Genomic DNA, 288,358 nt, shown 5'->3' with positions numbered 1-288,358 from the left:
GCCAGGTAAAAACACTAGGCAGTATCAACAATATAAAATAGCTGGCAATGAAAGATGAACTTTAGGGACTTTAGACGTGTCAGAATCCCAAATTGACTACCGAACCTGCACTGCATATGATCTACTAACTGATGCTTCAAACAAGGACATCCTTATTGTCTAGTCGTTCAGTAAACCTAGTTGGACCACCATGACATGGAGCCCCCAACAACTATACCACAGTAAGCACAAAGACCAAAGCACCTGATGTAGTTCATAAACACCAAAGTGTGTCTATGTCAGGGACTTAACTATATTATCACCCAGAAAAGTCATTCTACTTTAAAATGGTATGACTGTGTTAATAATGATCATTCATGTGGCATGTACACCTTCATCCACTCCATTAGTCTTATGCGACATCTGGGAATTCTATTGTTTATGTCTACAGTTTTAGACTGCTACTATGGAATAAAAATTCAAGCTCTCAGCTAGTTTAACCTTTGTTAGCTTGGCAGATTACCCGCACCGGTGTCCATCTACAATAACTGACGCAAACTGTAAAAGAGCAACATTGAATGGAAGCCCAGATACTGAATCTAAATTAGCAAACTGAAGCACTAATGGTGCATTTATGTAACACCCCAGGTAACCAGTTGTTACAGTAATGTTGCCAAAGAGGATTCCCTTTACCAGGTAACGCACCTGCATACAACACATTCTGCATCCAGGCCAGAAGGGGGAGCTCTGAACCTGGATTCAGGGGAGCTTCCCCAGCTTTAAGTGTTCTGGTCTGGAGGAGGAGTTAGTTCAGTCTGGAGAGACAGCGGAGGAGTGAGGATTGAGAGCAGACAGCAGAGCCGTGCAGCCAGGACCGAGCTGCAGCCCCAGGAAAGGAAGTGAGCCTGAGGGGTTGAATGTAGTAAAGTAACTGAGGAAAGAAGTACAGAGAAAAGAAAGGAGTTCAGAGGGGAACTGTGACTGGGCACCCTCAGAGCTGAAGCCCAGGAACCGGGCACCGGGAGCCTGAGGCTGTGTTGTACTCCAGAACACACGGGAGAATAGGAGGGCATAGGACTTTATATTATTTGCCTGCACCCACACCTGAAGGTGCAGCAGTATATTAGGAGCCCGGGTCATGATAGAGACCCTATAACAAGGCTCACACTGCTCACCATACAGGTAACTGTCCCAGGACAGGAGAGAGAGGACTTTGTACGGAAGCCACAGGCAGCAAGGACCTCGCATACGAGCACGAGTAAGAAGGCTTACAAACCTTACCTGGGATAGGGATCACCTTTGCCTCCAGTCCGATTGGACCACATCACCATTTGTTCCTGGTACTCTGGACTGTGGAATGCTACTATCAGTAAACTAGGTAAAAACGTTACAACTCTATGTCCTCCGTTTATTTGCCAGCATTAGTGTTGAGCGATACCTTCCGATATCCAGAAGTATCAGTATCGGATTGGATCGGGCTCTGTGTGGGCTGCCGGGGGTCTGTGCGGGCCTGCCGGGGCTGTGTGGGTTGCCGGGGGTCTGTACGGGCCTGCCGGGAGTCTGTGTGGGCCTGCCGGGGCTCTGTGCGGGCTGCTGGGGGTCTGTGCGGGCCTGTCTGGGGTCTGTGCGGGCTGCCGGGGGTCTGTGCGGGCTGCCAAGGGTCTGTGCGGGCCTGCCGGGGCTCTGTGAGGGCTGCCGGGGGTCTGTGTGGGCCTGCCGGGGCTCTGAGCGGGCTGCCGGGGGTCTGTGCGGGCCTGCCGGGGGTCTGTGTGGGCCTGTCGGGGTTGTGCGGGCTGCTGGGGGTCAGTGCGGCTGCCGGGTGTCTGTGCGGGCTGCCGCTGCTCTGTGCAGGCTGCCGGGGGTCTGTGCGGCCTGCCAGGGGTCTGTGCATCGGACGATGCCTGCTACAGTGACAGTGATTGACAAATTAGCCAATGATAGTAGTCCCATCATCCGGCTAATGTGTTAAATGTAAAAAAAAAAAATATACTTACTACATATATACTACATACATACTACATACAATACATTCATACATTACATACAATACATACATACAGACATACAGTACATTAAACATAGATTACATACTCACCATTACTTGTCATTTTGATCCTCGAAGCCAATGTCATCTGTAAAAAAGATTAAAATAACAAACAACCAATATACTTCCTGTCTGCAGAAATCCACGAGTGTCCCATGACGATCTCCTGTGGAGAACGGCAGCATCAGCTGATGTGACCGCTCTCCAGGGGCTCCAGGAATCCCACGACGATCTCCCGTGGAGAACGGCAGCATCAGCTGATGTGACCGCTCTCCAGGGGCTCCAGGAATCCCACGACGATCTCCCATGGAGAACGGCAGCATCAGCTGATGCGACCGCTCTCCAGGGGCTCCAGGAACACAATGATGGGAGGAAGGTATCCTTCCGCACTGTATTCCTCCGCCGCTGTAAAAAAAATAGTCCCTAGTCTCACTTTTGGCATTGCTGTGTGAGAAATTTTCCCATGCAGCAATTGCCATAAAGTGAGACTGAGAGGTTAGTATAGTTCAGTGATGCACTGCAGGAGCCATTGTCTCCTGTCAATGTGTCATTGAAGGTCCTATAGAGCAGTGACATCACCCGATGTCACTGTTCTATAGGGGAGATCGTCGTGGGACACTCGTTATTAATTGGACTACGGCGGACAGGTAGTATACGGTTTATTATTTTACGTTTTTTGAAGGCGCTGAAGTATGGTAAGTATGGTTAAATGAAGAATATTAAAATACTTTTTTCCTAATGTGTGTGTATTTTATTAACCCTTTACTAGTATTGGATTAATAATGGATAGCAAAGTATATTTGTAGAGCAGCACTACCTGGGTCTATAGGGAAACAATCTGATAAGGTGCTTATAGCAGCTGGGCTCCTGACTGCTGATCACGGGTGCTCGCATGGAAATTAGAGCATAACACAATCCTTATGTGGAAAAATGCGGCAGCACTCACCGATCCTGGAGTGATAAAAAGTCCTTTATTCAAAACACGTGACAAGACATCTTCACGGCTCGGGGGTGTGCAGTGACAGCAGGAGTGTGCAGGGATCGACGACGGCCGTTTCGTGCTATGTCTAGCGCTTCTACTCGTCCATGTCTGTCGGGACATGACGCTGGGAGAAATAGGAGTTACCCAACTCCACCCACGCCATGTCCCAATCAGATCAAGAAAGTGCAACATATATGAACATTTAAAAACAATAATAAAAACATTTATCAAATATAAAAGAACGAGCAACATAAGCCGAAAAAGAGCAACAGATCCTTACTTTCTCTCATCTAATATATAATTGCCTAGAATACTACTTCCTGCAATTTGTGCCAACTTCCGTGGCTTTGTCCGGAGCTAATGTCCGGAGATAATGTTCGGAGCTAATGTCCGGAGCTAATGTCCGGAGCTAATGTCCGGAGCTAATGTCCGGAGATAAGTGACGTCACCAGTGTCCTACACCCAGGCAGAGCACAGGGGCCCCAGGCAGCATATGGGGCCCCAGGCAGAGCACAGTGGCCCCAGGCAGAGCACAGGGGCCCCAGGCAGCATATGGGGCCCCAGGCAGAGCACAGTGGTCCCAGGTAGAGCACAGGGGCCCCAGGCAGCCTATGGGGCCCCAGGCAGAGCACAGGGGCTCCAGGCAGCATATGGGGCCCCAGGCAGAGCACAGGGGCCCCAGGCAGCATATGGGGCCCCAGGCAGAGCACAGTGGCCCCAGGCAGAGCACAGGGGCCCCAGGCAGCATATGGGGCCCCAGGCAGAGCACAGTGGTCCCAGGCAGAGCACAGGGGCCCCAGGCAGCCTATGGGGCCCCAGGCAGAGCACAGTGGCCCCAGGCAGAACATGGGGCCCCAGGCAGAGCACAGGGGCCCCAGGCAGAGCACAGGGGCCCCAGGCAGCATATGGGGCCCCAGGCAGAGCACAGTGGCCCCAGGCAGAGCACAGGGGCCCCAGGCAGCATATGGGGCCCCAGGCAGAGCACAGTGGCCCCAGGCAGAACATGGGGCCCCAGGCAGAGCACAGGGGCCCCAGGCAGAGCACAGGGGCCCCAGGCAGCATATGGGGCCCCAGGCAGAGCACAGTGGCCCCAGGCAGAGCACAGGGGCCCCAGGCAGAACATGGGGCCCCAGGCAGAGCACAGGGGCCCCAGGCAGAGCACAGGGGCCCCAGGCAGCATATGGGGCCCCAGGCAGAGCACAGGGGCCCCAGGCAGCATATGGGGCCCCAGGCAGAGCACAGTGGCCCCAGGCAGAGCACAGGGGCCCCAGGCAGCATATGGGGCCCCAGGCAGAGCACAGTGGTCCCAGGCAGAGCACAGGGGCCCCGGGCAGCATATGGGGCCCCAGGCAGAGCACAGGGGCCCCAGGCAGCATATGGGGCCCCAGGCAGCATATGGGGCCCCAGGCAGAGCACAGGGGCCCCAGGCAGCATATGGAGCCCCAGGCAGAGCACAGTGGCCCCAGGCAGAGCACAGGGGCCCCAGGCAGAACATGGGTCCCCAAGCAGAGCACAGGGGCCCCAGGCAGAGCACAGGGGCCCCAGGCAGCATATGGGGCCCCAGGCAGAGCACAGGGGTCCCAGGCAGCATATGGGGCCCCAGGCAGAGCACAGCGATATTTTGGACCACTGTGCGGTGTTTCAGACCCCCTGTGTGATGTCTGGGGCCCTGTTCTTAAGTATATTAAAGATTAAAGTAACGTATATTAAAGTATATTATAGATCAAATTTGACACGTTTATGAGCACCATTGAGTGATATACTCAAGAATGACATAATTTTTCAACATTTTATGGTTTCAAACTGTAAACACTCAGAGTTTTTTTTACTTCAACCAGAAAACCTTAACGGTTCATAAAAAACTTAACTGTTCAGGATATGATAAAAGTCATAGTATTCTGAATCTTTAACTTATAAAGATACCTTTACATGGGGTGATTATTGGTTCCAGAGAGGCTTTCGGCCGATAATCGTACACATGGCTGGTGACAGGACAATACAATATAAACGTTCAAATGTAAACACTGATAACATTAAAATCTAATATATAATTGCCTAGAATACTACTTCCGGCAATTTGTGCCAACTTCCGTGGCTTTGTCCGGAGATAATGTCCGGAGATAAGTGACGTCACCAGCGTCCTACACCCGCTCAGGGTGGACAAAGATTTATGCCTTTGTGGTGCGCGGCACTTTTCTGATTGGTTGCCGCCTGCCGCGAGCGACCAATCAGAAATGTGCCGTACTGTGACACACTCCGCCCGCCATTTTGGTGTGATTTTTGAATTTTTACCTCACAGCAAGTTTCTACTGCGTGGAGGCGGTCCCAGTGACGTCGCTCTTCAAGCTCCTGCCGAATTTCGTCAAAAAAATGATAATACCATTTACCAAAACTATATATATTTAGTTGTGAAGTGGTTCAGTGACATTTTCACACCAATTTTGAACTTTTGTTTGGTGTTTTCTCCATATACTGCCTATTATTCACTGACTGTTATACTGAGAGACTGCCGTTTATTAACCTCTTCTTTGCCACACTGGGTATATTGCTCTATTATTTGCCACATAAGGACATTGTCTATTATTGCCCAGCAATTTCTCTGCAATATAAACTGCCTATTTATTAATATCTGTATTCCTGCAAAGAACTATTGCCTATTATTAACTGGCTATTTTCCTACTACCTGACACTGCCTCTTATTAACCTGTTGTTTGCCACCACCACACTTAAAGCTGTTTAGCTTAGCCAACATGAGCTCTAATAGTAAGGATACTAATGACACAGAGCCCAAAGCTGCTGATGGCGCACGTAAGATTAGGTCTGATATAAAGTATACTAATAATGCAGAGCAAAAAGACGCCAATGCCGCACGTAAGCGTAAACAGCGTGCTAACAAGAGTACAGAGGATAGATGCAAGCGCCTGGACACTGTTAAGTATAGTAATGACACAGAGTCCAAAGCTGCTGATGGCGCATGTAAGATCAGGTCTGATATAAAGTATGGTAATGATGCAGAGCGAAAAACCGCCGATGCCGCACGTAAGCGTAAACAGCGTGTTAACAAGAGTACAGAGGATAGATGCAAGTGCCTGGATACTGTTAAGTATACTAATGACACAGAGCCCAAAGCTGCTGATGGCGCACGTAAGATCAGGTCTGATATAAAGTATGGTAATGATGCAGAGCGAAAAGCCGCCGATGCCGCACGTAAGCGCAAACAGCGTGTTAACAAGAGTACAGAGGATAGATGCAAGCGCCTGGATACTGTTAAGTATACTAATGACACAGAGTCCAAAGCTGCTGATGGCGCACGTAAGATCAGGTCTGATATAAAGTATGGTAATGATGCAGAGCGAAAAGCCGCCGATGCTGCACGTAAGCGCAAACAGCGTGCTAACAAGAGTACAGAGGAGAGATGCAAGCGCCTGGACACTGTTAAGTATACTAATGACACAGAGCCCAAAGCTGCTGATGGCGCACGTAACATCAGGTCTGATAAAAAGTATACCAATGACGCAGAGCGAAAAGCCGCCGATGCTGCACGTAAGCGTAAACAGCGTGCTAACAAGAGTACAGAGGATAGATGCAAGCGCCTGGACACTGTTAAGTATACTAATGACACAGAGCCCAAAGCTGCTGATGGCGCACGTAACATCAGGTCTGATAATAAGTATACCAATGACGCAGAGCGAAAAGCCGCCGATGCCGCACGTAAGCGCAAACAGCGTGCTAACGAGACTACAGAGGACAGACAGAAGCACCTGGACACTGTTAATGCTGCTTGCAATAAACGCATTACTAATGAGTCTTTTGAGGACAAAACTAATCGATTAAGTAATAAAACTGCTGCTGCACGCTCTCAACGTTGCAAACATAATATTTCCACGTCCTCAGTCATAGATTCTGCCCACAATACAGCTTCTTTGTCTCCATTCATAGAATGTGTGCAGCCTCAAGCTCCTTTAACCGTTGGTAAATCTGCACGTAAGCGCAAACACTGTCCTACTTACACTCCAAATGATAAACGCCGTCGCCTGTACACCGTTAAGTCTGCTTATAAGACATGCTTCACACCTGACTCTTCTAAGGCAACAAACAAACCATTACCAAATGCAGCTGGTGCACGCCGTGAACGGCGCAAAAAAACCGCTTGCACCTCCATATTAATAAACCCTGACCACGATACACCTTCCAACTCCTCAGTGATTGAATCTGTGGACAGTGAAGATCCTCTACCAGGTCCACGCTTTATATATGTTGGCTTAAAGAAACATTCCAATGCTCCGTTACCACAACCTGTACCTCAACATCCTACAGGTTTTACTAATGATGACAGTACCATAGTAGAACACTCCTGTGGTCCTATGAACTATTTATGTGAACATTGTCAAGCATTACATTTTAATGCTGAGATACCAGCAGATAAAAATTTTACTCTGTGTTGTCACAAGAGTAAAGTGCATATACCTATACCCCAATATCCCGAGGTCTTTAAACGATTGCTGACAGGGGAGAGTGAGTTCAGTAAGAATCTCATGGAAAATATTCGTAGTATTAACAGCTCATTTGCTTTCGCCTCCATGGGTGCCAATATATCCCCTCCACCTGGACATGGCCCTTACTGTTTCCGTATACATGGACAAATATATCATCGTACTGGAACCCTACATCCCAGTGATGATCAAGTTCCAGCTTATGCCCAACTGTATATTTTGGATACCGCTACCGCGAATGAACAACGTTTAAACTGTGAACAAAATCAAAAATGTCATCCCACTTTGATGAGTATAATTGCTCTTCAGTTAGACAATGTGAATCCCTTTGTTGCTGCCTACAAAATGTTACGAGATGTGGAACATGAAGAACATCTTAAAGCTGAAGCTAATGGCACTCTCATGCCAAATATCATCATGTCCCTTAAACAAGATCGGAATCAAGACCCTCGCCGATATAATAATCCAACTGTCAATGAAGTTGCTGTCGTATTTGAAAATGACAATGGAGAGCCACCATTTAATCGTGATATTTTAATACATTTACAACCGGACCCCAAAAATCCTTTGGCGCCAAGAACACAACAGGTCAGCATTCTACACAGTAATTTAGATGCTTTACTCTATCCTTTATTTTTCCCTTACGGAGACCAGGGCTGGCATGATGGCCTCAAGCAACAAGGGCAAAGTCCACGCAGAGTTACACAACTGCAATATTACTGCTATGTGCTGTCTGTCCGTAATCAGTTTAATCCACTCCTGAATGGTGGCAAACTCACTCAGCAGTACTTAGTGGATGCTTATGTGAAAATCGAGGCAAATCGCCTAAATTATATCCGTCAACACCAAAAGGATTTGAAAGTAGAGGATTATTGTGTACTCCAGGAACATCTCCAGAAAAAATCCATTGAGAAGGGCATCCCCATTGGAAAAATGGTCATTTTACCATCTTCGTTTGAAGGCAGTCCCAGGAATATGCAGCAGCGGTACCAGGATGCCATGGCTATTGTGACTAAATATGGTCGTCCTGATCTATTCATCACCATGACCTGTAATCCGAAATGGAATGAGATTACTGAGAATTTGGAACCTTGGCAGCGTGTGGAACATAGACCTGATTTGGTGGCACGTGTTTTCAAAATAAAACTGGAAGCACTCTTAAAAGACATTAACAACGGATTATTTGGGAAAGTTTGCGCTATGGTTCATGTAATTGAATTTCAAAAACGTGGCCTTCCACACGCTCACATTTTGATTATTCTGGACAGCAACTCCAAATTAAGGACTGAGGAGGACATAGACAATACAGTGTGGGCTGAAATTCCCAATCCTACCCACTACCCTCAGCTCCATAAAATTGTTCTCCAACATATGATTCATGGTCCGTGTGGAGAACACAACCCAAATTCTCCCTGTATGGATCTGGGGAAGTGTACAAAAGGTTTCCCTAAAGATTTGCAACCAAGAACCATCATAGCTAAGGACGCCTATCCTACTTATCGCAGACACTTTGGCCCATCTTTTCAACACCATTCTAACATGATTGACAATTCGTGGGTGGTTCCATATAATCCGTCCCTGCTATTAAAATACAAGTGCCATATAAATGTCGAAGTTTGTGGTTCCATTCAGGCTGTGAAATATTTATTTAAATACGTCTACAAAGGACATGATAAAGCCAATCTTGAAATCTGCCAGACTAACATCCAACATGATGAAACACACCAATTCATGGATTCAAGATATGTCAGTGCACCAGAGGCAGCTTGGCGAATATTCTCATATCCAATGCATAAACAATCTCATAGCATCATTCGCCTTGCTGTACATCTACCGCATTCTCAGCCACTCTATTTTCATGAGGATGACTCTATTGGAAACATCAAACAAAAGCTCCATCAAAATTCTACACTTATGGCCTACTTCAAGCTTAATCAGAACGACCATCATGCTCATATTTATTTATACCGTGAAATTCCCGAAAACTATGTTTGGAAAGAAGGTTCTTGGGAAGTTAGAAAGCGAGCAGGTGGTTCTGTGATTGGACGAATGTATACTGTCAGTGTGAAAGACCAAGAACGCTACTATTTAAGATTGTTATTGTTACATGTCAAAGGTGCAACCAGTTTTGACAGCATAAAAACTGTACACGGAGTCACACATGAAACCTTCAAAGATGCGGAATTAGCTCTTGGCTTACTATTTGATGATAGTCTGTGGAGAAATACATTACTTGATGCCAGTATTCTCAACATGCCAGCACAGCTACGTGACATGTTTGCCTACATTTGTATTCTTGGTCCTCCAGCTAAACCTCGGGACTTATGGGATGAATTTAAGGAACACTTTGTAGAAGACTACAGCTATGCATACCACTCCGACACTCTGGAGTGTGTCAATTGTGAAGGCTATGCTATGACAGATGTCCAACATGTTCTTAAAGCTCATGGCAAAAACTTATACTGATTTTAATTTGCCACGTCCAGTCAAGAAACAACACCTCCTCCCACAGTATGATAAAGATTATGAGTTATCAGCAGCTGCTGAAATGAAAGCTACTCTAAATGAGGACCAACTTTTTGCTTTTGATGCTATCACTCAAGCTCAAGCTAATTCTACAGCAAAGTGTTTTTTCCTTGATGGTCCTGGTGGCAGCGGAAAAACGTACCTATATCATCTACTCTTACATCAGCTAAGAGGACAAGGAGACATTGTGTCACCTGCTGCCACTACTGGAATTGCCGCCAACTTGCTACAAGGTGGACGAACCATTCATTCTCTTTATGGGATTCCAATTCCTGTGAATGAAACATCTGTTTCCAGGATTAAGAATGATACCGATGCAGCAAAAGATTTGCACAGCACTAAACTTTTTATTATTGATGAGTGCACAATGCTATCCAAATATGCATTGCATGTCATTGATAGAGTTTTACGTGATGTCATGACAACAAATATAGCTCACAAAGAAAAAACACCGTTTGGAGGTAAAGTGATTGTTTTTGGAGGCGACTTTAGACAATGTCTTCCTGTCATCCCTCATGGGACAAGAACTGATGTTGTAGAGAGCTGTATAAAATATTCACAACACTGGCAACATTTTACTCGCCTGCCACTTATTAACAACATGCGCTCCATTGATCCTCACTACAGCAGTTGGTTGCTTCAACTGGGAAATGGTGAACTATCTAATGAACATAACCTTGGAGATGATGTAATTGAAATTCCTCCAGACATGGTATGCACTTGCTCTTTAATAATTGAAATTTTTGGAGATAATCTTTGTATTGATGTGAATGACACCGAAAGCATAAATACAGCTGCATCTCATGCAATTTTATGTCCAAAAAATGAGGACGTTGAGAAAGTCAATTCCCAAGTCATGGATTTATTGATAGGTGACTATACTGAATATATCAGTGATGATTCCATCGATCCTGATGAAGCTGATGACCTCGATCAATACCCACTTGAGTTTTTGAATTCACTAACACCAACTGGAATGCCTTCACATCGGCTGAAACTTAAAATTGGCACCATTGTCATGTTATTACGTAATCTGAACACGAACAAAGGTCTCTGCAATGGTACGCGGCTCATTGTCACTGCCTTACATGCTAATATCATACTGGCTAAAGTAATTAGTGGGTCAGCAGCAGGAAATGTGGTATTCATTCCACGAATTGATTTGTGTCCATCAGAGACTGGATTACCTTTTAAATTAAGACGGAGACAATTTCCCATCAAGCCCGCATTTGCAATGACCATAAATAAATCTCAAGGCCAGACCCTCCATCGAGTTGGCATTTATCTACCAGAACCTGCTTTTGCCCATGGTCAATTGTATGTTGCTTTTTCCAGGGTGAAGCAATGTTGCAATGTGAGGGTTAAAGTGGTTAATACACCACTTCAAGGACAATTATTGGCTGATAGTACTAAAGTCTTCAAACGTAATATTATCTACAAAAATATTTTAGTTTAAAGTTACTTTTCTTTTTTTTCATTATTCAGTTTTTCTAATAACATAGACAGCAATAGGCAAATTCTATGTATAGAGATAAGGAAAAAAAACAAAAACAAAAAAAAATTAGTGTAGCCATAGACATATAGATTTTAAGTACTTATGTAGGAAATACGTATATAACATACGTACTCATTAGCATATAGGGTTAATAACTCTATATCATATCTACATAAATTTAGAAATATGATATATCAATACATATTTTTATAGGTAAGTAGAACACACATTAAGTACAAGATGTAAGATGTGTATCATCCAAATGCCTGTATTTGGTGATAGGAACCTGTATTTGAAGCTCCAGCAGTATAGCTGCTGAGAGATTTCATTTTGTTTTTAAAAAGGGTGAGGTTTTTGTGAACAGGTAAGAGACGAGTGGGATGGCTGTTCACACACATCTCTATCTCCAGGTGTGTTCTGTACATAGAAATAGATATATAGATAGGTACATATTTAGATAGATAGGGAAAGAATAGAGATTTTGCTTTCACATCAACATTTTTCTGCTATTTGGAGAATTTATGGTGGAAAAAAGGCTATTTCTGCACTTCCTGCCTAAGGGCTGACCCATGCCACTCGTGCTGTAAGTTGCATGCAATGTATACGGAATTTGTACTTCACTTGCGGCAGGTGCGGCACATGTGGTTTCTGCAGTTTTCGCCACAAAATCTCCACTTACCAGTGTTTTTGTTGTGGCTGAATTTAATGCAATTGTCGAAGCCGCGTTTGCCGCATTTACTGCAAGTTAACTCCAAGCTTCATCTACATTGCATGGCACTTGCTGAAAGTGTGTTGTAGGTCAGTTCTTTGGTGCCAAGTGTGGAAGTTGTATTGTTTTTAACATTACTTCTGCAAATATCAGAAACATGCAGATGTGAAAGAGGTTTGAGTATTAAGAAATAGGAATCAGTTAGTTAGGACCCATCAGTTCAAAGGCTACCGTGACGTGGTTGATGGGCATGCTTATATTAGCCCATCGGTGTACTATGAACGTTGATTTCTTAAATTTTACACTTCTGTAAAAATAAACACAAAAAATTTGGATACACAAAAAGGCTTTTATTTCTGTTGTACTCATTAGAATTATTTAAAATGAAGGCTTAGCTAAGCCCAAGAGATGATTAAAAATGTTTCATACCAACCCATCAGATGTAAAATTACTGTGAAAATACCTGATGGGCACACAAGTATGCGCCAGTATGGGTACTAAGAGCTTTTCCACATAATAATGAAATATTTTAAAATGTCATAGAACATACCAATATACATTTGCCACAACACGCAAAGTTGTTGTCTGATGTCTTTCATTCCTCCCCTCATAAGCATGTTCATGGATCCTGTGTAACTGTACCTTAAATAACAAGAATTGTCAAGAGCTGGTGAGTGCAGCCATTTTTTGTTCTTTCTTACTATTATTTATTAATTGTATTATTCTTACATTTGAATAAATAAAGTATATATGGATTCTAGACTCCCGATTCTTTAGAATCGGGCTGCCATCTAGTAATAATAATAATAATAATCTTTATTTATATAGCGCCAACATATTCCGCAGCGCTTTACAGTTTAACAGTTTCAAACACAACAGTCATGGGTAACAATGTTAACAATACAGTAATAAAGCAAAATAAGACAAAATAAGATGACCCTGCTCGTGAGAGCTTACAATCTACAATGAGGTGGGGAGATACAAAGTACAGGTGTGTATTTACAATGATGTATTTACAATGATGGTCCAGCCATCTTCAGGGAGTGGGGGGTAGATGGAGATAGTGAATGGGCTACACACACACAAACATAAAATTAGTTTGATTAGGGAACGTGATAGGCCGCTCTGAACAAATGAGTTTTGAGCGAGCGCCTAAAACTATGCAATTTGTGGATGGTTCTAATATCTTGGGGTAGAGCATTCCAGAGGATTGGCGCAGCACGGGAGAAGTCTTGGAGTCGGGAGTGGGAGGTACGGATTAGTGCTGAGGTTAGTCGAAAGTCGTTTGTAGAGCGAAGCGGTCGGTTAGGCCGATAGACAGAAATGAGGGAGGAGATGTAAGGGGGTGCCGCACTGTGGAGAGCTTTGTGGGTGAGAACAAGTACTTTGAATTGTATCCTTTAATGAATGGGCAGCCAGTGTAATGACTGGCGAAGAGCAGACACGTCCGAGTAACGATTAGCCAGATGGACAACCCTGGCTGCCGCATTAAGGATAGACTGGAGAGGGGAAAGTCGCGTGAGGGGGAGGCCAATTAATAGAGCATTACAGTAGTCCAGACGGGAGTGGATTAGGGCGACAGTGAGAGTTTTTGTTGTCTCCATGGTGAGAAAAGGGCGGATTCTAGAGATGTTCTTTAGGTGTAAGCGGCACGAGCGGGCAAGAGATTGTATGTGGGAGGTGAAGGAGAGATCAGAGTCAAACATAACACCCAGACAGCGTGCCTGCTGCCGGGGTGTTATTATGGTGCCACCCACGGAGAGGAAAATGTCAGATTTAGGGAGGTTAGTAGAAGGCGGGAGCAGAAGAAGTTCAGTTTTGGAGAGGTTGAGTTTCAGATAGAGAGCGGACATGATGTCAGAGACTGCGGACAGACAGTCAGTGGCGTTCTGTAGTACAGCGGGGGTAAGGTCAGGGGATGACGTGTATAGTTGTGTGTCATCAGCATAAAGATGGTACTGAAAGCCAAATCTGCTGATGGTCTGTCCAATTGGGGCCGTGTAGAGGGAGAAGAGAAGGGGGCCAAGGACTGAGCCCTGAGGTACCCCGACAGTGAGAGGAAGATGAGATGAAGTGGAGCCGGAGAACAGAACACTGAAGGAGCGTTCAGAAAGATAGGAAGAGAACCAGGAGAGAGCAGTGTCCTTAATGCCTAGTGACTGGAGCATAGAGAGTAGGAGAGGGTGGTCAACTGTGTTGAAAGCTGCAGAAAGATCGAGGAGAATGAGCAGAGAGTGGTCACCGTTACATTTTGCTGTCAGAAGGTCATTGGTCACCTTGATGAGTGCAGTTTCTGTCGAATGTAGGGGGCGGAACCCGGACTGTGAAGGGTCTAGGAGGGAATGAGTGGAGAGGTAACGGGTAAGGCGGGAGTAGATCAGGCGCTCCAAGAGTTTAGAGATGAAGGGAAGATTGGAGACGGGTCTGTAGTTGTTTGTGCATGATGGGTCAAGGGTGGGTTTTTTTAGTAATGGAGTAATGATTGAGTGTTTGAAGGAGGAGGGAAAAATGCCAGAGGAAAGGGAGAGATTAAAAATTGTAGTTAGGTGAGTTGTGACGACTGGAGAGAGAGACTGGAGGAGGTGTGAGGGAATGGGGTTGGTGGTGCATGTAGTCGGACGAGAAGAGGAGAGGAGTTTGGAGACTTCTTCTTCTGTGATGGGATTGAATGTGGAGAGTGAGCCAGTGGAGATGCAGGGAGGAATGGGAGTCATTGCACTTGGTGTCTGGGAGCGGATTTTCTCTATAAAGTGAGAGGCCAGGTCATCAGCACAAATGTCTGTGATAGGGTCTTGTGCTTTTGGCCTGAGGAGGGAGTGAAAGGTGTTAAAAAGTTTCTAGGGGTTGTTGGATAGTGAGGAGATCAGGGTGGTGTAGTAGGACTGTTTGGCGAGGTGACGGGCAGAGTTATAGGTTCTTAACATGAATTTGAAGTGTGTGAAGTCTTCAGGTGTGCGACTGTTCCTCCATAAGCGTTCAGCACTTCTAGAGCATCGCTGGAGAAATCGGGTTTGCGATGTGAGCCAGGGCTGTTTTACTCTGTGTTTGGAGGTTCTGAGGGTGAGGGGAGCTACTTGGTCTAGGGTGCTTCTAAGAGTGTCATTGTAGTGATGTACAGCCAGATCAGGACAGGAAAAAGAAGAGATTGGGGACAATGATGAGTGTAAGGAGTATGAAAGTGTATGAGGGTTAATGGCTTGTAGATTTCTGAATGTGTGGTAGGTAGGAAAGTGCTGGCGTGGGCGAGGAATTGTGAGGGTGAAGAAGAGAATGTTGTGGTCAGAGAGGGGAAGTGGTGAGTAGTGTTGAGCGATACCGTCCGATACTTGAAAGTATCGGTATCGGAAAGTATCGGCCGATACCGTCACAGTATCGGAATCCAATCCGATACCGATACCCGATACCAATACAAGTCAATGGGACTCATGTATCGGACGGTATCCCTGATGGTTCCCAGGGTCTGAAGGAGAGGAAACTCTCCTTCAGGCCCTGGGAACCATATAAATGTGTAAAAGAAAGAATTAAAATAAAAAATATCGCTATACTCACCTGTCCGACGCAGCCGGGACTTCAGCGAGGGAACCGGCAGCGTTGTTTGTTTAAAAATCGCGCTATTACTTGGTTACGTGAATTCCCGGCTTGTGATTGGTCAGGTCGGCCATGTTGCCGGGACGCGGACCAATCACAGCAAGCCGTGACGAAATTACGTCACGGCTTGCTGTGATTGGTCCGCGTCCCGGCAATATGGCCGCCCTGACCAATCACAAGCCGGGACGTCACGGGAGGCTGGACACGCGCTCATTTTAAAATGGGCGCGTGTCCAGCCTCCCGTGACGTCACGGCTTGTGATTGGTTGCGCCGCGATCAACCAATCACAAGCCGGGAGGCTGGACGCGCTCATTTTGAAATGGGCGCGTGTCCAGCCTCCCGTGACGTCACGGCTTGTGATTGGTTGCGCCGCGATCAACCAATCACAAGCCGGGAGGCTGGACGCGCTCATTTTGAAATGGGCGCGTGTCCAGCCTCCCGGCTTGTGATTGGTTGACCGCGACGCAACCAATCACAAGCCGTGACGTCACGGGAGGCTGGACACGCGCCCTTTTTAAAATGAGCGCGTTTCCAGCCTCCCGTGACGTCACGGCTTGTGATTGGTTAATGGCGGCCATGTTGCCGGGACGCGGACCAATCACAGCAAGCCGTGACGTATTTTCGTCACGGCTTGCTGTGATTGGTCCGCGGCCCGGCAACATGGCCGCCCTGACCAATCACAAGCCGGGACTTCGCGTAACCATGTAAAAGCGGGAATTTTAAACAAACAACGCTGCCGGTTCCTGCGCTGAGGTCCCGGCTGCGTCGGACAGGTGAGTATAGCGATATTTTTTATTTTAATTCTCTATTTTACACATTTTAACATTAATGTTGTTCCGATACCCGATACCCGATACCACAAGAGTATCGGAATCCCGGTATCGGAATTCCGATACAGCAAGTATCGGCCGATACCCGATACTTGCAGCATCGGAATGCTCAACACTAGTGGTGAGTTATCTAGGTAAGAGATTGAACAGGGCCGGACAAAGACCAGGTCCAGGGTGTTACCGTCTTTGTGTGTTTCAGAAGTTGAGAGCTGTGAGAGGCCTAGGGAAGTGGTTAGTGATAGAAGCTGGGATGCAGATGTGGAAGTGGGGCTGTCAATGGGGATGTTGAAGTCTCCCAGGATAAGGGTTGGTAGTTCTGAGGACATGAAGTGCGGCAGTCAGGCTGAGAAGCGGTCAAGGAAGTGGGTGGGTGAGCCTGGGGGCCGGTATATGACCTGTTATGACCCCAATGGCGAGGGTCTCAGAGATATCAGCAAGTCTGCGAAGTACAAAAATCCAGCTCATAGGGCAGTGGTAACTGGGTTGACCATATATCTACTCCTAACGCCAACACTAGAAGTAGCCGGGGAACATGCCTACGTTGGTCGCTAGATGTCTCGCGCCAGCCGGAGAGCTAACTACCCCTAGAAGAGGAAAACAAAGACCTCTCTTGCCTCCAGAGAAAAGACCCCAAAAGTTGGATACAAGCCCCCCACAAATAATAACGGTGAGGTAAGAGGAAATGACAAACACAGAGATGAACTAGGTTTAGCAAAGAGAGGCCCACTTACTAATAGCAGAATGTAGTAAGATAACTTATATGGTCAACAAAAACCCTATCAAAAATCCACGCTGGAGATTCAAGAACCCCCGAACCGTCTAACGGCTCGGGGGGAGAACACCAGGCACCCTAGAGCTTCCAGCAAGGTCAGGATACAGATTATATACAAGCTGGACAAAAAATGCAAACAAAAACGAATAGCAAAAAGCAAGAAAGCAGACTTAGCTTAATCAAGCAGGAACCAGGATCAGTAGACAAGAGCACTACAGATTAGCTCTGATATCAACGTTGCCAGGCATTGAACTGAAGGTCCAGGGAGCTTATATAGCAACACCCCTGACCTAACGACCCAGGTGAGCATACAAGGGATGACAGACATACCCAGAGTCAAATCACTAGTAGCCACTAGAGGGAGCCAAAAGGTAAATTCACAACAGTACCCCCCCCTTAGTGAGGGGTCACGGAACCCTCACCAAGACCACCAGGGCGATCAGGATGAGCGGCGTGAAAGGCACGAACTAATTCGGCCGCATGCACATCAGAGGCGACCACCCAGGAATTATCCTCCTGACCATAGCCCTTCCACTTGACCAGGTACTGAAGCCTCCGCCTGGAGAGACGAGAATCTAAGATCTTCTCCACCACGTACTCCAACTCGCCCTCAACCAACACCGGAGCAGGAGGCTCAGCAGAAGGAACCACAGGCACAACGTACCGCCGCAACAAGGACCTATGAAATACGTTGTGAATGGCAAACGACACCGGAAGATCCAGGCGAAAGGATACAGGATTAAGGATCTCCAATATCTTGTAAGGACCAATGAATTGAGGCTTAAATTTCGGAGAGGAGACCTTCATAGGAACAAATCGAGAAGACAGCCATACCAAATCCCCAACACGAAGTCGGGGACCCACACCGCGGCGGCGGTTGGCAAAACGCTGAGCCTTCTCCTGTGACAACTTCAAGTTGTCCACCACATGATTCCAGATCCGCTGCAACCTATCCACCACAGAATCCACCCCAGGACAGTCAGAAGGCTCCACATGTCCCGAGGAAAAACGAGGATGGATACCAGAGTTGCAGAAAAATGGCGAAACCAAGGTGGCAGAACTAGCCCGATTATTAAGGGCAAATTCAGCCAACGGCAAGAAGGTCACCCAATCATCCTGATCAGAAGAGACAAAACACCTCAAATAAGCCTCCAGAGTCTGATTAGTTCGTTCCGTTTGTCCGTTAGTCTGTGGATGAAAAGCGGACGAAAACGACAAATCAATGCCCATCCTACCACAAAAGGATCGCCAGATCCTGGAAACAAACTGGGATCCTCTGTCCGACACAATATTCTCAGGAATGCCGTGCAAACGAACCACGTTCTGGAAGAACACAGGAACCAGATCAGAAGAGGAAGGCAGCTTAGGCAAAGGAACCAGATGGACCATCTTGGAGAAACGATCACATATCACCCAGATGACAGACATGCCCTGAGACACCGGAAGATCCGAAATGAAATCCATAGAGATGTGTGTCCAAGGTCTCTTCGGGACAGGCAAGGGCAAGAGCAACCCGCTGGCACGAGAACAGCAAGGCTTAGCTCGAGCACAAGTACCACAGGACTGCACAAATGACCGCACATCCCTTGACAAGGAAGGCCACCAAAAGGACCTGGCCACCAGATCTCTGGTGCCAAAAATTCCCGGGTGCCCTGCCAACACTGAGGAATGAACCTCGGAAATGACTCTGCTGGTCCATTTAGCAGGCACAAACAATCTGTCAGGTGGACAAGAGTCAGGCCTACCAGCCTGAAATCTCTGCAACACACGTCGCAGATCTGGAGAAATAGCTGACAAGATAACTCCTTCCTTAAGAATACCCACAGGTTCAGCGACTCCAGGAGCATCAGGCACAAAGCTCCTAGACAGAGCATCGGCCTTCACATTCTTAGAACCTGGTAAATACGAGACCACAAAGTCAAAACGGGAGAAAAACAATGACCAGCGGGCCTGTCTAGGATTCAGGCGTTTAGCAGACTCGAGGTACATCAGATTTTTGTGATCAGTCAAGACCACCACACGATGCTTAGCACCCTCGAGCCAATGACGCCACTCCTCAAATGCCCACTTCATGGCCAACAACTCCCGATTGCCCACATCATAATTTCGCTCTGCCGGCGAAAACTTCCTAGAGAAAAAGGCACAAGGTCTCATAGTAGAGCAACCAGGGCCTCTCTGCGACAAAACGGCCCCTGCCCCAATCTCCGAAGCATCCACCTCAACCTGAAAGGGAAGTGAGATGTCAGGCTGGCACAAAACAGGCGCCGAAGTAAACCGGCGTTTCAACTCCTGGAAAGCCTCCACGGCAGCAGGAGCCCAGTTAGCCACATCAGAGCCTTTCTTGGTCATATCCGTCAACGGTTTAACAACGCTAGAAAAATTAGCGATAAAACGACGGTAGAAGTTAGCAAAACCCAAGAACTTCTGAAGACTCTTAACTGACGAGGGTTGAGTCCAATCATGAATAGCTCGGACCTTGACTGGGTCCATCTCCACAGCAGAAGGGGAAAAAATGAACCCTAAAAAGGGAACCTTCTGTACACCAAAGAGACACTTTGAGCCTTTAACAAACAAAGAATTTTCACGCAAAATCTTGAAAACCATCCTGACCTGCTCCACATGCGAGTCCCAATCATCAGAAAAAACCAGAATATCATCCAGATAAACGATCAAAAATTTATCCAGATACTTCCGGAAAATGTCATGCATAAAGGACTGAAAAACTGAAGGTGCATTAGAGAGCCCAAATGGCATCACCAAGTACTCAAAATGACCTTCGGGCATATTGAATGCGGTTTTCCATTCATCTCCTTGCTTAATGCGCACAAGGTTGTACGCACCACGAAGGTCTATCTTGGTGAACCACTTGGCACCTTTAATCCGGGCAAACAAGTCTGACAACAGCGGCAAAGGATACTGAAATTTGACAGTGATCTTATTTAAAAGCCGATAGTCAATACAAGGCCTCAAAGATCCGTCCTTTTTGGCCACAAAAAAGAATCCCGCACCAAGAGGGGAAGAAGAAGGACGGATATGCCCCTTCTCCAGAGACTCCTTGATATATGAACGCATCGCGGTATGTTCAGGTACCGACAGATTAAACAGTCTTCCCTTAGGAAACTTACTGCCTGGAATCAAATCTATTGCACAGTCACATTCCCTATGAGGAGGCAATGCACTTGACCTAGACTCGCTGAAGACATCCTGATAATCAGACAAATACGCCGGAACTTCCGAAGGCGTAGAAGTAGCAATAGACACGGGCAGGGAATCTCCATGAATTCCATGACAGCCCCAACTTGACACTGACATTGCCTTCCAGTCCAAGACTGGATTATGGGTCTGTAACCATGGCAAACCCAAAACAACCAAATCATGCATCTTATGCAGAACAAGAAAACGTATCACCTCCCGATGTTCAGGAGTCATGCACATGGTAACCTGTGTCCAAAACTGCGGTTTATTTTCTGCCAATGGCGTAGCATCAATACCCCTAAGAGGGATAGGATTTTCTAATGGCTCAAGAACAAAACCGCAGCGCTTGGCAAATGACAGATCCATAAGACTCAGGGCAGCACCTGAATCTACAAACGCCATGACAGGATACGATGACAGTGAGCAAATCAAAGTTACAGATAGAATAAACTTAGGTTGCAAATTACCAATGGCGACAGGACTAACAACCTTAGTAAGACGCTTAGAGCATGCTGAGATAACATGTGTAGAATCACCACAGTAGTAACACAAGCCATTCTGGCGTCTATGAATTTTCCGCTCATTTCTAGTCAGGATTCTATCACATTGCATTAAATCAGGTGCCTGTTCAGATAACACCATGAGGGAATTTGCGGTTTTGCGCTCCCGCAACCGCCGGTCAATTTGAATTGCCAGGGCCATGGAATCATTCAGACCTGTGGGAATGGGAAAACCCACCATCACATTCTTAATGGCTTCAGAAAGGCCATTTCTAAAATTTGCAGCCAATGCACACTCGTTCCACTGGGTCAGCACGGACCATTTCCGAAATTTTTGGCAATACACTTCAGCCTCGTCCTGGCCCTGAGACATAGCCAGCAAGGCTTTTTCTGCCTGAATCTCAAGATTGGGTTCCTCATAAAGCAAACCGAGCGCCAGAAAAAACGCATCAATATCAGCCAATGCCGGATCTCCTGGCGCCAGCGAGAAAGCCCAATCCTGAGGGTCGCCCCGTAAAAAAGAAATAACAATTTTCACTTGCTGAGCGGAGTCTCCAGAGGAACAGGGTCTCAGGGACAAAAACAAATTACAATTATTCCTGAAATTTCTAAACTTAAATCGGTCTCCGGAAAACAGTTCAGGAATCGGTATCTTAGGTTCTGACATAGGATTTCTGGTAACATAATCTTGTATGCCCTGCACACGAGCAGCAAGCTGGTCCACACTTGTAATCAAGGTCTGGACATTCATGTCTGCAGCAATCACAAGCCACTCAGAGGTAAAGGGGAAAAGAAAAAAAAATGAGAGAGAGAAAAAAAAACTCAGAACTTTCTTTCTTATAATCCCGCTTCTGCAATGCATTTAACATTTAATACGGGCCTGGCAAACTGTTATGACCCCAATGGCGAGGGTCTCAGAGATATCAGCAAGTCTGCGAAGTACAAAAATCCAGCTCATAGGGCAGTGGTAACTGGGTTGACCATATATCTACTCCTAACGCCAACACTAGAAGTAGCCGGGGAACATGCCTACGTTGGTCGCTAGATGTCTCGCGCCAGCCGGAGAGCTAACTACCCCTAGAAGAGGAAAACAAAGACCTCTCTTGCCTCCAGAGAAAAGACCCCAAAAGTTGGATACAAGCCCCCCACAAATAATAACGGTGAGGTAAGAGGAAATGACAAACACAGAGATGAACTAGGTTTAGCAAAGAGAGGCCCACTTACTAATAGCAGAATGTAGTAAGATAACTTATATGGTCAACAAAAACCCTATCAAAAATCCACGCTGGAGATTCAAGAACCCCCGAACCATCTAACGGCTCGGGGGGAGAACACCAGGCACCCTAGAGCTTCCAGCAAGGTCAGGATACAGATTATATATAAGCTGGACAAAAAATGCAAACAAAAACGAATAGCAAAAAGCAAGAAAGCAGACTTAGCTTAATCAAGCAGGAACCAGGATCAGTAGACAAGAGCACTACAGATTAGCTCTGATATCAACGTTGCCAGGCATTGAACTGAAGGTCCAGGGAGCTTATATAGCAACACCCCTGACCTAACGACCCAGGTGAGCATACAAGGGATGACAGACATACCCAGAGTCAAATCACTAGTAGCCACCAGAGGGAGCCAAAAGGTAAATTCACAACAATGACCGCTACTCTGAGGGAGAGGGGACGGAAGAGCCTGATGGTGTGGACCTCAAAAGAAGGGAATGAAAGTGAAGGAACTGGGGGTATAACCTGGAATGTGCATTGGGGGGACAAGAGTATGCCGACTCCACCACCAGGTCTGTTTGTGGGTCTTGGGGAATGGGAGAATTGTAAGCCACCATGGGAAATGGCAGCAGGGGATACAGTGTCAGAGTCCTGGATCCAGGTTTCAGTGAGGGCCAACAGATTCAGAGTGTTGTTCACAAAGTAGTTGTGCAGGAAAGGAAGCTTGTTACATACAGACTGTGGATTCCAAAGGGCACAATTGAAAGGGAGAGATGAGGGAGAGCAAGTAATATTAATAAGGTTAGTATGGTTTTGATATGAGGTAGGGTAGCGGTTGAGGTTGGGGGATGGGGGACCGGGGTTGGGGGATATGTCCCCCGAAATCAGTAGGAGTAAACAAGATACAAAGCAAGTAGTTTTTTGAAGTGTAAGAAGTTTTTTTGTGCAGTGTGTTTGGGTAAGATGGGCTGAGGTTTTTCAGGAAAGTGAGAAGTGCATGGGAGCTGTACATGGGAGATGGAAGCAGTGAGGAGCTGATGTGTATGAGTCGTGGTGGAGGGGGAATTGGGCGGTGAATGTGGATTGCAAGGGAGCATAGGAGGATAGGAATAAAGCACATGGATAGAAGAGAGAGCAGAGTGTGGGTTACCCGACTCCTGCCCTGACTAACTGCCATGAAATAACTGCTGTATCACGACGCTTATCTTCGTGACGCTTTGCTTCTGGGACGCGTGCACCCCCACTTGCGTGCACCCCTAAGGATGGTTCTACATTTATAGTCCAATGCTGGGTCAGAAGAGATGGATTGTGGGACCAGGGTGGGGATAATTTGGCAGCTGGGGCCAGCACACCAGGGGGTGGTTAAATGATCAAACACATTGTGGCTGGCAACATCTATATGCTATAAAACACCTTCAGCAAGATAATATCTAGAGTGGCCACAGTGATGGAAATACTGTACATCAAACAGTGAGTAAATCATACAATGAAACAAATGAAGTATAACAATCATTAAGCACGCACATTAAAATATGTTGCTAGATGGTAGAGTGGCAGATGACAGACAGCAGACAGCAAGCAGAGGGAGTTTATACCATTAGAGTCTATTGCAGCGGATGAAATGGATGAGACAGCAAGCAGAGGTGGGAAGTTATACCATTAGAGTTTATTGCAGCGGATGAAATGGATGAGACAGCAAGCAGAGGTGGGAAGTTATACCATTAGAGTCTATTGCAGCGGATGAAACGGATGAGACAGCAAGCAGTGGTGGGAAGTTATACCTGTATGAAGAGAGAAGATGGATGTTAGTTCTGTGCCATGAAATAACTGCTGTATCACGACGCTTATCTTCATGACGCTTTGCTTCTGGGACGCGTGCACCCCCACTTGATGAAGTGAGGAAAGGACGGGGGACTGCAAATGATGAATTCAGTGTGGGGGACAGCAATTTAATGGAAGGGGGTGGGGAGAGCAAATGATAATCTAGGAGGAGAACAAATAATTAATTTTGAGGGCGGGGGAGTAAATGATGTATTGAATGTGGTGACGAGCAGTTGATAATGAATAGAGGATGGGAAAGAAAGACATGACAATGAATTGGGGCAGGAGGCATGTAAATACAATGAATCAGGGTTAGGGATAGAGTGGGAGGTACATAGCAGGGGCGTTGAGTATGAAGTGACTGGTAATGAACTGGGGGAAAGAGTTCAGGTGTTAACAAATTTATATATTAAATGGGGAGAATGGCTATGTATAGATAGTGGGGGCACAGTAGTGGATTATAATTTATATTTGGAATGGTGGGTTAATAATAATAATTATTATTATTATTATTTTATTTCTATAGTGCCAACATATTCCGCAACACTTTACATTTTAAAGGGGTCATGTACAGACAATGGAATTAAGCATAACAATAAATACATAGATCAACAGATACCAAAAGGAATGAGGGCCCTGCTTGCTAGCTACGATCTATGAGGTTACATAATAACTAATTATATATTGATTGTGGGTGCACCTCTGTATTCAGAGGTGTAGTGTAGAAGAAAGGGAAAAAGTTAAAAATGTGCTCTGGAAGCCGTACTCTAGGTAACTGTGTTATTTTATGCAGAGACGATTCCTGGCTGAAAGAAGTGATGACGGTCTGTTCGGATGAAAAAGAAAAGCAAAGATGAAGGACTTCAGCTAGAGACGTCACTGGTGAGTCAGTGTATTACATGTACACTGACACTTTACACTGTATACTATATACAGACCTCCTGTGTATAATGTCACTGGCAGTGGTGAGTCACTGCATTACCTATGCACTGACACTATATACAGAACTCCTGTGTATAATGTCACTGATGATCACTGCATTATCTGTACACTGACACTATATACAGAGCTCCTGTATATAATGTCACTGGTGAGCCCTGTATTAAGTGTACACTGACACTATACACTCTATACTATATACAGAGCTCCTGTGTATAATGTCACTAGCAGTGGTGATCACTGTATTACCTGTACACTGACACTTTATACAGAGCTCCTATGTATAATGTCACTGGTGATCACTGTATTACCTGTACACTGACAGTAAATAGAGTTCCTGTGTATAATGGCACCAGTGATCACTGTAATACCTGTACACTGACAGTAAATCCAGAGTTCCTGTATACAATGGCACTTAGTATTGTGTTTTTTTAAAATTAATGATCAGTATTGTATTATTCAGTCACTATGTGGTGGTAATATGTGGTCTGGCCATGGTGTGGCGGTATTTGTTCCTTGTATATGATATTATTCGGTCACTATGTGGAGGTATTATGTGGTCTGGCTATTATGTGGCAGTATTTGTTTCTTGTATGTGGTATTATACAGTCACTATGTGGTGGTAATATGTGGTCTGGTCATGGTGTGACGATATTTGTCCCTTGTATGTGGTATTAATGGTTGTTTAAAAAAAAAGTAAATGTATGCGACTCATTTCCTTAAAGAAAAATACATAAAATATATTTATATTAAATAGTTTAGAGTAGAGTAGGGCCTGGCCATAAGAGTCTACTGTGTCGTGGTGTCAGCTTAAGATTATTTTGGCCAGAATAAAGGCTGCTGGTTATGAATATGATCTGGTGTTTGACGGGAACTGTTAATATCTGATCGGTGAGAATGTGGTGAAGTTGAGTTTTTCAAAGAGTGAGCTGGTGTGGAGCCTGGGTGGAGTTTCAAGGGAACCTGAAAATTTTGCCAGTATGGGGCTCCGAAATTCTTAGTGGAAGCCCTGGTCTGTCTCATAAGCTGCAGAACGCAGCTTCCTGAGACTTCAGTGTGCTCACACAGGCGACGTGATGACATTACCTCATGCCGCTTTGCGGACTGGAAGAGAAAATGTAGGCTGCAGTGCTGGGAATCAGGATGAGGCGAGTATAAACTTCATTATTTTTAATATGGAGAACTGGGGCCATCAAAATATATATATGGGAAACTGGTGCCATCGTACTATATATACTATATAGGCCGGCGTCACACTCAGCGTATGTAAATACGGTCCGTTTATTACGGCCGTAATACGCAGAAATGTTCCCAAAATAGTGATCCGTATGTCATCCATAGGCAGGGTGTGGCAGCTTATTTAGCGCATGGCATCCTCCGTATGTAATCCGTATGGCATCCGTACTGCGATATTTTCTCGCAGGCTTGCAAAACCGACATCTAATAGATTTATGTGCTCAAATGTTCTTTAAAACATATATACAGTATGTACAGTATATATATATATGTCATTGAGGCACACACACATATATATATATATATATATATATATATATATATACATATATACTGTATTTATATTTAATTCAGCGCGAGATATGTGAAAAGCTGGTAATTCAATTGCCGGCTTTTCATTTCTCCTTCCCAAACCCGACAGGATATGAGACATGGTTTACATGCAGTAAACCATCTCATATCCCTTTTTTTTTTTGCATATTCCACACTACTAATGTTAGTAGTGTGTATGTGCAAAATTTGGGCGCTGTAGCTTGTAAAATAAAGGGTTAAATGGCGGAAAAAAATGGCGTGGGCTCCCGTGCAATTTTCTCCACTAGAGTGGTAAAGCCAGTGACTGAGGGCAGATATTAATAGCCTAGAGAGGGTCCATGGTTATTGGCCCCCCTGGCTACAAACATCTGCCCCCAGCCACCCCAGAAAAGGCACATCTGGAAGATGTGTCTATTCTGGCTCTTGGCCACTCTCTTCCCACTCCCGTGTAGCGGCGGGATATGGGGTAATGAAGGGTTAATGTCACCTTGCTATTGTAAGGTGACATTAAGCCAGATTAATAATGGAGAGGCGTCAATTATGACACCTATCCATTATTAATCCAATAGTACAAAATGGTTAATAAAACACAAACACACATTATTTAAAAGTATTTTAATGAAATAAAGATACAGGCTGTTGTAATATTTTATTATACTGGTAATTCACCTGAAGACCCTCGTTCTGTAACAAAGGAACAAAAAAACAACAATGTCTCATACCTTCCGTCGCTCAGGTCTAGACCCACGAAGCAAATCCATCTGAAGGGGTTAAATCATTTTACAGCCAGGAGCTCTGCTAAAGCAGTGCTCGTGCCTGTAAAACCCTCAGGAATGAATGGATTGCAGGGGAATGACCTGTAGTTACCTTGAGTTGCGGTGAGGCGCCCTCTGCTGGATGTCCTCATATGAACTCAAGCGTGGGAACTTTTCCAAGGCTCCAGTTCATGAGGACATCCAGCCGTACAAGACCGTATATTACGGTTGCGTAATATACGGCAGATAGGAGCTGGGCCATAGAGATTCACTGGGCCGTGTGCAATGCGTATTTTACGGACGTAGTTTATGCGCTCATACGTCCGTAAAACTCGCTAGTGTGACGCCGGCCATATGTGGGGCTGTGGGAACCATCATACTATATATATATATATATATATATATATATATATATATATATATATATACACTCACCGGCCACTTTATTAGGTACACCATGCTAGTAACGGGTTGGACCCCCTTTTGCCTTCAGAACTGCCTCAATTCTTCGTGGCATAGATTCAACAAGGTGCTGGAAGCATTCCTCAGAGATTTTGGTCCATATTGACATGATGGCATCATACAGTTGCCGCAGATTTGTCGGCTGCACATCCCAAAGATGCTCCATACAAGGCAGGATGGATCCATGCTTTCATGTTGTTTACGCCAAATTCTGACCCTACCATCCGAATGTCGCAGCAGAAATCGAGACTCAGCAGACCAAGCAACGTTTTTCCAATCTTCTACTGTCCAATTTCGATGAGCTTGTACAAATTGTAGCCTCAGTTTCCTGTTCTTAGCTTAAAGGAGTGGTACCCGGTGTGGTCTTCTGCTGCTGTAGCCCATCTGCCTCAAAGTTCGACGCACTGTGCGTTCAGAGATGCTCTTAGGCCTACCTTGGTTGTAACGGGTGGCGATTTGAGTCACTGTTGCCTTTCTATCAGCTCGAACCAGTCTGCCCATTCTCCTCTGACCTCTGGCATCAACAAGGCATTTCCGCCCACAGAACTGCCACTCACTGGATTTTTTTTCTTTTTCGGACCATTCTCTGTAAACCCTAGAGATGGTTGTGCGTGAAAATCCCAGTAGATCAGCAGTTTCTGAAATACTCAGACCAGCCCTTCTGGCACCAACAACCATGCCACGTTCAAAGGCACTCAAATCACCTTTCTTCCCCATACTGATGCTCGGTTTGAACTGCAGGAGATTGTCTTGACCATGTCTACATGCCTAAATGCACTGAGTTGCCGCCATGTGATTTGCTGATTAGAAATTAAGTGTTAACAAGAAGTTGGACAGGTGTACCTAATAAAGTGGCCAGTGAGTGTATATATATACATACACACACACTGTATATATATATATATATATATATATATATATATATATATATATATATATATATATATATATATAAGTTGGATACCTTCATGCTATATATAATATATATAAATAAAAGAAACTGTGGGGACCATCATATGGGGGCTGTAGGGCCACCATATTCCATATAGGGGCTGTAGGGATATGATACTATATATAGAGGGGATGCGGGATCATCATACTATATATAGGAAGCTGTTAGAGAGCTGTAGGGGACCATCATACTATATATAGGTGGTTTGGAGACATACTATTTGTGGGGAGCTATAGTATATATAGAAAACTGTAAAGCCTCATACTATATATAGGAGCCAATGGGGACATCAGATTGTATATCCCGTATCTATGTACCAGCCTGTTCTTAAAGCCTGTTATCTCTGCTGCTTTAGGGTATGTGCACACGCTGCGGATTTTGCTGCGGATCCGCAGCGTTTCCGCAGCTGCGGATCCGCAGCGGTTTCCCATGCATTTACAGTACCATGTAAAGCTATGGGAAATGAAATCCACAGTGCACATGCTGCGAAAACAAAACGCGCGGAAACGCAGAGGTTTATTTTCCGCAGCATGTCAATTCTTTGTGCGGAATCCGCAGCGGTTTTACACCTGCTCCAATAGAAAACTACAGGTGTAAAACCACAGCAGAAACCGCAATAGAAACCACGATAAATCCGCAGGAAAAACAGCAGCAGTTTTGCCCTGCGGATTTATCAAATCCGCTGCGGAAAATTTCGCAATGGAATCCGCAGCCTGTGCACAAGCCCTTAATGCAATGGCAAGAGATAAGCAGTGAAAAGGAGGGCCACCGCAACTCAAGGGCCACTGCCTTGTGATTGCAACCAGGCTGAAAAGTGCCAGCCATCCTCTGGCTACAGGTGTATGGTATTGAGATGTGCTGCTCCTCTTAGGAAGGATGCGGCTGTGCTGGGAAAAAGTGGCTAGACAGTTGAATGAGAAGTGCATGTATGCTTATGCCAGAAACCTCACTAACAAGATTGAACATATTAATGTTGGGAGAAGTGTTATTTGCAAGTCTATTGTCTGCTTAGGAATAACCATAAAATAAGGCAAATGTTTGTTTCTATGTAAAACGATAAATATAAATATCAAATGCCCTTGTAGAGTCAAGGTGGGTGGAAATAAAGGGAGAAAGAAAGAATAATAAAATACGGATAGAGCTTTAATGACAATTTTAAAATGAATTTACATTTTACAATGAGTGCATGACTCGTCAAGAGGAGGGCACTTCTACACCTGATATTAATAAATAGGCAGGTCAGAATATAGAATGTACAGGTGCAGGTTACTTAGGTAATAGTGACAACAACATAATACGTAGATGCAGCACCCCAGGTGACTGGTTGCTGCAGTGATGTTGCTTTTCCTTCGGGGAGGGAGATGTCATGCTCAGAGGCAAAGGAGTTCTCTTCACCAGGTAAGGCACACACATGCAACACATTGTGAATCCAGGCCAGGAGGAGGAGCTCAAGACCTGGATTGAGGGGAGCTTCCCTAGGCTTGATGTATCCTGACCTGGAGGAGGAGCTAGTTTAGTCTGGGAGAGACACAGAAGTAGAAGGACATCTGGAGCAGATGTGAGAGGCCTGGCAGCCACGTGGAGCTGCAGCCTCTGGGAAGGAGTAACCTGTTGGGTTGCATGTGAAGCAGCCGGAAGAGAAGGAGCATAGGAGAGAGGCAGAGCTCAGAGGGGAACTGTAGCCGGTCACCCTCTGAGCTGAAGCGCAAGAATCCGGGTACCGGAGGCTTTCGTGGACATGGAGCAGAACCGGAGGGCACTACACTATACGTCACCTGCCCGCACCACGCTTGAGACGCAGCAGCACTGGAGGAGCCCGGGGCATCTGAGTATCCCTGTAAAAAGGCTCAAGCTGCCCGTCGTGCAGGTACCTGTCCCAATACAGGGGGAAGCTTGTAGGAAGCTTAAAGCAGCAGGGACCTCACTTAGAAAGGCACAAGTAGGAAAGGCTCCTGGACCTCTACTGGTACAGGAGAACTCTCACTTGCCTCTGAGCCAGCCGGTCTACCATCACCCGTGCCTGGTACTGTGGCCTGTCACCCACAAGTAAACCAGGTAAAGACTTATCACTTGTCTTCTTCATTTATTCACCGGCTACACCATCTACGCCACACACCATAGGACCCCTGGGGACCCTGCTTCACCTGTGGGAAGTGTAACATCTGGGCTGCTGCAACATCCCCCAGGGGACCCCTCTAATGCAGCGTCGGTCCCACTACTCACCGAACTCCACAGGTGGCGTCACGACAAACTTTGAACATTTAACCCCCATTTAACGTTGATGCCCAGGGCCACGGACCGGGTTGTAGCCACCGTGAGATCCCTCTTTGCGACTGGACCCAGTACAGAGTACCCCACTGCCCTGTGGGCGCATCATAGACATGATTGTTTCTTCTCAGATTCAAGTTTTCCAGGTTTGGTGACCATTTCCAGAAATTTTGATTTACAGTGAATAAATTCCCTCAAATCACAGGTAGTACACTTGTACTGCAAAAATGGGTTTAACCCCTTCACCCCCGGAGCTTTTTCCGTTTTTCCGTTTTTGTTTTTCGCTCCCCTCCTTCCCAGAGCCATAACTTTTTTATTTTTCCGTCAATTTGGCCATGTGAGGGCTTATTTTTTGCGGGACGAGTTGTACTTTTGAACGACATCATTGGTTTTAGCATGTCGTGTACTAGAAAACGGGAAAAAAATTCCAAGTGCAGTGAAATTGCAAAAAAAGTGCAATCCCACACTTGTTTTTTGCTTGCCTATTTTGCTAGGTTCACTAAATGCTAAAACTGACCTGCCATTATGATTCTCCAGGTCACTACAAGTTCATAGACACCTAACATGACTAGGTTATTTTTCACCTAAGTGGTGAAAAAAATTTCCAAACTTTGCAAAAAACAAAACAAAACAAAATTGCGCCATTTTCCGATACTCGTAGCGTCTCCATTTTTTGTGATCTGGGGTCAGGTTAGGGCTTATTTTTTGCGTGCCGAGCTGGCGTTTTTAATGATAGCATTTTGGTGCAGATAAGTTCTTTTGATCGCCCATTATTGCATTTTAATGCAATGTCGTGGCGACCAAGAAAACGTAAATCTGGCGTTTCAAATTTTTTTCTCATTACGCCATTTAGCGATCAGGTTAATGCTTTTTTTTATTGATAGATCAGGCAATTCTGAACGCGGCGATACCAAATATGTGTAGGTTGGGGTTTTTTTTTATTGATTTATTTTGATTGGGGCGAAAGGGGGGTGATTTAAACTTTTATATTTTTTTTATTTTTTTCACATTTTTAAAAACTTTTTTTTTTTACTTTTGCCATGCTTCTATAGCCTCCATGGGAGGCTAGAAGCAGGCACAGCCCGATCGGCTCTGCTATGCAGCAGTGATCATAAGATCGCTGCTACACAGCAGATTTGCAGGTGTGCTGTGAGCGCCGACCACAGGGGGGCGCTCACAGCCACCGGCAATCAGTAACCATAGAGGTCTCAAGGACCTCTATGGTTACAATGGAGGAGCATCGCCGACCCCCGATCATGTGACGGGGGTCGGCGATGCGCTCATATCCGGCCGCACGGCCGGATGCGGTAGTTAAATGCCGCTGTCTGCGTTTGACAGCGGCATTTAACTAGTTAATAGGCGCGCGCAGATCGCGATTCTGCTTGCGCCTATTGCGGGCACATGTCAGCTGTTCAAAACAGCTGACATGTCCCGGCTTTGATGTGCGCTCACCGCCGGAGCGCACATCAAAGCGGGGGTCCCGACATGTGACGTACTATACCGTCAGATGTCGGGAAGGGGTTAACACTCTTAGGTCTCTGAGGACTATATCTAATCCAAACTCTTTCAAATTACCACAAACACAACCTTAGTAGTACCAGTGCATTTAATAACACATGGAACGGAGAGACTTTTCATATTTTTAAATTAAAAAAGTGAATAAAAAACAATAGACTACCCGAGCTATCCTGCCCGACCTGTCGACCATCCAGACGAATATCTGCCCGCAGCGCTTACAGTGAAACAAAACAATCACCACATTGCTACCTCCAAATCACATACATAGCTCCAGATCCACTCAACCTTATACAGCCACAAAGTGAGGGCAGACATAAGAATGAAATCATGCCGATTCCAAATATTCAATATGGTGAACGATCTCCTCTTCCAAACACCAACTAAAAGCCTCCATCACTACTCCAGTACGAAAAGAATGTGAACCATATTCCTCTTCCCCATACTTACCATCTGCTGGTGTACTGGCCTGTCTAATGGCATCTGCTCCATGCTCTTGACATTGTGCTAAGAAACTCAGCTATGTGTCTTGCAACTGCTCACATTGATGTGCTATCCTGGATGAGCTGCACTACCTGAGCAACTTCTTTGGGTTGTTGACACCACCTCATGCTACTATACCTCTAGGGGTGAGAGCAATGACAAAATGCAAAAGTGACCACAGCAACAGCCAAAAGCATGAAAACAGAGAAATGGTCTGTGGTTACCCCCTGCATAACAACTCCTTTATAGGGGTTGTCTTGCTAATTGTCTATTATTTCTACCTACTGTCTGTTCCATTTACGTAAAAGCAGGAGAAATTCATTCATAATCTGTGTTGCTTCATAACTGGACAGAAGTGTTATTGACTTGGAGTTTCATTGTGTTGTGTAAGTGTTCCCTTTATTTTTTTGTGTAGTGTATTTTCATATGGAGAAGGGCCCATGTATACTACACACAACCCCCTCTCTTTTTGCATAAATTTATCTAAACGTGAAATAATCCTATATATAGATAATTTTCCATCTCCTACTTCTCATTTACATGAAGGATTAATAGTGGCATGTGTCTGTAGAAATGTCTCTTATCTGACTTTGATAACCCACAAAGAGAACACTCACCTTTTCCCTATTACTTGTGGTAAGATCAAAGTGACAGGTTACCCTGTCTGCTCAGGTCTGCTGCATGTGTTTAAAGGACAAGTGTAACCATTTAAATGCTGGAAAAAAATGGAAATGATCCCCGCAGGTATAATGTGAACTAAAAAGATGATAATTTCTGTATAACCACAGAAGTGGAAAGGTTAAAGGATATCACAGAACAGGTTTGGATGGAGATTCTAATCCCAGGCCTGATTTGAATGACTAGTAGAGGAATGAATTTTTGTCTAATTTTTCCCATTTTAACCCCTTTCTGTCATTAGACGTACTATTCCGTCCATGTGGGGTGGGCCCTACTTCCCAAGGACGGAATAGTACGTCATACGCGATCGGCCGCGCTCACGGGGGGAGCGCGGCCGATCGCGGCCGGGTGTCAGCTGACTATCGCAGCTGACATCCGGCACTATGTGCCAGGAGCGGTCACGGACCGCCCCCGGCACATTAACCCCTGGCACACCGCGATCAAACATGATCGCGGTGTGCCGGCGGTATAGGGAAGCATCGCGCAGGGAGGGGGCTCCCTGCGGGCTTCCCTGAGACCCCCGGAGCAACGCGATGTGATCGCGTTGCTCCGAGGGTCTCCTACCTCCCTCCTCGCCGCAGGTCCCGGATCCAAGATGGCCGCGGCATCCGGGTCCTGCAGGGAGGGAGGTGGCTTACCGAGTGTCTGCTCAGAGCAGGCGCTGGTAAGCCTGCAGCCCTGCACAGCAGATCGCAGATCTGGCAGAGTGCTGTGCACACTGCCAGATCAATGATCTGTGATGTCCCCCCCGGGACAAAGTGAAAAAGTTTAAAAAAAATGTCCACATGTGTAAAAAAAAAATAAAAAAAAAATTCCTAAATAAATAAATAAAAAAAAAATATTATTCCCATAAATACATTTCTTTATCTAAATAAAAAAAAATCAAACAATAAAAGTACACATATTTAGTATCGCCACGTCCGTAACGACCCCACCTATAAAACTATATCACTAGTTAACCCCTTCAGTGAACACCGTAAAAAAAAAAAAAAAAAACGAGGCAAAAAACAACGCTTTATTCTCATACTGCCAAACAAAAAGTGGAATAACACGCGATCAAAAAGACGGATATAAATAACCATGGTACCGCTGAAAACGTCATCTTGTCCCGCAAAAAACGAGCCGCCATACACCATCATGTTCAAAAAAATAAAAAAGTTATAGTCCTCAGAATAAAGCGATGCCAAAATAATTATTTTTTCTATAAAATAGCTTTTATCGTATAAAAGCGCCAAAGCAAAAAAAAATTATATAAATGAGGTATCGCTGTAATCGTACTGACCCGAAGAATAAAACTGCTTTATCAATTTTACCAAACGCGGAACGGTATAAACGCCTCCCCCAAAAGAAATTCATGAATAGCTGGTTTTTGGTCATTCTGCCTCACAAAAATCGGAATAAAAAGCGATCAAAAAAATATCCCGTGCCCGAACATGTTACCAATAAAAACGTCAACTCGTCCCACAAAAAACAAGACCTCACATGACTCTGTGGTCTCAAATATGGAAAAATTATAGCTCTCAAAATGTGGTAACGCAAAAAATATTTTTTGCAATAAAAAGCGTCTTTCATGTGTGATGGCTGCCAATCATAAAAATCCGCTAAATAACCCGCTATAAAAGTAAATCAAACCCCCCTTCATCACCCGCTTAGTTAGGGAAAAATTAAAAAAATGTAAAAAATGTATTTATTTCGATTTTTCCCATTAGGGTTAGGGCTAGGGTTAGGGCTAGAGTTGGGGCTAAAGTTAGGGTTAGGGTTTGGATTACATTTACGGTTGGGATTAGGGTTGGGATTAGGGTTAGGGGTGTGTCTGGGTTAGAGGTGTGGTTAGGGTTACCGTTGGGATTAGGGTTATGGGTGTGTTTGGATTAGAGTTTCAGTTATAATTGGGGGGTTTCCACTGTTTAGGCACATCAGGGGCTCTCCAAACGTGACATGGCGTCCGATTTCAATTCCAGCCAATTCTGCGTTGAAAAAGTAAAACAGTGCTTCTTCCCTTCCAAGCTCTCCCGTGCGCCCAAACAGGGGTTTACCCCAACATATGGGGTATCAGCGTACTCGGAACACATTGGAGAACAACTTTTGGGGTCCAATTTCTCCTGTTACCCTTGGGAAAATACAAAACTAGGGGCTAAAAAATAATTTTTGTGGAAAAAAAATTTATTTGCATGGATCTGCGTTATAAACTGTAGTGAAACACTTGGGGGTTCAAAGCTCTCACAACACATCTAGATGAGTTCCTTAGGGGTTCTACTTTCCAAAATGGTGTCACTTGTGGGGGGGTTTTACTGTTTAGGTACATTAGGGGCTCTGCAAACGCAATGTGACGCCTGCAGACCATTCCATCTAAGTCTGCATTCCAAATGGCGCTCCTTCCTTTCCGAGCCCTCCCATGCGCCCAAACGGTGGTTCCCCCCCACATATGGGGTATCAGCGTACTCAAGACAAATTGGACAACAACTTTTGGGGTCCAATTTCTCCTGTTACCATTGGGAAAATCCAAAACTGGGGGCTAAAAAATAATTTTGGGGGGAAATTTTTTATTTTTTTTATCTTCATGGCTCTGCGTTCTAAACTGTAGTGAAACGCTTGGGGGTTCAAAGTTCTCACAACACAACTAGATAAGTTCCTTGGGGGGTCTAGTTTCCAATATTGGGTCACTTGTGGGGGGTTTATACTGTTTAGGTACATTAGGGGCTCTGCAAACGCAATGTGACACCTGTAGACCAATCCATCTAAGTCTGCATTGCAAATGATGATCCTTCCCTTCCGAGCTCTGCCATGTGCTCAAACGGTGGTTCACCCCCAGATATTAGGTATCAGCGTACTCAGGACAAATTGGACAACAATATATAGGGTCCAATTTCTCCTGTTACCCTTGGAAAAATACAAAACTGGGGGCTAAAAAATAATTTTTGTGGAAAAAAAATATTTTTTATTTGCACTGCTCTGCGTTATAAACTGTAGTGAAACACTTGGGGGTTCAAAGCTCTCACAACACATCTAGATGAGTTCCTTAGGGGGTCTACTTTCCAAAATGGTGTCACTTGTGGGGGGGTTTTACTGTTTAGGTACATTAGGGGCTCTGCAAACGCATTGTGATGCCTGCAGACCATTCCATCTAAGTCTGCATTCCAAATGGCGCTCCATCCCTTCCGAGCCCTCCCATGCGCCCAAACGGTGGTTCCCCCCCACATATGGGGTATCAGCGTACTCAGGACAAATTGGACAACAACTATTGGGGTCCAATTTCTCCTGTTACCCTTGGGAAAATACAAAACTGGGGGCTAAAAAATAATTTTTGTGGGAAAAAAATTTTGTTTTATTTTTACGGCTCTGCATTATAAACTTCTGTGAAGCACTTGGTGGGTCAAAGTGCTCACCACAGCTCTAAATAAGTTCCTTAGGGGGTCTACTTTCCAAAATGGTGTCACTTGTGGGGGGGCTTCAATGTTTAGGCACATCAGGGGCTCTCCAAACGCAACATGGCGTCCCATCTCAATTCCTGTCAATTTTGCAGTGAAAAGTCAAACGGCGCTTCTTCCCTTCCGAGCTCTCCCATGCGCCCAAACAGTGGTTTACCCCCACATATGGGGTATCAGCGTACTCAGGACAAATTGTACAACAACTTTTGGGGTCCAATTTCTTCTCTTACCCTTGGGAAAATAAAAAATTGGGGGCGAAAAGATCATTTTTGTGAAAAAATATGATTTTTTATTTTTACGGTTCTGCATTATAAACTTCTGTGAAGCACTTGGTGGGTCAAAGTGCTCACCACACATCTAGATAAGTTCCTTAGGGGGTCTACTTTCCAAAATGATGTCACTTGTGGGGGGTTTCAATGTTTAGGCACATCAGTGGCTCTCCAAACGCAACATGGCGTCCCATCTCAATTCCTGTCAATTTTGCAGTGAAAAGTCAAACGGCGCTCCTTCCCTTCCGAGCTCTCCCATGCGCCCAAACAGTGGTTTACCCCCACATATGGGGTATCAGCGTACTCAGGACAAATTGTACAACAACTTTTGGGGTCCAATTTCTTCTCTTACCCTTGGGAAAATAAAAAATTGGGGGCGAAAAGATCATTTTTGTGAAAAAATATGATTTTTTATTTTTACGGTTCTGCATTATAAACTTCTGTGAAGCACTTGGTGGGTCAAAGTGCTCACCACACATCTAGATAAGTTCCTTAGGGGGTCTACTTTCCAAAATGGTGTCACTTGTGGGGGGTTTCAATGTTTAGGCACATCAGTGGCTCTCCAAACGCAACATGGCGTCCCATCTCAATTCCAGTCAATTTTGCATTGAAAAGTCAAATGGCGCTCCTTCGCTTCCGAGCTCTGTCATGCGCCCAAACAGTGGTTTACCCCTACATATGGAGTATCGGCGTACTCAGGACAAATTGTTTAACATCTTTTGGGGTCCATTTTTTCCTGTTACCCTTGGTAAAATAAAACAAATTGGAGCTGAAGTAAATTTTGTGTGAAAAAAAGTTAAATGTTCATTTTTATTTAAACATTCCAAAAATTCCTGTGAAACACCTGAAGGGTTAATAAACTTTTTGAATGTGGTTTTTGAGCACCTTGAGGGGTGCAGTTTTTAGAATGGTGTCACACTTGGGTATTTTCTATCATATAGACCCCTCAAAATGACTTCAAATGAGATGTGGTCCCTAAAAAAAAAATGGTGTTGTAAAAATGAGAAATTGCTGGTCAACTTTTAACCCTTATAACTCCCTAACAAAAAAAAATTTTGGTTCCAAAATGGTGCTGATGTAAAGTAGACATGTGGGAAATGTTACTTATTAAGTATTTTGTGTGACATATCACTGTGATTTAATTGCATAAAAATTCAAATTTGGAAAATTGCGAAATTTTCAAAATTTTCGCCAAATTTCCATTTTTTTCACAAATAAACGCAGGTAATATCAAAGAAATTTTACCACTATCATGAAGTACAATGTGTCACGAGAAAACAATGTCAGAATCACCAGGATCCGTTGAAGCGTTCCAGAGTTATAACCTCATAAAGGGACAGTGGTCAGAATTGTAAAAATTGGCCCGGTCCATAACGTGCAAACCACCCTTGGGGGTGAAGGGGTTAAATGTAATCTGTCAGTGGGTTTTTGCTATGTAACCCCAGGGTAGCATAAGGGAGTAGCTGAGATACCAATTTCAGCAATGTAACACTTACTAGGCTGTGTGCTGTTGTTGCAATACAATGAGTGTTTTATCAGCAATATATTAACAATACAGGACTACAGCTCCCGTGAATCCAGGTCCAACTCAGCACTGAGTAGCAGCTCACTGTCAATATACAATGTCCGCAGAAATCTGTGGTGTGGGCGAGGTTAGGATTGAGCTCAGCTATGTGCTACATGTAAAAACTCTGTGTCACAACTGCTGCACCAAGTAAACTAAGTCATACATCACAGGGGTCAGGGTCTCTTTTGAGGTAGCAAAAACCTAGTGACAGATTCCCATTAAAGTGGTCTTTTGTTCTGACAGTTCTTTTATGGAGTGTCTATTTTGAATTCCATTTTATACCCATTCATATGGGTTTTTTTTTTTTTGCTCACCTCTGTGAGAGTGGTTTGCGTAATATACATGATTGTGGATAATCCATTATTACTTTTTTATAAAGTTGCTACATTTTTCCAAAATTCTACTTCATTTTCTCCTTATGCCAGAATTTGTAGCAAAAATGTTAGTTTTGTTTGGTATTTTAATGGATCAGTCCACTTTTTAGCTCTGAAAAAGAGGCGAAAGGTAAAAGAAGAAAACTACTCCATTGAAGAATAATGTTTACACACACAGACAGATAAGATAGATAGATAATGGATAGTTAGATATATCTCTAGATAGAAATTTATTCTGCACACAAAAACCACAAAGCAAATAGATAGAAATGTAATTATTAAAAGGCAAAAACTAAGCTAATAGAAGCATGTCACAACATATATTTCGACACCAGAGATATTCCACACAAATTTAACTAAATTGGCTAAGTAATGTGAAGTAATCTTCTACTACTTATTCAAGAGCCTTTTGATAAATGGCATTCTTAGTTTTTCCTTCAGGTGCAAAGACGAACAGATTTTTGGCTGTTCCAACTCTTGAACAGGCCACATAAAGTTGACCATGAGAAAAGCATGGAGATTGTAAATCGATTCCAACTACTTTCAAGGACTGTCCCTGAGCCTTGTTGATGGACATAGCAAATGCCAGTCGAACAGGAAACTGGAGGCGTTTAAAATCAAAAGGCAAATCAGATGGAATGAGAGGAATTTTTGGAATGAAAACATCTTCTCCTGTGGCACATCCTGTCAAAATGGTTGCTTCAATTACACGTGGAAACAGGTTCTTAATCAAGAGTATTGTTCCATTACACAGCTTTGGTGAATCCAAATTTCTCAATAGCAGAATAGGTGCTCCAGGTTTTACAAAGAGGTTGTGAGGAGGAAGTCCGTGTGGCTCCAAGGAATTGAGGTACTCAGTTGGATAAAATAATGCTTGAGCAGGGTCTATTACTGTATCCACTGACTAGTAGGTTGTGCACACACCTGGAAGGAGATTTAGAATTTGAAGATTGATCTTGTTGTCGCTGTCATTTTTGGGAGCTAGAATAGCCCTTTCACACAGCCAGCCAGAATTTTTGAAGTAGAGTTGAATGTTTGGAAAAACCTTTGCTTTCAACTCCTCAATGGAAGTCACAATGCAACAAAAGATGCTTGGGAAGGTGATCTGTCCAGTGATTGAGTTTACTGGTGCCTTGCCATCTATAATAGTCAACAGCTGGCTCGAAAACAGTCCAGCAGAAACATCGCCTGTCATGTAGACCCTCATGTTTGTGTTCAGTGATATTTTCTTTACTTTTCTCCAAAGGTGCGATGTTTTGAGACAGGCATTGAGTTCATCTGCAGGGGTTGATCTTGGAATAACAGGTAGTGTTTGGTGGAAGTCACCTGCCAAAACAACAACTACTCCTCCCATGATATGTTTGTTCCTATGCAGGTCTTGCAGCAGTCTGTCCACTGCTTCCAGAGCCCTTTTGTATGACATGGTTCATTCATCCCAAATGATGGCACTGCATTTTTGAAGCAATTTGGCCAGTCCTGATCCCTTGGCAATATTACACACGGGGCTGTCACTATGAGACAGGTAAAGTGGTAGTTTGAATGTCGAATATGCTGTCCTGTCACCTTTTAAAAGCGTAGCTGCAATTCCAGAAGATGCCACTGCAAGTGCAATTTTTTTTATCGAAATGTTGCCAGGAGCAGGTTGATTACAAATGTCTTTCCTGTTCCACCTGGAGCATCAAGAAAGACAATCCTACCTTTGTTGGTTTCACTGAAACTTAAAATGTTGTTATAGGCGTCCCTTTGATCTGGTACCAATATTGGCTCGTTCTGAGACACAAACCAAGCAACTGTAAGGCTTTTCCTGACATTGCACTGATCTTCAAGGATCATTAAAGTCTCATTGAACATTGCCTCAGTGAAATTAATAAGTTGCTGAGGATTTTCCCTTCTAATCTGCATGAGGATGTCCTCACTGAGATTGGTTTTGTACTTTGTCCAAATCTCAAGAGGATTTGAAATGCTACAGGTTGTTAGAATAGTAGCAAAGATGTGTCTTAGTCGCTTTGGGGTTTGTGTGGCTGCTGCTTCACTGGGGGTCATGTCCCAGTGTTCATCATTTTCCAGAAGTCCTTTTCTTTGGCAAGCTTCCCAGAATGTTTCACACACATGGCCTCCGATGGTCTTCAGGTCAGAAAATGATGTAGGGCCTTTGACAACATGAAGTAACATGCGCAGGTAGAAGCATTCAGCATTTGACGGATGAACAGTGTAGACGCGACCAAGAGAATCAGTTGCTTTCACCCCTGGATAGCCTTCAATATCAAGCCACCGTTCCAGTGTTTTTCTGGAGGCAATCCAAGTATAGTACTTTGGTAAATTACAGTAGAGAATTGTTTTTGCAAAAGGGTCTTGTTGACACAGCTCAAAACATGCCAAGAGGGTGGTCTTAGGTGGTGTTGGGAGCGGCTGCTGAAAGTTTGCTGGGTTAAAGTAAATTCTGTGTCCATTTTCCAAGTGCACACTCAAATGCACAACTGGTGGGTAGCGCTCATGAATGGAGAATCCTAGTATTCTCCAAACTGCTTCATTGCTGCTTATGTACCTGCCATCTGGAATGCCTCCACTTCATCAATAATAGGTCCATTTTTCTGGAGTTCAAAAACTGCTTGATCACTTCCTTTGTGGAAGATATATTTGCAGATATACTTGATTGATTTCACAGAGTGGCAAGATTCGACATTTACGTGGGCATGGAAGATTTTTGAGAGCGAAGGGTTGTAAGGTACTACCAACCTGTCGTCAATTTCTATCTCTTTGAGTGATGATACAACATGCATTTTGAGCTTTGCTGTGAAACCACCATCCCCTGACTTTCTTCTTCGGTAGACTGGATATCCATCTTGTCCTGTTTGGATTTCTTGGACCAGGGATCGTGGGTAATGCTTTGAACACCTGCCATCAATCATTCAGGGAGAATTTTTGTTGAGACTCCCACACGGACCATGGATCATGTTTTTTGTGATGGTGTCAAACATCAATGGATCAATCTGAAGGTCTGGCAATTCAGCACTGATGATATTGTCAATTTCGGTAGGCTGTATTTTTTACTTCAGCCAGATCAAGATGTGGGCGTGAGGAAGGCCTCTTTTTTGCCATTCAACTGAATACATCCAGCACTGCATCCCACCATAAATATGTGATTTTGTGATGAGATTAGTCATTTTTGAAAGTTTCTGTTTGAAAACCCGAGCAATAAGGTCATGGCGATTCATTGTTTTTTGGCCCGGCAACAGGTGCCCTCCAATTTCCTCCCAGGTAGGATTGCAAGTTAAGGTGATGAAAAGATCTGGACGGCCATACTTTCTCACATAAGTCATTGCATCCTGTGTGTATTCATGCATGTGTCGTGGGCTTCCAGTGACAGTTGATGGAAGAATAACAATTTTCCCCAACTCTTTTGGATCAGTATAATTTGCAACAGCATCTCTAAGGTGAATATATTCTTCTGCCCTGAGCTTCTTTTGATTTAGTCGGATATATAAAATACGTTCACTCAGTCTTTGCTTTCATGTCAACAATAAATAGGTGGAAGAGGTGTTTGCATTTCAAGATGTGATTTTCCTCTGCAAATCTATATATATAATTGTCTAAGGGTTTTTCTGTCTGTCTGTCCTGGAAATCTCGCGTCTCTGATTGGTCGAGGCCGCCTGGGCCTCGACCAATCAGCAACGGGCACAGTATTGACGTAGATGTCACAATGGTTGCCATGGCGATGATGATGTCATAAAGGTTGCCTCGACCAATCAGCGACGGGCACAGTCTGCTGTGAATTCTGGAATCATCATTGTCCATATACTACGGGGACATGCATATTCTAAAATACCCGATGCATTAGAATCGGGCCACAGTCTAGTGATCCTATATGCATAGAAGTCCATGGCAGACACTTTTTTTCCTGAAGGGTTGCCTGTTGTAGGATCTGTCTGAGGTATTCCAAAGTGATAGCCATCCTGTCCCTTCCAAAAGATGATTGGATATTGCAGACCATCATAGGACCTTTGAGTGTCTGCTACTTGTTGCAAACTACACTGCATGCAGAATTATTAGACAAGTTGTATTTTAGAGGATTATTTTTATTATTGATCAACAACTATGTTCTCAATCAACTCAAAAGACTCATAAATATCAAAGCTTAATATTTTTGGAAGTTGGAATGGTTTTTTTTTAGATTTGGCTATCTTAGGAGGATATCTGTTTTTGCAGGTAACTATTACTGTGCAGAATTATTAGGCAACTTAATAAAAACCAAATATATTCCCATCTCACTTGTTTATTTTCACCAGGTAAACCAATATAACTGCATAAAATTTAGAAATAAACATTTCTAACATGCAAAAACAAAACCCTCCAAAATTAGTGACCAATATAGCCCCCTTTCTTTATGATGACACTCAACAGCCTTCCATCCATAGATTCTGTCAATTGCTTGATCTGTCTATGACCAACATTGTGTGCAGCAGCCACCACAGCCTCCCAGACACAGTTCCGAGAGGTGGACTGTTTTCCCTCCCTGTAGATCTCACATTTTATGAGGGACTACAGGTTCTCTATGGGGTTCAGATCAGGTGAACAAGGGGGCCATGTCATTATTTTTTGTTCTTTGAGACCTTTACTGGCCAGACACGCTGTGGAATAGTTGGAGGCATGTGATGGAGCACTGTCCTGCATGAAAATCATGTTTTTCTTGAACGATACCGACTTCTTCCTGTACCACTGCTTGAAGAAGTTGTCTTCCAGAAACTGGCAGTAGGTCTGGGAGTTGAGCTTCACTCCATCCTCAACCCGAAAAGGTCCCACTAGTTCATCTTTGATGATACCAGCCCATACCAGTACTCCACCTCCACCTTGCTGGCGTCTGAGTCGGAGTGGAGCTCTCTGCCCTTTACTGATCCAGCCTCTGGCTCATCCATCTGGCCCATCAAGAGTCACTCTCATTTCATCAGTCCATAAAACCTTTGAAAAGTCAGTCTTAAGATATTTCTTGGCCCAGTCTTGATGTTTTATCTTATAGAAGTAAATTTGAGGGGCACCACGGTCAGTGGGATCACGCCAAGACCTATAAATATACCAATAATTGAAAACAGAAGAAACAGACCAGGTCTTATAAATGGGAATCAGCACACGTAAGGATAAGGCACAAATTAAGACACAACTTTATTTTGAAAATACAAATAAGTGGCAAAACACAAACAATTTAAAAACCTTTAAAAACATTACTATAGAAAAAGCCCATAATAAGGCTATAACCCGCACAGGACTCAGACAAAAATATATGGAAAAAGGTGGCTGGTTCCACCGTGCCTACATAGACAGCTCTGCCACACTATAATAAGGCTACGTTCACATTTGCGTTGTGCGCCGCAGCGTCGGCGCCGCAGCGCACAACGCAAACAAAAACGCGGCAAAACGCACGCTAAAACGCTGCGTTTTGCGCCGCATGCGTCCTTTTTGGCCGAAAGTTGGACGCAAAAAAAATGCAACTTGAAGCGTTTCTTGCGTCCAACGCTTGCGGCCATGCGGCGCAAAACGCAGCACAACGCATGTCCATGCGTCCCCATGTTAAATATAGGGGCGCATGACGCATGCGGCGACGCTGCGGCGCCCGACGCTGCGGCGCTGACCGCAAATGTGAACGTAGCCTAAGTGAGACCCTAATACATAGATGGTTTCCAGATCATTTGTAAAGAATTGAGGGTTCCAGATCCATAGTCTTTCTCAAATAGTCATTATACGCATACCAGTATTGAGCGGCATGGTACACCCCATCACTAAAGATATACACAGACACAGCTTTTAGTGAATAAGGGAACTGACCATTATGCTAAAAAGCAATATACAGTATGAGACCCACAGTGCCCCAACAACATATAAGCACTGAAAAGTAAGGCCACACATACGCCTAATAGACTGAGTGTACCAAAAGTGCAATCGCCAATAGTCCCAAAACAAGGTGTGCATACAAGCGGAGTCCTAGTACGGGCAACACGGATGCCAAACGCGTGTCGCCACCAGCCGGTGACCCCTGACGAAGCCAACGACTGGTGGCGACATGCGATGGGCATCCGCGTTGCCCGTACTAGGACTCCGCTTGTATGCACACCAATTCTTGATGTTTTATCTTATGTTTCTTGTTCAAAGGTGGTCGTTTTTCAGCCTTCCTTACCTTGGCCATGTTCCTAAGTATCGCACACCTTGTGCTTTTTGTTATTCCAGTAACATTGCAGCTCTGAAATATGGCAAAACTGGTGGCAATTGGCATCTTGGCAGCTTCACGCTTGATTTTCCTCAATTCATGGGCAGTTATTTTGCGCCTTTTTTGCCCAACACGCTTCTTGCGACCCTGTTGGCAATTTGCCATGAATCGCTTGATTGTTCGGTGATCACACTTCAAAAGTTTGGAAATTTCAATACTGCTGCATCCCTCTGCAAGACATCTCACAATTTTGGACTTTTTAGAGCCAAATCTCTCTTCTGACACATTTTGCCAAAGGAAAGAAAGTTGCCTAATCATTAAGCACACCTTATATAGGGTGCTGATGTCATTAGAAAACATCCCTCCTCATTACAGAGATGCATCACATGATTTACTTAATTGGTAGTTGGCTCTAAAGCCTGAACATCTTGGAGTAGGACAATATGTATAAAAAGGATCATGTGATCAAAATACAACTTGCCTAATAATTCTGCACACAGTGTTTTGTTCCTTTCCTGAAGCACAAGGTCACAGCTTTGAAAATCATTACCTACAATCAAGATGGCTACCTCATCAAATGTGGGAGCATTGAAACCTCGCTGATGTTCACCTTGTGGTGTTTTGTCAGCTGGAATGACAACCCTGTAATCTTCATTTTGCATGCATTCAAGTGCAGTCTTGAAAAGTTGAACATATGGATTTTTGGAGTGAAGGAACTGCTGCAAAATAGTGACGATATCAAGGTGAGTGTTAGGAATTAAAGAGCATCTCCGCTGAGCCTCTGCTTCTGCATTTCCCATGAAGAATTGAAGAAATTGAGGTTCTTCTCCTTGTAATGGAAGCAGTGAGCCAATTGAGTGGTAAACCTGTCCTTGAACTTTAAAGGGACTCTGCCACCTGAATTTGGAGGGAACAATTTTCAGTCATATGGGCGGGGTTTTCGGGTGTTTGATTCACCCTTTCCTTACCCGTTGGCTGGATGCTGGCTGCAATATTGGATTGAAGTTCATTCTCTGTCCTCTGTAGTACATGACTGCACAAGGCAATATTGCCTTACGCAGGCGTGTACTGTGGAGGACAGAGAATGAACTTCAATCCAATATTGCAGCCAGCATGCAGCAAGCGGGTAAGGAAAGGGTGAATCAAACACCCGAAAACCCCGCCCATATGACTGAAAATTGTTCCCTCCAAATTCAGGTGACAGAGTCCCTTTAAATGTCGGCATAAATCCTGTTGTAAACATTTCTTTTGTTTCACCAAATGATGTAATTTGGAAGCAGGAGTTGTACTTCCTGATGTTGTCCAAGAAATGCTTTGATATTGTACTGGTACCTGTCATCAGAGACTTTAGGGGATCTGGTGGTGACAGGAGAGGTGGAGGTTTTATCTTGTCATTTGCACAGCATAAACATGACGGTTCATATTTCCATTTCAGGGCACTGCAGTACATGCAGACTACATCCATTTTTCCTATCTGAATTTTAGGATTATCCTGATAGTTTATGTCTGACTGGTAACAAAAGGCAGCATTGTTTCAAATCTCCAACCATTTCCTGTGCCCTGGTGGAAGAAATAGCGAATCTCTTAGTGGCAAGTCGGCCTTCTTTCTGCTGAGATGACTCATTGGCCCTTGAGGAAGCAGCTCTTCTTCTCTTATCTGCAAGAATCGCTTCCCTCCCCTCAGAAAGTTCATTGGCTCTTGAGGAAGCAGTTCTTGTTCTCTTGTCTGCAAGCCTCGCTTCCCTATCCTCAAAGTTCATTGGCCCTTGAGGAAGCAGCTCTTGTTTTCATGTCTGCAAGCCTCGCTTCCGTCTCCTTAGAAAGTTCATTTGATCTTGAGGAGGCAGCTCATTTTCATGTCTGCAAGCCTTGCTTCCCTCACCTCAGAAAGTTCAATGGCCTTTGAGGAAGCAGCTCTTGTTTTCATTTCTGCAAGCCTCGCTTCCCTCACCTCAGAAAGTTCATTGGCCTTTGAGGAAGCAGCTCTTGTTTTCATTTCTGCAAGCCTCGCTTCCCTCTGCTCAGAAAGTTCATTGGCTCTTGAGGAAGCAGCTGCCTTTCTCATGTGTGTCAGCCTTGTTTCTCGGTCTTCACATTTTTCATTGGCCCGTAATGCAGCTTTTTTTTTCGCATCAGCTGACATTCGTGCCATGGAACTCCTTTTCTTATGAGGCATTATTGTGGTAAAATAGTCTGTAACTGGCAGTTTCTATATCCTCTCACATAAAGGTAATGTGACTGACATCAGCCTTTCCACCAACACACCCTAACTGACATGCTATTACCTCACACAAGCTTTGTTATACTGAGAATGTCCTTTGTTGCCTATATTAACCAATCAGAGCTCAGATTAATTAACTGTAGCAAAATAGAAGCTGAGCTGTGATTGGTTGCTATTGGCAGCCTGATAAATCCCCAGCCAACAGGAAGCCCTCCCCCCTGGCAGTATATATTAGCTTACACATACACATAATAGACAGGTCATGTGACTGACAGCTGCCGTATTTCCTATATGGTACATTTGTTGCTCTGTAGTTTGTCTGCTTATTAATCAGATTTTTATTTTTGAAGGATAATACCAGACTTGTGTGTGTTTTAGGGCGAGTTTCATGTGTCAAGTTGTGTGTGTTGAGTTGCATGTGGTGACATGCATGTAGCGACTTTTGTGAGATGGGTTTTGTGTGATGACATGCGTGTAGCAAATTTTTGTGTGTTGAGTTGCATGGCAGGTTAGTGTAGCAAATTGTGTGCAGCAAGTTTTGCTCATGGTGAGTTTTGCGCATGGCGCATTTTGAGTATGTGCAAGTTTTGTGTGAGGCAACTTTTGCTTGTGTTGCAACTTTTGTGCATGTGGCAATTTTTCCGCATGTGCAAGTTTTGCGTGTGGCGAGTTTTCCATAAGGTGAGTTTTGTACGTGTGGCAAGTTTTGCGTGAGCCTAATTTTGCATGTGGCGAATTTTGCGCATGGCGAGTTTTGAGTGGCGACTTTTGTTTTTCGACTTTTATGTGGCGAGGTTGGTGTATATGTGGTGAAATGTGTGCTGAGGGTGGTATATGTGTTTAAGCACGTGGTAGTGTGTGGCGCATTTTGTATATGTTCATATCCCCATGTGTGGTGATTATTAGTGTTGAGCGATACCGTCCGATACTTGAAAGTATCGGTATCGGAAAGTATCAGCCGATACCGGAAAAGTATCGGATCTGACCGATACCGATACCCGATACCAATACAAGTGAATGGGACTCAAGTATTGGAAGGTATCCCTGATGGTTCCCAGGGTCTGAAGGAGAGGAAACTCTCCTTCAGGCCCTGGGATCCATATTAATGTGTAAAATAAAGAATTAAAATAAAAAATATTGATATACTCACCTCTCCGACGCAGCATGGACCTTACCGCTGTGAACCGGCAGCCTTCTTTGCTTAAAATGAGTGAATTAGGAATTTAGGACCTGAGAATTACGTCACGGCTTGTGATTGGTCGCGTGGCGGTCACATGAGCGGCATGCGAACAATCAGAAACCGTGACGTCATGGAAGGCCATAAACGCCCTCATTTTAAGCAAAGAAGGCTGCCGGTTACCAGCGGTGATGTCCAGGGGCCTCCGGACAGGTGAGTATATCAATATTTTTTATTTTAATTCTTTATTTTACACATTAATGTTGTTTCGATACTGATTCCCGATACCACAAAAGTATCGGATCTCGGTATCGGAATTCCGATACCGCAAGTATCGGCCAATATCCGATACTTGCGGTATCGGAATGCTCAACACTAGTGATTATCCCATGTCGGGGCCCCACCATAGCAACTGTATGGTATATACTCTTTGGCGCCATCGCTCTCATTCTTTAAGTCCCCATTGTTCACATCTGGCAGCTGTCAATTTGCCTCCAACACTTTTCCTTTCACTTTTTCCCCATTATGTAGATAGGGCCAAAATTGTTTGATGAATTGGAATGCGCGGGGTTAAAATTTCGCCTCACAACATAGCCTATGATGCTCTCGGGGTCCAGACGTGTGACTGTGCAAAATTTTGTGGTTGTAGCTGCGACGGTGCAGATGCCAATCCCGGACATACATATACCAAAAAATTACCGCACTCTCAGAGTTGATATGATGCAAAAGTGTTCAACAAGTTTATTGTCATAACAGAAAATATTGCCAAAAGGTAATATGAGCCGTACGAGTAGGAAGAACCCAACATTTTGAACCACCAGGAGTTTATTCATGGAGTTACTTGATTTTCGGATGTATACAGTCAAGTGGCTAAAAAAGAAGGCTGGAGACAATCCCTCTATTATAGAACCTGTCACTTAGTGTGAGACATTGAAAGGAAATAGAACTCCTAATTAGTAGTAGACATCCAGGCAGAGCAGCCGTATCATCCGTGATGGGCCTGTAGTGGCTTGAATACCATATACAAGCGGCGCTCGTGTCTAGTTAGATGAGGGGAGATGGCAGCTATATGTGCCGCCTGGGGTACCGTTATCTCAGAAATGTTGGGCCTGCGGTATACTTGATATCCAGTGAGGGCGGCACAGCCGTGCCAAGCTTGGTATAGTGTGCTGGGATGAAGGGGGGTAGCGAGTTTGTGTGCCCCCAGGAATATCGCTATGCCAGGAGTGCTGCACCTGCGGAGTGCTGGGTTCCTTGTAAGAGCGGCGCTCCCGTGTCCTGCTCAGTGTGATGTCAATCCCGGACATACACACATACATACATACATACACACACATTCAGCTTTGTATATTAGATAATAGAGAGATCGATAGATAAATAGATAGAAAATATAGATCTATCTATCTAAATATAAATCTATCTATTTATCTATTATCTATCTATCTATCTATACATCTAGAAGTCCAAAAAATCAGAGGCAGCACACCATTGTAAATTAAAGTTTAGAAGATGCTCAAAATTTAATAGCCCATTATGGCAATGTTTCAGCCCATGGAGAGCCTTTCTCAAGCCATGGGCCGAAACGTTGCCATAATGGGCTATTAAATTTTGAGCATCTTCTAAACTTTAATCTACAATGGTGTGCAGCCTCTGATTTTTGGACTTCTACAATAAGGTTTGGTACATGCCTGGGGGGCCTTTCACCCTATTTTTGCTTTTTGTTTCTTTGTGCTGCTCTTAACCTTTTTTGCAATTATCTATAGATTTATTTATCCATCTATCTATAGATAGATATATAGATCGATAATAACAAGCCCGATATTTAGTAATAAACATAATAAAATGGTACATAAAGAGTTAAATAAAGACAGACACACATACAGACACACACACAAAATCTGCATTAGGCCAGGGTCACACTTGCGAGAAACACGCACGAGTCTCGCACCTCAATACCCGGCACTGCCACCGGCACTCAGGACCGGAGCGTTCAGCTGCATAGAAATACATGCAGCCGCAAGCTCCCACCCCGAGTGCCGACGCAGTGTCGGGTATTGATGCGAGAGACTCGTGCGAATGTGGCACCCCAGGAGTTCAGGTACCACAGTGGTATTGCCATCCTGGTCTGGAGGAGGAGTCAGTTAGTCTGGTGCAGACAAGCAGACAGTTGGAAGCAGACAGTGAAGGAGCACAGAAGGACTTAGGAGCTAGAGGAGGACTGCTACTGGGCCTCTCTAAGCTGAGTGCAGAAACCGGGCACCGGGTGCAAGAGGGCATGAGGAACTACAAGTCCCATAGCAGTACCGGAGGGCAGGAAACTAAAAGGGACTTGCCCACATAATACCTGAGGTACAGCAGCAATCAGAGTTTGGAGTCGCCATGGACAGAGACCCCAAAGGGACGGCTCAAGTTGCCTACCCTGCAGGTACTGTCCCTGGACAGGGAAGAAAGGGGGTCTTGTTAGAGAGCTACAGGCAGCAAGGGACCACAGACCAGCGCATAGTGGAAGGCTCCCAAACTGACCTGTCAAGGGGATTTCCACCTGTCTTCGGGCTGCCTGGACTCCATGTTTACCTGTTGCCGATAACCTTGACTGAGGCTGTTTAACACCAGTAAACCAGCTAAAGACTGCAACCCTGTGTCCTCCATTTATTTTCCAGCATTCACCATCCCTGCCAAGTGCACCGGGAGCCCTGGGGACCCCGCTTCACCTGTGGGAAGCAACACAATCTTTGCTGCAGCACCATCGCCCCCAGAGGACCCCTTTAAGCAGCGTCGGTCACCTCTAACCGAGAACCACAGGTGGCGTCACGAACTTTCATTATTTCCACAAAACTGTTAAAGTCCGTGCCTTTTACTTTGGCGCCCAGGGCCACGGACCGGGTCGCTGCCACCGTGACCACTCCTTTGAATGTGACCAGACCCGGTACCGAGGACCCCACTGCCCTGACTGGTGACTCAACATGGTGTCGCGAACAGGATTGACGGACCCTTTGAAATGGGTCTTGTGCGCCTAAAAGACTGTGCTTAAAAGACAGACTGAATTGTGTGCCAGAGACTTAAATGAGCTTTTAAAACATCGCCATCAAAACATCGCCATAACTGCATCACACGGTGCGCGCACTTTATTTTCAAAATAACCGCCAAAAAGAGCCACCAGAAAGAGTGCCGCGAGGAGCGCAGAAAAAGAGGGGTATGCCATTGTGAGCAGAGCCTGAACAGAGAGCGCGATAAGGAAGCCAGTGCCGTGCTGCGAGAGGAACTGCAAGTGAAGAGCCGGAAGTGGGAATGAGGTGCAGGGGTCTTGGATGGAGGACCGGGAGGAGCGCCCGATGGCATGCAGCAGGAACCGCTGCAGACTGCTCACGCAGAGGAGCCGCTACAGACTTCAGAGGAGAGACGTCGGGTCTCTACAAGGTTATCACAGGGGAAAAGCCATGTCTGACCCGGGAGGAGAACTGGCGGCGGACACAGCCGCAGGCCCCATGGTACCCCCAGGCTCTGCGGTGGTCGCAGCCGCAGGTCCCATAATGCCAACAGGCCCCGGAGAGCCTACAAACTGGCAGGACCCCGCCGCAGTAACAGCTCCAATAATTCCGCTGTCCATGCCCTATATACCTGGAGCGGCCTGGCTGCCACAATATTCTGGGGAGTCCCATACACTAAGTGACTTTAAGGAAAGGCTCTGCAGCCTATTTGAGGTATATCCCCTGACCGAGCATCAAAAGGTCAGCATCTTAACTAGCCAACTAAGTGGCGCGGCCCTAAGAGAAGTAAAATGCTGGCCAGATATGGAAAAAGGAACTGTGGAGCAGATATTTGCCAGACTTAAAACTACTTTTGACACCCACACTGCTGCAGAAATCAAAATTAGGTTTTTCGGGTGCAAACAAGGAGCACAGCATAAGATACTAGACTATGCCCTCAATCTGCAAGAGGCACTACGGGCCATTAAACAGGTTGACTCTAACAGCGTGCAGGATGGAGACAAACTATTAAAGGAACAGTTCATTGAGGGGCTCCTGTCGAGAACCCACAGGACAAAGCTGCGCATTCTGGCCTTGCCAAACCCGGACCTGGAATTTGCACAGCCGCACAGTGCCCCCTAGGCATCCAGCCCTCATGTACCACCAGGAGGTGACATCCTTTCCTCAGGTCCCCGTTGAGGCCAATGCACAGATCCTGGATGATGATCCCTCCATAGAATTGCGCCTCCAGGTCCAGGAACTGACTAAAAGCGTAGCTGCACTAGCTAAAACTGTGTAGTCCCTGCAGGAATCCCCAAATGAGAAAATCAAGTTGGCGTCCAGTCCGGAGGACGTCCCCTGGCAACGACAGAAGAGGATCCCACCGATCAGAGGAAGAGACAACGACCGCTATCATTAGGACGGATGACCCATCTGCCACCGCTGCAATCAGGCGGGGCACATCGCAAGGTTCTGCCATTTAAATGAACGACCCCTGGGGCAGAGGGCCAACTCTCAGGAGTAAGACGACCAGGCCCACAAAACTGGCAAGCCAAGTACATCGGAGGACAACCGGTCTTCCCCATTGTGATCGACGGTATCCCGATGAACGCTTTACTGGACACCGGCTCTCAGGTAATGACTATGCCTTACATTCTCTATAAACGGTATTGGGCGGACTCTGATATTACCCGTGGCCCAGATAGTGATTTAACAATAGTCAGGTCAGGTTTTGCCACGAGTGGGGTACAAGGAGGTAACCATTAAGGTGGGGCAGGTAGAATTGAAGGCCCAAGGAATGGTGATTGTTGATATTGACTGAAGAGAATGTAACCCCATGATGACCTTAGGTACTAATGTCATAGAAAACTGTCTTGCCAAGGTTATTGTCTTGTTATAACAGGTGGCCGAAACTGCTGGTTCCAGTGAACAACGTGTCCTGCAAAAAGAAATCAGAGCCCTGGTGCAGAGACAACAGGTAGAATTGTCTGGTGGAGAAATTGGACGTGTCACAGTGAGTGATCCGATCCCCATTGCAATACCCCCCAGGAGCGAAATGTTAATATGGTGTCGGGCAGCAATAGGCCTCAGAGGTAAAGATTACCAGGCCCTGGTAGAACCTGTGTATTCAGATAGTAGGCCCACAATCCTGACAGCCAGAGGGGTGGTTGATGTCCGCAAGGGGTGAGTACCAGTACGTGTCCTTAACTGTGGAAAGAGGTCCACTTACCAGATATGCCACACTTGCTAAACTGTTTACTGTAAATAATAATGCAATACAGGCAACAGAACCCTTGGTCCCGTCCAACCGGGCGAAGGACAATGGCTCTGCAGGACAAATGGAGGACTGGTGTCAGAAATTACACGTGGGCACTGATTCTACCCAATCACACCAAAAACAAGGGGCTTAACGGGTGGTTCATGAGTGTGAGCGGGTATTCAGCAAACACCCACTAGATTTTGGGCAGGTAAAAGGGGTTCAACATCATATTCCCAGGGGAAGTCATCCTCCCATTAAAGAGAGGTACCAGCCTGTACCTCCAGCTCACTAACAATGTGCCAAGAGTATGTTACGGGAGATGAAGGAGGCTGGGGTAATCAGAGATAGTTGTAGCCCCTGGGAAGCTCCAATAGTCCTCATCAGGAAAAAGGATGGTACAATGAGGATGTGTGTTGACTACAGGCAGATAAACCACATTACACAGAAGGATGCATACCCATTGCCCAGAATCGAACAGTCATTAGCTGCTTTAAAATCTGCTAACTATTTCTCCACCTTGGATCTCACTAGTCTGTATTGGCGGGTTCCCGTAGCAGAGGCGGATAAAGAAAAGACCGCCTTCACGACACTGATGGGCCTCTCTGAATTCAACTAGATGCCGTTCAGTCTGTGCAACGCGCCAGGAACATTCCAGAGGATGATGGAGTGCTGTCTTGGGCACAAAAATTTTGAAACCGTCCTGTTGTACCTGGATGATGTCATCGTCTTCTCCAAGACCTATGAAGACCACCTGAAACACCTGGCCGAGGTGTTTGAAGCTCTGTCTAACTTTGGCCTGAAGGTAAAGCCATCTAAGTGTCACCTGTTAAAGCCATAAGTGCAGTACCTGGGCCATGTGGCAAGCTCTAAAGGAGTGGCACCAGACCCTGACAAGGTCAAAAGGATCCTGGCAGAAGCCGAGCAACATCCACGAAATCCGGCAGTTCCTCGGGTTGGTAGGCTACTACCGAAGGTTCATTAAGGATTTCACTAAGATAGCCGCACCCCTGCAAGACATGGTAATGGGCCAATCCAAGAAGACCAAGAGCAAGGGCCCTCCATTTGAGTGGAACGACAGGCTGGAAGGATCCTTCACTCAGTTGAAGTTGGCTCTCACGGGAGATGAGGTACTGGTTACCCTGATTATGACCAACTGTTTGTACTGTACACGGACACCAGCAATGTGGGATTGGGATCAGTATTGTCCCAGGTGCAGAAAAGCAAAGAAAGATTAATTGCCTAAGCCAGCAAGAAGCTTTGTCCCACTGAAAGGAACCCCGAAAACTACAGTTCCTTCAAGCTGGAGTTCCTCGCCATAGTCTGGGCAGTAACAGAGGGCTTCAAACACTATCTGGCCTCAGCAAGATTCACAGTTTTCACGGACCACAACCTGCTGACACACCTGGAGATGGCAAAACTAGGTGCATTGGAGCAGCGAAGGATGGCCCGGTTGTCCAACTATGAATTCACAATCAAGTACCGTGCAGGGCCCAAGAATGCAAATGCCGATTCGCTGTCCAGGATGCACAATTTACCAGAAGTGGGAGAAGATCCGGAAGCACTTGATGAGATTGAGTTACCAGCTTTCCATCACCCCGGGGCGACTCAGTATTCCCATTATGTGAGAAACAAGCGCAGTAACAAGCAAGAAGCCATGCTGAACCTATTGCCCCACCATGGATGAGACACAGGATAGTGACCCAGCAGTTCATCTGGTAAAAGAGCTGCTAACGCAAGCAGATACACACCCTGGTCCAGATGCTCCACAAGAGACTCAACAGCTGTGGAAGGAGAAGGGCAAATTGTTTATCTACGACGGTAAACTGTGCTGAAGGAATATCAACCCACACACTCATGAGTTGGTCTGGCAGATAGTGGTCCTGAGACAAGATGCGCCAATGGTTCTGGAAGCATACCACGATGGAGCAGGACACTTCGGATGGAAGAAGTTAGAGGTCCTACTTCGTGGACGGTTCTATTGGATTGGCATGAGAAAAGCCATTGAAAAGGGGTGCCGAGAGTGTGGCCCATGCAACCTGAGCAGGACTAACTAAACAGCCACTTGAACTGGTGGCCTTAGACCACGTGAAGCTAACTCCAAGCCGGTCAGGCTATGTCTATGCTCTGACCATTGTAGACCATAACCCCAGGTTCTTGGTAGTTGTGCCTGTCAAGGACCAGACAGCGAAGATGGCAGCCAAAGCCTTCCAACAACACTTTTGTCAACCACATGGTTACCTTGAGAAGGTACTTACCGACCAAGACCCAGCCTTTGAAGCGGAAGTGTTCCAGGAGTTCTGCAACCTGTATGGTTGCAAGAAGATAAGAACAACATCATACCACCCACAAACAAATGGTATGTATGAAAAGATGAATCAAGTGGTAATTAAATTACTGAAAACCTTGCCTTTAGAAGAAAGAAACTTATGGCCAGAGAAGTTACCAGACATAGTAGATCTGTACAATCACATCCCAGTGAATTCCACCAACTGCACTCCAGCCTACCTGATGAGAGGAAGATCTAGCAATTTACCTGTTGATCTTGATATGGGAGTCCTCACACCAGAAGCAACATCGCCAGATGCAGATTGAGATACTGAGCAACAACAGAAATACCGCCAAGTACTAGAATGTGTAGAAAAAGCTTGTCCCAGGTGAGACAAAAACAAGAGAGAAACCACAATCAACGTGCCCCTGCAATTCCCTTGTCACCAGGTGAACAAGTGCTAAAGCGAAAAAGAAGAATGCACAAACTCGATGACCAGTGGGAAGCAGAATCATATACCATCTTACCATCAAACTTTGACAATACTAAAATGTGTCCTATAAGCAAAGATGGAGGAGAAACTTAAACTGCGGTATCAAGGGATCATCTTAAAATGTGCCCTGACAAACTAAGAGACAAGGAAAAAGATCCCAGTACTTCTCAACCTACAGAAGAAGAAAAGAAAATCCATACTGTTCTTGGAGATTTTCCCCAGTCTTAGATGTTGTGAATTCTGCTCTTGGGCTCCCTCTGGTGGTTATAAGTGGTAGTGCTGCTGTCTTTGGATCGCAGCATTTATCAGGTGTGTCCACTTATTGCAATTCTGACTGGGCTATTTAGTCTTGCTTGACCCTTTAGTCAGTGCCAGTTGTCCATTGTTCCTGGAGGATTCACATCTCTGTCTGGTCTCTCCTGCTTTGCTGTTCATTTCAACAAAGATAAGTTCTGGCCTTGTTTTTTGCAGTCCACATGCAGTGGGCCTTATTGTTCAGTTCTTTTTCATGTTTTGTCTTGTCCAGCTTGGTCTGTATAAGGATTTGTTCAGCCAAGCTGGTATCTCTGGAGATGCAGATATACCCTCCATATCTTTAGTTAGATGTGGAGATTTTGTATTTTCTGTGGTGGATATTTTTTAGTGTTTTAATACTGACCGCATAGTACTCTGTCCTATCCTTTCTATTTAGCTAGAAGCGTCCTCCTTTGCTAAATCCTGATTTCAGTCTGCGTATGTTATTTCCCTCTCCTCTCACAGTCAATATTTGTGGGGGGCTGTCTATCCTTTGGGGATTTTCTCTGAGGCAAGATAGTTTTCCCTTTTCTATCTCTAGGGGTATTTAGTCCTCCGGCTGTGTCGAGCTACTTCTAGTTGCGGTGTTAAGTGTTAAGTTCACGGTCTGCGGTCAGTACAGGTACCACCTTCTCCAGAGTATGTCTCATGCTGCTCCTAGGCCACCAGATCATAACAGTACAACTGGCCTACAATGAGTTAATCGCATCTCAGAAGAAGGGAAGGAAAGTGCTGAGCCATTTTTTTTTCTGCAGTCTGTTGTGTTTTTTTTCCCTCTTTACCTCTGGGTGGCTCAGGAGTTTGGCGCTGGCATGGATGTTCAGGGATTGGCTTCTCGTGTGGATCAACTTGCTGCTAGAGTACAGGGTATTTCCGATTATATCGTTCAGACTCCGGTTTTAGAGCCTAGAATTCCAACTCCTGATTTGTTTTTTGGGGACAGGTCCAAATTTTTGAGCTTTAAAAATAACTGTAAACTGTTTTTTGCTCTGAAACCCCGTTCCTCTGGTGATCCCATCCAGCAGGTTAAAATTGTAATATCTCTGCTGCGTGGTGACCCCCAGGATTGGGCATTTGACCTGGAACCTGGGAATCCGGCTTTGCTTAATGTAGACACCTTTTTCCAGGCGCTTGGGTTATTGTATGATGAACCTAATTCAGTGGATCATGCTGAGAAGACCTTGTTGGCCCTGTGTCAGGGTCAAGAAGCGGCAGAATCGTATTGCCAGAAATTTAGAAAATGGTCTGTGCTGACTAAATGGAATGAGGATGCCTTGGCGGCAATTTTCAGAAAGGGTCTTTCTGAATCCATTAAAGATGTTATGGTGGGGTTCCCCACGCCTGCTGGTCTGAGTGATTCTATGTCTCTGGCCATTCAGATTGATCGGCGCTTGCGCGAGCGCAGAGTTGTGCACACTATGGCGTTGTCTTCCGAGCGGAGCCCTGAGCCTATGCAGTGTGATAGGATTGTGTCTAGAGCTGAACGACAAGGGTTCAGACGTCAGAATAGGTTGTGTTTTTACTGCGGCGATTCTGCTCATGTTATTTCTGATTGCCCTAAGCGTATCAAGAGAATCGCTAGTTCCGTTACCATCAGTACTGTACAACCTAAATTTCTGTTATCTGTGACCCTGATCTGCTCATTATCGTCATTTTCTGTCATGGCATTTGTGGATTTAGGCGCCGCTTTAAACTTAATGGACTTAGAATTTGCCAGACGTTGTGGTTTCCCCTTGCAGCCTTTACAGAGTCCTTTTCCTTTGAGGGGCATTGATGCTACACCGTTGGCTAAAAATAAACCTCAGTTTTGGACACAACTGACCATGTGCATGGCGCCAACTCACCAGGAAGATTGTCGTTTTCTGGTTTTGCATAATTTGCATGATGCTATCGTGCTGGGTTTCCCATGGTTACAGGTGCATAATCCGTTGTTGGATTGGAAATCTATGTCTGTGACTAGTTGGGGTTGTCAGGGGGTTCAAGGTGACGTTCCTTTGATGTCAATTTCCTCCTCCCCCTCTTCTGAAATTCCTGAGTTTTTGTCAGATTTCCAGGATGTATTCGATGAGCCCAAATCCAGTTCCCTTCAACCGCATAGGGACTGTGATTGTGCTATTGACTTGATTCCAGGCTGTAAGTTCCCTATGGGCCGACTTTTCAAATTGTCTGTGCCAGAACATGCCGCCATGCGGAGTTATGTTAAGGAGTCTTTGGAGAAGGGGCATATTCGGCCATCTTCTTCACCATTGGGAGCAGGTTTTTTTTTTGTTGCCAAGAAGGATGGCTCTTTGAGACCCTGTATTGATTATCGCCTCTTGAATAAGATCACGGTCAAATTCCAATACCCTTTGCCTTTGCTTTCTGATTTGTTTGCTAGGATTAAGGGGGCTAGTTGGTTTACTAAGATTGACCTTCGAGGGGCATATAATCTTGTTCGTATTAAGCAGGGTGACGAATGGAAAACTGCGTTTAATATGCCCGAAGGCCATTTTGAATACCTGGTGATGCCATTCGGACTCTCTTATGCTCCACCTGTGTTTCAGTCCTTCATGCATGATATATTTCGGAATTATATTGATAAATTCATGATTGTTTATTTGGATGATATTTTGATTTTTTCAGATGATTGGGAGTCTCATGTGAAACAAGTCAGGATGGTATTTCAGATCCTTCGTGATAATGCCTTGTTTGTGAAGGGGTCTAAGTGCCTCTTTGGAGTACAGAAGGTTTCTTTTTTGGGCTTCATTTTTTCTCCCTCATCTATAGAAATGGATCCGGCTAAGGTTCAGGCCATTCATGATTGGATCCAGCCCACATCCGTGAAGAGCCTTCAGAAATTTTTGGGCTTTGCTAATTTTTATCGCCGTTTCATTGCCAACTTCTCCAGTGTGGTTAAACCCCTGACCGATTTGACGAAGAAAGGCGCTGATGTGACGAATTGGTCCTCTGCGGCTGTTGCTGCCTTTCAGGAGCTTAAACGCAGATTTACTTCTGCCCCTGTGTTGCGTCAGCCGGATGTTTCTCTTCCTTTTCAGGTTGAGGTTGACGCTTCTGAGATTGGGGCAGGGGCCGTTTTGTCTCAGAGGAATTCTGATGGTTCCTTGATGAAACCGTGTGCCTTCTTTTCTCGAAAGTTTTCGCCTGCGGAAGGCAATTATGATGTCGGCAATCATGAGTTGTTGGCTATGAAGTGGGCATTTGAGGAGTGGCGACATTGGCTTGAGGGGGCCAAGCACCGTATTGTGGTCTTGACCGATCATAAGAATCTGATTTACCTCGAGTCTGCCAAACGGCTAAATCCTAGACAGGCCCGATGGTCCCTGTTTTTCTCCCGTTTTAATTTTGTGGTCTCATATCTTCCGGGTTCTAAGAATGTTAACCCCTTCCCGACCTTTGACGCCATGTAGGCGTCATGAAAGTCGGTGCCAATCCGACCCATGACGCCTATGTGGCGTCATGGAATGATCGCGTCCCTGCAGATCGGGTGAAAGGGTTAACTCCTATTTTACCCGATCTGCAGGGAGAGGGGGAGTTGTACTTCAGCCCAGGGGGGGTGGCTTTGCCCCCACGTGGCTACGATCGCTCTGATTGGCTGTTGAAAGTGCAACAGCCAATCAGAGCAATTTGCAATATTTCACCTATGAAAATGGTGAAATATTGCAATCCAGCCATGGCCGATGCTGCAATAGCATCTGCCATGGCTGGAAATCATGTTCTGCCCCCCCCACCACCCCCGATCTCCTCCCCAGTTCTCCGTTCTGTCCGGTACCCCCCTCCGTCCCCCTGTCCGCTCCCCCGTGCTCCTGTCCGCTCCCCCGTGCTCCTGTCCGCTCCCCCGTGCTCCTGTCCGCTCCCCCGGTCCTCCGATCCCCCCCCTGTGCTCCGATCCACCCCCCCCACCCCCTCATATTTACCGAGCCTCCCGAAGTCGGTCCGTCTTCTCCCTGGGCGCCGCCATCTTCCAAAATGGCGGGCGCATGCGCAGTGCGCCCGCCGAATCTGCCGGCCGGCAAAGTACATTTTGATCGCTGTGGTAGGTTCTATCACAGCGATCAAAATAAAAAAATAATAAATAACCCCCCCCCCTTTATCACCCCCATAGGTAGGGACAATAATAAAATAAAGAAAATATTTTTTTTTCTTTTTCCACTAGGGTTAGGGTTAGAACTAGGGTTAGAACTAGGGGTAGGGTTAGGGGTAGGGTTAGGGTTACGGGAAGGGTTAGGGGTAGGGTTATGGCATGTGCACACAGAGCGGATCGGCAGCGGATCGGCAGCGGATCGGCAGCGGATCGGCCGCGGATCCGCAGCGGATCGGCCGCGGATCGGCAGCGGATCGGCAGCGGATCCACAGCGGATCGACCGCGGATCGGCAGCGGATCCGCAGCGGATCGGCCGCGGATCCGCAGCGGATCGGCCGCGGATCGTCAGCGGATCCGCAGCGGATCGGCTGCGGATCCGCAGCGGATTGGCCGCGGATCCGCAGCGGATTGGCAGCGGATTGGCCGCTGCGAATTCGAAGCAGTTTTCCATCAGGTTTACAGTACCATGTACACCTAAGGAAAACCAAATCCGCTGTGCCCATGGTGCGGAAAATTCCGTGCAGAAACGCTGCGTTGTATTTTCCGCAGCATGTCAATTCTTTGTGCGGATTCCGCAGCGTTTTACACCTGTTCCTCAATAGGAATCCGCAGGTGAAATCCGCACAAAAAAACACTGGAAATCTGCTGTAAATCCGCAGGTAAAACGCAGTGCCTTTTACCTGCAGATTTTTCAAAAATCGTGCGGAAAAATCTCACACGAATCCGCAACGTGGGCACATAGCCTTAGGGTTAGAATTAGAGTTAGGGTTGGAATTAGGGCTAGGGTTTGAAATAGGGTTAAGATTAGGCTTGTGGTTAGGGTTACGGATAGGGTTAGGGGTGTGTTGGGGTTACAGTTGTGGTTAGGGTTGGGATTAGGGTTACGGTTGGGATTAGGGTTGGAATTAGGGTTACGGGTGTGTTGAGGTTAGGGTTGTGGTTAGGGGTGTGTTGGAGTTAGGGTTGTGATTAGGGTTATGGCTACAGTTGGGATTAGGATTAGGGGTGTGTTGGGGTTAGTGTTGAAGTTAGAATTGAGGGGTTTCCACTGTTTAGGCACATCAGGGGTCTCCAAACGCAACATGGCGCCACCATTGATTCCAGCCAATCTTGCGTTCAAAAAGTCAAATGGTGCTCCCGCCCTTCCAAGCCCCGACGTGCGCCCAAACAGTGGTTTACCCCCACATTTGGGGTACCAGCGTACTCAGGACAAACTGGGCAACAACTGTTGGGGTCCAATTTCTCCTGTTACCCTTGCAAAAATAAAAAATTACTTGCTAAAACATAATTTTTGAGGAAAGAACAATTATTTTTTATTTTCAAGGCTCTGCGTTATAAACTTCTGTGAAGCACTTGGGGGTTAAAAATGCTCACCACACATCTAGATAAGTTCCTTCGGGGGTCTAGTTTCCAAAATGGGGTCACTTGTGGGGTGTTTCTACTGTTTAGGCACATCAGGGGCTCTGCAAATGCAATGTGACGCCCGCAGACCATTCCATCAAAGTCTGCATTTCAAATGTCACTACTTCCCTTCTGAGCCCTGACGTGTGCCCAAACAGTGGTTTACCCCCACATATGGGGTATCAGCGTACTCACAACAAACTGGGCAACAAATATTGGGGTCCAAATTCTCCTGTTACCCTTGTGAAAATAAAAAATTACTTGCTAAAACATCTTTTTTGAGGAAAGAAAAATGATTTTTTATTTTCACGGCTCTGCGTTGTAAACTTCTGTGAAGCACTTGGGGGTTGAACGTGCTCACCACACATCTAGATAAGTTCCTTGGGGGGTCTAGTTTCCAAAATGGGGTCACTTGTGGGGGGTTTCTACTGTTTAGGCATATCAGGGGCTCTGCAAACGTAACATGATGCCCGCAGACCATTCCATCAAAGTCTGCATTCCAAAACGTCACTACTTCCCTTCCGAGCCCCGGCATGTGCCCAAACAGTGGTTTACCCCCACATATGGGGTATCAGCGTACTCAGGAGAAACTGGACAACAACTTTTGGGGTCCAATTTCTCCTGTTACTCTTGCAAAAATAAAAAATTCTGGGCTAAAAAAATATTTTTGAGGAAAGGAAACACATTTATTATTTTCACGGCTCTGCGTTATAAACTTCTGTGAAGCACTTGGGGGTTCAAAGTGCTCACCACACATCTAGATAAGTTCCCTTGGGGGTCTAGTTTCCAAAATAGAGTCACTTGTGGGGAGTTCCTACTGTTTAGGCACATCAGGGGCTCTGCAAACGCAACCTGACGCCCGCAGAGCATTCCATCAAAGTCTGCATTTCAAAACGTCACTACTTCCCTTCCGAACCCCGATGTGTGCCAAAACAGTGGTTTACCCCCACATATGGGGTATCAGCGTACTCAGGAGAAACTGGACAACAACTTTTGGGGTCCAATTTCTCCTGTTACCCTTTGGAAAATAAAAAATTGTGGGCTAAAAAATCATGTTTGAGAAAAGAAAAATTATTTTTTATTTTCATGGCTCTGCGTTATAAACTTCTGTGAAGCACTTGGGGGTTCAAAGTGCTCACCACACATCTAGATTAGTTCCTTGGGAGGTCTAGTTTCCAAAATGGGGTCACTTCTGCGGGAGCTCCAATGTTTAGGCACACAGTGGCTCTCCAAACGCGACTTGGTGTCCGCTAATGATTGGAGCTAATTTTCCATTCAAAAAGCCAAATGGCGTGCCTTCCCTTCCGAGCCCTGCCGTGCGCCCAAACAGTGGTTTACCCCCACATATGGGGTATCATCGTACTCAGGACAAACTGGACAACAACATTTGGGGTCCAATTTCTCCTATTACCCTTGGAAAAATAAAAAATTCTGGGCTAAAAATCATTTTTGAGGAAAGAAAAATTATTTTTTTATTTTCACGGCTCTGCGTTATAAACTTCTGTGAAGCACCTGGGGGTTATAACTGCTCACTATGCATCTAGATAAGTTCCTTGGGGGGTCTAGTTTCCAAAATGGGGTCACTTGTAGGGGAGCTCCAATGTTTAGGCACACAGGGGCTCTCCAAATGCGACATGGTGTCCGCTAACGATTGGAGCGAATTTTCCATTCAAAAAGTCAAATGGCACGCCTCCCCTTCCGAGCCTTGCCGTGCACCCAAACAGTGGTTTACCCCCACATATGAGGTATCGGCATACTCAGGAGAAATTGCCCAACAAATTTTAGGATCCATTTTATCCTGTTGCCCATGTGAAAATGAAAGAATTGAGGCTAAAAGAAATTTTGTGTGAAAAAAAAGTACTTTTTCATTTTTGCGGATCAATTTGTGAAGCACCTGGGGGTTTAAAGTGCTCACTATGCCTCTAGATGAGTTCCTTGGGGGGTCTAGTTTCCAAAATGGGGTCACTTGCGGGGGAGCTCCAATGTTTAGGCACACGGGGGCTCTCCAAACGCGACATGGTGTCCGCTAAAGATTGGAGCCAATTTTTCATTGAAAAAGTCAAATGGCGCTCCTTCCCTTCCGAGCCCTGCCGTGCGCCCAAACAGTGGTTTACCCCCACATATGAGGTATCAGCGTACTCAGGACAAATTGGACAACGTCCGTGGTCCAGTTTCTCCTTTTACCCTTGGGAAAATAAAAAAATTGTTGCTAAAAGATCATTTTTGTGACTAAAAAGTTAAATGTTCATTTTTTACTTCCATGTTGCTTCTGCTGCTGTGAAACACCTGAAGGGTTAATAAACTTCTTGAATGTGGTTTTGAGCACCTTGAGGGGTGCAGTTTTTAGAATGGTGTCACTTTTGGGTATTTTCAGCCATATAGAACCCTCAAACTGACTTCAACTGTGAGGTGGTCCCTAAAAAAAATGGTTTTGTAAATTTTGTTGTAAAAATGAGAAATCACTGGTCAAATTTTAACCCTTATAACTTCCTAGCAAAAAAAAAATGTGTTTCCAAAATTGTGCTGATGTAAAGTAGACATGTGGGAAATGTTATTTATTAACTATTTTGTGTCACATAACTCTCTGGTTTAACAGAATAAAAATTAAAAATGTGAAAATTGCAAAATTTTCAAAATTTTTGCCAAATTTCCGTTTTTTTCACAAATAAACTCAGAAATTATCGACCTAAATTTACCACTATCATGAAGCCCAATATGTCACGAAAAAACAATCTCAGAATCGCTAGGATCCGTTGAAGCGTTCCTGAGTTATTACCTCATAAAGGGACACTGGTCAGAATTGCAAAAAACAGCAAGGTCATTAAGGCCAAAATAGGCTGGGTCATGAAGGGGTTAAGGCTGATGCCCTCTCTAGGAGCTTTTTGCCTGATTCCCCTGGGGTCCTTGAGAGGTTGGCATTCTGAAGGAAGGGGTGATTCTTTCTGCCATCCCCCCTGATTTGCGACGGGTTCTTCAGGAGTTTCAGGCTGTCCAGTGGGGAAACTGTTTGTTCCTGACAGATGGACTAGTAAAGTTACATAGTTACATAGTTATTAAGGTTGAAGGAAGACTGTAAGTCCATCTAGTTCAACCCATAGCCTAACCTAACATGCCCTAACATGTTGATCCAGAGGAAGGCAAAAAAAACCCATGTGGCAAAGAGTAACTCCACCATGGGGAAAAAAATTCCTTCCCGACTCCACATACGGCAATCAGACAAGTTCCCTGGATCAACGCCTTATCAAGGAATCTAGTGTATATACCCTGTAACATTATACTTTTCCAGAAAGGTATCCAGTCCCCTCTTAAATTTAATTAATGAATCACTCATTACAACATCATACGGCAGAGAGTTCCATAGTCTCACTGCTCTTACAGTAAAGAATCCGCGTCTGTTATTATGCTTAAACCTTCTTTCCTCCAGACGTAGAGGATGCCCCCTTGTCCCTGTTTCAGGTCTGTGATTAAAAAGATCATCAGAAAGGTCTTTGTACTGTCCCCTCATATATTTATACATTAAAATAAGATCACCCCTTAGTCTTCGTTTTTCCAAACTAAATAGCCCCAAGTGTAATAACCTATCTTGGTATTGCAGACCCCCCAGTCCTCTAATAACCTTGGTCGCTCTTCTCTGCACCCGCTCCAGTTCAGCTATGTCTTTCTTATACACCGGAGACCAGAACTGTGCACAGTATTCTAAGTGTGGTCGAACTAGTGACTTGTATAGAGGTAAAATGATGTTCTCCTCATGAGCATCTATGCCTCTTTTAATACATCCCATTATTTTATTTGCCTTTGTAGCAGCTGCCTGACACTGGCCACTGAATATGAGTTTGTCATCCACCCATATACCCAGGTCTTTTTCATTGACGGTTTTGCCCAGAGTTTTAGAATTAAGCACATAGTTATACATCTTATTACTTCTACCCAAGTGCATGACCTTACATTTATCCCCGTTAAAGCTCATTTGCCATTTATCAGCCCAAGCTTCTAGTTTACATAAATCATCCTGTAATATAAAATTGTCCTCCCCTGTATCGATTACCCTGCAGAGTTTAGTGTCATCTGCAAATATTGAAATTCTACTCTGAATGCCCCCTACAAGGTCATTAATAAATATGTTAAAAAGAAGAGGGCCCAATACTGACCCCTGTGGTACCCCACTGCTAACCGCAACCCAGTCCGAGTGTGCTCCATTAATAACCACCCTTTGTTTCCTATCCCTGAGCCAGCTCTCAACCCACTTACACATATTTTCCCCTATCCCCATTACTCTCATTTTATGTAACAACCTTTTGTGTGGCACCGTATCAAAAGCTTTGGAAAAGTCCATATACACTACGTCCACTGGATTCCCTTGGTCCAGTCCGGAACTTACCTCTTCATAGAAGCTGATCAAATTAGTCTGACATGAACGGTCCCTAGTAAACCCGTGCTGATACTGGGTCATAAGGTTATTCCTCTTCAGATACTCCAGTATAGTATCCCTTAGAATGCCCTCCAGGATTTTACCCACAGTAGAGGTTAAGCTTACTGGCCTATAATTACCGAGTTCAGTTTTTGCCCCTTTTTTGAATATTGGCACCACATTTGCTATACGCCAGTCCTGTGGTACAGACCCTGTTATTATGGAGTCTTTAAAGATTAAAAATAATGGTCTATCAATGACTGTACTTAGTTCCTGCAGTACTCGGGGGGTGTATCCCATCCAGGCCCGGAGATTTGTCAATTTTAGTTATTTTTAGACGCCGCTGTACTTCCTGCTGGGTTAAGCAGGTGACATTTAATGGGGAATTTTTATCACTAGTCATTTTGTCTGCCATGGGATTTTCTTTTGTAAATACTGATGAACAAAAGTCATTTAGCATATTGGCTTTTTCCTCATCCTCATCCACCATTTCCCCCAGATTATTTTTAAGGGGGCCAACACTGTCATTTTTTAGTTTCTTACTATTTATATAGTTAAAGAATATTTTGGGATTATTTTTACTCTCTCTGGCAATGAGTCTCTCTGTCTCAATCTTTGCTGCCTTGATTTGCTTTTTACAGAATTTATTTAATTTTCTGTATTTATTTAATGCCTCATCACTACCTACTTCCTTTAATTCTCTAAATGCTTTCTTTTTGTCCCTTATTGCGCCCCTTACAGCTCTATTTAGCCATATTGGTTTCCTCCTATTTCTAGTATGTTTATTCCCATACGGTATATACTGTGCACAGGTCCTATCCAGGATGCTAATAAACGTCTCCCATTTTCTTTGTGTATTTTTGTGTCTCAGGATATCGTCCCAGTTAATTGCACCAAGATCCTCTCTCATCCGTTGGAAATTTGCCCTCCTGAAGTTTAGTGTCCTTGTCACCCCCCTACTACCCATCTTATTAAAGGTTACATGAAAACTTATTATTTTGTGATCACTATTCCCCAAGTGACCCCCAACCCTTATATTTGATATGCGGTCTGGCCTGTTGGTTAATATTAGGTCTAGCAGTGCCCCCCTCCTTGTTGGGTCCTGAACCAGTTGTGAAAGGTAATTGTCTCTCATAGTTGTCAAAAACCGATTACCGTTGCTGGAACTGCAGGTTTCTGTTCCCCAATCTATTTCAGGGTAGTTGAAGTCCCCCATAATAATGACTTCTCCTTGAGTCGCAGCTTCATCTATTTGCTTTACAAGGATATTCTCCATTCCTTCCATTATTTTTGGAGATTTATAACAAACCCCTATCAGTAATTTATTATTTTTTCCCCCTCCCCTTATCTCCACCCACAGGGAATCTACATTTTCATTAAATTCACATATATTATCACGCAGGATGGGTTTTAAGGTCGATTTTACATACAGACACACCCCTCCCCCTCGCTTATCTGTACGGTCATTTCTGAACAGGCTATAGCCCTGCAAGTTAACAGCCCAGTCATGGCTCTCATCCAGCCACGTCTCGGATATCCCCACCATGTCATAATTATGCTCCAACAACATTAGTTCTAATTCATCCATTTTGTTGGCGAGGCTTCTGGCATTAGTATACATGCACTTGATGTTACTCTCTGTACCTCTATTCTTTCTTAAATTACTAACTGTTCTAACCCCACCCCCCATGCCACTGCCACCCCCAACTTCCTTATTTGTGCCCAGGTCTCTATCTGCACTATCTTCCCCTCCTATAAAATGAATACCCTCCCCCCCAATCCCTAGTTTAAACACTCCTCCAACCTTCTAACCATTTTCTCCCCCAGCACAGCTGCCCCTTCCCCATTGAGGTGCAGCCCGTCCCTAGCGTAGAGCCTGTAGCCAACTGAGAAGTCGGCCCAGTTCTGCAGGAACCCAAACCCCTCCTTCCTACACCAATTCTTGAGCCACTTATTAACCTCCCTAATCTCCCGTTGCCTCTCTGGCGTGGCACGTGGTACAGGCAGTATTTCGGAAAATACCACGTTGGAGGTCCTTGCTTTCAGCTTGCAGCCTAATTCCCTGAAATCATCTTTAAGGACCTTCCACCTACCTCTAACTTTGTCATTTGTGCCAATGTGCACCATGACCGCTGGGTCCTCACCAGCCCCTCCCAGTAATCTGTCCACCCGATCAGCGATGTGTCGGACTCGAGCGCCAGGTAGGCAGCACACCGTCCGACGATCCCTGTCTTTGTGACAGATTGCCCTATCTGTTCCCCTAATAATTGAGTCCCCCACTACCAGCACCTGTCTGGCCTGCCCTGCTCTCCTATTTCCCTCTTTACTGGAGCAGTCACTCCTCCGGCTTTCAGAGGACATGCCTGGCTGCAGCAGTGCTACCCCTGTACTGGCACCCCCCTAATCTGCCAACTTAGCAAACTTATTGGGGTGTGCCAGATCAGGACTAGCCTCCCTGGCACTCTTCCCTCTACCCCGCCTTCTATCTGTCACCCAGCTAACTGCCACACTGTCCTGCAGCTCCATCCTACCATCCCCCTCCTCATCTATCCCATTGAGCGTCTGCTCTGTGAGCAGAAGACTCTTCTCCATATTGTCTATGGATCTCAGTGTTGCCAGCTGCACATTTAGATCCAGTATCTGGGTTTCCAAATGCACAATGTGCTCACATCTCGCACAGCAGTATGCACCCTCGACCAGCAAGTGATTTCTGAGGTTCATTGTTCTGTGTTGGCTGGCCATCCTGGGATTTTTGGTACCAGAGATTTGGTTGGTAGGTCCTTTTTGGTGGCTTTCTTTGTCACGGGATGTGCGTTCTTTTGTGCAGTCCTGTGGGACTTGTGCGCGGGCCAAGCCTTGCTGCTCCCGCGCTAGTGGGTTGCTTTCGCCTTTGCCGGTTCCTGAGAGGCCTTGGATGCATATTTCTATGGATTTTATTTCAGATCTTCCGGTTTCCCAGAGGATGTCGGTTATCTGGGTGGTTTGTGACCGGTTTTCTAAGATGGTTCATTTGGTACCTTTGCCTAAATTGCCTTACTCTTCTGATTTGGTTCCGTTGTTTTTTCAGCATGTGGTTCGTTTGCATGGCATTCCGGAGAATATTGTGTCCGATAGAGGTTCCCAGTTTGTTTCTAGGTTTTGGCGGGCCTTTTGTGCTAGGCTGGGCATTGATTTGTCTTTTTCTTCCGCATTTCATCCTCAGACAAATGGCCAAACCAAGCAAACTAACCAGACTTTGGAAACTTATTTGAGATGCTTTGTGTCTGCTGATCAGGATGATTGGGTGGCTTTCTTGCCATTGGCCGAGTTTGCCCTTAATAATTGGGCTAGTTCTGCTACCTTGGCTTCACCTTTCTTTTGTAATTCTGGTTTTCATCCTCGTTTTTCTTCAGGGCAGGTTGAGCCTTCTGATTGTCCTGGGGTGGACTCTGTGGTTGACAGGTTGCAGCAAATTTGGGCTCATGTTGTGGACAATTTGGTGTTGTCTCAGGAGGAGGCTCAGCGTTTTGCTAACCGTTGTTGGTGTGTGGGTTCCCGGCTTCGGGTTGGGGATTTGGTCTGGTTGTCTTCCCGTCATGTTCCTATGAAGGTTTCTTCCCCAAAAACATTTCCAGAATTCGCCCTTTTCTTACTTTCGACTCTGCAAAAACTCTTACTGTCTCACTTATTCATTCTCGTCTGGACTATTGTAACTCTCTACTAATTGGCCTACCTTTTACCAGACTCTCCCCGCTCCAATCTGTCCTGAATGCTGCTGCCAGGATCATATTCCTCGCCAACCGTTACACCGATGCCTCTACCTTGTGCCAGTCATTACACTGGCTACCCATCCAATCCAGAATCCAGTACAAAACTACTACCCTCATCCACAAAGCACTCCATGGCTCAGCACCACCCTACATCTCCTCTCTGGTCTCAGTCTACCAACCTACCCGTGCCCTCCGCTCTGCTAATGACCTCAGGTTAGCATCCTCAATAATCAGAACCTCCCACTCCCGTCTCCAAGACTTTACACGTGCGGCGCCGATTCTTTGGAATGCACTACCTAGGTTAATACAATTAATCCCCAATCCCCACAGTTTTAAGCGTGCACTAAAAACTCATTTGTTCAGATTGGCCTACCGCCTCAACGCATTAACCTAATTATCCCTGTGTGGCCTATTAATAAAAAACAACAACATAATCACGTTCCTCCATCATGTTCTCATACACTTTATGCAGTTAATAGCCTCTGTGTCTGTACTTTTACATACTTAGGCAGTTAACTGGTTCATGCAGCTTTACATGAACACCCGAGCCTTACACTATGGCTGGTCCAAATAACTAAAGCAATTGTTACCATCCACCTCTTGTGTCTCCCCTTTTCCTCATAGATTGTAAGCTTGCGAGCAGCAGGGCCCTCATTCCTCCTGGTATCTGTTTTGAACTGTGATTTCTGTTATGCTGTAATGTCTGTTGTCTGTATAAGTCCCCTCTATAAGTTGTAAAGCGCTGCGGAATATGTTGGCGCTATATAAATAAAATTATTATTATTATTATTATTATTATTATTCCCCTAAGTTCAAGCCTCGGTTTATTGGTCCTTATAGGATTTCTGAGATTATCAATCCAGTGTCTTTTTGTTTGGCCCTTCCAGCCTCTTTTTCCATCCATAATGTTTTTCATAGATCTTTGCTGCGAAAATATGTGGTGCCCGTTGTTCCCTCTGTTGATCCTCCTGCCCCAGTGTTGATTGATGGGGAGTTGGAGTATGTGGTTGAGAAGATTTTGGATTCTTGTTTTTCGAGGCGGAAGCTTCAGTATCTTGTCAAATGGAAGGGTTATGGCCAGGAGGATAATTCTTGGGTTGTTGCCTCCGATGTTCATGCTGACGATTTGGTTCGTGCCTTTCATTTGGCTCGTCCTGATCGGCCTGGGGGCTCTGGTGAGGGTTCGGTGACCCCTCCTCAAGGGGGGGGGTACTGTTGTGAATTCTGCTCTTGGGCTCCCTCCGGTGGTTATAAGTGGTAGTGCTGCTGTCTTTGGATCGCAGCATTTATCAGGTGTGTTCACTTATTGCAATTCTGACTGGGCTATTTAGTCTTGCTTGACCCTTTAGTCAGTGCCAGTTGTCCATTGTTCCTGGAGGATTCACATCTCTGCCTGGTCTCTCCTGCTTTGCTGTTCATTTCAGCAAAGAAAAGTTCTGGCCTTGTTTTTTGCAGTCCACATGCAGTGGGCCTTATTGTTCAGTTCTTTTTCATGTTTTGTCTTGTCCAGCTTGGTCTGTATAAGGATTTGTTCAGCCAAGCTGGTATCTCTGGAGATGCAGATACAGTGGGGCAAAAAAGTATTTAGTCAGTCAGCAATAGTGCAAGTTCCACCACTTAAAATGATGAGAGGCGTCTGTAATTTACATCATAGGTAGACCTCAACTATGGGAGACAAACTGAGAAAAAAAAATCCAGAAAATCACATTGTGTTTTTTTATCATTTTATTTGCATATTCTGGTGGAAAATAAGTATTTGGTCAGAAACAAACAATCAAGATTTCTGGCTCTCACAGACCTGTAACTTCTTCTTTAAGAGTCTCCTCTTTCCTCCACTCATTACCTGTAGTAATGGCACCTGTTTAAACTTGTTATCAGTAAAAAAAGACACCTGTGCACACCCTCAAACAGTCTGACTCCAAACTCCACTATGGTGAAGACCAAAGAGCTGTCAAAGGACACCAGAAACAAAATTGTAGCCCTGCACCAGGCTGGGAAGACTGAATCTGCAATAGCCAACCAGCTTGGAGTGAAGAAATCAACAGTGGGAGCAATAATTAGAAAATGGAAGACATTCAAGACCACTGATAATCTCCCTCGATCTGGGGCTCCACGCAAAATCCCACCCCGTGGGGTCAGAATGATCACAAGAACGGTGAGCAAAAATCCCAGAACCACGCGGGGGGACCTAGTGAATGAACTGCAGAGAGCTGGGACCAATGTAACAAGGCCTACCATAAGTAACACACTACGCCACCATGGACTCAGATCCTGCAGTGCCAGACGTGTCCCACTGCTTAAGCCAGTACATGTCCGGGCCCGTCTGAAGCTTGCTAGAGAGCATTTGGATGATCCAGAGGAGTTTTGGGAGAATGTCCTATGGTCTGATGAAACCAAACTGGAACTGTTTGGTAGAAACACAACTTGTCGTGTTTGGAGGAAAAAGAATACTGAGTTGCATCCATCAAACACCATACCTACTGTAAAGCATGGTGGTGGAAACATCATGCTTTGGAGCTGTTTCTCTGCAAAGGGGCCAGGACGACTGATCCAGGTTCATGAAAGAATGAATGGGGCCATGTATCGTGAGATTTTGAGTGCAAACCTCCTTCCATCAGCAAGGGCATTGAAGATGAAACGTGGCTGGGTCTTTCAACATGACAATGATCCAAAGCACACCGCCAGGGCAACGAAGGAGTGGCTTCGTAAGAAGCATTTCAAGGTCCTGGAGTGGCCTAGCCAGTCTCCAGATCTCAACCCTATAGAAAACCTTTGGAGGGAGTTGAAAGTCCGTGTTGCCAAGCGAAAAGCCAAAAACATCACTGCTCTAGAGGAGATCTGCATGGAGGAATGGCCCAACATACCAACAACAGTGTGTGGCAACCTTGTGAAGACTTACAGAAAACGTTTGACCTCTGTCATTGCCAACAAAGGATGTATTACAAAGTATTGAGATGAAATTTTGTTTCTGACCAAATACTTATTTTCCACCAGAATATGCAAATAAAATGATAAAAAAACAGACAATGTGATTTTCTGGTTTTTTTTTTCTCAGTTTGCCTCCCATAGTTGAGGTCTACCTATGATGTAAATTACAGACGCCTCTCATCTTTTTAAGTGGTGGAACTTGCACTATTGCTGACTGACTAAATACTTTTTTGCCCCACTGTATACCCTCCATATCTTTAGTTAGATGTGGAGATTTTGTATTTTCTGTGGTGGATATTTTTTAGTGTTTTAATACTGACCGCATAGTACTCTGTCCTATCCTTTCTATTTAGCTAGAAGCGGCCTCCTTTGCTAAATCCTGATTTCAGTCTGCGTATGTTATTTCCCTCTCCTCTCACAGTCAATATTTGTGGGGGGCTATCTATCCTTTGGGGATTTTCTCTGAGGCAAGATAGTTTTCCCTTTTCTATCTCTAGGGGTATTTAGTCCTCCGGCTGTGTCGAGATGTCTAGGGAGTGTTAGGTACATTCCACGGCTACTTCTAGTTGCGGTGTTAAGTTCAGGGTCTGCGGTCAGTACAGGTACCACCTTCTCCAGAGTACGTCTCATGCTGCTCCTAGGCCACCAGATCATAACACTTGGACTCAAGTACATCAAGCCATAGTGATACCTATTTTGACTTTTCCCCAGTTGGAAATACCAGAACAAGACGTGATTCAGAGTCATCCTGAAACAGAAAAGACTTTACACCAGCAGTCTCAAGCAACAGACGTCACAGCAGCAGTGGAACCAGAGAATCCACCTGTAACAATTATAGTGGAATACTCAGGAATCTCTTGGCTTGAGACAAATAAGCAGCAGAACCAAATATAGAGATAAGTCTGTATTATTCAAACAAACACTGGTGCAAAGCGTGAGCAAGTTCAAAACACAGCAAATAAGGTGAAATCAGGATACGTTTGTTGCAGCTCGGCTGCAGGCAAAGTCAATATTCAAACGCACAAATGTGGGTGCAGCATGTGCACAACAGTTCAAGTGGACGGCAAACTGGGTCTTTCTTAGAAATAGTTTTTTTGCAGCTCTGCTGCAGGCAAAGTGTTATGGGCATAGCACCTTCTGGGGAAATGCAGATGATAAGACACAGTTCAAACCAGGGCTGGCAGTATTAGCAACGAGTCCAGAAGCAGTGCAAGTCCAAAACAGTCACATAAACCAGCAGTGAAAATCAAACAAGCTTAGCTGTAGCAGGATGAGCTTACATGTCCCAGCAGGCAGGAGAAGAATGCAGAGAAATGCAGAACCTCTGAGAGCTGAAAAGGTTAGCTGAATAGGCGGAGCCGGAGAATCTGGAGAGGGGAAGTCTCTTGCAGCACAAGCCAGGGATTCAGGCAGAATACATAAGCAAAGAGAATGAAGCAAGCCAGGCTTATAAAGACAGGGAAGACAGATCACATGAGCAGATTTGAGGCAGCAGACGCCATCTTGGAAAATGGCAATAAAACACCACAGATAAACAAGGAATCCAGAGTCCTTACACTACCCTCTGCTATCGGTGAATCTGTCAGACCCATAGTGAATCTAAGAAGTCGCAGACGTTTACCCAAGTTGCCAATATAATACAGGCCTACAAGTAGCACAGACACTAGTGGGTTCACAACAGCAACAGCAGACATGTTAGACCAAGAGCTGCGTAGATCTACCCATAGTACCAGAGGTCAGATCCCAGCCCGTTACATGGACTGCTGTCAATAATTGTTGTTAACTGTTTTAAAATGTTTCCTTATGTTTTTTTTAAACAAAAAAACAAACCTTTAAATGGACAATAGGAAAAATAGAATAATGATGGTGAATTGCCCAAAAAACTGTCACTGTAAATAGTTTGTACCTCCTAGGTGCACCCTTTGCCAGCGTGGGTAGTGCCTTTGTTTGCTCACCGCCGGAGCCTAGATCAGAGTAGGGGATCTGACCTCGGACGTACTATCCCGTCCGAGGTCAGAAAGGGGTTAAGCAGCATGGGTCACCTCTGACTGAGAACCACAGGTGGCGTCACAAACTTTCATTATTTCCACAACCCCTTTAAAGGACCGTCCCTTTTACTTGGGCAACCATGGCCACCAATCGGGTCGCTGCCACCATGACCACCCCTTTAATTGCGACTGGACCTGGTACCGAGTACTCCACTGCCCTGACGGGCGACTCACGAGTTTCTCAGAAGTGTGACCCCGGCCTTAAAAGCGATATGTTTAATTTATAAAAAAATTGAAAAACTGGCATGGGCTCCCGCGCAATTTTCTGCGCCAGAGAGGGAAAGCCAGCGACTAGGGGCCGATGTTTATAGCCTGGGAAGGGGTTAATACCCATGGATCTTCCCAGGCTATGAATATGAGCCCGTAGCTGTATACTTAGCCTTTACTGGCTATTAAAATAGGGGGACCCCCCCAAAGAAACAATGTGGGGTCCCCCTATAATGAATAGCCAGAAAAGGCTATGCAGACAGCTGTGGGCTAATATTTATAGCCTAGGAAGGGACCATGGATATTGCTACAAACATCAGCTCACATCCACCCCAGAAATGGCGCATCTGTAAGATGTGCCAATTCCGGCACTTATCCTCTCTCTTTCCACTGCCCTGTAGTGGTGGCATATGGGGTAATAGGGGGTTAATGTCACCTTTGAATTGTATGGTGACTCAAGCCTGCTTAGTAATGGAAAGGCGTCAATAAGACACCTATCCATTATTAATCCTATAGTTGTTAATGGGTTAAATAGACACACACACATGCAGAATAAAGTATTTTAATGCAATAAAACACCACATAGTTTTGCCATCATTATTGTTCTGCCAATCCATGTGACGCCCTCGATCTCCTGGAAATAAACAAACAATAATAATTCAACACAAATACTCCCTGGTCTGACGCAGTCCATTTAATAACGAGTGTCCCACGACGATCTTCCCTATAGAGCTCTCACAGCAGGAGATGTGACTGCTCTATAGGCATCCAGTGACACACTGAGAGGAGACAATGGCTCCTGCAGTGTTATCACTGAGGGTTCAATGGCCTCTCACTTTACGGCACTGCTACGTGAGAGTTTTCACACGCAGCGCTGCCGCAATGGCAGTATGAACCCTGCACTCGCAACAGCGGAGGGATACAGTGAGGAAGGATATCTTTCATCATTGTATCACTGAAGCCCCTGGCCCCTGCCGATGTGACAGCTTTCCACGGGAGACTGTCATGGGACACTCGTTATTAAATGGATTATATCAGATCAGGGAGTATAATGTTGGTTTATTATTTTTAATTTTTTTTTATAAGTGATCGAGGGCTTCGGGGATTAGCTGTATGGTGACAATATACAGTATGTTGTATGTACTGTATGTGAATATGTATGTACTTTATATGCGTGTGTGTTTTTTTTTTTTTACAGTTGAATACAGTAGCTGGATTATGGGACTACTACTGTCCCATCATCCGGCTAGCTGTGACTGTAGCAGGCATAGCCGGATGGGACTAGTAGTCCCATCGGACGATTATGTTTTTTTTTTTTTTTTTTACAGTTCAATACAGTAGCTGGATGATGGGACTACTACTGTCCCATCATCCGGCTAGCTGTGACTGTAGCAGGCATAGCCGGATGGGACTAGTAGTCCCATCGGACTATGCCTGCCTACAAACAGACACACACAGCCCCACACACACACATACAGCCACGCACACACACCACTGAAGACACCTGCAGTCCCACACAGACACACAAAGCCCCGCACACACACAGCCCCACACACACACACACACAAACACCCACACACAGACACGCACATCTCCTTCCACAAACTATCCCCCTTCCCAATCTCCAGCGTTTCTCGCAGGCACATCCGCAGATCTTTTTTAAACCTGCGGTTTTGCTGCGAATTGGCCTAACACAATAGAAGTCAATGAGTGCAGAAATGCTGCAGATCCGCAAGAAGAATTGACATGCTGCAGAAAAATAAAACGCTGCAAATCCGCACGTTTTTTTTCACAGCATGTGCACAAAAATTCTCAATTTCCCATTGCCTAACATTGCTTGTGCACTACACTGTGGATTTGATGCAATTCCGCGGGTGCAAAAACACTGCGGATCCGCATCTAAATCCGCAATGTGTGCACATAGCCTAATTCTCATTAACCCCTTCCCGACCCATGATGCCACGTAGGCGTCATGAAAGTCGGTGCCAATCCGACCCATGACGCCTATGTGGCGTCATGGAATGATCACGTCCCTGCAGATCGGGTGAAAGGGTTAACTCCAATTTCACCCGATCTGCAGGGACAGGGGGAGTTGTACTTTAGCGCAGGGGGGGTGGCTTTGCCGCCACGTGGCTACGATCGCTCTGATTGGCTGTTGAAAGTGCAACAGCCAATCAGAGCAATTTGCAATATTTCACCTATGAAAATGGTGAAATATTGCAATCCAGCCATGGCCGATGCTGCAATATCATCGGCCATGGCTGGAAATCCTGATCTGCCCCCCCCCACTGCCACCGATCTCCTCCCCAGTCCTCCGTTCTGTCCCGTACTCCCCTCCGTCCGCCTGTCCGCTCCCCCGTCCTCCTGTCCGCACCCAGATTTGTTCCATGTACATTTTGATCACTGTGATAAAACCTATCACAGTGATCAAAATAAAAAAAATAGTAAATGAACCCCCCCCCTTTATCACCCCCATAGGTAGGGACAATAATAAAATAAAGAAAATATTTTTTTTTCCACTAGGGTTAAAACTAGGGTTAGAACTAGGGTTAGGGGTGGGGTTAGGGGTAGGGTTAGGGGTAGGGGTAGGGTTAGAACTATGGTTAGCGTTAGAATTAGGCTATGTGCACACGGTGCGGATTTGGCTGCGGATCCGCAGCGGATTGGCCGCTGCGGATTCGTAGCAGTGTTCCATCAGGTTTACAGTACCATGTAAACCTATGGAAAACCAAATCCGCTGTGCCCATGGTGTGGAAAATACAGCGCGGAAATGCTGCGCTGTATTTTCCGCAGCATGTCAATTCTTTGTGCGGATTTTGCAGCGTTTTACACCTGTTCCTCAATAGGAATCCGCAGGTGAAATCCGCATAAAAAACACTGGAAATCCGCGGTAAATCCGCAGGTAAAACGCAGTGCCTTTTACCTGCGGATTTTTCAAAAATGGTGCGGAAAAATCTCACACGAATCCGCAACCTGGGCACATAGCCTTAGGGTTGGAATTAGAGTTAGGGTTGGAATTAGGGCTAGGGTTGGAAATAGGGTTAAGAATAGGCTTGTGGTTAGGGTTATGGTTAGGGGTGTGTTGGGGTTAAAGTTGTAGTTAGGGTTGGGGTTAGGGTTGGGATTAGGGTTGTGGTTAGGGGTGTGTTGGGGTTAGGGTTGTGATTAGGGTTATGGCTAGAGTTGGGATTAGGGTTAGGGGTGTGTTGGGGTTAGTGTTGGAGTTAGAATTGAGGGGTTTCCACTGTTTAGGCACATCAGGGGTCTCCAAACGCAACATGGCGCCACCATTGATTCCAGCCAATCTTGCATTCAAAAAGTCAAATGGTGCTCCCTCCCTTCCGAGCCCCGACGTGCGCCCAAACAGTTGTTTACCCCAACATATGGGGTACCAGCATACTCAGGACAAACTGGGCAACAATTATTGGGGTCCAATTTCTCCTGTTACCCTTGCAAAAATAAAAAATTGCTTGCTAAAACATAATTTTAGAGGAATGAAAAAATTATTTTTTATTTTCACGGCTCTGCGTTATAAACTTCTGTGAAGCACTTTGGGGTTCAAAGTGCTCACTATACATCTAGATAAGTTCCTTGGGGGGTCTAGTTTCCAAAATGGGGTCACTTGTGGGGGGTTTCTACTGTTTAGGCACATCAGGGGCCCTGCAAATGCAACGTGACACCCTCAGACCATTGCATCAAAATCTGCATTTCAAAACATCACTGCTTCCCTTCCGAGCCCCGACGTGCACCCAAACAGTGGTTTACCCCCACATATGGGGCACCAGCATACTCAGGACAAACTGGGCAACAATTATTGGGGTCCAATTTCTCCTGTTACCCTTACGAAAATAAAAAATTGCTTGCTAAAACAATTTTAGAGGAATGAAAAATTATTTTTTATTTTCACGGCTCTGCGTTATAATCTTCTGTGAAGCACTTGGGGGTTCAAAGTGCTCACTATATACCTAGATAAGTTACTTGGGGGGTCTAGTTTCCAAAATGGGGTCACTTGTGGGAGGTTTCTACTGTTTAGGCACATCAGGGGCTCTGCAAATGCAACGTGACACTCGCAGACCATTCCATCAAAATCTGCATTTCAAAACGTCACTGCTTCCCTTCCGAGCCCCGATGTGTGCCCAAACAGTGGTTTACCCCCACATATGGAATACCAGCGTACTCAGGACAAACTGGACAACAACTATTGGGGTCCAATTTCTCCTGTTACCCTTGTGAAAATAAAAAAATTGCTTGCTAAAACATCATTTTTGAGGAAAGAAAAATTATTTTTTATTTTCACGGCTCTGCGTTGTAAACGTCTGTGAAGCACTTGGGGGTATAAAAGTGCTCACCACATATCTAGATAAGTTCGTTGGGGGGTCTAGTTTCCAAAATGGGGTCAATTGTGGGGGGTTTCTACTGTTTAGACACATCAGGGGCTCTGCAAACGTAACATGATGCCCGCAGACCATTCCATCAAAGTCTGCATTGCAAAACATCACTACTTCCCTTCCGAGCACCGACGTGTGCCCAAACAGTGGTTTTCCCCCACATATGGGGTATCAGCGTACTCAGAAGAAACTGGACAACAACTTTTGTGGTCCAATTTCTCCTGTTGCCCTTGGGAAAATAAAAAATTGTGGGCTAAAAATCATTTTTGAGAAAAGAACAATTATTTTTTATTTTCATGGCTCTGCGTTATAAACTTCTGCGAAGCACTTAGGGGTTCAAAGTGCTCACCACACATCTAGATTAGTTCCTTGGGAGGTTTAGTTTCCAAAATGCAGTCACTTGTGGGGGAGCTCCAATGTTTAGGCACACAGGGGCTCTCCAAATGCGACATGGTGTCCGCTAATGATTGGAGCTAATTTTCCATTCAAAAAGCCAAATGGCGTGCCTTCTCTTCCGAGCCCTGCCGTGCGCCCAAACAGTGGTTTACCCCCACATATGGGGTATCATCGTACTCAGGACAAACTGGACAACAATATTTGGGGTCCAATTTCTCCTGTGACCCTTGGGAAAATAAAAAATTCCGGGCTAAAAATCATTTTTGAGGAAAGAAAAATTATTTTTTATTTTCACGTCTCTGCGGTATAAACTTCTGTGAAGCACTTGGGGGTTCGAAGTCCTCACCACACATCTAGATTAGTTCCTTGGGAGGTCTAGTTTCCAAAATGGGGTCACTTGTGGGGGAGCTCCAATGTTTAGGCACACAGGGGCTCTCCAAACGCGACATGGTGTCCGCTAACGATTGGAGCTAATTTTCCATTCAAAAAGTCAAATGGCGCGCCTTCCCTTCCGAGCCTTGCCGTGCACCCAAACAGTGGTTTACCCCCACATATAAGGTATCGGCATACTCAGGAGAAATTGCCCAACAAATTTTACGATCCATTTTATCCTGTTGCCAATGTGAAAATGAAAAAATTGAGGCTAAAAGAAATTTTGTGTGAAAAAAAAGTACTTTTTCATTTTTACGGATCAATTTGTGAAGCACCTGGGTGTTTAAAGTGCTCACTATGCTTCTAGATAAGTTCCTTGGGGGGTCTAGTTTCCAAAATGGGCTCACTTGTGGGGGAGCTCCAATGTTTAGGCATACAGGGGCTTTACAAATGCGACATGGTGTCCACTAACGATGGAGATAATTTTCCATTCAAAAAGTCAAATGGCGCTCCTTCCCTTCCGAGCCTTACCATGTGCCCAAACAGTGGTTTACCCCCACATGTGAGGTATCGGTGTACTCAGGAGAAATTGCCTAACAAATTTTAGGATCCATTTTATCCTGTTTCCCATGTGAAAATGAAAAAATTGAGGCTAAAATAATTTTTTTGTGAAAAAAAAGTACTTTTTCATTTTTACGGATCAATTTGTGAAGCACCTGGGTGTTTAAAGTGCTCACTATGCTTCTAGATAAGTTCCTTGGGGGGTCTAGTTTCCAAAATGGGGTTACTTGTGGGGGAGCTCCAATGTTTAGGCAAACGGGGGCTCTCCAAATGCGACATGGTGTCCGCTAAAGATTGGAGCCAATTTTTCATTCAAAAAGTCAAATGGCGCTCCTTCCCTTCCGAACCCTGCCGTGCGCCCAAACAGTGGTTTACCCCCACATATGAGGTATCAGCGTACTCAGGACAAATTGGACAACAACGTTCGTGTCCAGTTTCTCCTTTTACCATTGGGAAAATAAAACAATTGTTGCTAAAAGATCATTTTTTTTGACTAAAAAGTTAAATGTTCATTTTTTTCCTTCCATGTTGCTTCTACTGCTGTGAAACACCTGAAGGGTTAATAAACTTCTTGAATGTGGTTTTGAGCACCTTGAGGGGTGCAGTTTTTAGAATGGTGTCACTTTTGGGTATTTTCAGCCATATAGAACCCTCAAACTGACTTCAAGTGTGAGGTGGTCCCTAAAAAAAATGGTTTTGTAAATTTTGTTGTAAAAATGATAAATCACTGGTCAAATTTTAACCCTTATAACTTCCTAGCAAAAAAAAATGTTGTTTCCAAAATTGTGCTGATGTAAAATAGACATGTGGGAAATGTTATTTATTAACTATTTTGTGTCACATAACTCTCTGGTTTAACAGAATAAAAATTCAAAATGTGAAAATTGCGAAATTTTCTAAATTTTCGCCAAATTTCCGTTTTTTTCACAAATAAACTCAGAAATTATCGACCTAAATTTACCTCTAACATGAAGCCCAATATGTCACGAAAAAACAATCTCAGAACTGCTAGGATCCGTTGAAGCGTTCCTGAGTTATTACCTCATAAATGGATACTGGTCAGAATTGCAAAAAACGGCCAGGTAATTAAGGTCAAAATAGACTGGGTCATGAAGGGGTTAAACTGTTTCATACCGGATAGAGAATTTCCATTATATGTCAGCACACAGAGCAATCTAGCACAAGAGGCTGCATTTGCTGTACTTTGAGACACACATCTATCAGAGAAGAGTGATTGGAAAGTAAAATGGAACACAGAAACTTTTTTGCTTTTTTACAGTATATATTCGGATAACTCTGCAAAACTCCTGCCATAAGTGATATGACATTATCTTAAATAGCAATCACTTTAATATTCTAATATAACACATTTAATCACTATAAGGCCGGGATCACACATACGCGAGATACGGCCGAGTCTTGCAGGTGAAAACTCAGCTCTGGCGCCGGCACTTGGGAGCGGAGCGTTCAGCTCCATGTGTTGCTGTGCGGCTGCACGCTCCGCTCCGGAGTGCCGGCGCCAGAAGAGGTTTTTCACCTGCGAGACTCGGCCGTCTTTCGCGTGTGTGTGATCCCGGCCTAATGGTGATTGCTGACATCTAGAATCATTTACAGACAGACATATTTTTTTGGAAATGAATACACTATGCAGTTAATGATTACGAGAATACTGTAGGTAAATATTTCCACTTCATGGATTTAGTGCACCCTCTAGTGTTGGTAAATGAGTAATGTACAGAATAATATATTTATATATATAAAAAAGTGAAATGAAAAAAAAACAGACATATTTCACATAGGTTGGCGTCTTTAATTTGTGTGTGCTCTATTTTTTTCACCTGTTTAGAACCTCAAGATGGTTTATATCTTTCTCTCTCACTTTCTCTGCAAAGTGAATGAATAAAAGAGAAATCTAAGGCTATGTGTACACGCTGCGGATTTTGCTGCGGATCCGCAGCGGTTTTCCATGAGTTTGCAGTACCATGTAAACCTATGGAAAACAAAATCCGCAGCGCACATGCGTTGTTTATTCCGCAGCATGTCAATTCTTTGTGCGGATTCCGCAGCAGTTTACACCTGCTTCATAATAGGAATCCGCAGGTGTAAAACCGCATGTGAAATCCGCACAAAAACCGCAAAAAACACGCCCAGTGCGGTCTACCTGCAGATTTACCGAAATCAGTCCGAAAAAATCCGCATGACTTTCCGCAACGTGTGCACGTAGCCTAAATCAAACCAATATTTGGCGTGCTCGCCCTCTATCTTCAAAACAGTATCAATTCTTCTAGTTACACTTGCACAGTCAGGGATTTTATAGACAGTATGAGTAACCAGTTATACCAAGCAGATGATAATGATAATCGTTTCCATATGTAGGTGGGAAAACAGTCATTAACTGAAACAGAAACAGGAGCTTTATAACTGTATGAGGAATAGCTAAGTTCTGCCACAAATGTGAGGTTGTGGTAGACAATTCAGACAACATGGTGAGACTAAGCACAGTGAGGGTATTTGCACACGCTGCGGATTACTCTGCAGATTTTTCCGGACTGATTTTGGTGAATTCGCAGGTAATCCGCACTGCGGATTTACCGCTTTTTTTGTGGATTTTGTGCGGATTTCACCTGCGCTTTTACATCTGCGCATTCCTATTATGGAGCAGGTATAAACCGCTGTGGAATCCACACAAAGAATTGACATGCTGCAGAATAAACAACGCAGCGTTTCCGCGCGTTTTTTTCCGCAGCATGTGCACTGCGGATTTTGTTTTCCATAGGTTTCCATTGTACTGTAATCACATGGAAAACTGCTGCAAAATCTGCAGCGTATGCACATACCCTTACAAGACACAAGATAGTTACACTGCTCCATCAAGGTCTCTCCCACGCAAATTTCAAATTAACACATGTCAGTAAACCTTCACCACTGTTTATTGCCATACACTATTTTCCTTTGATGCGATGTATAAGGGCTCGCTCCCACTTGCGATTAAATGAGATGAATGCAATTTGATTAAAAATCCTCCTCAGCTGTGCTGCCATTCTGTCATGTGAGAGGATTGGAGCAGTGCCGGGCATTGATGCGAGAGACTGGTGCGAGTTTCTCGCATTGAACTCACAAGTGTGACCCCGTCCTTACTCAGAGTCTCCACAAGTGGTGTCACATCTTATATGGACTCTCCTCTGCCCATATCAGACAGGACTGACAGCCCATTCTCGTACAAACCAGAAAAAACAAGCAAAAAACAAAAAAAAATCATCACAAAACATCTACAATGCACAATAAAAAAAATCGTAGAAGTTAAAAATCTACAAATAAGTATAAAAAGATGTTTTGTAATTTAAATTTTATTTTTTTAATTATCTATACAAAAACAATTTGTAGTCATGCTTTAGCTAATTCTTACAGATCCAGTGTGAGTTTGTGATGCTTTAGTTGGTAGTGACGATCTATAGTACATACATATACGGCAACCATTCCCCTACACATTGTGTCACATTATTCGCTGTATATAAAGGTCAAGACACAAAGTTATATCCCCGATTATCACAAGTGCTGATTACAGTCCCAGTGTGTTTACCATTTAATGTTAAATAAAACAGGAACAACTACATGTTTCATCATTTAATAAAATGCATTAACATTAAAAATTTGAAGTCCTTTAAGGGAGCCCGTCATGTTGTACGTGCAGTCTGATTTGTGGTCAGTATGGTATAGAGAAGAAGCTGAGCAGAATGATGTATAGGTTTGTAGTCAGAATAAGGCCGGGGTCACACTTGCGTGTGTAGCGCGAGAAACTCGAGCGAGTCTCTCACATCTATACCTGGCACTGCCGCCGACACACAGGAACAGAACGTTCAGCTGCATAGGAATACATGCAGCTGCACACTCCATCCTGAGTGCCAGCGACAGTGCCAGGTAAAGATGCGAGAGACTCGAGCGAGTTTCATTTCACATGCAAGTGTGACCCCGGCCAAACTTGTAGTTTATTCATTGACATACCTGGTGTTGGTGTACATATCAGTCCAGTGAGCGGTCCTACTCAGTGACTGACAGTCTTTCCTGTAGGACTGTGTGTGGCACCCCTGAGGGTTCAGTCACCACAGAGTACTGCACCTCACCCAGTTGGTATTCCGCTCTCAGGTAAGGAGGGGGCACTGCACAGAACCCTAACACTTGCATCCAAAACCACACTTCTCCAGTCAGGGCACCTGGGCGTACCCTAAGGGAGGATGGCCTCATCCCAGGCTGGAGAGGGTTAATAGGTAGAGGGTGTGGGTGGAGAGAGAGTAGAGTAGTCATGGAAACAGCAGGGAGGAGTTAGAACAGTCCAGAAGACAGTTGGAGCTGGGAATTGGAGCTGGGAGGAGCTCATCTCAGCAGCAGAGAACAGAAGGAAAGTGAAACGACGGAAGGAAGAGACAGAAGGGGTGCTAGAGGCACGGGTAGTGAGAAATCCACCTGTGAGGCTCATATCCAGAAGTGGAGGGACCAGGTCGCAGGCAAGGGGACTGGCCCCATTCTAGTGGAGAAACTAAGGACTAAGCTAGCTAACCGGAGTCTGTGGTACAGTATTTGTATGTACCACAGCCACATCTGCACACATTTGCTTAAAAGGCAGCCATATAGGATCCAGGGGGATTCAGTGCACACCACCCGACAAGATCCGTGGCTGCTGGCTTGGAACACTGTGTGGCAGGCACAGGGCAGGAGAGACAAAGCCAGCGCAGAGAGACAGTCAGAGACAGGAACATAAAAAAAGGGCTCTGTAAAGTGAACCCGAATTGCTTGAGAGCTGGCTGGACCACAAACCTGGAGGACACAGCACCCCGGCTGGGGCAACTAAGAACTGTGAGTAAAGCTTTGGAAACTGCACCCCGCTGTGTCCTCACATTTATTTACTGCGCCATCCACCCTGCACCACAGCTACTACAATATCCATCATCTCACAATTTAATCTAAGTGCCTTGGGACTAAAGCTCCACCTGTGGAGAGCTGTACCAACTCTGCTGCATTACCATCAGCCCCAGAGGTCTCTCCAAGCAGCGTTGGCTAACATCTCACATTTGCCGAGTACCACAGGTGGCGTCACGAACATTTATCCCATTAACATTATTCCCCTTTTTTTATTGGATGCCCAGGGCCACGTACCAGGTCACTGCTGCCGTGATACGTCCCCTTTAAGAACCGTCCCAGTACCGATTATCCCCACAGCCCTGTTGGGCGCTCTATGTGCATGTAGAGATAGCTGTCAATCACCAAGTAGGACTGCCTGCTGGATACAAGATTTACTGAATCTCCCCCCACAAAAAAACAGGAATGAATAAATAGGGAGATTCAATTTGAAAAAGGCTATACATAGGGGAACCCTGAAAAAAATAGATATTAAAATATAACTTTTATTGAAATACGGCTAAAAAAAGGGGGTGATCAATGAGAAAGCAGATGTTCTGGAATGTAAATGGGAAGGTGTCTTGCAATACATTAATTATGATAATATAAATATGATAAAGAATGTGACAAGTGACCCCTCTAGGCTGTACCTAAGCTGAAATCATGCCTGCACAGCGGAGATTGGCACTCTACTGGTTAGCAGATATGGCACCCCTGCTCCACGATGTCTGTCCCTGGGAGACCCTGATTGACACCAATCCCAGGGGCCAATGATGATGAGTGGAAGCAGTGGCAAGTCACCTGCCCATTTACCTTCCAGAACACCTGCTTTCCCATTGATCACCCCCTTTTTGTTTTCCTGCTGCCCTAATACAGTACTGATGATACCTTGATAGTATGAGTGCACTTTAGCCATCACTTATCTTCAGGGCATTTCAGGGCAAATAGGGCCAGCCGTCAAATAGCGGGGGCGCCATTCTCGTATAGTTTCTCATAGGGTGCCAACCTCCGCAGGTAGGCACTAGTGATGAGCGGGTGTACTCGTTGCTCGGGTTTTCCTGAGCACGCTCGGATGGTCTCCCAGTATTTGTTAGTGTTCGGAGATTAAGTTTTCATCGCCACAGTTGAATGATTTACAGCTATTAGCCAGCTTGATTACATGTGAGGATTCCCTAGCAACCAGGCAACCCCCACATGTACTCAGGCTGGCTAATAGATGTAAATCATTCAACTGCTGCGATAAAAACTAAATCTCAGAACACTAACAAATACTCGGAGATTACCCGAGCGCGCTCGGGAAATCCCGAGCAACATGTAGAGTCGCTCATCACTAGTAGGCACGTGTTCAGGCCCGGGATTATTTTTAGGGTGAACGCAGTGTGCACTTTTTAGGATCGTGTTTGTTATCGTATTTGTTTGTCCCTTTTAACCCTATTTCAATAAAAGTTATATTTTAATATCTATTTTTGGGGGGATTCCCTATGTATAGCCTGAATTTCCCCCCACAAAACTATATCAGTCTGATCAGCTGCCCCTGGTTTATAACATCCTGCATGCAGATCAAAGACAATTTACAACACAACAGTTGTTGTAACCTATTGTAGCAGTTGAGTGTTACCATAATAATCTGAAAATATTACTTATAACAGAGATAATCAACTTTTTTCCCGGGAAACCAGCCTCATTTTATAGCGTTTAGGAACCTGTGTAATGCCACACACTGGGGTGGTGTCTGGAGGAGATTTGGGGTCTGGCCAATGGAATTCAAAATGTGTCAGCAAAGAGGTGAAGTAGAGAAAGATCTCCATGCGAGCAAGATTCTCCCCTAGACAAACCCGGGGTCCTGACAAGAAGAGAAGATCATCAGTGAGCAGCACACAACCAGGCAAATTGTAACCTGAATAATATCAGTAATCGCTATATAAACATTACAGCATTCCTTCTACAAGAAATAAAGGAGTTGTCGAGGAGAACCACCTTAGCATGACTGCCTTCCTCTCATACACAATATGTATCCTTCAACTATTTTGTGCCAAATCTGAGTCATGATCTTTCATGTTAGGTTTTGTGACCCTTTAAGAAATCCCACATCTAGCAAAAAATGTTTATGCATGGCCTTTATTGATAAACTTGAGTGTCACAGACTGGGAACACAGGTCACATCTGGTGGCCAGAACATTGACCCAAGCAGGCTTCGTTCTTGGTGGGGGTAAAGTAAGCAAGAAGGCATATGTGTCACCTGGCAGTAGTTGTTAGCCAGTCAGACTGGTGTGCTATGGGAAAGCTGCACACAGAGAGGTCCTGTGGTAGTAGTAACCGCCAAAAAAGGGCAACTTCAAGATGGTTGCAGACCTGTAGCTGTGTCCTAAATCCTGCTCTAGACTACTGCTGTACACTATGATATTGCCAGAGAGAAAGCTACAAAGCAGAAGTGGATTGGAGATTGCAAGCAGTTAAGGATTGCGCCTTGAAGACTATCAGCATTGTTGGCGACCTTACAGAGAAGTAGCAGTTCCTAGATAGTCAGTGAACGGAGGTCTTGACGAATATGAGGTCTAATAGTTGGTAGTTGCTTTGGCCCTAAAGTGACTGTATGGCGTTATTCAAATGTCAGTATTTGGTCAGTATTTTGCATCAGTGTTTGTATGCCAATACAAGGAGTGGAACTTATAGAGAAAAACTACAATTGAATGATTGACACCTCTTCTGTGCTTTGGAGACACTCCTGGTTTTGATAAACAAATAATGATGAATACTGATCAAAGATACTGATGTGTGAACAAAGCCTATAGGTGAGAACTACCTAAATCATTGGTCATACCACAAGAACATGGCTCTGGAATACTCCATTTGAATGGAGCCATGGTTGCACCTGCTTACCACTGCTTTATCCATTGTCTGTGGGATAGCTGGGTACAGCACTTGGGAGTATTATGGACAATGATTGAAAGGGTGGTGCAGATGTGCAGCTTTCGCTCCATTCTAACATGGTCCAATTCCAGAGATTGGTGGGTTAAACCCCCCATAATCATCACATGATCAGTGATTATTTAAGAGACTCTATTGTTTTGCTCACACACCTCTATATAGGAAATGCAATGGAGCACCCATGACTTCCATTCATCCATGAATGGAAAAACCTCCATATACATAGTAGCATAGTTATTAAGGTTGAAGGAAGACTTTAAGTCCATCGAGTTCAACCGAAATCTAAAGCATACAGAGGTATAGTAAGGGCCTATACACAGCACTTTACACAATTTGTAGATTGTTTGGAGCCAAATTCTGTACACTCTAGAGGACAAGAACCGATACCTCGATTCTATCTTATACAGGGGCTGACTAGCATCATAGCATCATAGGATGAATTGGTCACTATTTTAGGACATTGAGATACCTAGGTTTAGAGTCTATTTTTACTAACTCCCCCAAGAGACTACTCTATGGCTCTATCTTTGTATGTGTACGTTCTATGTTTAGTATGTCAAGAGTGCACCAGGGCCTTCAGGGCTACCGACGTTGAGCGGGGGCGCCATCACGTCAACAACTAGGTGCCAACCTCCGCTGGCAAGTAGGGTAAGTCACAGCATATTCTAGGGAGAGATTAGTGTAGATCTCCATATTGGGTCATTATACTAAAATGTTTACATATTTCTATTTTCCCTGATGATACCTGTTTTGAGCACCATTTTTCAGTATAATTTTATTTTTTCATATATACTATATGATAGAAACTATAAATATATATATATACACTCACCGGCCACTTTATTAGGTACACCATGCTAGTAACGGGTTGGACCCCCTTTTGCCTTCAGAACTGCCTCAATTCTTCGTGGCATAGATTCAACAAGGTGCTGGAAGCATTCCTCAGAGATTTTGGTCCATATTGACATGATGGCATCACACAGTTGCCGCAGATTTGTCGGCTGCACATCCCAAAGATGCTCCATACAAGGCAGGATGGATCCATGCTTTCATGTTGTTTATGCCAAATTCTGACCCTACCATCCGAATGTCGCAGCAGAAATCGAGACTCATCAGACCAAGCAACGTTTTTCCAATCTTCTACTGTCCAATTTCGATGAGCTTGTACAAATTGTAGCCTCAGTTTCCTGTTCTTAGCTGAAAGGAGTGGTACCCGGTGTGGTCTTCTGCTGCTGTAGCCCATCTGCCTCAAAGTTCGACGCACTGTGCGTTCAGAGATGCTCTTAGGCCTACCTTGGTTGTAACGGGTGGCGATTTGAGTCACTGTTGCCTTTCTATCAGCTCGAACCAGTCTGCCCATTCTCCTCTGACCTCTGGCATCAACAAGGCAGTTCCGCCCACAGAACTGCCGCTCACTGGATTTTTTTTCTTTTTCGGACCATTCTCTGTAAACCCTAGAGATGGTTGTGCGTGAAAATCCCAGTAGATCAGCAGTTTCTGAAATACTCAGACCAGCCCTTCTGGCACCAACAACCATGCCACGTTCAAAGGCACTCAAATCACCTTTCTTCCCCATACTGATGCTCGGTTTGAACTGCAGGAGATTGTCTTGACCATGTCTACATGCCTAAATGCACTGAGTTGCCGCCATGTGATTGGCTGATTAGAAATTAAGTGTTAACAAGAAGTTGGACAGGTGTACCTAATAAAGTGGCCGGTGAGTGTATAGTTTATATTGTGTCTGTGGTTCTGATGAGTGAAAATTGAGCCCTGGTATTTGCTTTATGACACAGTTAACAATCTCTCTATCCATTTTCCTTTCATTACCTGCAGAGAAGGGCAAGAATCCATCCACTTTCAGCAAATCCCCTTCAGAATCCAGGAAATTCTCAGGATTAAACTCATGTGGATATTTCCACTGTTTCTCATCATAATTCACTGATGACAGATCTGTAATAACCATTGTTCTCTATGTGCAAAGATAGGTGAAGATAAATAGAATATAGTGTCATTACTCTCACATTTATACTGTACAGCACATTATATACATACGAGAGAGAACAAAGAGTTTATATTTATGAATGGTATATCAATATTTGGGTGAGCCAGCCACTACTAAGTGAGGGTTACCTTTTGCATCAGCTCTTTTTTTTTTGCATGATAGCTTACTGTTCCCTCTAAGCTATGTGCTCTGAAAAGGAAGCAGTAAAAACAACATACCAATGAACAGTGGCATAACTAGAGTCCAACAGGCACTGTTGCAAAATTTGGACCTTAACTCCCACCTGCAGGTTGGCCAGATGTACTTACAGTATCATCATCTATCATCTGTTGTTTTCTCGGCCTTATTATATGTGTGAGAGAAATCGCAGCATGCTGCGATTTAAACCATATTATGACCGAGACTCACCAATGAAAGTCTATGGGTGCGAGAAAAACTTGCATACCACACAGACCATCAGTGTGACTTGTGAGAGATACAGTACAGACCAAAGTTTGGACACAGCTTCTCATTTAAAGATTTTTCTGTATTTTCATGACTATGAAAATTGTAAAGAAGTTACACACGGCACTCAAGGTCCTCGTTGGTGGTGCACAAGTCAGGTGAAAATTGTAAATTCACACTGAAGGCATCAAAACTATGAATTAACACATGTGGAATTATATACTTAACAAAAAAGTGTGAAACAACTGAAAATACAGTATGTCTTATATTCTAGGTTCTTCAAAGTAGCCACCTTTTGCTTTGATGACTGCTTTTACCACTTTTGGCATTCTCTTGATGAGCTTCAAGGAGGTTGTCACCGGAAATGGTTTTCACTTCACAGGTGTGCCCTGTCAGGTTTAATAAGTGGGATTTCTTGCCTTATAAATGGGGTTGGGGCCATCAGTTGTGTTGTGCAGAAGTCTGGTGGATACACAGCTGATAGTCCTGAACAGACTGTTAGAATTTTTATTTTGGAAAGAAAAAAGCAGCTAAGTAAAGAAAAACGAGTGGCCATCATTACTTTAAGAAATGAAGGTCAGTCAGTCCAAAAAATTGGGAAAACTTTGAAAGTGTCCCCAAGAGCAGTTGCAAAAACCATCAAGTGCTACAAAGAAACTGGCACACATGAGGACCACCCCAGGAAAGGAAGACCAAGAGTCACCTCTGCTTCTGAGGATAAGTTTATCTGTCACCAGCATCAGAAATCGCAGATTAACAGCAGCTCAGATTAGAGACCAGGTCAATGCTACACAGAGTTCTAGCAGCAGACACATCTCTACAACAACTGTTAAGAGGAGACTTTGTGCAGCAGGCCTTCATGGTAAAATAGCTGCTAGGAAACCACTGCTAAGGACAGGCAACAAGCAAAAGAGACTTGTTTGGGCTAAAGAACGCAAGGAATGGACATTAGACCAGTGGAAATCTGTGCTTTGGTCTGATGAGTCCAAATTTGAGATCTTTGGCTCCAAACATCGTGTCTTTGTGCGACGCAGAAAAGGTGAATGAATGGGCTCTACATGCCTGGTTACCAACGTGAAGCATGGAGGAGGAGGTGTGATGGTGTGGGGGTACTTTGCTGGTAACACCGTTGGGGATTTATTCAAAATTGAAGGCATACTGAAGCAGCATGGCTACCACAGCATATTGCAGCGGCATGCTATTCCATCCGGTTTGCGTTTAGTTGGACCATCATTTATTTTTCATCAGGACAATGACCCCAAACACAATTCCAGGCTGTGTAAGGGCTATTTGACCAAGAAGGAGAGTGATGGGGTGCTACGCCAAATGACCTGGCCTCCACAGTCATCAGACCTGAACCAAATCGAGATGGTTTAGGGTGAGCTGGACCGCAGAATGAAGGCAAAAGGGCCAACATGTGCTAAGCATCTCTGGGAACTCCTTCAAGATTGATGTAAGACCATTTCCAGTGACTACCTCTTGAAGCTCATCAAGAGAATGCCAAGAGTGTGCAAAGCAGTCATCAAAGCAAAAGGTGGCTACTTTGAAGAACCTAGACTATAAGACATATTTTCAGTAGTTTCACACTTTTTTGTTAAGTATATAATTCCACATGTGTTAATTCATAGTTTTGATGCCTTCAGTGTGAATTTACAACTTTCATAGTCATGAAAATACAGAAAAATCTTTAAATGAGAAGGTGTGTCCAAACTTTTGGTCTGTACTGTACACACCGGTGTCCTTTAGAAAAGCTGGCAATTCAGTGTGGTGTGCAGTAAAATCACACTGACAGGTTAACATAGAACGGATAAAATAAATGTCTGTTCATAGTATAGGTATATATAATTCAATTGTCGGGTTCTGTAAAATCATTGCAGAACCCGACAGGATATGAGACATGGTTTGCATACAGTAAACCATTGCATATCCATTAGATTTTTATATGTCCCTCCCTAATAATGTTTTACATTTTCCCATGCTGCCAAGTTCACCTCAGGTCAGGTGGGGCCGACTACCGCTGACGTCACTGAGCATGCGCAGACTCCCCGTCTGACCCTCAGTGAACTGACAGCATGGTAAAATGTTCAGAAACTTTCCCACACTACAGAATTCATGTCTGGTCAGACGGGGAGGCTGTGCAGGCAGTTTTTAATTCATTCCTCCTTGGTTTACAGCCCAGCAGGTAACATTAGCACGGCTCCAGGTTGTAAACTATTTAACCCCTAGAAATGGATTGCAGTGTGGGACTTGACTGTACGGCTGACAGGTATGGGATATTGTTGCTTTTTTATTTGGATTTTTTTACAGAACAATGAGGGCTTTGCTTGGATTGAGAGTGTAATAAAGATATTAAACCTGTGTGGTTCATTATTTCATTAAAAGATTTTATTCTTAATGTGTGTGTATTTTTAACCCTTTCATACTATTGGATTAATAATGGATAGGTGTCATATTGACAACTCTCCATTATTAACCAGGCTTAATGTCACCTTACAATAGCAAGGTGACATTAACCCCTTATTACCCCATATGCCAATGCTACAGGGCAATGGGAAGAGAGAGGCTAAGTGCCAGAATGGGAGGCAATCACCATGGTCTCTCTCTACTCTCTAGGCTATTAATCTCTGCCCTCAGTCACTGGCTTTCCCTCTCTGGCAGAGAAAATTGCGCTGGTGCCCATGCCAGTTTTGTCAGTGAATTAATCCTTTAACTTAACACCTACAGCTCCAAAATTTCACACACACACACACAACTACTAACATTATTAGCGAGGGACATATAAAAATCTCTAACGGATATGCAATGGTTTACCGCATGTAAACCATGTGTCACATCCTGTCAGGTTCTGTAATGATTTTACAGAACCCGACAATTAAATTATCAGCTAGTCTGCTATCTAGCTCTGTATGAAAAATAAAGATATATATATATATATACACAGTACAAATATATATATATATATATATATATATATATATATATAAATGGTCGGTGCAAATGACCTTCAGTCTAATAAAAGTCATCACTCGTTCCAGTGTACATCGAATTTTATTGAAGAGACCTCCCAATGATAACAGTACAATCTCCAAAATTAATTAAAACTCAAAATGCACTGTTCCAAATTATTAGGCACAGATAGATTAGATATCACCTTCACAATTCTTGCATCCATTGAACTTGTTAGTTTGGGGGAGTTTTTGCTTGTATTTCTTGCATGAAGTCAGAATTGCCTCCCAGAGCTGCTGTTTTGATGTGAACAGACTCCCACCCTCATAGATCTTTTGCTTGATGATACTCCAAAGGTTCTCTCTAGGGTTGAGGCCAGCGGAAGATGATGGCCACTCCATGAGTTTATCTCCTTTTATGCCCATAGCAGTCAATGACTCAGAGGCAGGGCCAGCGTTAGGGCAAGGCAGACTAGGCAGCTGCCTGGGGCCCCCACTCCCTTGGGGGCCCCCAGCATCTAGAGCAGAAGCTTCACTGATAATAGCATTATCAGTGAAGCTTCCGATGTAGACTGGTTAAGGACCTGAAGTGACATCACGATCAGGTGACCTGCCATGTGACCGTGATGTCACCAAGGCCATGTACTCTGGGAATGTTTGTAACAGTAAAATAGGAGCGTTCAGTGAAGCACAGGAGCAGCGGCCACTGAACCGCCCCCATCAGCGTGACAGAAGTGCTCATTGGCCAGTGCGCCTGTCCTCCTGCACGGAGCCAATGAGGGGAAGGGAGAGAGAGACCCAGCACCTACCAACCAAGCTGGCAGATAAGTAGAAGAGCACCGTCCTACTGTGTGCTGCTCCTGGTGATGATGGCTCCTGTCCTGCTGTGAGCTCCTCCTGCTTTTGTTGGCAGTCCCAGCAGAGGAGATGGCAGGAAGGTGTCTGCTGGGAGCAGGAGGAGCTACATCTGATAGTGTGGAACATTTCATTCCCTCCAGCATAAAGCACTGTGTATCTGAGGTGTGTGCAGTGTATGTATGTGTGGTGTGTGTATAGCGTGTGGCATGTGTAGTGTGTGCTGTCTGAGCTATGTGTATGTGTTTATGTGAATCACATGTATCAAATGAGCATTTGTTGTGCAGCATGTGTGTGCCGTTTATGTTTGTGTGTAAGTGCGTGTCGTGTGTGTGTGTGTATAAGTGCGTGTTGTGTGTGTGTGTGTGTATAAGTGCGTGCCATGTGTGTGTGTTCAGTGCTTGTCATGTGTGTGTGTGTATAAGTGCGTGCCATGTGTGTGTGTATAAGTGCGTGTCGTGTGTGTGTGTGTAAAAGTGTGTGTCATGTATGTGTGTGTATAAGTGCGTGTCGTGTGTATGTATAACTGCGTGCCATGTGTGTGTTCAGTGCTTGTCGTGTGTGTGTGTATAAGTGCGTGCCATGTGTGTGTGTTCAGTGCGTGCCATGTGTGTGTGTGTGTGTGTGTGTGTGTATAAGTGCGTGCCGTGTGTGTGTCTATAAGTGCGTGTCATGTGTGTGTGTGTGTGTAAGTGTGTGTGTGTATAAGTGTGTGACGTGTATGTGTATAAGTATGTGTCGTGTCTGTGTGTGTGTCTATAAGTGCGTGTCGTGTGTGTGTATATATATAAGTGCGTGTCGTGTATGTGTATAAGTACGTGTCGTGTCTGTGTGTGTGTATATAAGTGCGTGTCATGTGTGCGTGTGTGTGTATAAGTGCGTGCCATGTGTGTTTGTATAAGTTTGTGTTATGTGTGTGTGTATATAAGTGCATACTATGTGTGTGTGTATAAGTGTATGCTATGTATATGTGTGTATATAAGTCCGTGCTATGTAAGTGTGTGTGTATAAGTGTATGCCATATATATGTGTGTATATAAGTGCGTGCTATGTATGTGTGTGTATAAGAGCGTGCTATGTATGTGTGTGTCTGTGTATAAGTGCGTGCTATGTATCTGCGTATATAAGTGTGTGCTATGTATGTGTGTGTCTGTGTATAAATGTATGCCATGTATATGTGTGTGTATATAAGTGTGTGCTATGTATGTGTGTGTGTATAAGTGTATGCCATGTATGTGTGTATATAAGTGCGTGCTATGTATGTGTGTGTGTGTGTGTGTATATAAGTTTATGCCATGTATATGTGTGTATATAAGTGTGTGCAATGTATGTGTGTATATAAGTGTAAGCCATGTATATGTGTGTATATAAGTGCGGGCTATGTATGTGTGTGTGTATAAGTGCGTGCTATGTATGTGTGTGTCTGTGTATAAGTGTGTGCCATGTATATGTGTGTATATAAGTGCGTGCTATGTATGTGTGTGTGTATAAGTGTATACCATGTATATGTGTGTATAAGTGTGTGCTATGTATGTGTGTGTCTGTGTATAAGTGCGTGCTATGTATGTGTGTATAAGTGTGTGCTATGTATGTGTGTGTGTATAAGTGCGTGCTATGTATGTGTGTGTCTGTATATAAGTGCGTGCTATGTATGTGTGTGTATAAGTATGCCATGTATATGTGTGTATATAAGTGTGTGCTATGTATGTGTGTGTGTGTATAAGTGTATGCCATGTATATGTGTGTATATAAGTGCATGCTATGTATGTGTGTGTGTGTGTATAAGTATGCCATATATATGTGTGTGTATAAGTGCGTGCTATGTATGTGTGTGTCTGTGTATAAGTGTGTGCCATATATGTATGTATGTATATATATATATATATATATATATACACACAGTATATATAATTTTTTGCATTATTCTAACTTGAATATATGTTATTAGTATATGTAGATGGCTGGGTATAAACACACAGTGATAGTGTGTGAGTGTGAGTGTGTGCGCCATGCACATTTTTAAATACTGGCTGAACAGACTAGAGTTTTATATATATATATATATATATATATATATATATATATATATATATATATATATATACAGTGGGGCAAAAAAGTATTTAGTCAGTCAGCAATAGTGCAAGTTCCACCACTTAAAAAGATGAGAGGCGTCTGTAATTTACATCATAGGTAGACCTCAACTATGGGAGACAAACTGAGAAAAAAAAAATCCAGAAAATCACATTGTCTGTTTTTTTATCATTTTATTTGCATATTATGGTGGAAAATAAGTATTTGGTCAGAAACAAACAATCAAGATTTCTGGCTCTCACAGAGCTGTAACTTCTTCTTTAAGAGTCTCCTCTTTCCTCCACTCATTACCTGTAGTAATGGCACCTGTTTAAACTTGTTATCAGTATAAAAAGACACCAGTGCACACCCTCCAAACAGTCTGACTCCAAACTCCACTATGGTGAAGACCAAAGAGCTGTCAAAGGACACCAGAAACAAAATTGTAGCCCTGCACCAGGCTGGGAAGACTGAATCTGCAATAGCCAACCAGCTTGGAGTGAAGAAATCAACAGTGGGAGCAATAATTAGAAAATGGAAGACATTCAAGACCACTGATAATCTCCCTCGATCTGGGGCTCCACGCAAAATCCCACCCCGTGGGGTCAGAATGATCACAAGAACGGTGAGCAAAAATCCCAGAACCACGCGGGGGGACCTAGTGAATGAACTGCAGAGAGCTGGGACCAATGTAACAAGGCCTACCATAAGTAACACACTACGCCACCATGGACTCAGATCCTGCAGTGCCAGACGTGTCCCACTGCTTAAGCCAGTACATGTCCGGGCCCGTCTGAAGTTTGTTAGAGAGCATTTGGATGATCCAGAGGAGTTTTGGGAGAATGTCCTATGGTCTGATGAAACCAAACTGGAACTGTTTGGTAGAAACACAACTTGTCGTGTTTGGAGGAAAAAGAATACTGAGTTGCATCCATCAAACACCATACCTACTGTAAAGCATGGTGGTGGAAACATCATGCTTTGGGGCTGTTTCTCTGCAAAGGGGCCAGGACGACTGATCCGGGTACATGAAAGAATGAATGGGGCCATGTATCGTGAGATTTTGAGTGCAAACCTCCTTCCATCAGCAAGGGCATTGAAGATGAAACGTGGCTGGGTTTTTCAACATGACAATGATCCAAAGCACACTGCCAGGGCAACGAAGGAGTGGCTTCGTAAGAAGCATTTCAAGGTCCTGGAGTGGCCTAGCCAGTCTCCAGATCTCAACCCTATAGAAAACCTTTGGAGGGAGTTGAAAGTCCGTGTTGCCAAGCGAAAAGCCAAAAACATCACTGCTCTAGAGGAGATCTGCATGGAGGAATGGGCCAACATACCAACAACAGTGTGTGGCAACCTTGTGAAGACTTACAGAAAACGTTTGACCTCTGTCATTGCCAACAAAGGATGTATTACAAAGTATTGAGATGAAATTTTGTTTCTGACCAAATACTTATTTTCCACCATAATATGCAAATAAAATGATAAAAAAACAGACAATGTGATTTTCTTGATTTTTTTTTTCTCAGTTTGTCTCCCATAGTTGAGGTCTACCTATGATGTAAATTACAGACGCCTCTCATCTTTTTAAGTGGTGGAACTTGCACTATTGCTGACTGACTAAATACTTTTTTGCCCCACTGTGTATACAGTATATATATATATATATATATATATATATATATATACTAGACTGTGGCCCGATTCTAACGCATCGGGTATTCTAGAATATGCATCATGTCCCCGTAGTATATGGACAATGATGATTCCAGAATTCGCGGCAGACTGTGCCCGTCGCTGATTGGTCGAGGCAACCTTTATGACATCATCGTCGCCATGGCAACCATTATGACATCTATGTCGATACTGTGCCCGTCGCTGATTGGTCGAGGCCTGGCGGCCTCGACCAATCAGAGACGTGGGATTTCCATTATGACATCATCGTCGCCATGCTGTGCCCGTCGATGATTGGTCGAGGCCTGGCGGCTTCGACCAATCAGAGATGCGGGATTTCCAGGACAGACAGACAGACAGACAGAAAGACAGACAGACAGACAGACAGACAGACAGACAGACGGAAAAACCCTTAGACAATTATATATATAGATATATACAGCCCAGCTACTTATAACATGATAGTATATGGGGACAGATTGATCTATTAGTGTTCTGTCCCCATTATTCTTCCTCGGACGTGTAAAGAGGCCGACAAGCAAGAGCCAAACGGCTTCAATATTGTCAATAACACGTATCGAACGGTCTGAACTCAACGCACGTAAATCCAACCAAAATGTTTGAGCGTCATGGTGCAATATGTGAGTATTAGGGGCCTCATTTTAAACTTTTGCCTAGGGCCCCACTTTGTCTAAAATCGGCCCTGCTCAGAGGTATTCTTGGCAGCACGAGATCGTGCATTGTCATGCATGAAGAAGATTTTGCTCCTGAAGGCACATTTCTGCTTTTTATACCATGGACGAAAGTTGTCAATCAGAAACTTTATATACTTTACAGAGGTCATTTTCACACCTCCAGGAACCTTAAAGGGCCCTACCAGCTGTTTCCCCTTGGTTCCGGCCCAAAACATCACTCCACCTCCTTGCTCACATCGCAGCCTTGTTAGAACATGGTGGCCATCCACCAACCATCCACTACTCCATCCATCTGAACCATCCAGGGTTGCTCGACACTCATCAGTAAAAAAGACTGTTTGAAAATTAGTCTTCATGTATGTCTAGGTCCACTGCAACCGTTTCTGCTTGTGAACACTGTTTAGGGCTGGCCGAATAGTAGGTTTATGAACCAAAGCAAGCCTTTGAAGGATCCTACACCTTGAGCTTCGAGGGACTCCAGAGGCACCAGCAGCTTCAAATATCTGTTTGCTGGTTTGTAATGGCTTTTTAGCAGCTGCTCTCTTAATCTGATGAACTTGCCTGGCAGCAGCCTTCCTCATTATGCCTTTATCAGCATGAACACGTCTCTGCTCAGATTCAGTCACAAATCTATTAACAGTAGGATGATCAAGCTTAAATTTTCAGGAAATATCTAATGTTTTCATCCCTTGACCAAGGCATTGCACTATTTGATGCTTTTCGGCAGCATAGAGATCCTTTTTCTTTCCCATGATACTTGAAAACTGTGGCCTGCTGTAACAACTCTTCTGGCATCACGGCATGGCCTCTCATCTCTCACACTATCTTACCCACTGCTCCAGGTCATGTTGTGGTTTCTGTTTGTTGCCAGCTCCATATTCTGTGCCTCTGCTCTCTGCAGGCTTCCTGACTGTGTGCATAGGGGGGCGGCCCCAGAACTCTCTGGTTCTTATAAAATCAGGGCGCACCTGTCTAATCTGTTCTTGACCAATTGCCATGAGGCCTCCAGTATTTAGGACAGCTCCACCCTGTGGACTGGGCCTGTGCAATGTGTTAACTCAGTTTGTGTTTTGCTTCTGAGCTGCCAGGTCTTGCTCTGTGTCTTGCCTTCTCTGAAGGCTGTTCTCCTTGCTTTGCCTTGTATCTTGTTTGTCTGTCCTCCAGGAGGCTGTATATCCTGGTCCCTGTGTCTTTGTGCTTATACCTTGTCTTGTTCCATTACCTTGTCTGAACTTTGTCCTACCTCTGTCTCCTTGTCTGTGGTTTCTTTCCCTGCAGTGCCTCTCTGCTCTGCTCTCGGCTCCGCACTCTGCGACCTTGCTTTGCTTCTTACTCTGCACTCTGTGCCTTTGCTCTTGGTTCTGCACTCTGTCTTCACTCTGCTCTTGGCTCTGCACTTTGTGGTTCTACTCTTGTTTCTCTGCGGCTTTGCCTCTGCTCAGCACTCCTGCGGTTCTGCTCCATTCTACTCTGCTCCGCTTCTGCTGCTGCAGAAATCTCTTGCTGCAGCTCCTCTCCGTATTCTTTGCGGTTCCGCTCTGCTTAGCTTTTGTTGCCGCTCAACCTGTTCCTTCATGCTTCATTCCTTCCTGCTTGTTTACTTACCTGCACCTCCTGTGTGAACAGGTCCTTACCTGTTCCTTCGTACTACATATTCATACCTGCACCTCCTGTGTGAAAAGGTCCCTCCCTGTTCCTTCATACTACATCTCCGTACTTGCACCTCCTGTGTGAACAGGTCCCTACCTGTTCCTTCATACACCACACCAACCTGCCCTGTGTCTCTGCCGTTCCTGCCAGCCCTGTGTCTCTGCCGTTCCTTCCAGCCCTGTGTCTCTGCCGTTCCTGCCAGCCCTGTGGCTCTGCTGTTCCTGCCAGCCCTGTGTCTCTGCCGTTCCTGCCAGCCCTGTGTCTCTGCCAGCCTTGAGCCTCAGTCATGCCAGCCTACTCATCTGAGTTTCATCCGTGCTCAATTCCTGCTGATGCCCACACCTGTCCTAGTGTTCGTTCCTTTTCTCCAAGTGGGATCAGCAGCCACAGCCAGACACCACCCTGGAGTAGCACCTGGCAGCTGCCTGCCACACAAGCCTGACCTCACCATCAGAGGCTCCAGTGAAAACCAAGGCAGCTATCATAGTCAAGCCCCTTCCAGGGTAGTCTGGTTTGTGGCACAGTGGGGCCACAAACCCCCTTGGCTCACGCCCATCAGTCAGGGCGTGAGTATGACAGTTTGCACAGGCCATGGTCCCCGCTGAGTCCCATGTCCTTCCGCTCGCAGAGCATCATTAACTTTTTTCTTGCTCGTATGAGCAACCTGGAAAATTTGTTCCACCAAGGGTGGTCCAGATTGAGGAGACTTCTGACCCAATCATAGTCTCTAATGCTCTCTACAAGCAACTTCTGGCCTATGAGGAGGAGCATGACCCAGCAGACCCACCTAGGTTCTACGGGAATCCAGAAGAATGCCAAAGCTTCCTGGAACAGTGCTTGCACTACATCCTGCAGAATGCAGCTTGTTTCCCCTCTGACCGGTTTAAGGTGCGTTACATTGTGTCCTACCTAGTAGGAGATGCTTTATTATGGATTTGTCCCTTTTGGGAAGCTGGGGATCCTATCGTCATGAGTCTTGGGGCCTTCCTGGTGGCCTTCAGTAGAGTCTTTGACATACCTCGTCCTGCTGCTCCTGTAAAGACTTCTCCACCTAGATCCGAGAGGCACTCCAGACGGGCGAAACCCGTGAAGAAACCTCTCCGTCAAGCCATGATCGTCTGTGACCCTCCAGTTCCTCCACTCGTTAAAGCAGCTACCCGAGTGAAGCCTAAAAAGGTTGGGAGTGGGCTGGCAAAGCAGCAGCCTGAAATCAGCCATAAGAAGGGCATACAATGTCGCTGCTGTTGTGAGGAACACCTGGATAACCTCTGTCCAGGGGATCTAAAGCTCCAAAACCTTGGGCCAGTAGGAGAGACTGCCCTTGGTGAGAATAACTCCCTTCCGCTAAAGTCTGTGCCTGTTCCGGTGCCTTGTGGGAGCTTCGGTCCTGCAGATGTGTTCAAGCTGCAAACCAGATGGAGTCTATGTGTGGTTCCTGTTCCACAGATCCAGAATCCTGTGAAGGTTTTTGGTGAATGCCGAGTCCTACTTATGAACAGTCTAGTGTCGAAGGGACTACTACAGCTCCAAATCGGAGCATTATATTCAAAGAAATTTGTTTTTCACTTGCTGACCAGATTGCCCATTGGTCGTTCTGAGCCGGGTACTCTACTGCCCGTTCCAGTCCGAAGACCCAGCGTGGTCCTGCGTTTGGAACTGTCAAGTCTCCAGAGTTTTCTTGTTCCTAAACTGCAAGGTCAATCTACAGTGTTGACATTCTCTTCACCTGATCAGCTGGCTATTGGGTCCCGGTGTGCTGACCTCACTGAAGTGAAAGAAGCAGTGGCGCCCTCTCCGCACACCTCCAGTGACAATACCAGTGACCAGTTCCCAGGAACATCCCTGTTGCTTGAAAGTCTTTCTCTACACTATGGGCAGAAGATGCTTCCTGTAAAGATGCCTTCGGATTCCATGTGGCAGGTGGATGAAGAGGTTGAAGCTGAAGCTCTTGCATCTCTGTTCTTCACCAATCCGGAGGAAGAAATGGTCCAGTTTTGTCAGAGTAACAGGCTGATGGGGCTTCCTAAATGTATGTCTTCTGCTTCCAAGTGGCTACTTGCTGATAATACCAAGACAGAGACTTATTCATCCCCTAATCCTGAAGAGGAGGTCCAGTTTTTTCAGGGTACCAGGCTGAAGATGCTTCCTGTCTGTATGCCTCCAGTTTCCATCTGGCTATTGGGTGAAGATCCCAAGACAGAAGTGTGCTCATCTCTGCTTTCCACCATTCTAAAGGAGACTGATCTTGCTGGATTTAAAGAGACTTGGCAACCTGAGATCCCTAATGTCTCATCCACCTCATTCTACCAGAGGAATGTTGTGATGGCTCTGACTATGTGTGTTCCTATCCTTTTTCTACAAGTTATTCTGGTGGGCTTGAAGAAGAGGGGCTTTTGTTGCTGCGCTATCTCTTGCTGCTCTACCTGTTCCTTCATTCTCCTTTCCTTCTGGCTTGTTTTCGTACCTGAATCTCCTGTGTGAACAGGTCCCAACTTGTCCCTTCATACTTCATTCCTTCCTGCTTGTTTCCTTACCTGCACTTCCTGTGTGAACAGGTCCCTACCTGTTCCTTCATGCACCACACCAACCTGCCCTGTGTCTCTGCCGTTCCTGCCAGCCCTGTGTCTCTGCCGTTCCTGCCAGCCCTGTGTCTCTGCCGTTCCTGCCAGCCCTGTGTCTCTGCCGTTCCTCCCAGCCCTGTGTCTCAGCCATTCCTGCCAGCCCTGTGTCTCTGTCGTTCCTGCCAGTCATGTGTCTCTGCCAGCCTTGTGTCTCAGCTGTGCCAGCCTACCCGTCTGAGTTTCATCCGTGCTCATCTGCTAGTCCTGTTGTGAATTTACCTTTTGGCTCCCTCTAGTGGCTACTAGTGTTTTTACTCTGGGTATGTCTATCATCCCTTGTATGCTCACCTGGGTCGTTAGGTCAGGGGTGTTGCTATATTAGCTCCCTGGACCTTCAGTTCAATGCCTGGCAACGTTGATATCAGAGCTAATCTGTAGTGCTCTTGTCTACTGATCCTGGTTCCTGCTTGATTAAGCTAAGTCTGCTTTCTTGCTTTTTGCTATTGTTTTTGTTTGCATTTTTGTCCAGCTTGTACATAATCTGTATCCTATCCTTGCTGGAAGCTCTAGGGAGGCTGGAGTTCTCCCCCCGGGCCGTTAGACGGTTCGGGGGTTCTTGAATCTCCAGTGTGGATTTTTGTAGGGTTTTTGTTGACCATATAAGTTATCTTACTACATTCTGCTATTAGTTAGTGGGCCTCTCTTTGCTAAACCTAGTTCATCTCTGTGTTTGTCATTTCCTCTTACCTCACCGTTATTATTTGTGGGGGGCTTGTGTCCAACTTTTGGGGTCTATTCTCTGGAGGCAAGAGAGGTCTTTGTTTTCCTCTTCTAGGGGTAGTTAGTCCTCCGGCTGGCGCGAGACATCTAGCGACCAACGTAGGCATGTTCCCCGGCTACTTCTAGTGTTGGCGTTAGGAGTAGATATATGGTCAACCCAGTTACCACTGCCCTATGAGCTGGATTTTTGTACTTCGCAGACTTGCTGATATCTCTGAGACCCTCGCCATTGGGGTCATAACAGTTTGCCAGGCCAGTATTAAATGTTAAATGCATTGCAGAAGCGGGATTATAAGAAAGAAAGTTCTGAGTTTTTTTTTCTCTCTCTCATTTTTTTTTCTTTTCCCCTTTACCTCTGAGTGGCTTGTGATTGCTGCAGACATGAATGTCCAGACCTTGATTACAAGTGTGGACCAGCTTGCTGCTCGTGTGCAGGGCATACAAGATTATGTTACCAGAAATCCTATGTCAGAACCTAAGATACCGATTCCTGAACTGTTTTCCGGAGACCGATTTAAGTTTAGAAATTTCAGGAATAATTGTAAATTGTTTTTGTCCCTGAGACCCTGTTCCTCTGGAGACTCCGCTCAGCAAGTGAAAATTGTTATTTCTTTTTTACGGGGCGACCCTCAGGATTGGGCTTTCTCGCTGGCGCCAGGAGATCCGGCATTGGCTGATATTGATGCGTTTTTTCTGGCGCTCGGTTTGCTTTATGAGGAACCCAATCTTGAGATTCAGGCAGAAAGAGCCTTGCTGGCTATGTCTCAGGGCCAGGACGAGGCTGAAGTGTATTGCCAAAAATTTCGGAAATGGTCCGTGCTGACCCAGTGGAACGAGTGTGCATTGGCTGCAAATTTTAGAAATGGTCTTTCTGAAGCCATTAAGAATGTGATGGTGGGTTTTCCCATTCCCACAGGTCTGAATGATTCTATGGCCCTGGCTATTCAAATCGACCGGCGGTTGCGGGAGCGCAAAACCGCAAATTCCCTCATGGTGTTGTCTGAACAGGCACCTGAATTAATGCAATGTGATAGAATCCTGACTAGAAATGAGCGGAAAATTCATAGACGCCAGAATGGCTTGTGTTACTACTGTGGTGATTCTACACATGTTATCTCAGCATGCTCTAAACGTCTTACTAAGGTTGTTAGTCCGGTCGTCATTGGTAATTTGCAACCTAAATTTATTCTATCTGTAACTTTGATTTGCTCACTGTCATCGTATCCTGTCATGGCGTTTGTGGACTCAGGTGCGGCCCTGAGCCTTATGGATCTGTCATTTGCCAAGCGCTGCGGATTTGTTCTTGAGCCATTGGAAAATCCTATCCCTCTTAGGGGTATTGATTCTACGCCATTGGCAAAAAATAAACCGCAGTTTTGGACACAGGTTACCATGTGCATGACTCCCGAACATCGGGAGGTAATACGTTTTCTTGTTCTGCATAAAATGCATGATTTGGTTGTTTTGGGTTTGCCATGGTTACAGACCCATAATCCAGTCTTGGACTGGAAGGCTATGTCAGTGTCAAGTTGGGGCTGCCATGGAATTCATGGAGATTCCCTGCCCTTGTCTATTGCTTCTTCTACGCCTTCGGAAGTTCCGGCGTATTTGTCTGATTATCAGGATATCTTCAGCGAGTCTAAGTCCAGTGCACTGCCTCCTCATAGGCAGTGTGACTGTGCAATAGATTTGATCCCTGGCAGTAAGTTTCCTAAGGGGAGACTGTTTAATCTGTCGGTACCTGAACATACCGCGATGCGTTCATATATCAAGGAGTCTCTTGAGAAGGGGCATATCCGTCCTTCTTCTTCCCCTCTTGGTGCGGGATTCTTTTTTGTGGCCAAAAAGGACGGATCTTTGAGGCCTTGTATTGACTATCGGCTTTTAAATAAGATCACTGTCAAATTTCAGTATCCTTTGCCGTTGTTGTCAGATTTGTTTGCCCGGATTAAAGGTGCCAAGTGGTTCACCAAGATAGACCTTCGTGGTGCGTACAACCTTGTGCGCATTAGGCAGGGCGATGAATGGAAAACCGCATTCAATACGCCCGAAGGTCATTTTGAGTACTTGGTGATGCCATTTGGGCTCTCTAATGCACCTTCAGTTTTTCAGTCCTTCATGCATGACATTTTCCGGAAGTATCTGGATAAATTTTTGATTGTTTATCTGGATGATATTCTGGTTTTTTCTGATGATTGGGACTCGCATGTGGAGCAGGTCAGGATGGTTTTTGAGATTTTGCGTGAAAATTCTTTGTTTGTAAAAGGCTCAAAGTGTCTCTTTGGTGTACAGAAGGTTCCCTTTTTGGGGTTCATTTTTTCCCCTTCTGCTGTGGAGATGGATCCAGTCAAGGTCCGAGCTATTCATGATTGGACTCAACCCTCGTCAGTTAAGAGTCTTCAGAAGTTCTTGGGTTTTGCTAACTTCTACCGTCGTTTTATCGCAAATTTCTCTAGCGTTGTTAAACCGCTGACGGATATGACCAAGAAAGGCTCTGATGTAGCTAACTGGGCTCCTGCTGCCGTGGAGGCTTTCCAGGAGTTGAAACGCCGGTTTACTTCGGCGCCTGTTTTGTGCCAGCCTGATGTCTCACTTCCCTTTCAGGTTGAGGTGGATGCTTCGGAGATTGGGGCAGGGGCCGTTTTGTCGCAGAGAGGCCCTGGTTGCTCTACTATGAGACCTTGTGCCTTTTTCTCTAGGAAGTTTTCGCCGGCAGAGCGAAATTATGATGTGGGCAATCGGGAGTTATTGGCCATGAAGTGGGCATTTGAGGAGTGGCGTCATTGGCTCGAGGGTGCTAAGCATCGGGTGGTGGTCTTGACTGATCACAAGAATTTGATGTATCTCGAGTCTGCTAAACGCCTGAATCCTAGACAGGCCCGCTGGTCATTGTTTTTCTCCCGTTTTGACTTTGTGGTCTCGTATTTACCAGGTTCTAAGAATGTGAAGGCCGATGCTCTGTCTAGGAGCTTTGTGCCTGATGCTCCTGGAGTCGCTGAACCTGAGGGTATTCTTAAGGAAGGAGTTATCTTATCAGCGATTTCTCCAGATCTGCGACGTGTGTTGCAGAGATTTCAGGCTGGTAGGCCTGACTCTTGTCCACCTGACAGATTGTTTGTGCCTGCTAAATGGACCAGCAGAGTCATTTCCGAGGTTCATTTCTCAGTGTTGGCAGGGCACCCGGGAATTTTTGGCACCAGAGATCTGGTGGCCAGGTCCTTTTGGTGGCCTTCCTTGTCAAGGGATGTGCGGTCATTTGTGCAGTCCTGCGGTACTTGTGCTCGAGCTAAGCCTTGCTGTTCTCGTGCCAGCGGGTTGCTCTTGCCCTTGCCTGTCCCGAAGAGACCTTGGACACACATCTCTATGGATTTCATTTCGGATCTCCCGGTGTCTAAAGGCATGTCTGTCATCTGGGTGATATGTGATCGTTTCTCCAAGATGGTCCATCTGGTTCCTTTGCCTAAGCTGCCTTCCTCTGCTGATCTGGTTCCTGTGTTCTTCCAGAACGTGGTTCGTTTGCACGGCATTCCTGAGAATATTGTGTCGGACAGAGGATCCCAGTTTGTTTCCAGGTTCTGGCGATCCTTTTGTGGTAGGATGGGCATTGATTTGTCGTTTTCGTCCGCTTTTCATCCACAGACTAACGGACAAACGGAACAAACTAATCAGACTCTGGAGGCGTATTTGAGGTGTTTTGTCTCTTCTGATCAGGATGATTGGGTGACCTTCTTGCCGTTGGCTGAATTTGCCCTTAATAATCGGGCTAGTTCTGCCACCTTGGTTTCGCCATTTTTCTGCAACTCCGGTTTCCATCCTCGTTTTTCCTCGGGACATGTGGAGCCTTCTGACTGTCCTGGAGTGGATTCTGTGGTGGATAGGTTGCAGCGGATCTGGAATCATGTGGTGGACAACTTGAAGTTGTCACAGGAGAAGGCTCAGCGTTTTGCCAATCGCCGCCGCGGTGTGGGTCCCCGACTTCGTGTTGGGGATTTGGTATGGCTGTCTTCTCGATTTGTTCCTATGAAGGTCTCCTCTCCCAAATTTAAGCCTCGATTCATTGGTCCTTACAAGATATTGGAGATCCTTAATCCTGTATCCTTTCGCCTGGATCTTCCGGTGTCGTTTGCCATTCACAACGTATTTCATAGGTCCTTGTTGCGGCAGTACGTTGTGCCTGTGGTTCCTTCTGCTGAGCCTCCTGCTCCGGTGTTGGTTGAGGGCGAGTTGGAGTACGTGGTGGAGAAGATCTTAGATTCTCGTCTCTCCAGGCAGAGGCTTCAGTACCTGGTCAAGTGGAAGGGCTATGGTCAGGAGGATAATTCCTGGGTGGTCGCCTCTGATGTGCATGCGGCCGATTTAGTTTGCGCCTTTCACGCCGCTCATCCTGATCGCCCTGGTGGTCTTGGTGAGGGTTCGGTGACCCCTCACTAAGGGGGGGGTACTGTTGTGAATTTACCTTTTGGCTCCCTCTACTACTGGCTACTAGTGTTTTTACTCTGGGTATGTCTATCATCCCTTGTATGCTCACCTGGGTCGTTAGGTCAGGGGTGTTGCTATATTAGCTCCCTGGACCTTCAGTTCAATGCCTGGCAACGTTGATATCAGAGCTAATCTGTAGTGCTCTTGTCTACTGATCCTGGTTCCTGCTTGATTAAGCTAAGTCTGCTTTCTTGCTTTTTGCTATTGTTTTTGTTTGCATTTTTGTCCAGCTTGTACATAATCTGTATCCTATCCTTGCTGGAAGCTCTAGGGAGGCTGGAGTTCTCCCCCCGGGCCGTTAGACGGTTCGGGGGTTCTTGAATCTCCAGTGTGGATTTTTGTAGGGTTTTTGTTGACCATATAAGTTATCTTACTACATTCTGCTATTAGTTAGTGGGCCTCTCTTTGCTAAACCTAGTTCATCTCTGTGTTTGTCATTTCCTCTTACCTCACCGTTATTATTTGTGGGGGGCTTGTGTCCAACTTTTGGGGTCTATTCTCTGGAGGCAAGAGAGGTCTTTGTTTTCCTCTTCTAGGGGTAGTTAGTCCTCCGGCTGGCGCGAGACATCTAGCGACCAACGTAGGCATGTTCCCCGGCTACTTCTAGTGTTGGCGTTAGGAGTAGATATATGGTCAACCCAGTTACCACTGCCCTATGAGCTGGATTTTTGTACTTCGCAGACTTGCTGATATCTCTGAGACCCTCGCCATTGGGGTCATAACATAGTCCTGCCTGATGTCCACACCTGTCCTAGTGTTCCTGTTCTCCAAGTTGGATCAGCAGCCACAGCCAGACACCACCCTGGAGTAGCACCTGGCAGCTACCTGCCGCACAAGCCTGACCTCACCATCAGAGGCACCAGTGAAATTGAAAGCAGCTGTCATAGTCACGACCCTTCCAGGGTCTTCTGATTCGTGGCACAGTGGGGCCACAAACCCCCTTGGCTCACGCCCATCAGTCAGGGCGTGAGCGTGACACCTGCTTGATAATGTGGAACATCAATTTAAGTAGTTTTTCTTTAATTAGGATCACCTGGAAAAACTAATTATCACATGTGTTTAAGATTGATTTCAGTGATCCATTGAGCCCTGAGACACAATACCATCCATGAGTTTATTTGAAAAACAAAACAATTAAATCTTTATGACGCTTAAATCAAATCTGCATAACAATTTGGAACATGGTGTATATATACCGTATTTTCCGGCGTACAAGACGACTTTTTAACCCCTGAAAATCTTCTTAAAAGTCGGGGGTCGTCTTGTACGCCGGGAATCGCCTTGTACGCCGGGTGTATATGGTGGGTGGGGGGGGGGGGGAGTGATCCTGATGACGACGAGGGGGCGTCTCACAGGAAAGTGAGTATCCCCCATTACCTTATCATAGCGCTGCAGCGTGGGGTCTCTGTGCTGGGAGCGGTGGCTGCTGTGCTGTGCTGTGGCGGCTCCTCTTCTGCAGTGTGGGGCCTCTGGTGCTGTGGGGCGGTGGCGGCGGCGGTGTATCTTCATGCAGTCGGGGCTCCTCCGGCATCTCAGCCTGGAAGCCCCGCCGGCAACTCCATCGGTACAATGCGCTGGCCTCCGGGAAAATGGCCGCTGCTTAGATTCAGATCTCGTCTCCCGAGATCTCGGGACGAGATCTGAATCTGAGCAGCGGCCATTTTCCCGGAGGCCACCTGACCGCATTGTACCGATGGAGTTGCCGGCGGGGCTTCCAGTCTTTGAGATGCCGGAGGAGCCCCGACTGCATGAAGATACGCCGCCGCCACGGCCCCACAGCACCAGAGGCCCCACACTGCAGAAGAGGAGCCGCCACAGCACAGCACAGCAGCCACCGCTCCCAGCACAGAGACCCCACGCTGCAGCGCTATGATAAGGTAATGGGGGATACTCACTTTCCTGTGAGACGCCCCCTCGTCCTCATCAGGATCACTACCCCCCCCCCCCCAAAAGGCACATATTCACCGGCCCTATAAGACGACATACGGTGTATAAGAAGACCCCCAACTTTTAAGAAGATTTTATTTTTTAACTGGTAAAGTTGGGGGGTCGTCTTATACGCCCAGTCGTCTTATACGCCGGAAAATACGGTATGTGTGTCTCACTGGTATTTGTATATATATATATATACATATCTGTATATATATATATATATATATATATATATATATATATATATATATATATATATATATATACATATATATATATATATATATATATATATATATATATATATATATATATATATATATATATACACACACACAGTAAAGACCAAAAGTTTGGACGCACCTTTTCATTTAAAGATTTTTCTGTATTTTCATGACTATGAAAATTGTACATTCACACTGAAGGCATCAAAACTATGAATTAACACATGTGGAATTATATACTTAACAAAAAGGTGTGAAACAACTGAAATTATATCTTATATTCTAGGTTTTTCAAAGCAGCCACCTTTTGCTTTGATGACTTCTTTGCACACTCTTGGCATTCTCTTGATGAGCGTCAAGAGGTAGTCACCGGGAATGGTTTTCAATTCACAGGTGTGCCCAGTTAGGTTTAATAAGTGGGATTTCTTGCCTTATACAGTAAATGGGGTTGGTACCATCAGTTGTGTTGTGCAGAAGTATGGTGGATACACAGCTGATATACTACTGAATAGACTGTTAGAATTTGTATTATGGCTAGTGTTGAGCATTCCGATACCGCAAGTATTGGGTATCGGCCGATATTCGGAATTCCGATACCGAGTTCCGATACTTTCAGTATATCGGATACCGGAATTGGAAGTTCCCAAAATTCAAAGAGCCAGAATGCAGCCAATGAGGAATCATTAGGAATCATTAGAAGTGTGGGCACATCCCGTTCTGCATGTTAGGCATGTAACTACTGGCATGGCTGTGATTGGCTGCTGAAATTATGTCATGATGCACTATAAAAGTCGCCGCCGCCATTTTGGGTGCACTCTGCTGTGAATTCAGTTAGGGACAGGACGCTGTGTTCTGACTGAGGGATAGTTTTGAGATAGTGATTTGCTTCATTGTGCTTTACCCAGGCTAATTTAGCAACCGCTGTGTGAGAACCTTGTTTTTGCCTTGCAGCGCTGTTCACGGCTGTCTGCAAGGTGTATGTGTGTGAGTGCAGCTCACTCTGTAGTCTGGTCTGCAGCCATCGCTGGTTGTGGTCAGCTCAGGGTGCGTCACTGCCTCATACCGTTCCATTGTCCGTTTTTCAATTAGTGCAGCCTGCTGCACATTTTTTCAAATATATCCTATTAGTGGATTTCCATCCGTATCCTGCTAGATTGTGAAAAAACACTATATAGGATACATAGAGGAGCTTTTTTTGGCCTTGCAGCGCCGTTCACGGCTGTCTGCACGGTCTCTGCATCTCTGAATGCCTTTAATGTTTCCTCCACCTCCCCCAATACATCCTACATTATTCTTAGTTGTTTTCCTTCATGTAGAATTAACCTACAAGGAAAGAAAGGGTTTATTTTAATTTCGATATTTTTGTCCCATTGACTTGCATTGGTATCGGGCATCGGTATCGGCGATATCCGATATTTTTTGAATATCGGCCAATCCGATACCGATACTTCTGGATATCGGAAGGTATCTCTCAACACTAATTATGGCAAGAAAAAAGCAGCTAAGTAAAGAAAAACGAGTGGCCATCTGTTGTGAATTCCGTTCTCGAACTCCCTCCTGTGGTCATGAATGGTACTTTGGTGAGTTCTGTCCGTGGACTCCCTCTGGTGGCTGTGAGTGGAGCTGCTGGTTCTGAGATTCCTTCTCTAGCTGCCCTCGTTTAGGGGCTAGGCTGGATTCTCTATTTAACTCCACTCAGATCGTTACTCCATGCCAGCTGTCAATGTTCTAGTACTGGTTCAGATCTCTCCTGGATCTTTCTGAGGACCTGTCTCTCCAGCACAAGCTAAGTCCTTGCTTGTTCATTTGTTACATATGGTTTTTCTTGCTAAGTTCTAGTCCAGCTTGCTATCATGAAACTGCCTGGCTAGCTGGAAGCTCTGGGGGTGCAGAGTGGCACCACCGCACCGTGAGTCGGTGCGGGGGTATTTTTTGTACACTCTGTGTGGTTTTTGTAGTATTTTGGGTTGACCGCAAAGATCCCTTTTCTATCCTCAATCTGTTTAGTTAGACTGGCCTCCCTTTGCTAAAACCTATTTCATCCTGTGTTTGTGATTTCCTCTTAACTCACAGTCAATACTTGTAGGGGGCTGCTTTTACCTTTGGGGAAATTTCTCTGAGGCAAGTGAGGTTTTGTTTCCTTTCTTTAGGGGTAGTTAGCTCTTAGGCTGTGAAGAGGCGTCTAGACAGAGTCAGGCACGCTCCACGGCTATTTCTAGTTGTGCTGATAGGAGTAGGGTTTGCGGTCAGCAGAGTTCCCATTTCCCCAGAGCTTGTCCCGATTCCGTGTTTAACTATCAGGTCTTTTCTGGCGCACCTAACCACCAGGGCCATAACAGTACAGCTAGCCCACAAAGTGTTTATGCATCTCAATAGAGGGAAAAGAGAAGTTCTGAGACCATTTTTTTTTTCTCTGCAGTGTGTTTTGCCTCTCTTTTCCCCTTAAACTCTGGGTGGTTCAGAACTCAGGTGTGGATATGGACATTCAAGGTCTGTCCTCTAGTGTAGATCAACTCGCTGCAAGGGTACAAAACATTCAAGATTATGTAGTTCAGAATCCTATGTTGGAGCATAGAATTCCAATTCCTGATTTGTTTTCTGGGGATAGATCTAAATTTCTGAATTTCAAAAACAATTGTAAACTGTTTCTTGCTCTGAAACCCCGCTCCTCTGGTGACCCTATTCAGCAAGTAAGAATCATTATTTCTTTGTTGCGTGGCGACCCTCAAGACTGGGCATTCGCCCTGGCGCCAGGAGATCCTGCATTGTGTAATGTTGATGCGTTTTTTTCTGGCGCTGGGATTGCTTTATGATGAACCTAATTCTGTGGATCAGGCAGAGAAAATTTTGCTGGCTTTGTGTCAGGGTCAGGATGAAGCGGAGGTATATTGCCAGAAGTTCAGAAAGTGGTCTGTGCTTAATCAGTGGAATGAGTGTGCCCTGGCAGCAATTTTCAGAAAGGGTCTTTCTGAAGCCCTTAAGGATGTTATGGTGGGGTTCCCCACGCCTGCTGGTCTGAATGAATCAATGTCCTTGGCCATACAGATCGATCGGCGCTTACGTGAGCGCAAAACTGTGCACCATTTGGCGGTATCCTCTGAGCAGAGGCCTGAGCCTATGCAATGTGATAGGACTTTGACCAGAGCTGAACGGCAAGAACATAGACGTCAGAATGGGCTGTGTTTTTACTGTGGTGACTCCACTCATGCTATCTCTGATTGTCCTAAGCGCACTAAGCGGTTCGCTAGGTCCGTCACCATTGGTACTAAATTTCTTTTGTCCGTTACTCTGATTTGCTCTTTGTCATCCTATTCTGTTATGGCATTTGTGGATTCAGGCGCTGCCCTGAATTTGATGGACTTGGAGTTTGCCCGGTGCTGTGGTTTTTTCTGCTACGCCTTTGGCCAAGAATAAGCCTCAGTACTGGACCCAGTTGACCATGTGCATGGCTCCTGCGCATCAGGAGGATATTCGCTTTTGGTGTTGCATAATCTGCATGATGTGGTCGTGTTGGGTTTGCCATGGCTGCAGGTCCATAATCCAGTATTGGATTGGAAATCAATGTCGGTGTCCAGTTGGGGTTGTCAAGGGGTACATGGGGATGTTTCATTGTTGTCAATTTCTTCCTCCACTCCTTCTGAAGTCCCTGAGTTTTTGTCGGATTACCGGGATGTATTTGATGAGCCCAAGTCTAGTAACCTACCTCCTCATAGGGATTGTGATTGTGCTATTAATTTGATTCCTGGTAGCAAGTTCCCTAAGGGACGACTTTTCAATTTGTCTGTGCCAGAACACGCCGCTACGCGGAGTTATATAAAGGAGTCCTTGGAGAAAGGGCATATTCGCCCGTCGTCGTCGTCACCATTGGGAGCAGGGTTCTTTTTTGTGGCCAAGAAGGATGGTTCTCTGAGACCTTGTATAGATTACCGCCTTCTTAATAAAATCACGGTCAAATTTCAGTACCCTTTGCCTCTACTGTCTGATTTATTTGCTCGGATTAAGGGGGCTAGTTGGTTCACCAAGATAGACCTTCGAGGGGCGTATAATCTCGTGCGTATTAAACAGGGCGATGAATGGAAAACAGCATTTAATACACCCGAGGGCCATTTTGAGTACCTGGTGATGCCATTCGGCCTTTCTAATGCTCCCTCTGTGTTTCAGTCCTTTATGCATGACATCTTCCGAAAGTATCTGGATAGATTCATGATCGTATATTTGGATGATATTTTGGTCTTTTCGGATGATTGGGAGTCCCATGTGAAGCAGGTCAGAATGGTGTTCCAGGTCCTTCGTGCTAATTCCTTGTTTGTGAAGGGATCTAAGTCTTTTTGGAGTTCAGAAGGTTTCCTTTTTGGGCTTCATTTTTTCCCCTTCTACTATCGAGATGGATCCTGTTAAAGTCCAAGCTATTTATGATTGGACTCGGCCTACATCTGTGAAGAGCCTTCAGAAATTTCTGGGCTTTGCCAATTTTTACCGTCGCTTCATCGCTAATTTTTCTAGTGTTGTTAAACCGTTGACTGATTTGACCAAGAAGGGTGCTGATGTGGTGAATTGGTCCTCTGCGGCCGTGGAGGCTTTTCAGGAGTTGAAACGTCGTTTCTCTTCGGCTCCTGTGTTGTGTCAGCCAGATGTTTCGCTCCCTTTTCAGGTCGAGGTTGATGCTTCTGAAATTGGAGCAGGGGCTGTTTTGTCTCAGAGAAGTTCTGATTGCTCTGTAATGAAGCCATGCGCTTTCTTTTCGAGAAAGTTTTCGCCTGCTGAGCGTAATTATGATGTTGGCAATCGGGAGTTGTTGGCTATGAAGTGGGCATTCGAGGAGTGGTGACATTGGCTTGAAGGAGCCAAGCATCGCGTGGTGGTCTTGACAGATCACAAGAATCTGACTTATCTCGAGTCTGCCAAGCGGTTGAATCCTAGACAGGCTCGTTGGTCGCTGTTTTTCTCCCGTTTCAATTTTGTGGTTTCGTACCTTCCGGGTTCTAAGAATGTGAAGGCTGATGCCCTTTCAAGAAGTTTTGTGCCTGATTCTCCTGGGGTTCCTGAGCCGGCTGGTATTCTCAGAGAGGGGGTAGTTCTGTCTGCCATCTCCCCTGATTTGCGGCGGGTGCTGCAGAAGTTCCAGGCTGATAGACCTGACCGTTGTCCAGCGGAGAAACTGTTTGTCCCTGATAGATGGACTAATAGAGTTATCTCTGAGGTTCATTGTTCGGTGTTGGCTGGTCATCCTGGGATTTTTGGTACCAGAGATTTGGTGGCTAGGTCCTTTTGGTGGCCTTCCTTGTCGCGGGATGTGCGTTCTTTTGTGCAGTCTTGTGGGACTTGTGCTCGGGCTAAGCCCTGCTGTTCTCGTGCCAGTGGGTTACTTTTGCCCTTGCCGGTCCCGAAAAGGCCTTGGACGCATGTTTCCATGGATTTTATTTCAGATCTTCCTGTGTCTCAAAGGATGTCGGTCATCTGGGTGGTTTGTGATCGCTTCTCTAAAATGGTCCATTTGGTACCCTTGCCTAAATTGCCTTCTTCCTCTGATTTGGTTCCATTATTTTTCCAACATGTGGTTCGTTTGCATGGCATTCCGGAGAACATCGTGTCTGACAGAGGTTCCCAGTTTGTTTCAAGGTTTTGGCGGTCCTTTTGTGCTAAGATGGGCATTGATTTGTCTTTTTCTTCGGCTTTCCATCCTCAGACAAATGGCCAAACCGAATGAACCAATCAGACTTTGGAAACTTATCTGAGATGCTTTGTTTCTGCGGATCAGGATGATTGGGTGACCTTCTTGCCATTGGCTGAGTTCGCCCTTAATAATCGGGCCAGTTCGGCTACTTTGGTTTCGCCTTTTTTTTGTAATTCTGGTTTTCATCCTCGTTTTTCTTCAGGGCAGGTTGAGCCTTCGGACTGTCCTGGTGTGGATTCTGTGGTGGACAGGTTGCAACAAATTTGGACTCATGTGGTGGACAATTTGACCTTGTCCCAAGAGAAGGCTCAACGTTTCGCTAATCGCCGTCGCCGTGTTGGTCCCCGACTTTGTGTTGGGGATTTGGTTTGGTTATCATCTCGTTATGATCCTATGAAGGTTTCTTCTCCTAAGTTTAAGCCTCGTTTCATTGGTCCTTATAAGATTTCTGAAATTCTTAATCCTGTATCATTTCGTTTGGCCCTTCCTGCTTCTTTTGCCATCCATAATGTGTTCCATAGGTCGTTGTTGCAGAGATATGTGGCGCCTATGGTTCCCTCCATTGATCCTCCTGCTCCGGTGTTGGTCGAGGGGGAGTAGGAGTATGTGGTGGAGAAGATTTTGGATTCTCGTATTTCGAGACGAAAACTTCAGTACTTGGTCAAATGGAAGGGCTATGGTCAGGAGGATGATTCCTGGGTTGTTGCCTCTGATGTCCATGCTGCCGATTTAGTTTGTGCCTTTCATTTGGCTCATCCTGATCGGCCTGGGGGCTCTGGTGAGGGTTCGGTGACCCCTCCTCAAGGGGGGGGTACTGTTGTGAATTCCGTTCTCGAACTCCCTCCTGTGGTCATGAATGGTACTTCGGTGAGTTCTGTCCGTGGACTCCCTCTGGTGGCTGTGAGTGGAGCTGCTGGTTCTGAGATTCCTTCTCCAGCTGCCCTCGTTTAGGGGCTAGGCTGGATTCTCTATTTAACTCCACTCAGATCGTTACTCCATGCCAGCTGTCAATGTTCTAGTACTGGTTCAGATCTCTCCTGGATCTTTCTGAGGACCTGTCTCTCCAGCACAAGCTAAGTTCTTGCTTGTTCATTTGTTACATATGGTTTTTCTTGCTAAGTTCTAGTCCAGCTTGCTATCATGAAACTGCCTGGCTAGCTGGAAGCTCTGGGGGTGCAGAGTGGCACCACCGCACCGTGAGTCGGTGCGGGGGTATTTTTTGTACACTCTGTGTGGTTTTTGTAGTATTTTGTGTTGACCACAAAGATCCCTTTTCTATCCTCAATCTGTTTAGTTAGATTGGCCTCCCTTTGCTAAAACCTATTTCATCCTGTGTTTGTGATTTCCTCTTAACTCACAGTCAATACTTGGAGGGGGCTGCTTTTACCTTTGGGGAAATTTCTCTGAGGCAAGTGAGGCTTTGTTTCCTTTCTTTAGGGGTAGTTAGCTCTTAGGCTGTGAAGAGGCGTCTAGGCAGAGTCAGGCACGCTCCACGGCTATTTCTAGTTGTGTTGATAGGAGTAGGGTTTGCGGTGAAGCAGAGTTCCCATTTCCCCAGAGCTCGTCCCGATTCCGTGTTTAACTATCAGGTCTTTTCTGGTGCACCTAACCACCAGGGCCATAACAGCCATCATTACATTAAGAAATGAAGGTCAGTCAGTCCGAAAAATTGGGCAAACTTTGAAAGTGTCCCCAAGTGCAGTGGCAAAAATCATCAAGCGCTACAAAGAAACTGGCTCACATGAGGACCGCCCCAAGAAAGGAAGACCAAGAGTCACCTTTGCTTCTGTGGATAAGTTTATCCGAGTCACCAGCCTCAGAAATCGCAGATTAACAGCAGCTCAGATTAGAGACCAGGTCAATGCCACACAGAGTTCAAGCAGCAGACACTGTCATGGTTCCCAATGGCAAGGGAATGTAAGAAACATATAACGAACGAGCTCTCGGGTGATGGAAACTCGAGTTGACCGTGAGCTAAATCTACCACACAACTAATAGTAGCCAGGGAGCATACCTACGGCTTCCTATATGCCACGCGCCAGCCGGAGGACTAACTACGCCTGGTAGAGGAAGAAACAGACCTGGCTTACCTCTAGGGAAATACCCCAAAAGATGATAGCAGCCCCCCACATGTAATAACGGTGAATTAAGAGGAAAAGACATACACAGTATGAAAGTAGATTTAGCAAAGAGAGGTCCACTTACTAGATAGCAAAAGGATACAAAAGAGGACTTCACGGTCAACTGAAAACCCTTTCAAAAACCATCCTGAAATTACTTTAAGACTCCTGTGTCAACTCATGACACAGGAGTGGCAATTTCAGCCCGCAAGAGCTTCCAGCTACAGAGAATTACAAAAACTGCAAACTGGACAAAAGGTACAAAACAAAAGGACAAAGTCCACTTAGCTGATCAGCAGACTAGTAGCAGGAACATGCAACCGAAGGCTCTGGTTACAATGATGACCGGCAAGGAAATGACTGGAGAGCAAGGCTAAATAGGAAACTCCCAAACGCTGATGGAAGCAGGTGAACAGAAGCAGCAAAGTGCAAACAAGTCACCAGTACCACCAGCAACCACCAGGGGAGCCCAAAAAGCGGATACACAACAGTACCCTCCCCTTAAGGAGGGGGCACCGAACCCTCACAAGAACCGCCAGGGCGATCTGGATGAGCCCTATGAAAGGCACGAACCAAATCCGAGGCATGAACATCAGAGGCAGTTACCCAAGAATTATCTTCCTGACCATAGCCCTTCCATTTAACCAGATATTGAAGTCTCCGTCTGGAAATACGGGAGTCCAAGATCTTTTCTACCACGTACTCCAATTCACCCTCCACCAGCACAGGAGCAGGAGGTTCAGTAGAAGGAACCACCGGTACCTCATATCTCCGCAACAACGACCGATGGAACACATTATGGATAGCGAAAGATGCCGGGAAGTCCAAACGAAAGGAAACAGGGTTAAGAATCTCCAAAATCCTATAAGGACCGATGAACCGAGGCTTAAATTTAGGAGAAGAAACCCTCATAGGGACAAAACGGGAAGACAACCACACCAAGTCCCCAACACGAAGGTGGGGGCCAACACGACGACGGCGGTTAGCAAACTGCTGAGTCCTCTCCTGGGACAATTCCAAATTATCCACCACTTGTCCCCAAATCTGATGCAACTGATCCACTACCGCATCCACTCCAGGACAATCCGAAGATTCAACCTGACCAGATGAAAAACGCGGATGAAACCCTGAATTGCAAAAAAAAGGAGAAACCAAAGTGGCAGAACTGGCCCGATTATTAAGAGCAAACTCCGCCAACGGCAGAAAGGCAACCCAATCATCCTGATCCGCAGACACAAAACACCTCAAATAAGTCTCCAAAGTTTGATTAGTTCGTTCCGTCTGGCCATTGGTCTGAGGATGGAATGCAGACGAAAAAGACAAATCAATGCCCAACCTGGCACAGACTGCCCGCCAAAATCTAGACACGAACTGGGTACCCCTGTCAGAAACGATGTTTTCCGGAATACCATGCAAGCGAACCACATTTTGAAAAAACAGAGGGACCAACTCAGATGAGGAAGGCAACTTAGGCAATGGCACCAAATGAACCATTTTAGAAAAACGGTCACACACCACCCAGATGACAGACATCTTCTGAGAAACAGGGAGGTCCGAGATAAAGTCCATAGAGATGTGCGTCCAAGGCCTCTTCGGAATAGGCAAGGGCAACAACAACCCACTAGCCCTAGAACAACAAGGCTTGGCCCGAGCACACACATCGCAAGACTGCACAAAAACACGCACATCTCGAGACAAGGAAGGCCACCAGAAGGATCTAGCCACCAAATCTCTGGTGCCAAAAATTCCCGGATGACCTGCCAGAGTAGAGGAATGAACTTCCGAGATGACTCTAGTGGTCCACTCGTCAGGAACAAACAGTCTACCAGACGGACAACGATCAGGTCTATCCGCCTGAAATTCTTCCAAAGCACGTCGCAAATCTGGAGTAACAGCAGACAAAACCACTCCATCCCTAAGGACACCAGCAGGTTCAGAATTCCCAGGAGAGTCAGGCTCAAAACTCCTAGAAAGAGCATCTGCCTTCACATTCCTAGAACCCGGTAAGTACGAGACCACAAAATTAAACCGGGAAAAGAACAACGACCAACGTGCCTGTCTAGGATTCAGGCGCCTGGCAGACTCCAAATAAATTAAATTCTTGTGATCAGTCAAAACCACCAGCTGATGTCTGGCACCCTCAAGCCAATGACGCCACTCCTCAAATGCCCACTTCATGGCCAAAAGCTCCCGATTACCAACATCATAGTTTCGCTCGGCGGCCGAAAATTTTCGCGAAAAGAACGCACAAGGTCTCATCACCGAGCAGTCGGAACTTCTCTGCGACAAAACCGCCCCTGCTCCGATCTCGGAAGCATCGACCTCAACCTGAAAGGGAAGAGAAACATCAGGCTGGCGCAACACAGGGGCAGACAAAAAGCGGCGTTTAAGCTCCCGAAAGGCCTCCACGGCAGAAGGGGACCAATTGGCAACATCAGCACCCTTTTTAGTCAAATCCGTCAGAGGTTTAGCAACGCCAGAAAAACCAGCTATAAATCGACGATAAAAATTAGCAAAGCCCAAGAATTTCTGGAGACTCTTCAGAGAAGTAGGCTGCGTCCAGTCGTAAATAGCCCGAACCTTGACAGGGTCCATCTCAATAGAAGAAGGGGAAAAAATGTACCCCAAAAAGGAAATTTTTTGAACCCCAAAAACACACTTTGAACCCTTTACACACAAAGAATTCTCCCGCAAAACCTGAAAAACCCTCCTGACCTGCTGAACATGAGACTCCCAGTCATCAGAAAAAATCAAAATATCATCCAAGTAAACAATCAAAAATTTATCCAAATATTCACAGAAAATATCATGCATTAAGGACTGAAAGACCGAAGGAGCATTAGAAAGGCCGAAAGGCATTACCAAATACTCAAAATGGCCCTCAGGCGTATTAAATGCGGTTTTCCACTCATCCCCCTGCTTAATTCGCACCAAATTATACGCCCCACGAAGATCAATCTTAGAGAACCACTTAGCCCCCCTTATGCGAGCAAACAAATCAGTCAGCAAAGGCAATGGATACTGATATTTGACTGTAATTTTATTCAGGAGTCGATAATCAATACAAGGCCTCAGAGAGCCATCCTTTTTAGAGACAAAGAAAAAACTGGCTCCTAAAGGTGATGAAGAAGGACGAATATGTCCCTTTTCCAGGGACTCCTTAATATACTCGCGCATAGCAGCATGTTCAGGTACAGATAGGTTAAACAAACGACCCTTTGGAAATTTACTGCCAGGAATCAGATCTATGGCGCAATCACAATCCCTGTGAGGAGGGAGTGAACCAATCTTAGGCTCTTCAAAAATATCACGATAATCAGACAAAAATGCCGGAATCTCAGATGGAATAGATGACGAAATGGACACCATAGGAGTGTCCCCATGAGCCCCCCGACATCCCCAGCTTAACACAGACATAGCTTTCCAGTCAAGGACTGGGTTATGAGACTGCAACCATGGTAATCCAAGCACCAAAACATAATGTAAATTGTACAACACAAGGAAGCGAATCACCTCCTGATGGTCTGGAGTCATACGCATAGTCACTTGCGTCCAGAACTGTGGTTTATTACAAGCCAAAGGTGTAGAATCAATACCCTTCAGAGGTATAGGGACTTCCAGAGGCTCTAAATCAAACCCACAGCGCCTGGCAAAGGACCAGTCCATAAGACTCAGAGCGGCGCCAGAGTCCACATAGGCATCCACGGTAATAACTGATAATGAACAAATCAAGGTTACAGACAAAATAAATTTGGACTGTAAAGTGCCAATTGAAATGGACTTGTCAACCTTCCTAGTACGTTTAGAGCATGCCGATATAACATGAGCAGAATCACCACAATAGAAGCATAACCCATTTTTACGCCTATAATTCTGCCGCTCGCTTCTGGACATAACTCTGTCACATTGCATTTTCTCTGGCGTCTCTTCAGAAGATACCGCCAAATGGTGCACGGGTTTGCTCTCCCGCAAACGCCGATCAATCTGAATTGCCATTGTCATGGACTCATTCAGACCTGTAGGCGCAGGGAACCCGACCATAACATCTTTAACGGCATCAGAAAGACCCTCTCTGAAATTTGCCGCTAAGGCGCACTCATTCCACTGAGTAAGCACAGACCATTTACGAAATTTTTGGCAGTATATCTCCGCTTCATCTTGCCCTTGAGATAGGGCTATCAAAGCTTTTTCAGCTTGAATCTCCAAATTAGGTTCCTCATAAAGCAACCCTAAAGCCAGGAAAAACGCATCCACATTGAGCAACGCAGGATCCCCTGGTGCCAATGAAAATGCCCAATTTTGAGGGTCACCTCGCAGCAAAGAGATTACAATCTTAACCTGCTGGACAGGATCTCCTGAGGAGTGAGGTCTGAGAGAAAGGAATAATTTACAATTATATTTGAAATTCAAAAACCGAGATCTATCTCCGGAAAACACCTCTGGTGTAGGGATTTTAGGTTCAGAAATAGGAGCATGTATAACAAAATCTTGTAAATTTTGAACCTTCGTAGCAAGATTATTTAAACCTGCAGCCAAACTCTGAGGATCCATCTTTAAACAGGTGAGCTCAGAGCCATTCAAGGATTATAAGGAGAGAAAGGCAAAGGCTGTAATTAGAGCTGAAATACAACTGATCCAACTATGGAGCAAGCATAGGGGAAAAAGAGAAAAAAAAAAATTACAGACTTCTTTTTTCTCTCCTTTCTTCTGCCAATAAGTTTAACACGGGCCGGTCATACTGTCATGGTTCCCAATGGCAAGGGAACGTAAGAAACATATAACGAACGAGCTCTCGGGTGATGGAAACTCGAGTTGACCGTGAGCTAAATCTACCACACAACTAATAGCAGCCAGGGAGCATACCTACGGCTTCCTATATGCCACGCGCCAGCCGGAGGACTAACTACGCCTGGTAGAGGAAGAAACAGACCTGGCTTACCTCTAGGGAAATACCCCAAAAGATGATAGCAGCCCCCCACATGTAATAACGGTGAATTAAGAGGAAAAGACATACACAGTATGAAAGTAGATTTAGCAAAGAGAGGTCCACTTACTAGATAGCAAAAGGATACAAAAGAGGACTTCACGGTCAACTGAAAACCCTTTCAAAAACCATCCTGAAATTACTTTAAGACTCCTGTGTCAACTCATGACACAGGAGTGGCAATTTCAGCCCGCAAGAGCTTCCAGCTACAGAGAATTACAAAAACTGCAAACTGGACAAAAGGTACAAAACAAAAGGACAAAGTCCACTTAGCTGATCAGCAGACTAGTAGCAGGAACATGCAACCGAAGGCTCTGGTTACAATGATGACCGGCAAGGAAATGACTGGAGAGCAAGGCTAAATAGGAAACTCCCAAACGCTGATGGAAGCAGGTGAACAGAAGCAGCAAAGTGCAAACAAGTCACCAGTACCACCAGCAACCACCAGGGGAGCCCAAAAAGCGGATACACAACAAGACACATCTCTACAACAACTGTTAAGAGGAGACTTTGTGCAGCAGGCCTTCATGGTAAAACAGCAGCTAGGAAACCACTGCTAAGGACAGGCAACAAGCAGAAGAGACTTGTTTGGGCAATAGAACACAAGGAATAGACATTAGACCAGTGGAAATCTGTGCTTTGGTCTGATGAGTCCAAATTTGAGATCTTTGTTTCCAACCACCGTGTCTTTGTGCGACACAGAAAAGGTGAACGGATGGACTCTACTTGCCTGGTTCCCACCGTGAAGCATGAAGAAGGAGGTGTGATGGTATGGGGATGTTTTGCCGGTGACACTGTTGGGGATTTATTCAAAATTGAAGGCATACTGAACCAGCATGGCTACTACAGCATCTTGCAGCGGTATGTATTCCATCCGGTTTGCGTTTAGTTGGACTATTATTTATTTTTCAACAGGAAAATGACTCCAAACACACCTCCAGGCTGTGTAAGGGCTATTTGACCAAGAAGGAGAGTGATGGGGTGCTATGCCAGATGACCTGGCCTCCACAGTCACCAGACCTGAACCCAATCAAGATGGTTTGGGGTGAGCTGGACCGCAGAGTGAAGGCAAAAGGGCCAACAAGTGCTAAGCATCTCTGGGAATTCCTTCAAGATTGTTGGAAGACTATTCCTCGTGACTACCTCTTGAAGCTCATCAAGAGAATGCCAAGAGTGTGCAAAGTAGTCATCAAAGCAAAAGGTGGCTACTTTGAAGAACCTAGAATATAAGACATAATTTCAGTTGTTTCATACTTTTTTGTTAAGTATATAATTCCATATGTGTTAATGCATAGTTTTGATGCCTTCAGTGTGAATGTACAATTGTCATAGTCATGAAAATACAGAAAATCTTTAAATGAGAAGGTGTGTCCAAACTTTTGGTCTGTACTGTATATATATATATATATATATATATATATATATATATATATATATATAGAGAGAGAGAGAGAGAGAGAGAGAGAGAGAGAGAGAGAGAGAGAGAGAGAGAGAGAGAGAGAGAGAGAGAGAGAGACTGAATATATGTTTTCAACAATATTTGAGGCCATGGCTCCATAATATGTCCATTTTGCAAGCCGGCGAGAAAATCTCGCCATATGGATGTCACACGGATACTTTAATGAGATAAAAATCGCATCCTCGCATTGCACATGGTTGACATATGGATCACTGTTCGGGAACATTTCGGCGTATCTCGGCCGTGAAAAATGGACCGATTTTTTATATGTTATGTGTGACTCCAGCCTTAGAGTGTGCCACCATAGTTATAATCAGGGTTACCTGGTTAGGAGCCCACTCAGATGTTTTGCTCTCCCGAACCAAAGCGCTAGCTAAGCACCTCGGATTACATTTATATGTTTGGTATGGTTGTAGCTGTATCGACCTGAAGAATCATTGAGAGTAGACCAGCACTTGCAAAAATAAGTATGAGCTCTGTGACGTACAACAAGTATCAAGATAAACTAGAGAGAAGGGAAAATAGGTATATATATGGCACCAGTAACCCATAATAAAAATAAAGCAAAAATAGCAATGCTGTAATTATTATAGAATAAATGTTATAGTTAAAAACATGTAAAAACGAAAAGTAGGGGAAATACTTTTTGTAATAACAGAAAAGAAAGCGGATTGGCACATACTGGTCCGTGCAACAAAAATCTTTATTGTGGCATCATCATACCAACAGCAGGCAGATAAAACAGTGGAGCAAATACTGTACAGACGACAATCGTTTCACGCTTACATTGCGCTTCAACAGGTGATGACCTGTTGAAGCGCAATGTAAGCGTGAAACGATCGTCGTCTGTATTTGCTCCACTGTTATCTGCGTGCTGTTGGTATGATGATGCCACAATAAAGGATTTTGTTGCACGGGATGGTATGTGCCAATCCGCTTTCTTTTCTATGGACATACAGATTCTCTTTCTTTGGAAGTGGCACCCGTAATCCCTGGTGTGTGTGCAGCTTCATTAACCTGAGGTCATACAGCTGTGCCTTTGTCCTGCTTCTCTCCCATGGTATGTGACTTTTTGTAATAAGTTATTCATAGTGCTAAGGGTATCCGTGAATGATGGGGTTCAGCAGACATGGCGGTGTAGGTGGTAGAGGTGGAGAAGGAGGTAGCCAACACTGTTATACATTTGAATTTTTGTTTGATTCTTTTCTTCACTTGGGTAGCCAGCAAAACAATAGGAATGGTAAATATAACAAACAAACTACGGTGTAGTATTATAATGGATGGGTGTGGTGGCATGCCTCTCTATATAGTAGAAAAAACTTGGCACTCCAAAGTGAATATAAACTTGAACGTTTTTTTTAATAAGCAATCCAAAATTTCACAAATGTTTTGGATTACTTCGGGCCTTTTTTATCAGTGAACAAAGCGCTATGAATGCGGTGTAGTCCGCTAATTACAGGTGAGCGCTCTCCTGTAATCATTGGCGAACACCATGTTCAAGCGCTTTTCCAGCATACTTTGGTCTGGGGATACACATGCAATTCATACACTGATTAAGGTCTGAAACAGACTGAAATATTTATACAATTTTGGGTTGTTTAATTAAACAAATTTAAGTTTATCTTCACTTTGGAGTGTCAAGTTTTTTCTATTATATTTACGGACGAGATTGGACCTTACTTGTACACCATATTACAGTTGTGCCATGGTTATCTGTTAGGGTATACTTCTCTAGTCAGCCACAGACACAGAAACTACTGTGAGATCCACACCTGGTTCATTTTAATGAATGTGAGTTTGTCCACGTTGTCTGTGGACAGACGGATGTGCCTGTCTGTGATCACACCCCTTGTCATGCTAAGTACATGGTCTGACAGTACACTTGCCGCAGGACAGTCCAGCACATCCAAAACATAGAGGGCAAGCTCAGGCCATGTGTCCAATTTGGAGACCCAGAAGTTAAATGGGGCAGATCCATCATTCAGTACGTTGAGGTGTTTGCACATGTATTCTTCCACTATGTTGTTGAAACACTGCCTCTTGCTAATACAGACATCAGATGGTGGTGCCAAATGTTGGAAGCATAGAAATGGGATAGTAATGTTGATGATGGCATCATCAGTGCTGGTCATGGTTGTGGGAGTACTCGCAGCAAAGCAATATTGTACACATGTCCCACATGGAGGCCCGCTCGTTGATCGTGAAGTTGTATCATTCCACAGAGCGACTCACCCGTGCATGCTGCAGCTGAAACTCCACTATTTCCTGCAGCTGCTCACACAGTCTCTCAAGCATATGCAAGGTGGAGCTTCACCTTGTTGGTAGGTTGCATATAAGTTGGTGAGTGGGATGGCAGAAGTGACGCACTAGCGCAGACAGGTGAGCGGTTGCTCGGTTAGAACGCCAAAAGCACACACACTTTCTGTAGCAGCTACGACATATCGAGGTAATTTTTAAGGAAGCTCTGCACCAACAAATGCAGCACATGAACCAGGCAAGGGATGTGCATCAAACGAGCCAGGCCCAGAGCTGCTAAAAGATTTTGCCAGTTATCGCACACCATCTGTCCGGGCTTGAGGTTCAGAGGTACCAAACAATCATTGTTCTATTTGATCCCAGTCCATAGCTCCTGTGCGGTGTGGGATTTTTCCCCCAAACAGATGAGTTTCACAACAGCCTGTTGTCGTTTCCCCTTGGCTGTGCTGAATTTGGTGGTTCAGGTGTTACATTTATCGGATGAGGAGGCGATGGAGGAAGTGGAGTAGGAGGAGAAGGCAACTTGGACAAAGAAAAGTCCAGCAGTCCTCGGTGGTGGTAGGACATGTGCCAGATCATCTTCTGCCTCAGGCTCGGCTACCACATTTAACTGGTGGGCAGTTAGGGAGATATAATTAGTAGCACGCCTGGGCAGTGTGATACTCGGTACCAGGTCTGGTCGCACTTAAAGGGATGTCACGGTGGCTGCGACCTGGTCCGTGACCCTGGGAGCTCAAGCTGATAGGGAAACGTCTTTAAAGGGGTTTGTAAGGCTTGTGTAAGTTCGTGACACCACCTGTGGTGTTCGGTCAGTGGGACCGATGCTGCTTAAAGGGGTCCTCGGGGGGTGATGTTGTTGCAGCAAGATGGTGACGCTTCCCACAGGTGAAGCGGGGTCCCCAGGACTCCCAAAGTGTATGGGCAAAGATGGTGTATGCCGGAAAATAATTGGAGGACACAAAGTTGTAAAGTCTTTACCTGGTTTACTGGTAGTAGCAGTCCACAGTCCAGGGTACCAGGAACAGGTGGTGGAATGGTCCGGCCGGCCTGGAGGCAATAGTGGATCCCTCTCCCAGGTGAGGTCCTTAAGCCTTCCTACTTGCGATAGTATGTGAGGTCCCTGCTGCCTGTAGCTTGCAGGCAAAATCCTCTCCCTCCTGTCCTGAGACAGGTACCTGTATGATGGGCAGCTTGATCCGTTTTATAGGGTCTCTAACATGACCCGGGCTCTTCAGGTGCTGCTTCACCTTCAGGTGTGGTGTGGGCAAATAACATACAGTCCTATGCCCTCCGGTTCTGCTATGTGTCCTGGAGTACAACACAGCCTCGGGCTCCCATTGCCCGGTTCCTGCGCTTTGGCCTTTCCTTCTCCATAGTGCTCTTTTCCTCAGTAGCTCCACCACTTTCAACCCTTCAGGTTCACTTCCTTCCCAGGAGCTGCAGCTCAGTCCTGGCTGCACGGTTCCGCTGTCTTCTCTCTGTTCCAGATTTCCTTCTCTCCTCTCCCTCCAACAGACTGACTAACTCCTCCTCCATACCAGAACACTTAAAGCTGGGGAAGCTCCCCTGAATCCGGGACCTGAGCTCCCCCTTCAGGCCTGGATTCGGAATTTGTTGAATGTGGGTGAGTTACCTGGTATAGAGGATCCTCTTTGCCTCCAAGCATGATATCGCCCTCCCCGAAAGGGATGCAACATCACTGTAACAACCGGTTACCTGGGTTGTTACACTAATATGCCTGCCTGTGCTTACTGGTCCATGTATAGGTGGTTATGTGGACCTTACCACTAATGGCATTGCGTAGCGCACACCTAATTTTGTCCACTACATGTTTGTGCAGGGCAGGGATGGCCCCCCTGGAAAAGTAGTGATGGCTGGGCACCACGTACAGTGGGACAGCCACCATCATTAGTTTTTTAACTGTCTGTCTTCATTAGCTGGAATGACAGCATTTCAAAGGCCAGGATTTTTAAAATGCCGTCATTCAGGACCAGGGCTCATGGGTGGGTAGAGGGTACTTTCTCTTTCTTGTCAATGTTTGGGGGATGGACAGCTGAATGATTCCATGGAATGGTGTGGAGATTATCGCTGACACTACTGGTGTTGGTGGTGCTGTCACATTCTATCTTTGCGGGGAGCCAGGTGGCCCTGTTACTCAAGAGCGTGAGGAAGAGGTAGAGACTGCAGCAGAAGAGGGAGCAGAAGGAGCCTTAGATCTTTGTTGTTTTTTTCAGGTGTGTACTTCACTGAAGCTCATGCTTTGAATTCAGATGCCTCTTCATGCAGGGGGTGCTCAGGTTAAGAATATTTATTCCTCGCTTCAGGCTCTGAGTGCAAACCTCCCATATCTTGTTGTCAACACCTGGACTGAAGAAATGGGGTGCCAGGGAGCTCCTTTTAAGCTTGCATTGGTGTGCTCATATCATCGGCGTGGTGGGCAGTAGCAACCGACATACTGACTTGGGGCTGGCTGCTCTGCTTTTGCACCCTTCTCTCACTTTTGCTGTGAAGCTGGAGCAGTGTGACCACCCCCTCTTCCTCTGAATTGTGCCCACCACACATATAGCCTTCATTCCATGTGGGGTCGAGGACCTCATCGTCCCTCGCATTATTTTCCATCTCTCCACCCCTGCATCTCTTGCCAGTCTGCGCACTGCAGAAAGACGCTTAGTTGGCAACTGTGTATCGACATTATCAGAAACGTGCTGAAGTGGTCCACTGACCTTGTGCACTAGCCCTCCCATGTAATCATCATCCAACAGAACAAGTGCTTGGGCATCAGTGCATTCAATCTCTTCCACTTCTGGGGCAGGGCCAGCTGGATGGACCATGGATCCCCAGCCAGCAGAGTTTTCAAAAAGCAGAAGTGACTGACGTATGACTTGGGGCTCAGACTGCTTGACTGATTTGAAAAGTGTGAGGTGGAAGACAGATGCCCATGGTCCGCAGGTGTCAATTCTGCGCTATCAGCAGGGGACAAGGTGGAAGACAATGTGAAGAAGCTGAAGGCACCTTCAACCACCACAAAAAAACACAGAAAAAAAGGTAAATTGGACATAATTTCACAGAGAAAAACTAAATGAGCCAGACAAATTTGTTGTCACCCTCAACTTAATATTTGTTTGCACACTCATTGGAATAAATAATTGGAATCAATCGCTTCCTATAACCAACAACAAGCTTCTTACCTCTCCACTGGAAATGTTTTACCACTCTTTTTTGCAAACTCCACTAGGTTTCTCATATTTGAAGGGTGCCTTCTCACAAAAGCAATTTTAAGATGTCTTCTCAGGTGTTCAAAGGGATTTACATCAGGACTCATTGCTGGCCACTTCAGAACTCTCCAGCACTATGTTTCCATCCATTTCTGGGTGCTTCTTGAAGTATGTTTGGGATCATTGTCCTGCTGGAACACTCATGACCTAGAACGCAAACATAGCTTTCTGACACTGGGCACTACATTGCAACCCAAAATCTGTTAATCTTCAGATTTCAGAATTCCTTGCACACAGTCAGAGGCAGCCAAACAACTTCAAAACATCTTTGAACCTCTGCCATATTTGACTGTAGATACTGTGTTCTTTTCTCTGTAGGCCTCGTTCTGTTTTAGGTAAGCAGTAGAATAAAAAGCTCTATCTTGATTTCATTTGTTCACAAGACATTTTATCAGAAGGATTTTGGCTTACTCACATACCTTTTGGCAAACTGTAGTCTAGCTTTTTTATGTCTCTATGTCAACAATGGGGTCATCCTGGGTCTCCTGCCATAGCATTTTATTCAAATATTGAGAGATAGTTTGTGCTTACACTGATGCACCCTGAACCTGCAGGTCAACTTGAATTTCTTTGGATCTTGATTGGGGCTGCTTATCCAACATCCAAACTATCCTGTGTTGAAAGCTTTCATCACTTTTTCTCTGCCATCCATGTCCAAAGAGATTAGCTACAGTGTCATGAGTTGTAAACTTCTTTATTATGTTGCGCACTGTGGACGAAGGAACATCAATATCTCTGGAGATGGACTTGTAACTTTGAGATTGTAGACATTTTTCAATAATTTGGGTTCTCAAGTCCACAGACAGCTCTGTTCTCCATTCTTAGTATGGCACACACAGACACACAATGCAAAGATTGAGTAAACCTTCATCCTTTTTTATGTTTCAGATGTGATTTTCATATTGCACACACCTGTTACTTGCCATAGATGAGTTTGAATGAGCATCACATGCTTGAAATAAAGTTGTTTACCCACAATTTTGGAAAGGTGAAAACAATTTTGTCAGGACCATTTTTGGTGTTTTGCGTGAAATGATGTCCAATTTGAATTTTTTATTTTTTGTGTTGTTCCAACATACACAATGGAAGTAAACATGTGTACAACAAAGCATGTATAATTGAAATAATTTTCTGGGAAAAATACTTCATTCTCTGGAACAATTTCAAGGGTGCCAAGTTGCCAACACTTTCGGCCATGACTGTACATAGGTAATCAAGCACATATGCAAGTATTAAAAGGATTACCTGAAATCAAACACGGCATGGCCTGAGAACAAAAATGCAGAGAGCTATTTAAAGGTCTTTGTATGGAGTTAACATCTGCATCTATGATCCTATTTTGCTGTGTGGCATACTTATTTTTATATATCCACACACTGTTGTATTGATACCTTACCAGGCTCATCCTATTAGTGTTATTATACTCTGCTTATTTCCATACATGGTTGTCTATTTTAATATCAAAAATATTTCTTGTTTCCATCTGTATCGCTTTATACTTTATACATGCATAAGTTGCATTTTGTTAAGCTTCTAGCAACCCTCATTTATTTATATTCCTATGATTTATTCTTGCATTGGATTGATAGGGAGTGTGTATCTGTCTCCTTTTCTATTCTGTTCTGGAGACAGTTTATGACTTTTGTATAAAAAAAATCCTTCTACTGTTTGGTTTTACGTGTTTTTAATATTTCTAGTGCTTTTTTGTGTGCATCAATAACGTTTGTTCTATAATTACAACATTGCTAGTGGTGCTTTATTTTTATTATGGGTTACAAGTGCTACTACTACTCTGTCCTGAATAATCATGTTGCCAAGCCATTATCTGGCATAATAACCATCATAAAATGAAAATAAAAAAATATATATATATAATTGTAGTTTTTTTCAATACATTTGATACTTTTCCCCATTTTTTTTACATATGAATGTGATAAAATGAATGGTGTTCAAAAATACAATTCAGCCCGAAAAAAATTATGACTCTTGGAAAGAGAGGAGGAAAAAGCGAAATGATCTAGTTATGCCTCACCTTTGGAATAGTAAAGCCATTCAGCTGTATGTCTTTTATAGGTGCATGGGCAACTCCCAGCGGCACAACTGAAGCAAAGCGTTGGACTTCTTGCAGTGCAGCCTGTGTGTATGGCATACTTAGTCTGTCCTTATAATCAAGGTGGTCTCTGTCTCCCCGAATTTTGTCAATTTCTTCACGACACTTCTCTGAAAGTAAAGGAGATACACTGTATTCTTCATCTGACATTCTGCAACAAGAAACATGAAAATCCACATTCTCAAAGGATATTACATGCCTTGTATGTCTGGATACATCATCATGTACAGCAGACACCATTCAAGGGTGGAGGAAGTTGTCTCTGTGCCGGCAATAAACAGATCGGATACACAAATGAACAGATTTTCATTATTAAACGTCGACTTTCTTTCTTCCTGTTCCTAATTTTTCAAATAGAAGAGATGACAAGTAGTAACATATTCCTCACTTGATATAGGGAAACTAAATGGTCCTGTTAGGGAGACTAAGCCTCTAATATCTGAAAGTTCGTTGATTTTACAATGTTACATATTCTTTTACCTTTTCCAGCTCATCCAGATAGCAGTCTATGTAATCTCTAGGTTGTCCCGACACCCTGGTTCTCTTGTGCTCTGATAAAACTTTTTCAAGGAAAGCAAAGAAAACCTTCACATTTCTGAAGATCCTCCGATGAGGTAAGGGTAGGTGTTTTACAAATCCAAATGCATTGTACAGCTGAAAAATAAACCATATACATAATTGTATAGAGGAACATATGCTGGTGTAATATTGTACCTGTACAAAGGAATAAGTAAGGTGGGGGTACAGCCTTCATTTTTTTATACATGCCTTGAGTACAGAGGAAGACCATGGGAAGATAACAGTGGGCAGATAGGATGAGGTGGTTGATTTTGAGGATGACAGGAGGATGGTGCTCCTGACACCGAAGGATACTCTGCTACCACACTCTGAATAGTGAAGCTCCAGAAAGCCCCTTCATCTCTAAACTCCTAGAACACTTAGTCAACTTTCATCTAATGCATTTATGGTTCTACTCCTACATCTTTGACAGCTCCTTCACTTTATTTGCTGACTTATCTTCTTGCTGCTGCCCTTTACAGTATTGGATCCTCAGGGCTCAGTTCTAGGTCCCCTTCTCTTTTCTTTATACATTGCCCTTACTGGACCAGCAGATTTTGATTTCATTTCCATCTCTAGGATAACATGACATTTTACACCCCTTCAGATATTAGTCCCACATTGCTACAAAATACCAGTGATTGTTTGTCCTCTGTATCTAAAATCATGTCCTCCTTGTCTAAAATTGAATTTCACTAACTGAACTCCTTGTGTTTTCTACTTCTACTAACCTTTCTAAACCCAATATAGCCATTTTTGTGTGTGGTTCTACCATAACTCCTATCAGGAATCTGGATTCCCTGTTTCATCTGTAGTACTTTTTGCCCTTTTCCAAGATGGCATCTGCTGCCTCACGTCTGCTAATGTGGTCTGCCATCTTTGTCTTTATAACCCTTGTCCCCCTCCCAGTCCTTGCTTGTGTATTCCGCCTGAATTCCTGGCTTGCTTTACAAGAGACATTTTCCTCTCCAGATACTCCGGCTCCACCTTCTCAGCAGGCTTGGAGCATAATCAGCAGGTGTGTGGACAGACTCTAAAAGATCTTGAGTGGACTATCAGGAGAGTAAATTTAAGAACATGGAGTCCCAGTATGAACAAGCCTTTCAGGATGTAGGTGCTCAGATGGCCACTCAGGTGGCCTTACCCCCTGGGCAACTGCAGGCAGCCAGTCCTCCTAAGCTGCCACCATTCCGATACAATGGTGATCGTGACAAATTTTGTGGTTTTGTAAACCAGGGTATCTTGTATTTTGATGTGCACGCCGACCGCTTTCCCACCGATCATTCTAAAGTATTATGTATAATTGTTATTGACATCAAGAGCACTCACCTGGGTGAATCCGATGATCAAGTCTCGTGACCCACGTCTAAATGTTTTGGAAGACTTTATCTGCTATGGCCTTGATGTTCGATGATCCTAACTGCCGTACCTATGCCGAGACCGCTTTATTGTCTTTACGCCAGGGTAAACGTTCAGTTACTGAATATGCCACTGATTTTAGAAGGTTAGCTGTGGATACTAATTGGTTTTTTTTGCACAAATGCCTATCTTCAGGAGGGGTCTGTCTAGTGTTATTAAGGATGAACTAGCTCGTTCCGAGTCACCTCAAGAGCTAGAAACGTTTATTCAACATTGTGTATGCAATGACACACGCCTTACTGAGCGTAGACAGGAGAAAATGGCGGTATTTAATCACATGTCTAACTATTCCCTTTCTCCCAAGGAACCTGCAGGTAAAGCTACTGGGGAGACAGACTTGGTGCCTATGCAAATTGACAGTGCAGAGGCGTGAAAATAATGAACGCCGAGAGCACCACCTCCAGTAGAGCCTATGTTTCTATTGCGGCCAATCTGACCACTTCATGATCAATTGTTCCAAGCGGCCTAACAAGGTGTTAGCAGTGGTGGGGGAATATGATAGCTGTGATGCTGAGTCAGATGTCTCTGAATTTAGCCTACCATTGAATGCTGTTTTACTTTCACTCTCGATGACTACTTCTTCCACTGAGTAGATGGAGAGGAGTTCTCATTGTTCTCTCCCTGTAAAGGTTTTATGCTCTGAACAGTGGATCTCTAGTGCAGCCATGATAGACTCTGGCAAAGGGGGTAATTTCATGGACATTGCTTTTGCCAAAGAACACGGTATAGAGATTCTGCATAGAACTTCCCCAATTGCCATGGAGACAGTGGATGGGTCACCTTTAATCTCTGGGCCTGTCGATTAGGAGACCATACCTCTTTCCATTGTATTGGAGCTAGATCATCAGAAGCAGCTCTCCTTCTTATTAATCTCTTCTCCTCATTTTCCTGTGATTCTATGCATTCCCTGGCTGTGTTGATAGAATCCAACGATCAACTGAGGGTCCAGAGAGATTACATTTCTAACAAGAAGTGATCCAGCATTAACGGAAGTTGTGCCGAAATCCCTTGATTCAGAACCTCCGAAACCGGTATTCACTTTACCTTCTGTGTATAAGGAATTCTCCGATATCAGTGATAAGAAGAGGGCACATCAGCTTTCACCACATAGGCCTTATGATTGTCCTATTGAACTGCTCCCAGGGGCCATTCCTTTTAGTATGTATATCCGTTGGTGGCTCCGGAGCTCCAAGCTTTGAAGGAGTATATCGATGAAAATTTGGCCAAGGGCTTTATACGTCCTTCATCCTCACCAGCAAGGGTGCCTATTTTTTTGTAAAGAAGAAAGATAGGACTCTAAGACCTTGTAGCGACTATCAACACGGTGACCATCCGGAATAGATATCCCTTGCCAGATATTTGCCAGTATCAAATAAGCCAGAGAATGTGATAAATATGATAAGTAAGGCATATAGTGGAAATTTTAAACAAGCCAGTCAATTTCTTTATTGAGACCTTTTGGTGAGAGGAAATCGAGTGTATATATCCAAAAGGTTTCCCTTGATTTTAGGAGTTTTATGTGGTTACCCTCACTTATGGTGTGTGGGACCTGTTAGAGAACTTGAAATTTGAGTTGTTCCACTGTATGTTTAAAAGTACTGAAATGATGCGGGAGTGGAAGCCAGGTTTTGCCACAATGTATAGCCGACTTGTGGCTGGTCTCCTCTACATAAAGGAGACCACAGGGACATTTAATGACGCAGATGACAAAATTGGATTCACAAGTAAAGTACCCCTGTATGGGGTATGACTTCCCTGTACGGGGATGGGTGACATTATCAGACTTGATAACATTGGAACATGCTGCACAGCCCAAATATGGAAAAGTGCCCTTGCATCAAGTGCTAAGTAGTCTTTGTGTATGTGTGGGTAATGCACTCCCAATATCTGCCAGTACCAATTGGTCTCTAATGTTGTTAGGTCTCCTTGTACTCATGAGTATCGGTGTCTGAAATGACGGGATATTGAGGTATGCTTTGGTTAAAAGAGACGAGTGTTTTTTGATAACCGAGTACACCTTAGGCAAAAATGGGTGATGTGTATGGACAAACAGTATTCTTTCTTGTGGCTAGCGAGGTGGAGAAAACGATAATGGGGGTTAAAGGCTGTGCCAATTCTAGGTCTAAGGCTATGTGCACATGTAGGTTCGGGTCCCTGCGGGTTCTCCCGCAGCGGATTTGATAAATCTGCAGGGCAAAACCGCTGCGGTTATCCCTGCAGATTTATCACGTTTTGTCTTGCGGTTTCCGCTGCGGGCTTTGGTTTTACTATTGATGCTGCATATGCAGCATCAATAGTAATGTTAAAAATAAAAAAAAATGGTTTATACTCACCCCCTCTGACGTCCCAATCTCCTTCGTTTCGGTCCGTTTCCAAAGATGCTGTGCGAGAAGGACCTTCGTGACGTCACGGTCATGTGATCGCGGCGTCATCATGGTCATGTGACCGCGACGTCACCGCAGGTCCTGCTCGCACAGCAAACCTGAGACCGGACGGCCGCGTGCAGCGCTGAGAGGTGAGTATAGCATTATTTTTTATTTTCATTCTTTTTTTTTACCACAAATATGGTTACCAGGGCCTGGAGGAGAGTTTTCTCTCCTCCACCCCGGGTAGCAACCGCACATTATCCGCTTACTTCCCGCATCGTGGGCACAGCCCCATGCGGGAAGTAAGCGGATCAATGCATTTCTATGTGTGCAGAATCGCTGCGATTCTGCACAAAGAAGTGACATGCTGCGGGTTGTAAACCGCTGCGTTTCTGCACGTTTTTTCCCGCAGCATGTGCACAGCAGTTTGCGGTTTCTGTTGTGTATCCGCTTTTTGGGCTCCCCTGGTGGTTGCTGGTGGTACTGGTGACTTGTTTGCACTTTGCTTCTTCTGTTCACCTGCTTCCATCAGCGTTTGGGAGTTTCCTATTTAGCCTTGCTCTCCAGTCATTTCCTTGCCGGTCATCATTGTAACCAGAGCCTTCGGTTGCATGTTCCTGCTACTAGTCTGCTGATCAGCTAAGTGGACTTTGTCCTTTTGTTTTGTATCTTTACTCCAGTTTGCAGTTTTTGTAATTCTCTGTAGCTGGAAGCTCTTGCGGGCTGAAATTGCCACTCCTGTGTCATGAGTTGAGACAGGAGTCTTAAAGTAATTTCAGGATGTTTTTTTGAAAGGGTTTTCAGTTGACCATGAAGTCCTCTTTTGTATCCTTCTGCTATCTAGTAAGTGGACCTCTCTTTGCTAAATCTACTTTCATACTGTGTATGTCTTTTCCTCTTATTTCACCGTTATTACATGTGGGGGGCTGCTATCATCTTTTGGGGTATTTCCCTAGAGGTAAGCCAGGTCTGTTTCTTCCTCTACCAGGCTTAGTTAGCCCTCCGGCTGGCGCGTGGCATTTAGGAAGCCGTAGGTATGCTCCCTGGCTACTATTAGTTGTGTGGTAGATTTAGCTCACGGTCAACTCGAGTTTCCATCACCCGAGAGCTCGTTCGTTATTTATATGTTTCTTACGTTCCCTTGCCATTGGGAACCATGACAGTATGACCGGCCATGTGTTAAACTTATTGGCAGAAGAAAGGAGAGAAAAAGGAAGTCTGTAAATTTTTTTTTTTTTTTCTTTTTCCCTATGCTTGCTCCATAGTTGGATCAGTTGTATTTCAGCTCTAATTACTGCCTTTGCCTTTCTCTCCTTATAATCCTTGAATGGCTCTGAGCTCACCTGTTTAAAGATGGATCCTCAGAGTTTGGCTGCAGGTTTAAATAATCTTGCTACGAAGGTTCAAAATTTACAAGATTTTGTTATGCATACTCCTATTTCTGAACCTAAAATCCCTACACCAGAGGTGTTTTCCGGAGATAGATCTCGGTTTCTGAATTTCAAATATAATTGTAAATTATTCCTTTCTCTCAGACCTCACTCCTCAGGAGATCCTGTCCAGCAGGTTAAGATTGTAATTTCTTTGCTGCGAGGTGACCCTCAAAATTGGGCATTTTCATTGGCACCAGGGGATCCTGCGTTGCTCAATGTGGATGCATTTTTCCTGGCTTTAGGGTTGCTTTATGAGGAACCTAATTTGGAGATTCAAGCTGAAAAAGCTTTGATAGCCCTATCTCAAGGGCAAGATGAAGCTGAGATATACTGCCAAAAGTTTCGTAAGTGGTCTGTGCTTACTCAGTGGAATGAGTGCGCCTTAGCGGCAAATTTCAGAGAGGGCCTTTCTGATGCCGTTAAAGATGTTATGGTCGGGTTCCCTGCGCCTACAGGTCTGAATGAGTCCATGACAATGGCAATTCAGATTGATCGGCGTTTGCGGGAGCGCAAATCCGTGCACCATTTGGCGGTATCTTCTGAAGAGACGCCAGAGAAAATGCAATGTGACAGAATTATGTCCAGAAGCGAGCGGCAGAATTATAGGCGTAAAAATGGGTTATGCTTCTATTGTGGTGATTCTGCTCATGTTATATCGGCATGCTCTAAACGTACTAGGAAGGTTGACAAGTCTATTTCAATTGGCACTTTACAGTCCAAATTTATTTTGTCTGTAACCTTGATTTGTTCATTATCAGTTATTACCGTGGATGCCTATGTGGACTCTGGCGCCGCTCTGAGTCTTATGGACTGGTCCTTTGCCAGGCGCTGTGGGTTTGATTTAGAGCCTCTGGAAGTCCCTATACCTCTGAAGGGTATTGATTCTACACCTTTGGCTTGTAATAAACCACAGTTCTGGACGCAAGTGACTATGCGTATGACTCCAGACCATCAGGAGGTGATTCGCTTCCTTGTGTTGTACAATTTACATGATGTTTTGGTGCTTGGATTACCATGGTTACAGTCTCATAACCCAGTCCTTGACTGGAAAGCTATGTCTGTGTTAAGCTGGGGACAAGTGGTGGATAATTTGGAATTGTCCCAGGAGAGGACTCAGCAGTTTGCTAACCGCCGTCGTCGTGTTGGCCCCCACCTTCGTGTTGGGGACTTGGTGTGGTTGTCTTCCCGTTTTGTCCCTATGAGGGTTTCTTCTCCTAAATTTAAGCCTCGGTTCATCGGTCCTTATAGGATTTTGGAGATTCTTAACCCTGTTTCCTTTCGTTTGGACTTCCCGGCATCTTTCGCTATCCATAATGTGTTCCATCGGTCGTTGTTGCGGAGATATGAGGTACCGGTGGTTCCTTCTACTGAACCTCCTGCTCCTGTGCTGGTGGAGGGTGAATTGGAGTACGTGGTAGAAAAGATCTTGGACTCCCGTATTTCCAGACGGAGACTTCAATATCTGGTTAAATGGAAGGGCTATGGTCAGGAAGATAATTCTTGGGTAACTGCCTCTGATGTTCATGCCTCGGATTTGGTTCGTGCCTTTCATAGGGCTCATCCAGATCGCCCTGGCGGTTCTTGTGAGGGTTCGGTGCCCCCTCCTTAAGGGGAGGGTACTGTTGTGTATCCGCTTTTTGGGCTCCCCTGGTGGTTGCTGGTGGTACTGGTGACTTGTTTGCACTTTGCTTCTTCTGTTCACCTGCTTCCATCAGCGTTTGGGAGTTTCCTATTTAGCCTTGCTCTCCAGTCATTTCCTTGCCGGTCATCATTGTAACCAGAGCCTTCGGTTGCATGTTCCTGCTACTAGTCTGCTGATCAGCTAAGTGGACTTTGTCCTTTTGTTTTGTATCTTTACTCCAGTTTGCAGTTTTTGTAATTCTCTGTAGCTGGAAGCTCTTGCGGGCTGAAATTGCCACTCCTGTGTCATGAGTTGACATAGGAGTCTTAAAGTAATTTCAGGATGGTTTTTTGAAAGGGTTTTCAGTTGACCGTGAAGTCCTCTTTTGTATCCTTCTGCTATCTAGTAAGTGGACCTCTCTTTGCTAAATCTACTTTCATACTGTGTATGTCTTTTCCTCTTATTTCACCGTTATTACATGTGGGGGGCTGCTATCATCTTTTGGGGTATTTCCCTAGAGGTAAGCCAGGTCTGTTTCTTCCTCTACCAGGCTTAGTTAGTCCTCCGGCTGGCGCGTGGCATTTAGGAAGCCGTAGGTATGCTCCCTGGCTACTATTAGTTGTGTGGTAGATTTATGTTTAATCTCTTTTATTAAAGTATTAAAATAGTACAACATATCACAAATACAAACATACATATAGACTAAAGTAGTTACAAAACTTCTCCAAAATAGTACGTGTTTTTTACTTCACGCAAATATGGTATCATCACAGAATCATATTTATTAGTTATTGCTGTATATGTTCCTTGCTCAACTCTTCTATTCTTTCTTAGCATCTCGTATTGTGCACCACCTGTTGCCCCATTTCGATAATTATTTCGCTAAGCGGAAGTCTATTTCCAATTGCTATATTTATCCATAGAATCCGCCCAATATATCATTTATCCCTGACTGCAGCTTGCTTATGGTATAACGTCAGACTTAAAGGAAAGATAAGAAGAAAAGAGGAAAAAGAAAGGAAAAATGAGAAGGGGAAAGGAAGGATCATGCCTCCGCAGCCCTCTGAAACCAGCCCAGGAAAGCCAAGGAGAAACCTCACTGCCGGGAAAGTACCTCCCATTTCTCCATGAGAGCCCCGAAACTCCCAGAGTCCCTAAATAAAATCCAGGGTTGCCATGTCCGCAAGTACCTAGAGTTATCACCCAAAGCCTGTGCAAACAATTCCTCCATATGGTGGATATGTGAGAATTCTGTTAACCATTCAATCATGGACGGAATTTTCGTTGTACGCCAATGTCTAGGTATAACCATGCGGGCTGCCGTCAAGCAAAACCTCAGGAGACTACTTTTTTGTTTGGCTATTGGTCCCGGTAGCATGGACAAGATGGCCATGTGCGGAGTAAGATTTATATCCTCTCCTGATATTTTATTGTAAGTCGAGAATACTTCTCCCCAGAAACTCTTTATCCCTGGACACTGCCACCAAATATGGAACAAAGTTCCCCTTGCGTTCCCACAGCGCCAGCACCCATCCGCCACCGAGGGGAATATGGCATGCAACCTCACAGGATATTGGTACCATCTAGTAAGAATTTTGAAATTCTTCTCTTGGGCATGGCTGGCCGGAGACATCCCATGAGCGCAGCGGTATGCCGATGTGATTTCCCTCTCAGTAAATGTGCATCCCATTTCCGCCTCCCACGCTCTAATATATCCCGGGATAACTGTTGAAGTCTCCTCGTTTAGTAATTTGTACACAAGAGAAATCTGATGCGATGGGGGTGTCTGCTGGGCGAATATCCTCTCAAACTGTGTCAGAGAAGGTGGTGGTACTTCTCCACCAGAAATTCGTCTGACAAATGATTTTAATTGTTCATACTCTAACCAAGATAGTGTACGAGTAGGACATTCGTCTTGTAGCTCGTTGAGAGAGGAAAGACCCTTCTGCGATATTATTTGATATATTCTTTGATTGGATTCCACCCTCCATCTCAAAAACCTCTCGCAGTGAAGGCCTGGTGGAAAATCAGGATTAGCGAATATAGGAGACAATGGGACAGTTGTGCTCATTAATTTTTTCTTATATTTTAGCATGTCCCAACTCTTAAGGATCTCGCCAGCCATCATATCCCGACAACCCTCCCCTATTTTCTCTTTATTTCTGGTCACTATCCACGGTAAATTCCGCAATGGAACTAGGTACCCCTCCTGTTCCAGTCCAACCCATTGTTTGGTCTCCCGTCTATAATGCCAATCAAAAAGATGGATCAATTGTGAGGCCTGGTGGTATGTCTTTAAGTCTGGAAGTCCCGCCCCCCCTTGTGATTTAGGTCTCGTCAATGTTCTGTAACTCAGCCTAGATCTGTTCTGACGCCATATAAAATGTATTAGAGCTGATTTAATAGTCTTAAAAAAACTTTGAGGTGGTGTGATCGGTACCGTCTGGAACACATAAAGGAACCGGGGAAGCACATCCATCTTGAATGTGTTTATGCGGCCAAACCACGAAATCATTTTTTGATCATACTTTTTTAGATCCCTTATAGTTTTATTCAGTAGGGTTTCGTAGTTTAGTGTGTATAGTTTATTTAGATCTGAGGGGACCTGTATGCCCAAGTATTTAATGGCACCAGCCTGCCATTTAAATGGGAAATTCTCCTTTGCCCTATCCACATCTTCCGATGGCAAAGTAATATTAATTGCCTCAGTTTTGGTGTAGTTTATCTTAAAATTACTGACCTCTCCGTACTTTTTGAATTCAGACATTAATGCAGGTATAGTGATATGAGGTTGGGAGATGTATAGAAGAAGGTCATCTGCATACAATGAAGTTTTATAATGCTTCTGGCCTATTTTGATACCCCATACACTAGGGTTATTTCTTACTGCTACCGCTAAATGTTCCATTGCCACCGTGTACAACAAGGGCGAAAGAGGACACCCCTGTCTTGTTCCATTATGAATCCTAAAGGGGTCCGAGAGCCATCCATTAATTTTAATTGTAGCTGACGGGTTCGTGTATAGGGCCGCAATTTTGTATAAGAATCTGTCCCCCAGCCCTATCTGTCGGAGAGCTGATTGAAGGAAGCTCCACCTCACTCGGTCAAACGCCTTTTCGGCGTCCACCAATATCAGTCCCAGGTGCTTCCGGTAGGTCCTGGCATGAGCGATCAAAGATATAGTCTTCAACACTCCATCACGTGCCTCTCTTCCCTGAACGAAACCCACTTGGTCTGAATGTATGATATATGGTAATAGGGGTGCAAGTCTGTTGGCCAGGATCTTCGCAAATAATTTCATGTCTATATTGATCAGAGAAATTGGTCTATAGTTAGAGACCACTGTTGGATCTTTTCCCGATTTTGGCAATACTGTGATATAGGCCGCCAGAGATTGATGCGTAAACCCTGAGGACTCAGAAATGGAGTTATAAGTCCTTGTCATGTGTGGTGTTAACTGTTCTCTGAAGAGTTTATAAAAGTGGGGGGAAAACCCATCAGGGCCAGGGCTCTTCCCGTTTGGAGTATTTTTTATGGCCTCATCCACCTCTTGTGTTGATATGTCTGCCTCTAGCTCATCTGTTATCTCTGTGGAAAGTCTAGGAAGTGGCGTGTCTGCTACATATTTATCTATTTTAGCCTGTATGTCCCCGGCGTGATTAGCCGAGTGCATACCCTCCAAGTTATATAGCTTCTGATAGTATTCTCGTATTGTTTCTAGAATCTCCCCTGGGTCGTGAGTCTCCGTTCCCGTACGTTTCTGAATTTTTGGAATGTAAGTCGTCTGAGTCCTAGGATGTAATAATCGAGCTAGGGGGCGGTCGCATTTATTGGCCTTATGATAAAGGAGACTTTTAAAATTATTTCTGAATTTCAGCGATTGCTCATTTAATAAATTTCTAAGGGTCTCCCTATGTTTAATTAATTCCCCTAGTATTACCGGTGACATAGTATTTTTATGTTTTTGCTCCAATACATATATAGTATCCATTAATTCTTTTGTTTTTTCCAATCTCTGTTTTTTAAGACGGGATCCGTGTTTTACCAGGATTCCACGAAGCACGCATTTTAGGGTCTCCCATTTCACCGGGGTCGAGGTGTCATCGTTTGCGTGATCTGACCAAAACTGTTCTATTGTCTTTTTTATGTCTGTCGTGCAATTCAAGTCTTTCAACAAATTGTCATTCAATCTCCAAGTCCAGGGACGGTCCACTACATCTGGTGGGGAAATGTCTAAGAACACCGGGGCATGATCCGACCATAAGAAGCTACCAATGGACGGTCGGGGGCGCCAGGATAGGGCATGATGGCTGACAAGAAAAAAGTCAATTCGGCTATAGGAATCATGAGAACTGGAATAGTACGTATAATCTCTACCTCCAGGATTATGTGCTCTCCAAATGTCCACCAGCTGCATCCCATGGATAGATTGTTTCAAAAGGGACAATTGCCTAGTGATTCCTCTCACATTTTGTGTTGAGGTATCCATTCGTGGGTCAAGGGTGAGATTGAAGTCCCCCCCTATCACCATCACCCCCTCAGCAAATTCCGCTACTCTCCTTAGGAAACCCCGGCCAGCCCTGGCCTGATTTTTGTTTGGGGCATACCACCCCGCAATAGTGTAGAGGGTTGTATGAATCCTAACTTTTAATAGTAGGTACCTGCCTTCTGGATCCGCATATGTGTCCTCAACTGTGTGCTGGAGGGACTTGTGGATCGCAATAGACACCCCCCTCGAACGACTTTCGGGGCAAGCGCTATGGAACCAAGTCGTGAAGTAAAGGCCCCGTCTCACATAGCGAGATCGCTAGCGAGATCGCTGCTGAGTCACAAGTTTTGTGACGCAACAGCGACCTCCATAGCGATCTCGCTATGTGTGACACGTACCAGCGATCAGGCCCCTGCTGCGAGATCGCTGGTCGTGTCGGAATGGCCTGGACCTTTTTTTGGTCGTTGAGGCCCCGCTGACATTGCTGAATCGGTGTGTGTGACACCGATCCAGCGATGTCTTCACTGGTAACCAGGGTAAACATCGGGTTACTAAGCGCAGGGCCGCGCTTAGTAACCCGATGTTTACCCTGGTTACCAGCGTAAATGTAAAAAAAACCAAACAGTACATACTCGCCTTCTGATGTCCGTCAGGTCCCTTGCCGTCTGCTTCCTGCTCTCACTGACTGCCGGCCGTACAGTGAGAAGTGAGAGCACAGCAGTGACGTCACCGCTGCGCTCTGCTCTCAGTGTACGGCCGGATCTCAGTCAGAGCAGGAAGCAGACGGCAAGGGACCTGGACACCGAAAGGCGAGTATGTACGGTTTGTTTTTTTTGGTAACCAGGGTAAACATCGGGTTACTAAGCGCGGCCCTGCGCTTAGTAACCCGATGTTTACCCTGGTTACCCGGGTGCTGCAGGGGTACTTCGGCATCGTTGAAGACAGTTTCAACGATGCCGAAGTCGTTCCCCTGATCGTTGGTCGCTGGGGAGAGCTGTCTGTGTGACAGCTCCCCAGCGACCACACAGCGACTTACCAACGATCACGGCCAGGTCATATCGCTGGTCGTGATCGTTGGTAAATCGCTTAGTGAGACGGGGCCTTATCGGTCCTTGATAGTAGGGATATTGTTTTTTTTAAAATGGGTCTCCTGAAGTATAAGTATTTGTACCTTAAGCTTATGCATTCCATATAGGATTTGTGACCTTTTCTGGGGCGTGTTAAATCCCCTGGTATTCAGGGATCCCATAGTGATCTTTGGGTGCATTGTTGTCTGAGTCGTGCCTTCTCTCTCCCTACTGAGAGGGCCGCGGAGGCTAAAGTAGATCTAATTTATCAAAGAAATAGAGATAGTGAATAGAAAAGGTAGATAATTAGACACGTATTCAGTTAATTGCGAAATCAGGGTCAATATCTATCGAAACATAGTACGTCTTTGAAGCCTGAAGTGGTGTGCTCTACCTAAGATGCCTTCTTATACCCTAAAATATGTGGTGGAGAAATGTGTTAACCGCCAATGCCGTTCAACGGGTTATGGCTTCTCCGTAGGGTCGTAAGCTATGTGCGATATGGAGTGAGACTCCCTCCTCCGACACAACCATCAGTAACCTCTCCTCAACTGAGGGGAATAAATGTTAACTTTAAATTGACTTAACCGGAACCTGTCATATAGCGAGGTAGGGCCAGAGTATGGTTTACAGTCTTTGTTCTAATGCCATTCACATCTCCCAATTCTCCCTCATGCCCCAAATGAAAGCTACGCCAGACTTAAAAATAATGCAGGGGTGCAGGATATCAACGACGATTCAATGAGTTGTTATAAAATACTATCTACATACTATAATATAAACCAAAAACCAACCATCTTCCACGACAGTCGTGAACTTATCATCCGCTTGGACTACCACAGTGGGGCAGAACAATGGCACAATATGTAGCACCCCTAGTGGGGGAGGAAAAGAAAAAAAAAAAAAAACTCCAAGAGAGGGGGGGAGAAGGGAAAAGGGGGAAGGGTGGAGAAAGAAAGGGGGGGAGGGAAGAAGGGAAAAGGGGGAAAGAGGAGGGGGGAAGGGGAGGAGGAAGGGGAAAAGGGAGGGAAGGGGAAAAAGGGAAGGGGGCATCGTTCTCTTGATTCCCATTAAATTCCTGTGGAAAGCGTCTGCCTTCTTTTTCTATGCGCTGTCTATCTTGAAGTCCTTGCGGAATCAATAACGGTCGTTGCTATGCAAGATATTCCACTCCATGGCACCAATCAAATGTTAGTGAACTGGAGTGTGGACATCCATCTGTGCTCCTGATCCTCATGAAAATGAAACCATATATATCCCACAAACCCTTTCCCCCACCCAAACAGGCAGTCATGGAACCCATTCTGTCATGATCCTAACTTCATGGTTCTCTCCCTTCTTCGTTACCTCTGGGATCACGCCCTTCTCTATCCATTCTTCTGCCTGCTCTCCTCTGCCTTTGAGGGAAAAATTGCCTGGGAGGGTCTGCTCCTCTGTACTGTAATGGCAGAGAAGGCCATCCTGTGATTTCCACCCTTGGGATGTTAAGCGCCGCCGAAAAAGCAGGGATGCCGTTCGGATGACTCAGCAGGTGAACCCTGCCTTCTTTTTGGACACGTAGGTGGAACGGAAACCCCCAAGTGTATGATATATCATGCTGGCGTAAAACGTCTAGTAACGGGCGGAGAGCTTTCCTCCTCTGCAGAGTCCACCGAGATAGATCAGGCAATAGCTGGATTCTGGTATCTTTGTATTTTATGGTGTTCTCTATTCTTGCCTTGGACATCACTTCATCCTTTATTTGGTATCTATGCACCCGGCATATCACATCACGTGGAGGAGCCTGGTTTTGAGGTCTTGGACCCAACGCCCTATGAGCCCGGTCTAGTTCAAGGGGTGACTCCTGTGGACGCTGCAGAACAGAGTTAAATACTTGCTGCAGTGCGCCTCTTATGTCTTTGGGTGCCACTGTTTCTGGTAATCCTCGAACCCTAATATTGTTCCGCCTTCCCCTATTTTCGGCATCATCAAGCATATCTGCCAGCATTTGAGTATGATAGGATTGTTCTGCAAGCGTCTCATCCTGAGCATCTAATCTGGCCGTCAGAGCCGCGATAGCTTGGTCATGTACATTAACCCTTTCATTGCACTGTTGTATCTCATCCCTCAGGGTTGATAATTCTGCCTTATACGATGTCTCTAGGCGGATCACATATTGTTCCATGTCCTGTCTGGTGGGCATATCACGTAGTCTAGCATTCAACAAACCCATATCGAGTCCTGGGATCAATTGTGTGTTATATCCAAAGCCCTGTGAGTTATATGCAGGATAGCAGAGAGAGGGCATTATCTGTGGGGCCTGAGTTTGTGTGAGGCAACCCTCCTGAACTGGTTGGCCTCCCCCTACAACCACAACATCAGGGGCTATAACGTGCCTGGAGGATTCAGAGCTGCTTCTGGGGTAGGGGGACGCAGGGCTCTGAGATGGACCTTCATTGTAATCCATTTCACAATCTTCTTCTTCTCTCCTATGCACTTCCCCATCGTCCTGTGTCTCTCCTGTAATTACCAGCGCTGACCCCTGCTCTCCTCCCTCTCCTCCCTCCTGTGGCCCCCTCCCCTCCCCAGCTCCATCTTGAAGCACTGCTGGTAATGATTTATGTCCTCCCTCACATTTCCCAGTGCCAGAAGCAGCATCTCCACTGTGTCTCACCTCCTGTATCACTGACCCGTCGGAGCTGCTTCCCGCCCCTGCTTCTGCTGTGTCAGCGTCTGTTACAGTGTCTGCTGTCTCCTTCTCATCCACTGTCACCATGTTTCTTAGGCCTTCTCCTCTGTCTGGACCGACCAGGAATTTTGTTATCTGTTGAGCTGCGGGCTCCTCTGCCACCGAGGGGGTTCCCCCGTATCCCTTCTTCTTTTTGGGACCCATGGTAGTGCTGTTGGGATCCGGAATCGTGCTCTGATATGGTATTTAGTCGGTTTTATGGAGGGAGCTCCTCTGCCTGCTTCCTCACTCCACCGCTGTCATGCCACGCCCCCCGTGTGGTAGATTTAGCTCACGGTCAACTCGAGTTTCCATCACCCGAGAGCTCGTTCGTTATTTATATGTTTCTTACGTTCCCTTGCCATTGGGAACCATGACAGGTTTCCATAGGGTTTACATGTAAATGTAAACGCTATGGGAACTGCTGCGGACCCGCAGCATCCAAATCGCCGCGGATCCGCGGTAAAACCCGCAAAGTGTGAACATGGCCTAAGAGTTTGGCCGGATAATGTCTATCCTTGAACTTTTGTGCCATTGAAGTTAATCTGACTTGACGTAACTCAGGGTCAGCGACAATTCGGGACACCCTCTTGAATTGGAAGCGTGGTAAACTATCCTTAATAGATCTAGGGTGGCAGCTAGAGTAGTGTAATAAGCTATTGTAATCAGTGGGTTTCGAGAATAGGTCGGTAGTGAGACATCCATTGGTATCCTTTCATACCATTGTGTCAAGGAAAGGAATTTGAGTAGTATCATAAAGGATGGTGAATTGAAGCTCAGGGAAAATCGAGTTAAGATATATAAAGAATGATTGTAGTGAATCCGATGTTCCTGTCCAGATGAAAAAAATGTTGTCTATGTAACGATAATAATTGGTGGCATGTAGCAAAAAAAGATCATTGTTGTACACATGATTAATTTCAAAGAGGTTCATAAATGCATTGGCATAAGCCGGAGCCACATTTGAGCCCATTGCGGTCCCACGAGTTTAAACATAGTAAATATCTTCATACAGAAAGAAATTTTCATAGAGGACTATTTGAGGAGGTCCAGGCATAATTTGATAGAGTTAGGTGACAAATCTGAGTTTTCCAATAGGAATCTGGTAGCCAAAATACTCTTCTCAAGTGTTATTGAGGTATATAAGCTGTTAACATCCAGTGTTACCAGTAGACTATGGGCGGGTACAACTTGTAGTTTTTTTTTTTATAATCTCTAGGAAGTGTCCTGTGTCCAGCAAAAAAGATCTCATTTTCTTAATCAGTGGCATGAGAATTAAAAAAAAAAAATGGAGAGGGGTGAAAGAATGGAATCAGTGGAGGCCACGATGGGCCTTCTCAGGGGATTATTGAGACTTTTATGGATTTTGGGTAGGGTGTAGAAGAGCAGTGTGATGGGGTGGGGGTTCTGGAGGAAGGTAGCCATTTTTATTATCAATTGTGTGATTGTCAAGATATATCCTGATTAGGCCCTGATCTTCCCATTGATCAATGAAGTGGGATCCCTAAAGATTATTTTATAGGTATTGGAGTCAGACAGCTATAGATTGATTTCCTCATGATATTGGGTGTGATCCATAACCACAGTTGCGCCCCCTTTGTCCGCAGGTTTTATTATGATTTTGTTATTCAATTTGAGATAGGTAAGAGCCCGATTCACTTCCAAAGGAAGATTAGCATGTGTAGGAAAGAAACCCAATTTTTGTTGGTGTGAGAGTGATTTGACTTCACGATCAACTAAAGAAATAAAGGTCTCAGCGGCATGGTATGTATGAGGAGGCTAAAAGGTGCTAGAGTTACGAAGTCAAAGAGATAGAATAGAGAGCTCTGGAACAGCATCATCCCTGAGGGGGACATGCTGTTCACAGTAGCCCACAGTGAATCGGCAAAATGACAGTCTGACAGTACGATAAAAATAGGAAAACCTAAGCAAGAAAAGTCCTCCAAAAATCCATATAAAAACATAATTTTATTAAACCATATTTAAAACATAATTAAAAAAGGGATGATTTCATACAAAATGGAATGAAAAAGACACGCAAACATCGGGCAGTGGTGTGAAAACTGGTCCAGTAATAAATATACAGATAATATCAATAGTAGATCACCACATGTGAATCAGATAGAAATCACAATATTTGGAATAATTGGAATAACAAAATTTCATGTGCATGTGGACCCAGAATATTCTACAGGACTCCAGGACTAAGTACAGCTAGTTCAATAAGATGATGCAATACATAATAAATAAGATTGTTAACCCCTTCCCGACCCATGACGCCACGTAGGCATCATGAAAACCTGTGCCAATCCGACCCATGACGCCTATGTGGCGTCATGGAATGATCGCGTCCCTGCAGATCGGGTGAAAGGGTTAACTCCTATTTCACCCGATCTGCAGGGAGAGGGGGAGTGGTACTTCAGCCCAGGGGGGGTGGCTTCACCCCCCCGTGGCTACGATCGCTCTGATTGGCTGTTGAAAGTGAAACTGCCAATCAGAGCGATTTGTAATATTTCACCTAAAAAAATGGTGAAATATTACAATCCAGCCATGGCCGATGCTGCAATATCATCGGCCATGGCTGGAAACACTAAGGTGACCCCCCCCCACCCCACCGATCGCCCCCCCAGTTCACCGTTATAAGGACCGGTCCCCTCCGTCCGCCTGCCGGCTCCCCCGTCCTGCTGTCCGCTCTCCCGTCCTCCTGCCCGCTCCCCCCCTGCTCCTATGTCACCCCCCCGTGCTCCGACGCCCCCCCCGTGCCCCGATCTCCCCCCCCTTATACTTACCGAGGCTCCCGGTCCCCGTCCGCCTCCATCATGGGCGCCGCCATCTTCCAAAATGGCGGGCGCATGCTCAGTGCGCCCGCCGGCCGGCAGATTCATAGAGGTACATTTTGATCGCTGTGGTAGGTTCTATCACAGCGATCAAAATAAAAAAATAATAAATAAACCCCCCCCCTTTATCACCCCCATAGGTAGGGACAATAATAAAATAAAGAAAATATATTTTTTTCTTTTTCCACTAGGGTTAGGGTTAGAACTAGGGTTAGAACTAGGGGTAGGGTTAGGGGTAGGGTTAGGGTTACGGGTAGGGTTAGGGGTAGGGTTATGGCATGTGCACACAGAGCAGATCGGCCGCGGATCCGCAGCGGATCGGCCGCGGATCGGCAGCGGATCGGCAGCGGATCCGCAGCGGATCGGCCGCGGATCGGCCGCGGATCCGCAGCGGATCCGCAGCGGATCCGCAGCGGATCTGCAGCGGATCCGCAGCGGATCGGCAGCGGATTGGCAGCGGATCCGCAGCGGATTGGCAGCGGATCCGCAGCGGATTGGCAGCGGATCCGCAGCGGATTGGCAGCGGATCCGCAGCGGATTGGCCGCGGATCCGCAGCGGATTGGCAGCGGATCCGCAGCGGATCCGCAGCGGATTTTCAGCGGATCCGCAGCGGATCCGCAGCGGATTGGCAGCGGATCCGCAGCGGATTGGCAGCGGATCCGCAGCGGATTGGCCGCGGATCCGCAGCGGATTGGCAGCGGATCCGCAGCGGATCGGCAGCGGATCCGCAGCGGATTGGCAGCGGATCGGCAGCGGATCCGCAGCGGATTGGCAGCGGATCCGCAGCGGATCCGCAGCAGATTGGCAGCGGATCCGCAGCGGATTGGCAGCGGATCCGCAGCGGATTGGCAGCGGATTGGCAGCGGATCCGCAGCGGATTGGCCACTGCGAATTCGAAGCAGTTTTCCATCAGGTTTACAGTACCATGTACACCTAAGGAAAACCAAATCCGCTGTGCCCATGGTGCAGAAAATTCCGTGCAGAAACGCTGCGTTGTATTTTCCGCAGCATGTCAATTCTTTGTGCGGATTCCGCAGCGTTTTACACCTGTTCCTCAATAGGAATCCGCAGGTGAAATCTGCACAAAAAAACACTGGAAATCTGCTGTAAATCCGCAGGTAAAACGCAGTGCCTTTTACCTGCAGATTTTTCAAAAATCATGTGGAAAAATCTCACACGAATCCGCAACGTGGGCACATAGCCTTAGGGTTAGGGTTGGAATTAGAGTTAGGGTTGGAATTAGGGCTAGGGTTTGAAATAGGGTTAAGATTAGGCTTGTGGTTAGGGTTACGGATAGGGTTAGGGGTGTATTGGGGTTACAGTTGTGGTTAGGGTTGGGATTAGGGTTACGGTTGGGATTAGGGTTAGGATTAGGGTTGGAATTAGGGTTACGGGTGTGTTGCGGTTAGGGTTGTGGTTAGGGGTGTGTTGGGGTTAAGGTTGTGATTAGGGTTATGGCTACAGTTGGGATTAGGATTAGGGGTGTGTTGGGGCTAGTGTTGAAGTTAGAATTGAGGGGTTTCCACTGTTTAGGCACATCAGGGGTCTCCAAACGCAACATGGCGCCACCATTGATTCCAGCCAATCTTGCGTTCAAAAAGTCAAATGGTGCTCCCGCCCTTCCAAGCCCCGACGTGCGCCCAAACAGTGGTTTACCCCCACATTTGGGGTACCAGCGTACTCAGGACAAACTGGGCAACAACTGTTGGGGTCTAATTTCTCCTGTTACCCTTGCAAAAATAAAAAATTACTTGCTAAAACATAATTTTTGAGGAAAGAACAATTATTTTTTATTTTCACGGCTCTGCGTTATAAACTTCTGTGAAGCACTTGGGGGTTGAAAGTGCTCACCACACATCTAGATAAGTTCCTTCGGGGGTCTAGTTTCCAAAATGGGGTCACTTGTGGGGTGTTTCTACTGTTTAGGCACATCAGGGGCTCTGCAAATGCAATGTGATGCCCGCAGACCATTCCATCAAAGTCTGCATTTCAAATGTCACTACTTCCCTTCCGAGCCCTGACGTGTGCCCAAACAGTGGTTTACCCCCACATATGGGGTATCAGCGTACTCACAACAAACTGGGCAACAAACATTGGGGTCCAAATTCTCCTGTTACCCTTGTGAAAATAAAAAATTGCTTGCTAAAACATCTTTTTTGAGGAAAGAAAAATGATTTTTTATTTTCACGGCTCTGCGTTATAAACTTCTGTGAAGCCCTTGGGGGTTCAAAGTGCTCACTACACATCTAGATAAGTTCCCTTGGGGGTCTAGTTTCCAAAATGGAGTCAATTGTGGGGAGTTCCTACTGTTTAGGCACATCAGGGGCTCTGCAAACGCAACCTGACGCCCGCAGAGCATTCCATCAAAGTCTGCATTTCAAAACGTCACTACTTCCCTTCCGAACCCCGACGTGTGCCAAAACAGTGGTTTACCCCCACATATGGGGTATCAGCGTACTCAGGAGAAACTGGACAACAACTTTTGGGGTCCAATTTCTCCTGTTACCCTTGGGAAAATAAAAAATTGTGTGGCTAAAAAATCATTTTTGAGAAAAGAAAAATTATTTTTTATTTTCATGGCTCTGCGTTATAAACTTCTGTGAAGCACTTGGGGGTTCAAAGTGCTCACCACTCATCTAGATTAGTTCCTTGGGAGGTCTAGTTTCCAAAATGGGGTCACTTGTGCGGGAGCTCCAATGTTTAGGCACACAGGGGCTCTCCAAACGCGACATGGTGTCCGCTAATGATTGGAGCTAATTTTCCATTCAAAAAGCCAAATGGCGTGCCTTCCCTTCCGAGCCCTGCCGTGCGCCCAAACAGTGGTTTACCCCCACATATGGGGTATCATCGTACTCAGAACAAACTGGACAACAACATTTGGGGTCCAATTTCTCCTATTACCCTTGGGAAAATAAAAAATTCTGGGCTAAAAATCATTTTTGAGGAAAGAAAAATTATTTTTTTATTTTCACGGCTCTGCGTTATAAACTTCTGTGAAGCACCTGGGGGTTATAAGTGCTCACTATGCATCTAGATAAGTTTCTTGGGGGGTCTAGTTTCCAAAATGGGGTCACTTGTAGGGGAGCTCCAATGTTTAGGCACACAGGGGCTCTCCAAACGCGACATGGTGTCCGCTAACGATTGGAGCTAATTTTCCATTCAAAAAGTCAAATGGCACGCCTCCCCTTCCGAGCCTTGCCGTGCACCCAAACAGTGGTTTACCCCCACATATGAGGTATCGGCATACTCAGGAGAAATTGCCCAACAAATTTTAGGATCCATTTTATCCTGTTGCCCATGTGAAAATGAAAGAATTGAGGCTAAAAGAAATTTTGTGTGAAAAAAAAGTACTTTTTCATTTTTGCGGATCAATTTGTGAAGCACCTGGGGGTTTAAAGTGCTCACTATGCCTCTGGATGAGTTCCTTGGGGGGTCTAGTTTCCAAAATGGGGTCACTTGTGGAGGAGCTCCAATGTTTAGGCACACAGGGGCTTTCCAAACGCGACATGGTGTCCGCTAACGATGGAGATAATTTTCCATTCAAAAAGTCAAATGGCGCTCCTTCCCTTCCGAGCCTTACCATGTGCCCAAACAGTGGTTTACCCCCACATGTGAGGTATTGGTGTACTCAGGAGAAATTGCCCAACAAAATTTAGGATCCATTTTATCCTGTTGCCCATGTGAAAATGAAAAAATTGAGGCTAAAATAATTTTTTTGTGAAAAAAAAGTACTTTTTCATTTTTACGGATCAATTTGTGAAGCACCTGGGGGTTTAAAGTGCTCACTATGCTTCTAGATAAGTTCCTTGGGGGGTCTAGTTTCCAAAATGTGGTCACTTGTGGGGGAGCTCCAATGTTTAGGCACACGGGGGCTCTCCAAACGCGACATGGTGTCCGCTAAAGATTGGAGCCAATTTTTCATTCAAAAAGTCAAATGGCGCTCCTTCCCTTCCGAGCCCTGCCGTGCGCCCAAACAGTGGTTTACCCCCACATATGAGGTATCAGCGTACTCAGGACAAATTGGACAACAACGTGCCTGGTCCAGTTTCTCCTTTTACCCTTGGGAAAATAAAAAAATTGTTGCTAAAAGATCATTTTTGTGACTAAAAAGTTAAATGTTCATTTTTTACTTCCATGTTGCTTCTGCTGCTGTGAAACACCTGAAGGGTTAATAAACTTCTTGAATGTGGTTTTGAGCACCTTGAGGGGTGCAGTTTTTAGAATGGTGTCACTTTTGGGTATTTTCAGCCATATAGAACCCTCAAAATGACTTCAAATGTGAGGTGGTCCCTAAAAAAAATGGTTTTGTAAATTTTGTTGTAAAAATGAGAAATCACTGGTCAAATTTTAACCCTTATAACTTCCTAGCAAAAAAAAAAAATGTTTCCAAAATTGTGCTGATGTAAAGTAGACATGTGGGTAATGTTATTTATTAACTATTTTGTGTCACATAACTCTCTGGTTTAACAGAATAAAAATTCAAAATGTGAAAATTGCGAAATTTTCAATTTTTTTGCCAAATTTCCGTTTTTTTCACAAATAAACTCAAAAATTATCGACCTAAATTTACCACTAACATGAAGCCCAATATGTCACGTAAAAACAATCTCAGAATCGCTAGGATCCGTTGAAGCGTTCCTGAGTTATTACCTCATAAAGGGACACTGGTCAGAATTGCAAAAAACGGCAAGGTCATTAAGGCCAAAATAGGCTGGGTCATGAAGGGGTTAAAGATGATGCAATATATAATGAATAAGATTGCTGAAGAGCCTTATAACTAAGTGTTTCTCTGCACATCACAGCCAGAAATAAAACATCAAGTAAACGGTAATCCACAATAGGTATTAGGCTAGTGAATGCACAGAGTTACCCAGAGTCCAGACTGCCACAACGTACCCCCTGACGAGCATTTCGAAAATTTCTTCCTCAGAAGGGGTGCATAAGGACACAACCAAAAAGATCATCCATTTATAGCAACCTCATACTCCAAACATCGTGTCACCTGTGAAACGCCGCCGTCCGCAATAAACCAGAAGTGTTAGCCGCCATTATGGGGTCACAATAGCAAGCACCAATGCGCATATCCTCGAAGCGGCGCCGGCCGAAGATCACGTGATTGAGCGTGTCAGAGGTGTACACCCACCTCCCTGATACGTCTGCTAGGTGTCATGTGACTGTATGCATCATTAGAATGTAATTAGATCCCTCTTTAATCACGGCCCTAGTTTACATCAGCCAAAGCAGGCTGCAAAGCAATGAGTCACATTCATCAAAGGCAAGCCAGAGAGGAGGAGGTCTCCACCAATCTCCAACACCCCTTGCATCACAAAGCACAAATCAACCCCATGGTGTGCGATCTAGAGCAGCTAAGCACACATATCAATGTGAATTACATATATTTATATATATCTCAGAATAAAGAGCTTAAGCCACATGCCAATTATGCTTGCATATATTTATATATTTCTTTCAGCACAGACATGTGGGTCTGATTAAATCCTGCACAGTTGGTAAAGAAAAAATGGAGTGCTGCCTTCTTTTTTGAATTTTATGGACTTTGGATAACCGGTGGACGGGTTGCCTGGAGGCTTTGCACCCAGAGATAAGTGGAAGTGTTGTGCTGTTCCTTTTCTATTAATATATTTCTTTCAGGCTAGAAAAATAAATAAATAAATAAATAAATGTTAAACAATGCCATAGGAAGGCGCATGCGGGCCCACATGCGCCCCCGACTGGACGAAGTATATAAATCAGCCAATATAAAAGGCATATAAATAGATTGGCAGTATTAATATAAATATAAATATAAATACAAATATAAAAATAAAAAGAAATATGAAAAAAAGGAAAAAGAAAATAAAAAATAAAAATGACAAAAAGTATAAAAAGTAAAAAATATAATGAAAAATCTGGAAAGAAATAATAATGATTAACATATATATATATATATATATATATATATATATATATATATATATATATATACAGTATATATATATATATATATATATATATATATATATATACACAATAACCATATATGTACTGAAAAACGAAAGTGCATAATATTAAAGTGGGCAGAACGGTGGCGCAGTGGATAGCACAACAGCCTTGCAGCGCTGGAGTCCTGGGTTCAAACCCACACTAAGGACAACATCTGCAAAGAGTTTGTATGTTCTCTCCGTGTACTCCGGCTTCCTCCCACATTCCAAAGACATACTGATAGGGAATTTAGATTGTGAGCCCCAACGGGGACAGCAACAATAATGTGTGCAACCTGTAAAGCACTGCGGAATATGCTAGCGCTATATAAAAATAAAGATTATTATTATAAAGTGCGTATAATCGTGCATAAAAAGGGCAAAAAATAAAATAAACACGTCACATAAAGTGACTGTATAAAAAGTTCAGCACTGAGTATAAGACAAATATATGTGTGTATACACATATGTGTGCAAAACTGCGTTATTACATGAATTTAGGAAAGAGATGAGGCTGTAATAATGTCACGTAAAGTGACTATATAGAAAAAAGTGCTGCACTAAGTGCATAACTAGAAAATTATGTGAAACAAGTAAGTGATAATTATACACAATAAACATGTCTCATAAAGTGACTACGTATAAAAAATGGGTTGCAGCACTAAGTGCAAATATATGTGTGTATGTCCTGGTCGTTGCAGCAATGTCATTTTCCTCTAGGGGAGAGCGATACTAAGTTTGGTGCCAAAGAAGGACAACTGCATCCAGGTATCACAAACATGCAACACATTTCACACTCCAGGCCACCAGGGGGAGCTCTGCTCCTATTTATTAGGTCACACCCCACACTTTGGTAAAACTGGTTGCCTGTAGGAAAAAGTTAGTTAGTTGCTGGCTGAGCTTCGCTCAGGTAGTTGGTCCCTGACAGGGGTGGGATCCTGTCAGAGATCGAGACAGAAGGACACGGAGCTGTGCATGCCCTGAAAGCTGCAGCTCCTAGAAAGAGACACTAAAGGACAACTGTATTGCAGAGAGGGTGAAAGAAGTCGTAGCAAAGGAGTGGACACCAGGAGGGGATCAGCCCTACACAGGCTGCCTCCTTCTGAGGCGCAAGATCCCAGTAGCCACAACACCAAGGGAGCAACGATCCTTTATGCCTTGCTCCAGAGACCGGCAGGACAGCTAATTTCACGTTACCTGTCCGCTCTACACCCAGGAGGCAAGGTGGCACCCCTTAGAGGCTGGGGTATGATAGAGTCCCTGTAAAACGCCTCAAGCCACCGGTCATGCGGGTTTGTCCTATCCTAACCGGGGGACAGAGAGAGAGAGACATAACATCTACAACATCTGTGAGGACCTTATGAGAAGCTTAGCAGTAAGGGACTACAACACTACGGTGCTAGAGGAAGGCTACTGATTTCTACCTGGACAAGGGAACTCTGGACTTGCCTCCAAACCGGCCGGACTCTGTCTGCCCTGTGATCTGGTGCCCTGGACTGTGGATGCTGAAGCCTTCAGTAAAGGTAAAGAGACTGCAACCTTGTGTCCTTGTTCTTCACTGCGCCTCTCACCATCCACCATTTACACACCGGGAATACCTGGGGACATACTTTACCTGTGGGAAGGTATACCATCTAGCTGCCATAACATAACCCCAGCGGACCCCTTAAAGCAGCATCGGTCACCCTGACGAATACCACAGGTGGCGTCAACATCATTTCCCCTTTAAAGACCTTTCCCTTTTACACGGACATCCCAGAGCCACGGACCGAGTCAGCCACCGTGACATCCCCCTATGAACAGAAGGACCCGGTTCTGAGTACCCCACAGCCACACGGGGGCGCTCCAAACTTTGGCATCACGAACAGGATCTATTCAAGCCCGCAAATCGGGTCATGTGCACCTAGAGACTGTGCCAGAACTGTGCCTAACCGTGATTTATGCTAAAAGACTGTATAACTAATGAACCGTGATTTGCCGCCAAAAATTCCTGCCAAAATCGACGTCATTACAGTGCCACGAGGAGCGCTGGAGAAGAAGGGCATCCCATCGTGGGCGTGAACTGAGAAGCACGACAAATAATGGCCGCCCACTCCAAGTACTACTGTACCATGCAGACATGTCCATCAGCAACAGAGATCCGCCTCCTGATCCTGAATGATGGAAGAAAGAGAAAGAAGAAGCTCCGCCCCTGAAGGAGAGAGCGGGAAAGGGATTAGGACCCATCAAGAAGGAACATGGAGGACAAGATGGCGAGCAGCCAAGACTCAGAGCGTGGGGTGGAAGCCGAGGACTCCCCCAGCTACCAGGATGGAAGCTGCAGTGAGCCATCACCAGAGGTCCTGCAGTTCCTGAAAGCGGAGGTGGAAGAACTCACTGACCAACTTCTGCGCATACAGCTGAGCACCGTAACCGGGTGGAAGGAGGCCTTCATTGCGAGCCTTACCAGACATCTGTCGGCAGCCTTGTCTGGTCCGGAGCAGGAAAGAAGATCGGGCGCCCTGGAGCCAGAAACAGCGGCACTGCTGAAAAAGATGGCGGCGCTGACAAAAGACCTGCAGCCCGCACCTTTGACCCTAGCAGAGCCGGAAAGTGAGACACCGTTGAAGAAGATGACAATGCCGCGGCCTGTCCAGCGACCAGCGACTGCATCTTCAGCGGGGGAGCAGACCGGCACCGGAGGGACCGCATCTGAAGCAGGTAAGAACAACCCTGCCCCAGTGACCGACCCCACTCCAGCGACTGCTCCTGCCACAGCTACTGACCCCACTCTAGTGACTGACCTTACCGCAGCCACTGACTGTGCCACGCTGCTGACCGACGAATCACTGGTAGGCCTGCTCTCAGCACCATCAGCCCTCCGATTGGGGCCATTGCTACGTTCCCTTGGGACCATGACTCTTATATGGAGAGACAGTGGCCCCTGGCCCAGCAAGCATAAAAGAAAGTGAGAAAAGTGATGTGACTGTACATAGTTAAAAGTTAACTGCTGCTTAAACCCGACCGGGTTATTCTTTAAAGGGGTCCCATGTTAAAGGGATTCTTTGTTTACAAAGTTGCCTTTTCTTTTGCCTTACAGGACATTTGGATCATGGACAGTGAATGGTCCACAAACTTTCCATTGCACATAGCTGGCACCCACAAGGTGCACCTTGTTTCTGCCCACTTGTCGGCGTGGGTAGGGCCGTACCTGCTTGTAAATAGTTTGCACCTTCTTAAAGGTGCTTCCTTCTGGATTTACAAAGGAAGCTTTTACAGAGACTGCTTCTGAAAGAGACAGCTGCTAATCTTGTTCTGAGAACTGCTTTGTTTTACAGAGACCTGAAGAAAAACCTGTTTGGCGCGGCAGGATTCCAGGTCTGGATACACGCCTTGTAGCCCGCCCAACCCCAACGTTGGGGGTTAATAAAGGGTTCCTCGCATCGTTCCTGCTGTTATAATGTTATTAATTGACCTGAGTATTGATTATTTGCACTACCTCAGAAAAGACTTGAGTTCGCCCTTAAAGGGAATGTTGAATTATTGCACTTTGATAAACTTGTGTTTAGAGTTGAGTTGTTATGCTAGTTAGTTGGTACACTAGAAAGTTAATGTATTAAAGAGAGATGCCAAAAGGGAGCTTGTCATGGATCATCAGCTGAGGCGGAGCTGGTACGATAGGAGAATAGCTGAGCAGACGTGGGAGTCTGTAGCTACTGGCAGGAAAGAGGAACCAGAGAAGGAAAGTACATCGTCCAGTTAGTTAGATACAGTAGTAGGAAGCTGATATTGTAGAGCACTTTGAATAAATTGAGGAAACTGCAGCGAACCCGTGGGGGTTGATAGACTGTTCTGCAGCTGAATAAAGTAAACCCATGGGGGATGGTTGAAACTTTCCACTTAGAAAAGAAAAGGAGTAATAAAATGTTGATTTGCACATTAAGGTTTTAAGATAGTATACCCATATGGGTAATTGCATTTCATAGTTAGTTAATGTACTGTTTTGCTAAATTGTTCCATACTACAATTAAAATATGTTTTTGTTATGCAACGTTCAAGAGACCTCACCTCCCATAAAGGGAAGCATCAGTTTATATTAATTTGTTTTATTGCATCCAAAATTTGTATGTCTTTTGCTAATGTACTGTTGTTTTCTTTTCCCAGTCCAGGAGTACTGGATTTAACGGGGGGGGGGGGTCATGGTCATTGCAGTAATGTCATTTTCCTCTAGGGGAGAGTGATACTACGTTTGGTGCCAAAGAAGGACAACTGCATCCAGGTATCACAAACATGCAACACATTTCACACTCCAGGCCACCGGGAGTGAATTATTACACTTATTATTTATTAGGTCACTCCCCACACTTTGGTAACACTGGTTGCCTGTAGGAAAAAGTTAGTTAGTTGCTGGCTGAGCTTCGCTCAGGTAGTTGGTCCCTGACAGGGGTGGGATCCTGTCAGAGATCGAGACAGAAGGACACGGAGCTGTGCATGCCCTGAGAGCTGCAGCTCCTAGAAAGAGACACTGAAGGACAACTGTATTGCAGAGAGGGTGAAAGAAGTGATAGCAAAGGAGTGGACACCAGGAGGGGATCAACCCTACACAGGCTGCCTCCTTCTGAGGCGCAAGATCCCAGTAGCCGGAACACCAAGGGAGCAACGATCCTTTATGCCTTGCTCCAGAGACCGGCAGGACAACTAATTTCATGTTACCTGTCCGCCCTACACCCAGGAGGCAAGGTGGCACCCCTTAGAGGCTGGGGTATGATAGAGTCCTTGTAAAACGCCTCAAGCCACCGGTCATACGGGTTTGTCCTATCCTAACCGGGGGACAGAGAGAGAGAGACATAACATCTACAACATCTGTGAGGACCTTATGAGAAGCTTAGCAGTAAGGGACAACACTACGGCACTAGAGGAAGGCTACTGATTTCTACCTGGACAAGGGAACTCTGGACTTGCCTCCAAACCGGCCGGACTCTGTCTGCCCTGTGTTCTGGTGCCCTGGACTGTGGATGCTGAAGCCTTTAGTAAAGGTAAAAAGACTGCAACCTTGTGTCCTCATTCTTCACTGTGCTTCTCACCATCCACCATTTACACACCGGGAAGCCCTGAGGACTGTTATGATCTGGTGGTTTAGGAGCAACATGGGAAGTGCTGTGGAGGAGGTGGTAACTGTACTGACCGCAGTTCCTGAGCTTAACACAACACTAGAAGTAGCCGTGGGATGTTCCTGTCACTCCCTAGACACCTCTTCACAGCCGGAGGACTAAATGCCCCTAAAGATAGAAACAGGAAAGCTATCTTGCCTCAGAGAAAATGCCCAAAGGATAGGACAGCCCCCCACAAATATTGACTGTGAGTGGAGAGGGAAATGAAATACACAGAATGAAAACAGGGTGCAGCAAAGGAGGCCAGTCTAGCTAGATAGATAGAACAGGACAGAATACTGTGCGGTCAGTATAAAAACTAGAAAAATCCACCACAGAGTTTACAAAAATCTCCACACCTGACTAAAGGTGTGGAGGGTAAATCTGCTTCCCAGAGCTTCCAGCTTAACTGAATAAATCCATAGTGGCAAGCTGGACTGGAAAAAACATAGAAAGTGCAGAAAGATTAAGTCCACAACAAGTGGACTGCAAAAGAACAAAGCAAGGACTTATCTTAGCTGAACTGGTCAGAATATCAGGGAAATCCAAACAGAAATGTGAATCCAAGCAGGAACCATTGACAACTGGCAATGGCTGAAGGATAGAGCCAGGATAAATAGCAGAGCCAGAATAAACGATCAGTGGAAGCAGCTGCTGACTGCTAAATCCAAGGAGCAGCAGTTCCACTTAAATCCACCGGAGGGAGCCCGAGAGCAAAACTCACAAAAGTGCCACTTACAACCACCGGCGGGAGCCCAAGAGCGGAATTCACAACAGAGGACATACTTCACTTGTGGGTAGGTATACCATCTAGCTGCCATAACATCACCCCAGTGGACCCCTTAAAGCAGCGTCATTCACCCTGACCGAATACCACAGGTGGCGTCACGAACATTTCCCCTTTAAAGACCTTTCTTTTTTACACGGACGTCCCAGAGCCATGGACCGGGTCAGCCACCGTGACATCCCCCTGTGAACCGAAGGACCAGGTACCGAGTACCCCATGGCCCCACGGGGGCGCTCCAAGCTTTTTATACATAGTCACTTTATGTGATGTGTTTATTGGGAATTATGTTTTATTTTTTGCACTTTTTATGCACGATTATACGCACTTTATTAATAACAATAAATATGCTTCACTATCTTGGCTTTTTATATGGGGTGACTTTAATATTATGCACTTTCGTTTTTTGGTACATATATGGTTATTGTCTTTATATATATGTTAATCATTATTATTTCTTTTCAGATTTTTCATTATATTTTTTACTTTTTATACTTTTTCTCATTTTTATTTTTTATTTTTCTTTTCTTTTTTTTTAATTTTTTCATATTTCTTTTTATTTTTATATTTATATTTATATTAATACTGCCAATCTATTTATATGCCTTTTATATTGGCTGATTTACATACTTTGTCCAGTCGGGCCGCATGTGGGCCCGCATGCACCTTCCTATGGCATTGTTTAACATTTATTTAGTTATTTATTTTTATAGCCTGAAAGAGATATATAAATATATGCAAGCATAATTGGTATGTGGCTTAAGCTCTTTATTGTGAGATATATATAAATATATGTAATTCACATTGATATGTGTCATTAGCTGCTCTAGATCTAGATTTGTGCTTTATGATGCAAGTGGAGATTGGTGGAGATGTCCACCTCTCTGGCTTGCCTTTGATGAATGTGACTCATTGCTTTGCAGCCTGCTTTGGCTGACGTAAACTAGGGCCGTGATTAAAGAGGGATCTAATTACATTCTAATGACGCGTACAGTCACATGACACCTAGCCGACATATCAGGGAGGTGGGTGTACACCTCTGACACGCTCGATCACGTGATCTTCGGCCGGCGCCGCTTCGGGGATATGCGCAATGGTGCTTGCTATTGTGACCCCATAATGGCGGCTAACACTTCTGGTTTATTGCGGACGGCGGCGTTTCACAGGTGACACGATGTTTGTAGTATGAAGTTGCTATAAATTGATGATCTTTTTGGTTGTGTCCTTATGCACCCCTTCTGAGGAAGAAATTTTCGAAACGCGCGTCGGGGTACGTTGTAGCAGTCTGGACTCTGGGTAACTCTGTGCATTCACTAGCCTAATACCTATTGTGGATTACCGTTTACTTGATGTTTTATTTCTGGCTGTGATGTGCAGAGAAACACTTAGTTATAAGGCTCTTCAGCAATCTTATTCATTATATATTGCAATATCTTTAACAATCTTATTTATTATGTATTGCATCATCTTATTGAATTAGCTGTACTTAGTCCTGGAGTCCTGTAGAATATTCTGGGTCCACATGCACATGAAATTTTGTTATTCCAATTATTCCAAATATTGTGATTTCTATCTGATTCACATGTGGTGATCTACTATTGATATTATCTGTATATTTATTACTGGACCAGTTTTCACCCCACTGCCCGATGTTTGCGTGTCTTTTTCCATTTCTCTTTGTCTGAAATCATCCCTTTTTTAATTGTTTTAAATATGGTTTAATAAAATTATGTTTTTATATGGATTTTTGGAGGACTTTTCTTGCTTTGGTTTTCCTATTTTTCACTGTCCTCCGTGTTTATATTTTGGGGCATTCTTTAGTACGATAAAAATGTTGCAAATCTTTCTCCAGCTGGAAGGCATCCCAGCTAGGAGTAGGGCGAAAGGAAAATCCTTTTTGGAGTACTGCAAGTAGTAAATACTGCTTAGAGACCTAGGACTCCTTACTGCAGCAACCGCTCTTAAAAGCACATTACCATTATATTTGTACTTGTGTATATACTTCTGCCTTATTGTAGGACCTGAAACTGGTAAGACACTTTACCAAATCTTATACTATTATCCGTATGAAGCAGGTATTTTTACATCAGCACATTCCCATCTGGGTAGCCCCTTTCCCTATTACACTATATTAATACCTCATTATTCCCTACAGCAATTCATACATCTCTTGGGGATATTTCAGTCTACATCCTATTTCTATTGCTGAGATAAATACCTTTATCCCTGTGACTGTATATTCATCTAAAGCTTTCTGACCCCTCAATCTATTTTCCCACCTTTTGTCACATTAAGGCAATTGGTACCTTTTAGAATCCATGCACCTGGCCTTTTCGTTCTTTGTTTCCTTGCTATTACAACCTTCTGATGATCGGTTGGTACTTGTTGTGTTCAATGGAAATTGTTATAAATAACCAAAATGTGGATATATTTTTGTTCTTCTTTGGAATACACTATGTAAATTTATACTTACACTGTTGTTTATATTTATTTCTGTTTTGTCTTTCTAGCGATTGTATGAGTAAGACTCGAGAGTGTCGAAACATCATAACTTCTGGTCGCTTACAGTGTATATACATTTTGCTACCCTTGTTATGTCTCGTGAATAAAATTACATTTTTTGCATAGTAAAAACGCTAGAGTGTGCGGTGTAGTCTAAACTTCTATTACTAAGGACTTTCACAGTCCATTACACCAGCACCTCGCTCTCTCAGACTGAGTTTAAATTTTGAATTTACTTTATTTACTAGTCACCCTCTGCACCGTCAGGGTCCCATCGGGAGTGCTGAAGTTCTGCTGCTGGAGCTGTTACACATAAAGAGGCAGAGTCCAATCCAAACTTTAAAAGTGGAACTTTACTTATTTTCAATTGCAGAACGTCCACATCAGTTACAGCATCACCACAGGGTTCTGCACCATTCACATTCCTCATTTTCCCTGTGCTCTTCTCTATGTCCTTCAGTTTGTACCCAGTTCGTCCCGTCTCGACTGGTACCACAGCGTCCTCCCACTAATGCTTCACTACGTTAAGGAATTCTGTTATCTCTTTCGCAACAGACTGGAGGGCATCTGCCCATGTAGAAAGCTACCACATTTTGGAGTGACCTGTGTCCTTATTCTGCTGTAACCTTCTAGACCACTGACCCAGGATTGCTGGGTACTTTTCTTAAATGTTGCGGAGCTGACCGCCCTGTCTGGGCTCTAGGCCCCTACTCCATAGGAACAGGAAAACCCTCTATCTTATCCACGGTTAGCTCCTCCTAAATAAACTACGTACACTTTTGTACCCCATCTAGTGTCCAACTTGAGGTACTGTACTCTCCCTATCTACTCAATATATAGATATATGTACATAGTAGCCTTAGAAACATAATAATTACATAAAAAAGTACATTTAGCAGCATAAAGAAACATACAGTGAAATACAGTCAACATTTACCCACGTTTGAAGGGGAAGTGCTTGGGGCATAGGATAGTCTCTGCGACCCCTTACACCATCACTTCTTTGACTAAGAAGGGGAAATCCCTTAAGTTGTCTTCACAGGCTCAGGAAGCCTTTGATTGGCTTAAGTCATGTTTCACTTCAGTTCTGCTTTTGATTCATTCGGACCCAGCACTTCCTTTCATCGTGGAGGTGGACGCTTCTGATTGCATTGGGGGCCATTTTCTCTCAAAGAACTGGAGAGAAGGCTCTGTTACATCCTTGTGCTTTCTTTTTCCATAGGCTTACCCCTGCAGAGAGAAACTACAAGATGGGAGATAAGGAACTTCTAGCGATTACTGCGGCCTTTAAGGAATGGAGGCACCATTTGCAAGGGGCCGCACAACAAATCATAGCGCTGACCGATCATCGCAATTTAGAATTCCTCAGATCTGCTAAATGTTTGTCTCCCCGTTAGGCTCGGTAGAATTTATTTTTAAACCAATTTAATTTTGTTATTTTGTACCGTCCAGGTTCACGTAATGGGAAGGCTGGTGCTTTGTCCCAAATCCATTCTGTGGATTCTGTATCTGGATCCCCGCCCAAGACCATTTTGTCGGATGCCAACTTCATTGGAGTAATCCATGATCCGGACCTGTGGAAGGAGATCAATGAGGCTTATGATGGTGATGTATTTCTTGCTAACCCGCCTGTGGATCTCAATCTTGTCCTTAAGGGAGGCTTGTGGTTCCGTGACCGATGTATATACATTCCTGAGGCCATTCATCTGCAGATCCTGAAGTTGGTACATGACTCCAATTTGGCTGGTCTTAGGGGGGTACAGTAGACAAGAATTCCTGAGCCAATTCTTCTGGTGGCCAACTTGCCTGAAGGATACTAAAGACTATGTTCTCTCCTGCAAGGTATGTGCTCATTATAAGACTCCTCATGCTTCTCCTATGGGTCTAATTCAACCACTACCAGTTCCATCTCGTCTGTGGGCCTTAATTTCTATGGACTTCATTGTGGATCTTCCGACTTCTGGTGGTATGAATTCAAACCTAGTGGTGGTTGATCGTTTGACTAAGGCTGCTCATTTTGTTCCTTGTGCCAGCCTCCCCTCAGCTAAAGAGACTGTGAACTTAGTGATTCAGAATATTTTTGGCTGCATGGGGTCCCAAATGAAGTTATCTCTGAGGGGTTTTGTGCTGCACTTAATATTAATATTCCTCTTTCTCCCGCGGTTCACCCTCAGATGACTGGTAAGACCGAGCAAACCAATCAGACTTTGGCGCAATATCTACTGTACGTTGCCACATCTGCTATCTTTAGGATGATTGTTTGGGACTACTTTCTTTAGCAGAATTCTCTTACAATAATTCTCAGAGTGCCTCCACTATGGTAACGCCTTTCTTCGCTAATCTAGGTTATCATCCAAGCATTTTTCCTAGATCTCCGATGGATGTTCCAGTTCCGGCAGTGGAGGAGAGGTTGACTGCTATGAGGGAGAATCTATAAGTCCTTAAGGAATCTTTAATGTCAGCTCAGGAATAGTGATGGGCCAGCACCAAAATGCTCGGGTGCTCGTTGCTCGGGTCAGGCAAATTTTGATACTCGGGTACTTGGCCAGAATAACGAGCCCTATGTAAGTCTATGGGATACCCGAGTATTTTTACAGCAACCCCCCCACCCCCCCGGGGGGTCCTTTTAAGGTCCAAAAACATCTGCCATTCATGCCATTTTTCCCGATGCCACAAAAAAACACATTAAAACAAAACCAAAATGGGTTTTGCTTGGAAATATGTCAAGGCACATCCTTTGCAGGTTTATAATTTTCCTGTAAGGCCAAATATTTAACCGCAGACTGAAAATTTCCTCACCCACTTAGGCTTAGCTCAGACACTGCATTTTTGATGCGTTTTTCAAGTTTAACATTGCTTTCAACCACTACAAATGCATTCACCCGGTCGAGGGTGCATACTGCTGTGCGAGATGTGAGCACATTGTGCATTTGGAAACCCAGATACTGGATCTAAATGTGCAGCTGGCAACACTGAGATCCATAGACAATATGGAGAGGAGTCTTCTGCTCACAGAGCAGACGCTCAATGGGATAGATGAGGAGGGGGATGGTAGGATGGAGCTGCAGGACAGTGTGGCAGTTAGCTGGGTGACAGATAGAAGGCGGGGTAGAGGGAAGAGTGCCAGGGAGGCTAGTCCTGATCTGGCACACCCCAATAAGTTTGCTAAGTTGGCAGATTAGGGGGGTGCCAGTACAGGGGTAGCACTGCTGCAGCCAGGCATGTCCTCTGAAAGCCGGAGGAGTGACTGCTCCAGTAAGGAGGGAAATAGGAGAGCAGGGCAGGCCAGACAGGTGCTGGTAGTGGGGGACTCAATTATTAGGGGAACAGATAGGGCAATCTGTCACAAAGACAGGGATCGTCGGACGGTGTGCTGCCTACCTGGCGCTCGAGTCCGACACATCGCTGATCGGGTGGACAGATTACTGGGAGGGGCTGGTGAGGACCCAGCGGTCATGGTGCACATTGGCACAAATGACAAAGTTAGAGGTAGGTGGAAGGTCCTTAAAGATGATTTCAGGGAATTAGGCTGCAAGCTGAAAGCAAGGACCTCCAACGTGGTATTTTCCGAAATACTGCCTGTACCACGTGCCACGCCAGAGAGGCAACGGGAGATTAGGGAGGTTAATAAGTGGCTCAAGAATTGGTGTAGGAAGGAGGGGTTTGGGTTCCTGCAGAACTGGGCCGACTTCTCAGTTGGCTACAGGCTCTACGCTAGGGACGGGCTGCACCTCAATGGGGAAGGGGCAGCTGTGCTGGGGGAGAAAATGGTTAGAAGGTTGGAGGAGTGTTTAAACTAGGGATTGGGGGGAGGGTATTCATTTTATAGGAGGGGAAGATAGTGCAGATAGAGACCTGGGCACAAATAAGGAAGTTGGGGGTGGCGGTAGCATGGGGGGTGGGGTTAGAACAGTTAGTAATTTAAGAAAGAATAGAGGTACAGAGAGTAACATCAAGTGCATGTATACTAATGCCAGAAGCCTCGCCAACAAAATGGATGAATTAGAACTAATGTTGTTGGAGCATAATTATGACATGGTGGGGATATCTGAGACGTGGCTGGATGAGAGCCATGACTGGGCTGTTAACTTGCAGGGCTATAGCCTGTTCAGAAATGACCGTACAGATAAGCGAGAGGGAGGGGTGTGTCTATATGTAAAATCTTCCTTAAAACCCATCCTGCGTGATAATATAGGTGAATTTAATGAAAATGTAGAGTCTCTGTGGGTGGAGATAAGGGGAGGGGGAAAAAATTATAAATTACTGATACGGATTTGTTATAAATCTCCAAAAATAATGGAAGCAATGGAGAATATCCTCGTAAAGCAAATAGATGAAGCTGCAACTCAAGGAGTAGTCATTATTATGGGGGACTTCAACTACCCTGAAATAGATTGGGGAACAGAAACCTGCAGTTCCAGCAAAGGTAATCGGTTTTTGACAACTATGAGAGACAATTACCTTTCACAACTGGTTCAGGACCCAACAAGGAGGGGGGCTGTTGTGAATTAGACTTTTTTGGCTCCCTCTTGTGGTCACTAGTGATATGACTCTGGGATTGTCTTTCCTCAGTTTGGCACCCACCTGGGTCGTTAGTCCAGGGGTGTTGCTATATAAACTTCCTGGTTTCTCAGTCCAGTGCCTGGCATCGTTGTAATCAGTTCCTTTCTGTTTGCTCCTGTCTGCTGGTCTTGGATCTTGCAAAATTAAGCTAAGTCCTGCTTCCTTGTTTTTTGGTTATTTGCTTTGCTCTTATTTTTTTTGTCCAGCTTGTACTAAATGTGATTCCTGATTTTGCTGGAAGCTCTAGGGGGCTGGTGTTCTCCCCCTGGGCCGTTAGACGGTTCGGGGGTTCTTGAATATCCAGCGTGGAAATTTTGATAGGGTTTTTGCTGACCATATAAGTCATCTTACTATATTCTGCTATTAGTCAGTGGGCCTCTCTTTGCTAAATATCTAGTTCATTCTTACATTTGTCTTTTCTCCTTACCTCACCGTTATTATTTGTTGGGGGCTTGTATCCAACTTTTGGGGTCTTTTCTCTGGAGGCAAGAAAGGTCTATCTTTTCCCTTCTAGGGTTAGTTAGTTCTCCGGCTGGCGCGAGACGTCTAGAACCAACGTAGGCACGTTCCCCGGCTGCTGCTATTTGTGGTGCTAGGATTAGATATATGGTCAGCCCAGTTACCACTGCCCTATGAGCTGGTTTTTTGTGTTTGCAGACTTGGTATGTACTTTTGAGACCCTCTGCCATTGGGGTCATAACAGTATGCCAGGACAAGGTTGAATGTTTAATGCATTGCAGAAGTGGGATTACAAGAAAGGAAAGTCTGAGTTCTTTTTTTTTTTTCTTTCCTCTCTTTTTTCCTCCCCTTTACCTCTGAGTGGCTTGTGCTTGCTGCAGACATGAATGTCCAGACTTTGATTACAAGTGTGGATCAGCTTGCTGCTCGTGTGCAGGGCATACAAGATTTTGTTACCAGTAGTCCAATGTCTGAACCTAAAATACCTATTCCTGAACTGTTCTCTGGAGACCGATTTAAGTTTAGGAATTTCAGGAATAATTGTAAATTGTTTCTATCTCTGAGACCCCGTTCATCTGGAGACTCAGCTCAGCAAGTAAAGATTGTTATCTCTTTCTTACGTGGCGACCCTCAGGATTGGGCCTTCTCGCTAGCGCCAGGAGATCCGGCATTGGCAAATATTGATGCGTTTTTTCTGGCACTCGGATTGCTTTACGAGGAACCCAATCTTGAAATTCAGGCAGAAAAAGCCGTGCTGGCTATTTCTCAGGGTCAGGATGAAGCTGAAGTGTATTGCCAAAAATTTCGGAAATGGTCCGTGCTTACTCAGTGGAATGAGTGTGCTCTGGCCGCAAATTTCAGAAATGGCCTTTCTGAAGCCATTAAGAATGTGATGGTGGGTTTCTCCATTCCTACAGGTCTGAATGATTCCATGGCGCTGGCTATTCAAATTGACCGGCGTTTGCGGGAGCGCAAAGCCGCGAATTCTCTGGTGGTGTTGTCTGAACAAACACCTGATTTAATGCAATGTGGTAGAATTCAGACTAGAAATGAACGGAAAAATCATAGACGTCAGAATGGGTTGTGTTTTTACTGTGGTGATTCTACACATGTTATATCAGCATGCTCTAAACGCCTAACTAGGGTTGTTAGTCCTGTCGCCATTGGTAATTTGCAACCTAAATTTATTTTGTCTGTGACTTTAATTTGCTCATTGTCCCCCTACCCTGTTATGGCGTTTGTGGATTCAGGTGCTGCCCTGAGTCTTATGGATCTGTCGTTTGCCAAGCGCTGTGGTTTTGTTCTTGAGCCGTTGGTAAATCCTATCCCTCTTAGAGGTATTGATGCTACGCCATTGGCGGAAAATAAACCGCAGTTTTGGACACAGGTAACCATGTGCATGACTCCTGAACATCGGGAGGTGATTCGTTTTCTTGTTCTGCATAAAATGCATGATTTCGTCGTTTTGGGTCTGCCATGGTTACAGACCCATAATCCAGTCTTGGATTGGAAGGCAATGTCTGTGTCAAGTTGGGGCTGTCAGGGAATTCATGTGATTCCCCGCCGGTGTCTATTGCTTCCTCTACTCCTTCGGAAGTTCCTGAGTATTTGTCTGATTACCAGGATGTATTCAGCGAGTCCAGGTCCAGTGCTCTTCCTCCTCATAGGGACTGTGACTGCGCTATAGATTTGATTCCAGGTAGTAAATTTCCTAAGGGAAGATTATTTAATCTGTCTGTACCTGAGCATACCGCAATGCGTTCGTATATCAAGGAATCTCTGGAGAAGGGGCATATCCGTCCATCCTCTTCCCCTCTTGGTGCGGGATTCTTTTTTGTGGCCAAGAAGGACGGATCTTTGAGACCTTGTATTGACTATCGGCTTCTGAATAAAATCACTGTTAAATTTCAGTATCCTTTGCCTCTGTTGTCGGACTTGTTTGCCCGGATTAAAGGTGCCAAGTGGTTCACCAAGATAGATCTTCGTGGTGCGTACAACCTTGTGCGCATTAAGCAAGGAGATGAATGGAAAACTGCATTTAATACGCCCGAAGGTCATTTTGAGTACTTGGTGATGCCTTTCGGGCTCTCTAATGCTCCTTCAGTGTTTCAGTCCTTTATGCATGATATTTTCCGGAAGTATCTGGATAAATTTATGATTGTTTATCTGGATGATATTCTGTTTTTTTCTGATGATTGGGACTCGCATGTAGAGCAGGTCAGGATGGTGTTTCAGGTTTTGCGTGAGAATGCTTTGTTTGTTAAGGGCTCAAAGTGTCTCTTTGGAGTACAGAAGGTTCCCTTTTTGGGTTTTATTTTTTCCCCTTCTGCGGTGGAGATGGACCCAGTCAAGGTCCGAGCTATTCATGATTGGACTCAACCCACGTCAGTTAAGAGTCTTCAGAAGTTCTTGGGTTTTGCTAACTTCTACCGTCGTTTTATCGCTAATTTTTCTAGCGTTGTTAAACCTTTGACGGATATGACCAAGAAAGGTTCTGATGTTGCTAACTGGGCTCCTGCAGCCGTGGAAGCCTTTCAAGAGTTGAAGCGCCGGTTTACTTCGGCGCCTGTTTTGTGCCAGCCTGATGTCTCACTTCCCTTTCAGGTTGAAGTGGATGCTTCTGAGATTGGGGCAGGGGCCGTTTTGTCGCAGAGAGGCCCTGGTTGCTCTGTAATGAGACCATGTGCTTTTTTCTCTAGGAAGTTTTCGCCTGCTGAGTGGAATTATGATGTTGGCAATCGGGAGTTGTTAGCCATGAAGTGGGCATTTGAGGAGTGGCGTCATTGGCTCGAGGGTGCTAAGCATCGTGTGGTGGTCTTGACTGATCACAAAAATCTGATGTATCTCGAGTCTGCTAAACGCCTGAATCCTAGACAGGCCCGCTGGTCATTGTTTTTCTCCCGTTTTGACTTTGTGGTCTCGTATTTACCAGGTTCAAAGAATGTGAAGGCTGATGCTCTTTCAAGGAGCTTTGTGCCTGACTCTCCTGGAGTCGTAGAACCAGTTGGTATTCTCAAAGAGGGAGTTATCCTGTCAGCCATTTCTCCGGATTTGCGACGTGTGTTGCAGAGATTTCAGGCTGGTAGACCTGACTCTTGTCCACCTGACAGACTGTTTGTTCCTGATAAGTGGACCAGCAGAGTCATTTCCGAGGTTCGTTCCTCGTTGTTGGCAGGGCATCCGGGAATTTTTGGCACAAGAGATCTGGTGGCTAGGTCCTTTTGGTGGCCTTCCTTGTCACGGGATGTGCGGTCATTTGTGCAGTCCTGTGGGACTTGTGCTCGAGCTAAGCCTTGCTGTTCTCGTGCCAGCGGGTTGCTCTTGCCCTTGCCTGTCCCGAAGAGGCCTTGGACACACATTTCCATGGATTTCATTTCAGATCTTCCGGTGTCTCAGGGCATGTCTGTCATCTGGGTGGTATGTGATCGCTTTTCCAAGATGGTCCATTTGGTATCTTTGCCTAAGCTGCCTTCCTCTTCCGATCTGGTTCCTTTGTTCTTTCAGAATGTGGTTCGTTTACACGGCATTCCTGAGAATATTGTGTCTGACAGAGGATCCCAGTTTGTTTCCAGGTTCTGGCGATCCTTTTGTGCTAAGATGGGCATTGATTTGTCGTTTTTCGTCTGCCTTTCATCCTCAGACTAATGGACAAACGGAGCGAACTAATCAGACTCTGGAGGCTTATTTGAGGTGTTTTGTTTCTGCAGATCAGGATGATTGGGTGACCTTCTTGCCGTTGGCTGAGTTTGCCCTTAATAATCGGGCTAGTTCCGCTACTTTGGTTTCGCCATTTTTTTGCAACTCTGGTTTCCATCCTCGTTTTTCCTCGGGACATGTGGAGCCTTCTGACTGTCCTGGGGTAGATTCCGTGGTGGATAGGTTGCAGCGGATCTGGAATCATGTGGTGGACAACTTGAAGTTGTCACAGGAGAAGGCTCAGCGTTTTGCCAACCGCCGCCGCGGTGTGGGTCCCCGACTTCGTGTTGGGGATTTGGTATGGCTGTCTTCTCGATTTGTTCCTATGAAGGTCTCCTCTCCTAAATTTAAGCCTCGCTTCATCGGTCCTTACAAGATATTGGAAATCCTTAATCCTGTGTCCTTACGCTTGGATCTTCCGGTGTCGTTTGCCATTCACAACGTGTTCCATAGGTCTTTGTTGCGGCGGTACGTACCTGTGGTTCCTTCTGTTGAGCCTCCTGCTCCGGTGTTGGTTGAGGGCGAGTTGGAGTACGTGGTGGAGAAGATCTTGGATTCTCGTCTCTCCAGGCGGAGGCTTCAGTATCTGGTCAAGTGGAAGGGCTATGGTCAGGAGGATAATTCCTGGGTGGTTGCCTCTGATGTGCATGCGGCCGATTTAGTTCGTGCCTTTCACGCTGCTCATCCTGATCACCCTGGTGGTCTTGGTGAGGGTTCGGTGACCCCTCCTTAAAGGGGGGGTACTGTTGTGAATTAGACTTTTTTGGCTCCCTCTTGTGGTCACTAGTGATATGACTCTGGGATTGTCTTTCCTCAGTTTGGCACCCACCTGGGTCGTTAGTCCAGGGGTGTTGCTATATAAACTTCCTGGTTTCTCAGTCCAGTGCCTGGCATCGTTGTAATCAGTTCCTTTCTGTTTGCTCCTGTCTGCTGGTCTTGGATCTTGCAAAATTAAGCTAAGTCCTGCTTCCTTGTTTTTTGGTTATTTGCTTTGCTCTTATTTTTTTTGTCCAGCTTGTACTAAATGTGATTCCTGATTTTGCTGGAAGCTCTAGGGGGCTGGTGTTCTCCCCCCGGGCCGTTAGACGGTTCGGGGGTTCTTGAATATCCAGCGTGGAAATTTTGATAGGGTTTTTGCTGACCATATAAGTCATCTTACTATATTCTGCTATTAGTCAGTGGGCCTCTCTTTGCTAAATATCTAGTTCATTCTTACATTTGTCTTTTCTCCTTACCTCACCGTTATTATTTGTTGGGGGCTTGTATCCAACTTTTGGGGTCTTTTCTCTGGAGGCAAGAAAGGTCTATCTTTTCCCTTCTAGGGTTAGTTACATAGTTATTAAGGTTGAAGGAAGACTGTAAGTCCATCTAGTTCAACCCATAGCCTAACCTAACATGCCCTAACATGTTGATCCAGAGGAAGGCAAAAAAAAACCCATGTGGCAAAGAGTAACTCCACCATGGGGAAAAAAATTCCTTCCCGACTCCACATACGGCAATCAGACTAGTTCCCTGGATCAACGCCTTATCAAGGAATCTAGTGTATATACCCTGTAACATTATACTTTTCCAGAAAGGTATCCAGTCCCCTCTTAAATTTAATTAATGAATCACTCATTACAACATCATACGGCAGAGAGTTCCATAGTCTCACTGCTCTTACAGTAAAGAATCCGCGTCTGTTATTATGCTTAAACCTTCTTTCCTCCAGACGTGGAGGATGCCCCCTTGTCTCTGTCTCAGGTCTATGATTAAAAAGATCATCAGAAAGGTCTTTGTACTGTCCCCTCATATATTTATACATTAAAATAAGATCACCCCTTAGTCTTCGTTTTTCCAAACTAAATAGCCCCCAAGTGTAATAACCTATCTTGGTATTGCAGACCCCCCAGTCCTCTAATAACCTTGGTCGCTCTTCTCTGCACCCGCTCCAGTTCAGCTATGTCTTTCTTATACACCGGAGACCAGAACTGTGCACAGTATTCTAAGTGTGGTCGAACTAGTGACTTGTATAGAGGTAAAATTATGTTCTCCTCATGAGCATCTATGCCTCTTTTAATACATCCCATTATTTTATTTGCCTTTGTAGCAGCTGCCTGACACTGGCCACTGAATATCAGTTTGTCATCCACCCATATACCCAGGTCTTTTTCATTGACGGTTTTGCCCAGAGTTTTAGAATTAAGCACATAGTTATACATCTTATTACTTCTACCCAAGTGCATGACCTTACATTTATCCCCATTAAAGCTCATTTGCCATTTATCAGCCCAAGCTTCTAGTTTACATAAATCATCCTGTAATATAAAATTGTCCTCCCCTGTATTGATTACCCTGCAGAGTTTAGTGTCATCTGCAAATATTGAAATTCTACTCTGAATGCCCCCTACAAGGTCATTAATAAATATGTTAAAAAGAAGAGGGCCCAATACTGACCCCTGTGGTACCCCACTGCTTACCGCAACCCAGTCCGAGTGTGCTCCATTAATAACCACCCTTTGTTTCCTATCCCTGAGCCAGCTCTCAACCCACTTACACATATTTTCCCCTATCCCCATTACTCTCATTTTATGTAACAACCTTTTGTGTGGCACCGTATCAAAAGCTTTGGAAAAGTCCATATACACTACGTCCACTGGGTTCCCTTGGTCCAGTCCGGAACTTACCTCTTCATAGAAGATGATCAAATTAGTCTGACATGAACGGTCCCTAGTAAACCCGTGCTGATACTGGGTCATAAGGTTATTCCTCTTCAGATACTCCAGTATAGTATCCCTTAGAATGCCCTCCAGGATTTTACCCACAGTAGAGGTTAAGCTTACTGGCCTATAATTACCGAGTTCAGTTTTTGCCCCTTTTTTGAATATTGGCACCACATTTGCTATACGCCAGTCCTGTGGTACAGACCCTGTTATTATGGAGTCTTTAAAGATTAAAAATAATGGTCTATCAATGACTGTACTTAGTTCCTGCAGTACTCGGGGGTGTATCCCATCCGGGCCCGGAGATTTGTCAATTTTAGTTATTTTTAGACGCCACTGTACTTCCTGCTGGGTTAAGCAGGTGACATTTAATGGGGAATTTTTATCACTAGTCATTTTGTCTGCCATGGGATTTTCTTTTGTAAATACTGATGAAAAAAAGTCATTTAGCATATTGGCTTTTTCCTCATCCTCATCCACCATTTCCCCCAGATTATTTATAAGGTGGCCAACACTGTCATTTTTTAGTTTCTTACTATTTATATAGTTAAAGAATATTTTGGAATTATTTTTACTCTCTCTGGCAATGAGTCTCTCTGTCTCAATCTTTGCTGCCTTGATTTGCTTTTTACATAATTTATTTAATTTTCTGTATTTATTTAATGCCTCCTCACTACCTACTTCCTTTAATTCTCTAAATGCTTTCTTTTTGTCCCTTATTGCGCCCCTTACAGCTCTATTTAGCCATATTGGTTTCCTCCTATTTCTAGTATGTTTATTCCCATACGGTATATACTGTGCACAGGTCCTATCCAGGATGCTAATAAACGTCTCCCATTTTCTTTGTGTATTTTTGTGTCTCAGGATATCGTCCCAGTTAATTGCACCAAGATCCTCTCTCATCTTTTGGAAATTTGCCCTCCTGAAGTTTAGTGTCCTTGTCACCCCCCTACTACCCATCTTATTAAAGGTTACATGAAAACTTATTATTTTGTGATCACTATTCCCCAAGTGACCCCCAACCCTTATATTTGATATGCGGTCTGGCCTGTTGGTTAATATTAGGTCTAGCAGTGCCCCCCTCCTTGTTGGGTCCTGAACCAGTTGTGAAAGGTAATTGTCTCTCATAGTTGTCAAAAACCGATTACCTTTGATGGAACTGCAGGTTTCTGTTCCCCAATCTATTTCAGGGTAGTTGAAGTCCCCCATAATAATGACTTCTCCTTGAGTCGCAGCTTCATCTATTTGCTTTACGAGGATATTCTCCATTGCTTCCATTATTTTTGGAGATTTATAACAAATCCCTATCAGTAATTTATTATTTTTCCCCCCTCCCCTTATCTCCACCCACAGGGACTCTACATTTTCATTAGATTCACCTATATTATCACGCAGGATGGGTTTTAAGGAAGATTTTACATATAGACACACCCCTCCCCCTCGCTTATCTGTACGGTCATTTCTGAACAGGCTATAGCCCTGCAAGTTAACAGCCCAGTCATGGCTCTCATCCAGCCACGTCTCAGATATCCCCACCATGTCATAATTATGCTCCAACAACATTAGTTCTAATTCATCCATTTTGTTGGCGAGGCTTCTGGCATTAGTATACATGCACTTGATGTTACTCTCTGTACCTCTATTCTTTCTTAAATTACTAACTGTTCTAACCCCACCCCCCATGCCACCGCCACCCCCAACTTCCTTATTTGTGCCCAGGTCTCTATCTGCACTATCTTCCCCTCCTATAAAATGAATACCCTCCCCCCCCAATCCCTAGTTTAAACACTCCTCCAACCTTCTAACCATTTTCTCCCCCAGCACAGCTGCCCCTTCCCCATTGAGGTGCAGCCCGTCCTTAGCGTAGAGCCTGTAGCCAACTGAGAAGTCTGCCCAGTTAGTACTCCGGCTGGCGCGAGACGACTAGAACCAACGTAGGCACGTTCCCCGGCTGCTGCTATTTGTGGTGCTAGGATTAGATATATGGTCAGCCCAGTTACCACTGCCCTATGAGCTGGTTTTTTGTGTTTGCAGACTTGGTATGTACTTTTGAGACCCTCTGCCATTGGGGTCATAACAGGGGGCACTGCTAGACCTAATATTAACCAACAGGCCAGACCGCATATCAAATATAAGGGTTGGGGGTCACTTGGGGAATAGTGATCACAAAATAATAAGTTTTCATGTAACCTTTAATAAGATGGGTAGTAGGGGGGTGACAAGGACACTAAACTTCAGGAGGGCAAATTTCCAACGGATGAGAGAGGATCTTGGTGCAATTAACTGGGACGATATCCTAAAACAAAAATACACAAAGAAAATGGGAGACGTTTATTAGCATCCTGGATAGGACCTGTGCACAGTATATACCGTATGGGAATAAACATACTAGAAATAGGAGGAAACCAATATGGCTAAATAGAGCTGTAAGGGGCGCAATAAGGGACAAAAAGAAAGCATTTAGAGAATTAAAGGAAGTAGGTAGTGATGAGGCATTAAATAAATACAGAAAATTAAATAAATTCTGTAAAAAGCAAATCAAGGCAGCAAAGATTGAGACAGAGAGACTCATTGCAGAGAGAGTAAAAATAATCCCAAAATATTCTTTAACTATATAAATAGTAAGAAACTAAAAAATGACAGTGTTGGCCCCCTTAAAAATAGTCTGGGTGAAATGGTGAATGAGGATGAGGAAAAAGCCAATATGCTAAATGACTTTTTTTCATCAGTATTTACAAAAGAAAATCCCATGGCAGACAAAATGACTAGTGATAAAAATTCCCCATTAAATGTCACCTGCTTAACCCAGCAGGAAGTACAGCGGCGTCTAAAAATAACTAAAATTGACAAATCTCCGGGCCCGGATGGGATACACCCCCGAGTACTGCAGGAACTAAGTACAGTCATTGATAGACCATTATTTTTAATCTTTAAAGACTCCATAATAACAGGGTCTGTACCACAGGACTGTCGTATAGCAAATGTGGTGCCAATATTCAAAAAAGGGGCAAAAACTGAACTCGGTAATTATAGGCCAGTAAGCTTAACCTCTACTGTGGGTAAAATCCGGGAGGGCATTCTAAGGGATGCTATGCTGGAGTATCTGAAGAGGAATAACCTCATGACCCAGTATCAGCACGGGTTTACTAGGGACCGTTCATGTCAGACTAATTTGATCATCTTCTATGAAGAGGTAAGTTCCGGACTGGACCAAGGGAACCCAGTGGACGTAGTATATATGGACTTTTCCAAAGCTTTTGATACGGTGCCACACAAAAGGTTGTTAGTTACATAAAATGAGAGTAATGGGGATAGGGGAAAATATGTGTAAATGGGTTGAGAGCTGGCTCAGGGATAGGAAACAAAGGGTGGTTATTAATGGAGCACACTCGGACTGAGTCGCGGTTAGCAGTGGGGTACCACAGGGGTCAGTCTTCTTTTTAACATATTTATTAATGACCTTGTAGGGGGCATTCAGAGTAGAATTTCAATATTTGCAGATGACACTAAACTCTGCAGGGTAATCAATACAGGGGAGGACAATTTTATATTACAGGATGATTTATGTAAACTAGAAGCTTGGGCTGATAAATGGCAAATGAGCTTTAATGGGGACAAATGTAAGGTCATGCACTTGGGTAGAAGTAATAAGATGTATAACTATGTGCTTAATTCTAAAACTCTGGGCAAAACCGTCAATGAAAAAGACCTGGGTGTATGGGTGGATGACAAACTCATATTCAGTGGTCAGTGTCAGGCAGCTGCTACAAAGGCAAATAAAATAATGGGATGTATTAAAAGAGGCATAGATGCTCATGAGGAGAACATAATTTTACCTCTATACAAGTCACTAGTGCGACCACACTTAGAATACTGTGCACAGTTCTGGTCTCCGGTGTATAAGAAAGACATAGCTGAACTGGAGCAGGTGCAGAGAAGAGTGACCAAGGTTATTAGAGGACTGGGGGGTCTGCAATACCAAGATAGGTTATTACACTTGGGGCTATTTAGTTTGGAAAAACGAAGACTAAGGGGTGATCTTATTTTAATGTATAAATATATGAGGGGACAGTACAAAGACCTTTCTGATGATCTTTTTAATCATAGACCTGAGACAGGGACAAGGGGGCATCCTCTACGTCTGGAGGAAAGAAGGTTTAAGCATAATAACAGACGCGGATTCTTTACTGTAAGAGCAGTGAGACTATGGAACTCTCTGCCGTATGATGTTGTAATGAGTGATTTATTAATTAAATTTAAGAGGGGACTGGATACCTTTCTGGAAAAGTATAATGTTACAGGGTATATACACTAGATTCCTTGATAAGGCGTTGATCCAGGGAACTAGTCTGATTGCCGTATGTGGAGTCGGGAAGGAATTTTTTTCCCCATGATGGAGTTACTCTTTGCCACATGGGGTTTTTTGCCTTCCCCTGGATCAACATGTTAGGGCATGTTAGGTTAGGCTATGGGTTGAACTAGATGGACTTACAGTCTTCCTTTAACCTTAATAACTATGTAACTATGTAACTGGGAAATGTCATTGAAACATTTAACAACCCTAGCTGGCCATGTGGTGTGTGACACATAAGCAGACCCATCTTGTTTCATTTATGAAGGAGCGACTCAAAGTCACAGAGCCTACATTTACTTGGTGCATCAGGTGGCATTAATCTTCTTAAAGGGCCATTTTAAAAGAACTTGTCCATGTGTCCGTGGTTAGGTGGACTTTCCCGGTAACAGCATTGTTGAGGGCACGGGTAATGTTGTAGGACACATGCTGGTGTAATGCCAGTACGGCACACCGGGAGAAATAGTGGGGACTGGGGACCGAGTACCTTGGGACGGCCGCCACCATCAGATTGTGAAAAGCTTCCGTCTCAACAAGCCTAAAAGGCAGCATTTCTAGTGCAAGCAGAAGATAAATATTAGAATTGAGTACTGTGGTCTGTGGGGCGTTGGCTGGGTGTTTCCGCTTGCATTCCACAGACTGGGTTATAGACAACTGATCGCTGTGCTGGGACAAGGACGTGGACGCTCTTGTGATGGTGCTGCTTGACTGTGGGCCACAACAGGTGCAGGGCTAGAGGCATCTTCACATACACGGTGTACTTGGGATTGGCTTCTACGCAAAACAGTGGAAGAAGCAGTGGTGTGACCAGCAGACAGTGGACCTGAAGCCTGGGGTTCGGCCCACAAAGTTGGGTGCTTTGCTTGCATGTGCTTGATCATGCTGGAGGTGGTCAGGCTGGTTGTTTTAGTACCCCTGCTGATGCGGGCATGGTGCAGCGCCCCAAAGTCCTGGTCGTTGCAGTACTGACGCTCCGCCACTAAGGGGAGTGATGGTACGTCTGATGGCACTAAAGGAGTTCATCTGACCAGGTATCACAGTCACACATTACACTTCACACTCTGGCCACCAGGGGGAGCAAAGGGTTCGATGTATTAGGCCACTCCTCACACTCTGGTAAAACTGGGGGTCAGATAGGAAGTTAGGAAGAAGCTGACTGGGTTTTGCCCAGGCAACATCCTGTGAGAGAGGGAGTTCCTGGGAAGATTCAGGGGGTCTCTTTCAGGGGTGGGATTCTGACAGTGGCCTAGCGAAAAGGACAGAATGTTACGAAGCCGCGCCTGCACCTGTTGCGGTGGCATCTTAAGAAAAGACACGAAGTGAGGTTTATTGTGGAGAAGTGAGAAACGAGATCACAGCACAAAGGAGAATAGAACCAGTAGGAGTCGTGCCTTAAGATCGTGGCAATATCCTACTGAGGCGCGTAGCCGGTGGCCGGAACGCCGAGGAAGTATTGGGCTCCAAGCATTATTTCAAACAGCGGCAGGACAGTTAACTTTAGGTTGACTGTCTCACCTAAATCACCTAAGCAGACAACGGAGGCAATTGTGGGAGAGGGGCGTCTCTAGGGTCCCAGAATAACTCCAGGCCTACCCCGTCATACGGGTGCGTCCTAGCCAAATCATCTGGGGGACGGAGAGAGAAAGAACATCAGAAACAGACACAACAGTTGTGAGGACTATCCCGTGGTGCTCAGCAGGGAGGTACTACAACACAGGCGCTAGAAGCTAGGCACTGATTTCCACCTGCAAAGGGAACTCTGCCATCTCAGCCAGCCCTGTTAGCAGTGCTCTGGATTGCAGATCCTGAAGCCTTCAGTAAAGAGGTAAAGAGACTGCAACCCTGTGTCCTCGTTATTCATCGCACCTTGCACCACGCACCATCATCACACCTTTCATTGGACGCCCCTTAGCAGGGTCACGGACCGGGTCTAGCCACCGTGACAACCCCAGGACCGAGACAGAGAGGCCCGGTACCGAGTCACCCGCGGCCCTGCGTCTGGGGGCACTCTAATGGCAGGTGCTGCAAATGGCCTTTTGGGGCTTATCGGTAGATTCTTTAAAAAATAGCCAGACTCGGGAAGATCTCACAGGTGGAATGGCAACTTCACTCATGTTGGTGTTAAGGGGAACTTATGCACACCTTCTGTCTGTGGCCACCACCTGCTTCTTCCTGCCTGTTGGGGGGATATGCCTCCTCCCCAGTTTGTGCTGCTGTCCTTGCTATGCATGTCCTCCTGCCAGGTTGGATCAGTCACTATATCATCCACCACCTTGTTTTCCACATCCGCACCCTGCACCTCCTCCTGACTTTCTGGCAATTGTGTCTCATCATCGGCCACCTCTTGTGACACTTTCCCACCATCGCCTTCATATGACCGGGGCTGGTCAAAGCTTTGGGCAGCTCTACATGCGATCTCATCTTTCCCTACTTTAAGTTCACCAGCAGAGATTTCTGAATCTTGAAATGGACAACTGAACAGCTCTTCAGAGTGTCAAAGTGTGGGATCAGTTGTCTCAGGACACTCGGCATGGTGGGAGGAAGGAGGATCAGGGTGAGGAAAATCCTGGCCACACTCACGGCTACTCAGACTTGACTGTGTGGAAGACAAGGTGGAAGCATTATCCGCTATCCAACCAACAACCGTTTCACACTGCTCTGGCTTCAATAGCAGTGTGCTGTGGTCCCCCAGAAACTGGGACAGGAAGGTCGAGCGAGAAGATGTGGGTGTTTGCTGTTGCCCACTTTCAGCTTGGTCACGGCCTCGTCCTCTGGATGCACCATCAGCATCACGTCCACTTCCCCGTCCCTTGCCTTAACCATTGTAAATGGACTACTACACTATTTCAAATGCTCAACACAAATGTCTTTATTAGTAGCTAAATAATATGTGATCAGTATGTCTGCAAATCTACAATTTTTCAAACCCAAACACCAGGCAGGCCTCAGACTGACCTAACAGACTGTATTCCATTTTTTTTTTTAAGTTAATTTATGCTAAATAGCGCTGTATAGAATTTGAGTATCACACAGCCACAAAATAAGTACATCGGCCTCCCATGACCAAACTTGGAGCACGCAGATATATGAGGCCTTTTTTGGTGAATTCAAAGCACCAAAAAAAAAAAAAAAAAAAAGGGGGGGGGGGCACAAGGATAGCACACTCAACTATGCTATGTATGCCTGACAAACTATCACTTTTCAACAGGCCTCAGTGTGACAGAGCAGACTATGTATTTTTTTTGGGGGGTGGGGAGGGAATTTGTGGAAAAAAAAAAAAAAAGAAAGTTATATAGACAGTAAATATGCCGCAGCAGCAGTTATGGAGCTTTGGGAGGGATGCAGTGGGCCCAATGGACGCACATACAGTGCCTGCAGGCCTTGCACTGATGTGGATATGCTGTGCCCTGCCTACCTAGCGCTACAATATAGGGACCCTCGAATTAGCCCTAAAAAGGACTGTTGGTTTCTTATGAGTTGCGGATGTAAGAGTTGCAGACCTACACTAACTCTAAAACCACGATTTTGACCCTATCTTGGCAGCAGCTCTCCCTACTCTCGCTGAAACAGGAACAGAATGCGGCGTAGAGTCCCAGCACGTGGGGACATCACAAAACAGTCGGTGAGCTGGAAGCTGAAATCGCTGCTGAAGCACGGCAAGGGCGGCTGAAGCTGTAGCTGACTTTCTAAAATGGGCAGACAGACAACGTACTTTCACTAGCAGATCCGGCAGCTCTGGGTAACTTTTAAGAAAATGTTGAACCACGAGGTTAAGCACATGGGCCAAGCAAGTTACGTGTGTGAGCTCACCTTGCCTCAGAGCTGCCACAAGGTTACGGCCATTGTCACACACGACCATGCCTGGCTGTAGGTTCAGCGGTGTCATCCAAACATCTGACTGCTCTTTCAGTGCTGTCCACAACTCTTCTGCATTGTGCGGTTTGTCACCTATGCAGATTATCTTCAGCACAGCCTGTTGCCATTTGGCTGAGGCGATGCTGCAGTGCTTCCATCTTCGGACTGATGTCTTGATTTCAGAGATTGAGGAGGTGGAGGTGCAGGAGCTGTAGACTGTGGGGGCAAGCCTGATTGACGTAAGGCCAGCAATCCTCGGCATGGGGAGGATGTGTTCCATCCCAAGGTCCAACTGGGTCTCGGCTTCCATTATGTTAACCCAGTGTGCCATCATTGAGATGTACCATCACTGCCCACAAGCACTTGTCCATGTGTTCGTGGTTAAGTGGACTTTCCCTGTAACAGCATTGTTGAGGGCACGGGTAATGTGGGACACATGCTGGTGTAATGCCAGCATAGCACACCAGGAGAAATAGTGGCGACTGGGGATCGAGAACCTTGGGACGGCCGCCGCCATCAGGTTGAGGAAAGCTTCTGTCTCAATGAGCCTAAAAGGCAGCATTTCTAGCGCAAGTAAAAGAGAAATATTAGAATTTAGGACTGTGGTGCGTTGGCTGGGTATTTCCGCTTGCGTTCAAAAGACTGGGTTGTAGACAACTGAAGGCTGTGTTGGGACAAGAACATGGACGGGCTCGATGATGGTGCTGCTTGACTGTGGGCCACAACAGGTGCAGGGCTAGAGGCATCTTCACATGCACGGTGTACTGGGGATTGGCTTCTACGCAAAACAGTGGAAGAAGCAGTGGTGTGACCTGCAGACCGTGTTCCTGGAGCATGGGTTTTGGCTCGCAAAGTTGGGTGCTTTGCTTGCATGTGCCTGATCATGCTGGTGGTGGTCAGGTTGGTTGTTTTGCTACCCCTGCTGATGCGGGCATTGCAGGTGCTGCAAATGACCTGTTTGGGGTTATCGGCAGAGTCTTTAAAAAATATTCAGACTCAGGAAGATCTAACAGTTGGAATGGCAACTTCCCTCATGTTGGTGTTACTGGGAATGGATGCACACCTTCTGTCTGTGGCCACCACAGATTCTTCCTGCCTGTTGGTGGGATATGACTCCTTCCCCATTTGTGCTGCTGTCCTCGCTATGCATGTCTTCCTGCCAGGTTGGGTCAGTCACTATATCATCCACCACCTCGTCTTCCACATCCGCACCCTGCCCCTCCTCCTTACTTTCTGGCAATTGTGTCTCATCATTGGCCACCTCTTGTAACACTTTCCCACCATTGCCTTCCTGTGACCAAGGCTGGTCAAAGCTTTGGACAGCTCTACATGCGATCCCATCTTTCCCCACTTCAAGTTGACCGGCAGAGATTTCTGAATCTTGAAATGGACAACTGAACAGCTCTTCAGAATGTCCAAGTGTGGTATCAGTTTCTCAGAGGAATATCCTGGCCACACTCATGGCTACTCAGATTTGACCGTGTGGAAGACGTGGTGGTGGTGGCTAAGTGACTGGAAGCATTATCCGCTATCCAACCAACAACCGTTTCACACTGCTCTGGCTTCAATAGTGGTGGGCTGCAGTCCCCTAGAAACTGGGACAGGAATGTCGTGCGAGAAGATGTGGGTCTTTGTTGTTGCCCACTTTCACCTTGGTCACGGCCTTATCCTCTGGATGCACCATCAGCATCACTTCCACTTCCCCATCCCTTGCCCCATGCCTTAGCCATTTTAAATGGACTACTGCACTATTTCAAATGCTCAAAACAAATGTCTTTATTAGTAGTGAAATAATATGTGATCAGTATGCCTGCAAATCTACGATTTTTCAAACTCAAACACTAGGCAGGCATCAGCCTGACATAATAGACTGTATTCAATGTTTGGGGGCTTTTTTGTGAAGTGATTTTATGCAAAATAGTGCTGTATAGAATTGAAGTATCAGACAGACAAAAAATGAGTACACCGGCCTACAATGACCAAACTTGGAGCACGCAGATATATGACGGCTGTCACGGAAACACCACACTGGCAAATATGTGGCCTTTTTTTTAGTTTGATATGCAAAACAGAGCTGTATAGAATTTGAGTATCAGAGAGCAAAAAAAGCGGTACACCGGCCTACAATGACCAATCTTGGAGCCCGCAGATATTTGATGGCTGTCACGGAAATACCACACTGGCAAATATGTTGCCTTTTTTTGGTTTGGTATGCAAAATAGTGCTGTATAGAATTTGAGTGTCAGACAGCCAAAAAATAAGTACACCGGCCTACAATGACCAAACTTGGAGCACGCAGATATGACGGCTGTCACGGAAATACCACACTGTCAAATATGTGGCCCTTTTTTTGGTTTGATATGCAAAATAGTGCTGTATAGAATTTGAGTATCAAACAGCAAAAAAATAAGTTCACCGGCCTACAGTGACCAAACTTGGAGCACGCAGATATATGAGGCATTTTTCGGTGAATTTAAAACACACAAAAAAAATGTGGCACAAGGCTAGGACACACAACTATGCTACGTATGCCTGACAAACTATGATTTTTCAACAGGCCTCAGTCTGACAGAACGAACTGTATATTTTTTTGGGGGGTGGGTGAATAATTTGAAAAAAAAATCCAACTGGGTATATAGTAAGTAAGCTGCAGCAGCAGCAGACACTTATGGAGCTTTGGTAGGGATGCAGTGGGACCAATGGACGCACATACAGTGCCTGCAGGCCTTGCAGTGATGTGGATATGCTATGCCCTGCCTACCTAGCGCTGCAATGTCGGAACCCATGAATTAGCCATAAAAAGGACTGTTGGTTTTACAGAAGTGGTGGATGTAAGAGTTGCAGACCTACACTACCTCTAAAAACCATGATTCTGACCCTATTTCGGCACCAGCTCTCCCTACTCTTGCTGAAACAGGAACAGAATGCGGCGAGAGGTCTCTTATACTCGGGATGATGCTGTACAGCCAAGCCAATCAGTGCACGACCACAACAAAGATGGCTGCGGCATTTCAAGGCCTGGCAGACAATCCCTGCAGCGTGATTGGGTCTCTAAAGTCCGCCAAAACCGCTGGGTGGAGACTGCAGTTGCTGCCGAATAATCCCAGAAGTGCTCGCTACTCGCCGAGTATGCCGAGCATAGCGATACTCAGGCGAGTACTGAATAGTGGCCAGCACATTTCCTCATCACTACAAGAAATTGGCTAATAGATTACAGAAACCAGCACCCATGTTTAAGGTAGGAGACTCAGTGTGGTTATCCACTAAGAATCTAAGACTGAACATTCCTTCATAGAAACTGGGACAGAATTTCATTGGTCCTTTCAAGATCAACGGTATCGTGATTTCTCTGGCCTGTCTAAAGCTGCCAAAGACTATGAAGGTACACCCAGTATTTCATGTCTCTCTATTGAAGCCTGTCTCTCCTAATAAATTCCAGAGACGCAGTGTCCCCCCTTCACAACTCGTACTGGTAGATGGGCAGGAGCAATTCTTGGTGGAAGAGATCATTGATTCCAGGCTCTGCAGAAATCGACTTCAGTAAATAATAAGATGGCAGGGGTATCCAAGTGAGGAAAACTCTTGGAAACCCATGGTTAACATCTGTGGCCCGCAGAAAATTGCTCAGTTCCATCAAAAATACCCTGAGAAACCAGGTCCAGGGTCATCCTGAGGCAGCTGTTAAGAGGGAGTGATGTCAGGAATCTGGATTCCCTGTTTCATCTGTGGTACTTTTTGCCCTTTTCCAAGACGGCGTCTGCTGCCTCATTTCTGCTCATGTGATCTGCCTTCCATGTCTTTATGACAGTGTTTCCCCTCACAGTCCTTGCTTGTGTATTCTGCCTGACTTCCTGGCTTGTTCTCCAAGAGACTTTTTCCTCTCCAGATACTCTGGCTCCGCCTTCTCAGCAAACCTTTCCAGTTCGCAGTGATGCGTGCTACAAGCTGTTTTGTCAGTGTTACTACTTCTCCTGCCCACTGGGACACGTAAGCTTGGCCTGCTACAGCTAATTCTGTTTGGTATCCGGTGCTAGTTTGTTTGACTGTTTCTGGACTCGTAGTTCTGCACTGCTTCCGAACTCTTTCTATATATCCCTGTACATTTACAATTTTTAGGATTTCTGTTTCTTTTTTCGGACTCTTGCTAGTTACTGCCAGCCATGGTATGAACTGTGTCTTCCAATCCACATTTCCCCAGTGAGTGCTACACCCTTAAGACTTTGCCCACAGCAGAGCTGCAATGAACTACTCTTAAGAGCACCCTGTTTGCTGTTCACTTGAACTGTTGTGCACGTGCTGCACCCATGTTTGTGCATTTAGATTCTGACTGCCTGCAGCGGAGCTGCAAAAGAACTTCTGATATCACCTTATTTGCTGTGTTTTTGAACTTGCTCACGCGTCGCACCTTTGTTTGTTTTGAATAATACAGACTTTACACAGCACTCTGTTTCAGCTGCCTTATTTGTCTCAAGCCAAGAGATTCCGGAGTGTACCACTATAACTAATAATAATAATAATAATAATAATTTTATTTATATAGCGCCAACATATTCTGCAGCGCTTTACAAATTATAGAGGAGACTTGTACAGACAATAGACATTACAGCATAACAGAAATTACAGTTCAAAATAGATACCAGGAGGAATGAGGGCCCTGCTTGCAAGCTTACAAACTATGAGGAAAAGGGGAGACACGAGAGGTGGATGGTAACAATTGCTTTAGTTATTTGGACCAGCCATAGTTTAAGGCTCGGGTGTTCATGTAAAGCTGCATGAACCTGTTAACTGCCTAAGTATGTAGCAGTACAGACACAGAGTGCTATTATCTGCATAAAGTGTATGAGAACATGATGCAAGGAACCTGATTATGTTTTTTGTTTGTTTTTTTTTTTTTTTATAGGCCACACAGGGATAGTTAGGTTAATGCGTTGAGGCGGTAGGCCAATCTGAACAAATGAGTTTTTAGGGCATGCTTAAAACTGTGGGGATTGGGGATTAATTGTATTAACCTAGGTAGTGCATTCCAAAGAATCGGCGCAGCACGTGTAAAGTCTTGGAGACGGGAGTGGGAGGTTCTGATTATTGAGGATGCTAACCTGAGATCGTTAGCGGAGCGGAGGGCACGGGTAGGGTGGTAGACTGAGACCAGAGAGGAGATGTAGGGTGGTGCTGAGCCATGGAGTGCTTTGTGGATGAGGGTAGTAGTTTTGTACTGGATTCTGGAGTGGATGGGTAGCCAGTGTAATGACTGGAACAAGGTAGAGGCATCGGTGTAATGGTTGGTGAGGAATATGATCCTGGCTGCAGCATTCAGGACAGATTGGTGCGGGGAGAGTTTGGTAAGAGGGAGGCCGATTAGTAGAGAGTTACAATAGTCCAGACGAGAATGAATAAGTGAAACAGTAAGAGTTTTTGCAGAGTTCAAAGTAAGAAAAGGGCGAATTCAAGAAATGTTTTTGAGATGCAGATAAGAAGAGCGAGCCAGTGATCGGATGTGGGGGGTGAATGAAAGCTTGGAATCAAGGATGACCCCAAGGCAGTGGGCATGTTGCTTTGGAGTAATGGTGGAACTGCACACGGAGATGGCAATGTCAGGCAAAGCTAGGTTAGTAGAGGGAGAGAACACGAGGAGTTCAGTTTTTGACAGGTTCAGTTTCAGATAGAGGGAGGACATGATGTTAGAGACAGCGGAAAGACAATCACTGGTGTTTTCTAAAAAGGTCGGCGTGATAACAGGAGAAGAGGTGTATAATTGGGTGTCGTCAGCATAGAGATGGTACTGGAAACCAAATCTACTGATTGTTTGTCCAATAGGGGCAGTATACAAAGAGAAGAGGAGGGGGTCTAGGACTGATCCTTGAGGAACCCGAACAGTAAGGGGAAGGTGAGAGGAGGAGGAACCAGCAAAACATACAGTGAAGGATCGTTCAGAGAGATAGGAGGAGAACTAGGAGAGAACGGTGTCCTTGAGGCCGATGGAGCGGAGCATAGTGAGGAGGAGCTGATGATCCACAGTATCGAATAACTGTTACAACTCCTCAGCAGCAGGCCCGGTGTCTTGGGGTTATATTTGACTTGGATCTTTCATTCTCTATATTCAGTCGCTTATGTCACCTTGACCTCAAACATCTCTAGAATTCGACCTTTTCTTACCTTTGACTCTGCAAAATCTATTACTGTTGCTCTTATTTGTACTCATCTGGATCTTTCTACTATTCAGTATTAAAGATCCACTACATTTTATAATGACCCCACCAATTTAAATCTAGTAAAGAAGTATTTTTGCAAATATTTCTTGTTGCCATCTGTGCCTGTGGGAAGCGCCATCACTGACCCGCTCACTTGGCATCACATGACCCCGGCTGCAGCCACTGCTGACAGCCGCCAATGTCACATCAATTTCATCTCTGTCTGCTTTTGCTTGGCTGGTTGTCAAAAATGGGGAGGACCCCACACCATTTTTTTTAATTATTTAGCACCCAGCGCCAGGAAACGGTGTAAACAATACCACTTATTTCCAGGCGATACTGATATTGCACCCTGGTGATACTGATATGTCACACTGTGGCAACATTAGTATAACAAGTATACCACACGTATTAAAACACACGGACACAGATATATCGGGTACTGTTTTTTCCAGTACCAGAAATATTAGGATGTGTAAAAGAGCCCCAAGATAAACTTTTTTAAAACTAGGTGGTACTATTCGCTAGTGATGAGCAATGGGAGTCACAAATGAAAAAAAAAAAGTAACTCTCTTCTACACACAGTTCATATCAAACAAATCCTGCTGAAGTAGAGACCATTAGAATGACCCTTGCTTTGTTAGTGAAGGAGAATAAGTGTTAAAATTACAGTGTACACAGGCTCCATAGGAGAGAGATAGATTACTTAATTCATCATAGTAAATATTTGATCATGAAAGGTCTTACCTGAGCCCAAAAACCTGCAGACATATTCATATTTTCATGCATAAGGTTTAGTATATCCCGAAATGTGGAATCATTGTACTCGTAGCGCCTTCCGAACACAATCATACAAGTTATGTTTGATACGGCATTATCAATGACAAGGTGTGGATCAAGTAGAGTATCTGAATAAAAAAAGTTATTCATTAATAAAACATACAGTACATACCTATAATGTTACTAAATATGACAAGCAACTGTACAGTTTTTTTCACTTTTTATTTTACAATTTTGGACATTTGACAACCACTTATTTCCCCTCTCCTTCCCCATCTCTTACCCACATATGGGCAAACCCTAATTTTAACCAAGACTCATATCTACTTCCTTATTTAAGTGGCAATGTCAAAATCGGGACAACGATTCTGCAAAGACGAGTGGGCCAAAATTCCTCCTGAACGTTGTAAAAGACTTATTGCCAGTTATCGCAAACGCTTGATTGCAGTTGTTGCTGCTAAGGGTGACCCAACCAGTTATTAGGTTTAGGGGCAATCACTTTTTCACACAGGACCCTGTAGGTCTTTTTTCTTTAATAATAAAGACCTTCATTTATAAACTGCATTTTGTGGTTACTTGTGTGATCTTTGTCTAATATTTAACCCCTTCGTGCCATGCTGCATTAGTGCCAGCCGCAGTACTAGTACGGCGCCCCGATCACCGCGGTCTCGCGCTGAGCGCCGCGGTGATCGGGTGCGGGTGTCAGCTGTATATGACAGCTGACACCCCGCAGCACTGCCCACGATCGGCGCTGTCGCCGATCGCGGGCATTTAACCCCTCTGATGCCGCTGTCAATAGTGACAGCGGCATAGAGGGGGATCGCGCAGGGACGGGGCTCTCCCACCGGAGCAGCGCGATGAGATCGCGCTGCTCCGGTGACCTGGAAGGAGTCCCCGGATCCAAGATGGCCGCGGGACTCCTTCCGGGTCATAAGATGACCCTGCTTGCCGGCGTCTGCTGAGAATTCCTCATAGCAGGCGCCGGCAAGCCTCTGCAATGTGCCTGTCAGATCGGTGATCTGACAGAGTGCTGTGCACACTATTAGATCACCGATCTGTGATGTCCCCCCCTGGGACAAAGTAAAAAAAGTAAAAAAAAAAATTTTCCACATGTGTAAAAAAAAAAAAAAAAAAAAAAAAAAAAATTCCTAAATAAAGAAAAAAATATATATATATTCCCATAAATACATTTCTTTATCTAAATAAAAAAAACACCACACAATAAAAGTACACATATTTAGTATCGCCGCGTCCGTAACGACCCCACCTATAAAACTATATCACTAGTTAACCCCTTCAGTGAACACCGTAAATTTAAAAAAAAAAAAAACGAGGCAAAAAACAACGCTTTATTCTCATACCGCCAAACAAAAAGTGGAATAACACGCGATCAAAAAGACGGATATAAATAACCATGGTACCGCTGAAAACGTCATCTTGTACCGCAAAAAAAAGCCGCCATACAGCATCATCAGCAGAAAAATAAAAAAGTTATAGCTCTCAGAATAAAGCGATGCAAAAACAATTATTTTTTTATATAAAATAGTTTTTATTGTGTAAAAGCGCCAAAACATAAAAAAATTACATAAATGAGGTATCGCTGTAATCGTACTGACCCGAAGAATAAAACTGCTTTATCCTTTTTACCAAACGCGGAACGGTATAAACGCCCCCCCCCTAAAAGAATTTCAGGAATTGCTGGTTTTTGTTCATTCCGCCTCCCAAAAATCGGAATAAAAAGCGATCAAAAAATGTCATGTACCCGGAAATGGTACCAATAAAAACGTCAACTCGTCCCGCAAAAAACAAGATCTCACATGACTCTGTGGACCAAAATATGGAAAAATTATAGCTCTCAAAATGTGGTGATGCAAAAACTATTTTTTGCAATAAAAAGCGTCTTTTAGTGTGTGATGGCTGCCAACCATAAAAATCCGCCCAAAAAACGCTATATAAGTAAATCAAATCCCCCTTCATCACCCCCTTAGTTAGGAAAAATAATAAAATTTTAAAAAATATATTTATTTCCATTTTCCCGTTAGGCTACTTTCACACTAGCGTCGGTACGGGGCCGTCGCGCTGCGTCAGCCCGACATACCGACGCATACTGTGCAAGCGCCGCACAACGGGGGCAGCGGATGCTGTTTTTCCACGCATCCGCTGCCCCATTGTGAGGTGCGGGGAGGTGGGGGCGGAGATCCAGCCGCGCATGCGCGGTCGGAAATGGTGGACCGTCGGCACAAAAAAAGTTACATGTAACGTTTTTTGCTGCCGGCGGTCCGCCACAACAGGACGCACCCGTCGCACGACGCTTGCGACGTGTGTCAATACGTTGCTAATGTTAGTCTATGGGGAAAAAAACGCATCCTGCAGATGACTTTGCAGGATGCGTTTTTTCGCCAAAACGACGCATTGCGACGTATGCAAAAAAAGCTAGTGTGAAAGTAGCGCTAGGGTTAGGACTAGGGTTAGGGTTGGGGTTAGGGTTTCAGTTAGAATTGGGGAGTTTTCACTGTTTAGGCACATCAGGGGCTCTCCAAACGCGACATGGCGTCCGATCTCAACGCGTTTGTGTTAAAAACGCATGCGTTTTTATAGAAAAAAAACAGAACACACACTGAAAAGTCACCTACCACCATCAAGGTGATAAAGGGATCCAAACCCTAACCCTACCCCTAAACTCATCCCTAACCGTTTAATGAACATTTTCTGACAGTCATAGTGCCACGTATTTCAGTGCCACGTATTTCAGTGCCACGTATTTCAGTGCCACGTATTTCAGTGCCACGTATTTCAGTGCCACGTCTTTCAGTGCCACGATATTTCAGTGCCACGTATTTAAGTGCCACGATATTTCAGTGAAATACGTGGCACTGAAATATCGTGGCATTTACGTGAAATACGTGGCACTTAAATACGTGGCACTTAAATACGTGGCACTTAAATACGTGGCACTTAAATACGTGGCACTTAAATACGTGGCACTTATATACGTGGCACTTATATACGTGGCCACTGAAATATCGTGGCACTTATATACGTATATACGTATATAAACGTATTTCAGTGCCACGTATTTCAGGTTAGGGGTAGGGGTAGGGTTAGGGGTGGGGTTAGGGTTTTTTGTTTTTTTCTTGTGTTTTTCTATAAAAACGCATGCGTCTAAAAAACGCATGCGTTTTACCGCGTTTACATGCGTTTTTTCACACATGCGTTTTTAAAAAAAACGCATGCAGATAAAAACGCAAGTGTGAAACCAGCCTTACCCTTGGGAAAATAAAAACATGGGGGCTAAAATATAATTTTCGTGGAAAAAAAAAAAATTTTTATTTTCGCGGCTCTGCGTTATAAACTGTAGTGAAGCACTTGGGGGTTCAAAGTTCTCACAACACATCTAGATAAGTTCCGTGGGGGGTCTAGTTTCCAATATGGGGTCACTTGTGGGGGGTTTCTACTGTTTAGGTACATCAGGGGCTCTGCAAATGCAACATGACACCTGCAGACCAATCCATCTAAGTCTGCATTTCAAACGGCGCTCCTTCCCTTCCGAGCTCTGCCGTGCGTCCAAACAGTGGTTCCCCCCCAATGTATGGGGTATCAGCGTACTCAGGACAAATTGGACAATAACTTTTGTGGTCCAATTTCTCATGTTACCCTTGGGGGAAAAAAAATTGCGGGCTAAAACATCATTTTGTGGAAAGAAAAAATGATTTTTTTAATTTTCACAGTGCTACATTCTAAACTTTAGTGAAACAACTGGGGGTTAAAAGTGCTCACCACACATCTAAATAAGTTCCTTAGGGGGTCTTCTTTCCAAAATGGTGTCACTTGTGGGGGTTTCCACTGTTTAGGCACGTCAGGGGCTCTCCAAACACGACATGGGTTCCGATCTCAATTCCAGCCAATTTTGCATTGAAAAGTCAAATGGCGCTCCTTCCCTTCTGAGCTCTGCCATGCGCCCAAACAGTGGTTTATCCCCATATATGAAGTATCAGCGTACTCAGGACAAATTGCACAACAACCTTTGGGGTCCAATTTATCCTGCTACCCTTGGGAAAATAAAAATTTTGGGGCAAAAAGATCATTTTTTGTGAAAATTAATATTAATTTTTTTTTTACGGCTCCACATTATAAACTTCTGTGAAGCACTTGGAGGTTCAAAGTGCTCACCACACATCTAGATTAGTTCCTTAGAGGGTCTACTTTCCAAAATGGTGTCACTTGTGGGGGATTCCACTGTTTAGGCACGTCAGGGGCTCTCCAAACACGACATGGGTTCCGATCTCAATTCCAGCCAATTTTGCATTGAAAAGTCAAATGGCGCTCCTTCTCTTCCGAGCTCTGCCATGTGCCCAATCAATGGTTTACCCCAACATGTGGGGTATCGGCGTACTCAGGACAAATTGTACAACGACTTTTTTGGTCCAATTTCTCCTGTTACCCTTGGTAAAATAAAACAAATTGGATCTGAAGTAAAAATTTTGTGAAAAAAAAGTTAAATGTTCAATTTTTTTTAAACATTCCAAAAATTCCTGTGAAGCACCTGAAGGGTTAATAAACTTTTTGAATGTGGTTTAGAGTACCTTGAGGGGTGCAGTTTTTAGAATGGTGTCACTTTTGGACATTTTCTGTCATATAGACCCCTCAAAGTCACTTCAAGTGTGAGGTGGTCCGTAAAAAAAATGGTTTTGCAAATTTTGTTGCAAAAATGAGAAATCGCTGGTCAACTTTTAACCCTTATAACTCCCTAACAAAAAAAAATTATGTTTCCAAAATTGTGCTGATGTAAAGCAGACATGTGGGAAATGTTGTTTATTAACTATATTATGTGATATGACTCTAATTTAAGGGCATAAAAACGAAAAATTTGAAAATTGCTAAATTTTCATAATTTTCGACAAATTTCTGTTTTTTTCACAAATAAATGCAAGTCATATCGAAGAAGTTTTACCACTTTAAAGTACAATATGTCACGAGAAAACAATCTCAGAATCACCAGGATCCGTTGAAGCGTTTCAGAGTTATGACCTCATAAAGTGACAGTGGTCAGAATTGTAAAAATTGGCCGTGTCACTTAGGTGAAAACAGGCTTTGGGGTGAAGGGGTTAAATTTGTTTGGTAATTCAAAACATTTACGTGTGACAAACATGCAATAGAATAGTTCATACCACTGTGTGTGAATACATGTGTGTGAATGACCCATCCAAGTATATGTCCCTTATCCTGGGCCCCATCCTATTATATATATTCCCCATCTTAGCATATGTCCCCCACCCTGCCTGTTTTTTAGTGTATAGAAAAAAGTAAAGCATACTAGAAATAGGAGGAAACCAATATGGCTAAATAGAGCTGTAAGGGGCGCAATAAGTGACAAAAAGAAAGCATTTAGAGAATTAAAGGAACTAGGTAGTGAGGAGGCATTAAATAAATACAGAAAATTAAATAAATTCTGTAAAAAGCAAATCAAGGCAGCAAAGATTGAGACAGAGAGACTCATTGCCAGAGAGAGTAAAAATAATCCCAAAATATTCTTTAACTACATAAATAGTAAGAAACTAAAAAATGATAGTGTTGGCCCCCTTAAAAATAGTCTGGGTGAAATGGTGGATGAGGATGAGGAAAAAGCCAATATGCTAAATGACTTTTTTTCATCAGTATTTACAAAAGAAAATCCCATGGCAGACAAAATGACTAGTGATAACAAAAATTCCCAATTAAATGTCACCTGCTTAACCCAGCAGGAAGTACGGCGGCGTCTAAAAATCACTAAAATTGACAAATCTCCGGGCCCGGATGGGATACACCCTCGAGTACGGCAGGAATTAAGTACAGTCATTGATAGACCATTATTTTTAATCTTTAAAGACTCCATAATAACAGGGTCTGTACCACAGGACTGGCGTATAGCAAATGTGGTGCCAATATTCAACAAGGGGACAAAAACTGAACTCGGTAATTATAGGCCAGTAAGCTTAACCTCTACTGTGGGTAAAATCCTGGAGGGCTTTCTAAGGGATGCTATACTGGAGTATCTGAAGAGGAATAACCTCATGACCCAGTATCAGCACGGGTTTACTAGGGACCGTTCATGTCAGACTAATTTGATCAGCTTCTATGAAGAGGTAAGTTCCGGACTGGACCAAGGGAGCCCAGTGGATGTAGTGTAAATGGACTTTTCAAAAGCTTTTGATACGGTGCCACACAAAAGGTTGTTACTTAAAATGAGAATAATGTGGATAGGGGAAAATATGTGCAAGTGGATTGAGAGCTGGCTCAGGGATAGGAAACAAAGGGTGGTTATTAATGGAGCACACTCGGACTGGGTCGCGGTTAGCAGTGGGGTACCACAGGGGTCAGTATTGGGCCCTCTTCTTTTTAACATATTTATTAATGACTAGGGTTGAGCGAAACGAGTCGGCCATTTTCAGAAGTCGCCGTCTTTTGGCAAAGTCGGGTTTCATGAAACCCGACCCGACCCCTGTGTGGTCGGCCATGAGGTCGGCGATCTTCTGAATCTGGTATCGGAATTCCGATACCAAGTTCCGATATGTTTGCGATATCGGAAATCGGTATCGGAATCCACATTTAAGTGTAAAATAAAGAATTAAAATAAAAAATATTGATATACTCACCTCTCCGGAGGCCCCTGGATATCGCCGCTGGTAACCGGCAGCCTTCTTCGCTTAAAATGAGCGCGTTCAGGGCCTTCCATGACATCACGGCTTCTGATTGGTCGCGTGCCGCTCATGTGACCGCCACGCGACCAATCACAAGCCGTGACGTAATTCTCAGGTCCTAAATTCCTAATTCTAGGAATTTAGGACCTGAGAATTACGTCACAGCTTGTGATTGGTCGCGTGGCGGTCACATGGGCGGCCGCAACCAATCACAAGCCGTGACGTCATCTAAGGCCCTGAACGCGCTCATTCTTAAGAAGGAAGGCTGCCGGAAAGAAGCAGGGCGCGTCCAAGGGTGAGTATATACCTAATAGGAATATACTCACCCTCGGCTTCTTTCCGGCAGCCTTCCTTCCTAAGAATGAGCGCGTTCAGGGCCTTAGATGACGTCACGGCTTGTGATTGGTCAAGGCAGCCCATATGACCGCCACGCGACCAATCACAAGCCGTGACGTAATTCTCAGGTCCTAAATTCCTAATTCTAGGAATTTAGGACCTGAGAATTACGTCACAGCTTGTGATTGGTCGCGTGGCGGTCACATGGGCGGCCTCGACCAATCACAAGCCGTGACGTAATTCTCAGGTCCTAAATTCCTAGAATTAGGAATTTAGGACCTGAGAATTACGTCACAGCTTGTGATTGGTCGGGTGGCGGTCACATGGGCGGCCGCGACCAATCAGAAGCCGTGACGTCATGGAAGGCCCTGAACGCGCTCATTTTAAGCAAAGAAGGCTGCCAGTTACCAGCGGTAAGGTCCAGGCTGCGTCGGAGAGGTGAGTATATCAATATTTTTTATTTTAATTCTTTATTTTACACATTAATATGGATCCCAGGGCCTGAAGGAGAGTTTCCTCTCCTTCAGACCCTGGCAACCATAGTATCCCATTGCACTGCATTGGGTTTCGTGTTTCGGCCGACCCCGACTTTTTTATAGGATCGGCCGATTTCACTCGACCCGACTTTTGAGAAAGTCGGGTTTCGTGAAACCCGACCCGATCCTATAAAAATAAGTCGCTCAACCCTATTAATGACCTTGTAGGGGGCATTCAGAGTAGAATTTCAATATTTGCAGATGACACTAAACTCTGCAGGGTAATCAATACAGAGGAGGACAGTTTTATATTACAGGATGATTTATGTAAACTAGAAGCTTGGGCTGATAAATGGCAAATAAGCTTTAATGGGGATAAATGTAAGGTCATGCACTTGGGTAGAAGTAATAAGATGTATAACTATGTGCTTAATTCTAAAACTCTGGGCAAAACCGTCAATGAAAAAGACCTGGGTGTATGGGTGGATGACAAACTCCTATTCAGTGGCCAGTGTCAGGCAGCTGCTACAAAGGCAAATAAAATAATGGGATGCACTAAAAGAGGCATAGATGCTCATGAGGAGAACATAATTTTATCTCTATACAAGTCACTAGTTCGACCACACTTAGAATACTGTGCACAGTTCTGGTCTCTGGTGTATAAGAAAGACATAGCTGAACTGGAGCGGGTGCACAGAAGAGCGACCAAGGTTATTAGAGGACTGGGGGGTCTGCAATACCAAGATAGGTTATTACACTTGGGGCTATTTAGTTTGGAAAAATATCTATTTTATAAATATCTTATTTTAATGTATAAATATATGAGGGGACGGTACAAAGACCTTTCTGATGATCTTTTTAATCATAGATCTGAGACAGGGACAAGGGGGCATCCTCTACGTCTGGAGGAAAGAAGGCTTAAGCATAATAACAGACGCGGATTCTTTACTGTAAGAGCAGTGAGACTATGGAACTCTCTGCCGTATGATGTTGTAATGAGTGATTCATTACTTAAATTTAAGAGTGGACTGGATACCTTTCTGGAAAAGTATAATGTTACAGGGTATATACACTAGATTCCTTGATAGGGCGTTAATCCAGGGAATTAGTCTGATTGCCGTATGTGGAGTCGGGAAGGAATTTTTTTCCCCAAGGTGGAGCTTACTCTTTGCCACATGGGTTTTTTTCGCCTTCCTCTGGATCAACATGTTAGGGCATGTTAGGTTAGGCTATGGGTTGAACTAGATGAACTTAAAGTTTTCCTTCAACCTTAATAACTATGTAACTATCCTCAGCGGGGGCATTCATAGAGTAATGGAGACCCATAAAAGAAGTATAACACACTCCCCATAGTCCTCCATATATTTTTAACGCACAGACCATAGAACTCCCCAAAGTATAATGCACCCCCATACAGTATAATGCACCCCCATACAGTATATTGCACTTCCAAAGTCTTTCATACATTCATACTGTATAATGTACCTCCTTATATAATGCACAGCCCATAGTCCTTTATATTTGTGTAATCCACAGCCCATAGTCCTCCATATAGTATTATGCACAGCCCAAAGTCCTCCATGTATTATAATGCACAGCCCTTAGTCATCCTTCTACATCTAGTATAGTACACAGCTCATAGTCATCCATGAAGTATAACAGACAGCCCATAGTCATCCATGCAGTAGTATGGCTGAATAACCATGAGGAATTTGGTAAGATCTGGACTGCATGGATTGAATATGCTTTTCCAGGTTTAGCTATATTCCAATCTGCCACTCATTCATATTTAGGATCTTTTCATTATATGCTCACTGGAATGAGCCTCCCCCTTTTTTTCCTCCCTCTTTTCTTGCTTCACCGTATATCTTTCCTTTGGTTGATTGCCATCCAAGTATTGGTTTATTTAAATGGTTTAGATTTCATCTGTACATCAATACTTTTACCTTTATTTTTCTTAAATTCTTGAATTAGATGTACACTCTCCTCGCAAATTTTCTCTTCCATGGATTTTTTACCCAGGCCAAAATCCCGGAGTGTAGAAAGTGTGAACCGCCTGTGCTCCTTCCATGCTGGCCCATAAGGAGCTACTATCAAACCTGGAGAAAAGAGTATTTATGGTAATGGAATATGACAAAACCTTTTTGGAAATATCACCCAAAGTTTCAGTGTAAAATAGCTCTTATCGATGAAATAAGTATGAAAATGTCATGGACAATTCCTGAAGCCCACTGGGCTACTCTCCTCTCTTGTCAGACAAGACAAATAACAATACCTTAAGAAAACTGATCCAATTCACTTGTGTAAAACAATAAGGAGAAATCAAGAGGTTTTTTTGCGTATAAAAGTATATATTTTTCATTATTACATATAATGTTAACAAATATTCATTATTATAATAGTACTAAAGACAATATGTCAGTATGAAAACAAAAATGATCCAACTTAGGTGATAGCGCAAATGTTGTTCTTTGTCCCCGTTCAATGTATGAGCGAGAGGCTAGTAGGCATCTTAAGGATACTAATACCTATGCCAGGCTTGATGGTAATCCTGTTCTTAAATTTCAGAATCAATTGGAAGAAATTCTCCAAAGGGCATTAGAACAAGGAATTATCCCTAAAAAAATGTTTGATGGGCTGTTTACTAAATTTCCTAAAATTCCCACATTGTACTTTATCCCTAAGGTACATAAAGACCCATTGAACCCTCCAGGCCGTCCAATTGTCTCTGGCATGGGAGGGCTTTGCGACCCAATTTGTAAATTTATTGATTATTATTTGAAACCTTTAGTTGAGTCGCTCCCCTCCTATGCCAGAGACACTTCGGATGTTCTTACTAGAATTAATGGCATACAACTTGAGGAGGATATGTTTCTGGTCACTGCGGATATAGAAACACTTTATACGTGTATCCGCCATGATGATGGCATGGAGGCGGTCCGCTTCTTTCTGGGGACTAGCAACTGGGATGGCCATACATGTGAACTCATTCTTGAACTATTGGATTTTATTTTAACAAAAAATTTTTTTGTATTTAAAGACATTTTTTATTTACAGAAACGCGGCACTGCCATGGGCGCGGCCTGTGCGCCATCTTTCGCCGGCCTCTTCCTGGGTTACTGGGAGAGGGGTGTGTTCGGCGGGGATGGCGTCCGGGACGCGGACCATGTGCAGTGCTGGTTACGTTATATTGATGATTTACTTATTATTTGGCAGGGTACTGAAATTCAATTACAGAAATTCATGCAGCAATTGAATTGCAATGACATGAATATTAAATTAACATATTTTTGTAGCAGGAAGTCAGTTGAATTTTTGGATATTAACATTCAGGTGGACAGAGATCTGTTTTTGCAAACAGATGTACATAGAAAACCTACTTCCACAAATTCATTGCTACATGCTAATTCCAGTCACCCTTACAGTACTATTAAGGCCATCCCAGTTGGTCAATTCCTCAGAATGAGGCGGATCTGCTCCTCTGAACTTAATTTTCAATCTCAGGCCAGGGATCTCCGTGAAAGATTTTTGGAGAGAGGATATTCTAAAAAATGTATCAAGGCAGGGTACAATAGGGCAAAATTATGCTCGAGAGAGGATTTACTATGCCCAAGGGCCAAATGCAGTGAAAAGGAAAATAAAATCCGTTATATTTCTACATATAATGGACATTGGCAAGAAATGAGAACCTGCATTCAAAAATACTGGCATGTATTAAAAACTGATGCAGTATTGGCTGAGAACCTTACTAGCTCACCTCTCATGACCTCTCGACGCAGTAAAAATTTGGGGGATTTATTAATGAGTAGCCATTATGTTCCAATTGTTGCACATGAGGGTGCATATTTTGGTTCAAGTAGACCCGTTAAGGGCTGCTTTTCATGCGGTAATTGCATAGCATGTAAAAATATTATTCGATCTTCAAATTTCCATTTGGTAGATGGAAAACAGTTTAACATCAAACAACGTATAACTTGTAATACTACACAAGTTATATACTATGCGACTTGTACATGTTCCAAAATCTATGTGGGTTTGACCTCTAGACGTCTGGGTACTCGTGTTCGGGAACATGTCCGAGATATTGCAGCGGCAAAAAAAGAAACTGACATTTCCCTTTTAAAAACACTACCCCGACATTTTCGTCAATTCCATAACTGCAATCCCAACCATCTTGCAGTTCGAGGTATAGAACATGTACAATGTGGCATTAGAGGTGGGGATATTAAAGGCCTGCTAGCGCAAAAAGAATGCAGGTGGATCTTCACCCTAGGCACAATGGTGCCGGATGGATTAAATGAAACTAATGGGTATTCATCATTCTTATAATTATAGAGTTTGATTTACTCCTTTTTTGAGATACCCTCTCCAGATATACCATCCTCCTTCTTTGTTGGTCTTATCTGTGGCGTTCTTGTTTTTATGTGTTTTTATTCATTGCTTCTTTTTTTTATTCTGTGTAGATTTATTGAGATCGTTGAGTATTTATGGCAGGCAATTTATTACGTCCATCAACTGTCCTTCATGAAGAAGATCACGTTCATCAAATTTTATATTCAGCACATTTGTAGACTCATGTTTATGAGTTTTTCTTGCACTTTATTATATATTGTATCTCTGTTGTTTCATACTTATTACCTTGTATTTGTGTTGTTTGTAGGTATATCATTAAATTATTATATTGGAAGTATTCACATGTTCTATTATGTAAAACATTCTTTTATCTACATTTACGATCAATCCTGCACATTTTTTTTGCACATTGTATTGTCTTATTTATTATATTAATGTGCGATTGTTTCACTTTGTATATGCGCTCGTTATTTATTCACTATGCACTTTAAATAATTTGTTGCTGCCTATATTCTCCGATTGTGTTTTTATTAATTGATTTTCTCTTTATATATTATGTATATATTTATTGAAGTATTGTCAATATGACCTGATCGCCCCTGTTTCTTGCATGATGTTTTCGTTGTCTGTCTCCATGCTGTCTTGAGGCTTTCTCCTGTTGCCTGCTGGGCAGTATGCGGCTTGGCGCCGGCCGCTGCTCCCGACGGGTGCATGGGGATCGCTGATTGGCAGCCGGGAGTCCGGGAACGGCATCCACACTTACGATCATACGCGTCATGCCATTTGCCGGTTTCTTTCCATGTGACCGGATTACGGTGATATTTAATGCTGACGCTCACCCCTATAAGACCACGCCCCTTGAGGAAGCGAGACTCTGTCTCGCGAAACGCGCGTCGGGGAGAGCGATCACTCGCAGAGATGACATTTTCATAATATGGGTAAATAACCTTTTTACTGTTTTATTTTATGTGTGGTTCCTCAGTAAATGTTAGGTGTGAAGCTGCTTATTATTAGATCGTTGCTGTTACTCAGATCAGCGTGGTTTGGACTACTCTTATCCAAACCTGTGTCACACCTATAGCTAACACAGGATTTTTGTGTTAGTTTGCACACACCTATTTTGGTAGCTAATAATTATTTGGAACCTATTCACACTGTTAGTTCTCTGCTAGTGATCGCGTTTTTGCGCTATCACCTAAGTTGGATCATTTTTGTTTTCATACTGACATATTGTCTTTAGTACTATTTTAATAATGAATATTTGTTAACATTATATGTAATAATAAAAAATATATACTTTTATACGCAAAAAAACTCTTGATTTCTCCTTATTGTTTATGATTATTTCTGAGTTTAGTATATTTATGTGAATTTATATTGCTGGTTTCTTTATATGTTCACTTGTGTAAAAGTCTACAAATGGGTATGAGAACCCATAAAACAACTCAATGTAAATCTAGGCAGAGAAAATAAATGAGTCAGACATCCGTGATGCACAATCATGTTCTATCCTTGAAAAACAAGGGTAGAACAGCAACCGACTATAGTTTACAGAACTGTTCACATGTCCATGTTTTTATGTGAACCATAAACCAAAAAATCATGAAGATAGGTCTCATTTCCAAGTTGTGGATCAAAATCACATTCAGTATGTGTTCTATTTTAAAATCGAAGTGGGTAGGAGAAGTATTTCAATATTTTTTTATGTATGTGAGTAAATCTTACATGAAACTCTGATGGAGAAACCAGACACACTATCCAAACACCGATGAAAATCTGAACCAAACCAATGTTGAAAATAGGTCCTTTATTCACATACAAGAGAAAAAAGGATGTTTGAATGAGGCCTAATGGAAGAATCTGGAAGTACTTAAAGATCACAGAGTAAATAACAGCATGCAATATCAATCATGGGCTTTTAAGGCCGGCAGGACATTGTCATGTATTAAGAGGTATGAACTTGCGGGTCAGCGGTGTACTAATATCACTTTGATAAGCATTAGGTCACACTAATACTTATCAACTTATCAGTTTATACAGTCCTGGAGCTAAAAAATGTATAAAGAGCCACAGAACTGAAAAGGGACATTCGGGATCTTAGTTATGAAGAAAAATTAAAATAAATAAATGTATTTCGTCTTGGGAAAAAAAACGATTTAGCGGCTACCCAATTACCTCCTACAGCACATAAATAGTCCAAATAAAGAATTTAGTCAAAGCTGTTTCATTAACAGAACTATTAACCTGTGGAACAGCTACCTCCAGATCTGGTGGTCACATCAGGAACGGTTGATAGCTAAAAAAGCCTTAAATGATTGTGATTTTCCTGCAAACATACTCATGAAATTCTAGACATGAATGTTGATCCAGTCGGTCATCACTCAAGATCAAGAGAGGAAAAAATTGCTTTTAGAGCGGATTAGTTCATGCATTTTTGTTGCACTTATTCCCTTTCCCTTCAATCAAGACCCTCTCCCAAAAATTGGTTGAACTTGATGGGCACAGGTCTTTTTTCATGCATACTAATTACCGTATGTAACTATGCAGTGTGTTACTATTTATCAGGCCTGTAACAGTGACCTCAGAAAACTCTCAAATTACCTTTTGTTTCAGAGATGTCATTAATCAGTCTGGTATAAGGCCTGTCTGCAAAGTCATGCCCTTTATTGACCAAAATTTCTTTGAGATCTTTGAGTCCTCGGACCACCACAGCTGGTGTGGCCCCTATGTAAATAGTGTACACTGGTCCATATTCCTCAGAGAACTAAAACAAAAAAATTATTGAAATTTTAGTAACAAATAAAAAACAATTCACTTAGCGCTATTGTTACTCCCAATATGATGTAACAAGGCATCAATACATGTTGTCCTCACAGGTAACAGCAATGGTCGCGTGCGGACATGCTCTGTCATATGCAGTAGTGGCACATAGACCAATTCAGAAGAAATAAAGCAAGTTGCACATATTATAAATAAAATATTCTTCTTTATTAATCCGTGAAAAGAAAATACACTCAGGCAAGGAGAGCAAAGAGGTGGAATACATAGCAATTGACAACTTGATTATATACTCGCAACATCATGCTTCTTATAATCGTTACTCCACCCAAACGCCAGAACACCTAGTACCACAAAATAATAGTAACACGATAAAATTAAAGCTACACGCTGAATGACACTGGTACCATTATTCACATGTGTATTTTAACCCCTTAAGGGTGCTTTGCATGACCTGGCCAATATTTACAATTCTGCCCACTGTCCCTTTATGTGGTAATAACTCTGGAATGCTTCCATGGATCCCGGTGATTCTGACAGTTTTCTAGTGACATATTTTACTGCACGTTAGTGGTAAAATTTCTTTGATATGACTTGTGAAAAAAAAAAAGGAAATTTGGCGAAAATATGGAAAATTTCACAATTTTCCAACTTTGAATTTTCATGCCCTTAAATCACAGAGATATGTCACACAAAATACTTAATAAGTAACATTTCCCACATGTCTACTTTATATCAGCACAATTTGTTTAACCAAATTTTTTTTTGCTGGGAAGCTATAAGGGTTAAAAGTTGACCCGCGATTTCTCATTTTTACAACACCTTTTTTTTTTAGGGACGTTACATTTGAAGTCACTTTGAGGGGGTCTATATGATAGAAAATACCCAAAAGTGACACCATTCTAAAAACTGAACCTCTCAATGTACTCAAAACCACATTTAAGAAGTTTATTAACCCTTCAGGTGTTTCACAGGAATTTTTGGAATGTTTAAAATAAAAGGAACATTTAACTTTTTTTCACAAAAAATTTAATTCCGATACAATTTGTTTTATTTTCCCAAGGGTAACAGGAGAAATTGGACCCCAAAAGTTGTTGTGCAATTTGTCCTGAGTACTCTGATACCCCATATGTGGGGGTAAACCACTGTTTGGGTGCATAGCAGAGCTCGGAAGGGAAGGAGCGCCATTTGACTTTTCAATGCAAAATTGGCTGGAATTGAGATCATACGCCATGTCGCATTTGGAGAGCCTCAGATATGTGCCTAAACAGTGGAATCCCCCCAATTCTAACTCCAACCCTAACCCCAACACACACTTAACCCTAATCCCAGCCCTAATCATAACCCTAACCACACCCCTACCCTGACACACCCCTAACCCTAATCCCAACCCTAACCCCAACCATAAATGTAATCCAAACCCTAACCCCAACTCTAGCCCCGAGCCTAACCCTAAACTTTAGAACCAACCCTAACTTTAGCCCCAACTCTAACCCTTTCTTTAGCCCCAACCCTAACTTTAGCCCTATCCCTAACCCTAATGGGAAAATAAAAATAAATACATTTTTTTATTTTATTTTTTTCCTGAACTAAGGGGGTGATAAAGGGGGGTTGGATTTACTATATATAGCAGATTTTTATAGCGGGTTTTTATGTTTGGCAGCTGTCACACACTAAAAGAAGCTTTTTATTGCAAAATATAGCTTTTGCATCACCACATTTTGAGAGCTATAAGTTTTCCATATTTTGGCCCATAGAGTTATGTGAGGTCTTGTTTTTTAGTGGGACGAGTTGACGTTTCTATTGGTACCATTTTCGGGCACATGACTTTTTTTGATCGCTTTTGTTATGATTTTTGGGAGACTGAACAAAAAACAGCAATTCATGAATTTCTTTTGGGGGGGCGTTTATACCGTTCCACATGTGGTAAAATTGATAAAGCAGTTTTATTCTTCGGATCAGTATGATTACAGTGATACTTCATTTATATAATTTTTTTACATTTTGGCGCTTTTATACAATAAAAACTATTTTATATAAAAAATAATTATTTTTGCATCACTTTATTCTGAGGGCTATAACTTTTTTATTTTTTTGCTGCTGACGCTCTATGGCAGCTTGTTTTCAGTGTCACCATGTTTATTTATATCTTATTTTGATCGCGTGTTATTCCACTTTTTGTTCGGCGGGATGATAAATCATTGTTTTTTGCCTCGTTTTTATTTTTTTATGGTGTTCACAGAAGGGGTTAGTTAGTGGGACAGTTTATAGGTCGGGTCGTTACAGACGCGGCGATACTAAATATGCGTACTTTTATTGTTTTTTTTATTTACATAAAGAAATGTATTTATTGGAACAGTATATATTTTTTTCTTTTAAAAATATTTTTACACAGTATAATATATATTTTTTACATTGTCCCAACTTGGGACATCATTGTATAGGGTCAGATCACTGATCTGATGTTTTGCACAGCCCTGTGTCAGATCAGCGATCTGACAGGCAGTGAAGGAGGCTTCTCAGGTCCTGCTCTTAGCAGACACTGACAAGCCACCTCCCTGCAGAACCAGGAAGGACCCCGCGGCCATCTTGGATCTGGGGGTCTGCAGGCAGGGAGAACCTCAGAACAACGCGATCACATCAGGTTGTTCTGAGGGTCTCAGAGAAGCACGCAGGGAGCCCTCTCCCTGCACAATGCTTCTCTATGCCACCAGAACACTGCGATCTTGTTTGATCGCAGTGTTCCAGGGGTTAAAGTGCCAGGAGCGGTCCGTGACCACTCCTGGCTCTTAGTGCTGGCTGACACCCAGCCGCGATTGGCCGCGCTCCCCACGTGAGCACGGCTGATCGCGTATGACATTCTATTCTGTCCATGGGAAGTAAGGCCCAGGTCACATGGACGGAATAGTACGTCGGATGGCAGAAAGGGTTTAAACATGGATGTGTGAATGAGGCCTTGCTTAAAGTGAGACTCTGAGCAAATTATATTAATGGCCTATCTTAATGCTAGGGTCCACGGCCGGCTCCAGGTTTTTGAGGGCCCCGGGCGAAAGAGTCTCAGTGGGCCCCCACTACCTTTAACACAAACCACGATTCATGATCCAGATACAGCAGAGAAATATAGGTATAGTACAATGCCAGATTAACAGCCCATGTAGTATATAGCATAGCCCACGTAGTGTATAGCAGCCCATGTAGTATATAACAGCCCACATAGTATATAGCACAGCCATGTAGTATATGGCACAGCCACGTAGTATATAGCACAGCCATGTAGTGTAGTATATACAGACAGTCTACATGTCCCAGCATCACTCACTCACTCAGATGCCATACTGTAGGTCTGCCTTTGCTCCAGGAAGGAAGACTGCTTCACTTTCTCTGTCACAGACACACACAGGTGATGCACTGCTGCTCATCTTTCTGCTTGGCGATGAGCTGCTCATTCTCCGTTCACTGACTGGACGGTCGGACCCCACGCGCCACTCGGTGCTGTATGATGATGATTCCCAGGGATGCAGCAGTCTTGAAATTGCCAAACTTTTGAAGTGTGATCACTGAACAATCAAGCGTTTCATGGCAAATAGCCAACAAGGTCGCAAGAAGCGTGTTGGGCAAAAAAGGCGCAAAATAACTGTCCATGAATTGAGGAAAATCAAGCGTGAAGCTACCAAGATGCCATTTGCCACCAGTTTTGCCATATTTCAGAGCTGCAACGTTACTGGAGTAACAAAAAGCACAAGGTGTCTGATACTCAGGGACATGGTCAAGGTAAGGAAGGCTGAAAAACGACCACCTTTGAACAAGAAACATCAGATAAAACGTCAAGACTGGGCCAAGAAATATCTTAAGACTGACTTTTCAAAGGTTTTATGGTCTGATGAAATGAGAGTGACTCTTGATGGGCCAGATGGATGAGCCAGAGGCTGGATCAGTAAAGGGCAGAGAGCTCCACTCCGATTCAGACGCCGGCAAGGTGGAGGTGGGGTACTGGTATGGGCTGGTTTCATCAAAGATGAACTTGTGGTACCTTTTCGGGTTGAGGATGGAGTGAAACTCAACTCCCAGACCTACTGCCAATTTCTGTTGGAAGACAACTTCTTCAAGCAGTGGTACAGGTAGAAGTCGGTATTGTTCAAGAAAAACATGATTTTCATGCAGGACAATGCTTCATCACATGCCTCCAACTATTCCACAGCGTGGCTGGCCAGTAAAGGTCTCAAAGAAGAAAAAATAATGACATGGCCCCCTTGTTCACCTGATCTGAACCCCATAGAGAACTTGTGGTCCCTCATATAATGTGAGATCTACAGGGAGGGAAAACAGTACACCTCTCGGAACAGTGTCTGGGAGGCTGTGGTGGCTGCTGCACGCAATGTTGATCGTAAACAGATCAAGCAACTGACAGAATCTATGGATGGAAGGCTGTTGAGTGTCATCATAAAGAAAGGTGGCTATATTGGTCAATAATTTTTTGGGGGTTTGTTTTTGCATGTCAGAAATGTTTATTTCTAAATTTTGTGCAGTTATATTGGTTTACCTGGTAAAAATAAACAAGTGAGTTGGGAATATTTTTGGTTTTTATTAAGTTGCCTAATAATTCTGCACAGTAATAGCTACCTGCACAAACAGATATCCTCCTAAGATAGCCAAATCTAACAAAAAAAAAACCTCCAACTTCCAAAAATATTAAGCTTTGATACTGATGAGCCTTTTTAGTTGATTGAAAACATAGTTGTTGATCAATAATAAAAATAATCCTCTAAAATACAACTTGCCTAATAATTCTGCACACAGTGTATCTTTTTTGGCATATTACCACTAATGAGTGGCCTCATTTTGCATATGTTGTCCCTACTTTGTTACCCTTTTAATCACTTTTTTAACTTTGTTTCAATAAAATTTTGTATTTTTATGGCATTTAGCTTCCTCTTTTCTTTTTTGATTTGCAGTGTCTGACACAGAGAGTGAACAGTGTAATCCGGTGTGTGATCAGGGTGTGACCAGTGTAATCCTGTGTCTGACCAGAGTGTGATCAGTGTAATCCGGTGTCTGATCAGAGTGTGATCAGTGTAATCCAGTGTCTGATCAGAGTGTGACCAGTGCAATCCAGTGTCAGATCAGAGTGTGACCAGTGTAATCAGGTGTCTGATCAGAGTGTGACCAGTGTAATCCTGTGTCTGACCAGAGTGTGATCAGTGTAATCCAGTGTCTGGTCAGAGTATGACCAGTGTAATCCAGTGTCTGATCAGACTGTGACCAGTGTAATCCAGTGTCTGATCAGAGTGTGACCAGTGTAATCCAGTGTCTCATCAGAGTGTGATCAGTGTAATCCAGTGTGTGATCAGAGTGTGACCAGTGTAATCCAGTGTTTGATCAGTGTGACCAGTGTAATCCAGTGTCTGATCAGAGTGTGATCAGTGTAATCCAGTGTGTGATCAGAGTGTGACCAGTGTAATCCAGTGTGTGATCAGAGTGTGACCAGTGTAATCCAGTGTCTGATCAGAGTGTGACCAGTGTAATCCAGTGTCTGATCAGAGTGTGACCAGTGTAATCCAGTGTCTGATCAGAGTGTGACCAATGTAATCCAGTGTCTGATCAGAGTGTGACCAGTGTAATCCAGTGTCTGATCAGAGTGTGACCAGTGTAATCCAGTGTCTGATCAGAGTGTGACCAGTGTAATCCAGTGTCTGATCAGAGTGTGACCAGTGTAATCCAGTGTCTGATCAGAGTGTGACCAGTGTAATCCAGTGTGTGATCAGAGTGTGACCAGTGTAATCCAGTGTGTGATCAGAGTGTGACCAGTGTAATCCAGTGTCTGATCAGAGTGTGACCAGTGTAATCCAGTGTCTCATCAGAGTGTGATCAGTGTAATCCAGTGTGTGATCAGAGTGTGACCAGTGTAATCCAGTGTGTGATCAGAGTGTGACCAGTATAATCCAGTGTCTGATCAGAGTGTGACCAGTGTAATCCAGTGTCTGATCAGAGTGTGACCAGTGTAATCCAGTGTCTGATCAGAGTGTGACCAGTGTAATCCAGTGTCTGATCAGAGTGTGACCAGTGTAATCCAGTGTCTGATCAGAGTGTGACCAGTGTAATCCGGTGTCTGATCAGAGTGTGACCAGTGTAATCCGGTGTCTGATCAGAGTGTGACCAGTGTAATCCAGTGTCTGATCAGAGTGTGACCAGTGTAATCCAGTGTCTGATCAGAGTGTGACCAGTGTAATCCAGTGTGTGATCAGAGTGTGACCAGTGTAATCCAGTGTGTGATCAGAGTGTGACCAGTGTAATCCAGTTCTAATCAGAGTTTCACCAGTGTAATACAGTGTCTGATTTGAGTGCGATCAGTGTAATCCGGTGTCTGATCAGAGTGTGATCAGTGTAATCCAGCGTCTGATCAGAGTGTCACGAGTGTAATCCAGTGTCTGATCAGAGTGTCACCAGTGGATTTCAGTGTCTGATTAAAGTGCGATCAGTGTAATCCGGTGTCTGATAAGAGAGCGATCAGTGTAATCCAGTGTTTGATCAGTGTGACCAGTGTAATCCAGTGTCTGATCAGAGTGTGATCAGTGTAATCCAGTGTGTGATCAGAGTGTGACCAGTGTAATCCAGTGTGTGATAAGAGTGTGACCAGTGTAATCCAGTGTCTGATCAGAGTGTGACCAGTATAATCCAGTGTCTGATCAGAGTGTGACCAGTGTAATCCGGTGTCTGATCAGAGTGTGACCAGTGTAATCCAGTGTCTGATCAGTGTGACCAGTGTAATCCAGTGTGTGATCAGAGTGTGACCAGTGTAATCCAGTGTGTGATCAGAGTGTGACCAGTGTAATCCAGTGTCTGATCAGAGTGTGACCAGTGTAATCCAGTGTGTGATCAGAGTGTAACCAGTGTAATCCAGTGTCTGATCAGAGTGTGACCAGTGTAATCCAGTGTGTGATCAGAGTGTGACCAGTGTAATCCAGTGTGTGATCAGAGTGTGACCAGTGTAATCCAGTGTCTGATCAGAGTGTGACCAGTATAATCCAGTGTCTGATCAGAGTGTGACCAGTGTAATCCAGTGTCTGATCAGAGTGTGACCAGTGTAATCCAGTGTCTGATCAGAGTGTGACCAGTGTAATCCAGTGTCTGATCAGAGTGTGACCAGTGTAATCCGGTGTCTGATCAGAGTGTGACCAGTGTAATCCGGTGTCTGATCAGAGTGTGACCAGTGTAATCCAGTGTCTGATCAGAGTGTGACCAGTGTAATCCAGTGTGTGATCAGAGTGTGACCAGTGTAATCCAGTGTGTGATCAGAGTGTGACCAGTGTAATCCAGTTCTAATCAGAGTTTCACCAGTGTAATACAGTGTCTGATTTGAGTGCGATCAGTGTAATCCGGTGTCTGATCAGAGTGTGATCAGTGTAATCCAGCGTCTGATCAGAGTGTCACGAGTGTAATCCAGTGTCTGATCAGAGTGTCACCAGTGGATTTCAGTGTCTGATTAAAGTGCGATCAGTGTAATCCGGTGTCTGATAAGAGAGCGATCAGTGTAATCCGGTGTTTGATCAGAGTGTGACCAGTGTAATCCAGTGTCTCATCAGAGTGTGATCAGTGTAATCCAGTGTGTGATCAGAGTGTGACCAGTGTAATCCAGTGTTTGATCAGTGTGACCAGTGTAATCCAGTGTCTGATCAGAGTGTGACCAGTGTAATCCAGTGTGTGATCAGAGTGTGACCAGTGTAATCCAGTGTGTGATCAGAGTGTGACCAGTGTAATCCAGTGTCTGATCAGAGTGTGACCAGTGTAATCCAGTGTCTGATCAGAGTGTGACCAGTGTAATCCGGTGTCTGATCAGAGTGTGACCAGTGTAATCCAGTGTCTGATCAGAGTGTGACCAGTGTAATCCAGTGTCTGATCAGAGTGTGACCAGTGTAATCCAGTGTCTGATCAGAGTGTGACCAGTGTAATCCGGTGTCTGATCAGAGTGTGACCAGTGTAATCCGGTGTCTGATCAGAGTGTGACCAGTGTAATCCAGTGTCTGATCAGAGTGTGACCAGTGTAATCCAGTGTGTGATCAGAGTGTGACCAGTGTAATCCAGTTCTAATCAGAGTTTCACCAGTGTAATACAGTGTCTGATTTGAGTGCGATCAGTGTAATCCGGTGTCTGATCAGAGTGTGATCAGTGTAATCCAGCGTCTGATCAGAGTGTCACGAGTGTAATCCAGTGTCTGATCAGAGTGTCACCAGTGGATTTCAGTGTCTGATTAAAGTGCGATCAGTGTAATCCGGTGTCTGATAAGAGAGCGATCAGTGTAATCCGGTGTTTGATCAGAGTGTGACCAGTGTAATCCAGTGTCTCATCAGAGTGTGATCAGTGTAATCCAGTGTGTGATCAGAGTGTGACCAGTGTAATCCAGTGTTTGATCAGTGTGACCAGTGTAATCCAGTGTCTGATCAGAGTGTGACCAGTGTAATCCAGTGTGTGATCAGAGTGTGACCAGTGTAATCCAGTGTGTGATCAGAGTGTGACCAGTGTAATCCAGTGTCTGATCAGAGTGTGACCAGTGTAATCCAGTGTCTGATCAGAGTGTGACCAGTGTAATCCGGTGTCTGATCAGAGTGTGACCAGTGTAATCCAGTGTCTGATCAGAGTGTGACCAGTGTAATCCAGTGTGTGATCAGAGTGTGACCAGTGTAATCCAGTGTGTGATCAGAGTGTGACCAGTGTAATCCAGTGTGTGATCAGAGTGTGACCAGTGTAATCCAGTGTCTCATCAGAGTGTGATCAGTGTAATCCAGTGTGTGATCAGAGTGTGACCAGTGTAATCCAGTGTCTGATCAGAGTGTGACCAGTATAATCCAGTGTCTGATCAGAGTGTGACCAGTGTAATCCAGTGTCTGATCAGGTAGTGACCAGTGTAATCCAGTGTCTGATCAGAGTGTGACCAGTGTAATCCAGTGTCTGATCAGAGTGTGACCAGTGTAATCCGGTGTCTGATCAGAGTGTGACCAGTGTAATCCAGTGTCTGATCAGAGTGTGACCAGTGTAATCCAGTGTGTGATCAGAGTGTGACCAGTGTAATCCAGTGTGTGATCAGAGTGTGACCAGTGTAATCCAGTGTGTGATCAGAGTGTGACCAGTGTAATCCAGTGTGTGATCAGAGTGTGACCAGTGTAATCCAGTGTCTCATCAGAGTGTGATCAGTGTAATCCAGTGTGTGATCAGAGTGTGACCAGTGTAATCCAGTGTGTGATCAGAGTGTGACCAGTGTAATCCAGTGTCTGATCAGAGTGTGACCAGTATAATCCAGTGTCTGATCAGAGTGTGACCAGTGTAATCCAGTGTCTGATCAGAGTGTGACCAGTGTAATCCAGTGTCTGATCAGAGTGTGACCAGTGTAATCCAGTGTCTGATCAGAGTGTGACTAGTGTAATCCGGTGTCTGATCAGAGTGTGACCAGTGTAATCCGGTGTCTGATCAGAGTGTGACCAGTGTAATCCAGTGTCTGATCAGAGTGTGACCAGTGTAATCCAGTGTGTGATCAGAGTGTGACCAGTGTAATCCAGTGTGTGATCAGAGTGTGACCAGTGTAATCCAGTTCTAATCAGAGTTTCACCAGTGTAATACAGTGTCTGATTTGAGTGCGATCAGTGTAATCCGGTGTCTGATCAGAGTGTGATCAGTGTAATCCAGCGTCTGATCAGAGTGTCACGAGTGTAATCCAGTGTCTGATCAGAGTGTGACCAGTGTAATCCAGTGTCTGATCAGAGTGTGACCAGTGTAATCCAGTGTCTGATCAGAGTGTGACCAGTGTAATCCAGTGTCTGATCAGAGTGTGACCAGTGTATTCCGGTGTCTGATCAGAGTGTGACCAGTGTAATCCGGTGTCTGATCAGAGTGTGACCAGTGTAATCCAGTGTCTGATCAGAGTGTGACCAGTGTAATCCAGTGTGTGATCAGAGTGTGACCAGTGTAATCCAGTGTGTGATCAGAGTGTGACCAGTGTAATCCAGTTCTAATCAGAGTTTCACCAGTGTAATCCAGTGTGTGATCAGAGTGTGACCAGTGTAATCCAGTGTGTGATCAGAGTGTGACCAGTGTAATTCAGTTCTAATCAGAGTTTCACCAGTGTAATACAGTGTCTGATTTGAGTGCGATCAGTGTAATCCGGTGTCTGATCAGAGTGTGATCAGTGTAATCCAGCGTCTGATCAGAGTGTCACGAGTGTAATCCAGTGTCTGATCAGAGTGTCACCAGTGGATTTCAGTGTCTGATTAAAGCGCGATCAGTGTAATCCGGTGTCTGATAAGAGAGCGATCAGTGTAATCCGGTGTTTGATCAGAGTGTGATACGTGTAATCCTGTGTCTGATAAAGAGTGTAACCAGTGTAATCCTCGGTATGATCAGAGTGTCATCGGTGTGATAAAATTTCCCTAGATGAGAAGATGGAGAAAAAAAAATCTCAATCTTCACTATTGTGTTAGTGCATCAAAATTAAAGAGATCATATATATACATACATATTATATATATATATATTTTATATATATACACAACACACACACACACATACACTGTATATACAATACATCAGTACATTAGTGCATCAAAATGAAATGAACTGAAAAATGAAAGAGATCAGATAGATAGATAGAGATATAGATATAGATAAAGAAAACAAAAAGCAGCACCAAAAAAAGCCAAAGGGCGCAAAAAATCCTTCCAGGTATATACCAAACCTCATGCTATTGTCCAGAAAAATGAAGGCAGCACTCCAATCAGTAGCGTAGCTACTGGGGGGGCAGAGGGGGCCATCGCCCCGGGCCCTGTCACCTGAAGGGGCCCACTGGGAGCCAGGGCAGGGCCACTTCTGTGAGGAGGCAGAACACCGCATAGGAGCAGAGCAGTACAATGTCTGCTCCCGTCTGACGGAGACTCTGCACCCTGCTAGCACAGTGGCCGGCTGCTGTCTCCCTCCTGCAGTGAATGGTTTCGCCCCTCCGACCTGATGATGAAGCTTTTCCCAGTCTGCAGCTTTCTTCACTCTGTGCACGCTGGGATTGGCTCAGGCACGCTGGGTCCTAGTGCCCACAACTTGCATTCACTCACACTTCCTGGTCCTGCCTGCAGTGCAAACTTTATCAGTAAGTGCTGGGGATGGAACTTATTAAGTTTATTAAATTCAGGTGTGTCACTGTGAGACCGTAGGGGTGTTGTGGGGGCTGAAAGTGAGTGAGGGGGGACAGGGCACTGGGGGGGTAAATGTGAGACCATTTGGGTGCTGTGAGGGCAGAAGGTGGGTGAGGTGGGATAGGGCACTGAGGGGTGGATGTGAGTGTGAGATGATGGGGGTATTGGGGCTGAAGTGGGGGAGGGGAACAGGTCACTGGGGGCTGAATATTATAATGTTTATTTATGATATTATATGTACTCCATCACGTAATATTTGCTGTCTGGGGAGGCTGGAGATGGGGGGGATAGGGGGCTTTTGATACGTACCACCTGGGTCTTTATGAGTATTAGTATAAGGAGCCTCATACAGTAACCAAGAGCTGCATCACATTTACAGCACCACTGCAGCATTATTTTCTATTTCATTGCTGGAGCGGTGCTGATAATCCCCGTCCCCTGCCCTCTGTCTGATACTCACCTTCTGGCGTTTTCATCTGTTTTTGCCTCTGCTCGGCTCCGCCTCCTGCAGTTTGTGGCCTGTCCAAGGCTCCAGTGTTTCATGGAGCAGCGCAAAGGTCACTAATCAGTGTGAGTCTGTGGGAGCCTCGTTCTGGCCTCTTTCTCACTCTCAGGCTATGCGCACACGTTGCAGATTCGCAGCAGTTTTCCATCTGGTTTACAGTGCCATGTAAACCTATGGAAAACCAAATCCACAGTGCCCATGGTGCGGAAAATACCACGCGGAAACACTGCGTTGTATTTTCCGCAGCATGTCAATTCTTTTTGCAGATTCCGCAGAGTTTTACACCTGCTCCTGTATAGGTGGTAAAACGCAGATGAAATCTGCACAAAAAACACAGGAAATCCGCAGTAAATCTGCACACGAATCCGCAACAAGTGCACATAGCCTCATAGTCTTAGGCTGGGTTCACACTGCGTTAGTGTGACCCGTTTAACAGACTACGTTACACTGCGGCATAACGCGGTGTAACGTAGTCCGTTAATGCCGCTATTGAATGCAATGGCGGACGCATCGCTAGCGCACGCCCACAATGGGCGTGCGCTAGCGATATGCCATCATTGAGTGACGGACCCTGAGACGCGGGCTGCAGCGTTTCTGGGTCCGTCACTGCTAGCGCAGATAGAGCTAGCAGAGCTCTATCTGCGCTAGCGGGATACAAACGCCGGCACTTGCGCTAGCAGCAGCCCATTAGCGTATGTGCTGAGCGGGCTGCTGCTAACGCAATGTGAACCTAGCCTAACATTGAGCGCTTGTGACATAGCTTCTAACTTCTGGCCAGTCAGAAGCTGCACTCACAAGTTTGAGCAGTGGGACTGCTGCAGTGCCACAAAATAGTGAATATGCCGGAGGATGAGTAAATGACCAGGGTATCCAAATCATGACAGGGAGCTGTGAATCCATCATACTGTGTTTACGGGAGCTGTGGCCCCATCATACTGTGTATAAGGGAGCTGCGGGTCAATCATACTGTGTATAAGGGAGCTGCGGGTCAATCATACTGTGTATAAGGGAGCTGCGGGCCCATCATACTGTGTATAAGGGAGCTGCGGGCCCATCATACTGTGTATAAGGGAGCTGCGGGCCCATCACACTGTGTATAAGGGAGCTGCGGGCCCATCATACTATTGTATAAGGGAGCTGCTGGTCAATCATACTGTGTATCTGGGGGAAAATGTGTGTAAATGGGTTAGTAACTGGCTTAGTGATAGAAAGCAGAGGGTGGTTATAAATGGTATAGTCTCTAACTGGGTCACTGTGACCAGTGGGGTACCGCAGGGGTCGGTATTGGGACCTGTTCTCTTCAACATATTCATTAATGATCTTGGTAGAAGGTTTACACAGTAAAATATTGATATTTGCAGATGATACAAAACTATGTAAAGCAGTTAATACAAGAGAAGATAGTATTCTGCTACAGATGGATCTGGATAAGTTGGAAACTTGGGCTGAAAGGTGGCAGATGAGGTTTAACAATGATAAATGTAAGGTTATACACATGGGAAGAAGGAATCAATATCACCATTACACACTGAACGGGAAACCACTGGGTAAATCTGACAGGGAGAAGGACTTGGGGATCCTAGTTAATGATAAACTTACCTGGAGCAGCCAGTGCCAGGCAGCAGCTGCCAAGGCAAACAGGATCATAGGGTGCATTAAAAGAGGTCTGGATACACATGATGAGAGCATTATACTGCCTCTGTACAAATCCCTAGTTAGACCGCACATGGAGTACTGTGTCCAGTTTTGGGCACCGGTGCTCAGGAAGGATATAATGGAACTAGAGAGAGTACAAAGGAGGGCAACAAAGTTAATAAAGGGGATGGGAGAACTACAATACCCAGATAGATTAGCGAAATTAGGATTATTTAGTCTAGAAAAAAGACGACTGAGGGGCGATCTAATAACCATGTATAAGTATATAAGGGGACAATACAAATATCTCGCTGAGGATCTGTTTATACCAAGGAAGGTGACGGGCACAAGGGGGCATTCTTTGTGTCTGGAGGAGAGAAGGTTTTTCCACCAACATAGAAAAGGATTCTTTACTGTTAGGGCAGTGAGAATCTGGAATTGCTTGCCTGAGGAGGTGGTGATGGCGAACTCAGTCGAGGGGTTCAAGAGAGGCCTGGATGTCTTCCTGGAGCAGAACAATATTGTATCATACAATTATTAGGTTCTGTAGAAGGATGTAGATCTGCGGATTTATTATGATGGAATATAGGAATATAGGCTGAACTGGATGGACAAATGTCTTTTTTCGGCCTTACTAACTATGTTACTATGTTACTATGTTACTATGTATATGGGAGCTGCGGGTCCATCATACTGTGTATAAGGGAGCTGCGGGCCCATCATACTGTGTATAAGGGAGCTGCGGGTCCATCATACTGTGTATAAGGGAGCTGTGAGTGCATCATACTGTGTATACGGGAGCTGCGGGTCCATCATACTGTGTATACGGTAGCTGCAGGCCCATCATACTGTGTATACGGGAGCTGCGGGCCCATCATACTATGTATAAGGGAGCTGGGGGCCCACCATTGTGTATAAGGGAGCTGTGGGCCCATCATACTGTGTATAAGGGAGCTGTGGGCCCATCATACTGTGTATAAGGGAGCTGTGGGCCCATCATACTGTGTATAAGGGAGCTGTGGGCCCATCATACTGTGTATAAGGGAGCTGTGGGCCCATCATACTGTGTATAAGGAAGCTGTGGGCCCATCATACTGTGTACAGGGGAACTGTGAGGGACATCATACTGTTTGACGGGAGCTGCAGGCCCATCATACTGTGTATAGGGAACTGTGAAGGCATATTGTGCATATGGGAGCTGTTGGCCCATTACACTGTATGTAGGGGAGCTCTGGGGGGCATTATACTTTCTATAGTGGAGCTATGTCAGCATTATACTGTGTATAAGGGAGCATTGGGCTCATACTATCTATAGGGGAGCAGTGGGAACATCATACTGTGCAAAGGGGAGCAGTGGGAACATCATGCGGTGTATAGGGGAGTTATAGAATCATTATACTGTGTATAGGGGAGCTTTGAGCTCACCATACTGTGTATAATGGAGCAGTACATGGGGGAACTTAGGGGACATTATTAAATGTTAAGTGGGCACTTAAGCATTATTGTTATAGGGGCACTCAGAGTATTGTGACCATCAAAGTTGCATATGGTCACAATATGACGGTAAAGTCAATGTTTGGTTTTGTATATAGATTCATTTTCAATAACAGTGCGGTCATATTCTGAGGTTCCCCTATATTCTCAATTAGAGTGCGCTACCGTAGCTGTAATCAGGATTAGCTGGTTAGGGGCCCACTCAGATGTTTCGCCCCCCCTAAGTTGAAACCCTAGCTACGCCTCTGACTCCAATAGAAAAAATAAAAGTGGTTTATTGGCCCATGTGCAACGTTTCAGTCCAGGATGTGGACCTTTCTCAAGCAGTTGTAAAGTGCAAATGCATACATATATATAGTGAATTAAACAAGCAATTAAACAAGCAAAGAGATTTATAACAATCAGTGAATAATACAAAATATGAAGCTAGTAATAGATTCACATAAAAAAAGATCAATCAAACAAAGTGCAATGAAAGTGCAATAGTAAGTACAGAGGATGAATCCAGTGTCTATTACAGTATAATACCAAATGACAGACAATTGCCAATAAAAATCAGCTGTGAATCATAAAATACTGGAGGCATGACTCACCCCACGTGTCTTAGGAGAGGAAGGAAAAAAAGGCAGTATTCAGCGTTCCTAGGAAAGCATTGCACATGTCAGGAGGTTGTCATGCCATATAGTCCATCACATCCTGTTCAGGGGCAGATGGGAACTGTAGTTCACAGAACATCGCCATCTTTGGCCATTACAGTGCTGCTGATCGCAGCATAAGGGCTCATTTCCACATGCGAGGCACACGTCCGTATCTCGCATGTGGAAACCAAGCTGTGGCGCCGGCACTCCAGAGCGGAGCGTGCGGCCGCATAGGAACACATGGAGCTGCACAGCTCCGCTCCAAAGTGCCGGCGCCACAGCTTGGTTTCCACATGCGAGATACGGACGTGTGCCTCGCATGTGGAAATGAGCCCTAAATGTGTGAATCGAGGCAGGTGTCTATCAGGAATATAATCCCTTGTATTACACCCACCAGCACACAAGAATTAATTTATTTCGTGTGTACTGTAGCCACTTGGGAGAAACCATTCTTGTAGAAGACTGCATGTAAAGGGACTCAGTTAAAAGAGACCGCTTTTTGCTCAAGAAATGGGGGGCTATGGGACTAACCCAGTGGCGCTGGGAGCACCCCCATTTGCTGGGAAAAGGTCCCCCGGGCACCAATGGAAGGTGGGAGAACCCCCTTTGTGAGAGGGAACTCAACCACCCACCAGGGAAAGGGTATGATCATCCCAAATAAAGCCACTGTGAGCCGACCATGATACCTTCCATTCTGATTCTGATTGTTATAAAATCTCTTTGCTTGTTTAATTCACTATATATATGTATGCATTTGCACTTTACAACTGCCTGAGAAAGGTCCACATCCTGGACTGAAACGTCGCACATGGGCCAATAAACCACTTTTATTTTTTTCTATTGGAGTGCTGCCTTCATTTTTCTGGACTATATATATACAGTATATATATATATATATATATATATATATATATATATATATATATATATATATATATATATAGTTCAAAATCGGAACAGCATCTTATATTACCAAACTGTAGTGCAGCGCCTTCCTAACCACTGTTGAAATGGTCTTTGGTAATAGATGAAAAAAAGAAAGACAGCACAAAAAAAATTGAAAAAAAAAAAGGGGCTTTAATGCCTGAACGGCGTGGCGACGTTTCAGATATCTTTATCCTTTTTCAAGCTTGAAAAAGGATAAAGATATCCGAAACGTCGCCACGCCGTTCAGGCATTAAAGCCCCTTTTTTTTTTTTCAATTTCTTTTGTGCTGTCTTTCTTTTTTTCATCTATATATATATATATATATATATATATATATATATATATATATATATATATATATATATATATATATATATATATATATATATATATATATATATATTTATTTAATATGTATATACAGCCCTGGCAAAAATTGAGAGACTACAGCAAAATGTTCAGTTTGTCTGATTTTTCTCTTTATAGGTACAGTACGGACCAAAAGTTTGGACACACCTTTCCTTTAACCCCTTAAGCCCCGAGGGTGGTTTGCACGTTAATGACCGGGCCAATTTTTACAATTCTGACCACTGTCCCTTTATGGGGTAATAACTCTGGAACGCTTCAACGGATCTTGGCGATTCTGACATTGTTTTCTCGTGACATATTGTACTTCATGATAGTGGTAAAATTTCTTCGATATAACTTGCGTTTATTTGTGAAAAAAACGAATATTTGGCGAAAATTTTGAAAATTTCGCAATTTTCCAACTTTGAATTTTTATGCCCTTAAATCACAGACATATGTCACACAAAATACTTAATAAATAACAATTCCCACATGTCTACTTTACATCAGCACAATTTTGGAACCAAAATTTTTTTTTGTGACGGAGTTATAAGGGTTAAAAGTTGACCAGCAATTTCTCATTTTTACAACACCATTTTTTTTTAGGGACCACATCTCATTTGAAGTCATTTTGACGGGTCTATATGATAGAAAATACCCAAGTGTGACACCATTCTAAAAACTGCACCCCTCAAGGTACTCAAAACCACTTTCAAGAAGTTTATTCAGGTGTTTCACAGGAATTTTTGGAATGTTTAAATAAAAATGAACATTTAACTTTTTTTCACACAAAATTTATTTCAGCTCCAATTTGTTTTATTTTACCAAGGGTAACAGGAGAAAATAGACCCCAAAAGTTGTTGTACCATTTGTCCTGAGTACGCTGATACCCCATATGTGGGGGTAAACCACAGTTTGGGCGCATGGCAGAGCTTGGAAGCAAAGGAGCGCCATTTGACTTTTCAATGCAAAATTGACTGGAATTGAGATGGGACGCCATGTTGCATTTGGAGAGCCCCTGATGTGCCTAAACATTGAAACCCCTAACAAGTGACACCATTTTGGAAAGTAGACCCCCTAAGGAACTTATCTAGATGTGTGGTGAGCACTTTGACCCAACAAGTGCTTTACAGAAGTTTATAATGCAGAGCCGTAAAAATAAAAAATCATATTTTTTCACAAAAATGATCTTTTCACCCCCAATTTTTTATTTTCCCAAGGGTGAGAGAAGAAATTGGACCCCAAAAATTGTTGTGCAATTTGTCCTGAGTACGCTGATACCCCATATGTGGGTGTAAACCATTGTTTGGGCGCAGGGCAGAGCTCGGAAGGGAAGGAGCGCCATTTGACTTTTCAATGCAAAATTGACTGGAATTGAGATGGGACGCCATGTTGCATTTAGAGAGCCCTTGATGTGCCTAAACATTGAAACCCCTAACAAGTGACACCATTTTGGAAAGTAGACCCCTAAGGAACTTATCTAGATGTGTGGTGAGCACTTTGACCCAACAAGTGCTTTACAGAAGTTTATAATGCAGAGCCGTAAAAATAAAAAATCATATTTTTTCACAAAAATGATCTTTTCACCCCCAATTTTTTATTTTCCCAAGGGTAAGAGAAGAAATTGGACCCCAAAAATTGTTGTGCAATTTGTCCTGAGTACACTGATACCCCATATGTGGGTGTAAACTATTGTTTGGGCGCAGGGCAGAGCTCAGAAGGGAAGGAGCGCCATTTGACTTTTCAATGCAAAATTGACTGGAATTGAGATGGGACGCCATGTTGCGTTTGGAGAGCCCCTAATGTGCCTAAACATTGAAACCCCCCACGAGTGACACCATTTTGGAAAGTAGACCCCTTAAGGAACTTATCTAGATGTGTGTTGAGCACTTTGACCCAACAAGTGCTTCACAGAAGTTTATAATGCAGAGCCGTAAAAATAAAAAATCATATTTTTTCACAAAAATGATCTTTTCACCCCCATTTTTTTATTTCCCCAAGGGTAAGAGAAGAAATTAGACCACAAAAGTTGTTGTGCAATTTGTCCTGAGTACGACAATACCCCATATGTGGGTGTAAACCATTGTTTGGGCGCATAGCAGAGCTCAGAAGGGAAGAAGCGCTATTTTACTTTTCAATGCAAAATTGACTGGAATTAAGATGGGATGCCATGTTGCGTTTGGAGAGCTCCTGATGTGCCTAAACATTAAACCCCCCCACAAGTGACACCATTTTGGAAAGTAGACCCCCTAAGGAACTTATCTAGATGTGTTTTGAGAGCTTTGAACCCCCAAGTGTTTCACTACAGTTTATAACGCAGAGCCGTGAAAATAAAAATTATTTTTTTTTTCCACAAAAATGATTTTTTAGCCCCCAGTTTTGTATTTTCACAAGGGTATCAGGATAAATTGGACCCCAAAAGTTGTTGTCCAATTTGTCTGGAGTACGCTGATACCCCATTTGTGGGGGGGGACCACTGTTTGGGCGCATGACAGAGCTCGGAAGGGAAGGAGCGCCATTTGGAATGCAGACATAAATGGATTGGTCTGCAGGCGTCACGTTGCATTTGCAGAGCCCCTGATGTACCCAAACAGTACAAACCCCCCACAAGTGACCCCATATTGGAAACTAGACCCCCCAAGGAACTTATCTAGATGTGTTGTGAGAACTTTGAACCCCCAAGTGTTTCACTACAGTTTATAACGCAGAGCCGTGAAAATAAATTTTTTTTTTTTTTTTCACAAAAATGATTTTTAGCCCCCAGTTTTGTATTTTCACAAGGGTATCAGGATAAATTGGACCCTAAAAGTTGTTGTCCAATTTGTCCTGAGTACGCTGATACCCCCTATGTGGGGGGGAACCACTGTTTGGGCGCATGACAGAGCTCGGAAGGGAAGGAGCGCCATTTGGAATGCAGACTTAAATGGATTGGTCTGCAGGCGTCACGTTGCATTTGCAGAGCCCCTGATGTACCCAAATAGTACAAACCCCCCACAAGTGACCCCATATTGGAAACTAGACCTCCCAAGGAACTTATCTAGATGTGTTGTGAGAACTTTGAACCCCCAAGTGTTTCACTACAGTTTACAACGCAGAGCCGTGAAAATAAAACATATTTTTTTCCCACAAAAATGAATTTTAGCCCCCCAAATATTTATTTTCCCAAGGATAACAAGAGAACTTGGACCCCAGAAGTTGTTGTTCAATTTGTCCCTAGTACGCTGATACCCCATATGTTGGGGTAAACCCCTTTTTGGACGCACGGGAGAGCTCGGAAGGGAAGGAGCACTGTTTTACTTTTTCAACGCAGAATTGGCTGGAATTGAGATTGGACGCCATGTCGCGTTTGGAGAGCCCCTGATGTGCCTGAACAGTGGAAACCCCCCAATTCTACCTGAAACCCTACCCCTAACCTCACCCCTAACCGTTTACTGAACATTTTCTGACAGTCATAAGTGCCACGTATATAAGTGCCACTTATATAAGTGCCACGTATTTAAGAGCCACGTATTTAAGAGCCACGTATTTAAGTGCCACGTATTTAAGTGCCACGTATTTAAGTGCCACGTATTTCAGTGCCACGTATTTCAGTGCCACGTATTTCAGGCACTGAAAAATACGTGGCACGTAAATACTTCAGTGCCACGATATTTCAGTGCCACAATATTTCAGTGCCACGATATTTCAGTGCCACGTATTTCAGGCACTGAAAAATACGTGGCACGTAAATACGTGGCACTGAAATACGTGGCACTGAAATACGTGGCACTGAAATACGTGGCACTTAAATACGTGGCACTTAAATACGTGGCACTTAAATACGTGGTACTTAAATACGTGGTACTTATATACGTGGCCACTGAAATATCGTGGCACTTATATACGTATATAAACGTATATTTCAGTGCCACGTATTTCAGTGCCACGTATTTCAGGTTAGGGGTAGGGTTAGGGGTAGGGTTAGGGTTTTTTGTTTTTTTCTTGTTTTCTTGTGTTTTTCTATAAAAACGCATGCGTTTTACCGCGTTTACATGCATTTTTTCACGCATGCGTTTTTTTTTAAAAAAACGCATGCAGATAAAAACGCAAGTGTGAAACCAGACTAAAAGACGCTTTTTATAGCAAAAAAGTTTTTGCGTCTCCACATTTTGAGACCTATAATTTTTCCACATTTTGGTCCACAGAGTCATGTGAGGTCTTGTTTTTTGCGGGACGAGTTGACGTTTTTATTGGTAACATTTTCGGACACGTGACCATTTTTTATCACTTTTTATTCCGATTTTTGTGAGGCAGAATAACCAAAAACCAGCTATTCATGAATTTCTTTTGGGAGAGGCGTTTATACCGTTCTGCGCTTGGTAAAATTGATAAAGCAGTTTTATTCGTCGGGTCAGTACGATTACAGCGATACCTCATTTATATCATTTTTTTATGTTTTGACGCTTTTATACGATAAAAACTATTTTATAGAAAAAAATAATTATTTTGGCATCGCTTTATTCTGAGGACTATAACTTTTTTATTTTTTTGCTGATGATGCTGTATGGCGGCTCGTTTTTTGCGGGACAAGATGACGTTTTCAGCGGTACCATGGTTATTTATATCCGTCTTTTTGATCGCGTGTTATTCCACTTTTTGTTCGGCGGTATGGTAATAAAGCGTTGTTTTTTGCCTCGTTTTTTTTTTTTTTCTTACGGTGTTTACTGAAGGGGTTAACTAGTGGGCCAGTTTTATAGGTTGGGTCGTTACGGACGCGGCGATACTAAATATGTGTACTTTTATTGTTTTTGTTTGTTTTTTTTAGATAAAGAAATGTATTTATGGGAATAATATTTTTTTTTTTATTATTATTTATTTAGGAATTTTTTTTTTTTTTTTTTTTTTTTACACATGTGGAAATTTTTTTTTTACTTTTTTACTTTGTCCCAGGGGGGGACATCACAGATCGCAGATCTGATAGTGTGCACAGCACTCTATCAGATCCGCGATCATACTTTCATCGGAGCAGGCTGCAGCTTTCATCTGCAGCCTGCTCCGACCCGGAAGTGCTCCCTGCAGGACCCGGATACAGCCCCTCGGCCATTTTGGATCCGGGGCCTGCAGGGAGAAGACGTTCGGTACGAGGTGAGTACATCACCTTGTACCGATCGTCTCAGGGAAGCCCGCAGGGAGCCCCCTCCCTGCGCGATGCTTCCCTGTACCGCCGGTACACCGCGATCATGTTTGATCGCGGTGTGCCGGGGGTTAATGTGCCGGGGGCGGTCCGTGACCGCTCCTGGCACATAGTGCCGGATGTCAGCTGCGATACGCAGCCGACACCCGGCCGCGATCGGCCGCGCTCCCCCCGTGAGCGCGGCCGATCGCGTATGACGTACTATACCGTCGGTGGGAATTAAGGCCCACCCCACCTCGACGGTATAGTACGTCAGATGGGATTAAGGGGTTAAAGATTTTTCCGTATTTTCATGACTATGAAAATTATACATTCACACTGAAGGCATCAAAACTATGAATTAACACATGTGGAATTATATACTTAACAAAAAAGTGTGAAACAACTGAAATTATGTCTTATATTCTAGGATCTTCAAAGTAGCCACCTTTTGCTTTGTTGACTGCTTTGCACACTCTTGGCATTCTCTTGATGAGCTTCAAGATGTAGTCACCGGAAATGGTTTTCACTTCACAGGTGTGCCCTGTCAGGTTTAATAAGTGGGATTTCTTGCCTTATAAATGGGGTTGGGACCATCAGTTGTGTTGTGCAAAAGTCTGGTGGATACACAGCTGATAGTCCTACTGAATAGAATGTTAGAATTTGTATATTGGCAAGAAAAAAGCAGCTAAGTAAAGAAAAACGAGTAGCCATCAATACTTTAAGAAATGAAGGTCAGTCAGTCCGAAAAATTGGGAAAATTTTGAAAGTGTCCCCAAGTGCAGTGGCAAAAATGATCAAGCGCTACAAAGAAACTATTTTTTTTACTTTTTTGTTAAGTATATAATTCCACATGTGTTAATTCATAGTTTTGATACCTTCAGTTTGAATGTACAATTTTCATAGTCATGAAAATACAGAAAAATCTTTAAATGGGAATGTGTCCAAACTTTTGGTCTGTACTGTATACACACACACACACACTTTCAGTGACAAAACAAACACTGTGAACAGAGCTAAAGCCTGTTATGATCTCTCCATGATGTTCGGACTTTCAGCAGGTTTTCTGACCTGAACTCAAAATAAGGGTATGTGTCCACAGGCCGTATTACATCCGAATTAGCTGCGGATTGAACACTGCGTACAACCGCAGCGTTCAACCCTCAGCGTCCAGATGTTACAGCATAGTGGTGGGGATTTTATAAAATCCCATCTCCACTATCCGTGCGAACACACATCCGGCAACCCTGCGTTTACGAACATGCGGCGCGTCTTTTTAGAACGCAGCATGCCTGTTTACCTTGCGGTGACGGAGCGTAAATAACAGGATCCTATATGTATAGGGTGCAATGAACACATCCGGAATCACTGCGCGTACAGAAGGGGGCAGCGCTTTGGGCGGAGCGAGTTTTCCGCTCCATCCAAAGCGCCGGCAATCCGGACAGTGGACACATACCCTAACAGAGAGGCAAATCTGAGAGTGTTAAGTTCAGATCTTCAGATTCCAGTCTGCACATCACAAATGTCTGAAGTAGGGAGCAGTATACAAACATTACAACCTGTCCATGCAGCTGTCTTGGACCCTGTTCTTTCTACTTACTTTCTTTAGTCCCTTTACTAGGTTTGAGAAGTCCATCTGTAGTATGTTTCCTAGCAGAGGCAGGGGTGCAGGGCCAGGAGGGAGCCCTTTAGGATGAGATTTTTTCCACCATAGTAATGCCAGCAGGAAGAATCCCAGGAGAAGAGCTGTGCTGAGTTCCATTATGGCTGGTTAGCAGATTCTCAGACTACAACCCTGACTAGCGCCTCTCGTTTCCACATAGAACACATACAGCCCCTCCCAAACAAAAAGGCGTGATAGCACAAGTAAGCTATTATTTGATATGTAGCAAAGGTCAGGTAAAGTAATATATATATGTTCAGGGTCAGACTGGGACAAAAAAGCCGCCCTGGCACACAAAACCCTCCAGCCCACATTCTATAACACTCATCAGCCCCGATCAGTGAATTTTTACTATACTTTGTAGTCCCCTCATCATTCTCTTAAAGGAGTTATTTGAAGAGCCACATGTGAATGGCGCCACAGTGCATATGATTGACCACAGCTCCATTAACATGGTGCTCTTCCAAGCTACATTTCCCAGGATCATGGGGGTCCCAGCGGTCAGATCCACAACAAACAGAAAGTCATCCACTATCCAGAAGATAGGGGACAACTTTCAAATTTGGATAACCCTCCATACAGTATTATGGGCATCACATAGTCCTCCATACAGTATTATGAGCACCATATAGTCCTCCATGCCGTGTTATCGGTACCATATAGTCCTCTTTACAGTATTATGGGCACCATATAGTCCTCCATACAGTATTATAGGCACCACATAATGCTCTATACAGTATAATCGCCCCATATATTGCTCCATACAGTACAATGGACCCCACATATTCCTCCATACAGTATAATGAGCCCACATAATACTCCATACAGTATTATGGGCCCCATATATTACTGCATACAGTATAATGGGCCCCATATAATACTTCATACAGTATAATGGGCTCCATATAATACTTCATACAGTATAATTTTTTTTTGGAAGTGCATCTGAACAGCAAGGTGGATTGCTGTTGAGGGGAGATAGAGAGAGAAAAAAAAAATCTATAAATCTTCAGCACAGCGAGTGTGAGCGAGCTGAGTGTGACCTGAGCGTAAGTGTGAAAGGCGGTAAGTGTGTGACTTGTGATTCAGTGAAGAGGTATTTGGAAAGCCTTTAACAAATACCTGTGTGAATTGGTGTGAGTTGCTGAATTGGGAGTAGCTATATTCATAAGGAGTTAACTTAGGGTGGGGGCTCATAATTAAGGGAATATAAGGGGCAGCTGTTTGGGGCTCAAGTCCTTTTTGGAAGTGCATCTGAACAGCAAGGTGGATTGCTGTTGAGGGGAGATAGAGAGAGAAAAAAAAAATCTATAAATCTTCAGCACAGCGAGTGTGAGCGAGCTGAGTGTGACCTGAGCGTAAGTGTGAACGGCGGTAAGTGTGTGACTTGTGATTCAGTGAAGAGGTATTTGGAAAGCCTTTAACCTCTTCATGACCCAGCCTATTTTGGCCTTAATGACCTTTAGTCCATGAGCCAAGAACCAAATTTGACGATATCGGTACCAAGCGGAGTGACTAATTCTCTTTGGTATTTTTAGGTAGATGCATGTCTGTAGTTTATTTTTTGATATGATAGCCCTTACATATACGTAGCTTATTAACCCCTTCAGCCCTAGGCCTATTTGTACCCAAGTGCCTAAGCCAATCTGACCTGTGCCACTTCATGGGCTAATAACTTTGGAACGCTTTCACCTATCCAAGCCATTCTGAGATTGTTTTCTCGTGACATATTGTACTTCACGTCAGTGCTAAATGGGAGTCAATATATTTTACCTTTCTATATAAAAAAATGCTAAATATTCGGAAATTTTGGAAAAATCGGCAATTTTTTAACTTTGAAATTCTCTGCTTTTTACAAAAATACTGATACCCCCCATAATAGTTATTAATTTACACTCCCCACATGTTTACTTCATATTGGCATCATTTTGAAAATGAAACCTTATTGTTTTACGACGTAATAGGGCTTATAGTTTTATGCGCAATTTTTCACATTTACAGCAAAACCCACTTTTCAAAGGACCAAGTCACTTCTGAAGTCACTTTAAGGGGCTTACATAACAGAAACCACCCATAAATTACCCCATTTTGCAAACTACACCCCTCAAGCTGTTCAAAACTCATTTTTAAAAACTGTTAACCCTTTAGGTGTTCCACAGGAATTTTAGCATGAGCCAAGAACCAAATATGACGATATCGGTACCACCCGGAGTGACTAGATGTAGTATTTGTAACAAAATTTAATCCAAGTTATGTAAATACACACTGAACATGTCATGTGCATATATATATATATATATATATATATATATATATATATATATATATATATATATATATATATATATATATGTTACTCCATAATATCTTCAACATCGGACTCTGAATCTGACTGTTGTTCTACTGGCTCGTCTTCAGTACCCTTGTTCTGGCATGTCTGTAATCTGCACATGTCTGTGCACTTCAGGCCATTGCTGAGGCAAGTACACTGAGGAAGTTCACATGACCGCACACACTTGCAGGACAGTAGCTGTATAATAGCTTCTGGTGCTGGTGCCCCTTGCATCCACTTGACAACAAGCTTTCCGTCGTTATCTATCATCCAACCGCAGTCTGTTGGGTTTGCAACCCATGGCTGGCTCTGCAGACTTCTCCTCCAGATCGCAGCCTGGTAGTTTGCACGCAGTGCATGCATGAAAAGGCAGTCCTGGCAAGGAGGGAGTTGACTTGACTCTACCACTCCACGTCTGGCACAGAACAGCTGATAACGGAGCCTGTTTACCTCAGTTGTTTGGGTAGTTGGCAGGTACATGTGGCAGGTGATTTCCTGTAACTTCTCAAAAAGTTCGGTAGACACTTCCCATGAACGACCAACTTCCTGAAAGGCATCCTGGTATGTCTTGTTCATCTTCAACTGCTTGAGTGTCGTCATCTTCCCACGGCCAGCGAATGCACTGACGGTGTCACAGCCTGTAAATGCATGCATACCAATCAATGAATCACATACGCTGCCTCCCAATGTTCGGCTCAGAGTGGTGATATCCAGGAATCTTGTCCGGTTCTGTGTACCGCATTTCTGGAACAGGTGGGATGGGATTTTGTGGCACATGCCCAGACACAGGACCATGACATCAGTATCCTCCGAAGTGATGATGACCGACTTGTAACCAGATTCTGCTGCATGAAGAGCATGGAGAAGGAGGCGTGTGTCTGCTTCTTCTTGATTTGACTTAAGGTCAGCAGCCTCTTCCCACTGTTCTTTGGTGATCTTAAAGCAGAGCTGCTCACATGTGACATACAGCTCCTTCTCCTCAAGCTTCTCCCTGTGGTGTTTCGCCTTCCATTCTTCTACCAGAAACTTTATGAGACTTGCCTTGTTGGAGGAACTACTTAGAAGCTTTTTCCACTGCTGGATGTTGTGCCCATGTTGAATGTTCTTGAAATGGATCCCTGTGCCTTCATATCTGTTGACTCTTTCTGTATCTTTGATGGATGTCTCCTTGTAGACGTCAAAGACAATATCAATGCGCTTGCTCTTAGCACCCTCATGGATAGCGCGACTCATTGCTGTGCCTGCTAGCTGGCCAAATGTTGCATTGTTTCCCTTCAGTTTCTGAACCAGGCTCATCCCATCAATGATGGTTGCAGAGGGCTCGGGGATCACTTCTGCAGGACGAGCATTCCTCTCCAACTCCCTTGCGAGGGCAGCCTTGTTGGTCTTGCGGATAGACCCATCACCATTGGCAAGTGCCCATGGCAATGGACCCAGGGGATGAGTCAAGACATCACTCATTTGTAGCTTTCTGTTCTCAGCTACAAGTATCATCTGGCCAAATAGGTTTCTGTCAGCCTTCAAAATTACCTCCTTGCCAAGACCTTGTCTGCGTGTCTTCATTTGGATGTTAGAGAACGTTTTAAGTTTGTTCTTCGTCATCTTGTCATGAAACAATGTAGTTGGCTTATCGGTACCCAAACGCTCATCCTTGAATGTTTGATATGCATCCTCTCCTATACTGTATGCCCCTTGAAGGTCTTTGGCTACATCTGGTGGTGCTACAGTCGCTGTTGACAAACTGATAAGTTCACCATTATGCTCTTTGTTGAAGGGGTTCACCCAACCTGTCTCCAGCAGTTGAACGAAAGATTGGACATCGGCTTCATCTCTTCTAATCCTAGACACCTGTAGGTCTGAATGGCTGAAGTCAGTATATTGTTGGCCTACCAGGGCCCTCAGCTGCCTCAAGTACATACTGCGGTACTCTGATGTCAGGTAGAACCTGGAAACAGCTCCAACTTTGAGGCTGAAGCCTTTTGTGCCCCCTGGTGTCTGGGTGTCTTTGTTGATTGTCTCTTCAATGGTCTGGTCCACAGGAATTCGTCCAAAAGGATTCTTGCTACCGATCTGGACCGAAAAGCCACCTTGCATGAAGTATTCATGGACCTCTGGGTGTTCTATGGGCAGCCGAGACATTGTGGCATAGTAATAGGTTAGGTATCGGGCATAGTTGACCTTGTCATAGGCAAAACACCATGGTATCATCTGTCGGATTGCTCCTAGGTGAAGCATCCAGTTGCCTTCTCTTGAAGCTCGAACCAGGGCCAGCATGGTCTCGACCATGTCCAAGTATGACATCCAGAATGCTGAGAGTTGTTCATTTCTGAGGGTCTCAAGATAAACTTGAAAGAGCTTCAGGGTAAGTGTGCAAGATTCATTATCCAAGAGCTTTTCGAAGGATCCCTGCGACACACTGATGCGAAAGTTTGTGATGTTCTTCAGTGTTTCATCCAGATGGTGAAGGTCCCTTGCATGGTTTTCTTCTAGCCATGGAAGGAAGTTTTTCCATGCAAGCCTCATAAGTGCTTCATAGACCAGCTTGTGTAGTCTCACTGCTCTGTTGTACCTCCGGCCGTCCATCACTCCAGACACTGATCCTTCAGCGATTACACCGGATTCAACACACAGATCTCTAAGGCCTGCATCCTGAAATCTGTTCCCTATGATAGAGAGGAGATTACAGATTGTGTGGAAGCCTAAAATGACACCTTCATGTAAAAAATGCACTTTTTCCATTTTCTCAACCAAGTGTTTCCAACTACTGTGAAACACTGGTTGGGTCAAAGTGGTCACTATACCCCCTAAAAGATTCCTTGGGGGTGTAGTTTCCAAAATAGGGTCACTTTTTGGGGTTTCCACTGTGGGGGTACCTCAGGCAGCCTTCAAATGTGACATGGCCCCCTAGATTTCTTCCAGTGAATCCGCCACCCAAAAACCACATAGCGCTCCTTCCGTGTTGAGCTGTGCTGTGTGCCCATACTTTAGTTTACGAGTACATGTGGGGTGTTTCTATAAACTGCAGAATTAGGGTAACCAAGTTTGGGTTTGCCGTTAACCCTTGCTAGGTTGCAGGTAAAATTGGATTACAATGTAATATCTGGAAAAAAAATGAAATTTTGAAATTTCGCCTTCATTCTGCTAAAATTCCTGTGGAACACCTAAAGGGTTAACAGTTTTTAAAAATGAGTTTTGAACAGCTTGAGGGGTGTAGTTTGCAAAATGGGGTAATTTATGGGTGGTTTCTGTTATGTAAGCCCCTTAAAGTGACTTCAGAAGTGACTTGGTCCTTTGAAAAGTGGGTTTTGCTGTAAATGTGAAAAATTGCGCATAAAACTATAAGCCCTATTACGTCGTAAAACAATAAGGTTTCATTTTCAAAATGATGCCAATATGAAGTAAACATGTGGGGAGTGTAAATTAATAACTATTATGGGGGGTATCAGTATTTTTGTAAAAAGCAGAGAATTTCAAAGTTAAAAAATTGCCGATTTTTCCAAAATTTCCGAATATTTAGCATTTTTTTATATAGAAAGGTAAAATATATTGACTCCCATTTAGCACTGACGTGAAGTACAATATGTCACGAGAAAACAATCTCAGAATGGCTTGGATAGGTGAAAGCGTTCCAAAGTTATTAGCCCATGAAGTGGCACAGGTCAGATTGGCTTAGGCACTTGGGTACAAATAGGCCTAGGGCTGAAGGGGTTAATAAGCTACGTATATGTAAGGGCTATCATATCAAAAAATAAACTACAGACATGCATCTACCTAAAAATACCAAAGAAAATTAGTCACTCCGGGTGGTACCGATATCTGGCCCGGCTCATGGACTACTTGCTGTTTTTTGCAATTCTGACCAGTGTCCCTTTATGAGGTAATAACTCAGGAACGCTTCAACGGATCCTAGCGATTCTGAGATTGTTTTTTCGTGACATATTGGGCTTCATGTAAGTGGTAAATTTAGGTCGATAATTTCTGAGTTTATTTGTGAAAAAAAATGGAAATTTGGCAAAAATTTAGAAAATTTTGCAATTTTCACATTTTGAATTTTTATTCTGTTAAACCAGAGAGTTATGTGACACAAAATAGTTAATAAATAACATTTCCCACATGTCTACTTTACATCAGCACAATTTTGGAAACAAATTTTTTTTTTGCTAGGAAGTTATAAGGGTTAAAATTTGACCAGTGATTTCTCATTTTTACAACAAAATTTACAAAACCATTTTTTTTAGGGACCACCTCACATTTGAAGTCAGTTTGAGGGTTCTATATGGCTGAAAATACCCAAAAGTGACACCATTCTAAAAACTGCACCCCTCAAGGTGCTCAAAACCACATTCAAGAAGTTTATTAACCCTTCAGGTGTTTCACAGCAGCAGAAGCAACATTGAAGTAAAAAATGAACATTTAACTTTTTAGTCACAAAAATGATCTTTTAGCAACAATTTTTTTATTTTCCCAAGGGTAAAAGGAGAAACTGGACCACGGACGTTGTTGTCCAATTTGTCCTGAGTACGCTGACACCTCATATGTGGGGGTAAACCACTGTTTGGGCGCACGGCAGGGCTCGGAAGGGAAGGAGCGCCATTTGACTTTTTCAATGAAAAATTGGCTCCAATCTTTAGCAGACACCATGTCGCGTTTGGAGAGCCCCCGTGTGCCTAAACATTGGAGCTCCCCCGCAAGTGACCCCATTTTGGAAACTAGACCCCCCAAGGAACTTATCTAGAAGCATAGTGAGCACTTTAAACCCCCAGGTGCTTCACAAATTGATCCGTAAAAATGAAAAAGTACTTTTTTTTTCACAAAAAAATTATTTTAGCCTCAATTTTTTCATTTTCACATGGGCAACAGGATAAAATGGATCCTAAAATTTGTTGGGCAATTTCTCCTGAGTATGCCGATACCTCATATGTGGGGGTAAACCACTGTTTGGGCACATGGTAAGGCTCGGAAGGGGAGGCGTGCCATTTGACTTTTTGAATGGAAAATTAGCTCCAATCGTTAGCGGACACCATGTCGCATTTGGAGAGCCCCTGTGTGCCTAAACATTGGAGCTCCCCTACAAGTGACCCCATTTTGGAAACTAGACCCCCCAAGGAACTTATCTAGATGCATAGTGAGCACTTATAACCCCCAGGTGCTTCACAGAAGTTTATAACGCAGAGCCGTGAAAATAAAAAAATAATTTTTCTTTCCTCAAAAATGATTTTTAGCCCAGAATTTTTTATTTTCCCAAGGGTAATAGGAGAAATTGGACCCCAAATGTTGTTGTCCAGTTTGTCCTGAGTACGATGATACCCCATATGTGGGGGTAAACCACTGTTTGGGCGCACGGCAGGGCTCGGAAGGGAAGGCACGCCATTTGGCTTTTTGAATGGAAAATTAGCTCCAATCATTAGCGGACACCATGTCGCGTTTGGAGAGCCCCTGTGTGCCTAAACATTGGAGCTCCCGCACAAGTGACCCCATTTTGGAAACTAGACCTCCCAAGGAACTAATCTAGATGTGTGGTGAGCACTTTGAACCCCCAAGTGCTTCACAGAAGTTTATAACGCAGAGCCATGAAAATAAAAAATAATTTTTCTTTTCTCAAAAATGATTTTTTAGCCCACAATTTTTTATTTTCCCAAGGGTAACAGGAGACATTAGACCCCAAAAGTTGTTGTCCAGTTTCTCCTGAGTACGCTGATACCCCATATGTGAGAAAAAAGATGTTTTAGCAAGCAATTTTTTATTTTCACAAGGGTAACAGGAGAATTTGGACCCCAATATTTGTTGCCCAGTTTGTTGTGAGTACGCTGATACCCCATATGTGGGGGTAAACCACTGTTTGGGCACACGTCAGGGCTCGGAAAGGAAGTAGTGACATTTGAAATGCAGACTTTGATGGAATGGTCTGCAGGCGTCACATTGCATTTGCAGAGCCCCTGATGTGCCTAAACAGTAGAAACACCCCACAAGTGACCCCATTTTGGAAACTAGACCCCCGAAGGAACTTATCTAGATGTGTGGTGAGCACTTTCAACCCCCAAGTGCTTCACAGAAGTTTTTAACGCAGAGCCGTGAAAATAAAAAATAATTGTTCTTTCCTCAAAAATTATGTTTTAGCAAGTAATTTTTTATTTTTGCAAGGGTAACAGGAGAAATTGGACCCCAACAGTTGTTGCCCAGTTTGTCCTGAGTACGCTGGTACCCCAAATGTGGGGGTAAACCACTGTTTGGGCGCACGTCGGGGCTTGGAAGGGCGGGAGCACCATTTGACTTTTTGAACGCAAGATTGGCTGGAATCAATGGTGGCGCCATGTTGCGTTTGGAGACCCCTGATGTGCCTAAACAGTGGAAACCCCTCAATTCTAACTTCAACACTAACCCCAACACACCCCTAATCCTAATCCCAACTGTAGCCATAACCCTAATCACAACCCTAACCCCAACACACCCCTAACCACAACCCTAACCGCAACACACCCGTAACCCTAATTCCAACCCTAATCCTAACCCTAATCCCAACCGTAACCCTAATCCCAACCCTAACCACAACTGTAACCCCAACACACCCCTAACCCTATCCGTAACCCTAACCACAAGCCTAATCTTAACCCTATTTCAAACCCTAGCCCTAATTCCAACCCTAACTCTAATTCCAACCCTAACCCTAAGGCTATGTGCCCACGTTGCGGATTCGTGTGAGATTTTTCCGCACGATTTTTGAAAAATCTGCAGGTAAAAGGCACTGCATTTTTTTTGTGCGGATTTCACCTGCGGATTCCTATTGAGGAACAGGTGTAAAACGCTGCGGAATCCGCACAAAGAATTGACATGCTGCGGAAAATACAACGCAGCGTTTCTGCACGGAATTTTCCGCACCATGGGCACAGCGGATTTGGTTTTCCTTAGGTGTACATGGTACTGTAAACCTGATGGAAAACTGCTTCGAATTCGCAGCGGCCAATCCGCTGCGGATCCGCGGCCAATCCGCTGCGGATCCGCGGCCAATCCGCTGCCTATCCGCTGCGGATCCGCGGCCAATCCGCTGCAGATCCGCGGCCGATCCGCTGCGGATCCGCGGCCGATCCGCTGCGGATCCGAACATGATTTCCAGCCATGGCAGATGCTATTGCAGCATCGGCCATGGCTGGATTGCAATATTTCACCATTTTCATAGGTGAAATATTGCAAATTGCTCTGATTGGCTGTTGCACTTTCAACAGCCAATCAGAGCGATCATAGCCACGTGGGGGCAAAGCCACCCCCCCTGGGCTGAAGTACAACTCCCCCTCTCCCTGCAGATCGGGTAAAATAGGAGTTAACCCTTTCACCCGATCTGCAGGGACGCGATCATTCCATGACGCCACATAGGCGTCATGGGTCGGATTGGCACCGACTTTCATGACGCCTACGTGGCGTCAAAGGTCGGGAAGGGGTTAACAAATACCTGTGTGAATTGGTGTGAGTTGCTGAATTGGGAGTAGCTATATTCATAAGGAGTTAACTTAGGGTGGGGGCTCATAATTAAGGGGATATAAGGGGCAGCTGTTTGGGGCTCAAGTCCTTTTTGGAAGTGCATCTGAACAGCAAGGTGGATTGCTGTTGAGGGGAGATAGAGAGGAAAAAAAAAATCTATAAATCTTCAGCACAGCGAGTGTGAGCGAGCTGAGTGTGACCTGAGCGTAAGTGTGAACGGCGGTAAGTGTGTGACTTGTGATTCAGTGACTTTGGAATCAGGGAGTTTCCAAGGGAGGAATTGCTTCTGTTTTTTTTTTTTGTTTTGTTTAATTAATACTTTGTATTTATTTTTAATTAACGTTTCTGTGGTGCAATCCCCATTAGGAAATGTGCTCCACAATTGTTAATGCCATCCAGTGCACATCTTTGTCATGATCTCCATGGCCAGAGAACTAGCATAAGCCTCTATAGGAACAAGCTCTTGGAAGATGTAACTATACTGACCATGAACTAAACCTACCGCATCATCTAGAAGTAGCCAGGTAGCATGTCCTACTTTTTATCCCTATATGCCCAGCGCCGGCCGGAGAACTAAATAATGCTAGCAGAGGGAAATATAAGACCTGACTCACCTCTAGAGAAATGCCCAAAAAGGAGACAGAGGCCCCCCACATATATTGGCGGTGATATGAGATGAAACAACAAACGCAGCAGGAAAATAGTTTTAGCAAATTTGAGGTCCGCTTTCTAGATAGCAGAAGACAGAAAGCATACTTTCATGGTCAGTAGAAAACCCTAACAAAACACATCCAGAAATTACTTTAGGACTCTGGCATTAACTCATAATACCAGAGTGGCAATTCCTGATCAACAAGAGCTTTCCAGACACAGTAACGAAACTGCAGCTGTGAACTGGAACCAAAATACAAAAACAAAACATGGACGAATGTCCAACTTATCTAGTAGATGTCTGGGAGCAGGAACAAGCACAGAGAGGCTTCTGATAACATTGTTGACCGGCAAGCATCTAACAGAGAAGCCAGGTTATATAGCGACACCCAGATCTAATCAGAACAGGTGAACAGGGAAGATGATGTCACAAGTTCAATTCCACCAGTAGCCACCGGGGGAGCCCAGAATCCAAATTCACAACAGTACCCCCCCCTCAAGGAGGGGGCACCGAACCCTCACCAGAACCACCAGGGCGATCAGGATGGGCCCTATGAAAGGCACGAACCAGATCAGAGGCATGAACATCAGATGCAGTGACCCAAGAATTATCCTCCTGGCCATATCCCTTCCACTTGACCAGATACTGGAGTCTCCGTCTGGAAACACGGGAGTCTAGGATTTTTTCCACAACGTACTCCAACTCACCCTCAACCAACACCGGAGCAGGAGGCTCAACGGAAGGCACAACCGGTGCCTCATACCTGCGCAATAACGACCGATGAAAAACGTTATGAATAGAAAAGGATGCAGGGAGGTCCAAACGGAAGGAAACAGGGTTAAGAATCTCCAATATTTTATACGGACCGATGAACCGAGGCTTAAACTTAGGAGATGAGACCCTCATAGGGACAAAACGAGAAGACAACCACACCAAATCTCCAACACAAAGCCGAGGACCAACACGACGGTGACGGTTGGCAAAAAGCTGAGTCTTCTCCTGGGACAACTTTAAATTGTCCATCACCTGCCCCCAGATATGATGCAATCTCTCCACCACCGCATCCACTCCAGGACAATCCGAGGATTCCATCTGACCGGAGGAAAATCGAGGATGGAACCCCGAATTACAGAAAAACGGGGAAACCAAGGTGGCAGAGCTGGCCCGATTATTGAGGGCGAACTCCGCCAATGGCAAAAAAGCAACCCAATCATCCTGGTCAGCAGACACAAAACACCTCAGATATGTCTCCAGGGTCTGATTAGTCCGCTCGGTCTGGCCATTAGTCTGAGGGTGAAAAGCAGACGAAAAAGACAAATCTATGCCCATCCTAGCACAAAATGCCCGCCAAAATCTAGACACAAATTGGGTTCCTCTGTCAGAAACGATATTCTCAGGAATACCATGCAAACGAACAACATTTTGAAAAAACAGGGGCACCAACTCGGAAGAAGAAGGCAATTTGGGCAGGGGAACCAAATGAACCATCTTAGAAAAACGGTCACACACCACCCAGATGACAGACATCTTCTGAGAAACAGGCAGATCTGAAATAAAATCCATCGAGATGTGTGTCCAAGGCCTCTTAGGAATAGGCAAGGGCAACAATAATCCACTAGCCCGAGAACAACAAGGCTTGGCCCGAGCACAAACGTCACAAGACTGCACAAAGCCTCGCACATCTCGTGACAGGGAAGGCCACCAGAAGGATCTTGCCACCAAATCCCTGGTACCAAAAATTCCAGGATGACCTGCCAACGCAGAAGAATGCACCTCAGAGATGACTTTACTGGTCCAATCATCAGGAACAAACAGCCTATCAGGCGGACAACGATCCGGTCTATCCGCCTGAAACTCCTGCAAGGCCCGCCGCAGGTCTGGAGAAACGGCTGACAAGATAACTCCCTCCTTAAGAATACCTGTGGGGTCAGAGTTGCCAGGTGAATCAGGCTCAAAACTCCTAGAAAGGGCATCCGCCTTAACATTCTTAGAACCTGGTAGGTACGATACCACAAAATTAAACCGAGAAAAAAATAATGACCAGCGCGCCTGTCTAGGATTCAGGCGCCTGGCGGTCTCAAGATAAATCAAATTTTTGTGGTCAGTCAATACCACCACCTGATGTCTGGCCCCCTCGAGCCAATGGCGCCACTCCTCAAACGCCCACTTCATGGCCAAAAGCTCCCGATTCCCAACATCATAATTCCGCTCAGCGGGCGAAAATTTACGGGAAAAGAAGGCACAAGGCCTCATCACGGCGCAGTCAGAACTTTTCTGCGACAACACTGCCCCAGCTCCGATCTCAGAAGCGTCGACCTCAACCTGAAAAGGAAGAGTCACATCAGGCTGACGCAACACAGGGGCAGAAGAAAAACAGCGCTTAAGCTCCTGAAAGGCCTCCACAGCATCAGGGGACCAATTAGCAACATCAGCACCCTGTCTAGTCAAATCGGTCAATGGCTTAACGACATCCGAAAAACCAGAAATAAATCGACGATAAAAGTTGTCAAAGCCCAAAAATTTCTGAAGACTTTTAAGAGAAGAGGGCTGCGTCCAATCACAAATAGCTTGAACCTTGACAGGATCCATCTCAATGGAAGAGGGAGAAAAAATATATCCCAAAAAGGAAATTCTCTGAACCCCAAAAACGCACTTAGAACCCTTGACACACAGAGAATTAGACCGCAAAACCTGAAAAACCCTCTTAACTTGCCGGACATGAGAGTCCCAGTCATCCGAAAAAATCAGAATATCATCCAGATACACTATCATAAATTTATCCAAAAAATCGCGGAAAATATCATGCATAAAGGACTGGAAGACTGAAGGGGCATTAGAAAGACCAAAAGGCATCACCAAATACTCAAAGTGGCCCTCGGGCGTATTAAATGCGGTTTTCCACTCATCCCCCTGCCTGATCCGCACCAAATTATACGCCCCACGGAGATCAATCTTAGAGAACCACTTGGCCCCCTTTATGCGAGCAAACAAATCAGTCAGCAACGGCAATGGGTATTGATATTTAACCGTGATTTTATTCAAAAGCCGATAATCAATACATGGTCTCAAAGAGCCGTCTTTTTTTGACACAAAGAAAAAACCGGCTCCTAAGGGAGATGACGATGGACGAATATGTCCCTTTTCCAAGGACTCCTTTATATATTCTCGCATAGCAGTATGTTCAGGCACAGACAGATTAAATAAACGACCCTTTGGGTATTTACTACCCGGAATTAAATCTATAGCACAATCGCACTCACGGTGCGGAGGTAGTGAACCAAGCTTGGGTTCTTCAAAGACGTCACGATAGTCAGACAGGAACTCAGGGATTTCAGAGGGGATAGATGATGAAATGGACACCAAAGGTACGTCCCCATGAGTCCCCTTACATCCCCAGCTCAACACAGACATAGCTCTCCAGTCAAGGACTGGGTTGTGAGACTGCAGCCATGGCAATCCCAGCACCAAATCCTCATGTAGATTATACAGCACTAGAAAACGAATAGTCTCCTGGTGATCCGGATTAATACACATAGTCACTTGTGTCCAGTATTGTGGTTTATTATTAGCCAATGGGGTGGAGTCAATCCCCTTCAGAGGAATAAGAGTCTCCAAAGGCTCTAAATCATACCCACAACGATTGGCAAAGGACCAATCCATAAGACTCAAAGCGGCGCCAGAGTCGATATAGGCGTCAGTAGTAATAGATGACAAAGAGCAAATCAGGGTCACAGACAAAATAAATTTAGACTGTAAAGTGCCAATGGAAACGGATTTATCAAGCTTTTTAGTACGCTTAGAGCATGCTGATATAACATGAGTAGAATCCCCACAATAGAAACACAACCCATTTTTCCGTCTAAAATTCTGCCGCTCGCTTCTGGACAGAATTCTATCACACTGCATGCTTTCTGGCGTCTTCTCAGTGGACACCGCCAGATGGTGCACTGGTTTGCGCTCCCGCAGACGCCTATCGATCTGAATGGCCATTGTCATGGACTCATTCAGACCCGCAGGCACAGGGAACCCCACCATAACATCCTTAATGGCATCAGAGAGACCCTCTCTGAAAGTAGCCGCCAAGGCACACTCATTCCACTGAGTAAGCACAGACCATTTACGGAATCTTTGGCAGTAAATTTCAGCTTCATCTTGCCCCTGCGATAGGGACATCAAAGTTTTTTCTGCCTGAAGTTCCAAATGAGGTTCCTCATACAGCAAGCCCAAGGCCAAAAAAAACGCATCCACATTGCGCAACGCAGGATCCCCTGGTGCCAATGCAAAAGCCCAGTCTTGAGGGTCGCCGCGGAGCAAGGAAATCACAATCCCAACCTGCTGTGTAGGGTCTCCAGCAGAACGAGATTTCAGGGACAAAAATAGCTTACAATTATTTCTAAAATTCTGAAAGCTAGATCTATTCCCTGAGAAGAATTCCGGCAAAGGAATTCTCGGCTCAGATACCGGAGCATGAATAATAAAATCTTGCAAATTTTGTACTTTCGTGGTGAGATTATTCAAACCTGCAGTTACACTCTGAAGATCCATTATTAACAGGTGAACACAAAGCCATTCAAAGATTATAAGGAGAGAGAAAAAAAAGAAAGACTGCAGCATAGACAGACTGGCAAGTGATCCAATTAAGAGCACAGAGAAAAAAAAAAAAAAAAAAAAACTCTCAGCAGACTTCTTATTTCTCTCCTTTCTCAGCCAAGGATTTTAACCCTTTAGTGGGCCGGTCAAACTGTCATGATCTCCATGGCCAGAGAACTAGCATAAGCCTCTATAGGAACAAGCTCTTGGAAGATGTAACTATACTGACCATGAACTAAACCTACCGCATCATCTAGAAGTAGCCAGGTAGCATGTCCTACTTTTTATCCCTATATGCCCAGCGCCGGCCGGAGAACTAAATAATGCTAGCAGAGGGAAATATAAGACCTGACTCACCTCTAGAGAAATGCCCAAAAAGGAGACAGAGGCCCCCCACATATATTGGCGGTGATATGAGATGAAACAACAAACGCAGCAGGAAAATAGTTTTAGCAAATTTGAGGTCCGCTTTCTAGATAGCAGAAGACAGAAAGCATACTTTCATGGTCAGTAGAAAACCCTAACAAAACACATCCAGAAATTACTTTAGGACTCTGGCATTAACTCATAATACCAGAGTGGCAATTCCTGATCAACAAGAGCTTTCCAGACACAGTAACGAAACTGCAGCTGTGAACTGGAACCAAAATACAAAAACAAAACATGGACGAATGTCCAACTTATCTAGTAGATGTCTGGGAGCAGGAACAAGCACAGAGAGGCTTCTGATAACATTGTTGACCGGCAAGCATCTAACAGAGAAGCCAGGTTATATAGCGACACCCAGATCTAATCAGAACAGGTGAACAGGGAAGATGATGTCACAAGTTCAATTCCACCAGTAGCCACCGGGGGAGCCCAGAATCCAAATTCACAACACATCTTGCCACATGTATGCAGTCCTTGACCAGCCGGTCGAGGGTGCATACTGCTGTGCGAGATGTGAGCACATTGTGCATTTGGAAACCCAGATACTGGATCTAAATGTGCAGCTGGCAACACTGAGATCCATAGACAATATGGAGAGGAGTCTTCTGCTCACGGAGCAGACGCTCAATGGGATAGATGAGGAGGGGGATGGTAGGATGGAGCTGCAGGACAGTGTGGCAGTTAGCTGGGTGACAGATAGAAAGCGGGGTAGAGGGAAGAGTGCCAGGGAGGCTAGTCTTGATCTGGCACACCCCAATAAGTTTGCTAAGTTGGCAGATGAGGGGGGTGCCAGTACAGGGGTAGCACTGCTGCAGCCAGGCATTTCCTCTGAAAGCTGGAAGAGTGACTGCTCCAGTAAGGAGGGAAAAAGGAGAGCAGGGCAGGCCAGACAGGTGCTGGTAGTGGGGGACTCAATTATTAGGGGAACAGATAGGGCAATCTGTCACAAAGACAGGGATCGTCGGACGGTGTGCTGCCTACCTGGTGCTCGAGTCCGACACATCGCTGATCGGGTGGACAGATTACTGGGAGGGGCTGGTGAGGACCCAGTGGTCATGGTGCACATTGGCACAAATGACAAAGTTAGAGGTAGGTGGAAGGTCCTTAAAGATGATTTCAGGTAATTAGGCTGCAAGCTGAAAGCAAGGACCTCCAATGTGGTATTTTCCGAAATACTGCCTGTACCACGTGCCACGCCAGAGAGGCAACGGGAGATTAGGGAGGTTAATAAGTGGCTCAAGAATTGGTGTAGGAAGGAGGCGCTTGGGTTCCTGCAGAACTGGGCCGACTTCTCAGTGGGCTACAGGCTCTACGCTAGGGACGGGCTGCACCTCAATGGGGAAGGTGCAGCTGTGCTGGGGGAGAAAATGGTTAGAAGGTTGGAGGAGTGTTTAAACTAGGGATTGGGGGGGAGGGTATTCATTTTATAGGAGGGGAAGATAGGGCAGATAGTGACCTGGGCACAAATAAGGAAGTTGGGGGTGGCGGTGGCATGGGGGGTGGGGTTAGAACAGTTAGTAATTTAAGAAAGAATAGAGGTACAGAGAGTAACATCAAGTGCATGTATACTAATGCCAGAAGCCTCGCCAACAAAATGGATGAATTAGAACTAATGTTGTTGGAGCATAATTATGACATGGTGGGGATATCTGAGACGTGACTGGATGAGAGCCATGACTGGGCTGTTAACTTACAGGGCTATAGCCTTTTCAGAAATGACCGTACAGATAAGCGAGGGGGTGGGGTGTGTCTGTATGTAAAATCGACCTTAACCCCTTCACCCCCAAGGGTGGTTTGCACGTTAATGACCGGGCCAATTTTTACAATTCTGACCACTGTCCCTTTATGAGGTTATAACTCTGGAACGCTTCACGGATCTTGGCGATTCTGACATTGTTTTCTCGTGACATATTGTACTTCATGATAGTGGTAAAATTTCTTCGATATAAGTTGCGTTTATTTGTAAAAAAAACGAATATTTGGCGAAAATTTTGAAAATTTCGCAATTTTCCAACTTTTAATTTTTATGCCCTTAAATCACAGACATATGTCACGCAAAATACTTAATAAGTAACATTTCCCACATGTCTACTTTACATCAGCACAATTTTGGAACCAAAATTTTTTTTTGTGACGGAGTTATAAGGGTTAAAATTTGACCAGCAATTTCTCATTTTTACAACACCATTTTTTTTTAGGGACCACATCTCATTTGAAGTCATTTTGAGGGGTCTATATAATAGAAAATACCCAAGTGTGACACCATTCTAAAAACTGCACCCCTCAAGGTACTCAAAACCACTTTCAAGAAGTTTATTAACCCTTCAGGTGTTTCACAGGAATTTTTGGAATGTTTAAATAAAAATGAACATTTAACTTTTTTTCACACAAAATTTATTTCAGATCCAATTTGTTTTATTTTACCAAGGGTAACAGGAGAAAATAGACCCCAAAATTTGTTGTGCAATTTGTCCTGAGTATGCTGATACCCCATATGTGGGGGTAATCCACTGTTTGGGCGCATGGCAGAGCTCGGAAGGAAAGGAGCGCCATTTGACTTTTCAATGCAAAATTGACTGGAATTGAGATGGGACGCCATGTTGCATTTGGAGAGCCCCTGATGTGCCTAAACATTGAAACCCCCCACAAGTGACACCATTTTGGAAAGTAGACCCCCTAAGGAACTTATCTAGATGTGTGGTGAGCACTTTGACCCAACAAGTGCTTCACAGAAGTTTATATGCAGAGCGGTAAAAATAAAAAATCATATTTTTTCACAAAAATGATCTTTTCGCCCCCAATTTTTTATTTTCCCAAGGGTAAGAGAAGAAATTGGACCCCAAAAATTGTTGTGCAATTTTTCCTGAGTACGCTGATACCCCATATGTGGGTGTAAACCATTGTTTGGGCGCAGGGCAGAGCTCGGAAGGGAAGGAGCGCCATTTGACTTTTCAATGCAAAATTGACTGGAATTGAGATGGGACGCCATGTTGCATTTGGAGAGCCCCTGATGTGCCTAAACATTGAAACCCCCCACAAGTGACACCATTTTGGAAAGTAGACCCCCTAAGGAACTTATCTAGATGTGTGGTGAGCACTTTGACCCAACAAGTGCTTCACAGAAGTTTATAATGCAGAGCCGTAAAAATAAAAAATCATATTTTTTCACAAAAATGATCTTTTCGCCCCCAATTTTTTATTTTCCCAAGGGTAAGAGAAGAAATTGGACCCCAAAAATTGTTGTGCAATTTGTCCTGAGTACGCTGATACCCCATATGTGGGTGTAAACCATTGTTTGGGCGCAGGGCAGAGCTCGGAAGGGAAGGAGCGCCATTTGACTTTTCAATGCAAAATTGACTGGAATTGAGATGGGACGTCATGTTGCGTTTGGAGAGCTCCTGATGTGCCTAAACAATGAAACCCCCCACAAGTGACATTATTTTGGAAAGTAGACCCCCTAAGGAACTTATCTAGATGTGTGGTGAGCACTTTAACCCAACAAGTGCTTCACAGAAGTTTATAATGCAGAGCCGTAAAAATAAAAAATCATATTTTTTCACAAAAATGATCTTTTCACCCCCATTTTTTTTATTTCCCCAAGGGTAAGAGAAGAAATTAGAGCACAAAAGTTGTTGTGCAATTTGTCCTGAGTACGACGATACCCCATATGTGGGGGTAAACCACTGTTTGGGCGCATAGCAGAGCTCGGAAGGGAAGGAGCGCTATTTTACTTTTCAATGCAAAATTGACTGGAATTAAGATGGGATGCCATGTTGCGTTTGCAGAGCCCCTGATGTGCCTAAACATTAAAAACCCCCACAAGTGACACCATTTTGGAAAGTAGACCCCCTAAGGAACTTATCTAGATGTGTTTTGAGAGCTTTGAACCCCCAAGTGTTTCACTACAGTTTATAACGCAGAGCCGTGAAAATAAATTCTATTTTTTTTTCACAAAAATGATTTTTTAGCCCCCAGTTTTGTATTTTCACAAGGGTAACAGGATAAATTGGACCCCAAAATTTGTTGTCCAATTTGTCCTGAGTATGCTGATACCCGATATGTGGGGGGGAACCACTGTTTGAGCGCATGACAGAGCTCGGAAGGGAAGGAGCGCCATTTGGAATGCAGACTTAAATGGATTGGTCTGCAGGCGTCACGTTGCATTTGCAGAGCCCCTGATGTACCCAAACAGTACAAACCCCCCACAAGTGACCCCATATTGGAAACTAGACCCCCCAAGGAACTTATCTAGATGTGTTGTGAGAATTTTGAACCCCCAAGTGTTTCACTACAGTTTATAACGCAGAGCCGTTAAAATAAATTCTTTTTTTTGTTTTTAACAAAAATGATTTTTTAGCCCCCAGTTTTGTATTTTCACAAGGGTAACAGGATAAATTGGACCCCAAAATTTGTTGTCCAATTTGTCCTGAGTATGCTGATACCCGATATGTGGGGGGGAACCACTGTTTGGGCGCATGACAGAGCTCGGAAGAGAAGGAGCGCCATTTGGAATGCAGACTTAAATGGATTGGTCTGCAGGCGTCACGTTGCATTTGCAGAGCTCCTGATGTACCCAAACAGTACAAACCCCCCACAAGTGACCCCATATTGGAAACTAGACCCCCCAAGGAACTTATCTAGATGTGTTGTGAGAACTTTGAACCCCCAAGTGTTTCACTACAGTTTATAACGCAGAGCCGTGAAAATAAAAATTATTTTTTTTTTCACAAAAATGATTTTTTAGCCCCCAGTTTTGTATTTTCACAAGGGTATCAGGATAAATTGGACCCAAAAAGTTGTTGTCTAATTTGTCTTGAGTATGCTGATACCCCATATGTGGGGGGGAACCACTGTTTGGGCGCATGACAGAGCTCGGAAGGGAAGGAGCGCCATTTGGAATGCAGACTTAAATGGATTGGTCTGCAGGCGTCACGTTGCATTTGCAGAGCACCTGATGTACGCAAACAGTACAAACCCCCCACAAGTGACCCCATATCGGAAATTAGACCCCCCAAGGAACTTATCTAGATGTGTTGTGAGAACTTTGAACCCCCAAGTGTTTCACTACAGTTTACAACGCAGAGCCGTGAAAATAAAAAAATCTTTTTTTTCCCACAAAACTTATTTTTTGGCCCCCAGTTTTGTATTTTCCCAAGGGTAGCAGGAGAAATTGGACCCCAAAAGATGATGTCCAATTTGTCCTGAGTACGCTGATACCCCATATGTTGGGGTAAACCCCTGTTTGGGCACACGGGAGAGCTCGGAAGGGAAGGAGCACTGTTTTCCTTTTTCAACGCAGAATTGGCTGGAATTCAGATCGGATGCCATATCCCGTTTGGAAAGCCCCTGATGTGCCCGAACAGTGGAAACCCCCCAATTATAACTGAAACCCTAATCCAAACACACCCCTTACCCTAATCCCAACAGTAACCCTAACCACTCCTCTAACCCAGACACACCCAACCCTATTCCCAACCGTAAATGTAATCCAAACCCTAACACTATCTTTAGCCCCAACCCTAACTGTAGCCCCAACCCTAGCCCTAACCCTAGCAATAACCCTAGCCCTAACTCTAGTCCTAACTCTAGCCCTAACCCTAACCCTAATGGGAAAATGGAAATAAATACATTTTTTAATTTTTTTATTTTTCCCTAACTAAGGGGGTGATGAAGGGGGGTTTGATTTACTTTTATAGCGGGTTTTTTAGCGGATTTTTATGATTGGCAGCCGTCACACACTGAAAGACGCTTTTCATTGCAAAAAATATTTTTTGCGTTACCACATTTTGAGAGCTGTAATTTTTCCATATTTGAGTCCACAGAGTCATGTGAGATCTTGTTTTTTGCGGGATGCGTTGACGTTTTTATTGGTAACATTTTCGGACACGTGACATTTTTTGATCGCTTTTTATTCCGATTTTTGTGAGGCAGAGTGATCAAAAACCAGCTATTCATGAATTTCTTTTTGGGGAGGTGTTTATACCGTTCCGCGTTTGGTAAAATTGATAAAGCAGTTTTATTCGTCGGGTCAGTACGATTACAGCGATATCTCATTTATATCATTTTTTTTATGTTTTGGCGCTTTTATACGATAAAAACTATTTTATAGAAAACATAATTATTTTGGTATCGCTTTATTCTCAGGACTATAACTTTTTTATTTTTTTGCTGATGATGCTGTATGGCGGCTCGTTTTTTGCGGAACAAGATGACGTTTTCAGCGGTACCATGGTTATTTATATCAGTCTTTTTGATCGCGTGTTATTCCACTTTTTGTTCGGCGGTATGATAATAAAGCGTTGTTTTTTGCCTCGTTTTTTTTTTTTTTTCTTACGGTGTTTACTGAAGGGGTTAACTAGTGGGCCAGTTTTATAGGTCGGGTCGTTACGGACGCGGCAATACTAAATATGTGTACTTTTATTGTTTTTTTTATTTTATTTAGATAAAGAAATGTATTTATGGGAATAATATTTTTTTTTTTTTCATTATTTTGGAATATTTATTTTTTTTTTTTTTTTACACATTTGGAAATTTTTTTTTTTACTTTTTTACTTTGCCCCAGGGGGGGACAATACAGATCGGTGATCTGTCAGTTTGCATAGCACTCTGACAGATCACCGATCTGCGAGAAGTGCAGGCTGCTTCACAGTGCCTGCTCTGAGCAGGCTTCTGTGAAGCCACCTCCCTCCCTGCAGGACCCGGATCCGCGGCCATCTTGGATCCGGGTCTGGAGCAGGCAGGGAGGGAGGTAAGACCCTCGCAGCAACGCGATCACATCGCGTTGCTGCGGGGGGCTCAGGGAAGCCCGCAGGGAGCCCCCTCCCTGCGCGATGCTTCCCTGCACCGCCGGCACATCGCGATCATGTTTGATCGCGGTGTGCCGGGGGTTAATGTGCCGGGGGCGGTCCGTGACCGCTCCTGGCACATAGTGCCGGATGTCAGCTGCGATAGGCAGCTGACACCCGGCCGCGATCGGCCGCGCTCCCCCCGTGAGCGCGGCCGATCGCGTATGACGTACTATTCCGTCCTTGGGAAGTAGGGCCCACCCCACATGGACGGAATAGTACGTCTAATGACAGAAAGGGGTTAAAACCCATCCTGCGTGATAATATAGGTGAATCTAATGAAAATGTAGAGTCCCTGTGGGTGGAGATAAGGGGAGGGGGAAAAAATAATAAATTACTGATAGGGGTTTGTTATAAATCTCCAAAAATAATGGAAGCAATGGAGAATATCCTCGTAAAGCAAATAGATGAAGCTGCGACTCAAGAAGAAGTCATTATTATGGGGGACTTCAACTACCCTGAAATAGATTGGGGAACAGAAACCTGCAGTTCCAGCAAAGGTAATCGGTTTTTGACAACTATGAGAGACAATTACCTTTCACAACTGGTTCAGGACCCAACAAGGAGGGGGGCACTGCTAGACCTAATATTAACCAACAGGCCAGACCGCATATCAAATATAAGGGTTGGGGGTCACTTGGGGAATAGTGATCATAAAATAATAAGTTTTCATGTAACCTTTAATAAGATGGGTAGTAGGGGGGTGACAAGGACACTAAACTTCAGGAGGGCAAATTTCCAACGGATGAGAGAGGATCTTGGTGCAATTAACTGGGACGATATCCTGAGACACAAAAATACACAAAGAAAATGGGAGACATTTATTAGCATCCTGGATAGGACCTGTGCACAGTATATACCGTATGGGAATAAACATACTAGAAATAGGAGGAAACCAATATGGCTAAATAGAGCTGTAAGGGGCGCAATAAGTGACAAAAAGAAAGCATTTAGAGAATTAAAGGAAGTAGGTAGTGAGGAGGCATTAAATAAATACAGAAAATTAAATAAATTCTGTAAAAAGCAAATCAAGGCAGCAAAGATTGAGACAGAGAGACTCATTGCAGAGAGAGTAAAAATAATCCCAAAATATTCTTTAACTATATAAATAGTAAGAAACTAAAAAATGACAGTGTTGGCCCCCTTAAAAATAGTCTGGGGGAAATGGTGGATGAGGATGAGGAAAAAGCCAATATGCTAAATGACTTTTTTTCATCAGTATTTACAAAAGAAAATCCCATGGCAGACAAAATGACTAGTGATAAAAATTCCCCATTAAATGTCACCTGCTTAACCCAGCAGGAAGTACAGCGGCGTCTAAAAATAACTAAAATTGACAAATCTCCGGGCCCGGATGGGATACACCCCCGAGTACTGCAGGAACTAAGTACAGTCATTGATAGACCATTATTTTTAATCTTTAAAGACTCCATAATAACAGGGTCTGTACCACAGGACTGGCGTATAGCAAATGTGGTGCCAATATTCAAAAAAGGGGCAAAAACTGAACTCGGTAATTATAGGCCAGTAAGCTTAACCTCTACTGTGGGTAAAATCCTGGAGGGCATTCTAAGGGATGCTATACTGGAGTATCTGAAGTGGAATAACCTCATGACCCAGTATCAGCACGGGTTTACTAGGGACCGTTCATGTCAGACTAATTTGATCAGCTTCTATGAAGAGGTAAGTTCCGGACTGGACCAAGGGAACCCAGTGGACGTAGTATATATGGACTTTTCCAAAGCTTTTGATACGGTGCCACACAAAAGGTTGTTACATAAAATGAGAGTAATGGGGATAGGGGAAAATATGTGTAAGTGGGTTGAGAGCTGGCTCAGGGATAGGAAACAAAGGGTGGTTATTAATGGAGCACACTCGGACTGGGTCACGGTTAGCAGTGGGGTACCACAGGGGTCAGTATTGGGCCCTCTTCTTTTTAACATATTTATTAATGACCTTGTAGGGGGCATTCAGAGTAGAATTTCAATATTTGCAGATGACACTAAACTCTGCAGGGTAATCAATACAGGGGAGGACAATTTTATATTACAGGATGATTTATGTAAACTAGAAGCTTGGGCTGATAAATGGCAAATGAGCTTTAATGGGGATAAATGTAAGGTCATGCGCTTGGGTAGAAGTAATAAGATGTATAACTATGTGCTTAATTCTTAAACTCTGGGCAAAACCGTCAATGAAAAAGACCTGAGTGTATGGGTGGATGACAAACTCATATTCAGTGGTCAGTGTCAGGCAGCTGCTACAAAGGCAAATAAAATAATGGGATGTATTAAAAAAGGCATAGATGCTCATGAGGAGAACGTAATTTTACCTCTATACAAGTCACTAGTTCGACCACACTTAGAATACTGTGCACAGTTCTGGTCTCCGGTGTATAAGAAAGACATAGCTGAACTGGAGCGGGTGCAGAGAAGAGCGACCAAGGTTATTAGAGGACTGGGGGGTCTGCAATACCAAGATAGGTTATTACACTTGAAGCTATTTAGTTTGGAAAAACGAAGACTAAGGGGTGATCTTATTTTAATGTATAAATATATGAGGGGACAGTACAAAGACCTTTCTGATGATCTTTTTAATCATAGACCTGAGACAGGGACAAGGGGGCATCCTCTACGTCTGGAGGAAAGAAGGTTTAAGCATAATAACAGACGCGGATTCTTTACTGTAAGAGCAGTGAGACTATGGAACTCTCTGCTGTATGATGTAATGAGTGATTCATTAATTAAATTTAAGAGGGGACTGGATACCTTCCTGGAAAAGTATAATGTTACAGGGTATATACACTAGATTCCTTGATAAGACGTTGATCCAGGGAACTAGTCTGATTGCCGTATGTGGAGTCGGTAAGGAATTTTTTTCCCCATGGTGGAGTTACTCTTTGCCACATGGGTTTTTTTTTTGCCTTCCTCTGGATCAACATGTTAGGGCATGTTAGGTTAGGCTATGGGTTGAACTAGATGGACTTACAGTCTTCCTTCAACCTTAATAACTATGTAACTATATAATGGGCCCCATATATTACTTGATACAGTATAATGGGCCCCATATATTACTTCATACAGTATGATGGTCCCCATATATTACTTCATACAGTATAATGGGCCCCACATAATACTTCTACCTGTTCCCTGCTGCTCTGGTCTCCTCAGTGTATTCTGATCCTCCGCATTGCTTGGCACAGAGGATGCGCTGTAATGATGTCATTGTGCCTGCGCCCTCTGCGCTAAGATGTCATAGAGCTCAGATGCAGAGGGTGAATGATGAGAGAGGGAGCATCAGCGGATTGCTCCCTCACTCGTAATTATTTTCAATTGTATCGGCGCTGGCAGCGGAGCCCCAAAGCATGCAATGTTCCCGATGGTTTGTGGAACCCAGCACTTGCCCGCTTGTGCGGGGTGGTGATGTCAGTCTTGATATATGTGTCATAACTGAGCACCACCAAATATTAACCAGTGAGCGAAATGCTTTTACGACACTCAGCCTTAAATCAAAGGGATTTATAAAAATAGAATAATCAGCACACCGATTAAATAAGAAAAAAGTGGAGGACTCTTTATTAGCCCATGTGGTAATATTTCAATTGCATAGCAGAGAAATGATCTGTCATGGATCCGAAACATTGTCACATGGGCTAATAAAGAGTCATCCACTTTCCACAATTAATCAGAATGCTTCTTATTTTCATATATACGGACACACAAACACACACTTAAAGCAGATGCTTATATTTACACCATAAAATATAAGGAAAAAGTTCATCAGCTCACCCTTGAATTGCCCACAGTAGGTGCAGTTATCCAAGAAGGTGAATGTAATAGCGTTCAAGCCTGCATGCAAAATTATTCCATAATGATCCAGCACATCTTCTTGATAATAAAAAACTTTTACTTTATTCAAATCCTCTTAAAAACATTGTTGAAGATCAAGACAGAGAGGGATAGCTAATCCCACATGAGAATAAAACTTTACGTGTTTCGACCCATGTGTGGGTCTTAATCATAATGTGAGTAAAAAAAAAAAAAAACTCCTGACTTGATATCCTGCTCAAGAGAGGAAATGACATTGGTGAAACAGCTGATGTGTAATCAATGTTAGAAGACATACCAATCAATAAGGTGCTACACACATAAGAAACCGCATATCACGTGTAGATCAAAAACTATGGAACAACATCCCAAAGATTATTTCTGCAAAAAATAAAAAAAATATATATATTTTTCTCTCCCTTTTCTCTCTTCCCCTTCTCTCCCTTAATAAAAATGACTTAAATTTGTTTTCTGATTCAAACCTAAGGGAGCTCTAGTGTTTAACGCAGAATCCAGCGTGCGTCTCTTTTATGCATTTCATGCACTATGTCCCCTCCACGATATCTTATATTTATTTTTTCAGTTGCAGTGATTTTTAAATCAGACACATCGTCGGAGTGAGCATGCAGAAAATGCTCAGAAACTTCAGACAAACTGCGCGTTGTACGGTTTTGTGCATCATAAATATGTTCTGATAACCGTTTGGCAAGTGCTCTAGTGGAGCACCCAACATATTGCACTCTGCATTTCTCACGAGATAAGGTACACTAAATATGTGCTCCCACAATTCATCATCAACTTTATACTGAAAGTTTCTCCTGTCTGATAAGAAACAAACTGGTTTTGTTCATGTACCTGCAAGCTCCGCATGTTTTCTGGCTACACTGATAGGAGCGTTTTGTTGCCAACCAATTTGATTGATCTGCTGTACTGAAATTAACCCTATCCATGTTGTCACTTCGAGACAGTACATTCACGATAGTCAGACCCCTTTTTGAAACAAATTTTACCCCATTTTCCAATATTTTTTTCACTACAGAGTCAGTATTTAACCCCTTAACTGAGTCACCCGCCAGGGCGGCGGTGATACTCGGTACCGGGTCCAGTCGCAATTAGAGAGGATGTCACGGTGGTTGCGACCCGGTCCGTGGCCCTGGGCACTCAATTAAAAGGGGAAGGTCTTTTAAGGGGATTTGTGATAAAGTTTGTACCTGACGCCACCTTTGTTCTCGGTCAGAGGGGACCGAGGCTGCTTAAAAGGGTCCTCTGGGGTGATGTTACAGCAGCAAAGATGGTGACGCTTCCCACAGGTGAAGCGGTTTCCCTAGGGCTCCCAGTGGGTATTGGCAGGGATGGTGTATGCCGGCAAATAAACGGAGGACACAGAGTTGTAATGTCTTTACCTGGTTTACTGGTTGTAAGCAGGCCACAGTCCAGGGAACCAGGAACAGGTGATGATATAGTCCGGCCGGCCTGGAGTCAAAGGTGATCCCTCTCCCAGGTGAGGTCCGTCAGCCTTCCTACTCGCACTCATATGCGAGGTCCTTGCTGCCTGTGGCTTCCGTACAAAGTCCTCTCTCTCCTGTCCTGGGACAGTTACCCGTATGGTGGGCAGTGTGAGCCTTTTTATAGGGTCTCTATTACAACCCGGGCTCTTAGTGTACTGCTGCACCTTCAGGTGTGGGTGCAGGCAAATTACATAAAGTCCTATGCCCTCCGGTTCTGCCGTGTGACCTGGAGTACAACACAGCCTCGGGTGCCTGGTTCCTGTGCTTCGGCTCTGAGGGTGCCCGGTCACAGTTCCCCTCTAAGCCCCTTTCTTTCTCCTGTGTTTCTTTCCTCTGATGCTCACTACATTCAACCCCTCGGGTTCACTTCCTTTCCTGGAGCTGCAGCTAACACATCTGCTGCATGGCCCCACTGTCTACTCTCAGTCCTCACTCTTCCTCTGTCTCTCCAGACTGAACTTATTCATCCTCCAGACCAGAACACTTAAAGCTGGGGAACCTCCCCTGAATCTGGGTTCAGAGCTCCCCCTTCTGGTCTGGATTCAGAATATGTTGTATGTAGGTGCGTTACCTCGTAAAGGGAATCATCTTTGCCAAAAACCTGATATCACCCTCCCTGAAAGGAAGGCAACATCACTGTAACAACCGGTTACCTAGGGTGTTACATAACGACCACCGATATGCCTTTTAACGGTGGCAGTTAAGGTTACTGAGAAATAAGTGTATAGCGCCCCCCGGAGTCGGAATTTCTCTGGGATCTCGGTTAGCTAAAGTTAGGGTTAGGCTAAAGTTAGGGTTAGGGTTGGGCTAAAGCTAGGGTTAGGGTTGTGCTAAAGCTAGGGTTGGTCTAGGGTTGTGGTTATGGTTGGGATTACGGTTAGGGTTGGGATTAAGGTTAAGGTTAGGGGTGTGTTAGGGTTAGATTTGTGGTTAGTGTTATGGTTAGGGCTGGGATTAGGGTTAGGGGTGTGTTGGGGTTAGGGTTGAAGTTAGAATTGGGAGGTTCCACTGTTTAGGTACATCAAGGGGTCTCCAAACGCGACATGGCACCACCATTGATTCCAGCCAATTTTGTGTTCAAAAAGTTAAACGGTGCTCCCTCCTTCTGAGCCCTGCCATGCGCTCAAACAGTGGCTTTCCCTCACATATGGGGTATCGGCATACTCAGCATAAATTGCACAATAAATTTTGTGGTCCATTTTCTCCTGATACCCTTGTGAAAATAAAAGAAATTGGTTCCAAGGTAAATTTTTTGTGAAAAAAAGTAAAATGTTCATTTTTTGCTTCCACATCACTTTAGTTCTCGTGAAGCACCTGAAGGTTTAATAAACTTCTTGAATGTGGTTTTGCGCACCTTGAGGGGTGCAGTTTTTAGAATGGTGTCACTTTTGGGTATTTTCTGTTATATTTGGAGCGCCCCCACTGCCGCAGGGCCGAGGGGCACCCGGTACCGGGCCTCTGTGTCTCAGTTCTGGGGTTGTCACGGTGGCTAGGCCCGGTCCGTGACCCTGCTGAGGGGCGTACAGTGAAAGTTGAGAATGTGATGATGTTGTGGTGTGGTGCCGGTCGCAGTAAATAACGAGGACACCAGGTTGCAGTCTCTTTACCTCTTTACTGAAGGCTTCAGGATCCTCAGTCAGGAATACGGTTAACCCGGGCTGCGTGAGTCCAGCCGGTCCGATGGCACCTCCAGAGTTCTTTTTGCAGGTGGAAATCTGTGCCTACCTTCTAGCACTTGTGTGTTGTAGTCCTTCCCTGCTTAGCACCACGGGATAGTCCTCACAACTGTTGTGTCTGTTTCTGAAGTTCCCTCACAACTCGATTCTGATGTTCTGTTTCGTCCCCCCAGATGATATGGCTAGGACGCACCCGTATGACGGGTAGGCTTGGAGGTCTTCCGGGACCCTAGAGTCGCCCCTCTCCAGATGTTGCCCCCTATGTCTTCTTAGGTGATTTGAGTGAGACAGCCCGCCTATAACTGACTGTCCTGCTGTAGGTTTGAAGTAAGGCCTGGAGCTCAATACTTCCTCGGTGTTCCGGCCACCGGCTACGCGCCTCAGTAGGATGTTGCCTCATCTTACAGCACGACTCCTACTGGTGTTTCTCCTTGTTGCGTTGATCTCGTTTCTCACTCAGCACAATAAACCTCGCTTCTTGTCCTTTCTTGGGGTACCGCCGCGATGAAGTGCAGGCGCGGTCCCGTAACGTTCTTTCTGTTCGCTAGGCCTCTGTCAGGATCCCACCCCTGACAGGGACCCCCCTGAATCTTCCCCTGCAACACCCTCTGCCACAGGATGTTGCCTGGTTCCAACCCAGTCAGCTTCTGACTAACTTCCTATCTAACCCCCAGTTTTACCAGATTGTGAGGAGTGGCCTAATATATAGCACCCTTAGCTCCCCCTGGAGGCCAGACTGTGAAGTGTATTGCTGTCTGTGATACCTGGTCAGGTGAACTCCTTCAGTGCCATCAGACGTACCATAGCCCCCCTTAGCGGCGGAGCATCAGTACTGCAACGACCAGGACTCTGGGGCGCTGCATATTCACCCCCCAAACTCACTTCAAATGTGAGGTGGTCCCTAAGAAAAATGGTTTTGTAAATTTTATTGGAAAAATGAGAAATTGCTGGTCAACTTTTAACCCTTATAACATCCTACAAAAAAATTTTTTTTTCCAAAATGTTGCTGATGTAAAGTAGACATGTGGGAAATGTTATTTATTAACTATTTTGTGCGACACCACTCTCTGATTTAAGGGCATAAAAATTAAAAGTTTGAAAATAGCAAAATTTTTCACATTTTTGCCAAATTTACATTTTTTTAATGAATAAACGCAAGTTATATCAAAGAAATTTTACCGCTGTCATGAAGTACAATATGTCACGAAAAACGTCTCAGAATCAGTGGGATACATTGAAGCTTTCCAGAGCTATAACCTCATAAAGTGACAGTGATCAGAATTATAAAAATTGGCCTGGTTATTAAATGCCAAATTGGCTCTGTCACTATGGGGCTAAAATTGGTAAGTACTTATTTACAATAGAAATTATTTGACTGTATTGATTGTTATAAGCCTACTGCTTATAACAATCTGGGAACTAGAGGACTCTATACTACAGATATATTGCTTTGTAAAAGGTATTCCTCTCTGCTTTTTTGATCAGCTTTTTTCTTTGCTGAAATCAGGGTGGAGTTTTTATAACCCCTGTTAAAAGAAAACCTTTTTTGAATTTTCTTGTGCGGCGCCCCAGTGTCCTGGTCGTCGCACTGATATCATTATCCTTTCAGGGGAGAAGTCATGTCTGAAGGCAATGAAAGACAACCACATTCAGGTATTATACACATGCAACATGTTCACACTCCAGACCAGAAGGGAGAGCTCTAAGCCTGTTTAGGGTGAACTCCCCTATTTAACTTCCTGATCTGGAGGGAAAAGGGGTTCAGAGTTCAGTTTCTGTCAGGAAGACAGAGGGAGAGGAGCTCTGCTGGCATGAAGTGCTGCAACTCCTGGGAAAAGACACTAAAAAGTGAGCCTATTGCAGAGAGTGTGCAGGAAAGCAGAGCACAGGAGAGGAATATCAGAGGGAGATCAGCCAGGAACAAGCTGCTCCTTTCTGAGGCGCAGGAGCCGGTGGCCAGGATACCGAGGTAGCAATCGTCTCCAAGCCTTGATTCAGAGACTGGCAGGACAGTTAATTCCACGTTGGCTGCCCGACCATATTCCTAGGAGGCACGGTGGCAACTGTGGGGGCCGGGGCGTCTCTAGGGTCCCTGTAAAAAGCCTCAGGCCATCAGTCATACGGGTTTGTCCTATCCATACCATCTGAGGGACAGAGAGGAAGACATAACACCTAGAACATCTACAACAGTTGTGAGGACCTTACCGAGAAGCTCAGCAGGGAGGTACTACAACACACAGGCGCTAGAGGAAGGCTACTGATTTCCACCTGGATAAGGGGATTCTGGAATTGCCTTCAGACCGACCGGACTCTGCCTGCCCTGTCATCTGGCGCTCCGGGCTGAAGAAACCATCTGAAGTCTTCAGCAAACAAGGTAAAAGACTGCAAACCCGTCTCCTCGTTCTTTACTGCACCTTGCCCATATATAAACTCTTTTACTGGACACCCCTGAGGGCCACGGACCGGGTCAGCCACGGTGACATCCCCCGAACCGGAGGACCCGGTTCCGAGTGCCCCATTGCCCTTACATGGGGGCGATCCATTTTGGCATCACGAACAGGATCTACTTAAGCCTGAAAATCAGGTCATGTGCGCCTAAGAACTGTGCCAGAACTGGATTTGAACTGTAATTTGCTTAAAGACTGTGTGTTGCAATTTGCCACCAAAATCCGCCGTCATTGCCGCACCATGTGGAGCGCGAGGGGAGGAGCCATACCTTCGTGGGCGGAGCCATCCAAAAAGAGCGCGAAGCAAGAAGACGGGTGCCGTGTCGCTGCCTGGAAAGCCGGAAGTGGAGACGCCGTGCAGCAGAGCTGCCAGAAGAGACGCTGCAAAGTGCCGATTCCGGAGAGGAGCCCCGACTTCCACCAGGTTAGCAGAGGGGAGGAACGGCCATGTCCGATCTGGGAAGGGAAGTAGTGGCGGTCGCAGCCGCAGACTTAGAAGCGCCTCCAGGCCCCGCAATAGGCGCAGCCGCAGGCCTTGTACCGCCGCTGGGTCCTGCAGAGCTTGCCGCTTCCATCAGCCAGCCGGACACTGCCACGGCTACAGCGGGCATAATGCCCTTCTCCATGCCAAACATACCTGGAGCAGCCTGGCTCCCGCGATACTACGGAGAGTCGCATACATTAACTGACTTTAAAGAAGGGATCTGCAGCCTGCTTGAGTTTTATCCCCTGACAGAACCTCAGAAAGTTCACATGGTAACGAGCCAACTGTTTGGAGTGGCTCTGAGAGAAGTGAAGTCCTGGCCCGCTGCAGATAAAGGAACTGTGCAGCAGGTCTTTAAAACCACCTTTGACACCCGCAGAAACTAAATTGATGTTCTATGGGTGCAATCAGAGGCCGCAGGATAGCTTACGGGACTATGCCCTTAATCTCCAGGAGGCACTGCGGGCAATCAAGCAGGTTGATCCAAACAACATGCAAGATGAAGATAAACTCTTAAAGGAGCGGTTCATCGAGGGGCTCATGTGCAATCACCAAAGGGCCCAACTGCACCTCCTGGCCATGCAGAATCCTGACCTGACCTTTGCGCAATTTAAAGACAAGGCCATCCAAGTGCTACAGGAGTGACAGCCCAGCTGTGCAGTACTTTCTAGGTGTCAAGCCCTCACGTACCACCAGGAGGTGGTGCCAGATCCTCAAGTTTCTGCTGAGGCTGATGCCCAGATCCTAGAAGACGATTCCCCTACAGGACTACGCCTCCAGATGCAGGAGCTGACCAAGAGCGTTGCTGCCTTAGCTCGGACCATGCAGTCCCTACAGGAGACCCCCAAGGAGAAGATCAAGCTGGCTGCCAGACCGGAGGATGTTCCCTGGCGATGACAGAGGAGGATCCCGCCGACCAGAGGCAGAGACGACGATCGCTTTCATCAGGACGGACGACCCATCTGCCACCGCTGCCACCAGGCAGGCCACATTGCAAGGTACTGTCATTTAAACGAGCAACCCCTGGGGCAGAGGGCCAACCCCCAAGAGTAGGACGACCAGGCCCGCAAAACTGGAGAGCCAAGTACATTGAAGGACAACCTGTTCTCACCATTGTGATCGACGGTATCCCCATGAATGCTCTGTTGGACACTGGTTCTCAGGTGACAACTATGCCTTACATCCTTTATAAACGTTATTGGGAAGACACCGACATTACTCGTGGCCCTGATGATGATTTCACCATAGTAGCCAGTAATGGTCAGCCATTGCCACAAGTGGGGTACAAAGAGGTCACCATTAAAGAGGGGCGGGTAGAATTGAAGGCCCAAGGAATTGTAATTGTTGATATTGACCGACGTGAATGTAACCCCATGATGACCATTGGTACTAATGTCATAGAAAATTGTCTTGCAGAGGTTACTGTCTTGTTACAGCAGGTGGCAGAAACAGCTGGTTACAGTGAACAACGTGCCCTGCAGAAAGAAATCCGAGCTCTGATGCAGAGATAGCAGGTAGAACTGACTGGTGGAGAAATTGGCCATGTCACAGTGAGTGATTCAATCCCCATTGCAATACCCCCCAGGAGTGAAATGTTAATATGGTGTCGGGCAGCAATAGGCCTCTGAGGTAAATACTATCAAGCCCTGGTAGAACCTGTGTATTCAGATAGTAGGCCCACCCTCCTGACAGCCAGAGGGGTGGTTGAAGTTCGCAAGGGGAGGGTGCCAGTACGTGTCCTTAACTGTGGAAAGGAAGAGGTCCACCTAACCAAATATGCCACACTTGCCAAATTGTTTGCTGTTGATAATATTGTGATACAGGCAACAGAACCCTTGGTCCTGTCCAACCAGGCTCAGGACAATGGCTCTGCAGGACAAATGGAAGATTGGTGTCAGAAATTACACGTGGGCACTGACTCTTCCCCATCACACCAAAAACAAGGGGCTTACAGGGTGGTTCATGAATATGAGCGGGTATTCAGCAAGCACCCCCTAGATTTTGGGCAGGTAAAAGGGATTCAACATCATATCCCCACAGGACATCATCCACCCATTAAAGAGAGATACCGTCCTGTACCCCCCAGCTCATTATCAGTGTGCCAAAGACGTTGCGAGAGATGAAGGAGGCTGGGGTAGTTAGAGACTGTTGTAGTCCCTGGGCAGCTCCATTAGTCCTCGTCAGGTAGAAGGATGGCACGATGAGGACGTGTGTTGATTATAGGCAGATAAACCGCATTACACATAAAGATGCATACCCACTGCCCAGAATAGAAGAGTCCTTAGCTGCTTTAAAATCTGCTAACTACTTCTCTACCTTGGATCTCACCAGTGGGTACTGGCAGGTTCCCGTAGCAGAAGCGGAAAAGGAAAAGACGGCCTTCACCACACCGATGGGTCTCTGTGAATTCAACTACATGCCATTTGGACTGTGCAACGCCCCAGGAACGTTCCAGAGGATGATGGAGTGCTGTCTTAGACACAAGAATTTAGAAACCGTCCTGCTGTACTTGGATGATGTCATTGTCTTCTCCAAAACCTATGAGGACCACCTGAAGTACCTGGCAGAGGTGTTCGAAGCTCTGTCCAACTTTGGCCTAAAGGAAAACCATCCAAATGTCATCTATTAAAGTCCAAAGTGCTGTAACTGGGCCATGTGGTGAGTGCTGAAGGAGTGGCCCCAGACCCTGACAAGGTCACTATGATCAGAGACTGGCCGAAGCCCAGCAACCTCCATGAAGTCCGGCAGTTCCTTGGGCTGGTAGGCTACTACAGAAGATTCATCAAGGACTTCACCAAGAAAGCCGCGCCATTCCAAGACCTGTTAGTGGGCCAATCCAAGAAAACCAAGGGTAAGAATACTCCATTTGACTGGAACGACGGACTGGAGGGATCCTTCACTTGTTTGAAGTTGGTGCTGACGGGAGAAGAGGTACTGGCCTACCCTGAATATGACCAACCGTTTGTGCTGTATACGGATGCCAGCAACATGGGACTGGGAACCGTATTGTCCCAGGTCCAGAAAGGCAAAGAGAGGGTAATTACTTACGCCAGCAGGAAACTTTGTCCCACTGAAAGGAACCCTGACAACTACAGTCCTTTAAGCTTGAGTTCCTCGCCATCGTCTTGACAGTGACGGAGAGATTCAAGCATTACCTGGCCTCAGCAAAATTCACCGTCTTCACGGACAACAATCCACTGACACACTTGAACACAGCAAAACTTGGTGCCTTGGAGCAGCGGTGGATGGCCCGGTTGTCCAATTATGACTTCACCATCAAGTACCAGGCAGGGCACAAGAACGCGAATGCTGATGCATTGTCCAGGATGCCCAACTTGCCAGAAACGGGAGAAGACTCGGAAGCACTCGAAGGCATAGAGTTGCCAGTTTTCCATCGCCCCAAGGCCACTCAGTTTTCCCATCATGTGAGGAACGGGTGCAAGAACAAGCAGGACACCACGCTGAATCTCCTGCCCCACCATGGATGAGCAGAGACCCAGGACAGTGACCCCGCGGTCCATCGGGTGAAAGAGCTCCTGACGCAGGCAGGTTCACACCCTGGCCCGGATGATCCACAAGAGACGCAACAACTGTGGAAGGAGAGAGGCAAACTGTTTATCTACGATGGTAAGCTGTGCCGAAGAAGCATCGACCCACGCACCCATGAGTTGGTATGGCAGATAGTAGTCCCAAAGCAAGATGTGCCAATGGTTCTGGAAGCATACCACGATGGAGCAGGACACTTCGGATGGAGGAAGTTGGAGAGTCTACTTCGTGGAAGGTTCTACTGGGTTGCCATGAAGAAAGCCATCGAAAAGTGGTGTCGAGAGTGTGGCCCATGTAGCCTACGCAAGAAGGACCGTGACAGCCAAAGGGCTCCCCTACAGCCCATCATCACCAAACGACCACTCAAACTGGTCGTGCTAGATCATGTGAAGCTAACACCCAGCCGGTCAGGCTATGTCTACGCCCTAACCATCGTGGACCACTACTCTAGATTTCTGGTAGTTGTGCCTGTCAAAGATCTGACAGCAAGGACAGCAGCCAAAGCCTTCCAGCAGTACTTCTGTAGACCACACGGGTACCCGGAAAAGGTACTGACTGATCAAGGACCAGCCTTTGAAGCGGAAGTGTTCCAGGAATTCTGCAATTTATACAGGTGTAAAAAGATCAGAACGACACCGTATCACCCACAAACCAACGGGATGTGCGAAAAGATGAACCAAGTGGTAATCGACTTACTGAAGACCTTGCCTGTGGAGGAACGGAAGTTATGGCCAGCAAAGTTGCCCGATTTGGTAGACATGTACAACCACATCCCAGTGAATTCCACCAACTGTACCCCAGCATACCTGATGAGAGGAAGATCCAGTAAGTTACCTGTTGATCTAGACATGGGAGTCCTAACCCCAGAAGATACCTCACCAGATGCAGATTGGGATACAGAAAGACAGCAATGGTACCGCAAAGTACAGGAATGCGTGGAAAGAAGTCTAGCCCAAGCCAGACAAAAACAAGAAAGGGACTACAACCAGCATGCTCCTGCAATTCCCTTGTCACCAGGTGAACAAGTACTCAAACGGAAAAGGAGACTACACAAACTTGATGACCAATGGGAAGCAGAATCATATACCATCCTGCCATCCAACTTTGACAATACAAAGGTCTGTCTCATCAGCAAAGATGGAGGAGAAACTTCGACAGCAATATCCAGAGACTACCTCAAAATATGCCCTGACAAGTTGAGAGATAGAGAAACAGATTCAGGAACATCTCCACCCGTGGAAGAGGAGAAGGTGATACACACTGTTCTTGGAGACTTTCCCTAGTCTTGGACTCAAATAAATCACGCCATCGTGGTTCCTGTTTTGATGTTTCGTCAGCCGAAAACGCCGGAACCAAAGGTGATGCCAGATCATCTTGAGCCAAAAGAGACTCTGCACCAACAGATTCTAACAGCCGATGCGATCCCAGCCGTAACTCAACAACAGCAGACTCCAACAGAGGATGCCATGCCAACAGTTGAATCAGCAAGTCCACCCTCTGCTATCGGTGAATCTGCTATGCCTACAGTTAGTAGAAGCAGTCCTGAGAGCTCCAGCATACCAGCGCTACCTAGACTCACTAGAAGTGTAGCCAAAAGACAGTGCCCTACACCAGCGATAGCAAGCACAGAAGACCCTGTTAGGTCACTAGCAACCCCTGTACAGCGGAGGTCTACACGTAGCACCAAAAATCAAACCCTAATTCACCACAAAACTTGGAAATATTAATGGTTGCTTGTCATGGTTCCCAATGGCAAGGGAACGTCAGAGAACTTAAACAACAGACTAGCTCTTGGGTGATGGAATCTCGAGCTGACCGTGAGCTAAACCTACCACACAACTAACAGTGGCCGGGTGGCGTACCTACGTTTTATCCCTAGACGCCTAGCGCCAGCCGGAGGACTAACTAACCCTAATAGAGGAAAAGACAGACCTGGCTTACCTCTAGGGAAATTCCCCCAAAAAGGAGACAGAAGCCCCCCCACATATATTGACGGTGGGTTCAGAGGAAAAGACATACGCAGTATGAAGGTAGGTTCAGCAAAGCGAGGTCCGCTTACTAGATAGCAAGAAGATACAATAGGGAACTTCACGGTCAGCTGAAAACCCTATTAAAATACCATCCCGAAATTACTTTAAGACTCATGTGTCAACTCATGACACCGGAGTGGCAATTTCGGCCCACAAGAGCTTCCAGCTACAGAAAAATAACATAACTGTGAACTGGAACAAAAATGCAAAACAAACTTAGGACTAAGAGTCCAACTTAGCTGATAGTAGTCTAGAAGCAGGAACATGCAACAGAAAGGCTCTGGTTACATTGATGGCCGGCACTAGAATAACTGAGCAGCAAGGCTAAATAGGATACACCCATATCCTGATGGAAACAGGTGAACAGAGAAAGTGAAGCACACAAGTCCAGTACCACCAGTGACCACCGGGGGAGCCCAAAAACCAAATTCACAACAGTACCCCCCCCTCAAGGAGGGGGCACCGAACCCTCACAAGAACCACCAGGGCGATCAGGATGAGCCCTATGAAAGGCACGGACCAAATCAGAGGCTGTAACCCAAGAATTATCCTCTTGACCGTAGCCTTTCCACTTGACCAGATACTGAAGTTTCCGTCTGGAAACACGGGAGTCCAAGATCTTCTCCACAACGTACTCCAATTCACCCTCAACCAACACCGGAGCGGGAGGCTCAACGGAAGGCACAACCGGTACCTCATACCTGCGCAATAATGACCGATGGAAGACATTATGGATAGAAAAAGATGCTGGGAGGTCCAATCGAAAGGACACGGGGTTAAGAATCTCCAAAATCTTATACGGGCCGATGAACCGAGGCTTAAACTTAGGAGAAGAAACCCTCATAGGGACAAAACGAGAAGACAACCACACCAAGTCCCCAACACGAAGACGAGGACCAACACGACGACGGCGGTTAGCAAAATGCCGAGTCTTCTCCTGGGACAACTCCAAATTGTCCACCACCTGTCCCCAAATCCGATGCAACCTATCCACCACAGTATCCACTCCAGGACAATCCGAAGACTCCACCTGACCGGAAGAAAAACGAGGATGAAACCCCGAATTGCAAAAGAAAGGAGAAACCAAAGTGGCAGAACTAGCCCGATTATTGAGGGCAAACTCCGCCAACGGCAAAAAGGCAACCCAGTCATCCTGATCCGCAGACACAAAACACCTCAAATAAGTCTCCAAGGTCTGATTAGTTCGCTCAGTCTGGCCATTAGTCTGAGGATGGAACGCAGATGAAAAAGACAAATCAATGCCCATCCTAGCACAGAACGCCCGCCAAAATCTAGACACGAACTGGGTCCCCCTGTCAGAAACGATATTCTCCGGAATACCATGCAAGCGAACCACATTTTGAAAAAACAGAGGAACCAACTCGGATGAGGAAGGCAACTTAGGCAAGGGCACCAAATGGACCATCTTAGAAAAACGGTCACACACCACCCAGATGACAGACATTTTCTGAGAAACAGGGAGATCAGAAATAAAATCCATAGAGATGTGAGTCCAAGGCCTCTTCGGAATAGGCAAAGATAACAACAATCCGCTGGCCCGAGAACAACAAGGTTTGGCCCGAGCACAAACATCACAAGACTGCACAAAAACTCGTACATCTCGAGACAGGGAAGGCCACCAGAAGGACCTAGCCACCAAATCCCTGGTACCAAAGATCCCGGGATGACCTGCCAACACAGAAGAATGAACCTCCGAGATGACTCTACTGGTCCAATCATCAGGAACAAACAGTCTACCAGGCGGGCAACGATCAGGTCTATCCGCCTGAAACTCCTGCAAAGCCCGTCGCAGGTCTGGGGAAACAGCAGATAATATCACCCCATGCTTAAGGATACCTGTAGGTTCAGAATCACCAGGGGAATCAGGCTCAAAACTCCTAGAAAGGGCATCCGCCTTCACATTTTTAGAACCTGGTAAGTATGAGACCACAAAATTAAACCGAGAGAAAAACAACGACCAGCGTCTAGGATTCAGGCGCCTGGCAGACTCAAGATAAATCAAATTCTTGTGATCGGTCAATACCACCACCTGATGTCTAGCCCCCTCAAGCCAATGACGCCACTCCTCAAAAGCCCACTTCATAGCCAAAAGCTCCCGATTACCAATATCATAATTTCGCTCGGCGGGCGAAAATTTTCGTGAAAAGAATGCACAAGGTCTCATCACGGAGCAGTCGGAACTTTTCTGCGACAAGACCGCCCCAGCTCCGATCTCGGAAGCATCGACCTCAAGCTGAAAAGGAAGAGTAACATCAGGCTGACGCAACACAGGGGCGGAAGAAAAGCGGCGCTTAAGCTCCCGAAAGGCCTCCACAGCAGCAGGGGACCAATCAGCAACATCAGCACCCTTTTTGGTCAAATCAGTCAAAGGTTTAGCAACATCAGAAAAACCAGTTATAAATTGACGATAAAAATTAGCAAAGCCCAAAAATTTCTGAAGGCTCTTAAGAGAAGAAGGCTGCGTCCAATCACAAATAGCCCGAACCTTGACAGGATCCATCTCAATGGAAGAGGGGGAAAAAATGTACCCCAAAAAAGAAATCTTTTGAACCCCAAAAATACACTTAGAACCCTTCACACACAAGGAATTAGCCCGCAAAACCTGAAAAACCCTCCTGACCTGTTGGACATGAGAATCACAGTCATCCGAAAAAATCAAAATATCATCCAGATACACGATCATAAATTTATCCAAATATTCACGGAAAATGTCATGCATAAAGGACTGAAAGACTGAAGGGGCATTTGAAAGACCAAAAGGCATTACTAAATACTTAAAATGGCCCTCGGGCGTATTAAATGCGGTTTTCCACTCATCCCCCTGCTTAATTCGCACCAAATTATACGCCCCACGGAGATCAATCTTAGAGAACCACTTAGCCCCCTTTATTCGAGCAAACAAATCAGTCAGCAATGGCAGAGGATACTGATATTTGACTGTAATTTTATTCAAGAGTCGATAATCAATACACGGCCTCAAAGAGCCATATTTTTTTTTAGATACAAAGAAAAAAACGGCTCCTAAGGGAGATGAAGGACGAATATGTCCCTTTTCCAGGGACTCCTTAATATATTCTCGCATAGCAGCATGTTCAGGTACAGATAGATTAAATAAACGACCCTTTGGAAATTTACTGCCCGGAATCAGATCTATGGTACAATCGCAATCTCTGTGAGGAGGTAGTGAACCAAGCTTAGGCTCCTCAAAAACATCACGATAATCAGACAAAAATTCCGGAATCTCAGAGGGAATAGATGACGAAATGGAAACCAAAGGTACGTCCCCATGAGCCCCCTGACATCCCCAGCTTAACACAGACATAGCTTTTCAGTCAAGGACTGGGTTATGAGATTGTAACCATGGTAATCCGAGCACCAAAACGTCATGTAGATTGTACAACACAAGGAAGCGAATCATCTCCTGATGGTCTGGATTCATACGCATAGTCACTTCTGTCCAGTATTGTGGTTTATTACTAGCCAATGGTGTAGAGTCAATACCCTTCAGAGGTATAGGAACTTCCAGAGGCTCTAGATCAAACCCACAGCACCTGGCAAAGGACCAATCCATTAGACTCAAAGCGGCGCCAGAGTCGACATAGGCATCCGCGGTAATTGACGATAATGAACAAATCAAGGTCACAGACAGAATAAACTTAGACTGTAAAGTGCCAATTGAAATAGACTTATCAACCTTTTTTGTACGTTTAGAGCATGCTGATATAACATGAGTTGAATCACCACAATAGAAGCACAACCCATTTTTTCGCCTAAAATTCTGCCGTTCACTTCTGGACAGAATTCTATCACATTGCATATTTTCTGGAGCCTTCTCAGAAGACACCGCCAAATGGTGCACAGGTTTGCGCTCCCGCAAACGCCGATCAATCTGAATAGCCATTGTCATGGACTCATTTAGACCTGTAGGTGCAGGGAACCCCACCATAACATCTTTAATGGCATCAGAGAGACCCTCTCTGAAATTCGCCGCCAGGGCGCACTCATTCCACTGAGTAAGCACAGACCATTTACGAAATTTTTGGCAGTATATTTCAGCTTCATCTTGCCCTTGAGATAGGGCCATCAAGGCTTTTTCATTCTGAATCTCTAAGTTAGGTTCCTCATAAAGCAACCCCAAAGCCAGAAAAAATGCATCCACATTGAGCAACGCAGGATCCCCGGGTGCCAATGCAAATGCCCAGTTTTGAGGGTCACCCCGCAGCAAGGAAATTACTATCTTAACCTGCTGTGCGGGATCTCCAGCGGAGCGAGATCTCAGGGAAAGAAATAATTTACAATTATTTTTGAAATTCAGGAAACGAGATCTATCTCCGGAGAAAAATTCCGGTATAGGAATTCTAGGTTCAGATATAGGAGCATGAATAACAAAATCCTGTAAATTTTGAACCTTCGTAGCAAGATTATTCAAACCCGTAACCAAACTCTGAGGATCCATTTTAATCAGGTGAGATCAGAGCCATTCAAGGATTAGAAGGAGAGAGAGAGAGACAAAGGCTGCAATTAGAGCAGAAATGCAACTGAGTCAACTAAAAAGCAAACTCAGAAGGAAAAAAAAAAAAATCTGCAGACTTCTTTTTCTCTCCTTTCTTCTGCCAACGGTTTTAACCCTTGGCCGGCCATACTGTCATGGTTCCCAATGGCAAGGGAACGTCAGAGAACTTAAACAACAGACTAGCTCTTGGGTGATGGAATCTCGAGCTGACCGTGAGCTAAACCTACCACACAACTAACAGTGGCCGGGTGGCGTACCTACGTTTTATCCCTAGACGCCTAGCGCCAGCCGGAGGACTAACTAACCCTAATAGAGGAAAAGACAGACCTGGCTTACCTCTAGGGAAATTCCCCCAAAAAGGAGACAGAAGCCCCCCACATATATTGACGGTGGGTTCAGAGGAAAAGACATACGCAGTATGAAGGTAGGTTCAGCAAAGCGAGGTCCGCTTACTAGATAGCAAGAAGATACAATAGGGAACTTCACGGTCAGCTGAAAACCCTATTAAAATACCATCCCGAATTTACTTTAAGACTCATGTGTCAACTCATGACACCGGAGTGGCAATTTCGGCCCACAAGAGCTTCCAGCTACAGAAAAATAACATAACTGTGAACTGGAACAAAAATGCAAAACAAACTTAGGACTAAGAGTCCAACTTAGCTGATAGTAGTCTAGAAGCAGGAACATGCAACAGAAAGGCTCTGGTTACATTGATGGCCGGCACTAGAATAACTGAGCAGCAAGGCTAAACAGGATACACCCATATCCTGATGGAAACAGGTGAACAGAGAAAGTGAAGCACACAAGTCCAGTACCACCAGTGACCACCGGGGGAGCCCAAAAACCAAATTCACAACAGTTGCTGCTGTTTGTTTGAAAATGTCTGTATATATCTTTGTTACAGGTTTAAAATGGACAATGGAGTAATGGACAGTGTATTACTCAAAAACTTTCATTATACTTTTAAAAGGGATCCCTTTGTTTACCCGGGATCCTTTCTGTTTCAAGTTTGCACTCACTAAACTGGGAGTCATGAACTGTGCATGACCAAGACTTTTGCAACGTTCAAGTGTCCTCACCTCCCATAAAGGGAAGCACTACTTTTGCACAAGTTGTTCATAGCATTTAAAAATTGTATGTCTTTTGCTAACATGTATTGTTGTTCTTCTTTTCCCAGTCCCCGAGTACTGGATTTAACGGGGAGAGTGCGGCGCCCCAATGTCCTGGTCATCGCAGTGATGTCATTATCCTTTCAGGGGAGAAGTGATGTCATGTCTGAAGGCAATGAAAGACAACCACATTCAGGTATTATACACATGCAACATGTTCACACTCCAGACCAGAAGGGGGAGCTCTAAGCCTGTTTAGGATGAACTCCCCTATTTAACATCCTGATCTGGAGGGAAAAGGGGTTCAGAGTTCAGTTCCTGTAAGGAAGACAGAGGGAGAGGAGCTCTGCTGGCATGAAGTGCTGCAACTCCTGGGAAAAGACACTAAAAAGAGAGCCTATTGCAGAGAGTGTGCAGGAAAGCAGAGCACAGGAGAGGAATATCAGAGGGAGATCAGCCAGGAACAAGCTGCTCCTTTCTGTGGCGCAGGAGCCGGTGGCCAGGATACCGAGGTAGCAATCGTCTCCAAGCCTTGCTTCAGAGACTGGCAGGACAGTTAATTCCACGTTGGCTGCCCGACCATATTCCTAGGAGGCACGGTGGCAGCTGTGGGGGCCGGGGCGTCTCTAGGGTCCCTGTAAAAAGCCTCAGGCCATCAGTCATACGGGTTTGTCCTATCCATACCATCTGGGGGACAGAGAGGAAGACATAACACCTAGAACATCTACAACAGTTGTGAGGACCTTACCGAGAAGCTCAGCAGGGAGGTACTACAACACACAGGCGCTAGAGGAAGGCTACTGATTTCCACCTGGATTAGGGGACTCTGGAATTGCCTTCAGACCGACCGGACTCTGCCTGCCCTGTCATCTGGCGCTCCGGGCTGAAGAAACCATCTGAAGTCTTCAGTGTTATGATCCTTAATGGCTGAGGATCACAAATAGACCAGCAAGTTAATAAACTAAGGACGAGCTCTAGGGAGATGGTAACTGGACTGATCGCAAATCTGAACCTATCCAACACAACTAGAGGTAGCCGGTGAACGTGCCTAAAAAATTCCTAGACGTCACGAGCCAGCCTGAGGAACTAGCTACCCCTAAAGAGAAAGAAAGACCTTGCTTGCCTCCAGAGAAATAATCCTGTTGTGATTTTGCTTTTTGCTCCCTCTAGTGGTCATTAGTGAATTGACTCTGGAGCGTCTGTCTTTTTCTTTATCCTCACCTGGGCCGTTAGTTCTGGGGCGTTGCTATATAAGCGCCTTGGACCTTCAGTTCAATGCCTGGCATCGTTGAAATCAGAGCTAATCTGTTGTGCTCTTGTCCTTTGATCCTGGTTCCTGTATTTCAAGCTAAGTCTTCTTCCTTGCTTTTTGCTTTTGTTTTGTTTTGTATTTTTGTCCAGCTTGTTCCAATCTGTATCCTGACCTTTGCTGGAAGCTCTAGGGGGCTGGTGTTCTCCCCCCGGACCGTTAGACGGTTCGGGGGTTCTTGAATCTCCAGCGTGGATTTTTATAGGGTTTTTGTTGACCAGATAAGTTATCTTGCTTTATTCTGCTATTAGTAAGCTGGCCTCTCTTTGCTGAACCTGGTTCATTTCTGTGTTTGTCATTTCCTCTTACCTCACCGTTATTATTTGTGGGGGGCTTGTATCTTGCTTTGGGGTCCCTTTCTCTGGAGGCAAGAGAGGTCTTTGTTTTCTTCTCCTAGGGGTAGTTAGATTCTCCGGCTGGCGCGAGTCATCTAGCGATCACCGTAGGCATGATCCCCGGCTACTTCTAGTGTTGGCGTTAGGAGTAGCTATTTGGTCAACCCAGTTACCACAGCCCTATGAGCAGGATTTTTGTATTTCGCAGACTTACACATTCCTCTGAGACCCTGTCCACTGGGGTCATAACAGTATGCCAGGCCAGTATTAAATGTTTAATGCATTGCAGAAGTGGGATTATAAGAAAGAAAATTTTGAGTTTTTTTTTTTTTCCTCTCTCATTTTTTTTTTTTTTCTTTTCCCCTTTACCTCAGAGTGGCTTAAGCTTGCTGCAGACATGAATGTCCAGACCTTGATTACAAGTGTGGACCAGCTTGCCGCTCGTGTGCAGAGTATACAAGATTATGTTACCAGAAATCCTAGGTCTGAACCCAAGATTCCGATTCCTGAACTGTTTTCAGGAGACCGATTTAAGTTTAGGAATTTCAGGAATAATTGTAAATTGTTTTTGTCCCTGAAACCTTGTTCGTCTGGAGACTCTGCTCAACAAGTAAAAATTGTTATTTCATTCTTACGGGGTGACCCTCAAGATTGGGCTTTTTCGTTGGCGCCAGGAGATCCGGCATTGGCCGATATTGATGCGTTTTTTCTGGCGCTCGGTTTACTTTATGAGGAACCCAATCTTGAGATTCAGGCAGAGAAAGCCTTGCTGGCTATGTCTCAGGGCCAGGACGAGGCTGAGGTGTATTGCCAAAAATTTCAGAAATGGTCCGTGCTGACACATTGGAACGAGTGTGCACTGGCCGCTAATTTTAGAAATGGCCTTTCTGAGGCCATTAAGAATGTTATGGTGGGTTTTCCCATTCCCACAGGTCTGAATGATACCATGTCCCTGGCTATTCAAATTGACCGGCGGTTGCGGGAGCGCAAAACCGCAAATTCCCTCATGTTGTTGTCTGAACAGACACCTGATGTGATGCAATGTGATAGAAAAACCGCAAATTCCCTCATGGTGTTGTCTGAACGGACACCTGATTTGATGCAATGTGATAGAATCCTGACTAGAAATGAGAGGAAAATTCATAGACGCCGGAATGGCTTGTGCTACTACTGTGGTGATTCTACACATGTTATCTCAGCATGCTCTAAACGTATATCTAAGGTTGTTAGTCCTGTCACCGTTGGTAATTTGCATCCTAAGTTTATTCTGTCTGTAACTTTGATTTGCTCATTGTCATCTTATCCTGTCATGGCGTTTGTAGATTCAGGCGCTGCCCTGAGTCTTATGGATCTCTCATTTGCTAAGCGCTGTGGTTTTATTCTTGAACCATTAGAAAATCCTATCCCTCTTAGGGGTATTGATGCTACGCCATTGGCAGAAAATAAGCCGCAGTATTGGACACAGGTTACCATGTGCATGACTCCTGAACACCGCGAGGTGATACGTTTTCTCGTTCTACATAAAATGCATGATTTGGTTGTTTTGGGGCTGCCATGGTTACAGACCCATAATCCAGTCCTTGACTGGAAGGCTATGTCAGTGTCTAGTTGGGGCTGTCTTGGTATTCATGAGGATTCCCTGCCTGTGTCTATTGCTTCTTCTACGCCTTCGGAAGTTCCAGAGTATTTGTCTGATTATCAGGATGTCTTTAGCGAGTCCAGGTCCAGTGCATTGCCTCCTCATAGGGAATGTGACTGTGCAATAGATTTGATTCCAGGCAGTAAGTTTCCTAAGGGGAGACTGTTTAATCTGTCGGTACCTGAACATACCGCTATGCGTTCATATATCAAGGAGTCTCTGGAGAAAGGACACATCCGTCCGTCTTCTTCCCCTCTTGGTGCGGGATTCTTTTTTGTGGCTAAAAAGGACGGATCTTTGAGGCCTTGTATTGACTATCGGCTTTTAAATAAGATCACTGTCAAGTTTCAGTATCCGTTGCCGCTGTTGTCTGACTTGTTTGCCCGGATTAAGGGTGCCAAGTGGTTTACCAAGATAGACCTTCGTGGTGCGTACAACCTTGTGCGCATTAAGCAAGGGGATGAATGGAAAACCACATTCAATACGCCCGAAGGTCATTTTGAGTACTTGGTGATGCCTTTTGGGCTCTCTAATGCCCCTTCAGTTTTTCAGTCCTTTATGCATGACATTTTCCGGAACTATCTGGATACATTTTTGATCATTTATCTGGATGATATTCTGTTTTTTTCTGATAATTGGGACTCGCATGTGGAGCAGGTCAGGATGGTCTTTAAAATTTTGCGTGAAAATTCTTTGTTTGTCAAGGGCTCAAAGTGTCTTTTTGGTGTACAGAAGGTTCCCTTTTTGGGGTTCATTTTTTCCCCTTCTGCTGTGGAGATGGACCCAGTCAAGGTCCGAGCTATTCTTGATTGGACTCAGCCCTCGTCAGTTAAGAGTCTTCAGAAGTTCTTGGGTTTCGCTAACTTCTACCGTCGTTTTATCGCTAACTTTTCTAGCATTGTGAAACCTCTGACGGATATGACCAAGAAGGGCTCCGATGTGGTTAATTGGGCTCCTGCCGCCGTGGAGGCCTTCCAGGAGTTGAAACGTCGGTTTACTTCGGCGCCTGTTTTGTGCCAGCCTGATGTCTCGCTTCCCTTTCAGGTTGAGGTGGATGCTTCAGAGATTGGAGCAGGGGCCGTTTTGTCGCAGAGAGGCCCTGGTTGCTCTGTTATGAGACCTTGCGCCTTTTTCTCTAGGAAGTTTTCACCTGCGGAGCGAAATTATGATGTGGGCAATCGGGAGTTGTTGGCCATGAAGTGGGCATTTGAGGAGTGGCGTCATTGGCTCGAGGGTGCTAAGCATCGTGTGGTGGTCTTGACTGATCACAAAAATCTGATGTATCTCGAGTCTGCTAAACGCCTGAATCCTAGACAGGCCCGCTGGTCATTGTTTTTCTCCCGTTTTGACTTTGTTGTCTCGTATTTACCAGGTTCAAAGAATGTGAAGGCCGATGCTCTTTCCAGGAGCTTTGTGCCTGATGCTCCTGGAGTCGCTGAACCTGTTGGTATTCTTAAGGATGGTATTATCTTGTCAGCTATTTCTCCAGATCTGCGACGTGTGTTGCAGAGATTTCAGGCTGATAGGCCTGATTCTTGTCCACCTGACAGACTGTTTGTGCCTGATAAGTGGACCAGCAGAGTCATTTCCGAGGTTCATTCCTCGGTGTTGGCAGGTCACCCAGGAATTTTTGGCACCAGAGATCTGGTGGCCAGATCCTTTTGGTGGCCTTCCTTGTCTAGGGATGTGCGGTCATTTGTACAGTCCTGTGGGACTTGTGCTCGAGCTAAGCCTTGCTGTTCTCGTGCCAGCGGGTTGCTCTTGCCCTTGCCTGTCCCTAAGAGACCTTGGACACATATCTCCATGGATTTCATTTCTGATCTTCCGGTGTCTCAAGGCATGTCTGTTATCTGGGTTATATGTGATCGCTTCTCCAAGATGGTCCATTTGGTTCCTTTGCCTAAGCTGCCTTCCTCCTCCGATCTGGTTCCTGTGTTTTTCCAGAACGTGGTTTGTTTGCACGGCATCCCTGAGAATATTGTGTCAGACAGAGGATCCCAGTTCGTTTCCAGATTCTGGCGATCCTTTTGTAGTAGGATGGGCATTGACTTGTCGTTTTCGTCTGCTTTCCATCCTCAGACTAATGGACAGACGGAGCGAACTAATCAGACTTTGGAGGCTTATCTGAGGTGTTTTGTCTCTGCTGATCAGGACGATTGGGTGACCTTCTTGCCGTTAGCTGAGTTTGCCCTTAATAATCGGGCTAGTTCCGCCACCTTGGTTTCGCCGTTTTTCTGCAACTCTGGTTTCCACCCTCGTTTTTCTTCGGGTCATATGGAGCCTTCTGACTGCCCTGGGGTGGATTCTGCGGTGGATAGGTTGCAGCGGATCTGGAATCTTGTGGTGGACAACTTGAAGTTGTCACAGGAGAGGGCTCAGCGCTTTGCCAACCGCCGCCGCGGTGTGGGTCCCCGACTACGTGTTGGGGATTTGGTGTGGCTTTCTTCCCGCTTTGTTCCTATGAAGGTTTCCTCTCCCAAATTTAAACCTCGTTTTATTGGTCCTTACAAGATATTGGAAATTCTTAATCCTGTGTCCTTTCGCTTGGATCTTCCTGTGTCGTTTGCTATCCACAACGTATTTCATAGGTCCTTGTTGCGGCGGTACGTTGTGCCTGTGGTTCCCTCTGCTGAGCCTCCTGCTCCGGTGTTGGTTGAGGGCGAGTTGGAGTACGTGGTGGAGAAGATCTTGGATTCTCGTCTCTCCAGGCGGAGGCTTCAGTACCTGGTCAAGTGGAAGGGCTATGGTCAGGAAGATAATTCCTGGGTGGTCGCCTCTGATGTTCATGCGGCCGATTTAGTTCGTGCCTTTCACGCCGCTCATCCTGATCGCCCTGGTGGTCGTGGTGAGGGTTCGGTGACCCCTCACTAAGGGGGGGGTACTGTTGTGATTTTGCTTTTTGCTCCCTCTAGTGGTCATTAGTGAATTGACTCTGGAGCGTCTGTCTTTTTCTTTATCCTCACCTGGGCCGTTAGTTCTGGGGCGTTGCTATATAAGCGCCTTGGACCTTCAGTTCAATGCCTGGCATCGTTGAAATCAGAGCTAATCTGTTGTGCTCTTGTCCTTTGATCCTGGTTCCTGTATTTCAAGCTAAGTCTTCTTCCTTGCTTTTTGCTTTTGTTTTGTTTTGTATTTTTGTCCAGCTTGTTCCAATCTGTATCCTGACCTTTGCTGGAAGCTCTAGGGGGCTGGTGTTCTCCCCCCGGACCGTTAGACGGTTCGGGGGTTCTTGAATCTCCAGCGTGGATTTTTATAGGGTTTTTGTTGACCAGATAAGTTATCTTGCTTTATTCTGCTATTAGTAAGCTGGCCTCTCTTTGCTGAACCTGGTTCATTTCTGTGTTTGTCATTTCCTCTTACCTCACCGTTATTATTTGTGGGGGGCTTGTATCTTGCTTTGGGGTCCCTTTGTCTGGAGGCAAGAGAGGTCTTTGTTTTCTTCTCCTAGGGGTAGTTAGATTCTCCGGCTGGCGCGAGTCATCTAGCGATCACCGTAGGCATGATCCCCGGCTACTTCTAGTGTTGGCGTTAGGAGTAGCTATTTGGTCAACCCAGTTACCACAGCCCTATGAGCAGGATTTTTGTATTTCGCAGACTTACACATTCCTCTGAGACCCTGTCCACTGGGGTCATAACATAATCCCCAAAGATATATAAGCCCCCAACAAATATTAACGGTGAAGTAAGAAGAAGGCACATACATAGGGATGAAATCAGATTCAGCAAAAGAGGCCCACTAATACTAGAAAGCAGAAAATAGAGCAGGGGTCTATGCGATCAATAAAAAACCCTTACAAAATATCCATCCTGAGATTTCAAGAACCCACACACCAACTAACGGTGTGTGGGGAGAAACTCAGCCCACTAGAGCAACCAGCAAGCGAGGGCATTACATTTTAGCAAGCTGGACAAGAAAACATGATAAACACTGCTGATCAAAAAATGAGCAAACAAAACTTAGCTTATCCTGGATGGACTGGGAGCAAGGTAGTCAGAAGGAATCTGAGTAGCACTGATTACATCGCCAGCTGGCCACAAGTGGAAGTAAAACAGAGCTATATAGGAACCTCCCAGAGGATAACGAACTAGCTGATAGCCAGAGACCAGCAGGATAACAGACAAAGCCACCAGGGGGAGCCCAAAGCAAAAGTCACACCATACCAACAGTGACCACAAGAGGGAGCCTGAAAACAGAGCTCACAACAGTACCCCCCCCTTGAGGAGGGGTCACTGAACCCTCATGAAAACCGCCAGGGCGATCAGGATGAGCCACATGGAAGGCACGAACCAAATCGGCCGCATGAACATCAGAGGCGACAACCCAAGAATTATCCTCCTGACCATAGCCCTTCCATTTAACCAAATACTGGAGCCTCCGTCTAGAAATACGAGAATCCAAGATCTTCTCCACCACGTATTCCAATTATCCCTCAACCAGCACCGGGGCAGGAGGCTCAACCGGAGGAACCACAGGCACCACATACCTCCGCAACAACGAGCGATGGAACACATTATGAATAGCAAATGATGCTGGGAGGTCCAGACGAAATGACACAGGGCCAAGGACTTCCAGAATCTTATAAGGACCGATAAACCGAGGCTTGAACTTAGGAGAGGAGACCTTCATAAGAACGAAGCGAGAAGACAACCACACCAAGTCCCCAACGCGAAGTCGGGGACCCACACAGCGACGGTGGTTGGCAAAGAGCTGAGCCTTCTCTTGAGACAGCTTCAAATTGTCCACCACATGATTCCAAATCTGATACAACCTATCAACCACAACATCCACTCCAGGAGAGTCAGAAGGCTCCACCTGACCCGAGGAAAAACGAGGATGAAACCCCGAATTACAAAAAAAAGGAGAAACCAAAGTAGCAGAACTAGCCCGATTATTAAGGGCAAACTCGGCCAATGGCAAAAAAGTAACCCAGTCGTCCTGATCAGCAGAAACAAAACATCTTAAATAAGTCTCCAAGGTCTGATTAGTTAGCTCGGTTTGGCCATTCGTCTGAGGATGGAAGGCCGACGAAAAAGACAAATCAATGCCCAATTTAGCACAAAAGGTCCGCCAAAATCTAGACACAAACTGGGATCCTCTGTCAGAAACAATGTTCTCAGGAATCCCGTGCAAACGAACCACATTTTGAAAAAACAGTGGAACCAACTCGGAGGAGGAAGGCAACTTAGGCAAGGGCACCAAATGGACCATCTTAGAAAAACGATCACACACCACCCAGATGACAGACATTCTCTGAGAGACAGGGAGATCTGAAATAAAATCCTTGGAAATGTGCGTCCAAGGCCTCTTCGGGACAGGCAAAGGTAACAGCAAACCACTGGCTCGAGAACAGCAAGGCTTAGCCCGAGCACAAATTCCACAAGACTGCACAAAGGAACGCACATCCCGCGACAAGGAAGGCCACCAAAAAGACCTGGCCACCAAGTCTCTGGTACCAAATATTCCAGGATGGCCCGCCAACACCGAAGAATGAACCTCGGAGATGACTCTGTTGGTCCATCTATCCGGGACAAACAGTCTCTCCGGTGGACAGCGATCAGGTCTATCCGCCTGAAACTCTTGCAGCACACGTCGCAAATCTGGGGAGATGGCAGACAAAATCACCCCTTCTCTAAGGATACCAGCCGGCTCTGAATCTCCAGGAGAGTCAGGCACAAAACTCCTAGAAAGAGCATCAGCCTTCACATTCTTCGAACCAGGCAGGTACGAAACCACGAAATCAAAACGAGAGAAAAACAACGACCAACGAGCCTGTCTGGGATTCAGCCGCTTGGCCAACTCGAGGTAAATCAAATTCTTGTGATCAGTCAAGACCACCACACGATGCTTAGCTCCCTCGAGCCAATGTCGCCACTCCTCAAATGCCCACTTTATAGCCAACAACTCCCGATTACCGACATCATAATTCCGCTCGGCAGGCGAAAACTTTCTTGAAAAGAAAGCACATGGCTTCATCACAGAGTCATCGGAGCTTCTCTGCGACAAAACAGCCCCCGCTCCAATTTCGGAAGCATCAACCTCCACCTGGAAGGGAAGTGTTATGACCCCAATGGCGAGGGTCTCAGAGATATCAGCAAGTCTGCGAAGTACAAAAATCCAGCTCATAGGGCAGTGGTAACTGGGTTGACCATATATCTACTCCTAACGCCAACACTAGAAGTAGCCGGGGAACATGCCTACGTTGGTCGCTAGATGTCTCGCGCCAGCCGGAGGACTAACTACCCCTAGAAGAGGAAAACAAAGACCTCTCTTGCCTCCAGAGAATAGACCCCAAAAGTAGGATACAAGCCCCCCACAAATAATAACGGTGAGGTAAGAGGAAATGACAAACACAGAGATGAACTAGGTTTAGCAAAGAGAGGCCCGCTTACTAATAGCAGAATGTAGTAAGATAACTTATATGGTCAACAAAAACCCTAACCAAAATCCACACTGGAGATTCAAGAACCCCCGAACCGTCTAACGGCCCGGGGGGAGAACTCCAGCCTCCCTAGAGCTTCCAGCAAGGATAGGATACAGATTATGTACAAGCTGGACAAAAATGCAAACAAAAACAAATAGCAAAAAGCAAGAAAGCAGACTTAGCTTAATTAAGCAGGAACCAGGATCAGTAGACAAGAGCACTACAGATTAGCTCTGATATCAGCGTTGCCAGGCATTGAACTGAAGGTCCAGGGAGCTTATATAGCAACACCCCTGACCTAACGACCCAGGTGAGCATACAAGGGATGATAGACATACCCAGAGTAAAATCACTAGTAGCCACTAGAGGGAGCCAAAAGGTAAATTCACAACAGTACCCCCCCCTTAGTGAGGGGTCACCGAACCCTCACCAAGACCACCAGGGCGATCAGGATGAGCGGCGTGAAAGGCACGAACTAAATCGGCCGCATGCACATCAGAGGCGACCACCCAGGAATTATCCTCCTGACCATAGCCCTTCCACTTGACCAGGTACTGAAGCCTCCGCCTGGAGAGACGAGAATCTAAGATCTTCACCACGTACTCCAACTCGCCCTCAACCAACACCGGAGCAGGAGGCTCAGCAGAAGGAACCACAGGCACAACGTACCGCCGCAACAAGGACCTATGAAATACGTTGTGAATGGCAAACGACACCAGAAGATCCAGGCGAAAGGATACAGGATTAAGGATCTCCAATATCTTGTAAGGACCAATGAATCGAGGCTTAAATTTGGGAGAGGAGACCTTCATAGGAACAAATCGAGAAGACAGCCAAACCAAATCCCCAACACGAAGTCGAGGACCCACACCGCGGCGGCGGTTGGCAAAACGCTGAGCCTTCTCCTGTGACAACTTCAAGTTGTCCACCACATGATTCCAGATCCGCTGCAACCTATCCACCACAGAATCCACTCCAGGACAGTCGGAAGGCTCCACATGTCCCGAGGAAAAACGAGGATGGAAACCGGAGTTGCAGAAAAATGGCGAAACCAAGGTGGCAGAACTAGCCCGATTATTAAGGGCAAATTCAGCCAACGGCAAGAAGGTCACCCAATCATCCTGATCAGAAGAGACAAAACACCTCAAATACGCCTCCAGAGTCTGATTAGTTCGTTCCGTCTGTCCGTTGGTCTGTGGATGAAAAGCGGCCGAAAACGACAAATCAATGCCCATCCTACCACAAAAGGATCGCCAGAACCTGGACACAAACTGGGATCCTCTGTCCGACACAATATTCTCAGGAATGCCGTGCAAACGAACCACGTTCTGGAAGAACACAGGAACCAGATCAGAAGAGGAAGGCAGCTTAGGCAAAGGAACCAGATGGACCATCTTGGAGAAACGATCACATATCACCCAGATGACAGACATGCCCTTAGACACCGGAAGATCCGAAATGAAATCCATAGAGATGTGTGTCCAAGGTCTCTTCGGGACAGGCAAGGGCAAGAGCAACCCGCTGGCACGAGAACAGCAAGGCTTAGCTCGAGCACAAGTACCACAGGACTGCACAAATGACCGCACATCCCTTGACAAGGAAGGCCACCAAAAGGACCTGGCCACCAGATCTCTGGTGCCAAAAATTCCCGGGTGCCCTGCCAACACTGAGGAATGAACCTCGGAAATGACTCTGCTGGTCCATTTAGCAGGCACAAACAATCTGTCAGGTGGACAAGAGTCAGGCCTACCAGCCTGAAATCTCTGCAACACACGTCGCAGATCTGGAGAAATAGCTGACAAGATAACTCCTTCCTTAAGAATACCCTCAGGTTCAGCGACTCCAGGAGCATCAGGCACAAAGCTCCTAGACAGATCATCGGCCTTCACATTCTTAGAACCTGGTAAATACGAGACCACAAAGTCAAAACGGGAGAAAAACAATGACCAGCGGGCCTGTCTAGGATTCAGGCGTTTAGCAGACTCGAGATACATCAAATTTTTGTGATCAGTCAAGACCACCACACAATGCTTAGCACCCTCGAGCCAATGACGCCACTCCTCAAATGCCCACTTCATTGCCAACAACTCCCGATTGCCCACATCATAATTTCGCTCTGCCGGCAAAAACTTCCTAGAGAAAAAGGCACAAGGTCTCATAGTAGAGCAACCAGGGCCTCTCTGCGACAAAACGGCCCCTGCCCCAATCTCCGAAGCATCCACCTCAACCTGAAAGGGAAGTGAGACGTCAGGCTGGCACAAAACAGGCGCCGAAGTAAACCGGCGTTTCAACTCCTGGAAAGCCTCCACGGCAGCAGGAGCCCAGTTAGCTACGTCAGAGCCTTTCTTGGTCATATCCGTCAGCGGTTTAACAACGCTAGAGAAATTTGCGATAAAACGACGGTAGAAGTTAGCAAAACCCAAGAACTTCTGAAGACTCTTAACTGACGAGGGTTGAGTCCAATCATGAATAGCTTGGACCTTGACTGGATCCATCTCCACAGCAGAAGGGGAAAAAATGAACCCCAAAAAGGGAACCTTCTGTACACCAAAGAGACACTTTGAGCCGTTTACAAACAAAGAATTTTCACGCAGAATCTCAAAAACCATCCTGACCTGCTCCACATGCGAGTCCCAATCATCAGAAAAAACCAGAATATCATCCAGATAAACAATCATAAATTTATACAGATACTTCCGGAAAATGTCATGCATGAAGGACTGAAAAACTGAAGGTGCATTAGAGAGCCCAAATGGCATCACCAAGTACTCAAAATGACCTTCGGGCGTATTGAATGCGGTTTTCCATTCATCGCCCTGCCTAATGCGCACAAGGTTGTACGCACCACGAAGGTCTATCTTGGTGAACCACTTGGCACCTTTAATCCGGGCAAACAAATCTGACAACAGCGGCAAAGGATACTGAAATTTGACAGTGATCTTATTTAAAAGCCGATAGTCAATACAAGGCCTCAAAGATCCGTCCTTTTTGGCCACAAAAAAGAATCCCGCACCAAGAGGGGAAGAAGAAGGACGGATATGCCCCTTCTCAAGAGACTCCTTGATATATGAACGCATCACGGTATGTTCAGGTACCGACAGATTAAACAGTCTCCCCTTAGGAAACTTACTGCCAGGAATCAAATCTATTGCACAGTCACATTCCCTATGAGGAGGCAGTGCACTGGACTTAGACTCGCTGAAGACATCCTGATAATCAGACAAATACGCCGGAACTTCCGAAGGCGTAGAAGAAGCAATAGACAAGGGCAGGGAATCTCCATGAATTCCATGGCAGCCCCAACTTGACACTGATATAGCCTTCCAGTCCAAGACTGGATTATGGGTCTGTAACCATGGCAAACCCAAAACAACCAAATCATGCATTTTATGCAGAACAAGAAAACGTATTACCTCCCGATGTTCGGGAGTCATGCACATGGTAACCTGTGTCCAAAACTGCGGTTTATTTTTTGCCAATGGCGTAGAATCAATACCCCTAAGAGGGATTGGATTTTCCAATGGCTCAAGAACAAATCCGCAGCGCTTGGCAAATGACAGATCCATAAGGCTCAGGGCCGCACCTGAGTCCACAAACGCCATGACAGGATACGATGACAGTGAGCAAATCAAAGTTACAGATAGAATAAATTTAGGTTGCAAATTACCAATGGCGACCGGACTAACAACCTTAGTAAGACGTTTAGAGCATGCTGA

The 288,358-nt window shown here is 44.8% G+C and overlaps 1 protein-coding gene across 1 annotated transcript; it reads right to left on the bottom strand.

Annotated features, from left to right (window-relative positions):
• Positions 1-88,099: 88,099 nt before the first annotated feature.
• Positions 88,100-231,621, bottom strand: LOC143807021 (cytochrome P450 2B4-like). The gene is made up of 9 exons (XM_077288175.1): positions 231,390-231,621; positions 207,743-207,905; positions 202,735-202,887; positions 193,267-193,427; positions 134,292-134,465; positions 134,011-134,152; positions 133,734-133,921; positions 91,450-91,591; positions 88,100-88,537 (listed from the first exon to the last, which is right to left on the bottom strand). Exons 1-9 carry the CDS (start codon positions 231,549-231,551, stop codon positions 88,350-88,352), a joined length of 1,473 nt encoding a protein of 490 aa, XP_077144290.1. The 5' UTR covers positions 231,552-231,621; the 3' UTR covers positions 88,100-88,349.
• Positions 231,622-288,358: the final 56,737 nt, after the last annotated feature.

This window comes from Ranitomeya variabilis, chromosome 2 (assembly GCF_051348905.1).
Source record: "Ranitomeya variabilis isolate aRanVar5 chromosome 2, aRanVar5.hap1, whole genome shotgun sequence".
In the NCBI taxonomy this organism is placed as follows: domain Eukaryota; kingdom Metazoa; phylum Chordata; class Amphibia; order Anura; family Dendrobatidae; genus Ranitomeya; species Ranitomeya variabilis.
The sequence above is the reverse complement of the archived record's forward strand: the minus strand, read 5'-3'. Positions and strand labels throughout refer to the sequence as shown.

Coding starts and splice junctions, on each gene's coding strand:
- LOC143807021 (XM_077288175.1), bottom strand. CDS start 231,551: ATGGAACTCAGCACAGCTCTTCTCCTGGGATTCTTCCTGCTGGCATTA. Junction 134,466..193,266: donor CTGCAGGTTTTTGGGCTCAG/GTAAGACCTTTC, acceptor TTTATTTTTCAG/CTGTACAATGCATTTGGATT. Junction 134,153..134,291: donor ATCTGGATGAGCTGGAAAAG/GTAAAAGAATAT, acceptor TTGAAAAATTAG/GAACAGGAAGAAAGAAAGTC.